Source organism: Gorilla gorilla, chromosome 1 (genome assembly GCF_029281585.2).
Source record: "Gorilla gorilla gorilla isolate KB3781 chromosome 1, NHGRI_mGorGor1-v2.1_pri, whole genome shotgun sequence".
Taxonomy (NCBI): domain Eukaryota; kingdom Metazoa; phylum Chordata; class Mammalia; order Primates; family Hominidae; genus Gorilla; species Gorilla gorilla.
This window is the reverse complement of record NC_073224.2, coordinates 179,121,120-179,409,477: the sequence shown is the minus strand read 5'-3', so window position 1 is coordinate 179,409,477 and position 288,358 is coordinate 179,121,120. Positions and strand designations below refer to the sequence as shown.

Genomic DNA, 288,358 nt, shown 5'->3' with positions numbered 1-288,358 from the left:
CGCCAGAGAATGATGAAACGTTTTGAGCAAAAGCAGTATGCCTGGAACTCTGCTATAAGAAAATTAACACAGTGGGTATGTGTGGCATTAATCAAAGAAGGAAGAAAAAGTTGAGGAAATCACCTAGAACTCTAATGGAAAATGTGACATAACAGTTAGAAAAGCAGGAAGCAGCAAAGTGACAGTGGAACCACAACACTGTGAATTTTAACATTAACATTTTCCACCTATTTATTAGAGACCTGCAAGGTCTCTAGCACAAAGCAGTTTATCATTTTGTTGAGAAATGAACCTGAATCATGTACTCTGTAAGACAGATGTATAGAAATGAACTCTGCAGTCTGTTAAGCGAGCCTAGCTAAATGCCCAGTAACCATAGCTTAACACAATGTACTCCACATCCTCACATACACAGAGGCAGTAGGAGTTAGTAGACAAATCTTGACTCAGGAACTATGCAAAACAAAAACACAACGACTCCCACTCAGCTGTGCTAGGGACGTCAGGGGCTGATCTGAACAAAATAAATATCCCACGATCACAGACAGCTTCACACAAAGGCAAAAGAGCTGATTGCTGCCACCAGGTGATTCAAGAAGTTCCAAAGTGCACCATTCTAAAAATCTTTTTCTGGCCGGGCGCAGTGTCTCACGCCTGTAATCCTAACACTTTGAGAGGCTGAGGCGGGCGTATCACAAGGTTAGGAGATCAAGACCATGCTGGCTAACACAGTGAAACCCCGTCTCTACTAAAAATACAAAAAATTAGCCAGGTGTGGTAGTGGGCGCCTGTAATCCCAGCTACTCGGGAAGCTGAGGCAGGAGAATGGCGTGAACCTGGGTGGTGGAGCTTGCAGTGAGCCGAGATAGCGCCACCGCACTTCAGCTTGGGCGACAGAGCGAGACTCCACCTCAAAAAAAAAAAAAAAAAAAAAAAAAAATTTTTTTCCTAACAGCCTGCATGAAAATGTCACATTAAACTCCTTAAGGGAAGGCCCTTGTGAAAATCCAAATCCATACCACTATTTATAAATGACACACTATTTATAAATGACACTAACAGGATAGGGCTGCACCTAGGCAACATTTTGCTCAAGACGGCCTGTGGCACTACATCAGGGAAAGTAATCCCAACTAATCTAGGAGAGGGTTGATAGTCACATCAAGAAATGGTCAGTTACACACTTAAAGATGGGGATTATATTTGAATGTACTGTCCAGTGCAGCTTGGAAAAAGTGAATTTTTTTCAAATACCACAAATGATGTTAGTATATCAGAGACTCATTTCCATGTCTGTTGATCTCTCTTTTTCCATTCCTTAACTGTCAGCCTTTCATGTCTATGTACTTTGGATGGCCCTTGTAAACTGTATTTATCTTAGGTTTGTATACATAGCCACCCTCATAATCTTTGTCTTTCAAAAGGGGAGTTTAGTTTATTTACATTTACCATAACAATTATTTATTTCAATTTATTACTATGATGTTATTGTGTACTTTCTGTTTGACAGGGCTTTTCTATGCTTCTTTTATTTTTTTTCCTGCCTACTTTTACACTGATGATTTCTCTCATTCAGATTTTTCTCTCTACACTCTATCACATTTCGTTTTTTAGTTTTTACTCTAGAAATGTAACATGCATACTTAGTTTTTCAAATCCTAATTTTATCGATAACTTTATGCTTCTTCCTATCACTACTCACCAAATTTATATAGAGTATTTGCCGTGTGTTTTCATTTTCCACTGTTTTATTTTAACTCTGCTAAAACATTTTTGTTTTACACTATCAATGTTTATTTTGTTATCAATTATTATTGTCACTTATCATTTCATCTTATAACTCAACCTTTGATTAAAGATAACTTCTGTCAGCCGGGCACGGTGGCTCATGCCTGTAAGCCCAGCACTTTGGGAGGCCAAGGCAGGTGGATCACAAGGTCAGGAGATCAAAACCATACTGGCTAACACAGTGAAACCCCATCTCTACTAAAAAACAAAAAATTAGCCAAGCATGGTGGCGGGTGCCTGTAATCCCAGCTACTCAGGAGGCTGAGGCAGGAGAATGGCGTGAACCTGGGAGGCGGAGCTTGCAGTGAGTCGAGATGGCACCAGTGCACTCCAGCCTGGGCGACAGAGCGAGACTCCACCTCAAAAAAAAAAAAAAAAAAAAGATAACTTCTGTTTCCTTGAAGTTTGGAATTTCCTGTAATAAGGATCTCTTGGTTAAGATTTTGTTTGAAGATAACTATACTTAGCATTTATTGTTGAAAGATATTTTCATTGGTTATACACTTCTGAGTTGATAAGTATTTTCCCTCAGTATATGAAAAATGTCATCCCACTGTCCTCTGCCTTCCATTGTTGCTATTTGGAAGTCATCTGAGTGACTTACTAGTATTCTTTTGTAGGTAGTCTTTTTTCCTCTGGCTGTTTTAAATATACTTTCTGACTCTTTAATGCTCTGGAATTTTACTATAATATGAATTTTACTCCAGTTTTGGCAGTATGGATGTAGGTGTAGATTTATTTTCATTTATCCTGTTTGAAATTAATTAGGCTTCCTGAATGTGATAATTTTTGTCTTCTTTAAGTTCTTGAAAATTTCCAGCCAAAATTTCTTTAAACATTTTCTTTCCTCATTCTCTCTTCTCTTCTTCTCTGACCAAATATTTGTTATATCTCACTCTAGCCATGTCTTTTCTCCTCTTATCTACATTTTTTCATCTTTTAGTTTCTCTGTGCTGCTTCAGATTCAGATATATAGTTTAGTTTAATTCTCTCCTCAGCTATATTTAATGTGCTATAAAATTGTCATTGAATCTTTATTGTAAATGTTATTTTCCATTTTTATACATTTCTTGGGTTCTTTTTCAAATTTGCTTGGTCCTTTTTATAGTCTGTTCATAATTAATATTTTAATATCCTCCCTTATTTAAGCTTATTTTAGTAAATTGGATTGCTGTTCATGAAATATTCATTCTCCTCTTTCCCAAAACATGCAGGAGGTTTCTCCTTTGCACCATTGACACTGGAGTTGGCAATGACTTGCTTTTCCAATGAAATGTGAACAGACATGACATATGCTATGTTTGAGCAAGGTTTTAAATGTGCTTGCCTTACTTGGCTTGGTCTCTTGCACTACTGCAACCCACCATAAGAAAAGCATGCCCCATGTAGCTGCTATGCCTTTTACCTGAGTCCCAAAATAAGAAGAACATGGAACAGACCTAAAGCCAACCTTCAACTTGAACTCAAGCTCAGAAAATCCCATCAGCTCTCATAAAAACCAAGCAAAGCCATACCCTACCTACAAATCCCTAGCAAAATATAGTAATTCTTATTTTGGCAAGCCTCTGAATTTTTAAATCATTTGTTAGACACAGAAAACAGGTTTATGCTTATGTGTTTATTTTATATTCTCCCTAATAATTGTAATATCTGAAGTGTTTTAGGTTCAGTCTGATTCTTTTATCTGTAGTTTCTGCCAGCTGTCATGGTGTTCATTTGCTTCAGTGTTTTTTAATTTTTAACTGAGAATTTATATTCCTTGAAACTAGATATTTATTGAGCCTAGTTCAAGGACTTCTGCAAAGAGTTGTGACATTTGTTTCTGTCAAGCATTTTTGGATACTATAAATCTAGGACACTTTTAACTTAGTTATCAAATTGAGAGGTTGTTGTTTGTTTTGTTTTTAGCAACTCAGGTGGTGTCAATTTTGCCTACACATTTCAATCATTGCTAATTTTTAGTTAATATTCTTAGGATAGATAGCTTTTTTCCCCAACAAACACAAAAGATTAAGACACTTCTCCTTGCTGTTTTCTCAGAGTTAGGAAGTTTAGACTTCATCAAATGATTCACTGCAAGGCATTCTCAGTTATAAGAAGGGAAAAGTCCTCATATTAGGCTTGATCTCTTGTCCATGATGCTTTCAAAGCCATGCAAGTTAAGGTTACCAGTCTTCGTCAATTACCTTCAGAGCAAAAGCAGTAAGCAGAGCTACGTTTATCTTTCTGAGTTCCTATTTTCATGTTGATTTTCATCTCCTTCCTTTCTTGATAGCTAATAAAAAAGACTCACATGAAACCTGTAGCTTCTAGTTGTTTTCAGCAAAAGGGTCAATTAGATTATCTAATCTGCCATATAACTAAAACTGGACTTTCCCACTTGCATTGTCTTTTGTGTATTTGTTGAAATATCTCATCTTCAAATGGCCTCATCTGTTTTCTTTGTGTTGTTCAATTATTCATGCAACAACCATTTATTAAGTGCCCACAAGCAATGCGGTACTTTTTAGGTTCTGGAGATACATAAGCAAACAATGCAGAAGAAATCAGTATCCTCATGGGCTGATAATTTTGGGGGGTGGTTTAAAAATTTAATTCTGTGCTATAATTTTATAAAATCCAAGGAAGAAAAGGGAAATAAACATGAGTGACCAGTAAGTGACTGTTAGCTAGAAATTTCCCCAAATGCTATTCAATTTCTACCTCTTTTATTGAGTTTAATACATCCTGTTTGGTATTCACGTTCTTATGTACTTGTTAAATACTCATGAAATATTTCATTATACAAATGAAAACACTTTGTTACCTTTGATTAGCTAAGAAAATGTTAGGTATCATTAATATTTCAGTTGCTACTAAGTTATAAACTCAGTAGAGGCATATATCAAAAATGTATATCAAAATTATCATGTAAAACAACACTTTTCACTTAGCAAATGTCAGAGAATTTTTTTAAATTAAAAGGCACCACTGACAAGGTGAGGCAAGGCAGAAACATCTGGAGATCCATCATACACTAGAACTGCAGGGACCAGAGCAGAGACTGAACAAAACACCCTCAGTTTGCAGATAGATCAAATGTCAAGACCAGAAAGGTGAAACTACTTACCCAAAGTCTTATAGCTATTTAATAACACAACTGGGGAACTGGGGCCAATATTTATTTTAGTACACAGAAATACAATAGAGTTTTTTTAATACTGATTTAGCTATTGTGCTAAAATATTTTATTATTTCTAATATTTTGCCTGTAAAATCTTTCGAACTTTCAAAGTAGATGATCAGATCATCTGCAAATAATGTAGTTTTACTTCCTAATTTCCAGTCTTTGTGATCTTAATGTATTTTCCTTTATGGGTTATACTGCCTGGAATTTGAATGCAAAATCTTTAACTAAAGAATACTAAATTCATTTTTAGTACTATCAATTTTCAATGTTATTATTGGTATTGATACTATTATAATAGGAAACACCTATATGGTAGTTACTATGTTCCAGGCACTGTTCTTTGTCCTCACAACAACCCTATCATTCTCTCCATTTTACAGGGAAGGAAATTGAGGAAGTACAAATAATTTAAGTGACTTCTCTAAGGTTATGCAGTTAGTAAAAACAGAGACAGAACTGAATGTTGGCATTTTGGCTTCAAAGTATATATTTTTGATCTTTAAGTCCACTAGATTTATCCACTTTATTCTAAATTTTGAGAGGCTAAAGAAACCTATCAGCCCAAATATTTTATCATACTACATAATCTTTCATATCGTCTTCTCATGTTTTGAGGTTGACTTTGTAGCTTGCTTTAAACCACGTAAAGACTGGAGATTGTTGTTTCATCAGTAACTTTATTATTCAAAGAAGTTCTAACACAGCCAGAGCATACATTTCAGTTATATTTTACATGTCTGCATGGTAGCTAAGTTATTTGGTGAGAATTTTTCATTTTTAGTTCTTAATATAGTTGAAGACCTTTAAATATGAAGAGAATCTAGAATTGTTCTATAGACTTCAGCCAAACAAAACCTCTTATGTACAGTAAAAGGATACATTTCCAATATAATCATTTTATTACAGAAATGACCACACTCAATTTTATTAGTGTGTTTACACATTTATTTCTGAGACAATGATTTTTCTGGGGGCCTAGGTTATATCTTTCATGTTTCATCCTTGATGTCTATCATATAGTGCCTGGCATATGGCAGGTACTCAATAACTTTGCTGAATGAATAAAAGGCAATAACCTGTGGCACATTTATAATTATCCCTATTTGGCAGATGATGAAAAGAAGTTTACTAGAATTCATGTGACCTCCAAGGTTACAGAATTTGTCAGTAAGCAGAACCAGGATTCACTCGTCGATTTTCTACCCAAAGCCACACTTTTTCAACTAAACCACAAAATGCATAGAAAAGGATTTACTGTATATATTCACAGCTAGTCCATGACTAAAAATCTTGTGGCTTCCTGTGTCATCTGCATAATAAAACTAAAAGTATAAAGAAATAGAATGGAAATACTAAACCTTATGTAAAATTTATAAACTGATCTCTAAAACCAGTTTATTTTGTAAATATGTCAGAAAACCGCTCAGGCTTCTTTTTCTACTAGAAAAGTCTTTATTTTTTTCTCAAAAATGACATCTTTTGCCAACTCTGAATATGACATAGTGTTAATGAAAATCTATGCATATAAAAATTTCAAATTCATACTTACATGAGAAAATCATGAAGAATTGGAGATATGCCAAAATAGCAAAGGCAGGCTAAACTTGGTCTAATTTCAAAGCAGAAGAAGTAATCAAATCCCAAGAAATTAAGATGTGTACATATAATTTTATTCCTGGCAAGAGAAATGGTCATAAACATATTTTATTAGCATGCAGAAAAAGTAAGTTGATCACATGGAACCATCAGGGGTTCACTTGGAATAGATTCTCTCAAACCTCAGGATAATACCATACAGAAAGTGAACCTGACATGTAACATGACCTCTGACATGTAACAAAATATCCCAGAATCTGTCATGTAACAAAGTCTAATGCCACATTACAAAGCCTCTCATGATACACTTATGAACAAGATGAGGCCTTCAGAATTTGCTATAACATTGAATAATAGTTGGTGCTATAACATTGAATAATAGTTGGTGCTATAACTGTTATTAACACCATAATAATAGTTGGTGGTATACAAGGAGTTAACACCAAACTTATTGCTGTTAACTCCTTGTTGCCATAACCATTAGGTCAGTGGATCCAGCTTTTCTGGGAATGAAGAGAAATAGTGAAGAGGGGAAGGAATTTTCAAGAAAATAGCAAAAATGTGGAGTGAAACTAGCTGCTTTCAGGGACTACCTCGAGAGGCACATCAGTTCAAAGCAGTTCTAGATGAAATATCAAGAATCAGAGAAGTATTACCTTTGAGGACTGACAGGGTTGCAACTTCAGAAGCGGAGAGGGGAAAAGGTAGAAGATTTCAACACAGACACATATCCCACCCAGACACAAGTCACAAGAGAAAAAATGCCAGTTGCATCCACTTCCTCCCAACTCCCATCCTAGAAAACCGCTGTGGTATTAAACAGAAAAGTCAGCTCTCCATAACAAAGAAAACACCATGCTCATCTCCATACTCATGAATCTAATTGCTTACTCAAACATCTAGACCTCTGTCCTCATCTCTATACTCATGTATCCAAGTGCTTACTCAAACATCTCCACTCGGATGTCTGGCAGGCATCTCAAAATCAATATGTCCAAAAGTGAACTCTGTTTCCCCCCTGAAACTTGCTCCATCCACAGTCCTTCCCATCACAATTCTAACAACTTAATCTTTCCAGTTGTTGATGTCAAAAACCTTGAAATCATGCTTGACATTCCTTTCCTTTCATGTAACAGCCAATCTGCCAGGAAATCCTGTCAGATCTACATCCAAAATGCACCGAGAATCTGGCTAGTTCTAATTACTGTTATCATCCCCAACCAAAGCACGAAAAACTTTTCTTGGGACTCTTGCAACAACTTCCTCGTAGATGTTCCTGCATCCAGGCTTGTTTGCCTATAGTATGTTCTCAGTACAAGTGCCAATGCGACCCTTTTAACACTTGAGTCAGATCATTTCATTCCACTGTCCACTTCAACAGCTCTCCATTTCACTCAGAGTAAAAGCCCAAAGTCTTACAAAGCCTATAAACCCACATAGCCTGGTCCCTCATTAATTCGCTGATTCCTATTACTCCCCATCACTGACTCTGCTCATTGCCAAGGTGCCAGTCTCACTCCCACTTCAGGGCCTTTACTTCATTCCTTCTGCCTGGGATTCTAGCATATGATTTTCATGACTCACTCCTTCACCTTTAAGACTTTTGTCAAATGTCACCTTCTCATTGAGGCCTCCTTGGTCAGTTTACTTAATACAACAATCTGTCCATCCAGCTCCTGAACATCTCTTATCTCCCTTGTGCCTCTACTGGTGCTTTTTCCCATAGTAATTATGACCTTCTAAGAAAATACATTTTTTACTTCTTGATTGCTTTTAGTGCTTATTATCTATCTTCTGCTAGGTAAAGGTCCATGAATGCAGGATTCTTTTTCTGTTTTCTCAATTGTGTACTACAAACATTTAGAAGGGTGCCTGGCACACAGTCAGTGGTCAATAAATGTTTGTAGAATTAATGCATTTTAGAACTTTTCCACCTACACCTTGTCCCAGTACCCAGGGGTAAGGCAATGAGAAAGCTGCACTCTTTCCCCAGGACAGAGAAATTCCTAATATTGAAGAAATCCAAGCAAAAAAGACCAGGACATGAGAACAAGGCAATTCTGGGCTAGTTGCCAGCTGAGAGCATCAGAAAAGCCCTTTAACCCTTTGGCCAGGGAGTGCCAATTCTTTCTATATCTAAAGGGTATAATTAGAAAGATATTTATTTATACAATGCCTGATTGGTTGTTCCTTGGTCTGGAGGCAGGGAATCCTACACTTGCAATTAATTAATACTCCTTCCCAGTAACTGAGATGAAGTAAGGACCCAACCAGATTTGGCAATATAAAAGATGATTGATTTGTAATCCCAGCACTTTGGGAGGCCGAGGCGGGTGGATCACGAGGTCAGGAGGTCGAGACCATCCTGGCTAACACGGTGAAACCCCGTCTCTACTAAAAATACAAAAACTTAGCCGGACCTGATAGCGAGTGCCTGTAGTCCCAGCTACTTGGGAGGCTAAGGCAGGAGAATGGCACAAACCCGGGAGGAGAGAGCTTGCAGTGAGCCGAGATCGCGCCACTGCATTCTAGCCCGAGTGACAGAGCAAGACTCCGTCTCAAAAAAAAAAAAAAAAAGATGATTGATTTGTGTGTTAATGTCAACTATTTTCATCCAGTTTTACTTCCATGAAAAGACGTTAGCACACTCACACAAGATGAACTTAGAATGTTCTAAAAAATCTCTCATGACCACCTACAGTTTTCCTAGGGAATTTCTAAAGACTTACCTCTATGAGCCTATCTCTATGAGCCTAACTCATCACTTTTCCTAGTTTCTTCTCCCCACATTGGCTATGTTCCTGGCTGCTTCTTTCTTAGATGCCCTTGGGCACTGGCCTTGTCCGTTTTAGAACAGGACCTTCTCATCTCTTTTCTTGGATAGCCTCTTAAACATTACCAAGAGGAACCACACTATCCTTAAGTCATACTGGATATCTGAAATTCCACCTTGTCATAATTGTTCCACATCCAGCCCCAACTGGATGAGAATAAGAATTTGACTGCCGAGAAGCCATATTCCAGTGGTTTCTACTATCTTTTAATTTAGTCCAGTCCCTTTCAACATCTTCCCTCAATGACTTCTATAATTACATAAATAACATGTTTGTCAAATTTTTAGGTGACAAACAGTTGATAAAAATATCTAATATTTTAGATAATAGACTCAAGACTCCAAAATAACTCCTGCAATTTAATGAATAGGCCAAAATGAATAAAATGCCTATTTATGGAGATAATTAGGCCAGTGTGGGATACATAGTGGCATTCTATAAAAGTTTGCGGAATTATAAAATGAATAAATTAACACAGACTCTTCTACTGAGATTCTAAAAATTAATTGCACAAGTTCAGGATGAAGAATAACCTAGAATAAGAGCAGTTTGTGAGAAACCAGATTTACAGGTTTATTGGATGCCAAGTGCCTTATAAGTCAGTTCTGTCAGAAAATAGGGCCATTGCTGTTGAGAGCACACCAACAGCTAATGTGTCAGTTTGTGAGCTTCACATTTTTTAATTGATATTGACAAATTTGAGAGATACCTGAGAAGAATCATTGCAATATTGAAAGATTACTTGACTTATTCATTCATTAGGTAATCTTGAATGCCTACTCTGTGATGAGCCTTGGAATAGTCATTAAGGATAAATGGTGTTCATATAAGGAGTGACTGATAAAATGGAATATACTGCATATTTTATTATTATTATTAATATTAAAAAGAGTATTACAGCATTTTTAGTTAATATATATTATTGGTATATTATAATAATACAATAATTACTATAATAAATAAAACAATATATTATGATTTAACAGTATATTATTATATGCCATATTATGAATATGACAGTATTTCATTTTACCCCATGTTATTAACAAGTAGTAATATCATATGCATAAGTCCATTTTATATGACAATCTTTCCTGTATCAGAATTCCAGTGGAAGCTAGAATGTAACTTTCATAACAGAAAGAATCCTTTATTTCATGTAATTTCCAATTAAATAAAAACTTTAAAATATTTGAGACATAATCTAAATGGCTGGGCGCAGTGGTTCACGCCTGTAATCCCAGCAATTTGGGTAGCCGAGGTGGGTGGATCACCTGAGGTTAGGAGTTCTAGACCAGCCTGGTCAACAAGGTGAAACCCTGTCTCTACTAAAAATAGAATAATTAGCCAGACACAATGGCAGGCGCCTGTAATTCCAGCTACTTGGGAGACTGAGGCAGGAGAATTGCTGGAACCTGGGAGGTGAAGGTTGGAGTGAGCAGAGTTGGCACCACTGCATTCCAGCCTGGGCAATAGAGTGAGATCCTATCTCAAAAAAAAAAAAAAATATATATATATATATATTTGAGATATAATCTAAATATGGAATCCTTCCAAAATTTTGCAAATTTCCTGAATCATTATAATTCTCTTGTTTATACTTTATTTGATGGTAACTCTTTTGTATGCACCTCTATTGAGTTGTTCTGAAGTGTTCAACCCACTTTCATTGTAACAAAAACTGTCCTTTCTTAGTAATATTTTATTAGCTTATAAAATATTTACTCAAATTATACATCTACACTAAGAACTGTAACTGGCATAAATAATTTGGTAAGTAACCCAAGTGACTCTGAAAACATACAACTCCACTCACTGGAGCACAAATGAAAGTACTAGCACCTGATATCGATCAGAATGTTTTACAGAGGGAATGAGGGACAGCATTTAATCCTCTAAATTGGTTAGTCAATTGGTTAAGTGGAAGCTGGTTAAAATAATTCTAACTGAACACTAACCCAATCTTCTTAGAGATTCCAGAGTTTTCTCTCTAGAAAATGTACCTCAGTATTACGGTCCCCTCCTGAAAGCCCGTTAATGGCCTCAAGATAAAACCAAGCTCCGTGGACAGAATGATATTTGAGAGATGAAATTTAACTTGTCAAGGAACACTTCCCTTCAGGTTATTTTTGATTGAGTTCTGAATATTTTAGAGGAAAATATTAATTATGGAAATAATGGAGGCTTGGATTGATGTTTCCTGCTCCAAGGAGAATTTAGATTTGCCTCTGGCGGTGGCTACGGGCACTAGCAATGAAACTTCACATTAGGCCGTTTATAGTGATTGAGTCCCTAGGACAAAAGACTATTTCTGGTTCACTGTCCCATCTTGAGTGGAGGCCTTAAGGTCCCCAGTTCAAAGCGTGTATGGTTTACTGTGGATCCCCATCCACAATGGGTCTTGGACTCACATCTCATCCTCTCAGTTGTCTCTTCCTGGATTGGCAGGTGTTTCTGGGTGACAAGCTGCTATACCTGCCAGGCTCACCCCTCTGGGTTTTCTTTTCCCTAATCTGACCCTGTGATTCTTCAATGCAATGAGAATGTTTTTATTCCTTCAATCAGATAAGATTGTTTAATATTTTACCCACTTAAGTGTTGATTTTCATCACTTATTCCTGTATTATTGAAATCATCCCACCCTTATTTCTTCATAAATAAAGGAGAACGAGGCCCCACATTTGAGACCAGAGGACCGAAGCATTATGTCTGCCTCTGTTACTTACTAGATATGTTACCTTGGGCAACTTTCTCATAGTCTCAGTTTTCTACAAAACAAACACAAGAATTTTATTCATTGGTGTATGTACAATTCTTTGAGATGCTGCATGGAAAAGCATTGTAAACTGTAAAGTATGACTTAATATCTAATTACATTAATATGTGCTCCTAAACAATACGTGTGTGTGCTTTAATTTGTTATGATACAGTGTGCAGATTAATTTATCCTTTGTCAGTATCAATTTTTTCACTCATCTGTTTATTTTATTCACATTTATTGCACGCCTGCACTGTGCTAAAACTGTTACTGGGCCTTGTTGATACAGCAATAACACAAAATAATGCCTCAATCCAACAAAATTCTGAAGGGCTTCCTCAGCCCCTCCATGATCAGCCCCCACCCCCCCAATTATACAGTCTCCTGCTACTTTTAGTCACCTGTTATAACCTAACTTCAGGATATTCATCACAATTTTACTTCTGTTTTTATTTTGTATTATTTGTTAAATGTCTATTTCATCCACTAAACTGTAATACCTTGAGAGTCACTAACATGGCCACATTATAATCTGTAAAATATTGTTAAATGACATGAAAGAGATAAATGAATGACTAATCGTATGGAGTCTGTAATGTCTGGTAAGATTTGGTAGGAGATAAAACTAGAAAGGTAGATGGGGAACAGTTTGTGATGGGGCCCTTAATGTCCTGCTGTGTAATCAAGACTTTATCCTTTAAGCAGTGAGGAACCGCGGGAAACTGAGATAATAGCATGGACAAAGACAAGAAGACACAGACATTCAGCTCGTTAGAAACATTGCCTCAGGTCACTGACTTAGAGAAGGGCAGATAGAAACACCCAGTCTCTTCTTACAACACATGGGCTCCTCAGTCTGGTGAACCACTTTGCATCACCTGACGTTATAAGATATTCTTCTAAGAACAATAGCACTAATTGGGATCAAAACCCTGGGGTGAGGTCCATCTACTGAGCCAAAGCTGGGTGGCAGGGTGCAACAAAATTTTTATGTGTCAATGTAAAAATTGTCTTTTAAAAAAATCATTGTATACATATTTACATCTATAATTATTTCATTAGACTAGATTGTAGAATGAATGAGTCTCCTTGGGAATTGAAAGGATGCATTCCACCACACCTTTATAGAATTATTATACATACTTTAATTTTGTCTTTGCTGGTTTCACATATTAAGTATCCTTATAGGAGCCTTCAGGTCCTTTGCAGCTCCTGTGACTCTAATTCAGTTCACTGAAGTTTCTACCATTACTCCTTCTACCCAATGAGACCAAACAAACAGAAAAAAATTGGTTCCTTCTCCGTTTTGACAGCCCATGAGATATCTGAGGAGAGTTCTCATGTGCTGAGACTTCTTTTTTACCCATAAGAGTAAATGTCTCCAACTAAGGCTATTTTTCAGAAACATACAAGTTTATAAAAAATGGCCCAAAACTTTTTGTAGAAAAATTTTAAGTTTGAACATTGGGAGTTCCAGAAAAAAAAAAAAAAAGGCTTCTGTCCAACACTTTTCACTGCTGGCTATATCATAGTTCCTCACTGGAATAAAGAATATTCTGTTTCCTAGTGGAATGGAGAATTGAAATCAGGGCCTCTGGATAATAACAGTAACAATTACAATCATAAAGATCATAGCTTACATTTGACTGCTTGCCGTGTGCCAGGCATTTTTCAAAGAGCTTAAAGATATTCTCCCCATAATCTTCAAATAATGCCATGAAGTTTGTACAAAACTGCTCTTATACAAAGTTAAATCCACTTGTTTCAAAAATAAGGAAAGGGAGAAAGAAAAAGGATAAAGAAAACCTATATTCACTAAGTCCTAATAGGCTATGCTATGTATCCATTTTCCATTGTTGCTATAACAAATTACCATAAACTAGTGCATAAGACAACAGAAATTTATTAACTTACAGCTCCGAAGGTCATACTCCCGTACTGGTCTCACTGAGGTAAAATCAAGGTGTCAGCATGACTGCATTTTATTCCACAGGCTCTAAAGGAGAATCCATTTCTTGCTTTTTCCAGCTTCCAGAGGCCATTTGCATTCCTTGACTCGGGTTCCCCTCTCTCCATCTTTAAAGTCATCAACAGCAGTTTTAGTCCCCTCACATTGCATCTCTGACACTTTTTCCATCATCACATGTCTCTCTGATCATGGCCAAAAAATATTCTCCATTTTTAAGGACTCATGTTACTAGATTGGACCCACTGGATAATCCAGTAAAACTTTTCCATCTTAAACTTAAACCATCCAGGAAAACTTTGCCATTTAATGTAACATATTCACAGGTTCCTAAAACATCTCTGGGGTGAACATCTCTGGGGTACCAGTATTCTGCATATGAGGACCTATATATGCAATTCCATGTATTCTCCCCAGGAAATCCTCAAGATAATTATAATAGTTATTTATTGTTGTGTAACAAACTACCTCCAAAATTAAAAGCTTAAAATGACATTTGCTTTCTCACAGTTTCCTCAGAGGGTCATGAACCTGGCTGAGGCTTAGCTGTGCCCTCTGTTTCAGGTTGTCTCACATGGCTGCAACCAAGGTATCTGCTTAGGCTGCGGTCTCATCTGAAGGTTCAGCTGATGATAGATCTGCTTTCAAGCTCACTGCATGGCTGCTGGCAAGATTCAGTGTCTTGTAGACTGTTGACTGAGGGCCTCAGGTCCTTCTAGCTTTTAGTGAGAGAGCATCCTCAGTTCCTTTTCATGCAGGTCTCCACATATGGCACATTCCTTCATCAGAGTGAGTAAGCAGAGAGAGAGAGAAAAGGTGTCAGGAAGGTGGTTGTCATGGTCTTTTATAATCTAACCTCAAGAGTGCCATTCCATCATTTTGCCATATTCTATTAGTTAAAAGTAAGTTACTACATCAACAAGACCAGCCCACATACAAAGAAAAGAAAATACACCATGGAGTGACCATGATGAGGAAAGATCACTGGGAGCCATTTCAGAAGCAGTCTATCACAGTATTTGTATCATTTTGCTATTGCTGCATGACAAGTCACCACAAACATAGTGACTTGAAATGAAAATTCTTCTCTCTTATTCACATCTGTGGGTCAACTGGGACACAGCCAAACAACTCTGATTCAAGTTACTGGTTCCCCTTTGCTTGAATCCTTGTTGTGGAGTGAGTGCAAGTTTGCTTCATTGAAGTTCAAGCTGGAGTGCCTGTAAAATCCTAGGGCAGTTCTTCTCACAGCAATAGCAGAAGTGCAAGAAGGAAAGAAAACCATGTGATAAGTTTTAAAGCCAGGATTGAGGCCTATTGCATGGTTACTTCCCTCCTCCCTACCCCCAGGTACCCTACTGGCCAAAATAAGTCACATGCCTGAACCCAAAATAAAAGGACCAGAAAGTATATTCTGCCTCTAGTGGAAGCAACTTCACAGTCACAAGGTAAAGGTCAAGGATCCAGGAAGAGGTGAAAAATTGGGGCCAAAAATTCCATCTCTCACAATATTATCACTCACATTTTACTGATAAAGAAATTGTGGTGCAGAGAAGCTACCTGACTTGCTCAAGGTCACAGAATTCAAATTCACATTTGTCTGACTTCAAAACCCGTTCTTCATTGTTTTATACCACCACGACTCAAGATACATTCTCTCTGAATCATTTCCTTCTGAATAAAGGAGTTCACAAATTGGTATCTAAAAATTCCTTTTGCAAACAGTCATCAGAAATTTCACTTTGCTCTTCTGCCTCCTGTTTCACTTTATCAGCCTAAATTTGTAACACGGGCAGGAGCGTGGAGATAAAATCGGCTCTGAAAATGAGAAAATGGATTTTCTTGCCATGCCTTTGCATTACAAATGGGCCCAGTCCACGGCAATCATGGCTGCACCTGGAACAGTGCACAGGGCCCATGAATAATCCATGTTCCTTACACACTTGTCTCCCTGTGGTGCTGACTCAGCAACTGCTCTCCTACTTTCTGCAAAGTAAAGACAGCATATAGGTCAGATGAAGTCTAAGAGTGTAACAACACTCTGAACATTTGGTTGAATCCTGAAGGCCGACAAGGGACTTAAAAATTTATTTAGAATTTAACCAGACTGTGATTCTTCGCTTCTCAGAATTTCATTTCTTCAGGGTTAAATCCAGATTTCATTATCTTCAGGGTTAAATCCAGACTTCTTTATATGGCACACAGGAGCCATCATGATTTGACCATTACCTACCTGACCAGAACTTCATCCCCGCCACCCATCCCCTGCCCTTCAGCTTGACCCCTTTTTCCACTTCCCTCATCTTCAACCCCAGCTATACAAAACTATTTGTATTCCCCAAAAAGAAAACACATTTATCTGCAATCATTAGCATTTGTTGGTCCTTTTTCCTAGAAAGCTCTTCCTCCCCTTGGTCACTAATCTAAATTAAGTTTCTTCTTTCAGAAGTAGCACAGGGGTTCCTTTGCACAGAAACCTTTTCCTAACCTCACCCTTACCCTAACACCCAGCTCACTTGGGGTTAGGAGTTTTTTGTTTAGGAAACAGTTTGTGCTTCGACTATAGCCCTTCTCAACCTATATTAGAATCACCTATTTATTTTTCAATCTCACAAACACTGAGCTCTTTGAAACTAACAATATTTTGGCTCTGAATGCATATTGTTCTTGGCATGGTGCTCAGTAGTCATTACATGATTGCAAAAAAAAAAAAAAGGAATGGGAAGGGAAAAGAAGGGAAGGAAAGGGAAGAGAAGGGGAGAGGAGCACAGGGAAGGGAAGAGAAAAGAAGGGAAGAGGAGGAGAAGGGAGGAAAGGGGATGGGAGGGAAGGGGAGGAAAGGCAAGGGAATGGGAGGAAAAGGGAGGGGAGGGGAGGGAGAAAAGGGAAGGGAAGGGAAGGGAAAAGAAGGAAAGGGGAGGGGAGAGAAGAAGACAGGAGGGAGGGGGGAGAAGGGAGGGAAGGGAAGGGAAAAGAAGGAAAGGGGAGGGAAAAGAAGGAAAGGGGAAGAGAGAGAAGAGGATGGGAGGGAAGGGGGAGAAGGGAGGGAAGGGAAAGGAAAAAAGGGAAGGGGAGGGGAGAAGAGGGGAGGGAAAGGAAGGAAGGAGAAAGAGAGGAAGAATAGAAAAGTAGGGAGAGAGGGAGGTAAGAACGGAAAGAGGTAAGAAAAAGAGGGAAGAGAGGAGGGAAGGAGAGAAGGAAAGAGGGAAGAAAGAAAAATCAAGATCATGTTTGAGAAGGTATTTTGTAAATTTCACATGGCCTCATACAATCAGGAGCCCTATTCATTTCACCTGGAATAAGCTAACGTACAAGGCTAGCTACTCTTAGGGAAAGCCCGTTTTTCCTTAAATCCTTTGACTCCAGCAGATCAGACCCACCTACATCCTCTGTAAACTTAAGTGAATGAACTTTGTAAAGAGTGTTGCCTCTTAGCCAGCTTCTCCATGTACTCCAGTGTAATCAATAACCAATCCAGAGAGCAAATTAATGTTAAATACAGCTTGAAGAATCGTGGGAAAAAACAACAGTAGGGGAGCATTAGCAGAGAGCCTTCCCAGAACTGTAGTCTCATGCACTGTAGGTTGGTTCAGAGATTATCATAATCTGCAAGATAGGAGGGCCCTCCAGAAATAGAGTTATCATTCCTGCTATAAAAATTGTGCCCCTGAATTAACACAAACAAGAATTTCCAGATGACAGTTCCAAATACCAATTGCTGCTATTTTCACTTCAACATCATAATTGACTGAGTGTGATTGCTTGATGGTTTTGAAGCTGTCTTTGCACCCTAATAATTGCACTTTCCAAATTCCACCTGAGGCATTACCATATCTGATAAGGCTCTTAACTGATGTTTTAATATAATGGCCTGGAACATACATCTTTGGAAAGAATAGTTCATATAGAAGATAGATCAAATATGTTCTAGGATTATTCTTTACAGTCACTATAATAAGTGTTTCTTCTACTTTCCTTCCCACCACACACCCCCATAAAGTCAACAACTTTATGGCATTAGGCTTCAAAGAGTTGCTAAAACTCTGGAAGCTTTGCTTTTCTGAGAAAAAAAAAATCTTATTTCATTTTTTTCCCTGTAAAATCGCCATAATATTTAGGTGGGGAGGAGATATGCACCTGTTATGACTTAGAGTTGCTGAGCTTCTGACCCTTGTCCTGGCTAAAACAGTGTTTGGATTTGAGTAGAAATAGCAATGAACCTAGAGCAACTTATTAGCTGAAACTCCGAGTCTCAAAATTTTTTCATTTATAAATAGCCCAGTGAAAATAACTTACATTTCACTGGCCTATTGTGAGAATCTAATGAAATCTGATGGATAAAAAGCAAGGCAAAAACTAAACTATTCTGTATTGTTGGGGAATTATGAATTAATATTATTGTTATGGCCTAAAATTAGTTGAATAGAGCCAGAAAACAGAGGAGATGTGGTGCATTAATCTACTTGAGCTACCATAACAAAATACCACATGCTGAGTGGCTTAAATAATAAAACTTTATTTTCTCACCATTCTGGAGGCTGGATGTCCTAGATCAAAGTCCAGCAGAACTCAGTTTCTGGTAGACGCACTCGTCCTGGCTTGCAGACATCCCCTTTGTCTTCACATAGTGTATTAGTCCATTCTTGCAGTGCTATAAAGAAGTACCTCAGACTGGGTAATTTATAAAGAAAAGAGGCTTAATTGGCTCATGGTTCTGCAGACTGTACAGGAAGCATGATGATGGAATCTGCTCAGCTTCCAGGGAGGCCACAGGAAACTTACAGTCATGCCAGAAGGTGAAGAGGGAATAGGCATGTCACATGGCCAGAGCAGGAGCAAGAGAACATGAAGGGGGAAGTGCTACACACTTTTAAATGACCAAATATCATGAGAACTCACTATTGTGAAGACAGTACCAAGGGGGATGGTGCTAAACCATTCATGAGAAACCTGCCTCCATGACCCAATCTCCCCCCACCATGCCTCACCTCCAATATTGAAGATTACATTTTGACATGACATTTGGTTGGAGGCAACATCCAAACTGTATCACATGGCCTTCTTTCTGAATGCACACAGACAGAGACGTATCTCTTCCTCTTCTGAAAAGTGCAACAGCTCTATCAGATTAGGGCCCCACCCTTATGACCTCATTTAAACTCTACCATCTGCTTATGACCCTATCTCCAAATACATTCACATTGGTTGTTAGGGTTTCACATATGATTCTGGGGGTGGGAGAAGGTACAAACATTTAGTCCTTAATACATGGGTTATCTAAAGGACTCCTTTTCAAATGTTATCTTTTTTATCATTAACAGAAATCACATGCCACTTCAGATTAAAATTATTATATTTTGGGCTGGTTTAAAATGTTAGCTTTTGGGGAATGAAAGACACTGGGGTCTACTTGAGGGTGGAGGGTGGGAGGAAGAAGAGAAGCACAAATAATAATTATTGAGTACTGGGCTTTTTGCATGGGTGATGAAATCAGCTGTACAACAAAACCCTGTGACACAAGTTCACCTATGTAACAAACCTTCACATGTACCCCCGAACCTAAAATAAACCTTTAAAAAAATGAAATGAAATATCAGCTTTTTAGCCAACAAACATATGAAAAAATGCTCAGCATCACTAATCATTAGGGAAATCCAAATCAAAACCACAGTGGAATACCATCTCGCACCAGTCTGAATAGCTATTATTAAAAAGTCAAAAATAAAAGCTGTTGGTGAGGATGCAAAGTAAAGGGAATGCTTATACACTGTTGGTGGGTATGCAAATTAGTTCAGCCACTTTGGAAATTTCTCAAAGAACTATAAATAAAACTATCACTCAACCCAGCAATCATATTATTGGGTATATATCCTACAGAAAATAAATCATTCTGCCAAAAAGACACATGCACTCATATATTGTTCACTGCAGCACAGCACTATTCACAACAAGAAAGATATGGAATCAACCTAGATGCCCATCAATGATGGATTAGATTAAGTAAATTTTGTACATGTACACCATGGAATACTATTCAGCCATAAAAAGAATGAAATCATGTACTTTACAGCAATATGGATGCAGCTGTAGTTATCCTAAATGAACTAACACAAAAGCAGAAAATCAAATACCACATCTTCTGACATATAAGTGGAAACTAAACAATGGGTACATACAGACATAAAGATGGAAACAATAGACACTGGGGACCCCAAAAGAGGAGAAGAAGGGAGAATAGAAACGGTTGAAAAGCTATTTATTGTGTACTGTGTTTACTATTTGGTTGGTGGGTTCCATAGAAGCCCAAATCCCAGCATGATGCAATATATTTATGTAACAAACCTGCACATGTATCATCTGAATCTAAAATTAAAAACAATTTTTTTGAAAAAATAAAAAATAAAATGTCAGCTTTTCAAAGAAGTCTCCTCTGCTGCCCGCTCAGGACTAATCCCTACCCCCTCCTTGCACCTACTGGAACCCTTCTCTCCAGTAGTACTTAATTCACTATCGTATGTCTGTCTGTCTTAGGAAGAATGAAGATTTCTCTGAGTCAAAAGACGTGTTTTTCTCTCAATTTTATATAACCATATTATTGAGGATTCTCAATATGATGTGGTAAAAACACGAATATATTTTCTTTTTTTGCCATTAACACCTTTAGCCACATTCTGACAAATCATCCTTTCCAATTTCTTTGCAATATCTTAGGTAGCTTTTATCATTTCTAGTCATTTTTCATTACTAAATGTACAACTTAAACTTTAATCTCAAAATTGATTGCAAACTCATCCATTCCCTCTTTTCCCAGCAGAAGTCTTGTGCTGTGATGCTGGCTTATCAGAAAAAAGGATCAGAGATGAGGCTGCATAGACTTAGCTATGAGATTTGTGCAGGCCAACCACATGAATTCACACAGGATATGCAATGCTCAACCCTAGGGAGCAAGATTCATATGGTATACCATGTTAACCACTCTCCCTATAGTTGTCCAGTGCACAATTTCCACAACCATATAAGAAAGCTCTGAATTACATATGCAAATCTTATATGCATAACTGTATAAGAAAGCCCTGTAGTCTTACATTTGCTCTTCCAAGTATAATTATTCCAGAGTTTAATAAAGATCCAAAAACAGTAGAGGAAATCAAAGTCTTCTTGTATAAATGGTTACCTTATAGAAAAGGGAAGCCATCTTTGATCTTATCTATGCTATAGACTGAATGTTTTTGTTCCCCCAAAGTTCTAAAATTAAAATTTAATCACCATCATGATGGTACTAGAAATGAGAGCTTTAGGAGGGCTCTGCCCTCATAAATAGGATGAGTGCTCTAATAAAAGTGACCCCAGGGAGCGCCCTGGGACCCTCAGCTATGTTGAGGACAAAGCAAGAATATGGCTGTCTGTGAACCAGGTAGCAGGCCCTCATCAGACACCAAATCTGCTGGTGCTTTAACCTAGGACATCCCAGCCTCCAGAAATGTGAGAAATTTATCTGTTGTTTATAAGCCACCCCATCTATGGTAGTTTGTTACGGCAGCCCAAATGGATTAATACACCCTGATTTTGTCTGTTTATCTTCTCCTGGTGATGTCTACAAATAATTACAACAATTACAAGTATAATTATAATAATGTATTAGATAATGTTTCTGGAAAACTCATCACCATATTTCATAAATTCTAATATATGTTCTTTCAGGCACCAACATTTCTGAAATAACAATGTGGTTTTCAATAAATGATATATCATGGTTTTATTGTAAGCATTTTTCCCTCTCTTAGTGGTACATAAACCCCATTGTCAATATTAGATGGATCAATGAGACAGAAAATTAACAAGGATATTCAGGAATTCAACTCGGCTCTGGACCAAGCAGACCTAAGAGACATCTACAGAACTCTTCATTTCAAATCAACAGAATATACATTCTTCTCAGCACCACGTTGCACTTATTCTAAAATTGACCACATAATTGGAAGTAAAACACTCCTCAGCAAATGCAAAAGAACAGAAATCATAACAAACAGTCTCTCAGACCACAATGCAATAAAATTAGAACTCAGGATTAAGAAACTCACTCAAAACCGCACAACTACATGGAAACTGAACAACCTGCTCCTGAATGACTACTGGGTAAATAATGCAATTTAGGCAGAAATAAACAAGTTACTTGAAACCAATGAGAACAAAGACACAAGGTACCAGAATCTCGGGAACACAGCTAAAGCAGTGTTTGGAGGGAAATTTATAGCACTAAATGCCCACAGGAGAAAGAGGAAAGGTCTAAAATTGACACATTAACATCACAATGAAAAGAACTAGAGAAGCAAGAGCAAGCAAATTCAAAAGCTAACAGAAGACAACAAATAACTAAGATCAGAGCAGAACTGAAAGAGATAGAGACATGGAAAAGCCTTTCAAAAAAATCAATGAATCCAGGAGCTGTTTGTTTGAAAATATCAACGAAATAGATAGACCTCTAGCCAGACTAATAAAGAAGAGAGAAGAATCAAATAGACACAGTAAAAAATGATAAAGGGGATATTGCCACTGATCCCACAGAAATACAAGCTACCATTAGAGAATACTATAAACACCTCTACGCAAATGAACTAGAAAATCTAGAAGAAATGGATAAATTCCTGAACACATACACCCTCCCAAGACTAAACCAGGAAGAAGTCAAATCCCTGAATAGACCAATAACAAGTTCTAAAATTGAGGCAGTAATTAATAGCCTAACAACCAAAAAAAGTCTAGGACCAGACAGATTCACAGCAGAATTCTACCAGAGGTAGAAAGAGCAGCCGGTACCATTCCTTCTGAAACTATTTCAAACAATAGAAAAACTCATTTTATGAGGCATGCATCATCCTGATACCAAAACCTGAGAGAGACACAACAAAAAAAGAAAATTTCAGGCCAATATCCCTGATGAACATCAATGCAAAAATTCTCAATAAAATACTGGCAAACCAAATCTAGCAGCACATCAAAAAGCTTATCCACCACGATCAAGTCAGCTTTATCCCTGGGATGCAAGGCTGGTTCAACATACGCAAATCAATAAATGTAATCCATCACATAAACAGAACCAATGACAAAAGCCACATGATTATCTCAATAGATGCAGAAAAGGCCTTTGATAAAATTCAACACCCCTTCATGCTAAAAACTTTCAATAAACTAGGTACTGATGGAACACATCTCAAAATAATAAGAGCTATTTATGACAAACCCACAGCCAATATCATACTGAATGGGCAAAAGCTGGAAGCATTCCCTTTGAAAACCAGCACAAGACAGGGATGCCCTCTCTCACCACTCCTATTCAACACAGTATTGGAAGTTCTGGCCAGGGCAATTAGGCAAGAGAAAGAAATAAAGGGTATTCAAATAGGAAGAGAGGAAGTAAAATTGTCTCTGTTTGCAGATGACATGATTGTATATTTAGAAAACCCCATCATCTCAGCCCAAAATCTCCTTAAGCTGATAAGCAACTTCAGCAAAATCTTAGGATACAAAATCAATGTGCAAAAATCACAAGAATTCAAATACACCAATAATAGACAGAGAGCCAAATCATGAGTGAACTCCCATTCACAATTGCTATAAAAAGAATAAAATACCTAGGAATACAACTTACAAGGGATGTGAAGGATCTCTTCAAGGAGGACTACAAACCACTGCTTAAGAAAATAAGAGAGGACACAAACAAATGGCAGAACATTCCATGCTCATGGATAGGAAGAATCAATATAATGAAAATGGCCATACTGCCCAAAGTAATTTATAGATTCAATGCTATCCCAATCAAGCTACCACTGACTTTCTTCAGAGTTAGAAAAAACTACTTTAAATTTCATATGGGACCAAAAAAGAGCCCATATAGCCAAGACAATCCTAAGCAAAAACAACAAAGCTGGAGGCATCACACTACCTGACTTCAAACTGTACTGCAAGGCTACAGTAACCAAAACAGCATGGTACTGGTACCAAAACAGATACATAGACAAATGGAACCGAACAGAGGTCTCAGAAATAATGCCGCACATTTACCACCACCTGATCTTTGAAAAACTTGACAAAAACAAGCAATGGGGAAAGGATTCCCTATTTAATAAATGGTGTTGGAAAAACTGGCAGAAGATTTCAAAATTCAAAAGCTAGAAGAAGACAAGAAATAACTAAGATCAGAGCAGAACTGAAGGAGATAGAGACATGAAAAACCTTTCAAAAAAATCAATGAATCCAGGAGCTGGTTGTTTGAAAAGATCAACAAAATAGATAGACCTAGCCAGACTAATAAAGAAAACTGAAACTGGACCCCTTCCTTACACCTTATACAAAAATTAACTCATGATGGATTAAATAATTTAAACATAAGACCTAAAACCATAAAAACCCTAGAAGAAACCTAAGCAATACCATTCAGAGCATAGGCATGGGCAAAGACTTCATGACTAAAACACCAAAAGCAATGGCAACAAAAGCCAAGATTGACAGATGGGATCTGATTAAAGGAAAGAGCTTCTGCACAGCAAAAGAAACCATCATCAGAGTGAATAGGGAACCTACAGAATGGGTGAAAATTTTTGCAATCTATCCATCTGACAAAGGGCTAATATCCGGAATCTACAAAGAACTTAAACAAATTTACTAGAAAAAAACAAACAACCCCATCAAAAAGTGGGCAAAGAATATGAACAGACACTTCTCAAAAGAAGACATTTATGCAGCCAGCACACATGAAAAAAAGCTCATCATCACTGGTCATTAGAGAAATGCAAATCAAAACCACGATGAGATACCATCTCACACAGTTAGAATGGTGATCATTAAAGTCAGGAAACAACAGATGCTGGAAAGGATGTGGAGAAATAGGAACACTTTTACACTGTTGATGGGAGTGTAAATTAGTTCAATCATTGTGGAAGACAGTGTAGTAATTCCTCAAGGATCTAGAACAAGAAATACCATTTGACCCAGCAATCCCATTACCGGATACATACCCAAAGGATTATAAATCATTCTACTATATAGATACTTCACACACATAAGTTTATTGCAGCACTGTTCACAATAGCAAAGACTTGAAACCAATCGAAATACCCATCAACAATGATAGACTGGATAAAGAAAATGTGGCACATATACACCATGGAATACTATGCAGCCATAAAAAAGGATGGGTTCATGTCCCTTGCAGGGACATGGATGAAGCTGGAAACCATCATTCTCAGCAAACTAACACAAGAACAGAAAACCAAACACCACATGTTCTCATCATAAGTGGGAGTTGAACAATGAGAACACATGGACACAGGGAGGGGAACATCACACACTGGGGCCTGTCAGGGATTGGGGAGCTAGTGGGGGATAGCATTCGGAGAAATACCTAATGTAGATGATGGGTTGATGGGTGCAGCAAACCACCATGGCACGTGTATACCTATGTAACAAATCTGCACGTTCTGCACATGTATCCCAGAACTTAAAGTATAATAAAAAGAAAAAAAAAAGCATGTGGGGAACTGCGATCTTTGTCCTCAGTGCAGACTCTATTCATAATTCTGGCACATAATTTGTGCTTCAATTTAATGAGCAACTTGCCAGTATTTGAATGGTTTCAAGGTTTTCAACAGAAATTTAGGATCCTATATGATGTTGCTCCTACATAACTGGAAAACCCTGCCTTCCTGCACATTTCCCAGTATATCTTGTCTCGGGGTCTTTGTTCATGCTATTCCTGTGTCTGGAATTCACTTTCCAAGCAATCCCTTTCTCCATATCTTAGCTAACGCCTCGGATCCCCAACAGGATTAACTCTCCCTGCTCAGAGCAACAACATTCAGTAACCAATCGATACTCTGCCACATTAGTTTTTTGTCAATCTGAAATATTGTGTAGCGGAGTCAAACCTCCCTTTTAAAGAACCTGCTGTGGGGAGTGTAGTTGACTGGCAGCCTACTGTTGCCACACTTTGGAATTTGATGTGATATTGATTTGGCTGTGATGCCATACTTCCTGTAAGCTGCTCTTAGCCACTGACTGAGCATGGTAGGAGAGATATGAGATTCAGGTCTTTAATGCTCCCAAACAGGACTTTTCTAATGGGCAACTTTTGCATGGCAACTCCCAATCACCCTAGCGAAATCCCACTCAAAGATGCGCCCAGTCTGAGGCTCTTCCTGCCTGAGGCTCTTCCTGCCCAATCTTTCTTCCTCTCCCTTCATAGTTGTTGTATCTGACTCACAGTCTGAATGTTTCTCCTGCCTTTTGCTTCCTCCCTTTTTACCTTTCGTTAGCATTTCCCGCAATAAATCTCTTGCACATCTAATTGTCTGATTCTCAGAGGACCCACACTGACTGCCTGGCAGAGTAGGAAGTGTTCAACAATCTGAAGACTGCATAGAGTTTTGTCTATAAAATACAATTAACTCCTGAGAAGAATAAGATGTATATCTGTTTTCAAATTTGACATTGATAACCACTCACTACCTTCTTCTTGAAGTCCCTCCCTCAACTTCTGAGACAACTGGGATCTATAGAGAATTATGAGTAAGATTTCAGGGACTTCACGGGCCTTCTGAAACTTACCCATTAAGAGCCTCTGGTCTGCAAGACAAGGTCAAAATTCTTAATGTGGCTTTTCAAACACCCACTAAGCAGCCCCAGCCTACCTCTAGCCATACTGAAGTGCTTGGGTTTCCTGGGGATGCCAGGCTCTTTCTCATCCTCCTGCCTCTGCACTTGCTGTTCCCTAACCTGAAATTCCTGCTTGTCTCCTTGCCCTTTGCCTTAACTCACACTGGCTATTGACCTGGAAAATCCCTACTCCTCTTCCAAGAGTCAGCTAAAACAACTGCACCACTTCAAAATCTTTTCCATGTCCCCAGCACAAGGACAAAACTTCTTTGTGCCGCCTGCCCCCTTACTCTGTCCACAGCTCTGTGATAAATTTAAATGTATTTTTCTTATGTGGCTTCCAAAACAGTGGTCTCCTTGAAGGCAGGAGCTGTTGTACTTTTCTTGGCTTCCCAGCACCTAGTACAGGGCCTGTCCCACAGTGGACACTCAATAAGAGTGTTGTTCTTGCTGTTGTTGCTGTTGTTGTTACTTTCAACCTATGAATACCCACACTGAATGCTGCACCCAACCAGCTGTGTGACCTTATGGGCTCACAAAACAACTCTGAGCCTCAGTGTTTTCTTCCGTAAAGAAGGGATAATAATAATGATGACTTCTGGGAAGTGCTATCACAAAGATCATGAATACAAACACAATGGAGGCATTTCAGTCCTTGCTTACTGGCCCGTTCCAGTTCAGCACTGTTGATGATGCCCTCCTTCTGAACACTCTCTGTTCTCTATTCCTTTTGTATTTCTCTTACTTTATTTCATTATAGTCACCAAGTCACCCAAGTCAAAACCTGGGTGTGATCTTTGAGTCTGCCCTCCCCCTCATTCACTAGTTTCAATCAATTACCTATCAAGTCCTGTACCTTTTGCCATCTGAATAGTTCCTCTACTTTCCCACTGACTGTGGACTAGTTTAGGTCACCATCACCCCCTGGGGCTATTACAATATTATATCAACAAATAACTAGTCTCTCTGCATCTAACCCTCATGCCCTCCAGTCCATTCTCTACACCAATGGCATAAATCTGACCATGTCACTCTGCCACTGAGAATACTTCATGACTTCCTGATGCCTAATAATGCATAACTTTTAATGAATGCTTGCTTGCTCCATGGCTAGCAATAAAAAAGTTGGGTAGGCATCATTATTATTCCTATTATGTGAATGAGGAATTTGAAGCACAGGAAGGATAACAATGAGCAACTTGCCAATGTTTGAAAGGTTTCAAGGTTCTCAATAGAAATTTAGGATCCTATATGACGTTGCTCCTACTTAACTGGAAAACCCTGCCTTCCTGCACATTTCTCATATATCTTGCCTCAGGGTCTTTGTTCATGCTATTCCTGTGCCTGGAATTCACTTTCCAAGCAATCCCTTTCTCCATATCTTAGCTAATGCCTCGGATCCCCAAAAGGATTAAATCTTCCTGCTCAGAACAACAACATTCACATTACATATATTTGTCACGTATTTACCATGATACATATAGATATTGATACAGATACAAATGTAAAGTTATGCACCTCTCTCTCCTGGCATAGACAGACTGATAATTATGGATGATAATAGCAGTACTTATAATGCTAACTGCCAATAACAATATATTAAAGAACTAAATGACACAACCTAGAAATGTGCATAAATTAACTCCCAAGAAGGTGAACTTTAACCAGTGAGATAAAGAAAGGAACCAAGCAAGTAAAATGTCTCTCCTTCTGTCCTCTCTGGGAGTGCTCTGAAACCTGGGCTCTTTGTACATCCTGCTGAGAAATGTTTCATGGGGCCAAGTGGACCCAACTGCTGAGAGATCTGAGGTCAATATTTATGGTGTTTGTGAAGCAACCGATGATGAGTAACACATCACCTTGCCTTGCTTCCCAACTTCCAGAATATGGAATATGTACTGAATCAAAAAAAACTATACATGGCACTGAATCTACAATAGCTACAGTGTATGGGTCAGGTATCAAGGGGTGAAAGTAAGTATGCCCACTCTCACATCCAGGGACCTACTTGCAAGATTGTGCTTCCTTCTCCCACAACTTTGTTCTTGAGTATAGGGTACACATCCACCAGAGAATTAAATAATGGTTCCACTAAACTGGAAACACTGTAACTATGACGTGCCTACTTGAAGCACATCTTTTCAGTGGAACTGTAGGCAAAGAAAGAAGTTACTATGTCATAAACGCAGCAAGGAAGATTATATGTGGAACTCAGGCAATTCACTGAAGGGTCTTTTAATATTTCCATGCTAACTAATAATCATCAATGGGCAATGACAGTAACCACAAACCCCACCAGAGTTGGGCAAGTAAGGGCTTATTTCCATCAGGAATGAGGGTCTGTCTTATCTCAACAGGCAACTAACTGGACTAACTGAAATATTGGCCAATGGTGAGGGAAATCTAAAATGTTAAAGGATGGAGATAATAAATGTCGTTCACGGCCTCAGCATCAGTTTCAGCAGCAGAAACTATACTTTGTTTCTGTAACCTTCGTGGCTTAAGTCTTGCAGACAACAAATGACAAACAATCTAGAGGAGGATTCTACCAGTGATTGGACCTGTTCTTCCCTCTTTGGGAAGGAATAAGAACACCAAAAAAAATAAATAAATACTCGGGGGAGACCCCATATTGTAGTACAAGAGCCAGAAATAAGAGGGCAAGGGGGGATTGGAATGGCCCAGGAGGGGAACAGATGGGACATCTTGGGTCAGCTTTAGATTCCCTTGGCTTCACCCATCTCAGAGGCCTTTGGATATTTGTTTTGCATTGGCATTGTTGTATTGACACACTTAGTACAGGTCAGTGTGGTTCTACCAAATGAAGCTAAACACATACTTGCTCAGGAAAGCTGGACTCTCTTCTATAACAGACACCACACAACCAGGCTGACCAGCCATGTGTCCAGTGTTTCTGTCTCTCCAGCCATTTCTGCCCTTAGATGAAACACCCTACCACAGAATTCAGGATCTAGTTTCCCAAAAGCCACTCAGGAAGCCAAATAATGTACCTGGAAAGCGCAGAGGAATTGATATCGTTGGGGGCAAAGTTTGAATAGTAGGGAAAAGGAAAAGATTGGAGAGAGCCAAACAGATAAACTCCCTCTTCCTTCTTCTCAAGTACTGTTCTGTGGTGTGCTTTCTCTTTACAGCCTCTCCAAAGGCATTCTGCAAGGCCAAACAAGCACCTCCAACAAGCTATCTGCTGAATACATCACACTGCACTGCTTCCTATACTTCCCTGACTCAATTTCTTTTCCCCCATTTTTATTGCCCTATCTTTACAGCTCCCAGATAGAGCATCAGCAGTTAATCTTGGCCCAGATGCTATTTTCTGGGGGACCATGGAAAAGGCAGATATAACAACAAGAACAACAATATGAAATTATTATTATTATTATAGCAAAACTTACTTTTATTGGGTCCTACTCTGTGCCAAGCACTGTTCTATACATTAACTCATGTACTCCATTAATAGCAGGAGTCATGGCTTATTAATCTTTGTAACCCCAGTACACAGCACGTAACAGGGCAGATGGTAGGTAGTCTCAGAAAATGTTTGAGAAATAATACATGTCTCCATAACAGAGCTTTGAAGCTAGTCATTTGCAAGACCTCCATTTTAATTTAGCTGCATTTCTCAAAACCAGTCCTAGTGAGCACTTACCAGGCACCAGAAATTTCCACATATTTTGTCTCATTTAGTACTCAAAATTATCTTGTAATATAACATTATAGTATGTTCTATGGGTGATAAAACTGAAACCAGTGGAGGTAGAATTGAATCTCAGAATGGACATTTACTTACCCTAAGTTAGAAAACAATATTAAATAAATTATTTAACAAGTCTGAGCCTTTTAAATGGTGATATTAACAAGAAATGCCCTACTTTCTTAGATGGCTATTGGCAGGGTGAAAAGTGAATTGTTCTACAGGTGCCAATTTCCAAATATTGATGAGGAAATTCAGGCTCAAAATATTAAAAGCCTTGCTGAGTGTCCTACAAATTTCATAGTACACACAGGGGAATTTTCTCTGAATCGACTGCCAGAACAATTTATATTATACCTTATTGTGGATCTTGGGTAAAAGTAGAGAACAGATTTCAGATGTCCTCATTCTACCCCTCTGTGTCCCCACAACACATTTCCAAAAACAGCAGGTAGGAGTACAGCAGGCAGGATTCCCTTTAGGGACTGCATACCATGACAACTTTCAAGAGACCGGAGCACAGGGGATTATCAGTTTGCCAATGTGAAAACAAAGCTTTCCTTATTAATAAGTCCTTGGCACTTGATAATTTTCCCAGGCCTTTAATTTCTGTTAATGGTTAGTTTGTAAGTTTAATAATATATCTTAGATAAAAGAAAAAGGTGCGTGTGCAGACAATGCGGCAATGTCTACTTTTAAAGCAAAACAATATTTGGGTTGTTGAGTAGAGTCAGAAAAGGAGCCAAGGATAATAGTGAACAGCAACAACAAATCCTGTCCACTTAGTAACTTCAGGGTTCAGGTTAGGGACACAATGTAGCATTCTATGTCAGAGATGTGGGAGCAGCACTTACGCACATGGCCAGACTCTTGCACTTCTAAGCAATATGTTCTTCCCTGAGACTATCAGCGGTGGTTTAGCATGAGTTAAAGGAAGATGATCTTTTCTTTTTCTTTTCTCTTAACATTTTAATTAACATATAATAATGATTATTTATATTTTTGAGGGTATAGTGTGATGTTTTATACACATTGTGAAATGACTATATTAAGCTAATTAACATGTCTATCCTCTCACACACTTAATTTTTGGGGGAGAACATTTAAAATCTACTCTCAGCAATTTTCAAATATACATTATCATTAACTATAGCCACCACGCTGTGCATTAGATCTCCAAAACTTATTCCCCCTATCTAACGGAAACTTTGTAACCTTTGACAAGCACCTCCCCATTCCCCTGAGTCCCCATCTGCTGGTAACCACCACTCTACTTTCTGCTTCTGAGTTTGATTTTTTTAGATTTCACATATAAGTAAGATCATGCAGTATTTGTGTTTCTGTGCCTGCCTTATTTCACATAGCATAATGTTCTCCAGGTTCATTCATGTTGTTGCAAATGACAGAATATCTTCTTTTTTAAGGCTGAACAGTATTCTATTTTGCATATATACCACTTTTTTAATGTATTAATCTGTGGATGGACACTGATCTTGGCTATCGTGAATCATGCTGCAATGAACATGGACATGAAGTTATCTCTTTGGTATACTAATTTAATTTCCACTAGAAGCCCAAAAGTGGGCTTGCTGGATCATATGCTAACTCTATTTTCAATTGTTTGAGGAACCTCCATACTCTTTTCCTTAATGGTTGTACTAATTTACATTTCCACCGACAATGTGTAAGGTTCCTTTTTCTCCACATCCTTACCAATACTTGTTATCTTTCATCTTTTTTATAATAATTATCCTAACAGGTGTGAGATGATGTTTCATTGTGGTTTTGATTTGCATTTCCCTGATAATTAGTGATGTTCAGCATTTTTTCATATACCCACTGGCCTTTTGTATGTCTTCTTTTGAGAAATGTCTATTCAGATCATGTGCCCATTTTTAAACTTTGATCTGGTTATTTGTTCTATTCAATTTGTTGTTATTCAATTTGTTGAATCCCTTATATATTTTGGATATTAACTCATTATCAAACGTATGATTTGCAATTTTTTTTTTCTGAGACAGGGTTTGGCACTGTCACCCAGGCTGGAGTGCAGTGGCACGATCTTGGCTCACTGTAACCTCCACCTCCTGAACTCAAACAATCCTCCTGCCTCCGCCCCCCAAGTACCTGAGACTACAGGTGTGTGCCATCAAGCCCTGTTAATTTTTGTATTTTTTGTAGAAATGGGGTTTCGCCATGTTTCCCAGGCTGGTCTCAAACTCCTGAACTCAAGCAATTTACCTGCTTTGGCCTCCGAAAGTGCTGGGGTTACAGACATGAGCCACTGCTTCCGGCCAGGTTTGCAAATATTTTCTTCTAATTCATAGGTTGTCTCTTCACTCTGTTAATTGTTTTCTTTTCTGTGTAGATGCTTTGTTTTTGGTGCAGTCCTCTTTGTCTATTTTTGCTTTTGCTGCCTTTGCTCTTGGGGTGATATTGAAAAGCCCTTGCCCAGACCAAAGGAATGAAGGTTTTCCCTTATGTTTTCTTTTAGCAGTGTTACAGTTTCAGGTCTTCCATTCAAGTCTTTAATCAATTGTGAGTTTATTTTTGTATATGTTATAAGAAAAGGGTCCAATTTCATTCTTCTGCAAGTGGATATCCTGTTTTCCCATCAGCGTTTATTGAAGAGACTAACTTTTCCCCATTACGTGTTCTTGGGGAAATAATACATTATAACACCTTTGTAAAAAATCATGACTATATACATGTGGGTTTACTTCTGGGCTCCTTATTCTGTTTCATTTGTTGATATGTCTGGTTTTATGCCAGTATCATGCTGTTTTGCTCACTGTAGCTTTGTAACATATTTTGAAATCAGGTAGTATGATGGCCTCCAGATTTGTTGTTTTTGCTCAAGATGGCTTTGGCTAGTAGAGGATTTTTATGGTACCATGCAAATTTTAGGATTGGTTTTTTTTCTATTTCTGTTAAAAAATATCATTGGATTTTTTAATTGGAATTTTGATAGGGATTGCATTGAATCTATAGATTGCTTTGGATAGTATGGACATTTTAACAATATTAATTCTTCCAATCCATAAACATAAGATATCCTTCCATTTATTTGTATCTTCTTCAATTTCATTCATCATCATTCATTTTATAGCTTTTAGTATATAGACCTTTAACCTCCTTAGTTAAATTTATTTATAGGTATATTTTGATGCTATTATAAACGGGATTATTTTCTTAATTTCTTTTTAAGATGCTTCGTTTTTAGTGTACAGGAATGCTACCGGTTTTGTACGTTGATTTTGTGTCCTACAACTTTACTGAATTTGTTTATTAGTTTTATCAGGTTTTTTTGGTGGAGGGTTTTCTATATATAAGATCATGTTGCCGGCAAAGACCATTTAACTTCTTCCTTTTTTATTTAAATGCCTTTTATTTATTTTTATTACCTAATTGCTCTGGCTAAGAAAAATGTGCTCTTGAAGCATAACATTTAGAATCTATCTGTGGTCACAGAGTGGGATCTTGGCATGTCTCGTCAATAAATGGTGTTGAGAGGAAACTGGAATTCAAGAAGTCCTCTGTAATTTTTACAGTCCTATGCAATTGCAGAGCTAGAATTCGTAAAAGCTATAGTAACTTGAGCAAAACCACAGAGGTTAGGTTTTCCATATTTTGTTAGGCCCCATTTAGCTAAAGCATATGGTATGGGAGGTATGCCTGGAAATGTCACTTCTGGTAAATTTGCAAGAGGACTTTGAATGCTTTGTGGGCATTTGTGAATGTTCAGGAGGCTATGAGAAATTAATTAAGATTCTTGACAAACGAAATAACATGACTTGAAATTTACTTCAGAAAAATTAATCCTGCCACACTGTGTAGGTTGAATTGGAGTAAAAAGAATGCAAATAAATGGGAAAACCAATTAAAAAGATGATTATAGTAGCTCAGAAAAAGAAGAAATGAGACGTCCCAGGGATTTATTTATTCTCAGTTCTCAGACTGTGTTATGGAACTTTCAAGTTGCCAGGTAAGAGCCTTCCAAATAAAAAAGTAGGTGTCCTTGTCATTCCCAGGAATTCTCATGGTAAAAGGAAAGACAAATAATTCTAGATAAAGACATTTCTGGGGAGAGAAAAGAGAACTCTAGATCTCTGGGGCAGAGGCTGCTGAATACAATCTCATAAACATTTCCCCCTTCTCTCATTGTAATAGAAGCCTAAATTATTTGAGACAGCAATGAACCTAGCTAAAAGACTGCATTTCCTATCCTCCTTGCACCTGACTGTGGTAAAATGAAAAAGATCTAAGTAATGAAAAGTGGTAGAAATAGCAGAAAAGCTGCTAAAGGAAACCAACTTGACTGGAAACTGGGCCCTTTTGTCCTATCCTCCTCCTTCCTGTTGCCAGCCTGGAACAATGATGTAATGTTCCAACTGCCATCTTGGACAATGAGGTGACCTTGAGAATGAAAGCAATATACGGATGGTGGTAAAGCAGAAAATGGCCCTGAACATCTTTTGCATGAGGGGCAAACTCCTCTCTTGTTTGAATCACTATTGATTGTTTGGTATTTCCTATGAATATTATACACAGCTAAACCTAGTCTTAAGTAATACAGCCACTTTGCAAAAGTAAACTTTGGGAGCCTGGGACTTAGAGTTAGACTTGACTCTCTTAAAGTAATTATTAAATTATTAAAATAAAGAATCCCAGAGATAGTAACTACTATAATCGCTCACTTCCTACAGGGGTCCAGCTATTAAATCTACTCTGTATAGCCTCCATCCAGATGGCATTATTTTCAATTGTTTCCTAAAATTCTGCACAACATGCATCTTCCTTTTCATCCCTACCACCATTGCCTTAATTCAGTCTCTCTTATTTTCTGTGCCTATTGACAGAAGCCTCCTCACTTGTTTCCCTATCTCTAGTTTTATCCAGCCCTCACTCCACCCACATTGCCTGCCTGTCTTCCACACTGACAACAAAATGCCATGTCCAAACCCAAAGCCAATTACATCACTTCTTACTTAAAACCTTTATATGGCTCCAGATAACCTGGCACTGAATTTTTTTGTTTCAACTTTATCTCCCCATGATCTACTCCACATACTCCATTTCCCATTTGCATCTCTTCTTAAACTCCTGAAGTCACACTGCCTCATGCCTCCTGTCTTTTCACTGGAATGCTCTTCCATCTCTTACCCACCTGGCTTGCCTTTGTTCATATTTAAAGACTGTGGAGGGTATCTAAGGCAGGAGTTCTCAAATGTTTTGGTCTCAGAGTCAGAGTCTACTCTTAAATATTATTGGGGACTGCATGCAAGATGACTTGCTCATGTTATTTATATCTATTAATATTTACCGTGTAGAAATTTAAAATGAGAACAATTTTTACTATTTACATGAAATTCATTTTCAAATAACAGTAATATGTGCTAAAATATATAAAAATTTTTCATTTAAAAATATATTTTCAAAAAATTCATGAAAAACTGGCATTGCTTTACATTTTTGCAAATTTCTCTAACGTTTGGTTTCGTAGGATACAGATTTTAATATCTGCATCTACATTCAATCTGTATTGCTATGTTGGTTTGGTTGAAGTATATTAAGAAAATTTGGAATAATTTGTGGGTATTATTTCAATCTGCACAAAAATTCAACAAGTGATAACCTCTTATTAGCTGCAATATGGAGTCTGAAACTATACTGATGAACTTTTTGTATTGTGTTACATTAAAACCCATTGGTCAACCTTAAATGAGCCTTTTATTTATGCGTGATCTCTATAGCATCACGCGTGGGTTATTTGAAAAACACCCATTTACTGAGCCATGTAGATCATCCAAAAATTGATACATTGACCACACAATATCAAAAAAATTACATTTTTCACTGTCACCACAAATCTTATCAGTAAAGGCTTTAAGTATTAGGAAACCATCAAATTCCCAGTGGCAGATTCCAAAATTATGATTTTTGTGTGAAAGCTCAAATTTTATCATTGCCAACAAATAGTGTTAGCTGTTTTCCTTAAATTTATATACTTTCTTTAGGAATATGTCTGCCTAACACCCAGGTCTGAACAGCCATAGTTGTTCTATGTCATTCTTCCAAATAAAAAGATTTTTCTGTGAAAAAAGGCAGCTAGTTCAGCTTGCAACTAAATTGCACAACTACTTTTCTTCAAGGCAGGCTTTGTACTTTAGTATGAGCAAAAAACCTTCGTGGCACAACTACTTTGCCCCACAGATGTTAAAAAGGTGTTACACAGGGTTGACATTTAATAAAAGTAATATTTTTTACTGATTATTTGAGAGAATTCTTAAAGAGAACTGGTATTGTTTACTGTGAGTACATGGTGTTAAAGAATACAATGACTACTTAATAATTTGGTACTGCTTATCATGCTCTGGCACCTGTAGTTTTACCTACCATTGTTTTCGCACCATCAATATAAATGGTAACAGAGTGAAAAAAAAGAAAATAATAGCTTAGGTTTATTAAGAAAAGAGTTTTGACCTCATGAACCCCCTAAAATGGCCTTGAGATCTTCAGGGGCTCAGGGACTATACCTTGAGAACCACTTGTCTGTGAGTCTAATCGTCCCCTCTTTGAGGAGTTGCCACCTTTCCACTCTTTTGATGAAGCTCCTGTGGAAGCTGCCCATTTCTAAGTAAGCCTGCCCCACCGCTACTTCTGACTGATTGGTCTCAGAGAGACCCAGTGAATCCTTTCCCCAGGAAATTTGGCCTTAGAACTTTGAAAAGTGGACAGTTCATCGAAGCAGCCTCTTTTAGTGTCTGAGGCTATGAGATATAAAGCTTTAGAAGTGTCAGTGACAATACCTCCTGTCAAAGCGACCAAGAGACAGAGGAGACCATCTGCACTGAGTGAAACAGAGATGAGAAATGGAGAGAAATCAAATGTTAACGTTCAAATAAATGGATCCAGATTTTCCTTAGGTCCAGCCATGCTGCCATTCTTGATGTTAATACCCCAGAATCTCTACAATAAAAGCCCCTCTTTATATATTGTTTATATAAATTTATATATTGTTTACATAAATTTTCTGTTACTTAATATTAAAAGCATCTGGCAAAAAAAATCGGCTCAAGGGACTCCTCATCTGTGAAGACTCCTTGACTCCATCCTCTAAGCAGAATTGATAATGTCAAATCAATTGGTTTGCCAAAATTAAAGCTAGCCCTCATCTTTAGCGTAGCACCTGCCTCACTGTAATCTCACTGTACTGTAATGGTTTCTCACTAGAATGTTCCCCCTAATACACTGCAAGCTCCAAGAAAGCAGTAAAAGTATAGGACTTTTTAAAAACTCAAATCTTAGCAAATTAAATATATAAATGGATAAGTAGGGAAAAAGAGACAGAGAAAGAAGGAAGGAATAAAAAGAGCACATTCACACAGACATACAATCTTGTTATATTCCTTCCTGGCTAAGTCATTTTGGCTTTCTGAACCTGCACCAACCCACTTGCAAAATACCTAGGCCCCTAGGCTGAAGCTGAAATTCAGACACTTAAATGCCTTCACTAAGTAAAATTTTCCTAAGTTATGGAACTTTATCCTTGCTGGCTCAGTTTGAAACACTGATGTTATGGAAACTATATTTTTGGTTGTTCCTCTAGGAATCATGAAAATTGTGACATTTATAAAACTTTGTATTTATAAACAAAACTGTATAAATTGGAGGCATCCAAATAGACCCCGCCCATCTTCCCCATTTAACTACTTAGTCAAGAAACTTGAAAATTAAGTCCCACAAACCATAAATATAATAACCAAATATAAATGTTATAACTCTTTGACAATCTTTTAATATTAATTTCCTCATCTGTAAAACAGGGAAAAATATCCGACAGAGTTGCCATAAAGGTTAAATGAGACAGTATCTTTCTAGCAATGTACTAGCATGGGGTAAGCTAAGTCGATTATTTTACAAGCTTTTTCTTCTCTCTCAGAAACATTATGTACTTTAGGCTTCCTCTCAGGAAGTTCGGATTGAAATAACATTTATAGATGAGCTAAGTCAGAGGACTGGCCTAAATTCACATAGCTTAGTAACTGCCACTGCCGGGGGCCCAACGCGGGCTTCCTGACTCCACATCCGGCTCGTCCATTACACCTGTGGTCTCTCACCTTCGGGCAAAGAGCGCTAAGATTTCAGTTCAAGTATTTTATTCTACCTTTGGGTATTTAAGCAAATGAATTTTGTAAAGAATTGAGAAAGAACTGAAAATAACAGTGAACATTTGAAGGCATTATAAGGTGTGTAAAAGTAATGACAAGCAGATTTGAAATAACAAGACATGAATTTTGGTTGGTCACTGCCCTGACACCAGCTTGGCGAGTTGGGTAAGTCAGTTAAGCAAAAGGCACAGCAATTATGTTATGTGCAAAGCGGAATTTTTTTCTTGTCCTACAGGAAGAGGGAATGAATTCATTTTCTGAGCACCTATGTTCAGGTACTTGACAAGCATTATATTAATTAATTCTTATAACAGTCCTGCTCCGTGTGTATTATTATCCCTATTTTTTCTGACAAGAAATCTGGGGTCTAATAATTTAATTTGCCCAGGCTCACAGAATTAGTACCTGCGATTCCCACTACCCTAGACTGTTCTACCTGCCTTAAAAGATCACTGTGAGATAAAATGAAATAAGAAATGAGAACAAACATGTCACACTGTCCAAAATGTGGTACTACTGGTGAATAGTCCTCAGCTGCGAAGTCAGTAAACTTGACTTTAAAGTTCTTACCTCTCCACTTACTATTAATAAGTGTACAGGTTTGTCAACATCACTTCACTTCTCTGAACCTCAGTTTTCTCAACAATAAATGGGGCACAAGATCACAGGCATCGATGCCTGCCTTACAGACTGTTAGGAGACTCCAGCAAGACAGCAATTGTAAAAACCCTTTGTGCTCTGTAGAGCCCTATACAAATGCGTGCTATTATTATTATTGCTGTTACCATTATTATTACACCATGTTCTTTGGGCAAGACATTTATGTTAAACTGACACAGCACATAATTGGAGTGCTCAAGTTAAATAAATGAAGTCAGCTGTCTTGACTCCTTTAAGATAAATGATGTTATTACAACATAATTGTATAACCCCATATAGCTTACAGCAGCAAAAGGATGTGTATTTCACATGCCCTCCTATAATTACATCCCCATTATAATTTTGCAGTTAGTTGCGATGAGCTCTGGTCATGAAAACATGCCAATTTTGTATGGGATTGAAGTCTGCCTAATTTTAGCAAATTGAGAGTCACACAAAAGAAAAGAGATAAATACTATGTTGTTATTTTTCATTAGAGAATTGCTATATTAAGAGGCTGCGATCCAGCTGTGTTTGTTTAAATAAAAGTGTGATTTGAATACCTCCTACAGCTAATGTTCCTGCCAATGAATAAAAGATAAAAATGCGGCTCTCGTTGGATGGGAGTCTCTGCGTTCTAGCTGACTCGGAGATTTATTGTTCCACATAAGGAAGTTGAAAGCGTGGAGGGCAGACCACACGCAGCGGCCTTTTGTGTATTGTTTCAAGCCGTATCACTAATAGATTTCTTCCACCGAGGCTCCCAGCAATTCAGCTGTGCTCAAATGCTCCACTTAACTGTGAAAAAAAATAATAATAAAATAGTAATTATGCCTAAATGGCAAATGCAGCCCAGCTCAATGCCACAAGGAAGAAAGTAAACAGGAACAAATACCATTCGGAGAAGAAATGCTGTATTTTAATGCTGGTGATAATGGATTTAGGCCTCGTTTTTCTTTCAAACAGACTCCTCTCACTCATATCCCAGTGCCTCTCTTTCCCCTGTGTCTCCCCTAAAAACTAGCAATATTCTCCTGACATTCATTCTCCTCAAGCCAGCCACCTCAGAATGAAAGAAATGTGATATCCAGGCTATAGACAACATAGTGCAATTCCAAAGCGTGTGGAGTGATATTCTAGGAGCTTGGCATACTGGGATATAAGCAGGGTTAAAATCTCCACCCTCAAGCAGATCACAGTCTAATGATGGATGTAAGATATGCGTTCCCCGTTCTCCAAACTGCTATCTTTTTGAAAAATGTCATTATCTCACTGCTTGCTCTTGACCACTCAATTCCTGCCAAATTCCACTTTTCATCTTAAAGTAGCCATAGCAGACTTCTTATAGACACACACACACACACACACACACACACACACACACACATGTGCGTGGACACACAGCATGCTATCTCTTACCTCAGGCCTTTGCAAGCACTGCCTACCTTCTCTACTGACTTTTCTTCCCTCCCTTACCCATGCAGCAGACTCCTACTCATTTTCATGATTTAATTCAAACACTGTTTCCCAGAAATCTTCCCTGCTCCACTCCCACGGGTGCTCCAAATGTGGGATGAGCAGACCTCCTCTCTGTTGCAAAGACGCACTGCATAATCTGTCTTGCTGATCCTCAGCTCAGGAGGCTGGAGTGGGCTGGAGAGACATGCATCATGTGTTTCCCAACCCCATTCTGGAGCAGAGGGAGCATATTTCTTCCTTTCTCTCTTTTATCTCCCCACCAATCTTTATCATCCACCAGAATCACAGCCATCATGAGCAACTGTCACTGATAGGAGTGCATTTTCAGATGAGTTAGAGCTGGAATAAGGAGACCTATAGTTGACTGAAATGTTCTGTTTGTTTCTCTGTCTCCCCATTAAGCCTCTGAGGGTGGGAACTGTATCATTTCACCCCTGCAACCTCAGGGCCCCTAACACTGACTAGAAATTTGTAGATATGTAGTATGATGGATGGATGGATGGGTGAATGGATGGATGGATGGACGAATAGATGAACGGATAATAAAACATAATTTAGGAAAGGAGACTGGTGACACATGAAAAGTGAAAACAATTGCAATGAGAGCCAAAATGAGGGACAGTTCATTTACAGAGGGAAAATAATGAAGGATCCCTATGGAAAGAGTGACCGCAGAGGTAAGACTTAAAAGATCTTGTGATTAGGAACTGAGCATCCCAGGCAGAGGGTACAATGAAAGTAACTACTGAACAAACACACCAGAACCTACACTATCCAAAGGGTCCAGTTACTTTATAAATCAACACTTAATTTTTTCCAGTAATAACCAACCTCTGAGAACTTAAAAAACAATCTTCAAGACCTACCTGCATAGATAATGAAAAAAAAATCAGTTTCAGATGGTTTTGTTTCACTGTTCTTGTAAAACCCAACTCTGGCTAACTAGCTTGATTTTCCACCTTTCTGTTCTTTCAAAGGCTGAGTACATATGATTCACATCTACAGTATGTGCTCAGTATACTGAATGAAGTGACTGAACTAATAAACTCAAAATTACCATCACTGGAGACAATAAAAGTGTCACATCACTTCATCAGAGTCACCACTTCATGGTGAAGAAGAATTGCTTGGTTTGAGGTTGGGGGAGAAGAAGGCCCCCTTATTGACTGCTTAATTCTGTGCACATTATTTAATCTTGCTGAGCTTCCATTTCCTCTTCTACAAATGACATTAAAAACAGTTGCATCTAAGGCTATTGTTGAAATCAAATGAGACAACTATTAGGTTAAACCACATGAAATTGCCATTTGATAGGTGAAAGAGCAGCAATTTTATGTGGTTCAATCTAATGGAACAGTGATTAGAATATGATAAATGCTCGATTTATGTTAACAATAAATCTTTATTGTGTATACATGATAAATACTAGTTTAAACCCTATTTATATCATTTAGAAGCAGTTAATCAATAAGTCACTTATTGTTCTAACTGAATAATAAGTCCCTGCAAATAAATACCCAACTATGTGTTCTGGGAACAGTTTAGAAAACATTGTATCCTATTCATCTCTTAACTTTTTCTGTTGGCATCTGTCAAGGATATTGAAAAGATATATTCATGTTCAAAAGCCTTCTTTAATTTTCATCACCAGTTCACTAGTAACTTATTGTTCATCTGTAAAATGAAGTTGATGATATTTGCCTTATAGGTATACTGTAAGGGTAAAAAGAAATTCAAATTTCCAATGCAAAGAAGGTACTCAACAAATAGAATCCTGTATGATTGCAAAAGACCAAGATCTATAAAAAGAGTAAAGTATTTCACACACACAAAAAAATGATAGGGAGAAAGTTTATTCAAGAGCAGGTTACAGCCATAGGTATTCTGGCCTCGTGTTAAAGTATTTTTTTAATTGAAGTCCTATGACCTTGCATGTAATTCTAAGGAACTGGTGTGTTGGGGCTGACTTAGTTAAGGCCAACTGGAGGCCTGAGTGGCTGCTTACCAGAAGCCACTGAGTCTTGAAGGCCCAGGAATGTCAGGGAGTCTAGTTTATACTGTCTGAGTCAATTTAAATAACCAGAATGCCTAAAGTCTTAAAAAATCTATTCAAACAGTAACTTTCATGACCAAATTAAAAATACATGTTTTTTCTCTAAGGATATGGCATAGGGATCAAAACTAGATATGAACTACTCAGAAGGATCTGATTAATAGCAGAGGTTTCTGAGCTAGAAGTACATGAAGAATGTGTTCATTTTTACCATCAGAAATGTTTATTATCCTTATCTGCAATAATAATAAACTAAGTTACAACAACACACTAAGGTGCTTTGCAGACATGGTTTTTATCAAGTGAAAAATACTAATATCCATCCAATTAAGCAATTCATTTTGGTTACATTTTGGAATATCTGAAAGCTAGTATGTGGGGATTGCAAGAGGATACTGTCGGGGAATGTTCACAGGGTGTACACAGGGGCATGCTATAACAATATTCAGAATGCACATTTGGGGACATTAGTCTCACACACTAAATTTGGAGGGCACATCCTAATGTGATGCTGAAAATAATCACCGAATCTCAAAACGCTTCTTCACTTCGAAGAATTTAGACTGGGAATGACGTGAGATATCCTAAGGGAATTTCTTGGAGATTATCCTTTCCAAAAAGGGTTGGGGGGGGGGAATCAAAGCAAAGGAAAGAAGGCATTCTAAACTACAGTGTGAGGCATGCAAATGGGAAGAGGGAAGAGGGTTCTCTCTCAAAACTAGCACTGGGATATCATGCAGGTTTGGCACCAAGAGACAATACGGGGTGACGATTGAAAGTACAGGTTCTTGGGGTCATCTTAGTCATGTCCACTGCCAGTTCCGCCACTCTGAGACCTTGGACAAATGATCTTACCTCTCTGAGATTTCGTTTTTTCATCTGCTGAGGAGGCTAGTAATCTCTGCCCGATAGGAAGTAAGCAGCACAGAGCCTCAGAGAGTCTTTGGGCAATACGTGGGGCTAGCGGGGGCCTTCAGTTTGCTCCGCCCCTCAAGGAAGACTTTCAGTTGGAAAGGAACAAATGTCAGGACCCTTCCAAGGTGTCAGGTACCCAGGTTCCTTTCCAGTGGAGCTCCATGGTTCCAAAGAGAAAGGGAAGGAAAGCTACATGGGTAGATTCTTGAGATTTTGAGCATAGGAGCAGGCTGAGCTCAGAGGAGATGAACTTGATCTGGGAGTGATGGTCGGCTTGGAAAGCTCCCAGCCCCTGGCCTGGCCTGGCTGAGGCTGTGGCACTGAGCAGACTAATCAGCTCCAGGCTGTGGTGTGATTGCTGCAATACTGGGGGAAATGATAGATTTTCTCCTATCGGAAGTCTGAAATCAATTTAGCATGAGATTTTGGTCATCTGAGAAAGAGTCCAAATGAGAACCAGGAAAAGTTGAACATGAACATATCTTTTCAATATCCTTGACAGATGCCAACAGAAAAAGTTAAGAAATGAATAGGATATAATGTTTTCTAAACTGTTCCCAGAACACACAGTTGAGGTATTCACAGGGATTCTACCAAAAAAAAAAAAAAAAAAAAAGTGTTCTGTGGTCACATAAGTCTGGAAACTGCTATATGCTGTATTTGTATTCATCTAATACATGTAATTATATTCATATGATGTATATATTAATTATATTCATCTAATATTTCCCATTAGTAAATCAAATGCTCTGAGAAAGCCTGTAATAAAAAGGTTTTTATTTTGTTCAATCTTGTGTTTAACCCCTGTGTTTGAGTGTGGTTTTATTTTGCTTTCTTTTTAGAACGCAATACCTATGAACACCTCTCAAAACACCAGTGCTCTTATGAAGTCAAGTTGAGAAGGATAGAGGCTAAAAAATGATCATGTTAATTAACTATTTCTGTGTGCATCTTCCAGGGTTCTAACTAATCCCTCCCAATGTGAAGATGACTCCCATGAGGCACCCTTCTCATTTTCTTCACCAGGAAGACTTACCTCTTGGAAGCCTTCTTTAAATTAGTTTTCACCACCAGTTCAAGTTAGGAGGCTTCCCCTGTACTCTCAGAGCCCTCAGGTTTAGTACATGTGACAACATATTCAAATCTTTTAGAGTCTGTTGTCCGTATTAAGCTGTGAATTCCTTAATGACACACTTGTGTCTGAGATCCCAGCAACTATTCAAATACCCACCAAACATCTTTCACATGATTGTTACAACTTTGCTAAGCTAAACTTCAAAGGTTGGGCAAAAACCTCTATGCTCAGTGTGAAAGGTCCAAAGGTAATTGCTTATTCCCATGTTGGCTGCCTGCACAGAATTAGAGAATCTTACAAGAAAAGGAAGCTGGAAACTTAGCTTACTTAGCTTCTTGCCTTCCAATTGAGAGACTCATCCATGCTGTATTAACAGCCAACAAGAAATTTCATTCCGTTAGGTTGGTGCAAAAGTAATTGCTGTTTTTGCCATTAAAGATTTTATCTCGACATTAGGTTCGGGATATATCCAGGCTACTTCATTACCACCACCTGTGTTCTGGTTCCAGCATTTAATACCTCTCACGAGTGACATTACATAGGAATCTACACTGTTCTTTCTTCCTTCATCCACCTTACACAAGATTTGTTACTTTCCTTATCAACAATGGGTACCACTTCTATTGCAAACCATGCAACGTATTTTCACCTTGTAATATTATATAATATTTCCTGCTCCCCAAAAATTACTTCATAGAACCTCATGCTAGCAAATAAATTCCAAAATCTCATATCCTGTAATTCAGCATCATCTAAAAACTGGCCCATATTTTATATTGGTTGCAAAACTGATGTTGATAGTTTTGGTGTTTATGTTATCAAATCTTCTTTGTCTAAGGACTCAAATAATAAGTTTTAGCATAATTTAGTTTCTGAATGTATTTGCTTTATTAGATGGCAATCTAATGTGCTTTGATTTTTTACTAAGCTGCTAAACAAATTCAAATATATTGCACAGGTGTTATATTTGTTGAGCTCAGATATCCAGAAGTATCAATTTCTGCTACTTCACTCAAACATATTCAGTTCTGAAATATCCCTAAATGTCTATCTTAACTGTATCTTTACGAATCAATTGTACTGATATGTAATTTATATATAATAATATGCATCCATAAGTGTACAGTTTGATGAGGTTTGACATATGTATACCTCAGATAGCCATTGTAGTAATGAAAAAATATAATGTATCCCTCAAAAATGTGCCCTCATTCCTTTTAATAGTCAATTCCACCCTCCCTTTGTCTTTGGCAACTACTGATCTTATTTCTACCACTATAGATTAATTTGACTTTTCTAGAATTTTGTGTAAATGAAATATTCGACATATACTCTTTTGTGTCTGGCTTTTTTCACTTAGAATAATATTTTTGAGATTCATTCATATAATGCACTTAAAAGTATTTCATCCTTTTATTAATAATTGCTGGGTAGTGTTCCATTGTGTGACTATGTCAAAAAATTGTTTATTCAGGCCAGGCGCGGTGGCTCACACCTGTAATCCCAGCACTTTGGGAGGCTGAGGCAGGCGGATCACAAGGTCAGGGGATCGAGACCATCCTGGCTAACACAGTGAAACCCCATCTCTTCTAAAAATACAAAAAATCAGCCAGGTGTGGTGGCGGGCGCCTGTAGTCCCAGCTAGTTGGGAGGCTGGGGCAGGAGAATGGCGTGAACCCGGGAGGCGGAGCTTGCAGTGAGCTGAGATTGCGCCACTGCACTCTAACCTGGGCGACAGAGCAAGACACTGTCTCAGAAAACAAAAAAAATGTTTATTCAGTGAATATATCAAAAAATTGTTTATTCAATCTCGCATTGAAGGGAATTTGGGTTGTTTCTACCTGGGAACAATTATCATTAGACCTGCAATGAACATTTCCTTACACAATGTGCGAGGACATGTGTTTTCATTTTTTATTTCTTTTGGTTAAATAATTGGAAGTGGAAATGCTGGGATCTGTGGTTAGTACATGTTCAATTTCATAAGAAGCTGCCAAACTGTTTTTCAAAGTAGTTGTGACTTTTTACATATATATCAGCAATGTATAAGATATTCAGTTCCAAATTCTTACCAACACATGGTTTTGCAGTCTTTTAAATGTTAGGCATTCTAATGAATATGTAATAGTATCTTGTTTTGATTTTAAATTGTATTTTCCTGGTGATTAATGATGTTGATCATCTTTGTTTATTCTTGTTGGCATTTATATATCTTTCTTGATGAATGCTTCATGTACACTTAAAACTTATGCCTATTTTTGAGTTGTCTGTCTCTCTATTATTGTAGAAGTTCATTATGTGTTTTGCATGCCAGTCCTTTACTGGACATATTTATTATTAATACTTTTCCCAATTTTTACTTGCCTTTTCATTTTCTTAGGTGTCTTCAAAGAGCACTGGTTTTTAATTTTGATAAAGATTATGTCTTTTTTCTTTTATGGTTTTAAACTTTTTGAGTCCTAATTTAAAAATATTTTCCACCTCAAATTTGCAAAAATGTCTTCTACATTTTCTTCTGGAAGTTTTAAAGTTTTAACTGCTACATTTAGGTCTATGATCTACTTTCAGTTAATTTTTGTGTAGTGTGTTAGGTAAGAGTCAAAGCTGTTGTTTCTCCCACAACATCCTCCAGCATGTTTTGCAGAAATGACTCTCATTTCTCCAATTGATTGCTTCATAACTTTTGTTACAAATGAATTAATATAAAGGGTACATCTATTCCTGGACTCTCTACTCTGTTTCACTGATGTAATTGCTCTCCTTACAAGAATATCACACTGTCTAGATCACTGAAGCTTCATAATTAGTCTTGACATAAGGACTGTGTATCTTCCAACTTTTTTTTTTCAAAATTGTTTTGGCTGTTCTAGGCCCCTTTGTATTTTCTTGTAAATACTAGAATCTTATTATCAATTTCTCTATTTTAAAAAGCCTGATGATATTTTGGTTAGTATTAAGTTGAATCTCTAGATCATTTTTGAGAGAAATGGCTTCTTATAAAACTTTAAAGATGCTGTTTTCCTGTCTTCTCACTTGCAGTGTCTCTAATGAGCAATATGCTGTCATCTTTAACTTTTTTCCTCTATATATATGTTTTTTATCTGATTGCTTTAAATGTTTCTCTTTATCACTGGTTTTGAGCAATTTGATTATAATATATCTTGGAGTAATTTTCTTCATATTTTTTGTACTTGACATCCATCGATCTTCTTGATTCTGTGTTTATAATATTCATCAAATTGAAACCATTTTGGTGATTATATCTTCAAATATAATCAAATGCAATCATATTTTGTCTGTCCTTCCCCTCTGTTAGTCTTCAAGGACTCCAACTATATCTATGTTAGGCTACTTGCAGTTGTTCCATGCTTATTTTTTTTTTCATTTTTAAAAACTATTTTTTCTCCCTATGTTTCATTTTTTCTAGTTTCTATTGCTACATCTTCAAGTTCACTAACCTTTTGTTCTGCAGTGTCTCATCTACCATTAATCCTCTCAAATGTATTTTTCATATCACACATTATAGTTTGCATCTCTAATAGTTTGATTTGGGCTTTTTTATTTCTTCCATGTCTCTGCTTAACTTTTTGAATGTATGAAATATATTTAAAACTGTATTAATACATTTGCCTGCTAATTCTACACCTTTGTTAATTCTAGGTCATATCAACTGATTGATTTTCTTTGCGTCATTATGGGCCATCTTTTTCTTGTTCATTTCATGCCTGATATTTTAAAATTTAAAACCAAATATTGTGAATTTTACCTTGCTTTGTGTTGGATATTTTTTGTATTTCTATCAACATTCATGAGTTTTCTTCTTGGATGCAGTTACAGTCATTGGAAACAATTTGATCCTTTCAGACCTGGCCTTTGAGATTTGTTAGGTGGGATTAGAACAGTGCTCAGGATGGGGCTGTTCATTCCCCACCACTGAGTCAAATTCTTTGGATAATTTACCTAATTTCCAGTGAATCATGAGATTTTTCCAGTCTGACTGGCAGAAATAGTCACTTTCTTCAGTCCTATGTGAGTGCAAGGCACTATTCCTTCTATCCTTTTGGGTATAGTTCCCCCTAACCTCAGGTAGATGCCCTATAAACATTAGTTGCATACTATGTTGAATACTCAAGAGGAATCTTCTGCAAATCTCTGGAGTTTGCTCTCTGTGCAGCTCTCTCCTCTCTCTCCTCTCTGACCAGCATATTCCAGGTACCTTTATATCCCTAGACTCTAAGCTCCATCTCCTCAACTCAAGGGGTCCAACAGGCTCCGTGAGGATTCCTGTTCCCTATGCAATGGCCTGGAAACTCTCTCAAGGCAGTTAGATGCAACAATAATGAGGTTCACTTAATTTGCTTCCTGTCTTTCTTAAAAATCCTTGGGATTTTTTCTTTTTATTTTGAAGGTTTTTTGTTTGTTTCTTTCTTTCTGGTTTGTTCTAGATGAGAGAGTAAATCTAGTCCCTGTTATAACACCTTGATAAGCAGTGGAAGTCTATCTCTGTTCATTAGTTAACCTTTTTCCTCCCTGCAGTTCCACTTGAATACTTCAGGTTTGTTCACCTTCCTTCTACATTTTCCAATTTACTCTTTAATTCCATTTCATAAATTTCTTTATTTCAGACATTACCTTTTCACCTCTTGATGTTTTATTTCATTATTTTTATGTCTATCATCCATTTCTTCATGTTATTCATGTTTTTAAGTCCTTGAGCATATTTTCACATTTAACAATTTAATAATAAAAGCTGTTTTAAGATTCATGTCTGTCATTTCTGGTTCTGTTCCTATTGACTAATTTTTCTTCTGATTACCAAAACTTGCTCTTTCATCACATGCCTAGAATATTTTGTATTGGATTCTGGATTACTGAATGTTTGGATTTTGGTATTATCTTTTTATAGATTTGAAGGCTGTTTTGGCTTAAAGTAGTTATTGAAAATCACTTTAATTCTTTCAAATCTTATTTTAAATATTGCTAGGGATAATGTACCTCTTACTATTACTGTTATTCTATTAGCCTTCTGAGGTCTCGGTCTCTAGTGATAATTGTAGTGTATTCAGCAAAGTCTTTCTACTCTAGCCAAACATCATTCAAACATCTCACAGTCCAGTGTGAGATCTTGGGATTGTTTAAATTACATTTTAATAGTGTTTGATTTTGGTCAACCTTGTGAAATAGTACTCTATTCCTGAATAGATTATAATACAGCCAAAGTCTCAAGGGTACCTGCATGCAGTTTTCTGGAACTTTTCTGTACATAGCTCTCTCCAAACGACTAGCAAATTTCTGCTACTCCTACCTTCCCAAACTCACAGCCATGTATCTCCAACTCAGTGAGAATGCCATGCTCTGTGTGGGAGCCTTCTCCCTGCACTGCAGTCCTGAACGTTCTTCCAGAACAATGATAGAACTCACCTTATTGTTCCCCTTCTCTCAGAGATTACCATCCTGCAATACCTGTTGTCCAATGTGTGAAAAATTATGTCATGTATTTTGTCCAGTTCCCTCCTTGTTTTCTGTGGGAAAGCAAATCTACTCTCAGTTACTCCACCACGGTGGATTATGGAAGTCCTCTTGTGTTTCCTCTCAGCACTTAAAGATGTTATTCCATTATCGTCCAGTGTACATGCGTCTTGAATGCTCTGCCATAATTCTTATTTTTTGTTCCTCCCTATGTAACATGACTATTTTTCTCTGACTAACTTCAGTATTTTCCCATTTTCCTTTGTTTTCAGCAGTTTGAATATGATATGCCAAGGTGTTTTGGGGTGAGAAATTGTTTTGTTTTGGTTATCTTGCTTGTTTTAAGGTGGGGGCTGGTTTGTCAGAAGGTTTGCTTTTCAATGTCTACCTCACCCTCAAATTTTGATTTTCTCCATATGCTGCACCTTATATAGAGTCTATCTCTTACATGTCACTTGTTACTTAGTGTTTTTTAGCCTAGCAGTTTGGGGTGGTAGTCATGCTCTTCTATTCTGGTAAACTCTCATTCTGAGGCAAGTATTAGGTTCCTGGGTGTAGATATGAGCTTAACACATATTCCTGATCCTCCATCCTTTGTGTTTTTATCCATATGCTACCAAAAATCTTTTCAAGAGAAAACTAGCATTATTAGATCCTAGCTATGTGACCTTAAGCAAAGGCATCATTTCTCTGGACTTCAGTTTTTTAAATGTAAAGTGTAGATAATAAAACTAAAGAAATTAAATATTATAAAAATAAAAATTTTAAAAGGGCAGGTGTGGTGGCTCACACCTGTAATCTCAAAGCTTTGGGAGGCCAAGGCAGGAGGACTGCTTGAGGCCAGGAGTTCAAGACCAACATGGGAAACATAAAAAGACCCCATCTCTACAAAAACATTTTTAATTAACTTATTAGACAATTAGCTGGGCATGGTGGCATGCACTTATAGTTCTAGCTACTTGGGAAGTATATTAATCTGTTCTCATACTGCTATGAAGAAATATGTAAGACTGGGTACTTTATAAAGAAAAAGGGGTTTAATGGACTCACAGTTCCACATGGCTGGGGAGAAAGGCCTCACAATCATGGCAGAAGGTGAAGGAGGAGCAAAGGCATGCCTTATGGGGCATCAGGCAAGAAAGTATGTTCAGGGGAACTGCCATTTATAAAACCATCAGATCTCATGAGACATATTCACTATGATGAGAACAGCATGGGAAAAACCCACCCCTATGATTCAATTACCTCCCACTGGGTCCCTCCCACGACTTATGGGGATTATGGGAGCTGCAGTTCAAGATGAGATTTGGGTGGGGACACAGCCAAATCATATCAGGAAGCTAAGGCAGGAGGATCACTTCACCCCAGGAGGTTGAGGCTGCAGTGAACTATGATCATGCCACTGTACTCTGGCCTGGGTGACGGAGACCCTGTCTTTTAAAAGAAAAAGCAACTATGTCTGTGACATAGTGTTATATACATATTTTATGATTAACTTATTAATAATAGCATGAGAATGAATGCATTGGAGCTTTTATTAACCAAGCAAAAGTTACACTTTACACTTAAAACTCAGCTTGTGGGAAAAGAATCTATTTCATCAGTTACTATCCAGAATGAAGATGAAGAATAAATGTTTATCTCTCAGATATGAATGTGTGTCAGAACATAAGGAGCTGAAAACAGAAACATATCAGGTAATGGATGAAGGGAATAGAGTCAAGGGGAGCCCTCAGAGAATGAAGTAATTTACTAACTGTAAATAGCATTCAGTGAAATTAAGTAACTAGAAGATGCAGTGGGATGACATGTCAGACTAAGAGCACCCTCAGAAGTCAGGCAATGCTGAGTTTAAATCCAAGATCTTCTATTTATAAGACATCATAATTTGGGAAAACTAATCTCTCTAAACCTTAATGTTTTTATCTGCAACATGGCGATAATAATGTCTCTCTCACAGATTTGTTCTAAGGATTAAATGAGATAATATATGTAAAAGAGCCTGAGAGATAAGAGGAGACTCTGTTTGTTCAGAAAACACATAAAGTTGGGCCCAGACCCAGCCATCACTGGCAGTCAAGCATAGACAGAAGCAGCGTCATGGACGCTCTGCCTCAGCAAGTTAAAACAAACAAACAAACAAATAGATAAATAAACAGCACGTCTACTAACCAAAGAGAAAGCTATCTACAAGGAAACAGTAACATGAGCCAAAGGCAACACAGAGCCAAAACTCAGAAATCTAGGAGAGAGATGCCAAACCGGAAGCTCAGATGCCAAGATTAGGTGGCAAGGGTAAAAGTCAGGTAGCACTACACAAGTGTGCAGGAACAGAAATAGCCAGATTTGACGTTAAACAAGACAGTGTGTTTGAAGCAGGTGGGGTGGGACTCTAAAAGGAATTCCAATCAAAGTTACTTCTAAGGAGACTTCCAACTTTAGAATTTTAGAATTCCATGGTTTTGCTTAAATATTTCTCATTACTAGCTCCCAGTTCTAGCCTTGGAGGCAGCATGTGAATTCCTGTGTCTTAGCAAATGCTTACTGGATAGCTCTCAGCATCGTGACTTTGGCTAAGTTACTGGTAAAGGACACTTGACACTCCTTTAATGACTTATTTTTCTATCCCCCTTCCTATGTTTGGAGTGTTCCCCATCTTATAAATATTGAATGGGGCAGAGCCTAGTTCTTAGCATAGAAGATAAAGAAGTTGATGCTGCTTAAGGATAAACAGCTAATGCATGTGGGGTTTAATACCTAGGTGATAGGTTGATAGGTGCAGCAAACCACCATGGCACATGATTACTTATGTAACAAACCTGCACATCTTGCACATGTATCCCAGAACTTTAAATTAAATTAAATTAAATTTTAAAAAAGAAGTCGATGCTGCTTTTGCACCCTCCACAACAGACAGGGCTCAGCCATTTGAATCTGCTGATCAGCAGCATCCACCATGGGCTTTGAGCTGAAAGCTCATAATCCAAATAAGTAAGGCCATGGAGAATCCTCTTCTGTAGAAGTTACCATTGCAAGATAGTGTTCAAACTTTAATGTTGGCATCCACCATGATTGTTAGTTCTATGGTGGCAGCATCACAACTTTCTCTCTGACCCAGCTTTCTGAGGTAGATTTTGGGTAGTGTTTTGCTGAGCAAATGCCAAACCTGATTCTCCAATCAACCTGATAATTATTTTAATAAATTCTCTTTTTTGAATCAGACAAAGTCAGTTTCTTCAGTGCTGTGATTACATTACTCTTTAGAACCAGTTACCTCATCTATAAAATGGTAGAATACTAATTTCTGCCAATAGAAAGCTATGATAATTTACACTGAGAAAGGCATATAAAATGTTTAAAGAAAATCCTGAAATACAGTTTTCCGTTTGTCAGTATTAGCTGTTATTATTTAGGTTTTTGTGCTTTACAGGGAAATTTGACAAATCTTGTTATTGAAAGCTCACAATAACTTACAAGATATTAATTGTACTAATCTGGGAACTCAGGTCCATTAATATTAAGCATACAGAATGAACAAAATGAGAAGTACTGGGAAAATTTCTAGGCAAAACTGCCATTAAGATGGCTTATGAAACAGTAGGAATCATTAAAACCAATGAAAGAAACTGAATGAAACTGAGAAGAGAGTACCAAGGTCTCAGTAACTCTAATGTTTAAAGGTTTAGTAGAGATGTTAGCAAGAAACACTGAAAAGAAAAGGACAAAAAATTAGGAAAAATTGAGATTGGCCAAAAAGCCAAAAGAAAAAACATATTTCCATAACGAATTGGTCAATTATACTTCAGCTTCCAATTCTTATCCATTTTCCTTCTAAAGGAAGAAGAACTATGTAGGGCTGGAAGGAATATGAATAAAACAATTGTGTGAAAGAGGAAAATGGGCTATGCTGACAAAGAAGGCAACTGACATCTGTGTTTGGTAGTTCCTAAGCAGAGTATCCCACAGTTCCATATAAAGTACCCAAGAGGTACTTTATATTGGGTACAATATAAAGTGGAGACTGCCCCAGGTATATAAGAAAGAATCAATATCAAGCAATATCATAGCTGGGGAGGTAGCTACAGGAATCTCCAGAGAGAGTACTATACTTGAAGTCAAAGTAAAGAATTATTCAGAATCTGGTTACTACATCTTTCAGAATATGATCCTAGTTTATCATTTTTGGGGGTCAGGAACAACATCCAAACTCAAAAATGAGGCCAAAAAGGGGATGTCTGGTCACTAACCAAGGAGGCTGAGTGTTAAGCCAGGACTCACACATAGCATGGGCCTGGAGCAAAAAGGAGGAAACCAACATAAGCACACCATCAAACACACAGACAACAGCTATTAGTACAGGGCCAAGGCATATAGACAAGTTAGGTAACTGCCAGGGCCTCAGTGAGCACACATTACCAAGAGCCACCCCCAACCATGCTATAGGAGAGGATTTGTGGGAACAGAAGAGCAAGGAGAATGAGGCTTCTGCTGTGCTCAGAGAAACCTATTTCATGAACCTGCAGGTGAGCACTTTCAGGGATCCCAACTGATGAGGTCTGGAGAGAGGGAAGGAAGAAGGAAAGGGAAGAAGAGGGTAAGGTAAAGAAGGACACTTGGAGAGTAGAAGAGCTGGAAGAAGAACTTGGAAGGAAAAAAGGAAACAGGAAGAAGAATTTGGAAGGACAAAAGGAAACAGGTAGAGGGATGAAGGAGGCAGGTGGAAGTGAGAGAGAGAATGAAACAGAAAATTAGGAAGAGAAGATGTATATGTTAAAGCAGGAAGAACACGACTAAATATTACAGGAGAGGGTACAAGAAAAAATGTTTGAAATATGTGTAAACTATAGTTCAATTATTTGAGATCAGCCATAACACGGAGAAAAAAATCACATCAGGTTTTAACCGCCATAAGTACCAAATAGTTATGCTTCCTGCATTTATAAACAGATATCTTTTGGCAAGTGAATCAAAAAGGCCTCTACAAGACATGCAATTCTGGGCTTCAATCCATTCACTCTGTGAATTAATTGACTTTATTTGAACTCTACTGTTTTCAGTTGGAGAATTCACTGTGAACATGTTGTACATATCTCAAATATCAAATAGCAAATGCACTGCAGCCAGATTTTGAAACAGAGCCAGAAATTGTTTATTAATCAGACAGGGGTTTCTCCATGATTAGGAAAGACAACTAAGGGATAAATACATAAAATAAACAGCTAAACTCTGGAATGTCTTCCACATTTCTCCTTTCACTTTGGAAGCAAAAGCTCCACTGGAAACCAAGTAATTGTTCTCACTAGGGGCAGGGGGTGATACATGACACCTGCTTTCAAAGCAACATTTGCCCCTAAACCTCATTTCCAATCTGTTTTTCATATATTACTCAAAATAGTAATTTGCCAGCAATAGATTCATAAATCCAGTTGTCTTTCTTCTCTTACAACACCAATAGTGTTACATTTTAATCTTTTATTGCAAATAAAAAGTTTCTTCGAGCTGACAAGCCCAGAAGTGAATATTCTGGTTAATTTCTAAAGCTATTACATTAAAACGTTAAAGCATATAGTGTTCTAAGCAGGATTTATCAGAGCTAGCAAAAGATAAATACGCTGGGTCTCTTAATCAAATAAATCGGTTACATAGATAGATAGATAGATAGATAGATAGATAGATAGATAGATAGATAGAGATAGATAGATAATATAGATAGATAATAGACAGATCACGCTGGATAATAGCCATAGCCAAAGGCAAACCACAGGTCTAGTCTTGGCCACCTGCCACTGCTACTGGAACTGTGATGAATCTGACTCTATGAATGTTTCCTCTGTCTCTGTTTTACATTCTCAGATCCAAGATCCTCTAGTTGTTTTTTCATCTCCCTTTCATGACCAATCCATGGACTAGGCAACACAGCACAGGATCACTGCCTTCAGACTAGGCAACACAGCACAGGGTCACCACTTGGAAGATTCCCTAATGGTAAGGGTCCCTACAAAAGGAAGGAGAGGTCAGCAAATAGGAAATGGTTAAGCCTGGATTGCAACCCCAGAGGCTGTCCTCATCACTAATAGGTAATTTGAAAATCACAAGCAGGAGTCCAGATGTCAACCTTCTTCTAGGTACACATTGGTGACTAAAGTAACAGAGAGTCTCAAGGAAATGTTAGTTCATAGGGGGAAATGATGAGATATTGAGAAAGATCAATAAAAGGAAAGAAATACTAAAAACTGAACAATGTATAGCAGTGGCAGCAGAATAAATGAAGCAAACAGAACAATAATTATTAAAAGTATTATTAAATATTTATACAGAGAAAGAAAGAGACATTATAGAGAGCATAACGAATGAACAAATCAGGAATAAGCAAATATGGAACATAATTACTTGGATTTATTGGTAATAAGAACACCATTACTATAATAAAAAAATGGATAGGCTGAATTACAGAATATAGTGCCAAAGTTATTTAGTGGGTCAAAGATCCACGTGAAGAATTATCACTGGAGGTATGAAGAAAGTTCAAATAAGAACAATAAATAAGAAGTTTTGTAGAAGAGATATGTAGAAGGGTCAATATTTAATATTAATCCCAAATGACATAAGTAGAAGTAAAAAATGTATTTGAGGGAATAGTGACCAATAATTTGCCAAAATGAAAAGATTTATGACACTTCAAATTCAAAAGGATCTAGAGTTCAGTACAGGATAGATTTCTTCAAGCCCTACCTCTATTAAAAAGAATTTTTAAAGCACCCAAGACTCAAAGATAAATTTTTAAAATATTAATTCCAGAATATTAAAATAATTTTCTAAAATAGGTGAAGAATCAAATTAATATCAAATTCTAAATAGCTACACTATGTATGAGGAGAAAATGACATAAAATTTTTCTTTTGAAGGAAAAGACCTTGAGTCAACTTGAATATCTAGTTGAATTATAATTTATATATGACAGTAAACATTACCCAACTTTTGAACTAGTAAAAAAAAAATCTTAATAAAGGGAATCAAAATAAAGAAGGAGAAGGGAGAGGAAAATTAAGAGAAAAGAAAGAAAAATAAAAAATATGTCAATTGATATATAAAAATAACATAGTAGAAATAAGTAGTGATGCTATTTATAATTAAAATAGTTTACTCCAACGATACATATTTCCATAATAGTTTTATAAAAAATTCAGCAATGTCGAATATAAGAGACTTGAACTGAGAAGAAACTAAATGATTGAAAATAAACAGATATGCCAAACAAATACTGAAAAACAGAATGCTAGAGCTTCAACTTTCATATCAGGCAAAACAGAACTTAAAAACAAACAAGAACACTATGAGATATAAGTAATAATTCACAGAGTAGGAATATGTAATAAATCATGAACACATACGCACCTAATAACATATTTTCAGGATATATAAAGCAACAATTTACATGATGATGCAGCAGATAAAATTAAAATTTTAGCTGGAAATGTTAATGTTTTTATCACAGACACTGAAAAATGAAGTAGACAAAAATGTAAACATTATAGACAATTTGAAACATAAACAAAGCTTTACACTGATTAAATAAAGGTTATTTTTTTTCAAATGTGCTTGGAAAGTTTATAAATTCAGCCAAATAATAAAGTCTCAGCAAAAGCAGAAAATGTATATTATGTAAACTATGTTATCTAATTGTTATACTATAATATCATAAATAAATTACAAAAGGATAATTTTGAAATTCCATATGTCCAATAATTAAAATAATACTACTAAATCACAGGTAAAAATTAAGTCAGAAAGGAAATTAGTAAAATTTAGATCTGAAAGACAATAAAAAGCCAAATGACAAAATTTGTGAGTTATAGCTATAGCAATATTTAAAATAAAAATTATAAATACATTTATTTTAAAAATAAGGAAGATTAAAAATAAATGAACTAAGAATTTGATTTTAAAAATGTATAAGAGGATTACCAGGAGAGGAGCCAAGATGGCCGAATAGCAACAGCTCCGGTCTACAGCTCCCAGCGTGAGCGACACAGAAGACGGGTGATTTCTGCATTTCCATCTGAGGTACCGGGTTCATCTCACTAGGGAGTGCCAGACAGTGGGCGCAGGTCAGTGGGTGCACGCACCGTTCACAAGCCGAAGCAGGGCAAGGCATTGTCTCACTTGGGAAGCGCAAGGGGTCAGGGGAGTTCCCTTTCCGAGTCAAAGAAAGGGGTGACGGACGCACCTGGAAAATCGGGCCACTCCCACCCGAATATTGCGCTTTTCGGACCGGCTTAAAAAACGGCGAACCACGAGATTATATCCCGCACCTGGCTAGGAGGGTCCTACGCCCACGGAGTCTCGCTGATTGCTAGCACAGCAGTCTGAGATCAAACTGCAAGGCGGCAGCCAGGCTGGGGGCGGGGCGCCCGCCATTGCCCAGGCTTGCTTAGGTAAACAAAGCAGCCTGGAAGCTCGAACTGGGTGGAGCCCACCACAGCTCAAGGAGGCCTGCCTGCCTTTGTAGGCTCCACCTCTGGGGGCAGGGCACAGACAAACAAAAAGACAGCAGTAACCTGCGCAGACTTAAATGTCCCTGTCTGACAGCTTTGAAGAGAGCAGTGGTTCTCCCAGCACGCAGCTGGAGATCTGAGAACAGGCAGACTGCCTCCTCAAGTGGGTCCCTGACCCATGACCCCCGAGCAGCCTAACTGGGAGGCACCCCCCAGCAGGGGCACACTGACACCTCACACGGCAGGGTATTCCAACTGAGGGTCCTGTCTGTTAGAAGGAAAACTAACAAACAGAAAGGACATCCACACCAAAAACCCATCTGTACATCACCATCATCAAAGACCAAAAGTAGATAAAACCACAAAGATGGGGAAAAAACAGAACAGAAAAACTGGAAACTGTAAAATGCAGAGCGCCTCTCCTCCTCCAAAGGAACGCAGTTCCTCACCAGCAACGGAACAAAGCTGGATGGAGAATGACTTTGACGAGCTGAGAGAAGAAGGCTTCAGACGATCAAATTACTCTGAGCTATGGGAGGACATTCAAACCAAAGGCAAAGAAGCTGAAAACTTTGAAAAAAATTTAGAAGAATGTATAACTAGAATAACCAATACAGAGAAGTGCTTAAAGGAGCTGATGGAGCTGAAAACCAAGGCTCGAGAACTACGTGAAGACTGCAGAAGCCTCAGGAGCTGATGCGATCAACTGGAAGAAAGGGTATCAGCAATGGAAGATGAAATGAATGAAATGAAGCGAGAAGGGAAGTTTAGAGAAAAAAGAATAAAAAGAAATGAGCAAAGCCTCCAAGAAATATGGGACTATGTGAAAAGACCAAATCTACGTCTGATTGGTGTATCTGAAAGTGATGGGGAGAATGGAACCAAGTTGGAAAACACGCTGCAGGATATTATCCAGGAGAACTTCCCCAATCTACCAAGGCAGGCCAATGTTCAGATTCAGGAAATACAGAGAACACCACAAAGATACTCCTCGAGAAGAGCAACTCCAAGACACATAATTGTCAGATTCACCAAAGCTGAAATGAAGGAAAAAATGTTAAGGGCAGCCAGAGAGAAAGGTCGGGTTACCCTCAAAGGGAAGCCCATCAGACTAACAGCGGATATCTCGGCAGAAACCCTACAAGCCAGAAGAGAGTGGGGTCCAATATTCAACATTCTTAAAGAAAAGAATTTTTAACCCAGAATTTCATATCCAGCCAAACTAAGCTTCGTAAGCGAAGGAGAAATAAAATACTTTACAGACAAGCAAATGCTGAGAGATTTTGTCACCACCATGCCTGCCCTAAAAGAGCTCCTGAAGGAAGTGCTAAATATGGAAAGGAACAACCGGTACCAGCCGCTGCAAAATCATGCCAAAATGTAAAGACTATCGAGACTAGGAAGAAACTGCATCAACTAACGAGCAAAATAACCAGCTAACATCATAATGACAGGATCAAATCCACACATAACAATATTAACTTTAAATGTAAATGGACTAAATGCTCCAATTAAAAGACACAGACTGGCAAATTGGATAAAGAGTCAAGACCCATCATCAGGAAACCCATCTCACGTGCAGAGACACACATAGGCTCAAAATAAAGGGATGGAGGAAGATCTACCAAGCAAATGGAAAACAAAAAAAGGCAGGGGTTGCAATCCTAGTCTCGGATAAAACAGACTTTAAACCAACAAAGATCAAAAGAGACAAAGAAGGCCATTACATAATGGTAAAGGGATCAATTCAACAAGAAGAGATAACTATCCTAAATATATATGCACCCAATACAGGAGCACCCAGATTCATAAAGCAAGTCCTGAGTGACCTACAAAGAGACTTAGACTCCCACACATTAATAATGGGAGACTTTAACACCCCACTGTCAACATTAGACAGATCAACGAGACAGAAAGTCAACAAGGATACCCAGGAATTGAACTCAGCTCTGCACCAAGCAGACCTAATAGACATCGACAGAACTCTCCACCCCAAATCAACAGAATATACATTTTTTTCAGCACCACACCACACCTATTCTAAAATTGACCACATACTTGGAAGTAAAGCTCTCCTCAGCAAATGTAAAAGAACAGAAATTAGAACAAACTATCTCTCAGACCACAGTGCAATCAAACTAGAACTCAGGATTAAGAATCTCACTCAAAACCGCTCAACTACATGGAAACTGAACAACCTGCTCCTGAATGACTACTGGGTACATAACGAAATGAAGGCAGAAATAAAGATGTTCTTTGAAACCAACGAGAACAAAGATACAACATACCAGAATCTCTGGGACGCATTCAAAGCAGTGTGTAGAGGGAAATTTATAGCACTAAATACCCACAAGAGAAAGCAGGAAAGATCCAAAATTGACACCCTAACATCACAATTAAAAGAACTAGAAAAGCAAGAGCAAACACATTCAAAAGCTAGCAGAAGGCAAGAAATAACTAAAATCAGAGCTGAACTGAAGGAAATGGAGACACAAAAAACCCTTCAAAAAATTAATGAATCCAGGAGCTGGTTTTTTGAAAGGATCAACAAAATTGATAGACCGCTAGCAAGACTAATAAAGAAAAAAAGAGAGAAGAATCAAATAGACGCAATAAAAAATGATAAAGGGGATATCACCACCGATCCCACAGAAATACAAACTACCATCAGAGAATACTACAAACACCTCTACTCAAATAAACTAGAAAATTTAGAAGAAATGGATAAATTCCTCGACACATACACTCTCCCAAGACTAAACCAGGAAGAAGTTGAATCTCTGAATAGACCAATAACAGGATCTGAAATTGTGGCAATAATCAATAGCTTACCAACTAAAAAGAGTCCAGGACCAGATGGATTCACAGCCGAACTCTACCAGAGGTACAAGGAGGAACTGGTACCATTCCTTCTGAAACTATTCCAATCAATAGAAAAAGAGGGAATCCTCCCTAACTCATTTTATGAGGCTGCATCATTCTGATACCAAAGCCAGGCAGAGACACAACAAAAAAAGAGAATTTTAGACCAATATCCTTGATGAACATTGATGCAAAAATCCTCAATAAAATACTGGCAAAACGAATCCAGCAGCTCATCCAAAAGCTTATCCACCATGATCAAGTGGGCTTCATCCCTGGGATGCAAGGCTGGTTCAATATATGCAAATCAATAAATGTAATCCAGCATATAAACAGAGCCAAAGACAAAACCACATGATTATCTCAATAGATGCAGAAAAAGCCTTTGACAAAATTCAACAACCCTTCATGCTAAAAACTCTCAATAAATTAGGTATTGATTGGATGTATTTCAAAATAATAAGAGCTATCTATGACAAGCCCACAGCCAATATCATACTGAATGGGCAAAAACTGGAAGCATTCCCTTTGAAAACTGGCACAAGACAGGGATGCCCTCTCTCACCACTCCTATTCAACATAGTGTTGGAAGTTCTGGCCAGGGCAATTAGGCAGGAGAAGGAAGTAAAGGGTATTCAATTAGGAAAAGAGGAAGTCAAATTGTCCCTGTTTGCAGATGACATGATTGTATATCTAGAAAACCCCATTGTCTCAGCCCAAAATTTCCTTAAGCTGATAAGCATTTTCAGCAAAGTCTCAGGATACAAAATCAATGTACAAAAATCACAAGCATTCTTATACACCAACAACACACAAACAGAGAGCCAAATCATGAGTGAACTCCCATTCACAATTGCTTCAAAGAGAATAAAATACCTAGGAATCCAACTTACAAGGGATGTGAAGGACCTCTTCAAGGAGAACTACAAGCCACTGCTCAAGGAAATAAAAGAGGATACAAACAAATGGAAGAACATTCCATGCTCATGGATAGGAAGAATCAATATCGTGAAAATGGCCATACTGCCCAAGGTAATTTACAGATTCAATGCCATCCCCATCAAGCTACCAATGACTTTCTTTACAGAATTGGAAAAAACTACTTTAAAGTTCATATGGAACCAAAAAAGAGCCCACATCGCCAAGTCAATCCTAAGCCAAAAGAACAAAGCTGGGGGCATCACACTACCTGACTTCAAACCATACTACAAGGCTACAGTAACCAAAACAGCATGGTACTGGTACCAAAACAGAGATATAGATCAATGGAACAGAACAGAGCCCTCAGAAACAACGCCGCATATCTACAACTATCTGATCTTTGACAAACCCGAGAAAAACAAGCAATGGGGAAAGGATTCCCTATTTAATAAATGATGCTGGGAAAACTGGCTAGCCATGTGTAGAAAGCTGAAACTGGATCCCTTCCTTACACCTTATTCAAAAATCAATTCAAGATGGATTAAAGACTTAAACGTTAGACCTAAAACCATAAAAACCCTAGAAGAAAACCTAGGCATTACCATTCAGGACATAGGCATGGGCAAGGACTTCACGTCTAAAGCACCAAAAGCAATGGTAACAAAAGACAAAATTGACAAATGGGATCTAATTAAACTAAAGAGCTTCTGCACAGCAAAAGAAACTACCATCAGAGTGAACAGGCAACCTACAAAATGGGAGAAAATTTTCACAACCTACTCATCTGACAAAGGGCTAATATCCAGAATCTACAATGAACTCAAACAAATTTACAAGAGAAACACAAACAACCCCTTTAAAAAGTGGGCAAAGGACATGAACAGACACTTCTCAAAAGAAGACATTTATGCAGCCAAAAGACACATGAAAAAATGCTTATCATCACTGGCCATCAGAGAAATGCAAATCAAAACCACAATGAGATACCATCCCACACCAGTTAGAATGGCAATCACTAAAAAGTCAGGAATCAACAGGTGCTGGAGAGGATGTGGAGAAATAGGAACACTTTTACACTGTTGGTGGGACTGTAAACTAGTTCAACCATTGTGGAAGTCAGTGTGGCGATTCCTCAGGGATCTAGAACTAGAAATACCATTTGACCCAGCCATCCCATTACTGGGTATATACCCAAGGGACTATAAATCATGCTGCTATAAAGACACATGCACACGTATGTTTATTGCGGCTTTATTCACAATAGCAAAGACTTGGAAGCAACCCAAATGTCCAACAATGATAGACTGGATTAAGAAAATGTGGCACATATACACCATGGAATACTATGCAGCCATAAAAAATGATGAGTTCGTGTCCTTTGTAGGGACATGGATGAAATTGGAAATCATCATTCTCAGTAAACTATTGCAAGAACAAAAAACCAAACACTGCATATTCTCACTCATAGGTAGGAATTGAACAATGAGATCACATGGACACAGGAAGGGGAATATCACACTCTGGGGACTGTGGTGGGGTGGGGGGAGAGGGGAGGGATAGCATTGGGAGATATACCTAATGCTAGGTGACGAGTTAGTGGGTGCAGCACACCAGCATGGCACATGTATACATATGTAACTAACCTGCACAATGTGCACATGTACCCTAAAACTTAAAGTATAATAAATAAATAAATAAATAAATAAATAAAAATTAAAAAAAAGAAAATATGGGAAAGGCGAAAAAAAAAGAGGATTACCAGAGTAAACACAAAGAAAAGAAAAATGGAAGTAAGAACAGAAATAATACACAGGAAAGAAAGAAAAAAAGGAATAAATACATATATAACAGAAATTTTTATGAAACAACCATACTTCTGAAATCCTGTATAAAACTGATATATTTTTAGAAAAATATAAAGTGCCAAGATTGGCACATGAAAAATTAAAAAATTTAAATAGATTGGTAATCTTTTTTAATGAAATGGTAACCGAAACCTTCTGCTATTCTAAAAATTCACGAACCTAGACAATTTTCCAGATAACACAACAAAATAGTATTTTAAATAAATTTTTTAAGATTTCATTTTTTAAGTAATAAATATTCTAATTTAAACAACTTGTTTTTTAAAAAAAATTTAAAAGGTGGAAGTACCCTATTCACTTTATTTTTAATATATACTTGATACCAAAACCAGATGGCAATGTGAGAAAATAAAAATATAAGCCAATTTTAATTTTTAAAATAGATGCAATATTCACACAAAAGTTGGCACAAAAATGTTTACAGCAACTTTATTCATAATTGCCAAAACCGGAAGCAACCAAGATATCCTTCAATAGGTAAATGGATAAACATACTATTATTACACACTCATATAATGGAATGCTAGTCAGTGATAGAAAGGAACAGTTTATTAATCCATACGACATCAGTGATTCTTGCATACATATTCCTAAATGAATGCAGCCAGTATGTAAGACTCCATACTGCATGATTCCATTTATATGACATTCCAGAAAAGGCAAACTGATGTATAAAGAAAACAAATCAATGGATACCAAGGATTTCTGGAAGGGAAGAGTTGACTAGGGGAAGCACAGGGATTTTTTAGGGCAGTGAAACTGTACAGTATTTAACCATAGTGGTGGATTCATACCACCATATATTTGCTGAAACCCCAAAATAGATTTTAACAGCCCAAAAAGTAAGCCTTATTTTTTAAAAAAATTAATTAAAGCATTGGGGGATCACAGGATGAAATTCGGACAAAGACAAAATTATATAATTGTACTACAGAGGTATGGCATAACCTCTCTGAAGAGAGTGGCCAAATAATAATAATAATAATAATAATAATAATAATAATAATAATGCTGACCTAAGTAACTTTAGAAATGATTGGGAAGTATAAGACTACAAACACAAGCACTGTCCTTTAGTTGGCCAAGTTGTTTCTCACAGAAGGATGGGTTAACAATTCTAAAACTACTGTACATATATACTAGGATTAAACAAATTAGTACAACAATGTTGGATGGCGGAACCAGGTTTCTCACTGTTGGAGAGTGACATAACAGGCTAGCATAGGCAGAAGACTATAATGAATCATGTGGGCTGGGTTAGGGTTGGAAATATCACTATGAGCTCATATTTAGCTTAATACTAATATAGATAGAAATAATTATAGAGATAGAAATACACACACATGTACACACACATACACACACAGCTTAATATACATACATGTATTTTTTAACTGTCTGTGGAAAGGGCCTGGAAGCAATTATACCCAGTAGCAATGATCATATCCAGTTCTCGGATTTTGGTTTCTATCATCATCCTCCAATAAAAGGAACTAGGGATCTGTACTAGTCTATTTGTATTGCTATAAAGGAATACCTGAGCTGGGTAATCTATAAAGAAAAGAGTTTTTTTTGGCTCACAGTTCTGCACGCTGTACAAGCATGGCACTAGGGTTGCTTCTGCTGAAGGCCTCAGGAAACTTCCACTCATGGCAGAAGGCAAAGGGAGCAGGCATGCCACATGGTAAGAGAGGGAACAACACAGATTCGAGGCTCTTTCAAACAATCAGCTGTCTCATGAACTAATAGGGTGAGAACTCATTAATGCAGGGAGGACGCTTCATGAGGGATCTGCCCCCGTGACTCAGACACCTTCCACTAGGCCTCACCTCCAACACTGGGGATGGTATTTCAGTGTAAGATTTGGAGGGGACAAGGATCCAAACCATATATGTAACCTTGAGAAAATGGCTGATTCTAGGACTACAGTAGAGAATATACAAGATACATCTGAAGCATCGTATAGTACCAGAAAGTCACACACAATGATAGGGGTATGTCAAAAGGACATAAGAGCCCATTAAAAGAGCTTGCAAAGATCAAAGTTGGAACAATTTGGGCAACAACACAAATAAAAGAGTACTGGATTATAAGCCAAAGTATAAACTAGAAATTTATGGATCCATAACAATATACATAAGAATCAAATAAAGAGATGAGGGAGAAGAGACAAATCTACCATACAAAGGAATTCCAAATAATGTATGTAGATACTGCCTATTAAGGAAATGGAGACGGACTCCCCACCCCTTGAGTGTGGACTGTGCTTAGTGACTTGATTCCAAAGAGTATGGTATGAAAAGGAGGGAAGAGAAAATAATTTTTTAGTGCAGAAGCTTGGCAAATACTACCTCAGCCGGGTGAGCAAGGTTAATATCATCAGTTATGTCATGTTGATAGTATATACGCTTAATATAAGGGGATAAGAATGACACTTCACCTCTTTGGTCTTCCTCCTAAAAAATCATAAGCCCAATCTAACCATGAGAAAACACCAGATGATTAGTATCACATTCCATAAAATACCTGACCACTATTCCTCATAACAATCAACGTCATCAAAAACAAGTTATGTCATAGTCCAGGAGAAATTAAGGAGACATGAAAACTAAATAGAATGTGGAATTATGAGTGGGATTCTAGAACAGTAAAAGGATATTAAGAAAAACTAATGAAATGCAAATATAGTGTGGAGTTTAGTTAACAGCAATGTGTCAATATGGGTTCATTAGTTGCGACAAAAGCGCCCTACTAAAGTAAGCTATTGACAATGGGAAAGATTGGGTGTGGTGTGTACAGGCACTCTCTGTACTTTCTGTGCAAGTCTTCTGTAAATACAAAACTATTCTAAGATAACATACTTATTTAAATATAGATTTTAAAAATCTAAAATAAAATATTGGCTACCAAATCTTAAAGCATAATACAAAATAATCATCACGATTCCTGACCTATCAAAAAAATTGATTAATAATTTTGTAACATTAAAAGACCCTCGAGAAAAATCTTAAGATACAGATGTTGATATTTATAGCAGCACTACCTGTCATAGCCAGGAGCTGAAGACAACCTAGGTGTTCAATATTGAGATAATGAATAGATATAAAGTGGCCTCGCATAGAATGAAATATTACACAACATTTAGAAATAATGAACCTAGATGCATATTGAAAAAGGCATAGGTTTAAAAAAATTCGGTCTTCAATGAAAAAAGTAAACTAAATTATATTTACTCTTTATACATCTATTTATTTAAAAACATAAACAATAGGTACATTTTCAATGGTTTACAAGCACTCTATGCCCCAGGTACTAATCAATTTTATACTATATATATATATTAATCTATTTAATTCAGTGAATAATCATACACAGATTAAGAAACTGAGGTACAGAGAAGCTAAACAGCTAGCCTCAGGTCACACAATGCAGTCTGGCAGGGTGAGGAGTTGAGCCTGGGCTCCTAAACCTGCATTCTTAAACAGCGTGCTCTACCACCTCTTCTGTGACAGATGGTTTAGAGAGCACATATCAAATATACCATTGTGGTGGTAATTGAGGAGGGGGAAGAGATGGTAAAGGTGGAGAGAAAGAACAAAAAGAGCAAGTAGTAAAATATAGCAAAACCTAAAGGGCACCTACGAAGACTGATGATGAGAGTGAACTAGACTGAGGAGCATGATTACTTTAAATCATACATCTGATGTTTGAAAAATATGAAGTGCTGACATTAGCCAGAAACGTCTGATTACTCTTCAATCTTAGATAACCAAACATTTTAGATACATGACTTTTTACTAAATCAGCACCTTTTTAGGCCAGAAATGTCTAGCCCAGCAGACTCATGAGTATTTGCCTGAAGGACCTGAAGACAACTCCCAGATCCCTCAGCTCTGAAGACCTACTCATCCCTTGCTTAGACTATTGCCCCAAACCACATATTTCTGATTTGTGCTTGAGGTTATTGACTGGACTTTCTCCCAATGCCTGAGGCCAGTTTACCATCCAGCACCCACTCCTCACCTAGTGAAAATGCCTATTTCTTTTTCTTTTACTCTTTTTTGCCCCTCGGTCCTGGCATTTAGACCCTATATCACACACAGTTGGCCTCATGTCTATCCTGTATCTGTCCATCCATCTGCCCAAGCATGTATTCGTTCAACAGACACTGAGTCTTTGCCATGTGCCATGCACTGCACCGGCAACCAAGGGCACCAATCGTGACAACAAAAATCTCACAGTTCAAAAAGGAAGACACAATTTTAAAAATAAATGAATGTAATAAAATGAAATTTAATTAACTGGATTATCACCAGTATTAATAAAATAATGTATATAAATAGCTTAACATGTTTGTAAAAAGTCCTGTAGTCAATTTTTAATAGCTACATCAACGTGCACAGAGCTTCCCAGAGGAAGGCATCCACTTAAATGTGGGCCATTCATTTATTCATTCAGTAAAGTCAGGCACTGTGAAAGGTGTTTGTGTAGAGTCAGCTAACTGAGCACCTAAAAGCTGCACTCCTGTTTCCAAAGTATTGAAACAGCTTTCAATGAGAAGTGGTTGGCCAACCTGAGATCATATTTACCATCATCGCTTGCTTTCAGATGAGGCCATGAATATTTGTTTGAGTGACCTTAGCCACTGTAGCAAGTCCATTCCAACATTTTGTTGACAAACATAATAAAAGTTTATTCCAGTTCACCTGCAGTAAAATGCAGGTAGTCTTGATAAATGAGGAAGGAAGCATTCTATACAGTCATTCAGAGCCCCAGGTTCTTTATTTAGGGGTTCTTCCATGTCCCAGGGCCTTCCGCTGTAAGCAAATAAGGGGGTAAAAAACTATACCCACTTTTAACCATTTTGGCTCAGGTGTGACGTACATCACTTTCATTCACTTGTTGTTAGTGAGTACTTGTAATATGGTTTCTGCATTACGCAAGAGGGGATTTTGTAGTACCTGCCTGGACAGCTGCTTTCCAAAGACAACTCCACATAGTTAAAGAAAAAACATGAATTTTTAAAGATATGTGACCAGTTCTAAGCAATGAAATGCAAGAAGTACAGAGCATCACTTATGAAAATGGCAGCCAGTGTGCCATTTTCCCCCTTTTCTCTTTGTTCTAGAGAAGGTTCCTCAAGAATCATTGAGCAAAAAATTGGCACCCTGATAGCCAAATCATCACATGGAAAAAATCCTACCATCTACAGGAATGCTTGCCTTGGACTATATTCAGATCGAGAGACAAGTTTCTCCTAAGCTTATCTACTAATATATTGGCATTTGTTTGTTACTGCAACTAGAATTGCCCTAATTAATAAACTATTACAACTCATTAATAAAAACTCTATAAATAGTAACTCAATAGATGACTCCACACCTTGCATGGCCCAGAGTTGGAGTGCAATAAATATTTTATACTTGCCTGTTTGCAATTTCTTTAATGTCTTTTTGAGAATGCGGTAGCCTCTTTCTGGTTAAATTACTCTCCACACATTTTTTTCTCCCAAGACCCTCAGGATGCCGACTGTGGCCCTGCCGCTGATCATACTAATGTGAAAAGAACAACTTTATCATACCCATTTAGTGTCAGGGGTATTAAAACAAAACAAAAAACCTGATACTTTCTCTACAGCACACTTCCCTACTTGCCTACACATTTTTGAGACCTTTTCTTCTCTCACTCTTCTTTATGGTATGAAAAGATACCCTGCTCTCGAATCACATCAATTTGAATTAATCTACACAGCTGTCTTCTTTAAATGAAGTACAAATGTTTACCATTGTAAAAGGCATGAATTATTAAAACTTTAAGAACAAACCTAATGATTTGAAGCTTCCAGAAAGGCAAAAGAGGTCAGATGTCATCTGCATTTAGTCTGCTTGGGCTGCCATAACAAAATACTACAGCCTGGGTGGCTTAAACGACAGAAATTTATTTCTCACTGTTTTGGAGGCTGGAAGTCCAAGACCAAAGTCCCTGCAGGTTTGGTTTCTCCTGAGGCTTCTCTCATTGGGTGGCAGGTGGTCACTCTCTTGCTGCCTCTTTGCATGATCTTACCTCTGTGCACGCCCATGCCTCATGTGTCTTCCTCTTCTTATAATGACACCAGTTCTATTCAATTAGGGCCCTTCCCTTATAACAACATTTTACCTTAATTACCTCTTTAGGTGCCCCATCTCCAAATACAGTCAGGTTGGGAGTTAGAGCTTCACCATATAAATTTTGAGAAGACATAATTCAGGCCATAACACCATACTCAGAGGCACCCTCTCTTCATTCCCAAAGAGCTCATTGCTGTATGTGTCACAAACTTGAGGAAAGACTTATATAGTCTCTACCACAAAGACCAGGGCAATTGTTGAAGAAGTTTCATTTGCCCCCATCTCCTGCTGAATTAAGAATGGTCTAGAGTTCTCTGAGTTCATTCCTTAATTTACTCACTGGCAGAAAACAGAAGCTAAAATAGTGTTTCAATGGCAATGGCATTAATATTGAAGTTTGACCTGCATTTGAATGCTAACTCTGATACTTGTCACCTATATGGCCTTGGGCCAATTATTTCATGTATTGGAACTTCAATTTATTCAGCCTTAAAATGGTAAAAATAATGTCTACTTTATAGGATTAAAGTATTTTAAAATATGTAAACCACGTGGTGTATTAGTTTCCTATTGCCAGCCACTATTACCATAAACTTAGTGGCTTGAACTAACACACATTTATTCTCTTCCAGTTCTGGAAGTCAAAAGTCTGTGAGGAGTCTTATGGGACTAAAATTAAGGTGTTGCCAGGACTGGTTCCTTTTAGAGGCTCCAGGAAATAATCCATTCCTTGCCTTAGCTACTTTCCAAAAGCTGCCACCATTCCTTGGGTCATGGCCTCTTCCTTCAACTTCAAAGCCATCAGAGCAACATCTTCTCTCCTTTCTGACTTCCTGCCTTCATCTTATAAGGACACTTATAATTACATTGTACCAACCTATAATCTGGGAAAATCTCCCCATCTCAAGATCCATATTTTAATGGCATCCGTGCAGTTCCTTTTGCCATACAAGGTACATATCCACAGGTTCTGGGAATTACAACACGATCATCTTTGTGAGCCATTACTCAGCCTATCACACATGACTTATTGTAAATCAGGGTAGACATCTGCTGGTTATGCCTGCAGAGTATCTCCTGGAGGAAAAATATTTCTTGCCTGCAGAGTAATTTCTTCCAATTGAAATGTTGTGGATTGGGTTACAGTTCCCAATTCCTCATTCTCTCCTGATATAGAGTTAGTATGCATAACCTTTTCCACGTGTCAAGAGTAGAGGAAGAATATTCCCCAGACTACTGATGCTTGACGTGGCCATGTGATTTGCTTTGGCCAATGGAATGTTTGGCCAATAGATATGATGTGAGCAGAAGTGAAGCTTTAAATGTGCTTGCTTGGCTTGGCTTTTGTCTTGAGAAAAGGATGGGCTGCACAACTCCTGGTCCCAGAGCAAAAGACATGTGGAACAGGCTTATACTCAACCCATACTCTGAAGCAGAGCTTCCCTAGCCAACCTCTTAGCGGAAATAAGATGTTTATTCCAGTAAGTGCCTTAGATATTTATGTCTTTTATTTAGCTCTAGTGCAGCAATAACTGACTAATTAAGGTACCCAACTTTTCCTTGGAGAAATCTCTCAGATTAGGTTCCCCAGAAGCAGACCCTGTAACAAGGACTCATGGGAAAGTGATTTATTTAGAATTATTCCCAAGAAAACTGGTAAGGGTGTGGTTAAGTGCGACTAGAAAATATTTAGTATCATAAACCCAAGTAGATGACTTTAGCTCAATTCCACAGAGAAGCTCTAGAAACAGTATAGAACACACCTGAGAGAGATGTTCCCACCAAGAGAAAGGAGCTAGAGTATTCATACCCCACCCTTACCACTCTTAAGGGCTGCCTTTAGGGACACATAAATTCTCTGCTCTCCATGGGCACAGGCAAAGCAGGTTCTGGCAACCTGAGGGCAGCTGCCTGACAAAAAGATATAGGGAAATGTTGCTGAGATCCTAGGAAGTATGGGCAGCACACTGAGAGTATCTGCTACACCACCCCTCCCAACTCTCCATCCATGAATTCTGTTCAAGTGGATTCTGCTCCCAAATCCAGGCTAGGCATGTGACCCAAGCCTGACCCATCAGTGTATTCTATCACCCTAGCTTCAGCAGTAGATCCAGGATGAGCACATATTTCAACTAAGTCTAATCAGAGAATGTCTTGGGAAATTTCATGAATTGACTAGAAAAGGGGTACTATCCTTATGTTGATGTTTCTGAGAAAATGGGGGTATAAGTCAACTTTCCTGAAAATGGGGACAACCAGAAACAAAGCAGAGAAGTCACAGGAATGAGCCATCCAATAACTCTGATTTGAGCCTTTTTTGGGTTCAGCCATACCTAGCTCCTACTCTAGACATTGCAGTTAAGTCACCACTTAACTGACTAATTGACTGTCTTACTCAAAACAACTAGAAAGATCAAATGTAGCCCAATATCACTTTATGTAAGATCCCTTTATTTCTGTTTGTGGAAATTGTAATCATCCTCCAAGTCACTGCTCAAATTATTCCACCTTCTCTGGGTCCCAGTTTCTTCAACTATGTCCCCCAGAAAGAGGTTGGAAAAAAATTAAACAGCATGTACATGAGAATCTGTCCAGCCCCCATGTCTGTGATGCACTAGGTGCTTAATAAATACATTTAAATCCATTTTGTAGATTATCAAAACCAACTTAAGCATAGCTATAAGATAATCTTTGTAGTTAGTTCCCATATTATTCTATTAAACAAGGTCTTTCTACATCAGTGATCTTGTTTTTTTTTTTTTTTTTTTACCTTTTCATTACCTACATTTGCAGAGATGAGGAAAATCAGTGTCATTCCTCTAACCCAGTATAACTCCAAGGTTACCCCCGGGATTTTGGGGAACTTACTGAGAAGCAGAGAAAGATAAGTGTGTTTACTGGGTACTTATTATGTGCCAAGCACAATGCTCAGTTTTACAGAGATGTTAATTCATTTAATAATCAAAACCATCTTTACGAAGGGACGTTATTGTTCTTGTTTATCAGATGAGAAAACTAAGACTCAGAAACATTAAGTAACTTATCCAACATTATTCAACAAAAGAGAAAGAGAATATTACTGCAGAGAGTACATGGACATTTAGGGATGAAGGGAACTAAAATCCTATCAATTACTAGCTACATGAACTTGAACCAGTAACCTCACAGCTTTGTAGGAATTGACAGAGATAATGTCTATTAAGCCCGGCTCATGGTAGATATGAATTAAATAATGATCCTGCCTTCTCCTAAGCAGCAATGGAACTGTGACTTGACCCCACTTCTGTCTAATGCCAAAATCCATCTTTGCCCCTCGTAGCCTCCCTGCAATAGAAAGCTGCAGATTTGAGCATGAGTCTTTGCATAGTGCAGAGCTGGAAAAGGATTATCATCCACCACCACCTTAGAAATTGAGTATTGAAGTATTGATTGACTTTTATTTAATATGAATTTCTAAAAAACCTCTCAGCTACTAAAGGTTCCTTTGAAATTATTAGCCTACAGACATTTATGGTTACATGGCATATGCAGCTCTAATACAAACAGATCAACCCCTCTCACTCATATTTTACACTGCATCAGGCACTGAAAACTAAGTCTGATGTAATAGATCTCTTTTGTAGTTTTAATAATAACAATTGTACCAAATGACTTTTTTGTGCATGTGATAACATCATAATGGAAAACCAAATCGATAGCATAGTTCTCAATCTAATTATATGCCTTGCATTTCTAAACCAGCTTTAATGAAATACAATAAGTGGTAGTGTGGAAATTAGAAGAGGCTGGAAAAAAATCAGTTGCAAATAATACTGTCAGTGACAGGAATAGAAGTATGACGATGCTGGTCTGTGTGAACAATGCCTCCCATTGTGACTATGCAATAAAAAGCTCCCCCACCGCCCAAAAAATGAGGAGGGGGTTTATCCAAACAAATCATCATTTTCAGAAACAAGCACTTTTTACAAAACAAGCCTAGGCTACAGCAATTCAAAAATGTTTAAGAGCCTCAGAGGTTGCAAAACTTATCTACATGCAAACCTCCCCTTTTTCACTTCTTAGGCCACCATCTGATACACACAATAGCACCCTAATATAACTTTTAAATAGCTAATTTCCTTATTTAGAAAAGTAATCATGCTTATTATAGAAAATCTGGAAAACACTGGAAGAAACATAGAAAAAAGTACAATAACCCAAAATCTCACAGTCAGAGATAAGCATAATTCACATTTTTTCTATATTTCCTTCATTTTTTTCTAAGAATATGTTACATATTTGAAATGATATAATAATCTCATTGAAAGCATAGTCAGATATTTCAAAGTAATAAAGTTGATAGCTCACTAATATAAAAATAAGTTACTTTTATAGTTGCTGTGTTAGTTTATTAGGGCTGCCTAACAGAGTACCGCAAACTGCATGGCTCAAGCAGCAGAAATTTATTTTCTCACAGTTCTGGAGGCTGGAAGTTCAAGATCAAGGTGTAGCAGAGCTGGCTTCTTCTGAGGCCCCTCTATCGGCTCATAGATGGCTGTCTTCTCCCGGTATCTTCATGTAGTCTTCCTTCTGTGCATGGCTGTGTGTAAATTTTTTCTTCTTATGAGGAGATCAGTTGTATTGGCTTAGGGCCCTCCCTAATGACATGACTTTAACATAGTCACCTGTTTAAAAATATCTCCAAATACAGTCACAGTCTGAGGTACTAGGGTTTAAGACTTTCAACATATGAAGTTGGTTTGGGGGAAGCATAATTCTTCCCATGACAAGTGCTAAGTGTGGCAACACAAATATGCCATACACCATACTTCATAACACAAATACACCATACACCCAAAAAGAACCTAAGGACATCATATAGCATCATATACCCACAAATATCTCTAGGTTTTGCAGCAGGCACTGGAAACATAAAGATTGATAAACTAGAGCCCCTGTCAGGAAAAGACTTAAATCAGTGGTCCGAGGAAGGACCACTGATTTAATAAGTGGCATTAGGGAAGTTATTAACACCCTGGGGAAAATGTGCAAAGGCTCAATTTATACCATATACCAAAATAAGTTCACACTTTAAAATGAGAAATATTAAGACAAGGAAGAGGAATCAAAGGAGGAGGAAGAAGGAGAGGAGAAGAAAAGCAAGGAAAAAAAAGAAGGAGTAACAAGGGAAAGAGGAAGGTGGAGAAGAAAGAAAAAGTAGAAAACAGAAATGCGTTTTATTCATCTTACCTATGAATGGAGTAGATATTTTGTTTGTAATTATTTAATTATTTCATTTAATAAATACTATTTGACCAACAAACATAGACCAGGTGTTCTGCTAGGCACAGAATGAACCAGGTTTTCTGATGCTTCTACACAATGGAAGGAGCCCCTTGGATTGTGTATCATGTAAACAGAAGTTTACATTTCTTGCCTGGCATATTCAGTATTGGCCACCTCTCCCTATACCAACATCATGAGCTGTATGCAGTCAATATGTTCCCGCATAAGTTATTTTCAAAGCATAATTTTAAATCAGATCCCATTAAAAATGCAAAAAGAGGGCCTGTTGTTAAAGGAGCCCTAGGGGAACCCTGTGGTAAGAAGAAGCATCCTTATGTAAAAGCAAGACCACTGCTCTGTGGTTCCCACACTGTGTCAATCCCGACTGTCATACCTGTGTCCTGGCTTGCAGGTTATGCCTGAGCGCTCATGTGTGTTTGCACTGTCTGTCCTTCTGCCTTGGATTGCAAACCCCTGGAGGTTGGCCCATCACATCTGTTCCCTTCATTGTGCCCAGTGTCACAATGAAGCGTTTTCAAAGAGATCCTAGTAAATGCTTTTGTGTGCTGATAACGATGCAGCAAAGGAACTTAGCAGGCAGTGTCTGTGGGGCTATATTGAGGAGGTGCTCTATGTGTGTTACTTCTAAATACTAAGACTCCATATCATATCACTGCTTTGCCAACTGCAGGGAGCAAATCCCCAGGATCCCTCAGTCCTATTTGTGTTCCCAGCAACAGAGAAGAGAGGAGAAATAATTTAAGAGAATGACAGAAGAGACTGAGAGTTGGCGATTCCTTGGGACACTCCAAGAAGCTCAGTCGGAGCAGTATTGAGGTGCTTACCTCCAAGTGCCTTTGAAGAAGACAGGCTTTTCTGTATGCTTCCAGATCATGGAGTGAGATTGCTGTCCTTCCCATTGGGAATGGTCTCATGTCAGTAGCACATCGCATTGCAGCTTACTCTCAGAATCAAACTATCTACCCAGAAGAAATGGACAAATCCTTGCAATTCTCTTGGGTTCAGAAAAAAGATTTTAGCCAGAAGCTCCTTTTCTAGTAAGTAGTTGTATAGTGTTATTGCCCAGTAAATGAGTGGTACAATTTCTGGCTGACAATTGCTGAATTCAATCAAAATGTAGTGACCCAGAAATTGTCTTAACTCAATGCTCATAAATACAAACATTGCCCCAGAATTATACCAGTATTGGTGAATTTTCCTGAATGAAAAAGACATTATTTCTCTGGGAGACTTAAGCCATTTTAATTCTTGGACCAATTTTCTATTTAGTAGTATTTTAATCATCTTTATTTCTATCTTACTAAAATTATTTTTCATGAATATCCACTGTTTTCCATGTACATTTATTTTTGATACAGCTTTCATTCATTTTTTTTGTCCACATCAAATTAAATGAGAAAAGTTTCTGTCTTTGTAAGTTTTCTCTGGGGGCCATTATTTCCACAAAGTCTAATTTTTTTTTTTTTTTTTTTGAGACAGAGTCTTACTCTGTTGCCCAGGCTGGAGAGCAGTGGTGCAATCTTGGCTCACTGCAACTTACGCCTTCTGGGTTCAAGCAATTCTCCTGTCTCAGCCCCCCAAGTAGCTGGGATTACAGGCACGTGCCACCATGCTCAGCTAATTTTTGTATTTTTAGTAGAGATGAGGTTTCACCATATTGGCCGGGCTGGTCTCGAACTCCTGACCTCAGGTGATCTGCCCGCCTTGGCCTCCCAAAGTGCTGGGATTACAGGCGTGAGCCACTGCACCTAGGCCAGTCTAATTTTTTAATTCGATTTTGCATTTATAAATTTTTCCAAAATGATCTTTTTCACTATCAATATTTTACCAATGATTTTTTTTACCATGTCGTGCTCTAGCTTTGATGGTTTTGTTGGGTTATTTCTCCAGAAACTACTATTTCCCTAGTTGATTTTTACATTTTTCAACTTTACCAATTTTTTTCACCTCTAATACATTTAATAATGTAAAATTATAGCCATTCCCAATTTTCTGTTATTTTATTTTAATTAATAATACTTCATGTGAATTTGATGTAAAATAATGTATTTTTATTCATTTATGAAAGCAAATCAGAAACAGAAGGAGTCAAAATATCTGTAGTTAAAGTATTACAGTGTGGCAAAAACTTGCTGCTTCATTCAAATACAAACATCCCCAGAGAGGTAAGCCATCATTTAAATTTGAATATGGGAACAGTGATTTACATCATATGTTTTCCTAAGAGATGAAAATAGAAGTATTTGGCCAGGTGCGGTGGCTCACACCTGTAATCCCAGCACTTTGGGAGGCCGAGGCAGGCGGATCACGAGGTCAGGAGTTTGAAACCAGTCTGGCCAACATAGGGAAACCCCATCTCTACTAAAAAATACAAAAAATTAGCCAGACGTGGTGGTGCGCGCCTGTAATCCCAGCTACTCGGGAGGCTGAGGCAGGAGAATCTGTGAACCTGGGAGGCAGAGGTTGCAGTGAGCTGAGATTGCGCCATTGCACTCCAGCCCGGGCAACAGTGTGAGACTCCATCTCAAAAAAAAAAAAAAAAAAGAATAGAAAATAGAAGTATTCACTTCCCAGCTACCTGTCACATGACCTGGTGTCCATTCGTCCCTTTCCCCTTCTTGAGGCTTTGACTCTACAACTGGAAAAACAAAGTAGAAATGGGGGAAAAACTGTTTTGTTGTGGCATAGTTGTGGCACAAGAACGTACAGAGCCTGGAACATTTGAGGGCCTTAAAGTCATCTTAAGGGATTTGGACCTTCTCCTGGAGGAACTGGGAGCCATGTAGGGCTCTATTTGAGGATAGATGCTCAGATCTGAGATTTCAAAACGTGACTCTGGTAACTGCATAGAAAAGAGATTGAAGATGGAAAGTCAGGAAACAGGCCTCTGCAGGGCTGACTCCAGACCACAGTTTTGCATCTTCCCAATCTAAGGCAGTTGATGCCAGGCTGGTATCCCGGCCTTTATGATATAACCCTTGGCAATCTTTGCATCTACCCAGTATCCCCACCCTACCTCACCAGACTCCTCTTTGTTCTCCAAAATTTTCCATACCTCCATGCTTCCATGACCTAAGAAATTTCTTATTTCCATTATCTACCTGAGGAGCTCCTACACATTATTATTTCAAAGTTAAATAAACATTAATAACGATAATCATAATAATGAGCATTTACTGAGAATGTGCTTTACACCATTCAATGCTATTAATCTCACCAGATAACAAAACTGAGCTCTAGATAGTTTAACTAGCTTGTTCAAGGTTGCCCAACTAGTGAGCAGGGAGGCCTCTATTTCAAAAGTTCAGCTTGATGTCAGAGTTTGGATGTTCCTAATCCACACCATGCTGTTCCACCAGGAAACATCTGAGTGCTTACCATATGACATAAATTTTCACACATATTCTCATATTTAATCCCAATGGCCAGATAGTGAGGTAGGTGTCATCATTTTAATACAGAGAAAACTGAGTCTTGGTGAGTTTAAGTAACTTCCTCCAGAGCAGCAGACACTACTGGTCTGTCTAACTACAAAGACATTATACTTCCCGGTAAGTGCCTGGCTCATAGATGGTTATTGACACATATTGGTCCCTTCCCTTCCACCTGCTCTGCTATGTCCATACCCAGATCATGCTGATCACCCAAAAGTGTATCTGATCTTACGACACCTTCATCCAAAACCAGCTAGTGCCTATTCCTATTGAGGATCCAGCTTACCTGTTAATGGAGGTACCCATTGCTGTACCTTCTCACCCATATCCTCTTCCCAGTGAAGCTGTTCAGCCCACAGCCCCTGCTGCTGACATGTCCATGTTTTATATTCAGTGATTCTGCTCTTCCACTATAGCTGATTGGACCTAAAAGCAGACAATCAGACATCCTTTCTCGGAATGTCGAAATAAGGAATGCTAAGAAGTTAAGATAATGTTAGGAATGGCAGCTTCCAAGGTAGAGTCTGGCTCAGAATAATCAGGAAGAGCCAAGGGCAAGCCAGAGATGCTTCAAGCAGAAACAAAGACGATGCAAAATCCAGGTGGTAGCAAAAGAAGAATAGAGTGGATGTGCTTATGGCTAAAGCAAACGCTGAGAGGGTAGTGGGACACTGAGGCCCATGACGGAGAAGCGGGGAATCATTAGAGCTGCCTCACTTCCCAACAACTGCTCAGTTTCCATTCAAGTGTTTCCCTAAAGAAAACCTCCTTTTTTTCTCTGGTAATGAAGGTGACACTTTGTTTCTCACCACCCAAAGAGCAAAACTTAAAAAAACAAATAGCCTCCTCCTGCCACTCAGTCTTGAGGGTTTCCTGTTAAAAACCTTTGAGTCTCTAAATCCAAGACTAAGATGGGAAAAAGTCAAATGATGAGATTTAAAGCCTAATGTCCTTAAGCAAAGCCCCCACCCCAGATGCCAACCCACCCAGATCTGCTCCCACTCCCTCTGTATCCCCTCTTTGGGGTCTCCTCTGCCTGCCCCTGAGAGTTCATTTCAATCACTTTGGAGCCCAGGATGGCTGGGCTATGGGAAATCTTCCCTCTGTCTAGAACTCCTGCCATTTATCTGATCTGACCTCTCCAGACATTTAAGGTCTGCAGATCAGAAATGGATTTTTGTTATTGTTCACTGCTATTACAAATACAACTCAGCTTCAACACCCCTCTCCACATAAGGCCTGTTATCCTGCTTTCAGAGCAAGCCACAAGAAAGAAATTGTGTCTTGATTTACTTTTCCTGGATATTTCAAGTCCATTTTGTGCAGCAACCACACATACCACCTATTACTAATGAGATTTAAAAGGTGAAGTCCAGGGTGCTGGCTGTTTCCCAGCTAGTATGCATGCAGCTGGTACTACCCAGCCCCCTGGCAACATCCCGGAAGCCAAATTCCGGGGTACCTGAAGTCAGATCTCTAGATACCTGAAGCAAGATCCCTGGCAGCACCTAAGATGTGAGTCACATTGCAGAGGTTGAGCCTGCAGCTCTCTTTGCATGTATGTGTGCAGTCTGCAGCCCTGCCAGGCAATCACAGTGAGCCACTCATAGGTGTCACACTGAATTTCAGGACTCCATGGTGTTTCCTGCCTCAGCAGCAACATCAAAGCTCAGAGCAGTAGCTGTTGTGTTGACATAGGGAGTAGAAACAGGTGGAGTACCATGACAACTTGGCCCTTGCCACTGAACCTCTACATTTATTTTCAAACCATATCCCTCAACAATCCTGTAGTCATGAAAAGCTTCGCTTGGCAAAGGTAAGAATGTGAGCACATTTGGACCCAATTCCCCTGACAAAGGGTTCCCATGCACAATTTGGAAGAAAATATTCAGTGTGGCTGTGACACCAGCCAAAATGAGAAAGCCTGGTGCTGGCAACTCACCATTTTCCAAATCGCTGTGATTCTGCCTCAGTTTGAGCTTCCTGGAAAATAAGGGAGAGGGTCATGTGGAAAGGACTACTCAGCAAAAGTGCCTTATTATCTGTTGCTGTATGGCGCTCACTGCTCCTCTCCAATGCACAGACACACTCACAGGTGTACACACGTATGCTCATATCTGAAATGTGACTGAAGTACATGCAGAATGGGCCGCCGGCATGACGATGCAGCCCGAGGGGCATCTCAGAGACCTTCACTCAAAGCTGTCTTCTCCACTAGGGAGCCTCTTCTACCTCAAGTTCCTATCAATTCTAGTTCCAGCTCCACCTTGGGAGTTTAGTACTTCTACAAGAGACTAAACTTCTCTCTGGAAAAGGCAATGGAGAAGTCCCCTAGTAACTCTTTGGGAATGAATTTATCAAACCTTTCGCTCATTAAGAGTACTTGGATTAAATAGCTATGCATGCCGGGCTTAATAGTTAGGTGATGAGTTGATAGGTGCAGCAAACCACCATGACACATGTTTACCTATGTAATAAACCTGCACATCCTGCACATGTACCTCAGAACTTAAAATAAAAATAAATTTTTTTTGAAAAAAGAGTACTTGGATTTGTGAGTGGGTGAGTGAGGAAAGGCAATGAGGAAGAGAGAAAATGAGTTATTATTAATAATAAATTTTGTTCCTTTTTTCTATAACAAATGTATTACCTTCATAATTTGAAGAAAAATATAAATTGTATTAAAATTTGTTCAACCCATTATCCCCATAACTATACTCGTTTTTGTCAGGTAGCTCAAATATCCCTATTTAGATAGGCTAACATATCCTTAGCCTAACATAAGGCTTGACATCTTAGGCTGGATTCCCTTGAAAATAGATCCTGGGGCAAAAGAGATCTCTCTCTCTCTCTCTCTCTCTCTCTCTCTCTCTCTCTCTCTCTCTCTCTCTCAAGTTTATAGGATCAAATGAGGTAATGTTGGTAAAATCACGAAGCTTAGTCCCAGATAATAGATGTCCAAGAAATGGTGGTGATAGTGGTAGCAAAGGAGGAGATGATGTAATGATGGTTGTAGTAATCATCATGGATATAATTACCATTGAAATGTTATTGTTAGAATTTATTTTATCACGTTTTGATCAATATATGTCAGAATGTTAGATTTAAAGCAATCTATTTTACTCTCTTCAGTCATTTCCAATATAAACAACTATCTCATCTTCCCGATGTAGAGTTCTCCTAGCTCAATTTCCCTTTAGGAAAAACATCCAATACCGGAAATGTTTGGTAATAATAGCAGGTTCTTGTTTCTTTTCCTCTGCATCTTGTTATGTTTGACATGTCCCATTCTCTCATTCCCTCAGTTGGGAAGAGTTGCATCTATCTCTTATCCCAGTCCTGGGTGGCTTTGATTATGTAGCCATAAACTTAAGCCAATGAGAAGCAGGGAAATTAATCAGAGCAGCAGGAGTTGGTCTTTTCTCCAGGATGGAGCCAGTTCAGCAAATTACTAAGTCATTTTATGTAGTCAATCGATACAGACTGAGGACCTTATGTGTGCCAAGCCACACGCTGAGCAGTGGGGATGGGGAAATGAGTAAGGCATGTGCAGGCCATGTAGTAGGGGTGTCATGAAGGGCTGTGTAAACAAACAGGGCTAGGGAAGAGTCTCAAAGGTGGAGAAAAGATTCAGGGCCTTTTAGGAAGGGATGCATCATTGTCATAGAAGGGTCTCACTGTGAATCAAAGAGGTCTGTCTGAATCTAGCTCCATAAGAAGAGGGGATGGGAGGATCTGATGGCATCAGATCCCAACTAATCTTCTTGAAATGCAGGGTTAAGCACTAAATTTAAGTGTACTTGAGAACTAAAATCCTTAGTCAGGCCACAGGTGATGAGGGCGAGGCAGGGAGGCCATAGTCTGGGACTTATGAGGGTAACCTGGGTGCTAAACTCATCTAAGTCTTAACTAAACTTTGGTTTGGAAATAATACACTTTATACAGACCTCCTCATTCCATTCCTCTGCAAAGTCATGTTCTTGGTGAGTAGATTAGTTTGCAGTTGCCAGACCACTTTATTCCTTATATCTTTATGAGAGTTAACCCACTGCTAAGTATTTCTATGGTACTCCTGGCCCCATAACCTCTAAATTTATACTTTCTTTTGTTGTTGTTGTTGTTGTTGTTGTTTTGTTTTGTTTTGTTTGAGACAGAGTCTCACTCTGTCGCCCAGGGTGGAGTGCAGTGTCACGATCTCAGCTCACTGCAAGCTCCGCCTCCTGGGTTCACGCCATTCTCCTGCCTCAGCCTCCTGCGTAGCTGGTACTACAGGTGCCCACCACCACACCCAGCTAATTTTTTTTTTTTATTTCGGGTAGAGATGCACTTTCTCTTCTTATTCTCCTGACATCCATGATTCTGGAGGAAGTATATTGTCAGGGGAAAATATTGGTATCCATTTCGGTTAGGAATGATTTTCCTTCAATCAAGAAGTTCAGAGGTTGGCATCCAGGGCTGCCAAGGCTGTTCTATGTCTTATCAAGAACTCAAGCCCCCTCCATCATTCTTCTCTGTTATTCTGAGTGGAGTAATGCAAACACTTCACGATGATTAGGCTGTAAAAACTGCCTGTCACTGCTTAATAATGCTTGCTTCATTTTACACTACTCCTGAAATATCAGCAATGAGAGACTAATTTTTGCCAATCTCCCTAGAAATGCATAACCTCCCTGTGAAAGTAAAGCAGAAAATAGTAGTTTACTCCTTAATACAAATTGATTTCAAAAGATCATTCCTGTCTGGTAAAATGTTGGATTTTTCAATGGCACAGGAAGGAATATAGGACCATTTGGGGATGGAGAGCACTAGGGAAATTAGGTGTGTTAGAGAAGAGAGTATTTGTATGGATACGAAGAGGGACAAGCCTCTGTTAACTGCAGTGTGGAGGAGAGAGTGCTGCATAGCTGGGATACCACCTCATTCTTATGGAACCATTTTTCTTCTAGTGCCTTGAAGATTGCCATAGTACATCAGGATTCAACATTTCTAACGACACAATCTGCATCCTGAATATTTGCTTTTCTGTATATATCTAATCATTACAAACACAAAAAATTAATACTGTATGAGTCGAGGTAATGCTATCCAAACTCAAAATATATGAAAACTCAAATCCCATAAACATTTCTCCTTCAAGTGTAGTTCTCAACAGGTAATCATGATTGGTGATGGCTTTCTTCCACAGGATCATTCAGGGGCCCAGGTTCCTTCCATCTCATCGCTTCCCTACCTTCAATATGTGGCTTTCAAAGTCACTGTACTTGCTTCCACAAGTCAGAGGCAGGAGGAAAGAGCATGGAAGATCACACATGGGAGGTTTTAAAGAGTAAGGCTTGGGGGTGGCTCTTGTTACTGCCCCTCACATACCATTGGCTGGAACTCCATCAAATGGCCATACTTAGCTGCCAGTGAAACTAGGAAGTGTAGCCTGGCTCATGGTGTTGATAAAGAGGAAATGGGTTTGGTGAAGATTATTCCATCTCTGTCACAAATACCTTCTCCTTTCCAAGCATGAGACCATTCCTTTAAAAAGAGCAGCTAACACAAACATGGCCTCCCCTCAGGGAGCCTGAAGTATAGAGAAGAATAAAGAAGTTCAATAAATAATCACAAACACATGTACAAATACATACTCAAACAATAAAATTCAAACAATGCAATTGCAAATGTGATGGGAAGATAGAGTGTGAGAAGAAAATGTAATGAGTATTATGACATAGATTATAAGGGGCTAAGATGTATAGGAATAAGTTAGAATTAACTAAGTTGAGCATTAAGGTGAGCATTCCAAAGTACAGTGATATCATATGTCAGGATCATTTGTTCCATTTATTCATCTACCAAGTTAGGTGCCCACAGTGTGCTAAGTATTCTTCCAGTCTCCATGGAAGATTCCAAAATGCAGAGCTCAAACTCCTGCTGTCTAGTGGGAATACTTTGTAGAATTTATTCTGATTCATCAGGAACAAGTGCACACAAACTCACAAATAATCTTACATATTTGAGATGATTTCAAGTGTGGAAAAGGACAATTACACCACTGAGTGGTTTTCCTCCATCCATTTATTAAGCAAACGATTGAGCCCTTAGTCAGGATATCGGTTTCATCCTCTTAAAGACCAGGCATACCCAACTGGAGCACAGATTGAAAATCTGAATATATGCCATACACACAGCCCCTTCTAAGGAAATCACACCAAGCAGATTAATGTGAGTGACATATCTGTGACATCCAGAGTTCCACTCTGTTGCCCACCCCAAACTGCTTCAGATCAGGGATCAGAGCATGTGCTCATAGGCTCTAAGATAACATGGCATAAAACTGCCCAATTGTTTTATGTTTATAACATTAGTAATTTTAATAGCAATTTTAGTAGTAATATAGTAAAAATTTGATGTCAAACTTATCCAATCAGATTCCCACTCTTAGTATGACAGTTAGATTGCTTTTTTTTAGAATAAAATTCAGAGACTGTTGACTATTTACAAAAATGGAAACTTTGTCTATAGTAAGGCCTCCTACAATGTTCTGGATGGGTAGGACTTTAAAAAAAAAAAAAGAGTTCTGCACACAAAGTAATAGGAATTTTGCAGTTGTGATCTGATAAAACATGTCTGTAAGTAGGACCTGAATGTAAATACAGTGAGTGAGGACTTCCCGTGGGTAGAGAGGCTGGCAGTTTTTGAGACATCTAGTAACCTAGTTTACATTTTAGGTTGGTTTCTGTTCTCTGCTGTAATCCCTGTAGTCAACCCTAAATTTTTAGTAAGAGTCTACTACATATACATAGCTGCCTTCCATCAGTGATGCTTTGAATGAAGAAAACTCCTGTCAATAAATGGGACAGAGTGGGGAGAGGAAGGGGGGACGTCCCAAGAGGCCTAAGTATGAACTGGTTGATCAAGAATCCAAAATTTATAACAAGAAACTATAGGAGATCATAGTCACCTATGCCATGAATCCCCTTAAGTCTTCAAGAGGGCACTGGACTGCCCACTGTAGATAGGATAGGAGGTCCAAGCCACTTTATCTGGTGATTGAATTAAAAAGTGGCCTATAGAAGACCAATGCATGTCAGGCCATTGAGTTCAACTTCATAGGCACCCTGTGAAGTCCGATCCTGCTAACAGCAAAGCTGCATGTTTTCAGACAGTCATGAAGAGGAAATACTGATGACTTGGTTTAGTAGTAACACTTAAGCTCCCCCAGCAACCAAACAAGCAGTCAGAAATACAATGCTGCCTCTACTCTCCTTCTCGTCTTCTTGTTCCCAAATGTGTATGTTGTCAGATGGGTGCAGGTTGTTGTTCCACTTTTTATTTCTGGAAGAAAATGAAAAATTGCTTCTTGAAATGCAGCCAGAAAGCTTTTCTGTAATTACCAAGAAACCAGTCAATTTTATAGACAATCCAACTGATAACATATGGTCCAATACTGTTTGTTTGGTGTTTTTTTGTGTTTTTGTTTGATTTTTTGGTCATTTTCGTTTTTGTCTTTTGAGTGTTTTTGTTTGTTTGTTTTTGTGGGTTTTTATTTTTTTTTGTTTGTTTTGTTTTTTCTCTCTGAACCCAGCACAGTTTGGAGTGATATCTTAATTTATTATTATGAAAGGGACAGCAACTGGTTTTTAATGGCTACAGAATGGTGACTTGCAACCTTGGCCCAGCTGCTGTCACTGCCGTGCCGCGAGCAGACTTGTAGCATCTTTTCTCAGGGACACATCAGTGCTCCTGCCTGCTGCCTCCCTCCCTCCCAGTGGACAGGCCACCACCTGCTGCTGGCACAGCGCCGGCCCTTCAGGGAACAAATGTTCTCTTACTGCTGGGCTATAGGACAGGACAGACGCTGGATTTCAAGAGAAACAGGGAAAGGCACCCTCGGGCCGGCAGCCCCTACTCTTCCACCCATCTGCCTTCTCTGCCAAGCAGAGATCTCACTCATGGGGCTGTAGGAGAGTAGGTGTTTTGACCAGACTGTGGTCAAGACTGGTCGTCTCCTTTTCTATACCAGTCTTGCTCAAGGCTATAGTGGGCATTTATTTATTCAGGCCATAAGTATTTATTGAGCCTCTGTTATGTGCCAGGCAATTTGCTAAGTGCTGGGAGTATAGACCTCATCCTCTGCCCTTGAGAAAGTCACTGTTTAGTGGGGTGGACAAGACACACCAACCAATAAATTATGATACAACACTCAGAGTGTAATAACAGAGTGAAAAACAAAATGCACAGAGAAGGAGCATCCAAGTATCACCCAGGTATGAAACATGTGGGCTTTGGAGACAGTTAGCCTCTGTGGAAATCTCATCTTTGCCTCTTGCCACCTGTTTGACCTTGGACAATTTACTTAAGGTCTGTAAGTCCCACTGACCCATCATTAAAGGGTTATGTGAGGTAATGCGATGAAGTACTTTAACACGGCACATAGGAAAGACTCAATACATGTGGGCCACTACTAACAAATGCAATTTGTATTCAAATGCCTCCCCCAGAGATGCAGAGTGTTAGCCATTGCACCCAGGCAGGGGTTCTAGAAGCCTAGAAAGGATGGAGAAATAAGGTCAGTTAGTGGGCAACAGAGCTTAGAGTCAAAGAAGGCACCAAACATCTGTGTCCAGGGGCAAAGCTGAAGTATAAGACCAAGTTAAAAAAAAATTGACCTGGACTGTCAGACAGGAAGGTCCAATTAGAGAAGAAGAAAATAAATCCAGGGTGATAACAGAAATCGGAGATATTGGGCAAAATTAATTCCAAAAAGAGAACACAAGCAGAGGTGAAAACTTGGAGAAACAGAGACTTGAGAAGACAAAAAATTCTTCTCAGAGGAGGTGGTGTTTGATCTCAATCACAGAAGATGACTAGAAGCTTGCCAGGAAGGGAGTTTAGGAAAGGGCAATTTTTGAAGTGGGAACAGCATGAGCAAAGGCACAGGGATGTTCTGGGGAAGAGCAACAGTGTCTTAGTGGCTGGAGTGTGTGGAGTAAAGAGGAAGGAGGGGAGGCTGGAACATGGCAGGAGCCAAGACATAGTGGACTCTTGTGTGCCAGGCTAGGGGATCTAGTCTTGACCTGTAGGCCAGTGTGGCATATCAGAGTCACCTGTCAAGCTCTTACAAGGCACCAATGCTCAGGCTACACTGCCCAAGATTCTGAGTTTAACTTGTCTGAGTTAAAGCCAGCCACGGGTAGTTTTTAAATCTCCCCAGGTGATTCTAATGCGTAGTCAATTTTGCAAGCCACTGCTGTAGGCAATCAGACATCAATGAAGATTCTACTTATATGCCCAGAATGCTGTGAAGCTAAGAAAAGATAATTCATTTAATTTCAGCAAACATTATTAAGACCCACTCATCGCCAGGCCCTGTGCTAAGCCTTGTAAGTATGGAGATGAGAAGACAGGGTCCACTGCTCTCTGTTTAGCTCTTTAGAGTTTATGAATCACGTTCACCTTCACTGCCTAATCCTCCCTGGGAATGGAAAAGGAATGTGGTTGCCGTCCTTTAGGGGAAGCGGTATACATAATCAACTCAGTCATCGTGGGGCCTACCCTGAGGTCTGGCGCTGGGCTGCAGCGGAGAAAATGAATTGAGCAATCTTTTATAGAAAAAAATCAATAGCATCAGAACAGGCAGCCACATCAGCAGCTGGGGCTGGCGGGAGGGGAAAGGCAAAGGGGGAGGAAAAACGGGGCTGTCGGAGAAAACAAGGACACGTCATGTAAAGAAGAAATAGAGGTGTTGTGGAAGGAGGAAGGAAGAAGGGCCAAGCGGAGTGGGTTAGGGGACTGAGGTGGTGGTTTCCGAGAGAAGTTGGAGAAAACCATTAGATCCCTTGAGTCTTAATCCCCCTCCACTACTCAGAGCCCTGAATGTGGAGATAGGTATGCAAGAAGTTATGAGAGGGAAATTAACACCTAGCAAGTTCCTGTCACTGTGCTAGGTGTGTCACATACATTAATGTAATGTAATCCTCACTAATAAATAAGTTTACAAACGAGAAAAACAGACATCCTAAAGGTCACTAGGCTACCCACCTTATGTGAGACAGAGTTATTTATCCTTTTTTTAGGCTTAGAGAGAAACATATTGGGGAGTAGCTTTGTCAAAGAGGCACTCCAAAAATAGTTATTTTTCCAACCTCAGACCACGTGTAACACTAGTACAAGGCTCAGGGTGGGATGGAACCTCAGAGAGCATCTGCTGTGGATATGAGTGAACCCTGAACTAGGACCTAGCTCCAGACGAACCTTCACCCTTGTCAAAACACAATCATTCAGGTTACTTGAGGCAGATGAGAGAGACGGAAAAATTCCACCATGCAACCACAGAGAACATTTTTTTAGGAATCCTCAGGCACAACCTCTTCTGAGGGGAGCCCCATGGAGGGACTATGGCCTTCCCCACTGGAGTTGGGGTGCCTGCAGGGTGGGGAATGAGCTCACAACCACACACTGGGGAGAGAAACAGGCCTTGTGAGAAAGCCTTGCTGGGGAGCAGCAGGGACAATCACTGGTCACTCTGTGCCATTAAACTGCAGGACTGGGTCTCCTGTGATTGCTTTAGACATACACTCAACTCAGACAAGGTCAAGCAAAGCGGAAATTTATTGGAAGGTTACTGTGTTATCTCACACAGGTAGGAGTGTTTGCTGTGGTTTGAATGTTGTCCCCCATTCCCTTCAAATTCATAGTTGAAATCATAACCTCCAAGGGGATACTATCAGGGAGGTGAGGCTTTTGGGAGATGATTAGATCATGAGGGCCCTTACGAATGGGGTGAGCACCCTTAATAAAAGGCCTTGCCCCTTCCACCATGTGAAGACACAGCGAAAAGTTGCCATCTATGAACCAATAAGAAGGCCCTCATCAGACGCTAAATCCGCCAGTACCTTGATCTTGGACTTCTCAGCCTCTAGAACTGTGAGAAATAAATTTCTGTGGTCTGTGAGCCTCCCAGTCTAAGATATTTCGTTAGTTGACTGAACAGATTAAGATAATATTGAACAACCAAATTTCAGGAAAGGATGGTTGTAGTTGGGCCTCAGAGCAATTGAAATCTGGGTCATGAATCATAAAGACTAGTCCTATCACTTTTCTACACTTCTCTGATGGTTTCCTTGGCCATCACTGCAGACTACCTTCTGCTGCAAGGTGGGATACGTGGCCACCAATAACTCCCAAGCTTCATATTGCAGATTCGACCTCCAGAGGACGAAGTTTATTTCTTCTATTACAGCTTGAAAAATCCCACTGAAGGCATCTATGAAGGATTCTGTTTGGTTTAGCTTGGGGTGGTGCCTACCTTGCACCAATCATTAGCACCTAGAGGAGCAAGGCTATGTTTAACAACATGGCAACTCCAACTATATCTATATGAATGGAGGAAGGAGGGAAGGTTCACAACATGTATTAATCCCATGCAAAAACAATGTGCAACACTGAGAGATGAATAAGACATGGTCCTAGTCCTCAAGTTGCTCACAATAGCAATGTGGCAAATCTTCATGCCCCTTTCCTAACTGGACAAACAGTAGAGTATATTTCCCAGCCCACATGTGGTTAGGAATGGTCATGTGACTGATGTGTGACCAATGGCATGTGTGAATCATTTCCAGACCTGTTCCATTTTAATGTGCTTCTCTTCCATGTGCTTCTCCCTTTCCAGCTGAATGGAATGGAGACAACTCCCAGGTAACATAGAAGAGCCATGTGTTTAAGATTGCAGAACCACAGATGGAAGGAGCCTGACTCTCTGAATCACTGCACAGAAGAGACTCACGGACCACAAGCACGCGCACCAGGCTCTTATACTAGCAAGAAAAAGAATTTCATAGTGTTAAGCATTAAGATTTTGAGGCTTATTTACTACAGCTGCTAGGTCTGCCTTCATTAATATAGTTAGTAAACATTGCATTAACTGGAATTAACTACTTTGAGTTCCAGCTCTATGACAAACTTGCTGAATGACTTGGAGAAAATTACTTCTCTGAGTCTCCCCATTAACTGTACCTACATTGCAGGATTTTTCACTAATGAATAGAGATAATGCACGTGAATGAATGTGAATGCTAAATTATAATACTTCACAGTTTCAGGGTAGAATACTAGAAACTTGTCTCTGCCTTCCCATTTCTCAAGTATGTCAAGATATAATTTTAGTGACTTAGAAAGTTTTCAAGTATCTCATTGAAAGTCTCCTATTTAATAAATGAAGCAATGTAGGTTATAAAAATGTAGTTTTTCCCGTAGAACTCAATAAAGTTATTTTCACTTTAATTTTTTTAAATAAATGGCACTTAAACATGTTTTATATCCTGCATTAGCATTAGACGAAAAATAGCTTGCTCACCACTGATATTATCAAGCTTCATTAACATCTTGAAGAAATGAAGGCTGAATTAGGGGAAATTTTACAACTTTGCCCTTAGTAATTGGCAGATAGCCTTAAACCTGCAATTTCTGACTCCAAGTTAGCATGCCTCCCCATTCTCTGTAGTTCTTCTCAGCCAGGGTACTCATAGCTGCCACAGCCACTACATAGGTTCACATGAAGCTATGGTTATGGGCTCATTCTCAGTTGATCCTTCTCTCTACCTTCACCAGAGGGCTTTGAGTGGAGATTCATGTACCCTGTGATATCAATAATTTCACACTGTGTTCTTCTCAACTCCCTAGGAGCCATTTGTGTTTGAGTTGTTTGTTTGTTTGATTGATTTGGATTTCTGTTTTTTGGTTTGTTTTTGTTTGTTTTTGAGATGGGGGTCTCACTGTGTCACCCAGGCTGGAGTGCAGTGGTGTGATCTTGGCTCACTGCAACCTCCCCCTCCCAAGCTCAAGTCATCTTCCCACCTCAACTTCCCAAGTAGGTGAAACCACAGGCACGGCACGTGCCACCACGCCCAGATAATTTTTTTGTATTTTTGGTAGAGACAGGGTTTCTCCATGTTGCCCAGGCTAGTATTGAACTCCTGAGCTCAGATGATCTACCTGTCTTGGCCTCCCAAAGTGCTGGGATTACAGGTGTGAGCCAACACATCCAGCCTGTGTTTGAGTTTTGAGTTTCACCACTAGTTTAACTAGAGCAGCACTGACTTTATCTACTTTACATATTGAACTCCTGGATAAGATTTCCTTTGAACAAAAAGTTTCCTAATTAAAAAGATTTTTTTGAAAGCCAATGAACCAGAAAACTGAACTTTGAGGTCACAATGTGATGGCAAAGGAGACAAGAAATTCATTTTCTAATTCCAAGTCTGATACTAACTCATATGACTTTAAGCAAGTATTTCTCTTTAAAGCTTCAGTTTCCTTTCTGTAAAATGGAAAGTTAAACAACAGGAGAGCTTACATCCACAGGGCAAGGCAGCTTAGGGTATGTATTCCGCATTGGAGGTGGAGGCAGGGGAGGTGGGAGGTGACTAACTATGAGAGGAAGAGTAAAACCCCAGATAAAGAGGTTTTAACTTTATTGAAAGTACTCATTGAGCTACAGCTACGTGCCAAGTATTCTACAAAGCATTTGAGAATAAAACATGGAACCAAACAGATAGCATGTATACAGTACCAGATCTGACAGTGAGGGGTGTCAATCACAAGAACTAGAGGCTGTCAGTCAGAAAGGGGATAGCACCAGGAGAAGAACAAAAGGTTCTTTGTTTGAAGTTTTTTTTCTTTTCCCAAAAAAAATTCAATCATGGTCTCCTTTACAGAATCCTAACTCCCTCTCCCACCCTTTCAGCCAAGTCTTCTGAATCAGTTCCCTTAATTATTCATTACGTATTCATTTGTCATTTATATAGCATATATTTAGTGAATTCCTCCTATATCCAGCATCCTGTACCAGGCGCTGAGGATCGGAGATGAGTTAAATTTGATACCAGCCCTCAGGATGCTCATGATTTATCGTGAAGACTTGTAAAACACTTTCAATGCAAGGAGGGACACAGGAGTGAGGGTGGAGGAATCACCAGTGGTCCTTCTCCATTCCTTAGGGGACGTCAGATTCCTTTACCCCTCCCCTACCTCTCTGCACCTCACCTACGCCTTTTGGATGCACTCCCTTTTGCTGAATCAACAATATTAGGCACAGACATCTGCACTGAGGAAATAATGAGGGCACCAGAAGGTCACTGCAAATAGAAGGCAGTTATGTTGTTTCATGATTTAAAGTACTGAATGGTACATTTATTTCCATTAACTGCAATGAGATGGTGTTCACGTGGGTGATAACAGTAGGATTTTCATGACATCATTTTAGCCTATCTGGTTATACAAACTTCTGGGTTTCCTGAGTATCGAATCTTCCTGAAACATTGAAGAATAAAGGATATTCTGTACTTTATCTTCCTTTACTGTCCTTCACCTGATCTTTTTTTAGTTATAGACAAAGTCGTCCTTATTTTTTAATCTTTCAGGTAAGAAATATTTACTGAGCCCTAGTGCATTCCAGCCACTGTGTATTTTACAGACATATAAATGAAAAAAGAAATGGTCCCTGATCTCAAAGACCTAACAGTCTCATGAGAAAAACAACAAAGATGATTAAGTTCAATGTGATTAGTGCTATATTAGAAGCAAGAGTAGTGACAATGAGAATTCCAAGAGAGGATCATACCACCAGATGGGAGGTTCTATAAAAGCTTGCTAGGAAAGAAAGCTTATCTGAGTCAGGAGTAAAGATTCATGGCTAGTCAAGTAAATGGAGGTTGGAAAGGTGTCCAGGCAGATGGGAGTTTGGGCGGTTTTTCCTCCTGAAGCTACTGCCCCAGTGAACTATCCAAATTAGATGTGCTAATAATGTTCAGGAATTCAACATGCCACATGGACTTGTGAGTCAGAGATTTTACTCTCCTTTTTTGGTCTGTGTCTTCACCTACTCAGGCATGATTGTAAAGTTGAAATGAGAAAAAAAAAGTGGATGATGTGCTCCCTACAGTCTCCGGCATCAGTCTGTTCTCGTAAATGATGTTGGGGGTAAGGGGAGGATGCATAAGGGTAGGTGAAGTGTGTGGATCGGAGAGGAGTGCCCTGGGCATATCTTTGTAGGACTTAACTTATCTAATATAATGAAGTGTCTATCTCCCATTTGTTCTCCGAGATCCATTCCCAACCCCTCATCACCAGCTCTGTGCCCTTGGAGCCTGACCTGTTTGGACTTTACCAAAGGGCTCCCTCTCTGATTTCCAGTTGAGTCAAGCAATGGAGGGCACTGTAGGAGACCAGAGAGAAGGAAAGTGAGGTCAATCTTGCTCCTTTGCATTCATCTCAGACTGCTGCATCCTTGGCATAAGGGCGCATCTCCTGCCAGATGGTCTTCTCCATAACATGTTCTGTCTCTAGATTCTGTTAACTGTTCCCTCCCATTGTGTCTCACACACAAGGTTAAAAATAGAGAGCTGTTGTTGGCCCAAGGGCATTGCACTATCCTTGAGGTTTCCATACAACATCCCTATACCTTTATAATGAATCCTTCAATTTTTCTTTAATCACCCAGTTTGAGTCTGCATTCCTTCTGAAATTTTAACAGACACATATTCTGTAAGCCCTGCAAAGAGATTCCAAATAAATCTACGGACACTGGAATTAATAAAGGGGTGAATGTATTTCCTCTAGGCTAGCATTTACATTGTTAGGAGCATACCCAGAAGCTAAACCAGCTGAGGAGGAGGCTCTCCTTCCTATGTCCTCTTCCCATTAAGCTGAGCAAATTGAGAACAGTGACCAAATTTTATTTATCTTTCAATCTGTACCCTCAACATCTAGCTCAAAAACTGGGATACAGAATCTATGTTCAATATGTGTGTGTTGACTGGGTTTCCACTCATTGAGCTACAGCTATGTGCCAAGCATTGTGCAAAGCATTTGCGAATATAATATGGAACCAGATAGGATGTGTATAGTACAGTGAGGGGTGTCAATCACAAAAAAAACAAGAGGCTGTCCGTCAGAAAGGGGATAGCACCAGGAGAAGAATAAAAGGTTCTTTGTTTGAAGTTTTTCTTTTTTCCTCAAAACTCAATCATGGTCTTCCTTACAGAATCCTAACTCCCTCTCCCACCCTTTCAGCCAAGTCTTCTGAATTGGTGGTAGAGGAAGAATCAAGTCATTCCCTCACTTATTCATTCACTCATTCATTTGTCATTTATATAGCATATACTTACTGAACTCCTCCTACATCCAGCATCTTGTACGAGGCACTGAGGATAGGAGATGAGTTAAATTTGATACCAGCCCTCAGGATGCTCATGGTCTATCGGGAAGACTTGTAAAGCACTTGCAATGCAAGGAGGGACACAGGAGTGAGGATGGAGGAATCACCAGTGGTCTTTCTCCATTCCTCAGCAGACATCAGATTGAATGGGTTTCCAATCCAGTATACTGGAAAAGACGAGGGAAATATAAATGTAATGGCACATCTGTATTTGCTGCCCTCTCCACACTCACACACATGCATACACACTAACGCCGTAATTATGACGTTTTATAAAACATTCCAAAATTCATTTACTTGGTCATTCCAATCTTGATTAAAATAACATACCTCTGGCAGTCTACAGGAAGAAATTCTTCTTCACCTCGTGGGATCAGGACCCAAAACTACCCCATAATGGAGACGGGATGGAAACCCTGTTATTAAATCAAGGGCCTCAGTGCCAGATGGAAGCTTGGAGGCCTTGCGCATGGCTCAGCCCTGCAAGCTGCTGGCTGCTCTTCTGGACACTGTCAAGGGCAGGAGATCCTCTTCCTTGGGCTGCAGAGCCCTCTATGGTTGTTCAGCCCTTACTGATAGGATGGGCTCCCTCAAGCTAACTCAAAATCTGCCTCCCTGTAACTTCTGTCTCTAAGAAGCAAACATTCTCTTGACTGATACTGCAGGGCCCCAAGATAACTGCTTTGAACAAACTTCCTGACTTTAAATATTGGTAGAGTAAGCCATGGCCTAAGAGGTGTGATTTGGAGAGGACCAGGAGGATTGTGTGTCTGAGAGGACCTTCTCTGTCCCTCAATCCCATCTCCCACCACCTGTGAAGACTTCAGTTTTAATCACAGCTAGGGGTGCAGACTTGCACTTAGGGAGGCCCCTTAGAAACAGACATAGCTCATTGTAAATTTCTCTAAGGGAAGAACTGTGTCTTCCATGTGTTTTGTTTTATGACCAGACATTGAGAGTAAATTGCTGAGAGACTAGAGGAGAGTCAGATGAGGCAGAATCTCACAGGAGGAGGAGGTCCTCCCATGGACACCATGAAAAAAGAAGGTATCTGGAAAAAAGGAACAGCATTTGCAGAAGCCCAGAGGAGGGGAAAGACTCCAGCTTATTCAGGCACCGCAGTTGTAGGTGAGATTGTGGAGGGCCTGCAGGAAGAGGTAAGCCATGGGCTGAAGTGGAAGCAGAGCCAACTCTGCCACTGCCTCGGAGCTATGACCTTGGGCAAGTCACTTTACCACTCTCTGAAATGAGAAAGATGGGGGGAGCTATCTCGTTTCTAAAGGCCTTCCTGTTCCATAAATCAACCATTCTAAAAATGCCTCACATTTCTGTAGCTCTTCACAGCTCATAAAGTACATTACCTTATTTCATTCTGCAGCACTGAAGGCAAAACTTGGCAGAATTCAGAGTTGACCTTACTCTTTTCTGATGACTTTTCAACACAAATGCAAAACTCAGGGCATCCCCATGTTTTTGCTTCTGAACCAACCCCTCAAGTAACCTAGCACCCCCTTTGCTCAGTACACACAGACACACACACACACACAACACACACACAGACACACACACATACACACACACACAACACACACAGACACACACACATACATACACACACACAGAGTTTCTTAAGGACAAAATAATTTGTTTTTAAAAGAGTTCTTATATTTAAATTTCAAAAAGTGTCCTGCTGCCCCTCCCCTACCCCAACCCTAATTAAAATGTTAAAACAGTCAAGGTCACTTCTAGTGCCTGGAGGGTAGGCAAGTCAAACTCCTAACCCTGGAAGCCCTGAGTGGTTTGGGAATTCAATAACATTCCTTATTACAGAGTCTAAATCCTGGGTATTAAGAAAGGGATTTCTAATAGGGATAGATGAGGAGAATGGGATCAGGGAGCACTTAGCTTCCTCAATCTAGGGTTTAAAATTGTATAATTAATCTGAATGGGACTTAATAAGTGAGACTATATCGTCATGGGAGATGCTGGAAAGTTACTATTAGTGTAGATCTGATGCTGCCCAACAGAGAGATCTAGAACAAGTTAACTAACTTCTCTGGGTCTGTTTTCTTATCTATAAAATTAGGGACTCGATTAAACAACCAATGAAATACCTTTCCATTTATTATTTCTTCATTTATTCAATGCACATTAACTAATAAACTACCTTGTGTCAGACATTGTGAAAGGCACTGATACAGAACAAAAAAATGTTAATTAAAATTAACTGTGTGTGTGGGGGTGCCTATGCACATGTATGTGTGCATGAGCCCACATGAGAGAGAGACCACTCCATGCCCTCAGAGCTCACATTTTGGTTGGCAAGATAGATGGCGCGAAGAAATAAAGGCAGTAAAAAATCCTTTTGTGCAATGATAATCACCGATACAAAGAAAGCACAAAGGAAAGAATGCTTCCTGGTGAAAGAATCAGGGAATCTTTAGAGACTGAGTGATGCTTAAGCTGGATCTAAAGGTGAATAAGGCAGAGGGAGGCATTGCATCAACAGGAAGGAGAGCAAATGAAGATAGGCTTAGGGAAAAAGAATGAATTTGTAATGCTTAGAAGCCAGAGTGATGAGAAAGGGTAGAGGTAGCAAGAGATGCAAGCAGGAGCCCGACCGTGAAAAGCCAAGTCAGCCCGGCTAACATGATGAAGAATCACTCAATGTTGTAAACAAGGGAGCCACATGATCAGCTCTACATTCAGTAAATGTCACCCTGGTTGCCATAGGGAGTATAGACTGGAGCAGGGAAAAACAGGGGACAGGACCTCACTGAGGAAATGAAAATCACCCCATTATACTAGGGGAGATAGAGTCTGAACTAAGGCAGCATCCTTAGTTGCCTGGAGATGAAGAGGAAGAGGAACGTGTAAATTTAGTAGCTTTTCAGGGACTGCTATGTGTGATTCATTTATTCAGCAATCATTTACATGGTTTTTTACTATGTGCCAGGCACTGTTCTAAGCACTTAGAAATATTAACTCATTTAATCACCACACTACACCTATGAAGTTGGAACTTCTATAATCCCCATATGATGGATGAGATAAATGACACACAGAGAGGTTAAGTGCCATAGCCAGTGAACACGTAGTCTCCACCTCGGGTCTATGCTATTAACCACTAACACTATGCAGCCAAGAGTGAGTCCCAAATTTCTTGCAGAGTTGCCTGTTGTATAGATGGACGTGTCATTTACTTCTTGAAAGGAAAGAGTCAAGTTTCTCTGGGAGCTGTAAATCAAGGCACCTGTGACATTATGGTGGAAAAGCCCAGCAGGAATTGGTCAATTGAGTATGGAGCAGAGGAAATAGTTTTGGGCTGGAGATCTAGATTTGGAAGTCATCAGTGTACAGATAGCAACTGTCACCAAGGGGGTGCCTAGACTGCCCACCGCTGTCACTGGTGTAGTTCATGTGAAATGGCAGGATGGTATTCTTCATGTTTCACCCCCGGTCCTGATTGCATGTCAGGAGCTGCTCCTAGGGTATGTGTGTCATTGTGTTAGTTGTGAACTAGCTCTTGTCAAAGAATATGGCTATTTTCATTCAGTCACCATGTTTGAAGGATTATAGAAATACTTTGAAATACACAAAAATAATAAGCAATTGAGCTGCTGACAGGAAATAAGACTTTGATAGAGAAACTATAGAAAGGAACTAAGGCAGATAAAACCTCTATCAAGCTTTGATTTCATGAAGTCCTGCTTAGTAATCCTACTTTTTAATATTTTAGAACCTAAAGGTAATAATTGGTACAAAACATTGGAACTATAATTTGGTCACGCTGGTTCTGTATTTACATTTCTTTCATTAAAAATTTAGTCAAAATGAATAACTGAAGAAAGAGAGGAGCTTAAAAACTTTCGCAACTATGAGTTAAAGATTGGAAACTGGTCTACTGAATAATGACTACACCCATTTAAAAACTATGGTGTTTTGTTTTATTTTTGGAGCTCAAAAACATCTGACAGGATTTCATGGAAAGCAAAGATAAGGCTCACTGGCTGCAGGCAAGCCACCTCATTCACATGCAGCTCAGTTACTCTTTGGTAAAAACCAATAAACTTGTTAAGTTTTTATTATGTGCTAGGCATTGGGCTGTATGTGTTCTATCCATTGACTCATTAAAATCTCACAACTGCAAGGCAAGGGCAAAATTATTGCCTTCATTTTAAGAATGAGAAAGCCACATTTCAGGGAGGGGAATTCGCCTGCCTAAACTCGTTCAGTGAATAAATGACAAAACTGAGAACCCCACCAACTGTACCAAGTCCACACTCAGTTTGGGCAGTAATCAAAGCATCCAGAACTCCAGAGCCCAGCCATTTCCTCAATGCCAATATTATTTCCCTTGCTTTCTGGAAGGCCTGCCAAGTATTCTTCCACTGCTCAATTTTATCCATCCTTCTTGACAACATCTCAGGTCTCACCTCCCCACCGACTCCAGCCCAGACTGACATCATTTTTTGCCCTTTCCTGACTTGGCTGCACCACACACACTGGTATTTGGGGCTGTGGACTTCCTATGGTTAAGAGCTGCTTTCTTTGCAACATTGCAAGCCTTTTTCAATCTACTCTTAAAACCCCCTGAAATGTAGGTCTAACTCAAGTTATTTAATAAATTTTGCCAAATTAACTGAAAAGAGATTGCTGAGAGTCTCTGATGGAGCCCGCCATACACAGCACCCATCTTGTTGTCTTGAGTCCTGAACAAATTGGGAAATAAGAAAAAGAGAAGCAGATGAAGGTCAAAAAATCAACTTTAGTGACTGTACTGATAGATTGGAGGAGGACACCAGCATGAGAACCAAAATGCAAACACCAAAATCAAGAACCCAGCAATTTAGTCTCAGTTATAGCCAGGGTGGGGGTGAGGGACCTGGTCAGATAGCACACACAGCATGACTTAGCAGAGTGGAAATTAGCTGCAGGAGAGTGGTCCTGCTCCTTCCCAAGAGGAAAAAAAAAAAAAAACAGATCATCCCTAGTTATTCTTGCCTCATGTTTTCATCAAGTCTTGCCACCTGTCCTGGGACACAGCAATTCCATATGAAAGGAGACTAAGAATGTTCATAGGGTAAGGTAAAGGGGAAAAGTGGGCCCTTCTAGAACAAAGGGTTGGGTAGTTCACCAATTTTTCATTCTACTCTACGTTTATTGAGTGCATATGAATGAAGAATAACAGTATCCTCTACAAAACTTCTGAGAGTACCTGAAAAATATTAAAGGCTCAATCATTATAATCATAATTGTAATTGTAACAAAAATATATTGAGCACTTACTATACACTAGGAATTAGACTGTTTTGATTCCTTATAACTACCATATTTGACACTATTAGTACTCCCATTATACAGATGAGAATAACCAAAATTAAATAACATTTCCAAGGTCTCACATGAACTAAACAGCACAGTCAAAACTCACATTCAATTTTTCTACCTCTATAAGCTCTTAGTGATGACAGCACATAAGTAGCCATTCCCATTTCTGCCTACAAGATAAATAATTCCAAGTCATATAGCATTTACTTATAATGCTCATGTATATAGCACATTGACTCTTGTAAAATATGGTTCCCAGAAGCTGTTAACCTTTTATTCTTAACTTCTACTAAAGTGATGATCAATGTCAACAGCAAATATACATGCATGTGGAATAGTGGCTGTCATTATATCATGGTAAGTGGTATATACTTGGAGTCCAAAAACCCAGGCTTGAAAAGCAGTTCAGACATTTACTGGCCATGACAGGCTATTTTGAAGAAATTACTTAACATCTCATATCTATTTTTTAATGGGATAATAAAATTTAGCCCATGATACTGTCATGAGGACTGAATTGAATGGTCTATTTAAAGCGCATAGCACAAATTCTGGCACATAGTAAATATGTTAGAAAGTATTACTAAGAGGAAGGCAAAGGGCAAGAGGAATGAAGGAGAAGAGGAAGGGCCATCCAATCTCTACCTTGGCAGTGTTTTCACTGGCTAAGAATTGAGTGAAGAAAAGGGGGAGGAAGGAGGAAGGAAGTAGAAGCTACAGCAAGAAGGCATATATGTAAGCTGTTTATGCGAGCACTGACGGCATTGCAATAGCAGGAACCACTGTATCTCCTGTGATTAGAGGAGTGTGTATTCAGAGCAGAACTCCAGAATTGCATGTGAGACATGCGATGAGACGAATATTGCCGCAAAGTCATCCTAGACCTGTGCTATTTATCAAAGACTTTACTTGACTCTCCATCTGACCTAAATTATGGCACCTTTTTTCCATAACGAAGAAGTTGATGTCACAGAAGAACTCAATTCCCTCCTCCATCACCACCGCCTGATGTCAACAACCCCCTTCATGTGAATCTGCCAGTGACTGCTGTGAGCAGAATACTCAAAGTCTTCTGTCTTCAGTTTCCTCAGCTGTAAAATACAGGGCTTCCCATAGCAGCTCCTCAAGGAGTGTGGCAGGAATATGACAACCATCCCATGTAAGCCATGTTCAGCAGATTCAAGGACCTCCCTTATACATGCAGTCCCTCATTCTGCACACTTCACACTCATTCTTCTTCTTTCCTGTAATGTAGGAGTAAGCTTCTGTGTAAAGTGACAAGCTCATACTGTTTTACTATGGTTAATTTGTTCCAATTCTTTCTACTTTATTATAATTTTTTCTGTTGTAGTTGAGTTTAGGTTAATAATGCACAATATTTTTTCTCAATTTATAAACACTATAGGTGTTTAAATATATTTTTTCTAATTTGATGTATGAATTGTATTAATATCTGACTTTGCAGTGTTTTATGGCTATAATATTTTGGGTTTTTTTAATTTAAATTTTTATTTTTAATTTTTGTGGGTACCTAGTCAGTGTATATCTTTATGGAATACATGAGATGTTTTGATACAGGCATGCAATGTGTAATAATCGTATCACGGAGAATGGGGTATCCATCTCCTCAAGTATTCATCCTTTGTGTTACAAACAATCCAATTATACTTTTAGTTATTTTCAAATGTACAATTAAGTGATTGACTATAGTCTCCCTGTTGTGGTATCAAATAGTAGGTCTTATCCAGTCTTTTTAACTATTTATTTTTGTACCCATTAAACACCACCATCTCCCCCCACCTCACTTCCCGATACCCTTTCCCAGCCTCTGGTAACCATCCTTCTACTCTGTATGTCCATGAGTTTCATTGTTTTGATTTTTAGGCCCCACAAATAAGTGAGAACATGTAATGTTAGTCTTTCTGTGCTGGGCTTATTTCACTTAACATAATTATCTCCAATTCCATCCACGTACTTGCAGAATCTCATTCTTTTTTGTGGCTGAAGAGTACTCTGTTTTGTATATGTACCACATTTTCTTTAGCCATTCATCCATGGATGGGCATTTGGTTGTTTCCATATCTTAGCCATTGTGAACAGTGCTGCAACAAATATGGGAGTGCAGTTATCTCTTTGATATGATTTGGCTGTGTTCCCACCCAAATCTCATCTTGAATTGCAGTTCCCATAATTCCCAGGTATCATGGGATGGATCTGGAGGGAGGTAATTGAAACATGGGGGTGGGTCTTTCCCATGCTGTTCTCATGATAGTGAATACATCCCACAAGATCTGATAGTTTTATAAAGGAGAGTTCTACTACACAAGCTCTCCTGCCTGCTGCCATGTAAGATGTGACTTGGCTCCTCATCTGCCTTCAGCCATAATTGTGAGGCCTCCCAGACATGTGGAACTGTAAGTCAATTAAACCTCTTTCCTTTATAAATTACACAGTTTTAGGTATGTCTTTATTAGCAACCTTAGGACAGACTAATACAGTAAATTGGTACTGGATAGTGGGGCATTGCTGTAAAGATACCTGAAAATGTGGAAGCTACTTTGGAGCTGGGTAACAGGCAGAGATTGGAACAGTTTGGAGGGCTCAAAAGACAGGAAGATGTGGGAAAGTTTGGAACTTCCCAGAGACTCGCTGAATAGCTTTGACCAAAAGCTGATAGTGATATGAACAATGAAGTCCAGGCTGAGGTGGTCTCAGACGGAGATGAGGAACTTGTTGAGAACTGGAGTAAAGGTCACTCTTGCTATGCAAAGAGATTGGCATCATTGTGCCTCTGCCCTAAAGGTCTGTGGAACTTTGAACTTGAGAGATATGATTTAGGGTATCTGGCTGAAGAAATTTCTAACCTGCAAAGTGTTCAAGAGGAAGCAGAGCATAAAAGTTTGGAAATTTGCAGCCTGATGATGCAATAGAAATAAAAACCCCATTTTTCTGAGGAGACATTCAAGCTTGCTGCATAAATTTTCATAAGTAATGAGGAGCCAGACAATGGTGAAAATGTCTCCAGGGCATGTCAGAGACTTTCATGGAAGCCCCTGCCATCACAGATCAGGAGAACTAGAAGGGAAAAATGGTTTCCTGGGCCGAGTCCAGGCCCCCTTGCTGTGTGCAGCCTAGGGACTTGGTGCCCTGCATCCCAGCCACTCTAGCCATGGCTAAAAGGGGCCAAGCTCAGGCTGTGGCTTCAGAGAGTGCAAGCCCCAAGCCTTGGCAGCTTCCACATGGTGTTGGGCCTGCAGGTGCACAGAAGACAAGAATTAAGGTTTGGAAACCTCCACCTAGATTTCAGAGGATGTATGGAAATGCCTGGATATTCAGGAAGAGGTGTGCTGCAGAGGAGGAGCCCTCATGGAGAACCTCTGCTAGGGCACTGTGGAAGGGGAATGTGGGGTAGCCCCTGCACAGAGTCCCCATTGGGGCACTGCCTGGTGGAGCTGTGAGAAGAGGGCCACTGTCCTCCAGATCCCAGAATGGTAGATCCACCAACAGGTTGCACTGTGCCCCTGGAAAAGCCACAGACACTCAACACCAGCCCATGAAGGAAGCTGGGAGGGGGGCTGTACCCTGCAAAGCCACAAAGGCAGAGCTGCTCAAGACCATGGGAACCCACCTCTTACATCAGTGTGACCTGGATATGAGACATGGAGTCAAAGAAGATCATTTTGGAACTTTAAGATTTCACTGCCCTGTTGGATTTTGGACTTGCATGGAGCCTTGAGCCCCTTCCTTTTGGCCAATTTATCTCATTTGGAAGGGGTGCATTTATCAAATGCCCAAGCCCCCATTGTATCTAGGAAGTAACTAACTTGTTTTTTATTTTACAGGCTCATAGGTGGAAGGGACTTGCCTTGTCTCAGATGAGGCTTTGGACTATGGACTTTTGAGTTAATGCTGAAATGAGTTAAGACTTTGGGGAACTATTGGGAAGGCATGTTTGGGTTTGAAATGTGAGGACATGAGATTTGGAAGGGGCCAGGGACAGAATGATATGCTTTGACTGTGTCCCTACCCAAATCTCTTCTTGAATTGTAGCTCCCACAATTCCTATGTGTCATGGATGGGACCCGGTGGAGGGTAATTAAATCATGGGGCAGGTCTTTCCCATGCTGTTCTTGTGATAGTGAATAAGTTTCACAAGATCTGATGGTTTTATGAAGGGAAGTTCTCCTACACAAGCTCTCTTGCCTGCCACCATGTAAACATGACTTTGCTCCTCATTTGCCTTCCGTCATGATTATGAGGCCTCCCCAGCCATGTGGAATTTTGAGTCAATTAAACCTCTTTCCTTTCTAAGTTACCCAATCTCAGGTATGTCTTTATTAGCAGCATGAGAACAGACTAATACACTCTTCAATATACTGATTTCCTTTTTCGGGGGGTATATACCCAGCAGTGGGATTGCTGGATCATACAGCTCTGGCCGTATCATTTTCATTGCCTTTTGTTCATTTGGCCCTCTCAGCAATACCATGATAAAGAAGAACAGCCAAAATGATCATTGCCTTTCAGATGAACAAACACTTTATAGAGACTGGGGATCTTGCCTTAACTGTCTCATTAATTGCAAACCTGGGACAAAAGCTAGCTCCCCTATCACTGAAGCCCAGGTCTTGCCTCTTACCCCTTATTGCCACAAATGAGAAAGAAGCTGGTAAATATGGCAGTAGCCCCCAGAAAATGTCCATATAAGGAGCCATTCTCTGGTATCAAAAAATTATTTAATTAAGAAAAGCACAGAATGAGGACAGCCTGGTGGTTCAAATCTTCAGCTTCCAGTGGACAACAGAGGGGAGTTGCCATGGGTCCCATGTTCTAGGGACAGCCCATCCTCCTGCTAGAGAAAGACTTCCATAGATGTCTCAAAGACGAAATTCTCTACTACTCTGCTAAATAGAATATGAGCTCCCCAGTCCTAGAGTTTCCAGTTGTATTGCCAGGGTCTGCAAGGGAAAATAAGAAGGAAGCCCTGACACCCCAATCTCAGCACCTGTTTTATCTCCTTAAAGTATTCTCTATTCCAGGCTGAGTAGCCTTAGTTCCTTCAACTGCATCAAGTATGCCCACCATGTTGGTTACTCTTCTGTCTGTGCACTGCAAATTTCAAATATCCTTAAATATGAGTGCTCAAATGTGACTTCCACAGTGTGGGTGTGTTTGCCCCTTTATCGGTGTAACTCCAGTTCACATTTTTTTGCCTTTTCAGACTTTCTACTCTGTTGATTTACATTAAACTCACGTTTAATTAAAACCCTTAACCACTAATTCTCAAACTGTGGTGTGCATGAGAAATGCCTGGTGTTTGTTAGAAATCTGGATTTCTTACCGGAAAACCAAATCCAGCAGCACACCAAAAAGCTTATCCATCACGATCAAGTTGGCTTCATCCCTGAGATGCAAGGTTGGTTCAACATACACAAATCAATAAATATAATTCATCATGTAAACAGAACTAAAGACAAAAACCACGTGATTATCTCAATACACACAGAAAAGACCTTCAATATAATTGAACATCCGTTCATGTTAAAAATTGCAGTAAACAGGTAGTGAAGGAACATACCTCAAAATAATAAGAGCCATGTATGACAAACACATGTCCAATATCATACTGAATGGACAAAAGCTGGAAGCATTCCCCTTGAAAACCAGCACAAGACAAGGATGCCCTCTCTCCCACTCCTATTCAGCACAGTTGAATAGGAACAGAATAGCAGTTCTGACCGGGTCAATCAGGCAAGAGAAAGAAATAAAGCATATTCAAATAGGAAGAGAGGAAGTTAAATAATCTTTGTTTGCAGATGACATGACCCTGTATCTAGAAAACCCCATCGTCTCAGGCCAAAAGCTTCTTAAGCTGATAAGCAACTTCAGGAAATTCTCAGGATACAAAATCAATGTGCAAAAATTGCTAGCATTTCTGTACACTAACAACAGAGAGCCAAATCATGAATGAACTCCCATCCACAATTGTTACAAAGAGAATAAAATACGTAGGAATACAGCTAACAAGGGAAGTGAAGGACCTCTTCAAGGAGAACTACAAACCACTGTTCCAAGAAATCAGAGTGGACACATACAAATGGAAAAACATTCTATGCTCATGGATAGGAAGAATCACTATCATGAAAATGGCCATACCACCCAAAGTAATTTATAGGCTCAATGCTATTCCCATTAAACTACCATTGACATTCTTCACAGAATTAGAAGAACCTATTTTAAAATTCATATGGAACCTAAAAAGAGCTCACATAGCCAAGACAATCCTAAGCAAAAAGAACAAAGCTGGAAGCATCACACTACCTGACTTCAAACTATACTACAAGACTACAGTAACTAAAACAGTATGGTACTGTCACAAAAACAGACACATACACCAATTGAATAGAATAGAGAACTCAGAAATAAGACCACACACCTGCAACCATCTGATCTTCAACAAACCTGATGAAAACAAGCAATGGGGAAAGGATTCCCTATTTAATAAATAGTGCTGGGAGAAATGGTTATTCATATGCAGAAAATTGAAACAGGACCCCTTTCTTACATGGTATACAAAAATTAATTCAAGATGAATTACAGACTTAAATGTAAAACCCAAAACTATAAAAGCCCTAGAAGAAAATCTAGGCAATACCATTCAGGACACAGGCAAGGGCAAAGATTTCATGACAAAAATGCTGAAAGCAATAGCAACAAAAGCAAAAATTAACAAATGGGATCTAATTAAACTAAAGAGCATCTGTACACCAAAAGAAACTACCAACAGAGTGAACAGACAACCTACAGAGTGGGAGAAAACGTTTGCAATCTACCCACCTCACAAAGGTCTAATACCCAGAGTCTACAAGGAACTTAAAGAAATTTACAAGAAAAAGAAACAAATCCCACTAAAAAGTGGGCAAAGGACATGAACAGACGCTTCTCAAAAGAAGGCCTTCATGCAGCTAACAAACATGAAAAAAAAAAAAGCTCAACATCACTGACCATTAGAGAAATGCAATTCAAAACCACAATGAAATACCATCTCATGCCAGTCAGAATGGCAATTACTGAAAAGTCAAGAAAAAGTCAAGATGCTGGCAAGTTTGCAGAGAACTGGGAACACTTTTACACTGTTGCTGGGAGTGTAAATTAGTTCAATCACTGTGGAAAACAGTGTGGCAATTCTTCAAAAACTTAGAGGCAGAAATACAATTTGACCCAGCAATCCCATTACTGGGTATATACCCAAAGGAATATATATCGTTCTATTATACAGATACATGCATGCATATGTTCATTGCAGCACTATTCACAATAGCAAAGACATGGAATCAACCCAAATGCCCATCAGTGATAAACTGGATAAAGAAAATGTGGTATATATACACCATGGAATACTATTCAGCCATAAAAAGGAATGAGATTATGTCCTTTGCAGGGACATGGATGGAGCTGGAAGCTGTTATCTTCAGCAAACTAAGGCAGGAATAGAAAAACAAACACCCCACATTCTCATTTATAAGTGGCAGCTGAACCATGAGAACATATAGACACATGGGGAGAGCAACACATACTGGGGCCTGTTGGAGGGGTGCAGGGGGATGGAGAGCATCAGAAGGAATAGCTAATGGATGCTGGGCTTAATACCTAGGTGACAGGTTGATCTGTGCAGCAAATTACCATGGCGCATGTTTACCTATGTAACAAACCTGCACATCCTGCACATGTATCATGGAACTTAAAATAAAAGTTGAAGAAAAAAAAAACCTAAGAATTGAACTATCATTTGACCCAACAATCCCATTACTAGGTATATATCAAAAAAATAAATAAATGAATTGTTCTACCAAAGGACACATGCATGCATACGTTCACTGAAGCACTATTTACAATAGCACAAACATAGAATCAACCCAGGTGACCATCAATGGTGAACTAGACAAAGAAAAAAAAATCTGGATCCTAATTCAGTAGATCTACGGTGAGACTCAAGGATCTGCATTTCATAACATTCTCTCCCCCTTGCAAGTAATTTTACTGTTGGTGATGTTTGTGGTGCACTTTGTGAACACTGATTTGAATCTTTCTCCCAGATGCTTTAGATAAAGTACATAGCCTAGTGGTGTTCTTTGTGTACTCGGATTTGAGGGTTCAAATTCATAACATTGTATTGATCCCTCTTAAATGCACCAGTAAAAATTAGTAGTATGTGGTGAAAAAACAAAATGGACTTTGGAGATAGGAAGACTTGTGTTCAAAACCTGGCCTTAGGCAAATAAGTTAGCTCCCTGAATTTTTATTTCATCACCTGTAAAATAGACCACATTCCTGCCTGGGTTGTAGTTACCATTAAGACCATGTATATTCTCAGGCAACACATTGTCTGTCTTATAGAAAATGCTCAATATATATTAAGTCCCCCTGGCTCATACCTCCATTATCCCAGCATAAGGACACTTTGGGGGAACCTGATACTATCACCCAATTAATTAATTCTTCTTTCCAGCCTCATGTCATTTGAAAATTTTGTTGGCATTTTACCTCTGTCTTCTCAGCCAGTGGTTCTCAACCATATCAGCATATGGGATTCCTCTGAGGAACATCTTAAAAGCACAGGTACTGAGGGCTTTTGCCACATCCTTGAAATAAAAGTCTTCAGAGATCAAGAGTGGAGAAGCATAGGCTTAAAAAGCTCCCCAGATGATTCTGATATGCACTCTGATTAAAGACTCACCAGTCTAAGTAATTGGTAATAATGTGGTTTACTATGTATCAAAAACCAGAAAATTCACAGACCCTTTAAGCCATACATATTCACTCCTAGCAATTGGTTCTGGGCAAATAATCATGGATGAGTGCAAAGATTTGTTTACAAGACTGTTTATTTAGGACATATCTCTTTATAAGTAAAAAAAGGAAGAGAAGGAAAATAAGTTGGAGGAGGAGTTGGAGGACAGTGAGGAGAAGGTGAAGAAAGGAGAGAAACTGATTGCCCAGCAGCAAAGTATTGGAAACTACAAAATATAAAAAACAAAATGTGGTACTCCTTACTGCACACCATCGTGCAGCCCTAAAATAAACTGCTACATTTTTTAATGGTTACGGAAGAGGATAAAAGGCATAAACACATTTTTGTTGTTTAAAAATATAATTATGAGAGACATACAACAAATTATTAGCAATTAACTGGGTGTTGGAGTTACAAGTTATTTTAATTAACAATCACACCTCATTTTACTGTGCTTCGCTTTAGTATGCCTTGTAGATACACGTTTTTGACAAACTGAAGGTCTGTGGCAACCCTGAAACAAGCAAGTCTGTGGGCACCATTTTTCCAACAACATGTGATCACTTTGGGTGTTTGTGTCACATTTTGGTAATTCCTGCAATATTTTAAACTTCTTCATGATTATTATATCTGTTATGCTGATCTGCGATCAGGGATATTTGATCTTACTATCGTAATTGTTTTGGGGCACCACAAACCATGATCAAAGATGGGAAATTTTATCAATCAATGTTGTGTGTGTTCTGACTGCTCTACCAACTGGCCATTCCCCATCTCTCTCCCTCTTCCTCTGGCCTCCCTATTCCTTGAGACACAAGAATGTTGAAATTAGGTCGATTAATAACCACACAATGGCCTCTAAGTGTTCAAGTGAAAGCAAGAGTCACCCATCTCTCACATTCAATCAAAAGCTAGAAGTGATTAAGCTTAGTGAGGAAGGCATGTCAAAAGCCAAATCAAGCCTAAAGCTAGGCATCTTGTACCGAACAGTTACTCCAGTTATGAATGAAAAGAAAATAGTCTTCAAGGAAATTAAAAGCGCTGCTCCAGTGAATACATAAGTAGTAAGAAAATGAAACAGCTTATTGCTGAGAAGGAGAAAGTTTGTTTTTGTTTCGTTTTGTTTTGTGTTTTTCTTTGTTTTATTTTAAGACAGAGTCTCACTCTGTTATCCATGCTGGAGTGCAGTGGTGCAATCAAAGCTCACTGCAGCCTCAAATTCCTGGGCTCATGTGATCTTCCTGCCTCAGCCTCCTGAGTAGCTAGGATTCTAGGTGCATAACACCACACCAAGCTAATCAACTAATTTTTTAATCTTTTTGTAGAAATGGGGTCTCACTATGTTGCCGTGGCTTGTCTCAACTTCCTGGGCTCAAGTGACCCTCCTGCCTTGGCCTTCCAAAGGGCTGGGATTTGCACAAGCTAGCATGATTGGCCAGGAGAAAGTGTTAATGGTTTGAATAGATCAAACCAGCCGCAACATTCCCTTAAAGCAAAGGCTAATTAATCTAGAGCAAGGCTTTTTCTTCAATTGGTGAAACCTGAGAGAGATGAGGAAACTGCTGAAGAGAAGTTTAAAGTTAGCAGTTGGTTCATAAGGTTTAAGGATAGAAGGCATTTCTATAACATAAAAATGCAAGGTGAATGGCAACTGCTGATGGGGAAGCTGCAGTATGTTATCCAGAAGATCTAGCTAAGATCATTGATGAAGGTGCCTGCAGATTTTCAATGTAGACAAAACAGCCTAATACTGGAAAATGATGCCATCTAAGACTTTACTAGCTAGAGAAGAGAAGTCAATGCCTGGCTTCACAGCTTCAAAGGGCAGGCTATCTCTCTTGTTAGGGACTAATGTAGCAAGTGACTTTAAGTTGAAGCCAATGCACATTTACCATGTCAAAGATCCTAGGGCCTTTAAGAATTATGTTAAATCTGTTCTGCCTATGCTCTGGAAATAAAACAGCAAAGCCTAGATGAGAGCACATCTGTTTATGGCATGGTTTACTGAATATTTTAAGCCCGCTGTTGAGATCTACTGCTCAGAAAAAAAGATTCCTTTCAAAATATTATTGTTCATTGACAATGCACCTAGTCACCCAAGAGCTCCGGGAGATATGTACAAGGAGACGAATGTTGTTTTCATGCTTGCTGACACAATATCCATTCTGCAGCCCATGGGTCAAGGAGTAATTTTAACTTTCAAGTCTTACTATTTAAGAAATACATTTTGTAAGGCTATTACTGTCACAGATAGTGATACCTTTGATGGATCTGGGCAAAGTAAATTTAAAACCTTCTGGAAAGGATTTACCATTTTAGATGTCATTAAGAACATTCATGATTCATGAGAGGAGTTCAAAATATCAACACTAATAGGTGTTTAGAAGAAGTTGATTCCAACTTTCATGGATGACTTGGAGGGGTTCAAGACGTCAGTGAAGGAAGTAACTGTGGATGTGGTGTAAATAGCAACAGAACTGGAATTAGAAGTGGAGCCTAAAGATGGCACTGAATTGCTGCAATCTCATGATAAAACTTCAGTGGCTGAGGAGTTATTTCTCATGGATGAGCGAAGGAAGTGGTTTCTTGGGATGGAATCTACTCCTAATGAAGATGCTGTAAACATTGTTAAAGTGACAATGGAGGATTTAGAACAAGCTTGTCCAACCTCCAGCACATGATCCTCATGCAGCCAAGGATGGTTTTGAATGTGGCCCAACACAAATTCGTAAACTTTGTTAAAACATTTTGAGGTTCTTTTGCTAAATTTTTTTTAGCTCATCAGCTATTGTTAGTGTTAGTGTATTTTATGTGTGACCCAAGACAATTCCTCTTCTTCCAATGTGGCCCAAGGAAGCCAAAACATTGGACACCCCTGAACTTTAGAACATTATATGAACTTAGTTGATAAAGCAGTGTCAGGGTTTGAGAGGACTGACTCCAATTCTGAAAGGTGTTCTACTGTGGGAAAGATGCTATCAAAAAGCATTGAAACATCTTTTGTGAAAGGAAGAGTCAATCAATGTAGCAAACTTCATTGCTGTCTTGTTTTAAGAAATTCCCATAGCCACCTCAAACCCTGATCAGTCAGCAGCCATCAACATCAAGGCAAGACCCTCCACCAGCATGACTCACTGAAGGCTCAGATGACTCATTGAAGGCTCAGGTGATTGTTAGAATTTTTTACCAGTAAAATATTTTTAAATTAAGGTATGTATTTTTTAGCCATAATGCCATTGCATGCTTAATAGACTACAGTGTAGTGTTAACATAACTTTCATGTCCACTGACCACTAAAAAATTCATGTGACTCATTTTATTGAGATAATTGCTTTATTGTAGTGGTCTGGAATCAAGCCCACAATATCTCTAAAGTGTGCCAGTAATTTCTCTATTTTTAAAATTTTCTACAGAAAGCATGACTTTTATATCAAAATCTTAAAAATATTCTATTTTTCATGATAAGATTTAGATCAAAACTGAATATACTATTAGACTCTCTTCAGGTTAATATTTCTTCATCAGAATTATTTGACCATTGTATTACTCTGTTCTCACGCTGCCAATAAAGACATACCCAAGACTGGTAATTTACAAAAGAAAGAGGTTTAATTGACTCAATTCAGCATGGCTGGGGAGGCCTCAGGAAACTTACAATCATGGCGGAAGGGGAAACAAACACATCCTCTTTCACATGGTGGCACCAGAGAGAAGTGCATAGCAAAGGCGGGAAATCCCCTTATAAAACCATCAGGTCTCATGAGGACTCACTCACTAACAGGAGAACACCATGAGGGTAACCGCCTCCATGATTAAATTACCTCCCACTGGACCCCTCCCACTACACATGGGGATTATGGTGTGACTCTGCTTTAACCACTCATGAGGGCCATTTGTGAGGTCTACTAGAAACTATAATTCAAGATAAGATTTGGGTAGGAACACAACCAAACCATATCAACCATCATCTTTTAACCAGTTCTGAGGAGTATATCTGCTTATTGAGGGCAGAGTGGGCACAACTACTGTGCTCATAGGTTGGTACATAGATGTTATTTCAGATGATCTTCAAAACAGTCTTATATGTTATGAACTCTCCGTAGTCTCATTTTACAGATGAAGAAACTGAGATTTGGCTAGATTAAGTAACTAACCCATGGTCAACAAGTAAATGATGAGAGAAACTGAGTGAAGGTTTCTTGAGATCCCTCTGTATTATTTCTTACAACTGCTTGTGAACCAACAACCATCTCAAAATAAAAGGTTTAATTTTTTTTTTTTTAGAGGAAGCAATTGGCGGAGCAAGGATTCACACATATAACCCTGTCTGATTCCAATGCCTGTACATTCTCAGTCACATCAGTGCTAAATTGGCATTGTGTTGCTGCTATCTGGCCTTTTTCTGAACCTTGCCTACTCAGACACTCTGAGTGACTTTGTGGGAACTTTGCTAACTTCTGGCGAGCTGTCCTCCATGGTGTGACTCTGCTTAAACCTCTCGCGAAGGCCATTTGCCAGGTCCACTAGGAGTGGCGGAGGGGCAGCCTGCCGGTTTTGGCGCCAAGGAGGAGCAGAGTAAAGGAGGTAAGAGTCAGTGGGCATTTTGCCTGACTGAGGACTCTGGGATTGGACCCTAATAGATATGCAAATTGAATTCTGTGTAATTTGTGCTTTTCAATAACCTCAGCATGTGTTGGATGTGTACAAAAAGAACCGTAAAATAAAATTGCAGACAAAGGGGGGAGTCAGAACATAGAAAGGGGAAGAATCAGTTTATTCCACAAGCCAAACAATGGGTCATAATAAATTCGCCAGCCATTAGCTCTTTGGTTGCATGGAACAAAGAGATTGAAATGAAATGGGAGAAAAAAAGAATCACAGTTAACTGTTAGGTGGCTGGCCTGCTTCCATTTGGCCAACCAGACAGATCACAGGATGGGCCAGGGAGCTGCCCAGGGGCATCTGCTACCTCCATGGGGCAGCTCCCACTGGTTTGCAACCCAGCCATGGCTCTTCCATATGTTTAGATGTCATCAGGGCAGTTTTTCCTTAGGAAAAGCATGCAATAAAAAGATACAATTGTGTTTTAATCAGCCATCAGTTAATCCATAGTTACATGTCCCCAAAAGAATGATAAGATATGGTGTAAAAGAAGAAATAAAGGGATCTAAAGTGAAAAACAGACAGAGATGTGCAGAAAGAAAATAAAGGAGAAGCAGAGAGAAAGAAGAAATTGACAGAGATAATAATAACCAGAACTACTATTGCCAGTGCTGCCACTCCAACCAACAGTTTCATCATCATTTTTGAGTGTCAGCTGTGGCCTCAAACCCAAAGAGTATGAACAGAGAATGCAGCCCTGGCAGAACAGATACCTGGCATCCCTCCACACACTCCTAGAAGCCCTGTGAAGATGGCTGTGAACCCATCTTCTGGCCTGAGCATGTCTCAATCACTAAACTTCCCACATTCATTCTTAGTTACCTTTTCATCTGTTCATCCTCTTAATGGACTCCAAGGTCGTTGACAGCAGGATGTAGAGTTCACCTGCATATCCTAAATGCCAAGCATTGGGCCTGACCCATTTTAGGCACTCCAACAATATTTACAAAATGAATGAATGAGTTTTGCATGAATGGATGGATGGATCAAAGAATGGATGGGTGGATGGCTGAATGAATAAATGAAGAAATGAATAAATGCCAAGCTTGCTAATCCTCACACTAGGCCAGTGAGTTAGCTGTTATTGATCCCATTTACAAATGAAAAAAATAATGCCTAGAGAAACTCAAGTCTTGACTCTTTATCCTGTAAAATAGCATCACTCAAAGAAGACTCATATCCTGAGAAACAGAGGAGAACAAGGTTGGGAGAGGTTTAGGGAGCAAATGGATGCAGAAGAAGCAGAGAATGAGAGAAAAAAAGGTGGAGTAAAAATTGGGACAGAGCTAAAAAGGGGGTTCTCCTTGGTGCCTTTATAGCAGAGGACAAGGCTTTGGCTTTGTTTGAAAAGCACGTAATAAAGTCTGGGGTAAGCATAAGCCAGAAATGTATGACATCATATTAGCATAGAATCAGGAGTTTAAGACAGACTCCTAAATCCTATTTGGCTCTGACAGCAGATGGACTGTTGTTGGGGATTTGCAAACTGGCCAAGGTCATCCCTGGTAGTCCTAATGCGAAGTGAAGGTCAACAGAGATTTGATAAATAAACAGAAGTGCTCAGAGATTCTAGTGTCTGCATTAAAAAGAGGAAAGCAGTGCAGCAGCTTTGCTTGGGTGATGCTGAAACAATCGCCCTCTTAAAGACATAAGCCCCATGGACCCTGGTTGCCATAATTTTCAGAGTAATATGATTTTTGACAAATTCATTAAGCAATAAGACATGACAGACTGTAAATTGCTCCCTGTTAATTTATGTCCACTATATTGTTAGGCATCCAGCCAAAGCTTGGTTCTGTCTGAGAGCAAAGATATAAATTGCCGTTGTGTAACCACAGACTGGAATGCTTTGTGAGGATCAGAGAATGATCAAATCACAGAACCCTCAACTCATAGGAGAATTCAATTTCTTACTCAGATAGTAACTTCCACTGAGTGTCCATTGTGGAACAGCCACTGCCCTTGAGGAGAATTAATCAGGATTTCAGGAATGCACATGGGTTGTTCTACAAAGTGATAACCCCTGCACTAAAGGTAAAAAGTCATTTCTTACAGAGCACAGGAAAAAACAGTCATCAGTTCTAGAGAAGTAGGGATGAAGGGAGGGGATCAGGGAAGGCTTCAGAGAGAAGATGGTTTTTGAATTGGGTCCTAAAATAATCACAGACATTCCTCACATGAAGAAGCATGGAAGTTCACTACAGGAATAACCCACAGAGGCATGAAGGCATGGTGTGTTTAAAGAGCTTGAGCAATTTGGTACAACTGTAGCTCAGGGTAAAAGAAAGAGAATCAGCAGCAGGTTTTATGGCAAAAGAGTAAGTTTGCATTAAACTGAGAAGGCTTCAACCCCATGCTAAATGTCTAGGAGTTTATTCAATAGTTCCCTTCTCTGCATCTCCATTCAGGCAATTATTGTCACACTGGGAGACTGAAGGCTCCCAGCAAAAACAATGGTCTGGATGAACCATTATTTATCAAGGGGGATATAAACCCTGAGGCTGGTGTGCTATTCTGATCATTTAGGCAACAATAATGAAAAGAACAATGGTCAATCTATGTTGATCACCACTGTCAGGGTCACTCCTAGAGAGACATTTGGCTCAGGCTGGAGCACTGCAACCTCTGCAGGGCTACTTTTATTGGGGAGGTTAGAAGACCTATTGCCTCATAATCCAACAAAGGAGAAAGGTCTTCTCCTTTCCCTCTAAGCATATAAGGAGAGACAAGAGGAAGACTTGGGTTTTGGATAACATAAATGTCCATGCCATCAGCCCTTGTCCCTAATTATTAAGCACAGCCCTTTCCACAAACCCCTGAACTGAATCAGCAGATTCAACTCCATGAACTTGATTCCTCTTTAGGGTTTCACCAGGCATATCTAAGGAAATTAAAAGAAAGGGAAAGAAAGTGTGGAAACTGCTTCCTAACCTGGGGTAGCAAAATCAAGAGACTGGATTTGCAAAAGGAACCAGGACACCTGGATTTTATTCTACCCTCTCACTCACCAGCCCCATGGCCTTGAACAAAGACTAAAATGAGATGATGCCTGTGAAAATATCTGGCACGGAGTAGGCCTTCAAAAGATGCTATTGAATCTCAATCTATAGTCAGCTAGTATTGATCTTAAGAAATCAACAAAGTACATACAGGAAATGTCCAATACATTGGAAAAAGGCTGCAGATCCAAGAATAAGCTCAATGAAATCGTCAACATAATCTCCAGGGATTGTAAGAGTTTCTTTGTACTTTGTTCAGTTATTTTCAGCCACAGGAGACCTACTATCAGGTCCCATTTTATGCTGATATTGTTCACGAAGTTGGCATGCTTTACTGGTCTTCTTCAATCTACACACAGGGAGACAAATCCCAAGAGGTTGGGATTTGTTTCATGTGAATCTAGCTATGATATGAAACGCATTGAGTCCTTGGGGATTCCTGACGTGATTTAGACGTTCTTTGCCTGCCCACTGCAGGAGGCTTTACAGAAAAGGCATTCTGTCATCTCAGTAACTAATGGGAAGCAGATGAGTGGTAGAAAGAATTCTGGTTTTGATCTCAGGAGGCCTGAATTTGGAAGCTCAGCCCTGTCACCTGGGGGACCTTGGACATATTAACTTTTCTGAGACTCAGTCTGCTTGTCTAAAATGTAAATAATGGAATCTACTATTTGGGGTTATTTCTTGACCCAAATGATATAACTTATGTGAAAGCACTTTATAAATCTGAAGTGCCAACAATTGTGAGTGTTATAACTCTCATCATGATTATTTATGGTGATGTAGTGTATAGGCTTTGCTGTCAGTTAAATCTTTCAGTCCTCTTGTCCCTATTACCCCTTGGCTACTGTCTCTATTACTCAGGAGCACAGCAGGAGACACAATTCATTCCCAGATGGTTCAAATGGGGAGACTTGAATGAAGCCTCTACTTAGAGAGGTGCAGGTGAAAAACCAAAAGACCAGCAACAGCTGGAAGGATTACTACCCCCTATGGCTAAAGGGACAAATGAAGGAAAAGCTTCTACCAGAGCTCTGTGAAGACAAGCACCCTGAAGGAGAACAGGCTACCTGGAGGGATGCAGCTATTACCAGATGTGGGACACTGCTACACAGGAGACATCTCTCTCCTGCCCACCAATCTCCCATTGGTTGAACCCAATCAGAAGGCAACTCACAAGGGATTCCAATGATATAATTCACAAGATCCAATTCTCAAAGACACAAACTTTTAGGGTCCTTTGTTAGAGTAAAACTCCAGAAAAGGAGTTGTACAGCAAAATAAACCTTAGATCACAACCAAATTGGGGGACATCAGGGATTCTCTGGATGGGGGAGCTCCCAGGCCTCAGCAAATTGTCCTATTGGTTTGAGCAATAAAGGTTGCTCAAGCTGGTTCCAAGCACCAATAGGAGATTTGTCAAGGTCAGAGGCACCTCCATTCAGAATCCCTTCATCATTGCCAATTGTAAACAAAAAACATCTAAGCCAAGTCTCAATCAATTTAGAAGGCTTATTTTGCCAAGGTTAAGGATGTGACTGTGACACAACCTCAAGAGGTCCTGACGACATGTGCCCAAAGGGATTACGGTACAGTTTGATTTTATACATTTTAGGGCGACATGAGATGTCAATCAACACATGTAAGATGTGCATTGGTTTGGTCTAGAAAGACGGGACAACTTGAAGTGGGAGCATGCAGGTCATAGGTAGATTTAAAGATTTTCTTTATTATTATTATTTCAATACTTTCTGGAGAACAGGTGGTGTTTGGTTACATGGATAAGTTCTTTAATGGTGATTTCTAGATTTAAAGATTTTCTGATTGGAAATTGATTGAAAGTCATTATCAAAGAATGTCTGGGTTACAGTAAGGGATTGTGGAGACCAAGGTTTTATAATGCAGATGAAACTCCAGGTAACAGACTTCAGAGAGAATAGCCTGTAAATGCTTCTTATCTGACTTAAAGAATCTGTTCTATCAGTAATTCCAAAAGGACTGAGGGTATAATGAGGCATTTTAGGCTCCCCCTTCCCATCGCAGCCTAAACTACTTTTTCAGGTTAACTTTGGAATGCCCTTGGTCGAGAGGAGGGGTCCATTCAGATGGTTGGGGGTCTTAGCATTTTATTTTTGGTTTACACTTTCTTTTTTTTTTTTTTTTTTTTTTTGAGACAGAGTCTCACTCTGTCGCCCAGGCTGGAGTGCAGTGGCGCGATCTCAGCTCATGGCAAGCTCCGCCTCCCCGGTTTATGCCATTCTCCTGCCTCAGCCTCCTGAGTAGCTGTGACTGCAGGTGCCCGCCACCACGCCCAGCTAATTTTTGTATTTTAGTAGAGACGGGGTTTCACCATGTTAGCCAGGATGGTCTCAATCTCCTGACCTCGTGATCCACCCTCCTCGGCCTCCCGAAGTACTAGGATTACAGGCATGAGCCACCATGCCTGATGGGTTTACGCTTTCTATATTGTGCTTTTCATTGTGCTCTTCATATCAGCATCACCAGTGGTTACAAGCAGGAGTCTGAGCCATATAGATCTGTGTTCAAATCTGCCACATATGATTTTAGGTAAATTGACTTAATCTCTCAGAACCTGTTTTCTCACCTGAAAAGGGGAGCCTATAAGAGCACCAATTTCACATGATAATGTAAATATCAAAGCTGTAATACTTTTCAAGCACTTTCCAATGTGCATAATAAGCACTCCGTAAATAAGAATGTTGCTGCTTGACTTCTCACAGACCCACTTTTTACTGCTTACCCCCACCCCACAAACCTCCACACTGGAAATCCTTTTCCATGGAGATCTCACCTTCTCACATCTTTAACCTGTTTGATAATTCCACCTTTTTTTCTAACTGAAAACTTGATCTCTCTGGTAGACTTCTATTTCTTTTTTACTTAACTTCTCAGTAGCATTCATACTATTGCTTATTCCCTCCCTTTAAAAAGGCTTTCTTCCCTTGGCTTCTGTGTGGTTATATCCCAGGTTTCAGGTTGCTTGGATAGACCATGTTAAAACTGAATTTATTTTATTTCCTGCAAAACATGCTCATTTCCTCTTACTTTAATTAATGACACCCTCATCATTCAATTGCATAACCTTCGATGTCTTACCTCTTTCTCATTCCTTATATTCAATAGGTCATAGGGCTTTGTATGCATTAAATCTCTAAAACATATCTAGAATCCATCTACTTTTCTCTATCCCTAATACCACTGTGTTTATGGAGCCATCTCCATTTCTTGCCAGCTTTATAGCAATAACTTCCTAAGTGGCCTCAGTCCCTCTTATCTTGTATTCTTTACCCATTCTTCACATCGTAATTGAAAAGGTGGTTCTAAAGAAAACATTTTCTCCTACCACTACCCTTATTTAAAACTCCCCAGTGACTCTCCATTACCCTTATTAGAAAGCCCAGTCTCATAATTGCTAGCAAGATCCTCTATGACCTAACCCCTGCTAATAACTAGATACTCATCTAGGGACACCCCTTTATGTCACTCAACCCCAGTGATAAAAAATGACTTGAAAATCCCCCAACACTCTAACTTTCTCTCTTCTCTGAGTGGTGTATATGCTAGCCAAGATCCTCCACCCCCAAACTTGGCTAATTCTCACTTTGCCCTTTGCACCTCATTTTAAATGCCATTTCCTCCAGTAACTTTTCCTGACCCTGAAAGCCCTCCTAGGTATACCAACATCGCCTTAAAGTGTTAATTCAATGAAGGCAGAAATCATACTGATCTTTGATTATATCTTTAAACATTGGTGCCTAGCACTGGGTACTTTTGAATAAAGGAAGATTCAGCAGTGCAAGATCATCCCTGTCTGATCTCCAATTTCCCAAAAGCTCACAGTAGTAACTCTGGAATTGTCTCCTAACTAGAGTTAAAATTTAGGGGGATCAAGCATGGTCTTGATCTTGAGCCAGTTATGCTTAAGATACAACTCACCATTTTTGATACATCAATTCACAAAGAACCTCTGGAACCCTGTTCATGTTCACAAAGCGGTAGAGGGTCAATCAATGTGAAATGAAATGGCACATACTTTCAAAGAGGCCTATGTAAGTGCAAAGTTGATTGTGATCTGCTTCTTGCATTTGTTTTTTCTGAGTGTTCTACAGCAGTTTCTCATCTTAGGAAAGTCCTTCAGGCTAGTTCACTGATGGATCTACTTAAGTGCATAAGTTTTGCCACTAGACCAAATCATAAATGTCAATCTTTCTCTCTGTAACACAACTCTTCAGCCACAAAGCACAGTACTGAATGTTTTGGTACACATACTACAAAAAAGTCATTCATTGTCCTTTGCTTTCTTTAGTTTTCACTGTTAACTCCTAGCTAAGCTTCCTATGTCATGAGAAGTAATTCTACTAAATAAAACCTGGTTATACATTAAGAAGACATCTTTTTTAACAAGGAAAAATCTTCAGTTTCAGAGTTAAGCTTTAACAAGTTTTATAAACAAGAGACTTCAGTGAACACATGCTGGGTAACAGATTTCTATAAATCTGTAAACTAACAGAGAAAAGATAGTTTATCTCTAAGGCACCACATAGCAGCACACAGAGAGATGAAGCCCTAATATAATCTAAAGAAAATGTGGCTATACACTAATTATTATCAATGATAAGTCATCAAAAGAATCCCTACTTTCTATTTCCAAATCCCAGGCTGTTTCCAATACATTGCACTGTCTTCCTTCAGATAATGAAAAAGAAATAGTTGTGATTCCTATACTCACTAAGTTAACAACTGAACATGCTTGCAATTGTCAGATTATGTCAGATACCATATATAACGAATTTTGCAATACTAGGAATAGATACTGAAAGAATCAAGAAGAAATGGAGTTCAGAAAGCTTCCTGAAAAATTTCAAGAAAGTAAAATGGAGGAAAAAAGAAGAGGAAACCAAACATTAGAAATGCTTTATTAAGGCACTAGAGCCATGAGTATGTATACGTATTCATGGGAAAGGTCAGAAATATGTGTGGTGAAAAGCAGTAGGAAATAAAGTTAGACATGTAGAGATGGTCCGCATTTTGAAAAGGAAAAGATAACATTAAAAATCCACGTCCAACTCAATGTTCTGCTTTAAGAGAAAGCTGTCTTTAATTGAACTTAACTATCATCAAAATATGCTGCGTGGCTGCACACAAACCTTTGATGATTTTCAAAGCTTGGAATTAACTAAAATGACTTTATTTAGCATTTATTACCCAATTCTACAGGCATGCCTAGTAGTAAACACTTTGAATACATTTTCACAGAGGATCTACACAAGAACCCTATGTGGTAGGTACAAATGTGCTTCCCTTTCCACAATGAAGAAACTCGGGCCAGAAACATTAAGACATATTTCCAAGTCAGAGTAGTTAAGCCAGGATTCAGTGCAGGTCTTTCTCTATTATAGAATCCACACCTTCAGCTTTCATAGAATTTACCCTCTCGTAACACTTTAAGGATGATACAGGATTGTGTTTCTTAAACCTAACCCTTGGCCCTCCTCCCCTCTAGCATCCTAAGGAAGCTGTTCACATAAAGAAAAATTAGAGAAAAGAAACCAAGGAAGTGATTGTCCAATTCAGAGTTTCTTTAATATGCTGGGATGACACACATGCCTGAGGCTGATAGATGTAAGGTGGGCTTCCCACTTCTTCTGACTCTATCTAAGATGGTCAAATTGCAAAGCAGAATTAATCTGACATGTCCATCAAGATACTGAGAGAAAAGACCATGAGCCCACCTGTTTAGATCAGGTGCTGCGAGGACATGATGGAACAGCAAGAAGAGCTGAGTCCTTTGCCTTGAACTGTAATCCTGCCCACCAGAATTGTGGACACATCTGAGCAGAAAATCTTTCTCCCTTATCAACATAGAGGAATCCTGGAAGTGGGGGAAGGCAGTCTGAGGCACAACTTCACCTGAAGGCAAGATCAGAAACACGGGAGAAGAGGCAAGGAACCCCTGACTTCACCTCCCCCACCACACACACACAAACAATAAGTGTAAAACCGTACATTCAAATAGCTTCTGCAGTTCCCTAAGCATTGTAATATTTATTATTTCACTTGAACTTCACAACAGCCCTTGAGGACAAAACCAAGACACAAAGAGGTTAAGTGACTTTCCCAAAATCAGATATCTAGTAAATTACCCAGCCAGCCTCCCTAATAACCTCATCCTTCTGAAGTCACAAAGACAAATCTTATCTCACCACTGAGTGTAGGGAGTGAAAAGGTCAGGCAGAGAGGAGTGTCATGATTACAGTTTGGTTAAACCACTTAGACACATCCTTCCATTCCAGCATTTCCCCTAAGTCCTATTTCAAAATCTTAGATTATTTTTAAAAAGAAGAAGAAAGGAGACATTATACAGGTCACGTCTCTGAGTCCTATCTGAAATATAACTTAAAAAATGAATATATAAGTATTTCAATGGTTTTAGTCATTGAAATCAACTCTTAAGAATAAATAATTATTCATGTGAAAAAACTATTCATAGTTTCCAAGAATGTCTTTCTCAGAACAACTTTGTACAGTTTATGTAAATGGTACCCCTGTAACAACCTGCATAACCTCTATAGTCACATTTATCTCCCTAGTCATACCATAGTACCTCAATCCCTGCACAATCATTGAGTCAGTGAACCACAGAGTAATATATTATCCATTAATTTATTTTAAAACAAATATTGAACACATACTATGTGCAAGCCCAATGCTAGGTTCTGGGAATGCAACAACAAACAAGACACATTTTCTGCCATCAAAACTTCATAGTTTGCCTGTGCTTTTGGTGTCAAGCCAAAAAAAAAATCATTGCCAAGACCAATGTTAATAAGCTTATTCTCTGTATTTTCTTTTGGGAGTTTCATAATTTCAGGTCTTACATGTAAGTCTTTAATCCGTTTTGAGTTGATTTTTGTGTATAATGTAAGATAAGGGCCCAATTTTTTTTTTTTTTTTTTTGCATGTGGATATTCAGTTTTCTGATCACCATTTATGGAAGAGACCATCCTTTTCCCATTATATATTCTTGGTGCCCTTGTCAAAGATTAATTAATGGTATATGCATAGGCTTATTTCTGTTCCATTGGTCTATGTATCTGTTTTTAGCAAGTATTCTACTGTTTTGATTACTATACCTCGATAATATAGTTGGAAATCAGGAAATGTGATGCCTCTAGCTTTGTTTTTCTTTCTCAAGTTGGCTTTGGCTATTCAGAGTGTTTTGTGATTCCACATAAATTTTAGCATTGCTTTCTCTATTTCTGTACTAAATAAGTAGGACTACGCCAAACTAAAAAGGTTCTGCACGGCAAGTGAAACAGTCAAAAAAATTAAAAGGCAGGGAGTGGGGAGAGCAACATGGCTTAATAGAATCCTCCAGTGATCGCCCCTCCCCCACAGGAACACCAAATTGAATAACTATCCATGTAAGAAAGCACCTTCATAAGAACCAAAGATCAAATGAGCAATCACAGTACCTAGTTTTAACATCATATTAGGGAAAGAGGCACTGAAGAGGGTAAGAAAGACATTCTTGCATTGCAGTCACCACCTTCACCAATCCCCCAGCAGTGCTTGGAGAGAGAATCTGTATGCATGGGGGAGGGAAAGTGAAATGACTGTGGGACTTTGCGGAGGAATTCAATGCTGCCCTGTCACAACAGAACACAACACAGAGCAGTACTTGACCAGTGCCCTTGGAGGGAACAGCCAGACTAGCCCTAGCCAGAGGGAAATCCTCCATTGCAGCAGTAGTAATCTCAGTTCCAGCTAGCTCCACCACTTTGTTCAAGACCCCAGGGCTCCTCCGACTAAAGTGCCCTGGGGTCCTGAATGAATTTGAATGGCAAAACGGCCTTGGACAAGTCCTGGTGCTATGCTGGGCTTGGAGCCAGTGGACTTGGGGTGCACGTGAGACACCAGCTGTGGTGGCCAAGGGAGTGCTTGTATCACCCCTCCCCCAACTCCAAGCAGTGCTTCTCGGGGAGAGACTCTTTCCACTTGGGCAAAGGGAAGGGAAGAGTACAGAGGACTTGGTCATGAAAGTTGAGTACCAGCTCAGCCACAGTAAATAAAATGTCAAGCAGATTCATGAAGCCTCTGCATCCAGGCCCTAGCTCCTGGATGGCATTTGTATACTCACCCTGGGTCAGAAGGGAACCCACTGTCCTGAAGGGAAGGACCCAGTCTTGGCAGGATTCCCCATCTGCTGACTAAAGATCTCTTCATCCTTGAATAATCATTCATGGTAGCCAGGCAGTAGCCACCACAAGCCTTGGGCAAGGCACAATAATGTGCCGGGTTCAGATGTGAACCAGTCCATTCCCAGCTGTGGTGGCCACAAGAGTGCTTTCACCACCCCTCCCCCATTTCCAAGCAGTCTTCTGCAAAGAGAGACTCCTTCTGTTTGGGGGAAAGTGAGGGAAAAAAATGAGACACTCTGCCTGGTAATCCAGGGAATTCTCCCAGATCTTACCCAAGCCAACCACAGCAGTACTTCTGCAAGTCTGCAAGAGTTGTGGCTTTACTAGGATTGTGGCACTTCTGTGTGTAGACATGACTGTAGTGACCAAAGAGTTATAATAGATTATAACACTGAATTCCCTTTGAATACCTGAAACGCCTTCTCAAGAAGGATGGGTACAAACAAGCACAGAATGTGAAGATTAGAATGAATGCCCAACTCTTCAATGTCCAGACATTGAAAAACACCCACAAGCACCAAGAACGTCCAGGAAAACATGATCTCATCAAACAAACTAAATAAGGAACCAGTGACCAATCCCAAGTGACAAAAATATATGAACTTTCAGACAGAGAATTTAAAACAGCTGTTTTGAGGTAGCTCAATGAACTTCGAGATAATGTAGAAAAAGAGTTCAGAAACCTATCAGAGAAATTTAACGAAGAGATTAAAATTGTTTTAAATCAAAAAGAAATTCTGGAACTGAAAACAACTGACAAACTGAAAAACTGCATCAGAGTCTCTCAACAGCAGAATTGATCAAGTGGAAGAAATAATTAGTGAGCTTGAAGACAGTCTCTGTGAAAACACACAGTCAGAGAAGAAAAAAGAATAAAAAAGGATGAAGCACAACCTTGTGCTTGCATCGTAAGCACAAAGCACCTACCTACGAGATCTAGAAAACAGCTTCAAAAGGGCAGATCTAAGAGTTATTGGCCTTAAAGAAGAGGTAGAGCGAGAGATCGGGGTAGAAAGTTTATTCAAGGAAGTAATAACAGAGAACTTTCCAAACCTAGAGAAAGATAATCAACATTCAGCTATAAGAAGGTCAGTCATAGAACATCAAGCAGATTTAAGCGAAATAAGACTGCCTCAAGGTACTTAACTGAACTCCCAAAGATCAAAGATAAAGAAAGGATTCTAAAAGCATTCTAAAAGAGGAAAGAAACATGTAACATATAAAGAAGCTCCAACACATCTGGCAGCAGACCTCTCAGTGGCAACTTTACAGGCTAGGAGAGAGTTGCATGACATATTCAAATTGCTGAAGGAAAAAACTTTTATCCTAGAATATTATATCCACAAAAAATATTCTTCAAACATGAAGGAGAAAGAAAGACTTTCCCAGACAAACAAAAGCTAAGGGATTTCATCAACTCTAGAACTGTCTTACAGGAAATGTTAAAGGAAGTTCTTCAGTCTGAAAGAAAAGGACATTAATGGGCAATAAAAAATCATCTGAAGGTGGCCGGGCGCGGTGGCTCACGCCTGTAATCCCAGCACTTTGGGAGGCCGAGGCGGGTGGATAATGAGGTCAGGAGATTGAGACCATTCTGGCTAACATGGTGAAACCCGGTCTCTACTAAAAATACAAAAAAAAAAAAAAAAAAAAAAAATTAGCCGGGCGTGGTGGTGGTACCTGTAGTCCCAGCAGTTCCAGCTACTCGGGAGGCTGAGGCAGGAGAACGGCGTGAATTCAGGAGGTGGAGCTTGCAGTGAGCAGAGATCGCGCCACTGCACTCCAGCCTGGGCGAGACAGAGTGAGACTCCGTCTCAAAAAAAAAAATCATCTTAAGTTACAAAACTCACTGGTAACAGGAAGTACACAGACAAATTCAGAATATGCTAACACTGTAATCGTGGTATGCTAACCACTCATATCCTGATTAGGAAGACTAAAAGACAACCCTATCAAAAATAATAACTACAACTCTTAAGAGATAGATAGTATAAAAAGATACAAATTGAAACAACAAAAAGTTTAATGTGAGGGGATGGGGTCAAAGTGTAGAAGTTTTTAAATAGTTTTCTCTTTCCTTGTTTTTATGATCAGAGTTAAGTTTTCCTCAGTTTAAAATAATTTGTTATAACATATTATTTGCAAGTCTCATGGTAATCTCAAAGCAAAAAGCCTACAGCAGATAAACAAAAAATAAAAAGCATGAAATTAAAACATACTAACAGAGAAAGACACTTTTACCCAAAGAAAGATGAAAGGAAAGAGAAAGGAAGGAAGAAAGGAAAGAAGGAAGGGAAGGTAAGGAAAGGGAAGGGGAAGGGAAGGAAAGGAAAGGGGAGGGGAGGGGACGGGAGGGGAGGACAATCAGAAAAAAAAACAAAATGGTAGTAATAAATTCTTGCCTATCAATAATAAAATTGAATGTAAATGGGCTAAACTCTTTAATCAAAAGACAAAGAGTGGCTAAATGGATTAAAAAAATAAGACCCAACTATATGCTACCTACAAGAAATTCATTTTACCTATAAAAACACACACAGACTGAAAATAAAGTAATGGGAAAAGATATTCCATGTGAATGGAAACCAAAAAAGAGCAGAAGTAACTACACTTATATCAAATAAGATGGACTTCAAGACAAAAAGTATGAAAAGAGACAGAAAACATTATTACATAATAATAAAAGGGTCAATTCAGAAAGAGGATATAACAATTGTTAGTATATGTGTACCCAACACTGGAGCACCCAGATATATAAAGCAAATATTATGAGAGTTAAAGAAAGAGATAGGCCCCAATACAATAATAGTTGGGGACCTCAATATCCTCCTTTCAGCATTGGACAAATATCATCCAAATAGAAAATCAACAAAGAAACATCAGACTTAATCTGTGCTATAGACCCAATGGACGTAATAGATATTTTCAGAATATCCAACATCTGCAGAACACATATTCTTCTGCTCAGCACATTGATCACTTTCAAGCACAGACCATATGTTAGGTCACAAAACAAGTCTTAAATTAAAAAAAATAAAAGAAATAACATCAAGTATCTTCTGTGACTACAATGGAACAAAACTGGAAATCAATAACAAGAGGAATTTTGGAAACTATACAAACACATGGAAATTAAACAACATGCTCCTGAATGACCAGTGGGCTAATGAAGAAATTAAGAAGGAAACAGAAAATGTATTAAAACAAATGATAATGGAAACACAACATACCAAAACCAATAGGATATAATGAAAGCAGCACTAAGAGGGAAATTTATAGCTATAAGTGCCTATGCCAAAAAAGAAGAAAAGCTTCAAATAAATAACCTAAGGATACATCTTAGAGAACTAGAAAAGCAAGAGCAAACCAAACCCAAAATTCGTAGAAGAAAAGACATAATAAAATCAGAGAGAGATAAATGTGATTAACCTCCCCAAAAATACAAAAGATCAATGAAATGAAAAGTTGTTTTTTAAAAAAGATAAACAAAATTGACAAACCTTTAGCCAGACTAAGAGAAAAAGAGAAGATTTAAATAAATAAAATCAGGGGTGAAAAAGGAGACAACTGATATCACAGAAATTCAGAGGATCATTAGAGACTACTATGAACAACTATATGCCAATAAATTGGAAAATCTAGAAGAAACACATAAATTCCTAGACACATATCACCTACCAAGATTTAACCATGAAGAAATCCAAAACATAAATGCCCAGTAACAGGTAACAAGATAGACGCTATAATAAAAAATCTCCCATCAAAGTAAAGCTCAGGACCCAATGACTTCACTACTGAAATTTACCAAACATTTAAAGAACTAATCCAATTCTATTCAAACTATACCAAAAAATTGAGGAGGAGGGAATACTCCCAAATTCATTTGAAGAGGCAAGTATTACCCTGATAGCAAAATCAGACAGACACAACAACAACCAAAAAACTCCAAGCCAATATCTCTGATTAACTTAGATGCAAAAGTCCTTAACAAAGTACTAGCAAACTCAATTCAAAAACACATTGAAATGATTATTCAGCATGATGAAGTGAAATTATTTCAGGGTGTAAGGATGGTTTAACATCTGCAAATTAACCAATGTGATACCTTGATATCTCATAGGAACAGAATGAAGAGCAAAAATCATATGATCATTTTAGTTGATGATGAAAAAGCATTCAACAAAATTCAACATTCCTCTGTGAGGAATAAAACAAAAACTGGATATAGAAGGAACATACCTCAACATGAAAACAACCGTATACAACAGACTCACAGCTAGTATCCTACTGAATGCGGAAAAACTGAAAGCCTTTCCTCTAAGACCCGAAACAAGACAAGGATGCCCATTTTGACCACTGTTATTCAACATAGTACTGGAAGTCCTAGCTAGAGCTATTAGACAAGAAAAATAAAAAAAGGGCATACAAATTGGAATGGAAGAAGTCAAATTATCCTTGTTTGCAGACAATATAATCATATTTATAGAAACCTAAAGATTCTATCAAAAATCTATTAGAACTGGTAAATAAATTCATTAAAGTTGCAGGATACAAAATCAGCATACAAAAATCAGTAGCATTGCTATATGCCAGCAGCAAACAATTTGAAAAAGAAATCATGAAATAATCTCATTTACAATAGCTAAATAGCTACAAATAAAATAAAATATCTAGGAACTAACTTGACCAAAGAAGTGAAAGATATTGATAATGAAAACTATAAAACATTGATGCAAGAAATTTAAGAGGACACAAAAACATGAAAAGATATTCGATTTACATGGATTAGAAGAATCAATATTGTTAAAATGTTCATACTATTCAAAGCAATCTATAGGTTAGATGCAATTCCTGTCAAAATACCAATGACATTCCTCACAGAAATAGAAAAAAAATCCTAAGATTTATGTGGAACCACAAAAGACCTAGAACAGCCAAAGCTAACCTTAGCAAAAAGAACAAAACTGGAGGAATTACATTACCTGACTTCAAATTATATTACAAAGCCATGGCAACCAAAATAGTATGGTATTGGCATAAAAGCAGACACATAGATCAATGGAACAGAATAGGGAACCCAGAAATAAATCCACACATCTACAATGAACTCATTTTCAACAAAGGTACCAAGAAACTATAATACATTGGGAAAAGTACAGTCTCTTCAATAAATGGTGCTGAGAAAGCTGGATATCCATACGCAGAAGAATGAAACTTGACCCCTATCTCTCGCACATACAAAAATAAAATCAAAATGGATTAAAGACCTAAATCGAAAACTACTGAAATAAAATATCAGGGAAACTCTCTAGGACTTGGAGTGGGCAAAATTATCTTGAGTAATACCCCACAGGCACAGGCAACCAAAGCAAAAATGGACAAATGGGGTCACATCAAGTTAAAAAGCTTCTGCACAGCAAAGGAAACAATCAACAAAATGAAGAGAAAACCCATGGTATGTGAGAAAATATTCGCATACTACTCATCTGACAAGGGATTAATAACCAGAATATACAAGGAGCTCAAATAATAGGAAAAAAATCAAATAATCTGATTTTAAAACAGGCAAAAAATCTAAATAGACATTTTACAAAAGAAGACTTTCAAATGGTTAACAGGTATATGAAAAAGGCTCAACATCATTAATAACCAGAAAAATGCAAATCAAAGCCACAGTGAAATATCATCTCACCCCAGTTAAAATGGCTTTTACCCAAAAGTCAGGCAATAATGAATGCTGGAGAGGATATGAGGGCAACCCTTGTACACGGTTGGTGGGAATGCAAATTAGGGCAACCACTATGAAGAACAGTATGGAGGTTCCTCAAAAACTAACAATAGAACTACCACATGATCCAGCAATCCCACTGCTAGGTACCTATCCAAAAGAATGGAAATCATTGTGTTGAAAAATTATCTGCACTTTCTTCTTTATTGCTGCATTACTCACAATAGCCAAGAATTGGAATTAATGTAAGTGTCCAGCAACAGATAAATGGATTAAAACAATGTGGTACATATACACAATGGAATATTATTTAGCAATAAAAAGAATGAAATCCTGTCATTTGCAACAACATGGATGGAACTGGAAGACATTAAGTGAAACAAGCCAGGCAGAGAAAGACAAATTTCGCATGTCCTCACTTATATATGGAAGCTAAAAAATAAAACAATTGGATTCATGGTGATAGAGAGTATAATGATGGTTACCAGAGGCAGGGAAGGGTACCAGGGAAGGGTGGAAAAGTGGGGATAGTCAATGGGTACAAAAATATAGTTAGATGGTATGAATAAGTTAATATTGGATAACACAAAGGGTAACTATAGTCAATAATAATTTCTTGTCTATTTCAAAATAACTAGAAGCATGGAATTGTAATGTTTCTAACACAAAGAAATGAATGATACATGCTTGAGGTGATGGATACCCCAATTACCCTGATGTGATTATTATAAATTGCCTGCCTATATCAAAACACATGTACACCATAAATATATATACCTATTAAGTACCCATAGTAACTAAAAATAGTTTTAAAAAAAAATGAAGGGGCAACCTACAGAATGGGAGAAAACATTTGCAAACCATATATCTGATAAAAGGTTAATACCCAAAATATATAAGGAACTCATACAAATCATAACAAAAACACAAATAACCCAATTTCAAAATAGGGAAAGGACTTCAATAGACATTTTTCCAAAGAAGAAATACATATAACGCACATTGACCAATAGATGATGGCCAATATACATCAATGCAAATGGCCAATAGATATAAGAAAAGGTACTCAACATCGCTAATCATCAGGGAAATGCAAATCAAAACCATGTTGAGATATTACCTCACATCTGCTAGGATGTCTCTTATCAATAAGAGTTGTCAAGGGTGTGAAGAAAAGGGAACCCTTGTACACTGTGGATAAAAATGTAAATTAGTACAGCCATTATGAAAAACAATATGGAGGTTCCTCAATAAATTAAAAATCAAATTACCATATGATCCAGTATTTCCACTTCTGGATATTTATCCAAATGAATCAAAATCAGTACCTTGAAGAAAGATCCGCACTCCCATGTTCATTGCAGCATTATTTACAATAGTCAAAGTATAGAAACAACCTTAGTATCTTATGCATTAATTCATTCAATCCTCACGTCAGCCATATGAAGTGCTATAAGTTCTATTATTAAACCCATTTTACAGATGAGAATACAGGGGCACAGGGCAGATAAGCAACTTAACAGACCCAGAGCACCTTTATGGTGGTCCTTGGCTCTGAAATAAGAATTGAGATTCTAGAGCCCACAGAATGTAATCGCTTCCTCTCCAGGAGCAAACACCAGGCACTATGCGAACAAAATAGGAGGGAATAGAATCCATCTCGAGTGTCAGAGAATTGCACACATTTCCTGTCTGGGTTACATATTTCAGTCTCCGTTCATGCTAATACAAAAGTAAATACTCAGATCTGACCTTCAGTGCCTCCCCAAAAAACATCAAAGTTTGAAGCTGTGCATCAAAGCAATACAGTCCATTTTGTGTCAGCCTGCAATATTATTAGCCAGTCAGGTTTAGGGAAGCTGACAAAGAAGAAGATGTTAGGAATACTATATGTAATATAAATATAATGAAGTGCAGTTGTCAAACTTTCTTAACTAAGAAAGCATATACTTTCTTAGTTAAAAAGAAGAGCATTTCATTGGGGAAATTTCTCACAAAGCCAAGGTTTCAGCTGAAGGAAAGAGGCAAGAGTAAACATCAGAAGCCCAAGCAAAGGTGCATAGAGGCGGAGGATGAATGTTTAGTCTGTGTCTGGTAGTCTGCAAAGAACACGTGCAATCTGAAGAGATTCTAGGGGAAATTGCCAACATAAACAAGCTCTCAATGGAGGTATACATGTTATAAATTTAGAAAGCATCGGCCAGCACTCTCTTGAGTGTGGCTGCCCTTTGGTTTGCCCAAGCAGGGTACTCAAAATCCCCAGAAAGAACCCACTCTCTAGTAAGCACCCAATAGGAGCCTGGTGCTACCCCAGGCGCTTTAAGCCTCGCAGTAACATTAGGAGGGAAAGACTTTTATCTCTTTCTGCAATTCAGCAAATGAGTCTCAGAAATATGCCCAGAGTCAGGCTTGTAAGCATGTAGTCAGAATTTGAATCCACACCTGACTGCCACTGAAGTCCTTTCCACTCTCACTTGCTAACCCTCTGAGTATTTTTAGGACTCTCATCAGACATCACATAACCTTTAGGTTGGCATTCACAAGCTCCATGAAGGCAGGGACTACACCAGTCTTGTTAATCATTTAATACCAGCTACCATTGACGGGACTTATATTGGATGCTCAATTATTTTTTTGAACTTTTAATATACTTTATTTTCTAGAATCATTTTAGGTTCATCCAACAAAATTGAGTGGAAAGTGCAGAGAGTTCTTATGTATCCCCTTCCCCAACAAGTGCATAGCCTCTCCCACTATCAATATACCATATCAGAAAGGCACATTTGTTCCAATCAATGAACCTACACTAACACATCATCATCCAAAGACCATAGCTTACATTAGGGTTCACTCTTGGTGTTGTATATTCTATGGGTTTGGACAAATGTATAATGACATGTCACCACCTTTATAGTATCAGAGTATTTTCACTGCCCTGAAAATCCTCTCTGCTCTGCAGATTCATCCCTCCCTCCCCACAACCCCTAGCAACCACTGATCCTTTTACTGTCTTCATAGTTTTGGCTTTTCCAGACTGCCATATATTTGGAATCATACAGTAAGTAGTTTTTTCAGACTGGGCTACTTTCATTTAGTAGTATGCATTTAAGGTTCCTTCATGTCTTTTCATGGCTTGATAGCTCATTTCCTTTTAGTGCTGTATAATATCCCATTGTCAAGATGTACCACAGTTTATTTATTCATTCACCCACTGAAGGACAACTTTGTTCCTTCCAAGTCTTGGCAATATGAATAAAACTGCCATAAACATCCACATGCAGGTTTTTGTGTGGACATAAGTTTTCATCTCCTTTGGATAAATACCAAGGAATACAATTGCTGGAACATATAATGAGAGTCTGTTTAGTTTTGTAAGAAATTGCCAAGCTGTCTTCCAAAGCGGCTCTACCATTTTGCACTGAATAAGAGTTCCTGTTGCTCCACATCCTTGATAGCATTTGGTTTGTCAGTGTTTTGGATTGTCATCATTCTAAATGGTGTGCAATCAATAAATCTTTATTCAATAAATTAATTTTTTGATCATAAATTAAAATGAAATAAAAATTGAAATCATTAAGAACGTACAATTATAAAATCTATTATTTGTATCGTCACTTTTTAAAGACTGGAGGTAAAGGGAGACCTTCCATATTCAAGCTCTAACCTATCACTTTCATGTCACCATTCACCATGCCACTGGGCAAACTGTTCAGTCTGCTCCAAGCAGTAAATCTGCTGAGTGGAGACAGGGGGGTTGGCGGGGAGGGAGAAGAGAGGAGGCAGATGATAAGAATGTACTTTGGGATCTTAGTTTAAAATCCCTCTTGTTGCTACATTTTATTCTTCTCTAGCCACTGTATTCTGCTGCCTACATTTGAGCTCCAAATATAGTCACATCTCTTTTATTATTATAATTAATTGTTATGAAGTCTGCTACCATTATTACAAGGAAAAACAGTAGTTCCATATTAACACATTTCTACTTAAAAGCCAATATTAAAATATGTTACATCTGTAGTAATTTAAACTGGTACACATATAAATAGAACAATGCCAAATTATGAAATAAACCCAAATGCATGAGGAATTTATTATGATAAGTGGCATTTCAGTTGGGAAAAAAATGGATTCATGGATAAACAGAGTTAGTGTTGATAGCTTCAATTTGGGAAAAAATAGGGATCACTACTTCATACCTTACACCAAAATGAATTATAGAATTATCGAAACTATTAATAATTTAAAAGGAAACTATAAAAAGACTAGAAGAAAACAATGTGATTTATTTAAACAATCTATGAGTAGGGAAGGGCTTTCAAAGAATAACACAAAACCCTAAAACTTTAAATAAGTTGATGCGTGGCCACATAAAAATAAAACATTTAAAAAATAAAACATTTTAGCCATTCATAAATGGCCTAAAAATAGTCCTTACACAAAATATTTGAAAGATATGTTTGTAATTCATATCACATCAGAGGGATAATTTTCCTAATACATAAATTGTGCTTAGAAACCAGTGAGAGAAAATATCACTAACTAATTTGAAAAAAGTTAAGTTATATGTACATAGTCTACAGAAAAATACAAATGGGTCTTTAAAATAAGAAATGATGTTAGGTCTCACTCATAATGAGAAAATATACTGAGATGCCACTTTGATTTTAAAAACTGGCAATGGGGCCGGGTGCGGTAGCTCATCACGCCTGTAATCCCAGTACTTTGGGAGGCCGAGGCGGGCGGATCACGAGGTCAGGAGATCGAGACCATCCTGGCTAACACAGTGAAACCCCGTCTCTACTAAAAATACAAAAATCTAGCCAGGCACGGTGGCGGGCCCCTGTAGTCCCAGCTACTCGGAGCTTGCAGTGAGCCGAGATCGCGCGCCACTGCACTCCAGCCTGAGCGACAGAACCAGACTCCATCTCAAAAAAAAAAATCAAAAACAAAAACAAAAAACTGGCAATGATCCAAAGTTTGAAAACATACTCAGATGGCAAAGGTGTGGGAAAAAGGCATTCTTGTATATTGTTGATAGTACTTTGCTAGAAGTGCTAAATGAAACACCTATCAAAATTATACAGGTACATAGCCTATGACCTACCAGTTCCACTTTCTTGTATTCCGTCAACAGATATATTTGCACGTGTGCTTGTGCATGTTTTCTTGCAAGCCCCATCTACATCAGGAGGGAGTGGTTAAATAAAGCATGGTGTATTCTTTGTCATAAAAGAGGAGGACAAAGTTCTGTATGTCCTTTATCCTTATGAGGTACAATCATCAAGATATAATTTTCTATTAAAAAGTACATAGCTTTGATTGAAACAGAAACACAATAGCACATAATATATGACTCCACTTACATGCATTCAAGACCAGGAGAAACTAAAAGATAGTGATAAAAGTGAGAATAGCAATTATCTCTGGAGAGAATAGGAAGAGGCACAAGGGAGACATGGGGGTGCAGGAAATATATATCTTAATCCAGGTGGTGATCATATGGGTATATACTTGAGTAAAAAGTCATCACACCATACACAAATTCTGCACTTTACATGGCCTTTTATTTATTAAAAAAAAATCCACAAGCAAGACACTGTACTATACATATAATATTCTATACTTTGTGCAAAAAAGAGAAAAAATATATGTCTGTATATGTATTTGGTTATACGTGCATAGAATAGCTCTAGAAGGCTACACAAGAAACTGATCACATCACAGGAGGGATTCTGGGTGACTAGGAGCAGGGGTGAGTGGGAGACTCCTTACCAGATATCTTTTGCTACTTTTGCATTTTAGACCATGTGAATATATTACCTTATTGCAAAACATGCAAGAATAAAAAAACACACCACCTAGAATTGTCCAAGACCTCTGGGGCTTACTCAGTCCTGATTACAAATGCCAGCCCCAGAGGAAATTGGAGGGTCTAAAGTCAGCTCTCTGCTAATGTTGCCTCTCATGCCACTATTGAAGGCTGGGCCTGTAAGATCTGACAGATACTGGTCCACCACCAGCCCAATAAATTACATATATAAAATATGTCAGATAGTTATAGGCACAAGAAAAAAATAAAATAAAATACAGAGGTAAAGTATTAAGCAGGTGAGTGAGTGGGAGAATAAGGGAGGCCTGGCTATTCTAGGTGGGCGGTTTATGGAAGGCCTTGCTGATGAGGTATCATCTGATATCTGAATGTAGCAAGGAGACAAGCATTGTGAATATCTGGAGATAGAGCAGTTGAGGCAGAGAAGACAGCAGATGTAAACGCCCTGAGGTCAGAGTATGCCTGCCATGGCTGAGAAACAGCTAGGATGCCAGTGTGGGTGAAGTAGAGAGAACCAAGTAGAAAACAGGAGAGATAAGGAGTGAGAGGTAAGCAGACGCTAAGATTACAAAGGGCCTTGGAAGCCACATAAAGACTTAGATATTTACTCTGGGCAAGATGGGAAACCAGTGGAATATTTCAGCAGGGAGAATCAAGAGATTTTTTTTGGACCTAGTTAATGCAGATACTAGGTGGGATATACAAGTCTGGGTGTTAGGAAAGAGATACAGGCTGGAGATATAAACCTAGAAGTCATCAGATTTCTCTTCCCTCCAAATGAATAACTCTTTGGGGTCATTGGGTTTTTGGGGGGCCCTTTCTCGCCAGCACATCTTGCTCCAATCCAATCCACTCAGCAAGGTTCCCTAACTTCACATCATAGGAAGTAGATGTTTTGATATCTATTTCTCTATCTCAGAAGGCAAACTCCTCTATCACCACCACTCCATATATCAAAGACTAAGGAGCACAGCCTTTGAAAAATCACACACATGTGCCCAATGTACACAAATCCAGCTACACTCTTCTTCTAGAATCATAGATGCATATTTACTTGGTTTTTTTATTTCCTTAACCAGGAGGGCCCACTTAACTAAATCTCCTCTGAACTAAAAAGGGCTCCTTTGTCCACTGAAACATAGCTTTACAGACAGGTTAATGTCACTTAAAGTTTTTATTTATGCCTTACTAAGGCTTTCATGACATTTCTATAAGTTTTCACCAACTTTTGTAAGTCTTTTGAACATTTTTCCATCACTGTCTATTTCTCCTTAACTAACATCTAAATTATCCATTTGCTCCTCTTTAAAATATATATGCCATCCAACCTTTAGGGAACTGAAATCAAGGCACAAGGCTTGTTTATCAACTGAATGACTATGAGAAAGTCACTTCATTTCTGTAAGCCTAAGTCTCCTTATTTGATACTTCATTATTGTCTTTAAGATGTGAGTGACTTATATTTTTGTTTATATGTTTCTATAGTTTTTTACCTAAATTGATGATAATGCTTCTGTGTCTCCACCAAAATCTCATGTCGAATTATAATTCCCAGTGTTGGAGGAGGGGCTTGGCGGGAGGTGACTGAATCATGGGGGCAGACTTCCCCCTTGCTGTTCTTGTGATAGAGTTCCTCCAAGATCTGTTTGTTTAAGTGTGTATTAACCCCCCTACTCTCTTTCTCTCTGCTGTCATCCATGTGAAGATGTGCTTGCTTCCTCTTCACCTTCCACCATAATTGTAAGTCTCCTGAGGCCTCCCCAGCCATGCCTCCTGTACAGCCTGCAGAAACTATGAGTCAGTTAAACCTCTTTTCTTCATAAATTACCCAGTCTCAGGTAGATCTTTATAGCAGTGTGAGAATGAACTAATACAGAAAATTGGTACCAAAGAAGTGGAGCATTACTATAAAGACACCTGAAAATGTGGAAGTGATTTCGGAACTGGGCGGAGGTTGAAACACTCTGAAGGGCTCAGAAGAAAACAGGAAGAAGGGAGAAAGTTTGGAACTTCCTAGAGACTGTTGTTGAATGGTTGTAACCAAAATGCTGATAGTGATATGGACAATGAAGTCCAGGCTGAGGATGTCTCAGATGGAGATGAAGAACTTATCAGAAACTGAAGTAAAGGGCACTCTTGTTGTGCTTTAGCAAAGAGACTGGTGGCATTGTGCCCCTGCTGTAGACATCTGTGGAATTTGAACTTGAGAGAGACAATTTAGGGTGTCTGGCAGAAGAAATTTCTAAGCAGCTAAGTGTTCAACATGTGGCATGACTGCTTCTAAAAGCCTATGTTCATTTGCATTAACAAAGAAATGACCTGAAACTGTAACTTATATTTAAAAGGGAAGCAGAGCATAAATTTTGGAAAATTTGCAGCCTGACCATGTAGTAGAAAAGAAAAATCATTTTTCTGGAGTGGAATTCAAGCCTGCTGCATAAATGTGGATAAGTACAGAGAAACCAAATGTTAATAATCAAGACAATGGGGAAAATGCCTCCAAGGCATTTCAGATACCTTCACAGCAGCTCCTCCCATCACAGGCCGGAAGGCCTGGGAGGGGAAAAATGGTTTTGTGGGCTGGGCCCAGGTCCCGACTGTCCTGCACAACCTCAGAACATTGTTCCCTGCATCCCAGCTGGTCCAGCTCCAGCCATGGCTAAAAAAGCGCCAGATACATCTCAGGCCACTGCTCCAGAGGGTGCAAGCCAGAAGCTGCCAAGGTTTCCACTTCGTGTTAAGCCTATGGGTGCACAGAGGGAAAGAGTTGAGGCTTGGGAGCCTCTGCTAGATTTCAGAGGATGTATGGAAACACCTGGATGTCCAGGCAGAAGTTGACCTGAACTGCAGGGGTGGAGCCCTCATAGAGAGCCTCTTCTAGGGCAGCATGGAAAGGAAATATGGGGTTGGAGGCCCCACAAAGGGTCCCAACTGAGGCACTGCCTAGGGGAGCTGTGAGAAGAGGGCCATCATCCTCCAGGACCCCAAATGGTAGCTCCACCAACAGTTTGCACCATGCACCTGGAAAAGCCACAGGCACTCAATGCCAGCCTGTGAAACCAGCTTAGGTTGCTGTACCCTGCCAAGTCACAGGGATGGAGCTGCCCAAGGCCTTAGGAGTTCACCCTTTGCATCAGTGTGGCCTAGATGTGAGACATGGAGTCAAAGGAGATTGTTTGGAGCTTTAAGATTTAATGACTGCCCTGCTATGTTTTAAACTTGCATAGGGCCTATAGCCCCTTTGTTTTGGCTGATTTCTCCCTTTTGTAACAGGACCATTTACCCAATGCCAATATACCCATTGTATCTTTGAAGTAACTAACTTGTTTTTGGTTTTACAGGCTCATAGGCAGAAGGGACTTGCCTTGTCTCAGATGAGACTTCAGACTTGGTCTTTTCAGTTAATACTGGAATGAGTTAAAACTTCGGGGGACTCTTGGGAAGGCATGACTGTCTTTTGAAATGTGAGAACATGAGATTTGGGAGGTGCCAGGGGTGGAATACTATGGTTTGGCTCTGTGTCCCCAGCCAAATCTCATGTCAAATTGTAATTCCCAGTGTTGGAGGAGGGGCCTGGTGGGAGGCGATTGAATCATAGGGGTAGACTTCCCCTTTGTTGTTCTTGTGATAGAGTTCTCCCAAGATCTGTTTGTTTAAAAGTGTGTCTTTTACTTCTCTGTCTTTCTCCCCTGTTGGCCAAGTGGAGACTTCCTTCCTTCCCCTTCACCTTCCACAATGATTGTAAGTTTCCTGAAGCCTCCCTAACCATGCCTTCTGTACAGCCTGCAGAACTATGAGTTAATTAAACCTCCTTTCTTCATAAATTACTCAGTCTCAGGCAGTTTTTTAGAGCAATGTGAGAACAAACTGATACAACGATACTTACCTAGTGATAACTGATTAATAAGAGGCTTTTTATGTTCTTTGCAAGGAAAGAAGGAAACATTGGCAAGTGAAGGGAAGCATGAAGGGAACACAGTAGCATGCACATAGTAGAAATAATATATGTATTATTGTTGTTATTATTACTATTAACCTGAATTGTCCATTCATTTTTTAACAGATACCAATATTTTATAAGACATTGTGCTTCTTTCCATCAAGTAACAATATTTGTAAAAGTATACATTGAGTAATAGTAAAATATTAAAAACTTTTCTAAAGCTCATCAATAAATATTTTATTCAACTTTTAAGTTCAGGGGTACATGAGCAAGTTTGTTTTACAGGCAAACTTGTCTCGTGGGGGTTTGTTATACAGACAATTTCATCACCCAGGTATTAAGTCTAGTACCCATTATTTTTCCTGATCTTCTCTCTCCTCTCACCCTCCATCCTCCAGTAGGCCCCAGTATGTGTTGTTCCCCTCTATATGTCCATGTGTTCTCATCATTTAGCTCCCACTTATAAGTGAGAACGTGAAGTATCTGGTTTTCTGTTCCTGCATTAGTTTGCTAAGGATAATGGCCTCCAGCTCCATCCATGTTCCTGCAAAGGACATGATCTCATTCTTTTTATGGCTGCATACTATTTCATGATGTATATGTACCACATTTTCTTTATCCAGTCTATCATCAATGGACACTTAGGCTGATTCCATGTCTTTGTTGCTGTGAATAGTGCTGCAATAAACATATACATGCATGTGTCTTTATAATAGAATTTATATTCCTTTGGATCTGTACTCAGTAATAAGATTGCTGGATTGAATGGTAGTTCTGTCTTTCAGTCTTTGAGGAATCACCACCCTGTCTTCCACAATGGTTAAACTAATTTACGCTGCCACAAACAGTGTGTAAGCATTCCTTTATCTCTACAATCACTTCAGCATCTGTTATTTTTTGACATTTTAGTAATAGCTCTTCTGACTTGTGTGAGATGGTATCTCACTGCAGTTTTGATTTGCATTTCTCTAATGACCAGTGATGTTGAGCTTTTCTTCATGTGATTGTTAGCCATATGCTTGTCTTCTTTTGAGAAGTGTTTGTTATTTTTTTTGCCCACTTTTTAATTTTTTTTCTTGTAAATTTGTTTAAGTTCCTTATAGATGCTGGATATTAGACCTTTGTCCGATGCATAGTTTGCAAAAATTTTCTCCCATTCTATAGGTTATCTGTTTACTCTGTTGATAGTTTCCTTTACTGTGCAGAAGCTCTTTAGTTTACTTAGATACCATTTGTCAATTTTTGCTTTTGTTGCAATTGCTTTTGCTGTCTTCATCATGAAATCTTTTCCTGTTCCTATGTCCAAAATGTTATTGCCTAGGTTGTCCTTCAGAGTTTTTTATAGTTTTGAGTTTTACATTTAAGTTTTTAATCCATCTTGAGTTGATTTTTGTATATGGTATAAGGAAGGGGTCCAGTTTCAATCTTCTGCATATGGCTAGTCAGTTATCCTATCACCATTTATTGAATAGGCAATCCTTTGGTTTTTGTCAAGTTTGTTTTTGTCATTGATTGTTTTTGTCAAGTTTGTCAAAGATCAGATAGTTGTAGGTGGGCACCCTTATTTCTGAGTTCTTTATTGTGTTTAATTGGCATATGTGTCTGTTTTTGTACCAGTACCATGCCATTTTGGTTACTGTAGCCCTGTAGTATAGTTTGAAGTCAGGTAGTATGATGCCTCCAGCTTTGTTCTTTTTGCTTAGGATTGCCTTGGCTACCTGGGTTCTTTTTGTTGTTGTTCCATATGAATTTTAAAATAGATTTTTCTAGTTCTGTGAAGAATGTCAATGGTAGTTTAATAGGAATACCATTTAATCTATACATTGCTTTGGGCAGTATGGCCATTTTAATGATATTGATTATTCCTATTCATGAGCATGGAATGTTTTTCCATTTGTTTGTGTCATCTCTGTTTTCTTTGAGCAATGTTTTGTAGTTCTCCTTGTGGAGATCATTCTCCTTCCTGGTCACCTGTATCCCTAGGTATTTTATTCTTTTTATGGCAATTGTGAATGGAATTGTGTTCCTGATTTGGTTCTTGACTTGACTGTTGTTAGTGTATTGGAATGTTAGTAATTTTTGCACATTGATTTTCCATCCTGAGACTTCCCTGAAGTTGTTCATCAGCTGAAGGAGCTTTTGGGCTGAGACTACAGGGTTTTTTAGATATAAGATCATGTCATCTGCAAACAGAGATAGTTTGACTTCCTCTCTTCCTACTTGGGTGTCCTTTATTTCTTTCTCTTGCCTGATTTCCCTGGCTAAATTAACTAGCTATGTGACCTTGAAAATATGCTCAACCTCTCTGAGACTCTGATTGCTAATCTGTGAAATATAGACAACAATAATTCTATTCATGAGATTGTTAAAAGTAATATTTAAATGTTGGGAGGATAAGCACTTAGTGCTGTACTAGATCTGATACGTTGACACTACACAAAACACTTAGTAAACTTAGATAATAATTATCCACATTTACAACAGGAAGGTCAGCTGGAGCAGGGCAGATAAAGAATCCAGAGAAAAACTGAATACCAGTTAAGGGCAAACCAAGAATTCAGGTACAGAAGACAAGGGAGTTCCCAGTTTTCAAAAGTTAAGCAGAAGAAGGTAGATATAATGGAGATTCTCACTTAAAGCAGCAGTATTTTGTCCAGATCAAGTCAAAGTCAAGCATGTATTGAGTTGTTCATAGCAGAGAGGAGATGGAACATAGTGATCAAGAGACTGGGTTTTGTAGAAAGTCTTGGATTTTAGTCCTGATTCTGGAATATACCAGTTATGTAACCTCAGTTCCCCAACACTCAATTCCTCATCCATAAGCAAAAAAATAAAAGTCCTAAGATTTGATCACCAAAGTTCCAACTTGGACCCCCAGTGAACATCAAGCTCATTGTGGCATCGAGACAGGTGTCATGAGAGTCAGGCTACCATGGAGAGACATACTCAGGTCCCGGACACAGACCTGTATTGACTCCTAGATTAGATATGTACCATGCAATTTAGAACAAGTTTCTTAATCTTTCTGAGCCAGAGCTTCCTCAACTATATATTGGAGATAATAATAATTTCTAAGTAAGATAGGATAACCAAAACACCATTACAATGACCGGCACATACTATGTGTTCAAAAAGTCATGATCACTGTTGCTTATGCTTGCTCTTTCCAGGCACTATGCTACATGTTGGAGTTATAACAGTGAATAAGAGTACATTTCATTCCATCTTTCAGATATTTAAAGACAGGTGCCATGTCCATATCCACTCTGGTCTCTTCTTCAGTTCCTTAGCTATTCCCCTATGACAAGATGTCCCAACATGACCCTCTCTTTCCTGGCCGTTGTTAGACAAGCTCTGTTTTGTAAATAACCCTTTGGAATATGGCACCCAGAGTGGAGATGATATCCAGCCACGATGTGATCAACCTGAAATGTCATAAGATAAGAATTTGGCTTTGACCTTAACACTGTACTTCCACTAACCGAACCAACATTTCTATTAGTTTTTTTTTTAATTCCTGCAATATTTACAAAGGAAACTACAATAGAATTGTTGCTAAACTCATTGGTACAGTGTACAGCCTGAAAAATTATTCAGTTATTTTAAGCAAGCTGAAAAAATAAAGAAGTAAATATTCTGTATGAGAATCCAAAGTAGAATCATGGAGCAGAAAGAGTCTATTACACCTCCTTAATGCTGTAGGCAGTCAAGATCACTCTAAATTATTACCACAGGGAAGATGGATGTTTCCATCTGGGAAAAAAAAGAATCCATTAAAATGACTACGAATAGAAATACTTAGCCAAGAAGAAATAAACTGTGAGTATATTTTAAAGGCAAACTCCATAGTAAAGTTGAGAAGATCTGTAATAACGATGTCAAATATCTTCTTTTAAATCTCATAAATCCTACCACAGGAATAGAGTAGAGTGAGAGCAGATTTATGCCTTTCTACAAAGGCAGAGTCTTCTACCAATACTTGCAGATAACCCAATGGGCCACCAACAAGTAGTTACTGCAACCTCAGAACTTAGACAATCCCCTTTACAAATTAGAATAGAGTCCTAGAAGACAGATTATATTCTCGGAGCTGTTTTCACAGGACTATTTTCTGGCTCTTTGATTTATTTGCCTAGGTCTGAGTGTCAGAGGCCTGAAAAGTCATCTCTGGATTACAGAGATGAGCTTAGCGTGAAAGTCACATTTTGTTTTATAAAAGCAGCTCAAGCATCAGAGTTTGAATGGCTCGGCACCTCTTTAATCAAACCAGGGCTGCTCAGTGCAAGGCTTTGTAAGTGAGCTAATTAGTAATGTGCCAGAGACTTACCTGGTTAATCAAATGATTAATCGCTCAGTAGACTTCATTCCTCTTGTTTTCTGGCTGTCTTTGGCTCCTGTATTTGGTGTTTTTGTATTTTTGGGGTAATTAGCATTTTAATAGCTGGCAGCCACCATTCAGGATAAAAAAAAAGTGACATTGTCTCATTTTAACCATTTTTTGTATGCATAAAAATGAGACAGAGGGGGTTCCTTTCTAGAACAGGTTATATGGCTTGACCAAGAAACATTAAGCCAGTTCTGAGGAAATATGATGTTTGGGTAGAAGAGGATTTGAAATTCTATGGAAGGTTTGAGCCTTCCTTTACATATGCAGGCCTGGTTAGAGAAAAGATTTTTGAAAATCACATGACCATAAATCAGCTGACTTGATTTTTAGGTTTCTTCCTTCTATTTATTTAATATTTTACTCTTTAAAGTAGTTTTAAAGGGAAAAGAAGGCTAGCCATCTTGGCAAATTCTAACATTGAAAATAGGGTTGCATATTTTACAGTTTTGTTGAGAAAATTGATAAAGTAAGTGCTGTAGTTTGGATGTTTGTCCCCTCCAACCTCACATTGAAATTTAATCCCCAGAGTAGTGATGTTGGAAGGTAGGGCCTAATGGAGGTATTTGGGTCCTGAGGGCAAATTCCTCATGGATGGCTTGGTGCCATTCTCACAGTAGTGAGTGAGTTCTTGCTCTGTTAGTTCCCATAACAGCTGGTTGTTAAAAAGAGCCTGGCACCTCCCCTTTCTCACCTTTGCTTCCTCTCTCACCATGAGATCACTGCACACACCAGCACCCCTTAGCCTTCTGCCATAAGTGGAAGTAGCCTGAGCTTCTCACCAGGAGCTGAGCAGATGCCGTTGCCATGTATCTTGTACAGCCCAAAGAGCCAACAGCCAAATAAATTTTTTTTAATTTTATAAATTACCCAGCCTCAAGTGTACCTTTATGGCAACACAAACAAAGACAGTAAGTTAACTTTAAGTTCCATTTTATGTGCTTTCTAGATAAGACATATTAAAAAAGAACAAATGCATTCCTTTAACTGCAATGTTCCAGCTCTGATCATTTCCAGATTAATGATACTCTTAAAGTTTAGTCATCCAAACTGTTAAAGAGCTTAATTATTGTTTTAAAATATAATAATATAATGGACCAATTTCAATTTAATATCTTAAAATCATTGTCCCTCAAAAATATGCAAATGGCTAAGAACTATATTAATCGGTTTCCAGAAAGATGTGCACAATGTCATTACAAGTACCCATGAAAATCTGCCCTCCTGCCCTGTCCATGTGACTCCTCAGCCCGTCTTCATAGCCCTGCGGATCTTCACCATGCACACACACCATAAGATCCTCTTATTATCCCAATGGCATGGATGGCAATATAACAACAATTATGAATTTGTTTACAATAATTATTTTGGTTGATTCCTGTATTTGGACTCCAAAGTAAATTGTTTTCCATTGCCACATATGCAAAATTCCTACACTCCCAGTACAGAAAATGTAATCAAATAATACTTGACTTTTTTAAAAGGCTAGTGTAAGCCTGAAAGTAGTTGCAAGTGGCATAAGGGTCAATAGGCTTACATCCTGAAAAGCTGTGGATTCCCTGACATTCTGGAAACAGCAACATTTCCAATTGGAATTTCTCTGTCTCTCTTTTTTTTTTTTTTTTTTTTTTTTTTTTTGAGACAGGGTCTGGCTCTATCACCCAGGCTAAAGTGCAGTGGTGCAATCTCAGCTCACTGCAACCTCTGCCTCCCAAGGCTCAAACAACTCTCCCACCTCAGCCTTCCAAGTAGCTGGGGCTACAGGTACATGCCATCACACCCAGCTAATTTTTGTATTTTTTTGTAAAGACAGGGTTTCCATGTTGCCAAGGCTGGTCTTGAACTCCTGGGCTCGAGCAATTCATCCATCTCGGCCTCCCAAGGTGCTACAATTGCAGGCATGAGCCACTGAGCCACCTTGCCCAGCCCTAGCTGTAATTTTTCAAGCTGCATGGTTCATCATCTCTTCAAAGTAAGTCCCTGATCTTCTGCTTTAGAGAGCCACTGTTTCTGGTGAGAGGAGGTCAAGCACCTCAGGGATGGGGTGAGAGACGTGTGGTGTGTGAGTGTGCATGGGTGTGTGTGAGTGTGTATGTTTGAGTCAAGGGAGAGGTGAAGGTCAATCAACATTACTGGGTGCCTTAAAAAGCAAACAGAAATTTTAAGGATGGGAGTATCCTTATAACTTCAGGATAAAATGGAGAAAACATGGGAGGGTTGAGAATCCAACTGGAAGGATTATATTTCATTTATTCATATTTCAATACTGTCCCAGAATGGTTTCTAGAAACCTATAATGTAGGCAAAAATTAGTTCTTGAGGCAAAGCTTTGATTATCAAAAAAAAAAAACTCACAAAATGAAGGATTATAAACAAATACCTCTAAGTTAAAGTACTCTTTCATAACTAGAAAACAGAGTCATCCAAAGAGAATTCAGGATAAAGACTAATTGTTCACCTTATTTCCAAGACAGCCCATCCAAGTAGAGGTTCTGAGGGGGGAAATGTGGCCATTTCCTGGACCAGGCATATCCTGTGGTCAGGAGCAGTCCTGGAAATATTAAAAAATGTGACATGTTATCAGTTTTTCCTTCTTCAGTTTTACCCATCTCCAATCTGCCTGCCTCCAGAATTATCTTTTTAAAACACAACTCTCTCCTAGTGATCAGTTCAAGCTGCCTTGGACTTGCCACAGTGTTGTCCATGAGATTTCCCTAGTGTCCATCATTCCTTCCCCCACTCTCTCCACTTCTGGATTACATTAACCCAAAACACCACAAATGTTGTAGCATTCTGTTCCCACTGGACTAAAACAGCACCCTCCATCATCTTCAAGATCTCTCCACCAAATAATTTCTGGACTTCCACAGGCAGAATCTTACTCCTTATTCCTGAACAAGTCTGCTCATGCAGGCCTCTGCACCTGGACACTAGGTGTCAAGGTGCCCACTGTTCCTCTACAGTACTCAACCAAGCCCTTGTAAACCAAAAATAAAATTCTAAGCCCCCCAACCAATTGAATGGACCTTCCTCTTAGCCAAGGGCATTCCAAAGTAAATCTGGAAAACTAGTTCAAGCCATGATGGGAAAGGGGGAGTCAGACTTGCCTCATTATATCCTTCTCCCTTTGGAATTCAGGCATAACTGACCATCATTAACATTAAAATAGAAATCTTAAGACTGACAAAAGACTTTGTAACAATGAAATATCAAATTTCAACGTGACTCCAGTATAACATTACATGACAGATGGCAGGTCTTGAAAGAAATCGAAGTATTTTACCCCAGAATATACTTAGGTGACATATTTTGAAATGGCCCTGCAAGTCTGTCTCTTGTCAAGGAAATCTACATTCTGGAGAGATTCCCCTTACCTTTCCAGGTCTCTTCCTGATCCAAGAAAGATTAACTTCGAGTCTGGCATGTTTTTAACTCTGACAAGAAACATTTACCATCTACTTTCTCTGAAGCCTACTATCTGGAGGCTTCATCTACATAATAAGAACCTTGGTCTCCACAACTCCTTATCTTAACACGTATATTCCTTTTTATTGATTCCAGGACTTTAGATAATAGCTTAAATGTTTAAACCAATTGCCAACCAGAAAATCTTTGGCCTGGAAGGACACCCCCACTTCACCCTCCACTTCAAGTTGTCCTGCCTTTCGAGACTGAACCAATGCCTACCTTACATGTATTGACTGACATCTGCCTGTAACTTCTGTCCCTCTAAAATGCATAAAACCAAGCTGTAAACTTCTAAACTGATTGAGACTTCTCTCAGATATTTTTTGGTTTATCCCCTAGACCAAGATTCCACAGCAGTTTTACCTCTGCTCTGCCAAGCCTCATGTTCAATGACCCAAAGGCTTTGATGTGCAAAAGCACCAAAAATTTTGGTAATATTCTGACAATTGGAGAAAAACATTTCTATCCCTTTTGTATAAACCTCCAAGAACAGAGAAAGCAGTACCAAACTGTATGCCTCTTATCCCAAAGTTTGCAGATATTTAAACAAAGCAGTTATTTTCATTTCTATATATGGCAACTCTGTGCCGCTTAAGATCCACCCTTTAAAAAAGCCTAGGCAGGTTAGGAAACAAACCCAAGCGGCAGCCAGAGTATAGGTTTTTTCTTGGGAGTCAGCTATCCACTTCCTAAAACCTAAGGCCTCTCAACTGGCTCTCCATACATGCCGAAATGTGTCTGTCTGGATCCCACAAGTGGAAACATTATGACTTCTTTCACAGGAGGATCCTCAATATCCCCCAAAATAGTTCCATCAGATACAAACCTGAAGTTTTCCCAGTAGCCTCAAGCATGCCTGGACCTGTAAGCAGACATGGCCCATGCTCAAACTGAAACCCAGCTACACCTTGATTTATGGGATGGATGGGAGAACATGAGTATCTGCCAAAAAAGGAAGTATTTGAACCACATTTTGAAGAAAGAGTCAGATTTATGCAAACACTGTGGGGCAACGATTCATGAAGAGGGAACATGACAGAGAAAACAGAATCATGACAGAGGCCAAATATCTAATGAATTCATTTTAATCAAACTTTGTTAAGGTGTCCAGAGAAGGACATACTGGCATTCTTTGAGATCATATTGACTCACAGTAACCACTCAATAAATTTTGTTGAATGAATAAATGAACAAATCATTTCACTTTTTTTAAGTGAATTAAATTTGGCTCTGAGTCCCAGCTTGCTACAAACAAGAAGGATTCCATTTCAGTCACTTTTGAAGGGGAATTCCTTCTCTTCCTAGGGTTTTAAAGACAATCAAGGAGGTTGACACGGTGTCCAAAAAGTGAGAGATTACTCCATCATGTCATCATCTTCCAATTGTCTGTTTTGTGCATGAGGCTACTGGGCGAACTTGTCCTCCCCCACCTAGCAGGTGAGGATGCTTCAGGTGGGCTCAGATGTACTTTCACAGCAGTCCTTTTCACTAAACAGAGGCCTGACTGCAAAACCAATGCCTGCTCGTAAAGCCTCAGTGTCAGCCTCCACAATCCTCTCACAGACACCTCCCCATCTTTGATGCATCAGACACAGAGGTCATGGATCTCCGCCACTCATGGAAACACTGAAGACACTACCTAGCCCTGTCTCCACCATAGAAAAGGAAAACATCTCCTTTCACCTTTGAGTGAACCCCGTTCTATTTCCTGGGCCCACAGCACCTTATAAACCATAAGTTTAGAAGCCCAAATAGAATTATGTGTGTTTTTTTCCAGGTGCTTTACAATTTTTGTTTTTAACCCTGATACATAGAAACTATTAACAATCCCTTAGACAAGAAACTCAAACTCAGAACACAAAGATTACCTCTTTTATTATGGTGAGGAAGAGGAAAACATCTCTCGTCCATTCAGGTCTCTTCAGAGTAGCCAGAACAAAACCCAAAATAAAGTTACAGCGTATAATTTTGCCCCATCATCACACTAATCCCCATGATACTGTGCATAACTGTGTCCAAAAAAATTGAATTGAGAGTAAGAAGACTCTACCATCCTGGATGCACTTCAGCACCGTATGGTCCCACTATCTCCACGTAAATTTTGTCCTAGAGACCTCCCAAGACTATCATGGAGATCAAATGAGAAAAGAAATTTTATAAATGCTGGAAGCCAGGGAAGGAGTGCTTGCTAGTGTAGTGTGGACCATACCAAGAGCCAACAGACGTCTAGATTAGCTGCGCCTGCTCTCTGTGATTCTGAAAAAATGTCCTCAGAGTTCTAGTAACCTGTCTGACCTTGGAACCAGTGCCCCATCTCCTCATGGGCTGTTGTCACCATTTCCCCTACAATCCTGAAAGAAGAACAGGCCCTAGTGGTGACCCACAAGAAATGCCAGGCAGAAATGTGATCCTTGGGCCACTGCAGGGCAAGAGAGCAGGTCAATCACCTGCGCAATGTTTGCTGTGGGGCCCGAGGCCTGAAAGGCTGCTTTGTTCAGCCACCAGGTAAGCTGCAAGAGGAAGGTGCTTCTCCAGCCACTGCCACCAAGACCTGCACAAAGCACTTATTCAGAGATCCAGGCCTAGCCATGCCCTCTGATACTGCCTCTGACTTATTGGGTTGCCTATACAAAGATCATTTCCCCACCTGCACCCTCCCATTCCTGACCCTGCTACTGCACAATGCCACTCAGAGGGCATGGGTAGAATATTACATTCCAGAGAGAAAAGGCAATGTTCAGGCTGAAAAAGACCAGGCTGCAGTTGAGGACAATCCTCTTTCACCACAGAGCTCTCAATGTCCCTGCAGACAATAGGCCTCTGTGCGGCCCCATTTTCTTATGCAGGGACAACTTACATGTTTTCATCTTTGGAAACTTCAAACTGCTCAGTCCCCAGGAACAAGGAAATGTCTGTCTAGGAGGGATGAGGAGAGAGGAGGTGAGATTTGTCACTTCAAAATAATCTCCTAGCCAGGTTTGTTTATTCCCATGGGCAATGCCAGATTTTTGCCAGTTTATTCTTTAATGCATTTAAACAGTCAATCTCTACAGAACATCTACCATGTGTTAGGTATCTTGCTAAGATGCGTAGTAATAGATACCTAACTGCAAAGAGAAAAATTAAATAAGACCACCCTACCCTCAAGCAGATAGTGTCCAAGGGTCTGAAAAAGCATTTTGTGAATTGATTTTGTATGGTATGGGCATCCTTTGTATGGGCATCCTTTTTCCCACTAAATTTTACACCTAACGTTTGATTTTCATTCTGTCCTGGCTCCTGAATCCCTTCTGAGTTATCATTATGTGAGCATAAAGATCAAAATTTTGAGTTTCCCAGGCACTCTTCTACTAGTGGAAATGCAAACTGCCATAACACCTATCGAGGATAATTTGACAACATATTTAAAAACTACATATGTGTTTACCCTTAACCCTAGCAATATTACTTCTAAGATTTAACCCTAAATATACACCTTTAATATATGCATATTATTACATATACATAGTGCTACCCAGTGCAACACCATTTTTTACATGTAAAATATTGGAAAGTACCTAAATATATCCAAGAATAAGAGACTGGTTGAATAAACCATAGTATATATACACAATAGAGTACTATGCTGCTGTTAAAAATGTGATGATCTCTACACACTAATTTGTAGCAATTTCCAGGAGATACTGTTTTTTTTTTTTTTTGAGACGGAGTCTTGCTCTGTCGCCCAGGCTGGAGTGCAGTGTCGCAATCTCGGCTCACTGCAGGCTCTGCCCCCCGGGGTTTTACGCCATTCTCCTGCCTCAGCCTCCCGAATAGCTGGGACTACAGGCGCCCGCCACCTCGCCCGGCTAATTTTTTGTATTTTTAGTAGAGACGGGGTTACACCGTGTTAGCCAAGATGGTCTCGATCTCCTGACCTCGTGATCCGCCCGCCTCGGCCTCCCAAAGTGCTGGGATTACAGGCGTGAGCCACCGCGCCCGGCCCAGGAGATACTGTTAAGTGCAAAAGCAAAATGCAAAGTAGCATATATAGTATGCTATCTTTTGTGTAAAATATGAGAGAAAATAAGAAAACATACAAGTCTCTGCTTAACCTTACCCCCTACAAAAGAAAGAAAAGAAACAAGGAAAGGAAAAACAGAAAACAATTAAGTTGGTTACCTACAGAGATGAGGAAACAGGGAGAAAGAGATATGGGCAACAGTGACACTCCTCTAATAATAGAGCTGCTTATAGGGCTTTGGCTTGAAAAGCTGTCAATGTTTTACATATTAAAGAAAATAAAATGTATCCAATAAATATGGGAAGGGCAAAAAAAATTCTGAAAGCAAACCATAAAATTGAACCCAAGTGTGTTTCAAATGAATTGCATAACCTCACTGACCAGAGAAACAGGTAGAAAAGTTTAACAAAAGTCGTATGAACACTGCATTCAACTATATATATGCTCAGTTTTAGGCAGGGTAGAGGGTGGGAAACCATACATTCTGAACTCTTTTTAATGAGTTTGTTTTTTGTAGCGGTTTAAGTGAAGCAATTCGAAAACTATTTTACGTGTATTATGGAAGTGAGCAAATAAAGAAATGTTTTGATGTTGATGGGATCCAGAGTTTTCATTGTGGAAGAAGGGATGTGTAAATATGGAGTAGAAGAAGGAAATAAAGAATCCTATGAGGGTGGATTGAAATTGGAGGCTATTGTTAGGGATTCAGTTTTTCTAATATATATGTGTTTGTGTGTACCTTTCCTGGTTCTTTCCTAGCTCTGTCTGCTGAAAGGGTCTAGAAGCAAAGACACTCCAGTAGCAATGAGCATACTTAGCTCCCACATTTTTGTCTCTAATGCCATTCCCCACCAAAAGGAACCAGGGCACCACAGAGAGATGGCTGATTTCAAAGCTGGGGCAAGTTGTGTATAACATGAGTCTGGAAAAACGAGTTGTGCCAGAAAGTAAGGAAATACTCAAAAAGTGGTCGAGAGCATATTACAAGTACATAGGAGCCAGCTTGAAGGGGCTACCACTGACCGAATGTGACATGATTTGACCACCAATTAATTAAAGGTGGTGATTAATTATAGAACATTAAAAATAGGAATCCATGGGTCCATTTTTATGATAAATCTAGATAGATGATAGATAGATAGATAGATAGATAGATAGATAGATAGATAGATAGATAGATAGATGATAGATAGAGATAGATACATGGATAGATAGATAGATAGATAGATAGATAGATAGATGATAGATAGATAGATAGATAGATAGATAGATAGATAGATAGATAGATGATAGATAGATAGATAGATAGATGATAGATAGAGATAGATACATGGATAGATAGATAGATAGATAGATAGATGATAGATAGATAGATAGATAGATAGATAGATAGATAGATAGATAGACAAAGAAAAGAAGGCTGTCTTGCTGAGTCCTGACTGGTAAATATAGAAGTTCTGAAGTTGGAAAAAAAATCATCATTTTGTAACTATCATAGTATAAAACTGGTTCAGACAAAAGAATCATCCATGGATGTTAACTCTATGGGGAAATTTTGATAAGGAGAATGATATGTATTTGCATGACCTTAAAATGTCTCTCTACATTTTGCTAATTGGTAAGAGAAAGAGAGAAATAGTAACTAAACAGTAGAGAAATGAAAAATGACCTTGACTGGGTGATCAAAGTTAACATCACCAATGAGGGGCAGATGGACACCATGTACTTCCAAATGCCATGCCCTGAGAAGGACATCACTTAAGTGGCCTAGAATGCATAAACTGAAGCAAATTATGAGGAAATATGAGATTGCCATCCTGCAAATTAGATACACTCTATTTTAAGCAGGGAGGAGGCTGTATTTTTTTTAATGTCAGTATCATAAAAGAAAAAGAAAGCCTACAGAAATGTTTCAGATTGAAGGAGACTAAAGATACATGACAACTAAAGGCAATACTTAGCCTTTGACTGATCCCATAATGGAGGTAAAAAATGCTATAAAGGATATTATTGAGTCAATTGACAAAACTGGAATAGGGACAGCAGATTACATCAAGGTATTACATCAGCATCTACTGAAATTAATAAACACCTTGCGGTTATGTAAGAAAACACCATTATTTCTAGCAAGTATACACTAATATTTAGGATAAAAGCTATAATATATGCAACTTACTCTCAAATGGCTCTCCAAAGATGCGTGTGTGTGTGTGTGTGTGTGCACATGCATGCTCATGTGTGCGTGGAAAAAAGAGAAGAAATGGTAAAGTAAATGGGGCAAAATGTTAACAACAGTAAAATACGGATAAAGAACATATGGCTGTCTTTTGCACTGTTTTTAGTCTGTGATTTTTCTTCAAATTTATTATCGTTTTTTAAAAAATATTTTTGAGTTCTGGCACTCTGAAGATTTAACAAAAGGAAAAAATGTGGATTTTTTTTTCAGCTGCCGTAAAAAGTAGAAGTAATTCTTTAATAGAAGAAAATTCCCATAGACTTGCATAGAAATTATTTAGGAGTTAATTTTCCCATTATATTGTTCTCCTTTGAGAAGCTTCCAGTGATTTCAAACACTACAGTGATTAAAAACTCAATTGGCTGAAGCCAAAAATCACATTAATAAAATAAAAATCAAACTTAAAATTTAAATAGTCAAAAGGAAGAACATGGAAAACACATGCTTAATTGTTACCTGCAAGTATAGTTAAATTGGAATTATCTGGTCAAACATATTTACAAATGTCACAGAGAGAAAATGACCAATACAATTTTGAGAACTACATAATGGTTTAAATGCTTCAGAAGTATAATTTCTAAAAGTTATTTTAAATGATAAAACATTCAATAGCTTTATAGAATCTTTCATTATTAAATAAATGTATTTTTCTTCTTAAAAATTTTTTAAAAACTTTTTTTTCTTAATTTTGAGTTTCTGGTGATTACATTTCAAAAGAGCAATGTGAACCTTACTGCCTCAGACTATGCTCTGGTACATGTCAGCACTTTTCACTGCAGCAGCTCTTGGCCCATTCATGTGTTCTTCCTAAAGCCATTATCTTAAGATTCTGACATCTAAGGGACGCATTCCGGGTGCACACTTCATTGCAGTGCACAGAGGGCAAGGTAAAGGAAGATAAAGTGTGTCCTCAATCAGGCTAGCAGTGCTTGGTACTTGGGTCATCTTAAGTTGCTTGGAACAATGATACCTACCACATCATGCACCAGAATTATACCAAGAACTTTATGCATATTATCTCATTTAATCCTCACAATACTGAGATGGGGCAATAATGTCCTTGGAAAGGAAGTCAAGATATAGTGAGTTTGACCTGTGAGAAGTGGCACAGCCAAGACTAGAATCCAGATTTTCTGGTTCCAAAGCTTGTGCTCTTTCATCTGTATGGTGTATTACCTCCCCGAGAGATAGAGAAACCAGGGCCAACAGGCCAATCTTACACAATCTCTAGCTCTTAGTTCAGATGCTACAGCCTCTACAAAGTCTTCCTTGAACCCCAGGAAGGCATTGATGCTGCTTTTCTTATTCTCCCATCTCACTTTGCACATACCGCCAAAAAAAATGATAATCTTGTTGCTTTGTTATTTTTGCATGTTTGTTTTATTTTCTGCACTTTGATTTCTTTGAGAATAGAAATTACCTTCTCTTCTCTAGATTCCTAGTGACTATCATAGGGACTAGTTCATAAAATATATTCTATAAATGCTATTGAAGTCATATTGGATTTTAATAAGTATTTATTGAGCCTTTAAAACAGCTTTACAGTGCTCTCATTTCATTCATACAGAAATTGAGACTTAACTTGAGCCTCAAGTCAACAGCTTGATAAGATTTTGTGCAAAGGCTAATATGACCTTACACCTCATTAATAGAAACATCATATGTAGAAAGAGAAAATAATGATGAGCATTTTTTCATGTGTCTCTTGGCTGCATAAATGTCTTCTTTTGAGAAGTGTCTGTTCATGTCCTTTGCCCACTTGTTGATGGGGTTGTTTGTTTTTTTCTTGTAAATTTGTTCAAGTTCTTTGTAGATTCTGGATATTAGCCCTTTGTCAGATGAGTAGATTGAAAAAATTTTCTCCCAGAGAAATGCAAATCAAAACCACAATGAGATACCATCTCACACCAGTTAGAATGGCGATCATTAAAAAGTCAGGAAACAACAGGTGCTGGAGAGGATGTGGAGAAATAGGAACACTTTTACACTGTTGGTGGGACTGTAAACTGGTTCAACCTTTGTGGAAGACAGTGTGGCGATTCCTCAGGGATCTAGAACTAGAAATACCATTTGATCCAGCCATCCCATTACTGGGTATATACCCAAAGGATTATAAATCATGCTGCTATAAAGACACATGCACATGTATGTTTATTGCAGCAATATTCACAATAGCAAAGACCTGGAACCAGCCCAAATGTCCAACAATAATAGACTGGATTAAGAAAATGTGGCACATATACACCATGGAATACTATGCAGCCATAAGAAAGGATGAGTTCATTTCCTTTGTAGGGACATGGATGAAGCTGGAAACCATCATTCTCAGCAAACTGTCGCAAGGACAAAAAACCAAACACTGCATGTTCTCACTCACAGGTAGGAATTGAACAATGAGAACACTTGGACAGAGGAAGGGGGAACATCACACACCAGGGCCTGTTGTGGGGTGGGGGGAGGGGGGAGGGATGGCATTGGGAGATATACCTAATGTAAATGACGAGTTAATGGGTGCAGCACACCAACATGGCACATGTATACATATGTAACAAATCTGCACATTGTGCACATGTACCCTAGAACTTAAAGTATAATAATAAAAATAAATAAATAAATAAATAAAAAATAATTAATAATATAAAAAAAGAAAGAGAAAATGGATGACCTAATCTACTACAGCTAATCAGGCCAGGCCCAGAGACTTAAACTGAGGTCTACATCCACATGAAGGCAAATGTAGGCAAACTGGGTAGAGCCTGAGAGCAGTATGAAAGTAGATGGTGCTCAATGCCAATGCTGTATAACTGGAGACCAAAGGGACTAGGGGTAATGACAACTTAGGGAGTCATGATGGCTATTTTCAAGCACCTTAGTGCATTCAACTTCTCTAGCTGAGCACCAACAGATGAACTTCAGCTAATGTATAGATGTCACCAGGAAGGATTTTGTTTCAATAAAATAAAAAAAAAAAAAACATTCTTTTGTACATATCTCCAAAGATGGAATAAGCTGCTTCAGGTAATAGTGAGCTGTCTGTCATTAGAATTACACAGGCAATGAATGGAAGATCACATGTTAGGAAAGTTTTAGAGTGGATTCTTAAACAGAATAGTAGTCTAGGTTAGGGGATACCAAATTCTGCTCTTTGGACTGATGTAAAGCTACCACAACAAAATAAAAACAAAAGTAGCAAGTTTTTCACAATACTGAATTTATTCAATTTAAACAACTGTCCTTTATTTAAAAATTATGCTTTTTGGCATCACATTTCTTTTTCGTAATGAAATGAGAATGACAAGCAAATGCTTTGACTTGGAGGAAAAAAAATAGTTTAACTACTCTGTGTTGGTTGCCAAAATGTCTTTTAAAATTATAGTGACCTATGAGATTCAAAAGTGTATCAGCTAACGGGCCAGATAACCTCTGAGGTTCCTTCTACCCACAAGAGTGAATGACTCTACATCTCACAGACTCTGAAAACCAAGTGCCAGCAACCAGGCCCAGTAGAAATTCACTGGTTGGAGTTATGCATGCCTGGCTTCACATCAGGGTCCAGCTGCTTAGCAGTCAAGAGGCTGAGCAAGTTAAGATCTTTGAACCTCAGTTGTTTTATCCTTAAAATAAGAATAAAATTAAAAGGCAGCACTGCAGGATCATTGGCTTTGGAGCCCAACACATACAGGCATGTGTGGTAGGTAACCAAAATGGCCATAATTCTTTACACTTCTTCCACCAAGAGGTGTAATTTACTTCTCCATCCTTTATATCTGTGTTGAACTTGTGCTGCTTTTACATAAGGTTGTAGCAGAAGCAACATTCTGAACCTGAGCCTCAAGTGTCTGCTCACATTTGCTGCTGGTTTTGAAACACTCCCCGTCTTCTATGTGAATGAGCTCAGGCTGGCCTGCTAGTTGATGAGGCCCACTCACTCCCACTGCTGCAGTCAAGAGCCAGCCAAAAACCAGAAAGGCCATTCAAGACCAGCCAGTCTCAGGCAGGCCTCCATCTGAACACAGATGCAGGGGCAAGCCCAGTTAATATCAACCAAGCCTGACCCAGATCATCAGAAACACCCAACTGGCCCTTAAACTCATGAGTAATAATAAATGGTAGTTATTTGAAGCCACTGCACCTTAGGGTGGTTCATTATTCTGCAAAAGCTAACTGATACATTTTCTTTCCAGAGTTTATATATTTCAAAGTCCTAGCCAAGTGTCCTTGATCAAGTTATTTATAGTGTTTTAGCTTCAATATCCTTACCTGTAAAATAGACGAAAAATTCCTACCTCATAAGTTTATTGTAAGAACCAAGTGATACAACATTATTAAAATATTTGGCACACAGTGTGTAGCACATATTTAAAAGACATTTAAAATGTCTGTTAAAATTATAGTGACCTATGAAATTCAAGTAGCAAATAACTAATGGTAATAGTGATAGTAGAAATAGTAAAATTATAATGCCTTATAAAACTCAAGTAGTGAACAAATAGTGGTAATAATAGTGATAGTATAAGTAGCAATACTTCCTCCACACTGTTCCTTCCATGTTGATTCCAGCTCTGAGAAATGGCAAGCAAACTTTGTTCGAAATCGCTGTTCATCCTGTGACTAATAAGATGTGTTATGCCAAATTTACTCAGCCAGGGTTTGATTGATTTTATATTCCCGACTTGCAGTCTGAAATATTTAGTAATACTGTACAAGGTGGGTGCTAGGGTAGCCCCAGAATTCAGAATTTTCATTCCACTCTTCAGAGAGTTAACAACATAACTGTTTCTAGAGGCAAAGAACCTTAGATGGCCAGGAGGGTGGAGACAGGTAGAGCTAGCTCATTTTGAAGGGTACTGGGCTGGCATTTTCCCAGGGGCTTTACATATATTATTTACAACAATCTTGGGTTGAGCATTTTCATCCCTGTGTACTGATGAAGAAATTGATTTGAAAAGGTTGGTTAGTGAATTTCTCATGATAGTATAAACAATAAGGGACAGAGCTAGTATTGCACACAGGTCAATTATGTTCAGAGCTGTTGATCCCTCCTCTAAAGACTCACTGTCTTCGAAATCATCTAAGACATCTCTCTCACGGTGGCCCCCTCATCACCCCACATCTGTTGCCTTTGCAGTCAATCAGCCTGCATCATGGCTGTCATCTCTCACCTGCATACTTACAGTAGCCTTTTGTCTCCCTGCCTGCAGGCTCACCCTTTGACAACGGCCCCACTCCTGCCAGAGGGACCCCCATGGCATGTGGGTTATATCAAATTCCCCTTTCAACATTATCCCCCGTCTTTCCTTTACCTACATGATAAAATCAAAACATGGTATGGTTGACTCTGCCTACCTCATCAGCCACAGATTCTAACTGTCCTCCTTCCAGGCCACACTAAGCGACTTCAGCTCCTTCCAGGCCACACTAAGTGACTTTAGCTTCCATGGCTCACCATGCTTTTCCCCGCTGCCATGTCATGGTGCATCTTGTGTTCTGTTTTACTTTTCCCAAGGGCTTGACTTTCTGACAAACTCTGACTTGATCTTCAAGTCTCCCTTCAAATGTCAAAACTTTGTACTGTCTTCTCTGAAGCCCCTAAGCAGGTTTAGATCATTTCCACCTTCCCTCTTCTCTCCCAATTAAAGTAATACTCGTCTTATATTTGTTGCTCTCTCTGTCTTTCCCATAAAATCACAAAGCAGTCATCACCCCAAATTAGTTAGATTATGGTGAAAATATTTTGAATTCGTATCTTGCTAATAAAACGGATTATTACAGTGGCTTCTGCTGTTTAGTAATAGGCAAGAAACCAAAGTAGAAACCAAGTTAGATTTCACTAAGTAGTTATGAGACTTTCACTAAGTTATGAGATTTCACTAAGTAGTTACGGAGACAGACTCCGTAACTAAGTAGTTACGGAGACTGTCAGAGCTATAGGCAAACAGATTTCTGATAAACACCTCATTTTTAGATACAATAAAGAATAACTGAAAGCAAATAACCATATTTGAAACTGAGGAAACACTGGCCACAAAAAAAAATGAGAGAAAGGGGACAAGGAAAATCTTAATGGAATAAATAGCAAAACCTGCAGAAAGGCTTAGAGAAATCATTTATTTCAATTTTCAGAGGTGCCAAGCACAGAATGCATTTTCCTTATGAGTAAGAAAGAGGAAATTTTGTGAGAAACAAAATCTTTCCAAAGCAGGTGCTAAAGAAATTAAAGCTCACAGAGGATTGACCAAGGCCAGAATTATAATCCACATGGTAAAGAAAGAAAAGGTATGTGTCTGGGCCAAGAGCAGAAAGGGATTGAAGAGAGACGGAGTAACATGGGCGATACCAAGGGAACCTCCTGGTGTAACCTGTGCTCATTTAAACAAAGGCTTATCCCCTTCAGACCTCAGACAGCATTCCAAGGAACACCTACACGCTGGAGATGTGGGTCATCCTTCAGTTACTCCACAGAGAAATAACTAGCATCTATTGTGAATAGTGCCACAATAAACATACGTGTGCATGTGTCTTTATAGCAGCATGATTTGTAATCCCTTGGGTATATACCCAGTAATGGGATGGCTGGGTCAAATGGTATTTCTAGTTCTAGATCCCTGAGGAATCACCACATTGTCTTCCACAATGGTTGAACCAGTTTACAGTCCCACCAACAGTGTAAAAGTGTTCTTATTTCTCCACATCCTCTCCAGCACCTGTTGTTTCCTGACTTTTTAATGACCGCCTTGGAACCAACCCAAACGTCCAGCAGTGATAGACTGGATTAAGAAAATGTGGCACATATACACCATGGAATACTATGCAGCCATAAAAAATGATGAGTTCATGTCCTTTGTAGGGACATGGATGAAGCTGGAAACCACCATTCTCAGCAAACTATCACAAGGACAAAAAACCAGGCACTGCATGTTCTCACTCATAGGTGGGAATTGAACAATGAGAACACTGGGACACAGGAAGGGGAACATCATACACTGGGGCCTGTTGTGGGGTGGGGGGAGGGGGAGGGATACCATTAGGAAATATACCTAATGTAAATGACGAGGTAATGGGTGCAGCACACCAACATGGCACATGTATGCATATGTAACAAACCTGCACGTTATGCACATGTGCCCTAGAACTTAAAGTATAATAAAAATATATAAAAAAAGAGAGAAAGAAAGAAATGCTAGCATCATTTTGTTGCCTGGATCACAGAATTGTAAGGATAATTTAATTACCCTTTCTTCAGGTATAAAGATGAGAATGCCCTCAAGCACATTCAAAACTAAAACCACAACATTTATGAGCCTTTCTCGAAGAAGGTACCTAATAACAAAATACAGCAAACCAATGCTGCTTCAAAATAAAAGAACTCAATAGAAAAGCCATGGTAAAATGTCTGGTAGTGAGCACTAAATGAATTCAAGTGTTGAACAAAGGTTAAACAACTGTGAGAATTATGGTTACACGATAGAATACAAATGTCATAAATTCCAACAATGTAAAATAATTTTACTAGAAAAACCCAGGTGATGCAAGGAGGGCTTGGAGGGACATAAACTAGTATTCTCATATTTCAAAAAAAACACTACCATTAATAGATAATAACGAATTTGAAATATTCATTTAAAAAATTTTTTTCTCATCCCCTTCATGTGTTTTTTTTGTTTTTTTCTTTTTTTTTTAGTAACGATAATTTTATTTTATTTTATTTTTATTATACCTTAGGTATATGTGCATGACATACATGTGCACAACGTTCAGGTTTGTTACTGTTTTTCTTAGCCTTTGAGGTACCTTTAAAGAATGCCATTCCCTTGTAAAGACACAATCTGAGGTTCAGCAATTCATTCTGTTTCTTCCTTCCATTCAATTCAAGAAAAAATGTTTTATTTTAAATGATATGCATATAAAAAATCCCATCTTTATAAAATTATTTGTACTCAGCTTAATTTGTGTTTTCAAAGACAGGTGTACAAAACAATACTCTATAAAAATCATAATGCTAATATCTTGGAGGAATAATTTTTTTTGAAACAGAGTTTCACTCTTGTTGCCCAGGCTAGAGTGCAGTGGCACGATCTCAGCTCACTGCAACCTCCACCTCCCGGGTTCAAGCAATTCTCCTGCCTCAGCCTCCCTAGTAGTTGGGATTATAGGCATGTGCCACCATGCCTGGCTAATTTTGTATCTTTAGTAGAGATGGGGTTTTTCCATGTTGGTCTGGCTGGTCTCGAACTCCTGACCTCAGGTGATCCACCTGCCTCAGCCTCCCAAAGTGCTAGGATTACAGGCATGAGCCACCGCACCCAGCTGGGAGGAAGAATTTTAGATGAGATTTTACTTTTTTCTGTGAACTTTTCACTAGAACCAGATTCTGTGCTGATTCCTTGGTTTTTATTCTTAGCATGTACCATATTTGGAAAAAAAATAACAAAGATGACATTCTTTTTAAAAAGATTTTCATACAATTTTAAAAAAATAAAATTGATTTTGGCTCTCATACCCACTCTGGTTGGTTTGTGACAGTTGTCTGGAACACCATGTTAAAATGGATTCTGAGCTCCACAGAAAACAATTATCTGATAGATCAGTAAATCTGCCATGGCCGCCAAGAAGGAGTGAGGTCATACAGCCTATATGTATAGCCTGTGGTCATACATACAGTCATATAGGCAACATTCCAACAGTCTAATAAAAATAAGACTGAAATTTTGTGTATAACAATTAAAGAAGTCAAGCGAGGACAGCTGTCTACATCATTCACTCAATAAAAGTTGACTAATCCAAGATTTACATAGGCTAGATAGTTTATGTACATCTAGACAGTACAATTTATAGGCAACCATAAAAAGAGGAAAAATGATGATTGTATTATACTAATCTCTCTATTAGCAAATATATAAAATTGCTATAATATAAAATAGTTAAAAAACAGAAAGTTAGGACCAAATTAATGTAGAACCCTCTGTCATTCTAAGAATAAGTAATTTTCATTCATAGATACACAAACTATGTGGAAAAAAAGGCCCATACATATCCTTGAGAGAGGCCTTTCCAATAAAATTCTAATTTTATGTTTAATAATTATTTGTCAACATTTATAATGTATATAGTATTTTTATCAAATGGGAACTAAGAATAATTTGAATGATAACACAATCCAGAAGAGAGAATATTAAACTTAATTCTGGATGGTACCAAGATTTTTTAAAAATTATGTTTCAAAGAGGGAAAAAAAACGCACAAGTAAAGAATGAGTACATTTAAATGATTTCATCATCTTGTCACCCTACAAATGCTTACTGAAGCAAATGCAGACCAGGTTCTGTGCTGGTTGCTGGAAGCATAGAGATAAATGCAACACGGCTCTGGCTAGGAAGGGAAACAGAGCCTGAGAAAACTGTCACTGTCACGTAGTTGAAAGGAAAACCAGGAGAGAGCTGTGGCAGGAAGAAGTTTTAAAAAGTGGCCACCAAAAAGTGATAAGTTGGTGAGGTGACAAATGTGTTCATTAGCTTGACTGGATCTTTACACCATGCATACATAGATCAAAACATCACACTGTGCCTCATACATAAATGTACAAAATTATTATTTGTCTATTAAAAATGCATTACATTTTTTAAAATAAATAAATTTAGATTACAATTATGGTTCCATAACTGAAAATATACTAAAATTTTGAGATGATTTTAAAAATAATAATCACACATGACTGGTAAGCTCTGCAGCTGAAAGGAAAAAAATGAGGTGAAATTGAGACTGCTATTAGGCCGTCACTGGGTGTTTCAGTGGAGCGGTAAGCAAAATTATTTGTTCTTTAGTAATCTAGGACTGACTTGCAAAAGCCTATGATTAAGTTAAACATTTTGTATTCACAGGTCGCAGAGTAAGGGACATTTAATGGAGGGTAGGGAGATCTCTAAACCCACCTCGATGTTATCCACATCTAGAAAATCAAATGTACAACACAGATGCTGGGAATTTCTGGCAGGGAAACCTGGGGCCAGAGAGGAGAGCTGGCTCGGTGGACAACACCAGCTGTAAGCACACTTCGGTGAATTTTCCTGGACCAAATTTCCTGGGATCCAGGATGAAAGGAGGTTTTAGGGCTGCCTAGCAACACCATGTTTATACAATGGTCCAAGAACATGGAGAGAAGAAGAGCAAAAATACAAAAATCTGTTTCTGGAGAGGGGCTGCCAGGGTGACTATCAGGCAGCCCCAGCCTGGAGCAGGCCTCCCCAGGCCGAGCCCGGGCATGTGACACCCAGACTCCGCAGGCTGTGTGACATGGGAAACAGGCCTGGTGGGTCCCAGATTGCCCCAGCGCCCGCCACTAATCACAGCCATCCTCGGCTTCTCCATTGTTTTCACAGCTGTTCAACCGCTCCTGCTCAGTAAGGGGACAGACAGGCCGACTCCAAATCATGGAGTAGAAAATAACACTCTGTCGCCGTCTCAAAAAAAAAGAAAAGAAAAGAAAAGAAAAGAACACTCTGGCCAAAGAAAGGGTGCACAAAAAAGGATTTTATTGGTGGGGGCGGGGCAGGGGGATGGTGTCAGGGAGATGGGAAACATACAAAACTCTTAACCCTTTTATTGGCTTGATCAAATGTGACTGTTTTCAAAAGAGAAGACACAGAATTCAAATTGTTTTGTAGTCCAACATGTTAAGGATTAGATTTTTCCAACTGAGATCATATTTGCCCATAAAATTAGCAATGGAAATGGTACCCATTTCTCCAGGCAAGACCACAAAAGCCTACTTAATTATCCATGTATTTAGTTATACTCACCAACCTGAGAGATGAGAACCTAGATCAGAGAACAGAGAGGAGGAAACAATATTTTTTAATATGAAAATGTATAGATTGCTTGCTGTGTACTCAGTATATTATGTATACAACATCGCAATCCACACCCTCAAGCTATGAAACAGGTAATTACCTCATTTTACATATGAGGAAACTGAGGCAGTAACTTGCCCAAAGTTACAGAGCTACAAAGAGGCAGGGACATTATTGTAAGAGAGGCAATCTAATTCACAAATCAAGAGCCTTAATCACTACGTTACACTGCTTCTTTTAATACCTCGATATTGGTTTCCTAAGGCTGCTGTAATGGATTACCACAAATGTGATGCCTTAAAACAACGCAACTATGTTATCTTACAGTATGGAGGTCAGAAGTCCAAAATTAGTTTCACTGAGCTAAAATCAAGATGTTCCTTCTGGAGACTCTAGGGGAGAATCTGTTTTCTTGTGTTTTCCAAATTCTAACAGCTGCCAACATTCTTTGGCTCGTGACCTCCTTCCTCCATCTTCAAAGCCAGCAGTGTAGCACCTTCTCCCTCTCTAGTTCCAAACTTCCATCTTCACTGTCTCTTATAAGGACCCGTGACTACATTTAAGGCCCACTTGGATCATTAAGGATAACCTAGCCATTTCAAGGTCTTAATCATCTTTGTGAAGACCCTTTTGCCATGTAAGGTAACATATTCACATGTTCCAAAGACATGAGGGGTCCCTTACTCCACCTACCACAACCCCTAATAATGTATGTGTATTTTAACTAGTACAGTCACCATGCCATGTTATGTATGTGTATACATACATGTCTATGTTCTCCTCACAATTATACTGCAATTGTTTTCAGGACAGGGACCATGTTCCACTCATCTTTAAATCTTTAGTTCCTGATAAACACAAAGTAGGCACCCATAAATTGTTGTATTTGACCAATGAATGATGAATAAATTTCAGTATGACAATTTTGAGTTAACATACATGTCATTTATAACAAAAAAAATGAACATATGTTGACGGTCAGTAACCAACATCAAGTGTACTGAATGGTTCTCTCCTCCTGCCCTTACCAAATCCTGCTGTGATAGGCCTCTTTCCTTTGCTCAGACTGTCCTCCTGCCTTGTATGTCCTTCCTGCCTTTCTTGTCTTGATTAATTCCTGCTTGTCCTTTCAGACTCAGGTCAGGGGTTTCTTCTCTTAGAAAGCCTTCTCTGACACACACACACACACACACACACACACACACACACACACACACACACACACACACCCCTACCTGGCTGGAAGTAGCTCACTAGAGCTGCTTGTGCATATTTTGTCTCCTTATTTGAAACATCCCGTTGATAACTATGGTAGGAGTATTTACACCACAGAAATTGGCAAATGCTACAACTCAGGGTTTTTCCTTCCAGAAAGCCATTATTAAATATTTATACCACACACCCCATGGCTTAGTTCCTCACTCTTGACTTGTATGCCAATAGTGTCCCCCCTACTTACCTCTACCACACTATTGTCTCATTGTCTTTGAACCTTTTATTTATATGCTGGTTATCCACACTTGCTAGGTGCCCACTAAAGGCAGAAACTCTTTCTCTCTTTCTCTATGCCTAGCATACAACAAAGTTCCTAACAGGCACTAGGTTTTCAGTAAATATGGAAAGGACAAATAATAACAGCCATAACACTAATCATAAAAATACAGCTAAAATTTAATTCACACTTACTTACCAAATACTCATAACTAAGAAGTATAGTATGACTCAAGGATATACAGAGCAAGGTTGTTTTATTTTTTTCTAGTAACTGCAATTGCTTTTTCAACAACCCCCACCATCATATACTAGTGGAAGGGTGGAGTTGTGGGAATGGTTTCGTGGTACCTTTAAGTTGCCAAATAACCATTTGACAATATCTTAGTCCTTCCAATAATTCAACCTGGTCCAGCAGTCTGTGGACTGATCCAGTTATAGCCTCAAATTCATTTCAGATAAGCATTCAATCCCATGTAGAGATTAGCATCCTCCTTCCCTGCATCCTGCATTAAGCTGCTGCAAGGGCCATTGAGACAGAAGAGAAGGGTGACTTGTTCACCCCAGACCATTCATTTTCATCATCTTGTGCTTTTTCTTTCTCCTCCGTGTTGTGTGCTAACATGGGGGCTGAGGTGGTAAGGGGGCAGCCTGTTTCCCAGGAGAACGTGCGGGGCATATTTATGAGTTCTGGTGACCTTTATCATTTTTTTCTCACTGCTCATCTACTCATGGTCTCTATATTCACCTGTGACAGGTAGGCACTAATTGTTTTAGCCAGCATGGACATGGCCTTATGCAGTGACGCCCAAGACACTTTGAAACATATTCAGTCTGACTCCAGCCCATAATCTTCAATATCTGCAGTAGTCTCTAGCAAACGTGTAGACCTCCAATCTCCTCGCCTTCATCATCCTGTACACAAGGCCGATGGAAGCAGATGGGATTTTCCACTGTTCCTTGAGTGGGATGGTCTTTGCCCCTTCTTCTGTCTCCAAACTCCAGGATCCTAGGGGTATGTCTGAAACCTAGCAAACATCCATCTGGAGAATGAGCCACAAGTTTTTTTTTTTCTCCTTCTTGCAGAAACTCCAACAATTTAATTAGCAAGGGGAAAGGAGGCTAACTTTAACATCTTCCGTTGAAGTTCTTCACCAAAGTAACTTCCCCACCCAGCCACCCCCAGCTTCACTTGTTTAGACATGGGGATGGGAGGTTGTCATATAGTTTCTTTTAGCATGTCATGCTCTGCAAAACCTATGTGTGGCCAGGCTGTTTCTTTGACTTTAGAAGGTGAAGCAATAGCATCTTTATTCCCAGCTGTGAGCCATCTCTTCACTAGTTTACTTCTTATATTTCTGTGTGTACCAAGTACTATGATAAGCATTTTATAGGAATTATGTCACAACAAAGTAATTAGACTCTTTATTACAGATAGGGACATTGAATTTCACAAAGGTTACATCATTTGCTCAGCATCACACCAATAATAAGTTCCAAAGTAAAATTCAAACACAAGTTTGTTTAAATAAAAAACCTAGGTTCTTTACCACTGCTCTCTTCCACCATCTCAAATCTGCCCTCCCAAATCTGTCCTGATTTGTGGAACCACCTCTGCCTCTCCAAAAGTACCTCTCACTTAGCTTACATTGTTAAGTATCATTTTAAATACATGTTGCTGCCTGGAAGACAAGCTCATTAGCTCTTTTTATTATAAGGTGTTTTTTTGCTCATCACTACCAAGAACCAGACAAGGGGGTCATCAAAATAGCAAACAGGAGAAAGTTTAAAATTTTAAGTAATTCGGCTGGGCACAGTGGCTCACACCTTAAACCCAGCACTTTGGGAGGCCAAGGCGGGCAGATCATGACACCAAGAGATCAAGACCATCCGGGCCAACATGGTGAAACACTGCCTCCACTAAAAATACAAAAAAAAAAAAAAAAATTAGCTGGGTATGGTGGTGCATGCCTGAAGTCCCAGCTACTCGGGAGGCTGAGGCAGGATAATCACTTGAACCCGGGAGGCGGAGGTTGCAGTGAGCTGAGATTGCGCCGCTGCACTCCAGCCTGGTGATAGAGCAAGACTCCATCTCAAAAAAATAAATTAATTAAAATTAAAATTAAAATTAAGTAATTCACCAATCTCCTGCAGGGCTTGCCACAGTCTAGTTAAGAAAAGTGACCAGCTCATGAAGATCCTGCCAACCCTGACCCCAAGAAAGTCCTTGGCTTCCACAATACATTTAAATGCCTCACGCTGACCTCCCAGAAGGTTCTGGGCCCCCACTGAACAAAGAGAAATATCTTTGCAAAACCTTCTACTGGTCGTATCATTGAGAGGGACTGGCGTTTGTTGCACTTCCAGCTGGGATTCCTGGTCTCACAGCTTCCAACACTGCACCCATCCGTGACCCTCACCAACCCCTACTAAAGGTCACATTATTAGAGCAGCTCCCTCTCTTCCAACTATCCAGAATAAGCCACGAGTTATATCCAGAATCTTTCTTGCCTCACTCAATTCATCTATTTCCAGATTTATTTGACTGAGTCCTATCCAGACTCTACAATGACTTTGAAGGTCAGATTCCACCTCTTCAGTAAGAGAAAGCCTGAGACTATCTTATCTCATCATCAAAGAGTGAAGAACAATCCCAAAATAAGTAGAAACGCAAAAGCTTATAACCTCTTTTTCTCCTCCCAAAGGTTCTGGGTAAAATCTCAAAAAAAAAAAAAAAATTCCAGTCAAAAGTAAAATCATCATTTCAACAAATTTTTTTTGTTTTGACCAAATCATCTGCTCCAAACCACCATTGCCAAGGCCACTTAATGCATTTGGCACTATGAGCTCAGGGCCTAAGACTTGCATGCATAAAGATATATTTATAGGCTCCAAAATAAGAAACAAAAACTGCAGATCAAAATGAATGAATGTTGAATTAAATATCTACACAAATTTAACATTTTGTCAGCTATTAGACTACAACTCAACTTATATGGTTATTCATAATTTCATGAAATAGGACATGTGGTTGCATTTTAATACATTTGAAATGATCTTGGGTAGATCCTCCAAAACAAAGGCTGCCTAGGATGCTGAAGCATCTCTGCTTAGCTCCGTGGACCATGGTGTGTCCTTGAACAAATTTTGAGTTCATCTCCTCTTCAGGAGCGAAGAAAGGAAGCGGAAAATGCAATAGGCCTTCACCTTTACCAAAGGTTGCAGGGTGTCCCATCATGTATTCCATACTGCCTCCCATCCCCTCCCCCTGCAGACCCTCAGGCCTGTCCTAAGCTCTTCACATTGTGGGCTAATCTGTTGTCTCTATCTTCTCTAGTCTTCATCTGGGTACCTCTATTCATTGTAATAATTCCAGGTAGAGGAAATTACAAGCTTATTTATTTCTGGTAAGTAACTTCACCTTAGACATCTCCCAAAAGGGGAACACCCATCTCAAGGAGCCAACTGATGGGCAAAAACTGAAAGCCACCTATATGCATATAATAATGACACACATAATATCAAACACTTTGTGCCAAGCACCATTCTCAACATTTTTCAATTATACCACTGATCCCCTAATTATACTTATTTTTCAGATGAGAAAACTTTAGCAGTGAGAGTAGCTATCCTGCCCAAGGTCCCATAGGCAGAAAGTATCAGAGGCTTGACCGCTACATTGGCCCATTATGTTATGCATGTGGGAAGAACTTAAGCCTGGAACCCAACCCTCATCTGAGGACGGCAGATGAAACCAGGGAGCCTAGGACCAGGTATCGCTGAACAACTTCTTGAAAAACACATTTATATCTGACTTACATCATAGGATTTAAGGGCTCTTCATCAGAGCAGCTCAGCCTGTTCTCTAACACACCTTGTCTCACAGCCTTCCAAGAAAGCACGCCCAGTCTATTTATTTATAAAATGTCCTCCCCATGACTTGCCCCTTCTCTCTGTGTGTGTTTTACTCATCTAAATTCTACCTGTCCCTCCATCCTTGGTTTATATCCCATCTCATCCTTCCAATTCCAGCACCTGGTAAACCTTGATTTTTCTGGGCTTCTGTAACTAACACTGTGTATTGTTACCAATCTCTTGGGAATTTAATCACGCATGGCTGGATCTGGCTAACCAATTTCTCCATTTGGTAAGTCTCATGGTCCCAGCAAGATTTGAGAAAAAGTCCTTGAGGGCATGGAGTTGGTCTTAGAGAAAACACCTCTGGATTCCTTTTGCCTGGGTTTACATTTCTGCTCTGTATTTATCAGTTGTAAGAACATGGACAAAACACTTGATTTTTGTGTGCTCAACTATAAAATCAGGGTAATAATGGTATCTAACTATAGGGCTGCCAGGAACAGCAAATGAGCCAGTAATTCATGGAATCCTATATAGGATTTAAATAGAGTTGATGATGTCCCTAAATTTGTTTTTTATGATTTAATAATGACATTTTAAAATCTAATATTTGACTGTATCTTTCATGCTTATCAACTGTCATTTATAATAAGAGTAAACAAAGACAAAAAGCTTACTTTTTGCAAAGAACTGGGCTAAGTATGTGTCTGGTTTTTTCCCCACCAACCTTATTTGAGCCAAGGGGATTGCAGAGGGAGAAAAATACATGTGCAAGTATCACATCACTTTATTTCCAGAACTATAAACTATGGAACAGATTGCATTTGCAATATTTGTTTAAAATAAGCCTTTAGTAAGTTATATCCCCAGAGACTAGTCACTGCAACTAACCCGTCAAAAATAACCACAGCAAGGAATTGGAGGCTCCTGATATAATCTGTATATTTATAGGAGGCTTCGCTTCATAAAGGTAGCTCCAACCCCGGATCTCAAGACCTTTATTTGAACTCTTGGCTGCAGCATAATTGACAGAGAGAATTAAAGGGGATATGAAGACCTGGGACTGAACTTTTTCAATAGTCTCAGCTCGGCTCACATTGCTCACGATATTAGAGGCTGCCGTGATGATATTAAATGATGCCGCACTGACAGAGATTAACAGAGTAGGCAATTAGATTTAAATGCTGTAATTGGAACATGCTGTTAAGTGCCTACCATCAGTCCTGGGTCTCCCCTTATGGCAAGCAAGTCTCTCCTTGGATTGCTCTGCAAATTTAACACTGTCCTCACCAGCAACAAATGCTCCATCACTGATGTACAGAGTGTGAACAGGCCTGACATTATTATGAAATTGTCATGTATCTTCTACACGTGTCCATAATACTTGAAAATTTCAAAATGCTTTCAAATCCGGTTAGGTCTTTTGGACTTTATATACATTTGTGAGGAGAAAAGAATCATATTGCAAAGGATGTAACTGAGGATTGATACAGGTAAAAAGACCTGCCCAGGGTCTGCTAAGCTACACTGTTAATGCATCAAAAATCTAAATTATGTCCTTTGACTTCCATGTGCTTTTCATCATGCCATGGTGCCTCCATAGGTTGTAATTTGAAATTAAATTCTGCCTGCTGAACACTATTCTCTCAGAAGATGAAGACTCTCAGCCCCACAACAGGACAAGCTACCATATTTTGACATTACCTTCATGCCTGTCGGTCTTCACCAACAATATTACCTTTACTAATCACGGACAATACCATAGAATGAGGTAATCAATCACCATTTGCTTGTTGGGTATCTGATATGTGTCAAGACATCGGTACACACCATACGATGATTATAAAAGGGGATCTTAAAATTTCACTATTTCTATCCATGTGACTCAATTTGCCCACTTACAAAGTATAACAACTTTAAAAAAAATAGCTAACATTTGCCAAGATAATTACAACATGCCGGGCCTTTTACAGATGCTCTCTATGTACTAACTTTTGAATTTTTAAAGTTGGTTTTCAAACTGTCATTGTAGTAACAGGATTCCACAGTGTTGCTATAGAGGTTGTTGCAAAGTGGAAAGGGTTAACTGGATGAGCCTCTCGGTCCACACCCCAAACTTCACTCAGAAAGAGAAATGGGAATTGTGGTGTTTTCTCATTCACATATTTCAGATGTAGGGTTTTTAAAAATAATTTATATATTGGTTCAAAATTCAAAAAGTAGAAAAAAATGCATCAAATGAAAAATATTTCTCCCATTTAAGTCCCCCAGCCACCCAGTATAGCTCTCCTGAAAGGAAAAAGCAAAAAAAAAAAAAAAGTCACTGCTCTTATTAATTCTTCAGATGCCCTTTCAAAGATGTTTTTGATAAATATAAGTATTTTTTCCATTTTCCTTCCATACCATATACACTGTTTTACATCTTGATTTTTCACTTAAAAATGCAACTTGGAGATCTTCCTATAACAGTTACTAAAAAACTTCAGCTGCATAATTCCATTTAACCAGTCCTCTGTTGATGAATATTTAGGTAATCTTTTGCTGTGAAGAATAATGTTACATGTGTCATTTTTCACACAGGAAAATGTACTGATAGTGTAATTTCCTAGAATTGGAATTGTAGGATCAAAGAATAGATGCATTTGTAATTTTGCTTGATACTGTTTAAATTGTACTAATTTACCTCCCACCAGCAGCATATGAGTGTTACCACACAATCTTGGCAACATCAAGCATCAAACGTTTGAATCTTTTGCTTTCACTTTTATAAGAATCTCTAGTTTTGAATTTTCCTTTTATCTGGCCTATCTATGCATATCCTTTGCCCATTTTTTTCCAGTGGGTTGATTATCTTTTCCATATTGACTTATAGAAGCTATTTATATATTAAAGATATTGTCTGTGACAAGTTGCACATATTTTGCCTCGGATCATTTGTCTTTTGACTCTGTTTATAGTACTTTTGCATGCAAATACTTTAAATACATAAAGTTGGATTTATCAGATTTTTCTTGTCCAGTTATTGCATTTTGTATAATATCGAAAAGATGTTTCTCATTCCTGGACAATAAAATAATCCTCACATATTTTCTTCTACTACCTTTATGATTTAATTTTTTACTTTTAAATAGTTGATTCATTTGGAACTCATCTTGGTGCACAGTGTGACTGTGAATCCAATATTTTTTCCAAATAGTTACCCATCTATTACTATTACAGACTAGTCTGCCCCCCAATTTCAACACACCACTGATTTGAGCTGCCAATTTTATTATACACCCATTTCCCTATATATTTGAATTCCATATATATTTAGATTTTTTATTCTGTTCCACCGGTTTTACTTATCAGCCAATATCTCATTGTTTTAGTAAAGGTTTATCATATGTTTTAATATTCCCTAAAATAAGTGCTACCTTATTGCTCTTCTATTTTTGTGTTTTCTGGCTATTCTTATCTATTTCTTTTACCATAAGAAAAATTTTATAAAGATTTTGTGTATTTTTATTAAAATTATATTCAATTTATAAATTAATGCAAGGGAAAATTATATCTTTATTTGGTTGAGTCTTCCTATCCAACAACTCTGTATATGCTTTCTATTTGTTCAGCTCTTCTTTTGTGCAATTTCACAAATATGTTGTGTATGTGTTAAACACGTATAGATATGCACACATACATTCATGTAGGTGTCAATGACAAAGATGTGTTCTGAGATGCATCCTTAAGCAATTTCATCATTGTGAGAACATCATAGAGTGTACTTACACAAACTTAGTGTAGCCTACTACACACCTATAGCTATTGTTCATAAGCTACATCCTGGTGTGGCATATTACTGTACGAAATACTATAGGCAATTGTGGCACAATGGTGAGTATTTGTATATCTAAACATATCTAGGCTGGACATGGTGGCACACAGCTATAATCCCAGCACTTTTGGAGGCTGAAGCAGGTGGATTACTTTAGTCTAGGAGTTCAAGACCAGCATGGGCAACATGGCAAGACACTATCTCTACAAAAATAAAAATTAAAAAATTAAAAATTTTAAAAATCCCATATCTAAGCATAGAAAGGGTACAGCTAAAATATCATATTATATTATTATGTGACCACTATCTTATATGTGGACTGTCATATATGCAGTCCATTGTTGACCAAAAACACTGTTATGCAGTGCATGACTATGTGTATATGATTGCACCTATATGTACATGTAATATATATAGTTTGTATGTACATGAGACATTTGTGATGTTGCATTAGTTACCTTTCATTATCTCTGGAGAATGATTATAGAGATTTTGTCATTAGGTCTATTAATATGCAGATTTTTATTAATATATGTCCCTATATTGATTCATCCTTATATTCCTGAAATAACTCATCTTCCTCACGGTACAGTATTCTCTAATATGGTGCCAGATTCTGTAAGCTAGTATTTTATTGGGAAATTTCACATCTTGATTACGAGAACTTTTTTTTTAGTGTAGAAACATTGACTACATGGTCATTAAGGTCTCTTTAAGTTCTAATATTCATCGAGTAAAATCCAAGACAGTATGAGAACAATTAAATGCCACACTGTTTTCATAAGTTAAAAAAGTAATTAAAAGAATTCCTTTCCATTCTCTGTGCTTTCTACAGTGTCCAGCATAAAATGAGTGCACAAACAATATTTATTAAATGAGTGATAAATGAACAAATATTTATTAGACACTGGAAGGCCCACAACACCGTGCAGGATACAAACAATGACTTAAAGGGTTCCAGAGACTAATGTGATGAACTAGGAAAGAACATGGAATTTGGACTCAATTATACCTAGAATCTAACCTCAGCTCTGTTCCCCTGATTGATGAAAGATCTCACACTTGATACTTAACTCATTTTCCTTATCTGTAAAATGGAGAGAATAATATATAGCATGAAGTTGGCGGTGAACATAAAGTGAAATAGTCTATGTACTTGGCAGGCATATTGCTTGATGTGTAACAGATTTTTTAAAAACTTTACTTTCCTGTCTCATTTATACTCTCCCTCCATCCTTAAGAACACATGCTCTAGTACATGCATATGTTTTTAATAATGATAATGATAATGAAATAAAGCAAGAATGCACACAAACACAAAGTCACACAAACTACAGTTTAATACGGCGTAGGGCTGTGGTGAAACATGGAGTCCAGAGCCAGACAGAACTGGGTTCTGACCCCAGGTCAGCCAGTATCTTACTGTATGACTGTGGGCATGTCATCTAAATCACATGTCATCTAAATCTTGGTTTCCTTGTCTGTAAAATGGGAATATTACTTACTATTTCATACACTTGGTTCGAAAACTGAGACAATACATATAAAGCACCTAGCCCAAAGCAGCCATGGTACCCCCAGTGTCACTGCTCTTTCCTGATAGTTGCGCAGCTGACAGCTGATATACAGATTGCCACTGGCTGCCCGAGAATTCTTTTCGGTCAGATCTCCTCCCACAGAGTGGAGAATTCCAACTGTCTAGTCAGGAGACATGACAATGGGAAGCCCCATCCTACTCCACTTTCTTCCCTGACCTCCAATCTTCCCAGTCATACAGGCCCATCATTGTAGCACTTAATCGCATGCTGCCATATGTGGTTACTCGACTTGTTGGCATGTTATGTTCTACTCGCCTAAGCACCCTATCTCATGCTCTCCTTTTCTCTCTCAAAGCATCTTTCATTGGCTTGAACTCAGCACCAGCAAGCAATTAAATGCTGTAAATCATATAATTTTAGGGTTGGAAGGTTACTGAAAAGTGTAATATGTGAGTCCCCTCAACTACAGTTGCTTAAACTGTTGAAAAAACTCCCCCGAAAGATTCTCCTTCCTACCACAGCCTGTCCCACTGGAATGTTCGCTCCCACCCCAGGGCCTTTGCGTGGCTCTTCTCTGTGCCTGAAACACTCTTCCCCACTTCCCTTCTTCCTATTTTTTAGTCCTACTCCTGTGATATTTAAAAATTGCAGGTGATTTGCCTCTTCCTCTGGGAAGCCTTCCCTGAGCCCAGGCTAAACCAGGATCCCCTACAATATACCATTTTAGCTCCCTGCACTCTTTCTTTATTGTGGTTATCACAGTTAGTACTTATTCACATTGGTGATTATTTACAAATAAATATTTTTTTCACCCACTAGGCTGTAAAATGTACAAGGCCAGATGCAAGTCTGTTTTTGCTCATCATGTTTTCACTAGCACCTAATTCTGCACCTAGTCTGCAGTTCATAGTTTTTAATAGATGTTTGTTGAATTAATTGGTTAATGAATTAAACAGCTCCTAAATACTTCCCAGTAAGGATATATTTTTACACTCTCTAAATCATTGGATCCTCACCTCAGCTCAATCACAAAGTGAGATTTAATCCTTTTTCTCTCTCTCCAAATATCTTACCTTGATGTCCAACAGCTTACTACTGAGCATCTCCATTTGATCCATTGCTTGGGAGGAATCTCCCTTTTCTTCCAATCGTGTGGTCTACCCCATTTGTTTCCACCCCAGCCCCCAGTGTGCACACCAGACACACACACACAGGTACACACAGACTGAGGGTTCCATTAGGCAACAGCAGGCTTTGCGTGTGGCTTCTGTATGATATAAATACTTTCTCTACATTCAAGTGTAATGTGTATGAGGCCATGATCAGTCTTAGAGTTCTCTGCAAGTCTCAGGCCAGTTTGCCTTCACACCCATTCATTGCCTTTCTCCTCTCTCTACCACAGTGGCTAGAGGAGACTAGACGGCAAAAGGAAGGGGGAGGCCAAAGCATCCCTCATCTGGTCTCTATGCTTAAGAGCCGCATCACTGCATCACTGCCATGGCTCCAGCTCCCATCTGCCAGGCCTGCCATGGTCCAGCCTTCTCTGGTGACCTCTGCCCCAGGGCTTCAGAAGCACTCTCTCCTTTTAGTCTGGACTACAGGAAGCAGGGACTTCCTGCTGTGGCCTTACCAGCTGTCACTGACTTCTCCTCTTTTCCATCATCCATGTAACCAATTCCCTACATGAAACTTCCTCAAAGTGGTTTTTTGTTTTCTTAAAAAAAAAAAATCACATGGACTGATACATGTGAAGATGACAATAGAAAGCCAAAGCAGATTTATCACCATTTCACCTTGTGGTTATTTGTACGCCTTTCATTGCCACCTTAGGAAGGAGGCACCAAGTGTTATGCATTTACTACATTACCACACCAACTCCCAAAGCACCTTCTACATATTAAAACATCCATGAATATTTGTTGAATGAATGAATGAATGAATTGAACCTGGTGAGCTGTAATATCTTAAGTGTTTAAAGCTTCTATGAATATCATAAAGTTATACATTAATTAGAATCAGTCTATGAGCATCTTTCTCAATAACACACAAATCTGGAAGTAATGTAATTAATTCAAAATTACATAAGTAATCAAGGTGTGCTTACTTTTCCATCAATCAAGGCATAATTACTTGGCTGTGAGAAAGCTCAAAAGGGGTTTATATAGCCCTTAATGAGGCTTACACAGCATATGACAACTCAGGAATCAGCAGAGCATTGTAAAAGCTACTAGACAATTAAAGCTACTTAAATATCATGCGTGAAAAAAATGTCTACTCCTTCTCAGACACTATTATAACTTTTCTAACGGAATGTCTTGAGAAGATGACCAGATCTACTATTTGAATGCAATATCTATGTCACACACACACAAACTAGATAGATACATAGATGATAGATAGATACATAGATAAACACATAGATGATAGATACATAGATACATATACAGATGATAGATAGATACATAGATGATAGATAGATACATAGATAAATAGATAAGTAGCTAGCAGAGAGATCGTGGCTTAGCTTAGCTGCATTCCCTTGAAAAGCAGAACTGAGAAAAGGACTTGTAATAATTTGTTTAGGAGGTAATACAGGGAGCAAGAGTGAGGTTTGGGAGTAGATGGAGGAATGTGGAAAAAGGAATGTATATTCCCAGTTCTATCTTCCATCTCTTGTATTATGTGGTTTCAGGTCTCCCTGTCATCATGCATTCATTCATTCATCTAACATTTATCATCTAACATTTATCAGATGAACATTCATTCATCTAACATTATCTGTAAGTGCCAGGCATAGCACCTGGCCTTACAGATGCAGGGGAATGGAAAGGCAATCCCTGCCCTCATGGTTAAAATTTAGCTACAAGATCCAGCTTGTGCTTCTGGAGGCTCTACCTTCAAGGCACTTCAAGCCAGCAGCATGTCTCCTCCATCAGACCTCACGGGATCCCCTGGCCCCCTGCATTCTCACTCCCCACCTATAGCCTGATTGTATGGGCCCCCCTCCTGGAATTCCTTAGCATCTCATGTATTCAGATTTCTTCAATTTTGTTTTTCTAGAATCTTTATGAAGATTTTTAAATTCTAGATAATTTTTTTTACCATAAATAACAGTGACGCTTCCCTCACTGGCAAAATTTTAACAGCATCCTGCAGCATCAGGGAGTTTCTTCCATTTCACTTTTCAGTATTATGTATGCTTGTTAAGGGCTTAACTTTCAGACCAAATCTCTAGCCAGAAATAATCACTCCAAAGTGGGCAGGAGACAGGGTAATATGTCAGCCATCTCTGATATTGCTGAAAGCAGCTAAGAATGTTCTGTAGCCCTCAGAAAAGACCACTGGTTCAAGGCATGTTAAAGCCAGAAAGGAAAAACTCTGTGTGTCTTGACTTCGCCCCACCTAAAGTTATGCAGATTAAAAAAAAAATGTGACCAGGGTAGCACTGTAGAAAGAGCCTGGCTTCAAGATCACACATATCTAGGTCCAAATACCTACTCAGTCACAAACTCTCTGTGTGACCTCGAGCAAGTTCCTTGGCCTCTCTGAGTCAAAGTACTTCATCTATCAAATAGAACTAACACTTAGCTCACAGAGTTGCTATCATCTTTGTGGAGTTTTTTTTTTTTAACATGACCTTTTAGCTAATAGGCCATATTAGCTAAAATTATAGTCCCACCTTCAAACACTCCCTATCTCTCATCCTTACTTTTACTTTTCTCCTTTGCATTTACCACTGTCTGACACTCCATATATTTCTATATCTGTATCTCTCTTCCCATTTGTGTGTTGCCACCACTATAATGGAAACTCCAAAAGAGCAAGGATTCTTGACTTTTCATGTATTTCTAATCCTTAGCACATATGGGGACTTAGTAAATATTTGTTGAATGAGTAAGTATTTGTTGAATGAGTTAGTGAATGGATGGATAGATGGATGGATGGATGGATGGATGGATGGATGGATGGATGGATGGGCAAGTGAAACATTAAAAGGTACTCATTAAGTGTTAGCTGAATGAAGCAAAGGGCCATAGTCTAGCTCCCATAGCTGGCACAATGATAGTAGTACCAAATGAAGTTACTAACAACAAGCTAATGGCTTCCCCATGAGGAAGACTAAGGTTTGACTGAGACTTGAATGCAAAGTGATTTTTTATTAACAGCATAAATTATTCTGGTGAGTATCTTCTTCTTAGCATCCTAAATTTTTTACAAGTATCCAGCCCTCTGCCAGGCAGCCCTACTTAATAACAACCTCTGACCCTTGAAGAGCAGTTTCCTTTGCTCAAAGCACTTTCAGATATATATTCTATTAAAACTCCATAATCTTTGCAGGAAAGGGCTCTTCCCACCACTTCTATCTTGTGTGTTAGTAAGAGACAAAGTTTACAGTAGAGCATGCCTCAGAGAGAAATGAGGTCACCAAACTAGAGAAACTGTGCAATAGCAGGTTGGGAGTAAAGCCAAGAATAATAATAATGCCTGTTACTATTAATAAGACCTAACTTTTAACCCTCAGGCTGACACAGCCTGAGATTCAGCATGGGTTGCACAGAGACAGTGCAGTGGGAGAGGAATGGGACATTTCTAGTCATATACACTGACTAACCCAAGACTGGCAGTCAGTGAAAGTGATGGGTAAATGGTCCTTGCGACCTAATAGGAGTTGAACAAGTGATTCTCTAGTGAGTAGATGAATGGATGAATGAATAAAATATTTATTTCTTTCCATTCATAAATACTTATGAAGCACCTCTGTTGCATCAGGTCCTGTGGTAGATGCAGGGTTATAAAGATGATCAAGACATGACAGAGGGGCTTGGGCTACACCTATAAGACTTTTTTAGACTTTGAATCTGTCTTCAAAAAAACAAAAGCCCAATATGCAAAACAGTTCAAAACTTACCTGCTCCAAATCACAGCAGGCTGTGTGTGGTGGGAAGAGGGAGGAAAGGGCCTTCACTCCGGTGGGGTGTCTGAGGAAGCCCTGTGGCTCCCCGGAGCATTATTCAAAACATTGCCCTAGATGAACATTCAGGTGTTTCTGCAACAGAGATGCCAGGATTCTGTGGATGATGCATTAAGCCCTTGTAAGAGAGAAGGTTCTGAGGTTTAGAAGACAAGAAGGAAGGGTTCAGCACTCAGTATCTAGAGAGGATGTTGCTAGAGGGTTCCTTGGAGACCAAGGGTTGGTGAAGGCCAAGGCTTTGAGGCAGAAAACTGTCATGGACATTAGTCATTTTTGTTGCTGCCCAGTATGAGTCTTGTTGTAGGATAAAATTGCTTCTCCTTAAAGAGGCAGCAATGCTAGATACTTGCTTTCCTGGTTTCATTTGCATCTAAGGCACGGGACTGAATCAAGATCTTAGGGACACAAGGAAACATGTCTCTCCTTGCGTTGCCTCTCTGCTCTCTTCTCCCTTCCCCTCTCTTACCTTCCCCTTCTGTCTCCTCCCCTCTCCTCTCCTATCCTCCCTTTCTCCCCACCTCAATATCTGAGGTTGCAATGTCAGACCCTGACACAGTCAAGCAATGCTGGGGGATCAGGGAGCACTTTGCTCATCAGATCATTCCTCTCCAGCCCTCACTTCACACCTGCTCTGCAGCTTTCCAACCGTTCTGTGAGCTGCCCGATACCATCTAATAAATTTCTTCTCTCCTTCATCAGCCTGAGCCAGTCTCTGCTGCTTACAGACCAAAGCCATAAGAGGCCCAGGACACAAATGGGAAGACTGGGAGATAGGCATGCTTATTCTTCCTTAGAAGCTCTCCTGAAATCCAAGCTGAAAACTGGCTCCAACGGGGCTGCAAAAAAAAAAAAAAGCACTGAAAGGTTTCCAGTAGCGTCACCAGGGAAGAGTCCCAGGTTTTCTCTTTCAATACACAGCTTTAAAAAATGAAAAGATTTCCTATCCTCAAGCCTCTGTATTTATATTTTGGAAACTGTCAGCAAAGACAGAGGTTTCTTCCTGACCAGAACTTTGGTCAATCTAAGAGTCAGATGTTCTGAGGAGCCATTTTTCATGTGGGGAACTCCTTAAAGAGAAATCCAGGTGGCTGTCAGCCTAATAGCCAAGTTGTTGACAAAGCACAAGAGTTTCTGATATTTCCTGGACACCAATCCATATTGCTTTAACAGAATTTTGTTGCATTGAATCTGATATTCCCCCCAAAATCATTAATCCAGTCTCAGCTACTTCTGTTGGTTGGAATTGACTTGGCAGCTGTACTTAGAGAGGTTCAGAGAAAGGAAAATATTCTCCTGTGTTAATTAAACAATGTTGACTAGAAATAAAGTCCTAGTTAGGGAATCAGGAGTTAGGAAATGGGAGTTCTTTTCCTAGAGTTGCCAGTTTCCATTTTGTGACCTTGATGTTCCCTCTCTATGAAATGGGGAAAATATGCTTTATGAGATTCTCGTGGAGATATAACCATATATATATATTCTCGTGAGGACTGAATAATATCCACCCATAAAGTTTAACTGCTGTTATCGTTATTTCTTTCTCAACATTCTTAATATAAAGTCAGAAGCAAGGATGGCCAGAGATGCTGGGAAAGGCATATATACGGATGGCAAAGAAGAGAAGCTGCTATGATGAGAAGAAAGAGACTTGGAGTCAGAAGGTTGTGCTTCCCACCAGCTGTGTGATTGTGGACAATCTATTCAGCTTCCTGAAACTCCACTTTCTTTGCTATAGCATAGAGATTAAATTGTGAGGATTAAATGAAATAACTATAAAAGTCTTGAGTACAATGCTTAGTTCATAGTACATGTTCAGTCAATGTTAATTTCCTTCCATTGTTCCCTGCTTATCAAAGAAGAGAGAGGCTTACGTACAGAGAAGTAAACCAAGAGTTGGCAAATACAGCCAGCAAGCTAAATGCGCCCACCACCTGTTTGTATAAGCAAAGTTTTTTTGTTTTTTGTTTTGTTTTGTTTTGTTTTTGAGATGGAGTCTTGCTCTGTCACCCAGGCTGGAGTGCAGTGGCACAATCTCAGCTCACTGCTGCAACCTCAGCCTCCCGAGTAGCTGGGACTACAGGCGCCCACTACCATACCCAGTTAATTTTTGTATTTTAATAGAGATAGGGTTTCACCATATCGGCTAGGCTGGTCTCGAACTCCTGACCCTGTGATCCGCCCACCTCAGCCTCCTAAAGTGCTGGGATTACAGGCATGAGCCACTGCACCTGGTCAGCAAAGTTTTACTGAACACAGACGTGCTCATTTGTTTACTATTTTCTATGACCACTTTAGTTGTTACAGAGATCACATAGTCTGCAAAGCCTAAAATATTTACTACCAGGTTTTTTATAGAAAAAGTTTTCCGACCCCTGACCTAAGCTACTCAAGTCCAATCTACACACCTTACAGCTTTCAAAACATAAAATTAAGACAATTTAATAATTTGCCTAAGGTCACAAGGGTACTTGGCAAGTGAAGGGCAAGCTAATGAATGCCCCCTACTGGGCAGTAGAGGTGATGTTATGCGACATGGTTAACAGCTCAGACTAAACATCGTTCAAATCCAGGCTCTGCCACTTACTAGCTATGCAACCTTAGAGGAGTTGCAAACTTACCTCACACTGTGACTGTAGTGTTAATAATTTGTCATAATGACTCTTGAAAAATGACATCCTTTATTGTACAATGTCTTCTTTTTATCACCATAATAAATATTTTTTACCTAAAAACGTATAAATAAACAAGATATAAGAAGTGAAATTTTGACATTGGTGTCTCAGGCAAAGATATAACCCTTATTTACTCAACACAATAGTTTATCTCGGAGATTACCAGATGAAACAAATCTGAACTGCACACCACCTGTGGATGAGCTCAGTACAGCTTGCTTTTTGTACAAATGTCAAGAAATTATTCAGTCTGTAGCTAGAGCTGTGGGGTTCAGAGCAGTGTATATCATATATATACCCCTCTCTTTCCAGATTTTCTTTTATTAGTTTTGATACATTTCAGAGAGAAAAATCTCTGCCTTCAGATCCCCAGGGCCCTTCTTTCACAAAGCCCTGCTAAAAAGAAATAATCTGACCTTAGTGTTAACATATCACCATGATGCAAAATCATTCATTGAATATTAATAACAACTCAGTTTTTCTGTGGAATAGTTGTAGAGGCTTTCTGAGTTTTAAGCCTTTTTAATCATTGTATACAATTTCAAGAGGATTTTACTTTTTTCTTGTGGAAAAAAAGACCATCAAAATGAGAAAAATAGAGGCTATTTATTCAAGGCTTACTATAGCAAAGGAATCAGCCACCGTCACTTCCATTTGGCAGAGACTCAAAGTCAGGCAGAAGAAGCAAGGAAAGCTTTATAGTTAAGAAAAAAAAAAAGAGAGAGAGAGAGAAAAGGGGGAGTGTTCAGGTATGCTCTAATTAGAAGTGGTTGGCATGGGGAAGCTGGAGACAGGCTATAAAAATGGGATATATTATGTGATTTTTTTTTTCCTAGGGAGTGATATGGTTTGGCTGTGTCCCCACCCAAATCTCATCCTGAATTGTAGCTCTCATAATTCTCATGTGTTGTGGGAGGGACCCAGTGGGAGGTAACTGAATCATGGGGGCAGGTCTTTTCTGTGCTGTTCTCATGATAGTGAATAAGTCTCACGAGATCTGATGGTTTTATAAAGAGGAGTTCCCCTACAGAAGTTCTTTCTTGCCTGCTGCCATGTAAGATGTGCCTTTCACCTTTCTCCTTCCACCATGATTGTGAGGCCTCCCCAGCCACGTGGAACTGTGAGTCCATCAAACCTCTTTTTTTTTAATATAAATTACCCAGTCTTAGGTATGTCTTTATCAGCAGCATGAAAACAGATTAATACAGGGAGCATATTTGGTTTTCTCTGGTTGGTCCGGAATTAGAAGTGAAAGCCACAAATAGGAAAGCTGGCAGTCATTGACGAAGTTCTGACTGTTTGGGGTCAATTGATGCGAAGGTCATGATTTGCTTTCCAGGATCAATAGCCAGAAAGGTTGTGGGTCAGTGTTCTACTGCCATATATGATCTGGTCACTGTCTAGACAACTTCCCTCAGTCCCCCCTTTCAGTCATTCTCTCACTTGCAACAGGTTGGTCAATTCAAGGAAGACCAGAAATGCAGATCTTCACTGATGGAAGGTTGTCTGCTTGTCTCCATAGTTAACCGTATCACAAGATCTTCTTGATCTTTTTACTGCTGTATCATCATGACAATCATTTGATGAGAGAGCTGCTACACAAAAGCATTTAAGACTCTGGATAGAATATAATGAACAAGCTTACAACCACTTTGACCAAAACAAAGACAAGTAATAGTCCCACTAAGACAGCTAGACCCAGGAACCCCAATTGCCTAACTCAGGTAAACAGAATGAATCCCAGAGACCAGGAGGACGAATCTTAGAACATCAAGTCACTTTTTCTTTAAGGCGAAGTGTAGCCTACTTGACTATGCCTGCTTCATAGATCTAAGTAAATGAGAATTATTAATAATGATACAAACACCACACTGACTAGCCAACAAGAAATTTAGAGTAATGACATTGTCCATCATTACTCCTGCCAACAAGTTGAGATTGATCTGTACTCTATCTAAGGCAGAAGGAGTACATTAATTAATAACTTCTGCTGAGTTAATTCTAAGTTTCTTTCAATATTTTCTACTTGTTTGAGTCTCACCACTGGGATCATTCCTTTCATTGTTCCCATAAACAATGAGTAAGTAATTCCCCCAAATGGAGGACTTACGATGGAGCTATCAACTAAGTTAGAATTTCCAGCCTTGGTGATCTATAGAATTAGAATCTCTGTATACTGACAGGTCTCAGAATATTATTTCTAAAGTGCAGAAGAAAAGATGACCAGGAAGTCCTAGAAGTATATGATAGTGGCACATGGACACTTAGGAAAAAATTTAGTTGTTTATGGCATGAGGTCAGAATCAATGCTTTACTTTAGCTGTGTCACACATTTTTATCTTTATTAGTCTCTTCCAAGTGGCAAGAATTTGGCCAATTACCTTAAGAAAGTTGCTGAATTCAAATTTATATTACCTAAGTTTCAATCAATAGATTGTAACAATGTACTCCTTTTCTGGGGGAAAGAAGGACACTGGCAAAGTTATAGGTTGGTTCATTTTAGTACATTTGTCCTTGTAGGTGCAAATGGAAATGCAATCAGTAGTTCCTCATGGCTTTATTTGGTGAGACTGAAATTGCCCTAAGATATCATGGGGGTCCATTGATTAATGGCATATCCAAAAGTTGGTAAAGTTGAAGGCAGGGCTATGGTTTGGAATAATCAAAGAATGAGTTTGAATGAGAATGTTCCAACCTAATAGTTATCATAAAGATGAATGAAAATAAAAAAGAAGCCATTATGGGTGGACAACAATCAGGGCTCTACAGAACATGAGAAGAAAAGTGTTTATAAGCAAGCAGATGAAAAACAAAACAGGAATTATACAGGGGTCTTGGTCTGGAGGGGAAGCTGTCCATTATCTGAGGTCATAAGATTGTTCTCATGGTCTCAGGTCAGAAGACTACTTCCAAAGATCACCTGCTTCTAGAGAATCTCTGAAAATCTTGTTTGACGGTCCATATTAACATATAATGGCCTTCCAATTGTATGGAATTCTGTATTTTTTTTTCATTGTAAAACAGAAACCCAAGGATTAATTTCCAGGAGTTCCACTCCTGCATTTGTTGTTAGAGTACCTTCCAATGAGGTTTGAGTGCAGTTTTTCTATTATGTCTCTTCCAGCAGATGAAATCTCCTCATTGCAAGTCATGAAAACTTTGCTTAGTTAGATGTGTGAGAGAATGGCCTTAAAATATTGGTGGTAGAAATGGACACAGTACTTGAGTCCCTTGCAGTATTTTGCCATGTCTTCATGCGACAGGGCAGAATCTAGTATTAAAGATGAAATCTATTAATTCATGATGCTTCCAGTTACCAGTTAATAAGGGAACAACTGATTGTTTCCAAGGGAGTGGATCATACAGCCATAATGGCTAGTAGAAATACCTCTGGTCAAGAGAGAAAAAGGATTATTAAAAGGTTTTATAAGTATGCTACTTTTAATTTAAGGGTGCCATTGGTTCTTTCTACCTTTCCAAAAGATTTGGATGGAAAAAAGCAGTGTAGTTTTCAGCTTTGATAATGCCTTACAGTGTTCTTTTATAATGGTTCCTGTAAAGTGTGTGTCTCAGTTACTTAACATATAAAAATTGGAATACCCCAGATTGGAAACAAAAAATCAAGCAGCTTTGTAGTAACTATAAGTTCTGTAGCTTTTTGGCAAGGAAATACTTCAACATCAACACATACTGAAAATAGACATATAATAACTAAAACATAAACTCCATGGAGAGAGGAAGCTGGATGAAATCCAGCTCTTTTTCTATGGGCCTCAATCTATATAATAGCTACCTCACTAGGAAGTAGAAGTAGTATCTAAAAGTTCCTTAACTTGTCTATTTTTAATGAGGATGTCAGAGAAGATGAGAAACCTTCTGCTTCCAAAGCATCTTAAAAGTCAAGTATTACTCCAAAAGCATACATGTTATTGTACATATATTTACATTCTGGTCTTTGGCCAGTTTACATGCTCTAGTAAATACAATAAGTTCTGCCATCCAGGTTTATTTTACCTGAAGTAGAGAACTATATTCTAAAGAAGAGCTTAAATTAGTGATAGCATATCCTGTTTGATAACTACTACCTTCTGATTTAAGTATGGTTCATCAACAAATAATATTTGGACCAAGTTCTTGATGGGAGTCTCTTCTACACATCAGTAAAATAAAGACAGCTCCTTAATTGAGGTTAGAGAATGATAAGTTTTCCCTTGCTTCCTTTAGGGGCAGGAGAATGGCAGGACTGAGAGTGTTTTAGTGGTAAATAGTAATAGGAAAGGAAGAAAGTGACAGAATCTCTTAAGTAGTTAATCAGATGGCTGGGAAACATAACGTGTGCTCAATCAGTAGTAATTCTGTGCTGGGTGAGAAACTGTGGGGTCAAGCAAGGAGCTAAGAACTAGTTCCTCAGAGGCATGAATGAGTTTGGTTGCAGGAGCTATTGCCCTAAGATATACAAGGGCTTAAGCTCTTGTAATAGGACTAAGTGTAAGGCTATAGTAACTGGTGAGTTTGTGATGACTCCTTTAAAGTTGAGTTAAAATCTCAGTGCTCGTCCAGATTGTTCATGCACAAGTAGACCAAAGGGATTTTTGTAGTTAGGGATGCCTAAGAAAGGAGGCTGTTGAAGAACCGTCTTCGAATTTTAGAAGGCCTTTTCATATTTGCATTCCCAGAGGAGCTCTATAGAACGTGAGAAGGTAAGTGTTTATAAGCTCTATAGAACATGAGCTGGATCACACATTTTTATCTTTATTAGTCTGTTTCAAGTGGCAAGAATTTGGCCAATCACCTTAAGAAGGTTGCTGAATTCAAATTTATATTACCTATTTCCTACCTGTTACTGAGGACTTAGTTCATAATTAAGTGTGAAAATCTAAGAAACAATTTGGCACTCTTCTGCAATATCAAGTTTAACTTAGAAATTCTCTCAAATGTCATTCAGCAAGGGGTCTAGAATAAGTTTGATGGTCTTTAGTCTATCAGGAGATTGCATTTTTCCCTCCATAGATGGGTCTGGTCCTAAATAATGGACGATGTTTAGGCAAAAATTGTAATTTATCTTCTAGGACTTTATGTCCTTTTCCATTTAAAATATGAGGAAGTAGGGGGAAGGTTCCAATATGGCCGAATAGGAACAGCTCCAGTCTACATCTCCCAACATGAGCAACACAAAAGACGGGTGATTTCTGCATTTCCAACTGAGGTACTGGGTTCATCTCACTGGGGCTTGTCAGACAGTGCATGCAGGACAGTGGGTGCAGCCCACCGAGTGTGAGCTGAAGTGGGGCAAGGCATCACCTCACCTGGGAAGCACAAGGGGTCAGGGAATTCCTTTTCCTAGCCAAGGGAAGCTGTGACAGACGGCACCTGGAAAATCGGGTCACTCCTACCGTAATACTGCACTTTTCCAATGGTCTTAGCAAACAACACACCAGGAGATTACATCCCATGCCTGGCTATGAGAGTCCCACACCCACGGAGCCTCGCTCATTGCTAGCACAGCAGTCTGAGATCAAACTGCAAGGTGGCAGCGAGGCTGGGGGAGGGGCGCCCACCATTGCTGAGGCTTAAGTAGGTAAGCAAAGCAGCCAGAAAGCTCAAACTGGGTGGAGCCCACCGCAGCTCAAGGACGCCTGCCTGCCTCTGTAAACTCCACCTCTGGGGGCAGGGCATAGCTGAACAAAAGGCAGCAGAAAACTCTGCAGACTTAAATGTCCCTGTCTGACAGCTTTGAAGAGAGTAGTGGTTCTCCCAGCACGGAGTTTGAGATCTCAGAACAGTCAGACTGCCTCCTCAAGTGGGTCCTTGACCCCTGAGTAGCCTAACTGGGAGGCACCCCTGAGTAGGGACACACTGACACCCCACACGGCTGGGTATCCCTCTGAGACGAAGCTTCCAGAGGAACGATCAGGCAGCAACATTTGCTGTTCAGCAATATTTGCTGTTCTGCAGCCTCCGCTGCTGATACCCAGGCAAACAGGGTCTGGAGTGGACTTGCAGCAAACTCCAACAGACCCACAGCTTAGGATCCTGACTGCTAGAAGGAAAACTAACAAAGAGAAAGGACATCCACACCAAAACCCCACCAGTACATCACCATCATCAAAGACCAAAGGTAGACGAAACCACAAAGATGGGGAAAAAACAGCAGAAAAGCTGATAATTCTAAAAATCAGAGCACCTCTCCCCCAACAAAGGAAAGCAGCTCCTCGCCAGCAATGGAACAAAGCTGGATGGAGAATGACTTTGACGAGTTGAGAGAAGAAGGCTTCAGACAATCAAACTTCTCCGAGCTGAAGGAGCAAGTTCGAACTCATCACAAAAACCTTGAAAAAGATGAGACGAATGGCTAACTAGAATAACCAGTGTAGAGAAGTCCTTAAATGACCTGATGGAGCTGAAAACCATGGCACGAGAACTACGTGACAAATGCACAAGCTTCAGTAGCCGATTCGATCACCTGGAAGAAAGGGTATCAGTGATTGAAGATCAAATGAATGAAATGAAGCAAGAAGAGAAGTTTAGAGAAAAAAGAGTAAAAAGAAATGAACAAAGCCTCCAAGAAATATGGGACTCCGTGAAAAGACGAAATCTACGTCTGATTGGTGTACCTGAAAGTGACGGGGAGAATGGAACCAAGTTGGAAAACACTCTGCAGGATACTATCCAGGAGAAATTCCCCAACCTAGCAAGGCAGGCCAACATTCAACTTCAGGAAATACAGAGAACACCACAAAGATACTCCTCGAGAAGAGCAACTCCAAGACACGTAATTGTCAGATTCACCAAAGTTGAAATGAAGGAAAAAATATTAAGGGCAGCCAGAGAGAAAGGACAGGTTACCCACAAAGGGAAGCCCATTAGAATAACAGCGGATCTCTCAGCAGAAACTGTACAAGCCAGAAGACAGTGGGGGCCAATATTCAACATTCTTAAAGAAAAGAATTTTCTTTTCTTTTTTTTTTTATTCTACTTCAAGTTTTAGGGTATATGTGCACAATGTGCAGGTTTGTTACCTATGTATACAGGTGCCATGTTGGTGTGCTGCACCCATTAACTCTTCATTTAATATTAGGTATATCTTCTAATGCTATCCCTCCCCTGTACCCCCACCCCACAACAGGCCCCAGTGTGTGATGTTCCCCTTCCTGTGTCCAATTGTTCTCATTGTTCAATTCCCACCTATGAGTAAGAACACGCGGTGTTTGGTTTTTTGTCCTTACAATAGTTTGCTGAGAATGATGGTTTCCAGCTTCATTCATGTCCCTACAAAGGACATGAACTCATCCTTTCTTATGGCTGCATAGTATTCCATGGTGTATATGTGCCACATTTTCTTAATCCAGTCTATCACTGATGGACATTTGGGTTGGTTCCAAGTCTTTGCTATTGTGAATAGTGCTGCAATGAACATCCGTATGCATGTGTCTTTATAACAGCATGATTTATAATCCTTTAGGTATATACCCAGTAAAGGGATGGCTAGGTCAAATGTTATTTCTAGTTCTAGATCCTTGAGGAATCGCCACACTGTCTTCCACAATGGTTGAACTAGTTTACAGTCCCACCAACAGTGCAAAAGTGTTCCTATTTCTCCACATCCTCTCCAGCACCTGTTGTTTCCTGACTTTTTAATGATCGCCATTCTAACTGGTGTGAGATGGTATCTCATTGTGGTTTTGATTTGCATTTCTCTGATGGCCAGTGACAATGAGCATCTTTTCATGTGTCTTTTGGCTGCATAAATGTCTTCTTTTGAGAAGTGTCTGTTCATATCCTTCACACACTTGTTGATGGGGTTGTTTTTGTCTTGTAAATTTGTTTGAGTTCTTTGTAGATTCTGGATATTAGCCCTTTGTCAGATGAGTAGATTGCAAAAACTTTCTCCCATTCTGTAGGTTGCCTTTCACTCTGATGGTAGTTTCTTTTGCTGTGCAGAAGCTCTTTAGTTTAATGAGATCCCATTTGTCAATTTTGGCTTTTGTTGCCATTGCTTTTGGTGTTTTAGACATGAAGTCCTTGCCCATGCCTATGTCCTGAATGGTATTGCCTAGATTTTCTTCTAGGGTTTTTATGGTTTTAGGTCTAACATGTAAGTCTTTAATCCATCTTGAATTAGTTTTTTTATAAGGTGTAAGGAAGGGATCCAGTTTCAGCATTCTACATATGGCTAGCCAGTTTTCCCAGCACCATTTATTAAACAGGGAATCCTTTCCCCATTTCTTGTTTTTGTCAGGTTTGTCAAAGATCAGATAGTGGTAGATATGCGGCATTATTTCTGATGGCTCTGTTCTGTTCCATTGGTCTATATCTCTATTTTCGTAACAGTACCATGCTATTTTGGTTACTGTAGGCTTGCATTATAGTTTGAATTCAGGTAGCGTGATGCCTCCAGCTTTGTTCTTTTGGCTTAGGATTGTTGTGGCAATGCGGGCTCTTCTTTGGTTCCATATGAACTTTAAAGTAGTTTTTTCCAATTCTCTGAAGAAAATCATTGGTAGCTTGATGGGGATGGTATTGAATGTATAAATTACCTTGGGCAGTATGGCCGTTGTCATGATATTGATTCTTCCTGTCCATGAACATGGAATGTTCTTCCATTTGTTTGTGTCCTCTTTCATTTCATTGAGCAGTGGCTTGTAGTTCCCCTTGAAGAGGTCCTTCACATCCCTTGTAAGTTAGATTCCTAGGTATTTTATTCTCTTTGAAGCAATTGTGAATGGGAGTTCACTCATGATTTGGCTTTCTGTTTGTCTGTTATTGGTGTATAAGAATGCTTGTGATTTTTGCACATTGATTTTGTATCCAGAGACTTTGCTGAAGTTGCCTATCAGCTTAAGGAGATTTTGGGCTGAGATGATGGGGTTTTGTAGATATACAATCATGTCGTCTGCAAACAGGGACAATTTGACTTCCTCTTTTCCTAACTGAATACCCTTTATTTCCTTCTCCTGCCTGATTGCCCTGGCCAGAACTTCCAACACTATGTTGAATAGGAGTGGTGAGAGATGGCATCCCTGTCTTGTGCCAGTTTTCAAAGGGAATGCTTCCAGTTTTTGCCCATTCAGTATGATATTGACTGTGGGTTTGTCATAGATACCTCTTATTATTTTGAGATACATCCCATCAATCCCTAATTTATTGAGAGTTTTTAGCATGAAGGGCTGTTGAATTTTGTCAAAGGCCTTTTCTGCATCTATTGAGATAATCATGTGGTTTTTGTCTTTGGTTCTGTTTATATGCTGGATTACGTTTATTGATTTGCGTATGTTGAACTAGCCTTGCATCCCAGGGATGAAGCCCACTGGATCATGGTGGATAAGCTTTTTGATGTGCTGCTGGATTCGGTTTGCCAGTTTTTTATTGAGGATTTTTGCATCGATGTTCATCAGGGATATTGGTCTATAATTCTCTTTTTTTGCTGTGTCTCTGCCAGGCTTTAGTATCAGGATGATGCTGGCCTCATAAAATGAGTTAGGGAGGATTCCCTCTGTTTCAATTGATTGGAATAGTTTCAGAAGGAATGGTACCAGCTCCTCCTTGTACCTCTGGTAGAATTTGGCTGTGAATCCATCTGGACCTGGAATTTTTTTTGGTTGGTAGGCTATTAATTATTGCCTCAAGTTCAGAACCTGTTATTGGTCTATTCAGGGATTCAACTTCTTCCTGGTTTAGTCTTGGGAGGGTGTATGTGTCCAGGAATTTAACCATTTCTTCTAGATTTTCTAGTTTATTTGCATTGAGGTGTTTATAGTATGATCTGATGGTAGTTTGTATTTCTGTGGAATCGGTGGTGATATCCCCTTTATCATTTTTTATTGCATCTATTTGATTCTTCTCTCATTTCTTCTTTATTAGTCTTGCTAGCGGTCTATCAATCTTGTTGATCTTTTCAAAAAACCAGCTACTGGATTCATTGATTTTTTGAAGGGTTTTTTGTGTCTCTATTTCCTTCAGTTCTGCTCTGATCTTAGTTATTTCTTGCCTTCTGCTAGCTTTTGAATGTGTTTGCTCTTGCTTCTCTAGTTCTTTTAATTGTGATGGTAGGGTGTCAATTCTAGATCTTTCCTGCTTTCTCTTATGGGCATTTAGTGCTATAAATTTCCCTCTACACACTGCTTTAAATGTGTCCCAGAGATTCTGGTATGTTGTGTCTTTGTTCTCATTCATTTCAACGAACATCTTTATTTCTGCCTTCATTTTGTTATGTACTCAGTAGTCATTCAGGAGCAGGTTGTTCAGTTTCCATGTAGTTGAGCAGTTTTGAGTGAGTTTCTTAATCCTGAGTTCTAGTCTGATTGCACTGTGGTCTGAGAGACAGTTTGTTATAATTTTTTTTCTTTTACATTTGCTGAGGAGTGCTTTACTTCCAACTATGTGGTCAGTTTTGGAATAAGTGTGGTGTGGTACTGACAAGAATGTATATTCTGTTGATTTGGGGTGGAGAGTTTTGCAGATGTCCATTAGGTCCGCTTGGTGCAGAACCGAGTTCAGTTCCTGGATATCCTTGTTAACTTTCTGTCTCGTTGTTCTGTCTAATGTTGACAGTGGGGTGTTAAAGTCTCCCATTATTATTCTGTGGGAGTCTAAATCTCTTTGTAGGTCTCTAAGGACTTGCTTTATGAATCTGGGTGCTCCTGTATTGAGTGCATATATATTTAGGATAGTTAGCTCTTCTTGTTGAATTGATCCCTTTACCATTATGTAATGGCCTTCTTTGTCTCTTTTGATCTTTGTTGGTTTAAAGTCTGTTTTATCAGAGACTAGGATTGCAACCCCTGCCTTTTTTTGTTTTCCGTTTGCTTGGTAGATCTTCTTCCATCCCTTTATTTTGAGCCTATGTGTGTCTCTGCACGTGAGATGGATCTCCTGAATACAGCACACTGATGGGTCTTGACTCTATCCAATTTGCCAGTCTGTGTATTTTAATTGGAGCATTTAGCCCATTTACATTTAAGGTTAATATTGTTATGTGTGAATTTGATCCTGTCATTATGATGTTAGCCAGTTATTTTGCTCATTAGTTGATGCAGTTTCTTCCTAGCCACGATGGTCTTTACAATTTGGCATGTTTTTTCTGGGGCCTGTACCAGTTGTTCCTTTCCATGTTTAGCGCTTCCTTCAGGAGCTCTTTTAGGGCAGGCCTAGTGGTGACAAAACCTCTCAGCATTTCTTGTCTGTAAAGGATTTTATTTCTCCTTCAGTTATGAAGCTTAGTTTGGCTGGATATGAAATTCTGGGTTGAAAATTCTTTTCTTTAAGAACGTTGAATATTGGCCCCCATTCTCTTCTGGCTTGTAGAGTTTCTGCCAAGAGATCAGCTGTTAGTCTGATGGGCTTCCCTTTGTGGGTAACCCGACCTTTCTCTCTGGCTGCCCTTAACATTTTTTCCTTCATTTCAACCTTGGTGAATCTGACAGTTATGTGTCTTGGAGTTGCTCTTCTCCAGGAGTATGTTCGTGGCATTCTCTGTATTTCCTGAATTTGAATATTGGCCTGCCTTGCTAGATTGGGGAAGTTCTCCTGGATAATATCCTGCAGAGTGTTTTCCAACTTGGTTCCATTCTCCCCGTCACTTTTAGGTACAGAGTCAGACGTAGATTTGGTCTTTTCACATAGTCCCATATTTCTTGGAGGCTTTGTTCGTTTCTTTTTATTCTTTTTTCTCTAAAATTCTCTTCTCACTGCATTTCATTCACTTCATCTTCCATCACTGATACCCTTTCTTCCAGTTGATCAAATCGGCTACTGAAGCTTGTGCATTTGTCACGTAGTTCTCGTGCCGTGGTTTTCAGGCCATCAGGTCCTTTAAGGAGTTCTCTGCATTGGTTATTCTAGTTAGCCATTAGTCTAATTTTTTTTCAAGGTTTTTAACTTCTTTGCCATGGGTTCGAACTTCCTCCTTTAGCTCGGAGTAGTTTGATCATCTGAAGCCTTCTTCTCTCAACTCATCAGTCATTCTCCATCCAGCTTAGTTCCATTGCTGGTGAGGAGCTGTGTTCCTTTGGAGGAGGAGAGGTGCTCTAATTTTTAGAGTTTCCAGTTTTTTTGATATGTTTTTTCACCATCTTTGTGGTTTTGTCTACCTTTGGTCTTTGACGATGGTGACGTACAGGTGGGGTTTTGGTGTGGATGTCCTTTCTGTTTGTTAGTTTTCCTTCTAACAGTCAGGACCCTCAGCTGCAGGTCTGTTGGAGTTTGCTGGAGGTCCACTCCAGACCCTGTTTGCCTGGGTATCAGCAGCGGAGGCTGCAGAACAGCGGATATTGGTGAACAGCAAATGTTGCTGCCTGATTATTCCTCTGGAAGTTTTGTCTCAGAGGGGTACCTGGCCGTGTGAGGTGTCAGTGTGCCCCTACTGGGGGATGCCTCCCAGTTAGGCTACTCAGGGGTCAGGGATCCACTTGAGGAGGCAGTCTGTCCATTCTCAGATCTCCAGCTCCGTACTGGGAGAACCACTACTCCCTTCAAAGCTGTCAGACAAGGACATTTAAGTCTGCAGAGTTTCTGCTGCCTTTTGTTTGGCTATGCCCTGCCCCCAGAGGTGGGGTCTACAGAGGCAGGCAGGCAGGCCTCCTTGAGCTGCAGTGGGTTCCACCCAGTTCAAGCTTCCAGGCCGCTTTGTTTACCTACTCAAGCCTCTGCAATGGCGGGCGCCCCTCCCCCAGCCTTGCTGCCGCATTGCAGTTTGATCTCAGACTGCTGTGCTAGCAATGAGCAAGGCTCCGTGGGCATAGGAGCCTCCAAGCCATGTGTGGGATATAATCTCCTGGTGTGCTGTTTGCTCAGACCATTAGAAAAGTGCAGTATTAGGGTGAGAGTGACCCGATTTTCCAGGTGCCATCTGTCACCCCTTTCTTTGACTAGGAGAGGGAGTTCCCTGACCCCTTGAGCTTCCCAGGTGATGCGATGCCTCTCCCTGCTTCAGCTCATGCTCGAAGCACTGCACCCACTGTCCTGCACCCACGGTCCAACACTCCCCAGTGAGATGAACCCAGTACCTCAGTTGGAAATGCAGAAATCACCCATCTTCAGCATCACTCACACTGGGAGCTGTAGACTGGAGCTGTTCCTATTCAGCCATCTTGGCTCCACCGCAAGAAAATAATTTTCAACCCAGAATCTCATATCCAGCCAAACTAAGCTTCATAACTGAAGGAGAAATAAAATCCTTTACAGACAAGCAAATTCTGAGAGATTTTGTCACCACCAGGGCTGCCCTAAAAGAGCTCCTGAAGGAAGCACTAAACATGGAAAGGAACAACCAGTACCACCCAATGCAAAAACATGCCAAATGGTAAAGACCATCGAGGCTAGGAAGAAACTGCATCAACTCACGAGCAAAATAACTAGCTAACATCATAATGACAGGATCAAATTCACACATAACAATATTAACCTTAAATGTAAATGGGCTAAATGCTCCAATTAAAATACACAGACTGGCAAATTGGATAGAGTCAAGACCCATCAGTGTGCTGTATTCAGGAGACCCATCTCACGTGCAGAGACACACATAGGCTCAAAATAAAGGGATGGAAGAAGATCTACCAAGCAAACGGAAAACAAAAAAAGGCAGGGGTTGCAATCCTAGTCTCTGATAAAACAGACTTTAAACCAACAAAGATCAAAAGAGACAAAGAAGGCCATTACATAATGGTAAAGGGATCAATTCAACAAGAAGAGCTAACTATCCTAAATATATATGCACCCAATACAGGAGCACCCAGATTCATAAAACAAGTCCTTAGAGACCTACAAAGACACTTAGATTCTCACAGAATAATAATGGGAGACTTTAACACCCCACTGTCAACATTAGACAAATCAACGAGACAGAAAGTTAACAAGGATATCCAGGAACTGAACTCGGTTCTGCACCAAGCGGACCTAATGGACATCTGCAAAACTCTCCACCCCAAATCAACAGAATATACATTCTTCTCAGCACCACATCACACTTATTCCAAAATTGACCACATAGTTGGAAGTAAAGCACTCCTCAGCAAATGTAAAAGAAAAAAATTATAACAAACTGTCTCTCAGACCACAGTGCAATCAAACTAGAACTCAGGATTAAGAAATTCACTCAAAACTGCTCAACTACATGGAAACTGAACAACCTACTCCTGAATGGCTACTGGGTACATAACAAAATGAAGGCAGAAATAAAGATGTTCGTTGAAACGAATGAGAACAAAGACACAACATACCAGAATCTCTGGGACACATTTAAAGCAGTGTGTAGAGGGAAATTTATAGCACTAAATGCCCATAAGAGAAAGCAGGAAAGATCTAAAATTGACACCCTACCATCACAATTAAAAGAACTAGAGAAGCAAGAGCAAACACATTCAAAAGCTAGCAGAAGGCAAGAAATAACTAAGATCAGAGCAGAACTGAAGGAAATAGAGACACAAAAAACCCTTCAAAAAATCAATGAATCCAGTAGCTGGTTTTTTGAAAAGATCAACAAAATTGATAGACTGCTAGCAAGACTAATAAAGAAGAAAAGAGAGAAGAATCAAATAGATGCAATAAAAAGTGATAAAGGGGATATCACCACCAACCCCACAGAAATACTAACTACCATCAGAGAATACTATAAACACTTCTATGCAAATATACTAGAAAATCTAGAAGAAATGGATAAATTCCTGGACACATACACCCTCCCAAGACTAAACCAGGAAGAAGTGGAATCCCTGAATAGACAATTCAGAGGCTCCGAACTTGAGGCAATAATTAATAGCCTACCAATCAAAAAAAGTCCAGGACCAGAGAGATTCACAGCCAAATTCTACCAGAGGTACAAGGAGGAGCTGGTACCATTCCTTCTGAAACTATTCCAATCAATTGAAACAGAGGGAATCCTCCCTAACTCATTTTATGAGGCCAGCATCATCCTGATACCAAAGCCTGGCAGAAACACAACAAAAAAAGAGAATTTTAGACTGATATCCCTGATGAACATCGATGCAAAAATCCTCAATAAAAAACTGGCAAACCGAATCCAGCAGCACATCAAAAAGCTTATCCACCATGATCCAGTGGGCTTCATCCCTGGGATGCAAGGCTGGTTCAACATACACAAAGGTAATCCAGCATATAAACAGAACCAAAGACAAAAACCACACGATTATCTCAATAGATGCAGAAAAGGCCTTTGACAAAATTCAACAGCCCTTCATGCTAAAAACTCTCAATAAATTAGGGATTGATGGGATGTATCTCAAAATAATAAGAGGTATCTATGACAAACCCACAGTCAATATCATACTGAATGGGCAAAAACTGGAAGCATTCCCTTTGAAAACTGGCACAAGACAGGGATGCCATCTCTCACCACTCCTATTCAACATAGTGTTGGAAGTTCTGGCCAGGGCAATCAGGCAGGAGAAGGAAATAAAGGGTATTCAGTTAGGAAAAGAGGAAGTCAAATTGTCCCTGTTTGCAGATGACATGATTGTATATCTACAAAACCCCATCATCTCAGCCCAAAATCTCCTTAAGCTGATAGGCAACTTCAGCAAAGTCTCCAGATACAAAATCAATGTGCAAAAATCACAAGCATTCTTATACACCAATAACAGACAAACAGAAAGCCAAATCATGAGTGAACTCCCATTCACAATTGCTTCAAAGAGAATAAAATACCTAGGAATCTAACTTACAAGGGATGTGAAAGACCTCTTCAAGGAGAACTACAAACTACTGCTCAATGAAATAAAAGAGGACACAAACAAATGGAAGAACATTCCATGTTCATGGATAGGAAGAATCAATATCGTGAAAATGGCCATATCGCCCAAGGTAATTTATACATTCAATACCATCCCCATCAAGCTACCAATGATTTTCTTCAGAGAATTGGAAAAAACTACTTTAAAGTTCATATGGAACCAAAAAAGAGCCCGCATTGCCACAACAATCCTAAGCCAAAAGAACAAAGCTGGAGGCATCATGCTACCTGACTTCAAACTATACTACAAGGCTACACTAACCAAAGCAGCATGGTACTGGTACCAAAACAGAGATATAGACCAATGGAACAGAACAGAAGCCTCAGAAGTAATACCACACATCTACAACCATCTGATCTTTGACAAACCTGACAAAAACAAGAAATGGGGAAAGGATTCCCTATTTAATAAATGGTGCTGGGAAAACTGGCTAGCCATATGTAGAAAGCTGGGACTGGATGCCTTCCTTACATCTTATACAAAAATTAATTCAAGATGGATTAAAGACTTAAATGTAACACCTAAAACCATAAAAACCCTAGAAGAAAACCTAGGCAATACCATTCAAGACATAGGCATGGGCAAGGACTTCATGTCTAAAACACCAAAAGCAATGGTAAAAAAAAGCCAAAATTGACAAATGAGATCTCATTAAACTAAAGAGCTTCTGCACAGCGAAAGAAACTACCATCAGAGTGAAAGGCAACCTACAGAATGGGAGAAAGTTTTTGCAATCTACTCACCTGACAAAGGGCTAATATCCAGAATCTGCACAGAACTCAAACAAATTTACAAGACAAAAACAACCCCATCAACAAGTGTGTGAAGGATATGAACAGACACTTCTCAAAAGAAGACATTTATGCAGCCAAGAGACACATGAAAAGATGCTCATCGTCACTGGCCATCAGAGAAATGCAAATCAAAACCACAATGAGATACCATCTCACACCAGTTAGAATGGCGATCATTAAAAAGTCAGGAAACAACAGGTGCTGGAGAGGATGTGGAGAAATAGGAACACTTTTGCACTGTTGGTGGGACTGTAAACTAGTTCAACCATTGTGGAAGACAGTGTGGCGATTCCTCAAGGATCTAGAACTAGAAATACCACTTGACCCATCCATCTCTTTACTGGGTATATACCCAAAGGATTATAAATCATGCTGCTATAAAGACACATGCATACGGATGTTCGTTGCAGCACTATTCACAATAGCAAAGACTTGGAACCAACCCAAATGTCCATCAGTGATAGACTGGATTAAGAAAATGTGGCACATATACACCATGGAATACTATGCAGCCATAAGAAAGGATGAGTTCATGTCCTTTGTAGGGACATGAATGAAGCTGGAAACCATCATTCTCAGCAAACTATTGTAAGGACAAAAAACCAAACACTGCATGTTCTCACTCATAGGTGGGAACTGAATAATGAGAACACTGGGACACAGGAAGGGGAACATCACACACCAGAGCCTGTCATGGGGTGGGGGAGGGGGGGATAGCATTAGGAGATATACCTAATGTTAAGTGACGAGTAAATGGGTGCAGCACACCAACATGGCACATGTATACATATGTAACAAACCTGCACATTGTGCACATGTACCCTAGAAGTTAAAATATAATAAATATATATATATATATATATATGAGGAAGTAAATGGTATACATTGTACAGGCTTTCTTGTTCTCTGAGCAAAGTAGATCAGCTGCATATTATATCAGAATCATAAGGAAAATTTAGGTCTTTTAAGTCTTAATTGGGGACCTGGGAAAAACAGAAGGTGATTTCAGTGAATACCTGGGGCATCACTATTCAAATACTTTGTCATCCTCCTCAGGGGAGGGCAAAAATGTTTTTTTGTCTTCGACTAAAGACAGACTAAAAAAGGCAGAACAAATGTCTACTATAGTGAAGCAAGTGGCCTAAGGAAGATATTTAGGTTAGATATTACCAGAAATGGAGGAATTACAATTCTGTTGATGGTTCTGAGATCTTCAACTAATCAACATCTTTATCCATTTGGTTGGTTGTTTTTGGTTTTTTGTTTGTTGTTTTGTTTTGTTTTGTTTCACTGGATGAACAGGACGGTTACTAGGCCTACTATGGGGTATGAAAAGGCCTTTGGCTAAAAAGCCTTCAACTATAGGCTTGTGTCTTTATTTTCTCTCTCTCTCTCTCTCTCTCTCTCTCTCTCTCTCTCTCTCTCTCTCTCTCTCACTTCAAGGGATGTTAGGGAAGTTTGGGTAACAGTTTGGCAGAACTTTAATAGGTCTGTCCAATTATTTTCCTTATGTCAGTGGCATTTTCATTCACAGAGCATCAAGATCTCTGCATGGGGTATATACATCAACAATAATGAAGAAAGCAAAGGTATACCCAGAGCAGGCACAACTTCATTATGAACACAGCAGACCTCAAAGTCCTAAAGAAGTTGTTCCTCTGGTGTTCTTTTAATATTACAATTCCATTTGCAAAATAAGTCTCTCATTATATTTACAACAGTGGTATCACAGAGCAGAAAGGAATGCTTTACAATCAGGGTCAAGGTTATAGTCAAAGCCTAGGAGACAGGGAATCTATGCATTATTTGAAATACCTACCACCTGTGTGGTATGTTTACTCCAAGGAAGAAGTTGAGTAAAGGAGGCAGAGTTTAATATAGAAAGAGTAGTATATATATCTACCAGAATCTGGTGAGGTTTCAACATTTATATTTATAGTTAATTCATCCTGTATATTTAAGACTAAGGCAAAATGTTGGGCACTGTTTTCTTCCTTAGAGAGCTCTTGTTGATCTGAGTTGAGAAATTTTTCTTTATCGTGGCTTTTCTTTTCCAAGATGAAACCATCTTTTTTCCCTTGTTCCTTCTGTTTACAATTTCTACAGGTATCTTTGTTAATAGATAGTCTGTTAAGAAGTTAGCCACCCAGCTGTTTGGTCTGCAGAGGTGTAAGTTTATTTGGTTCCTCTCTCATTTTGTTCTAGAGCCCTTTCAAGACATTCTACCTGGTGTTGTAGTTCAGATAAAAGGCTTACTTTCCGTTCTAATTTCTGTTTTCTTATTAGGTCCCCAATGAAAGGGCTGCTGTTATGTCAACATCTTCTTTAACTACCAGATGTTGTCAGATGGTATTTTCTAGCCTATCCTAAAATCCTCTATAGTTTCATCTTTTCTCTGTTTGCATGATTTAATTGCAGTCCAATTAATTTTTATTGCAAATGTTTAAGATATGGCTTTTGGGAAACTTTGTCCTACTTTCCAGCCCTATTTTTTGACTCTGAGATTTATTATGGAAAGGGGGATCCTACAGACCCATTTTTGGATCAGTCTCATTTATTTTGCCACCAAGAATTTAGTATCTAAGATTCCAACCACCATGAGTACAAGTGGATATAAATCAGTTAACTCTATTGAGTGCATACGAGGTATATGCACTCAAAACAATTCTAAATTCTTCTATGAATAGCTGCTGATCATGCCTGGATTAAGAGAACTTCATAATTATAGTTCTTAATTCAGCTTGGCTCCAAGGTTTTAATTCTACTGTAGCTTTCATCTGGCTCATGGGCAAGATGATAGATGTTTAGAGGCAACTGACATCTTCAGGCCTTTAAACAAGTCTTTAGGAAAAGGTAGGGCATCTGGACAAGGTGAGTAGGTAAGATGAGTCCATGGGTGTGCAGAAGAGGAGAGATTTGAAAAATAGAGAAAAAAAGTAGAGCCGGACATAGGGAGGTACCTGGAGGACAAGGAGGAAGATAATTTACTAGGGAAAATAAATACAGTATATTGTTACCTAAGTGTGTCAAATTGTTCACTTGCTTTGGCCAAAAAAAAAAAAAAATCTCTTAGTAAAGCAATGTTTTCTCAGAGTTTTGTTTTGAGGCCTCTGAATACTAATTAAATTTTTGAAATGCTACCAATTGGGCCTGAGAAAGCTTAATTCCTTTTATTTTCTAAAGCATCTCTCAAATGAACAGTTTTGTTCAAGTTCAAACATTCTCCAAAGTGGCCACTGAATGCCCAAAGCATCTGTGGCAAAATTCTACTATTTAAAGAGATAAGCACAAAAGTTCATATTGTTATGAGAATATAGATGAGACATAGAAGTTTCTTCCAGCAGTTGGGGAGGATTTCTATTTAAACAACCCAGGAGAGCTGGCAACAGTCAGTCAAAAGTGATGCTTTTGCACTTCGTGTCCCAGGACCCCTACCTGACAGTTGGCTGCCTCCAAAAGCAAGCAGCACCCCCAGCAGTCATAAAACCAGAGAAAAGACTCTCTCTGAATCAAAGCCAAGCTCTCAAGACAAAACAGTCTAGACAGAAGAAGAAACTTATCCAGTTTTATTGGTGACCCAAGCAAAGTTTGTCTGTATAGATGATAGTCCAGTGAGAACCACAAACTCACCCATCTACAAGGCTGGCTCAAACAACGGGCCTACAAGTCCTGTGTAAAAACACAAAAAAGAGAAGAAAGGGGTAAAAAGGAGTGGCCTTATTCCACCAAGAATTCCAAACAAATGGGAACCAATAATGAAACCCAGGTGCAGCCGGGCATGGTGGCCCACGCCTGTAATCCCAACACTTTGGGAGGCTGAGCAGGCGGATCACCTGAAGTCAGGAGTTCAAGGTCAGCCTGGCCAACATGGCAAAACCCTGTCTCTACCAAAAATACAAAAATTAGCCGGGCGTGGTGGTGGGCACCTGTAATCCCAACTACACAGGAGGCTGAGGCAGAAGAATTGCTTGAACCCGGGAGGCGGAGGTTGCAGTGAGCCGAGATCACGCCACTGTACTCCAGCCTGGGCAACAAGAGTGAGAACCTGTCTCAAAAATAAAATAAAATAAAATATAAAATAAAATAAAACCCAGGTGCTAAACTGAGAATAGATAGCCAGGGAACCCAACACAAGAGCATGGAGCTCAGACTCAGTGATAACTTTCCGCATAAGCATTGACTCGACAAACTGTGAACAGTAAGGCACAAGGGCTTTATGTGGCTGCTGCACCTGGCTGAAGGCTGGGATCCACGGTGCTGGGCAGTATAGACCATATGTCAGTGGAAGCTCCAGAAAATCTCTAGAAATAAACAAAGACCACCCAAATTAGAACAAGCAGAGGCTACTTATTCAGAGCTTATGACAGCAAGGGAGTCAGCCACCACCACTTGAATTTGGTAGAGGCTCAAGTCAGGTAAGGAAGTGGAAATCTTTATAGTGAAAAAAAAGACACAAAGCTTCAAGTGTGCTTTGATAGGAGGTTGTTGGGATTGGGAAGCTGGAGGCAGGATAAATAGTGGAAGGACATCTTATGTCATTGGTTTGGGGAGTATATTTGGCTCTCCCTAGTTGGTCCTGAGTTAGCAGTGGAAGAAAAAAACACGGAAGTTGGCAGTCACTGACCAAGTCCTGGGTGGATTGCTCCAGAGTTAGTAGTTTGCTCCAGAGTTAGTAGTTTGACTTCCCAGGTTGCTTGCTGTAGAGTTTGTAGGTCAGAAATCTATTGTCACATATGGTCAGGTCATTGTTTATATTTTCAGTTTCTCAATCTTTTAATTTTCTAGTTCATTTTCCACTAATTGTCCCTGCTCTTTGTACATATAATTACAAATATTTGGCACAACTTAAATGTTGAACATTAGGGTATTATTGATGGCTATTTAATTTCTGTCATCTAAACTCCTAATGTTGGCCATTTAGAATTCCTCGAAATCAGTTCCAAGTGGAGAGGGGAATAAGGATGCAGCTTCTCTGGCCTCTCAAATAGGCTGGCTCCAGATTAAGTAAATTATAGCCCAAGATATACTGACTGGGTCTTCAGCAACACAGGCCACTGGAAACGTAGGGAAAATAGAAATAAGTGGGAGGAGATACGGAATAACAATAATAGCATTAACTATTATTTTTAAGCCATTGAATCTTCACAATAACACTTTTAAAGGTGAATCTTTATTATTTCTACTTTACAGATGAGGAAACTGAACCAGAGAGGTTAAGTAACTTACCCAAGATGTACAACTAGTAAGTGACAGAGTAACAAGCTCTTAAGCGTGATGTTTTTAGCTAATGTAACAAGGGAAACCATGCCTGAGGGCAGACAAAGCAAGATCCTGTCATGATTAAGACAACCAGATTGGGAGTCCTTCAGACCTGAGTTCAAATCCCAGCTCCAGCACATATTGGCAGTGTGGCCTTTAACAAGCCAATTAACCTGTCTGAACTCTGAATTCCTCATCTGCAAAATGGGGATAAAATATCCAGAGCCAGATGAAATCTATCATGTCTTCCAGGCAGTCATTTATGATGCCTCAAAATATCATTGAAAATAAAATGAGATAGGAGAAAAAAAAACTATTTCTCAGAATTTTTTTCACAGAGAAGAAATACCTGGCTGGAAGAAATATTTTATTCAATTGCTGAGGGATAAGAACAGTATTAAGTAACAATAAACAGTAATGGTTGCCAAACCACCTTCTAAGGACAGGTGTGTCTGGTTAACAGTAGGGTTTTTGTTTGGCAGAGTGCTTTATGAATTCCTGGGCCAGAGCTTAATTGTTGTGTAAAATAGAAGAATTGCTGCCATGGCCAACAGGGATCTCCTTTATCCACTTCGCCACACTACATTCAGGCTCTCTATAAGTACTAGGGATTTTAAAGGATCAATTTGAAAAGGTATAAATTATTGGACTGCCACAATACCCACGTGCCTTGGTCTGGCCCAGCTCAGGCTTAACTCATAGAAACATTGTAAAGATGAAGTGATATTAGGTAAAACTATGCAAGTGCAAATACTTAACTGTTTTTAATTCCCCAAAAACAGTAATTGCATGTGGCTCAACCCAAATGTAAAGTATTAAGGCTACTCTAATTCAGGACCTGAACCAGGGTAATTCTTCTCCAAGGGTAATTCAATTGCCAAGGAGAAGGTGGCTAATTTCAACAGACAGCATTTAAGGTTCAGTCTAACAGAAGGGTAATTCTCAAATTCTGGTGAACATCGACATCATGGCTTGGAACTTCAGTCCATTTGAAGCCGAATGTCTATCCTGAGGTGTCTGGCACAGGACACAGCACCCAGAACAGGGTTCTAGTAAGAGTGAAGCTAGATTGTCTAAGTTTCCCAACCAGCACACTGGGGTTCGGGGCTGTATCTGCATTTCATGAAGAAACAGAAGTGCAAAAGACACTGAGGCAGAAGTCCAAAGGAAAGGAAGGAATGAAAAAGGAATGCTTGCATTTCCCCTTCTGTTCTCACTCCCCAAATGTGTCCAAAGTGCAATATTTAAGGCATGTATTTCAGGAAAAAGAGCTATGTGTACAGAGAAGTTTGAGAAACGTAGCATACTTTGTCCCACCCTCACCTCACTACCTGAGAGGGATGTACAATACACTTTCATCCAAGAACCTTCATTTGACAAACATTTGTTCAGGCTAATATATACACAGTAAAGGCCCTAAAAAGTCTTACAATAAAGAGCATGTTTAATTGTTTAATTTTATTGAACCTAGAATTTCACAAATATATTGATAACAGTAACTTTTTTCTTCATAAAACTAACATTCTGTGGAACCCAAGTTTTCAAAAGATACTTTAGGGTATGCTTCCCTGGGTTATATATATGTATATATATATATATATATTTTTTTTTGAGAGTTTTCAAAAGATACTTTAGGATATGCTTCCCTGGGGATTTTTTTTGGTTTTTTTTTTTTGTTTTTTGGGTTTTTTTTTTTTTTTTTTGAGACAGGGTCTTGCTCTGCCACCCAGGCTAGAGTGCAGTGGCACAATCCTAACTCACTGTAGCCTCAACCTCCTGGGCTCAAGCAATCCTCCCACCTTAGCCTCCCAAGCAGCTAGGACTACAGATGCATACCACCATGCCCAGCTAATTTTTTTTTTCTAGATGGGGTCTCGCTTTGTTGGCTGGTCTTGGACTCCTGTCTTCAAGTGATCTTCCTGCTTTGACCTTCGAAAGTGCTGGGATTACAAACATCAGCTTCTGCACCTGGCCTATACTTATTGGCTATTCTGTGCACGTAGTTCAGTCTTGCACCCTCTGTACTTGCATAATGGCTGGCATAGAGTTGAGTTTAACAAAGGTCTTTTGAACTGAATCTGCAAAATTAAGGGTATCAACTAGATCACTTTTCACATTTCTTTTAGCTTTCAACATCTATGGCTCTGTAATGCATAGATGTACCTAAGATTATACTAGAAATGCTTATCACTGGCATCAAGGAGACAAGGATTAGTAAAGATATTCTGGTTTCTCTCCAGTTTAAATACATCTTTTGCCTTTTATTAAAGGATTAAAATGGACCTCTGAGTAAAATAATGAAAGTCAGGGAGAGCTTTCTGGAGGAGATGAGTTTTAAAGACATCAGAGTAAGCATTGACAGAGAGGAGGGGATGGAGTGGTGAGCCTGGATACAAAAAAGGGAAGACATGTATTAAGATTGTTGTGCTTGTCATTTTTTTAATGGCAACAAGTTTCTCAAGATTTCATCTATCAAGTGGTGGGGTCCATGTCCCCTCCCCTTGATGGCCCTTCAAATAGAGTACATTAGAAGTGGTGCTCTGTGACCTCAGAGCCTAGACCATAAATGGTCATTCAGCTTCACATGGCTGTCTTAGAATCGTTGCTCTCCTAATACTTCTCCTTGGGATGGTTGCCCTTAAATCCAGCCACCAGGTTGTAAGAAACTCCAGCTACATGTAGAGAAGCGACACATTGTTGCTCCAAGCAGCAGTCCCGGGTGAGCCCAGCCTATGAGTTATCCCAGCCCAGATGTCAGAGAAGTTGGTGAAGGAGACATCTTCAGCCCCATTGTTCTAGTCCTAGCATTTGAGCTATTTCAGCTATAGCAGCTGTTCAAGTTTCATCAGCTGAGGCATCAGACATTGTGGAACTTGGAGTTACCATTCCTATGGTGCTCTGTCTGAATTACTGACCCACAGAATTCACGGCAGAACCCACAGTGATGGCCCTATGCTATTAAATTTGGAGGTAGTGTGTCCTACAACAATAGACAACTAGGATATTTATGATGGCTGCAAGTTCAAAACTCCAACCAAACTGGCATAAGTAAAAAAAGGAATCTTGTTTCATGAGTCTGTAAAGAGCAGGGGCTAAGTTGATCTCAAGCACAATAGTCCGGGAACTCATTTTGTTATCAGAACTCTCTGCCTGTTACCTCTACTTCTCTCCCCACATCAGTAGGAAAGAAAGCCTGTGTCTCCCAGGAGTCAGTATTCATTTAAACTTTCAGAGGAAGACATTGGCCCAGTTGGATCTTGTGCACATTCCTGGATTCATGACTGCTAGGAGGACTGGAAGTCTATGAATGGCCTAAGCCAGTGGCCAATTCCCCTAGCCAACAGCAAGATATATGGTAAGAGTGCAAGAGAAATTTACCCCAAAAGAAACAGCTATTCTGGAGAGACAAAGCAATTTGCAACAATTACAGTGGTTAAAATCTTATTTCAGTGGTAATTTCTGAAGCAGAGTAGATCCATTTGTCCATAGGTAAGATAGAATATGACAGGTGAAGGCCCTCCCCAACTGAAGATGAGCAAAAAGCCCTAAACTCTCTGAGACTTGGAAAAGAGTGCTTTCGAGGAGTGCTAAAACCTGCCAGATTTTTTAAATAAACATGTAGTACATGGTTTCACCCTGGCCATTTCACTAAACCTCACCACCAATCTAGGAGGCAGGTAATGTAAATCCCCTGTTAAGGGTCTAAAAACAGCTCACTTAGTTACTTGCCCAAGGTCATGTGCTTCTAGGGATTAGAAGCAACATACAAAGCCTGGTGTTCAGTCTCCAAATCCAGGACCCCACATTCAACTTACATGAAGACAACTAACTGAAAATGATGAAAAGGAGTCATTTACCAGAACTAAGGAAAAAAAACAACTTTGTATACCTAAAATCCAAACACAAGGATCCTGAAGTGCTAGTTGTTCAGATATAAATGAAGCAATAGTGGGTGAGGTCTTCAGACAGAGACGTTAACCACAGCTTGAGAGACCTGTTTTCTCCATTGTCTAAGTGCCCTTGGACCTCAGACAAACCCCTTATTTCTTGGAAACATGTATTCCTCTGAGAATAAAGGAAGGCGTGTGGTCCAGTAAATGCAATTAGCAGTCTCGCTGCGTGTTTCCTTGTCTGTTATCTACCCAAATACAGCCATCAAAAAGCTCATCTTTTCAAAACATGCTCTTCCAAATGACCAGAGTCGCCAGTAGATTTTAAATAGGTCTGACATGTCTAGCTAGGGAATCTTTGGGATATAAGAAAATATTTATTGAGCATCTCCTGTGAGGAAGACACTACTCTAGGCACAGAGGGATATGAGAGAGACAGAGACAGAAAGACAGAGAGAGAGAGAGATATTATATAAGGTACAGGAGAGACTCCAGCACTGCATGACTCTGAGAAAATTATATAACCTCACGTATAATGTAGGATTAATAATATGATGATGGTACATAAGTTTGTATCTCCAGCCCAGCCACTCTTGTAACTATAGGCCTTTGATCCAAATGTCTACTCAAGGCCGGATGTAGTGGCTCACACCTGTAATCCTAGCACTTTGGGAGGCCAAGGCTGGCAGATCACCTGAGGTCAGGAGTTCAAGACTAGTCTGGCCAACATGGTGAAACCTCGTCTCCGCTAAAAATACAAAAATTAGCAGGGCGTGGGGGCGCCTGTCTGTAATCTCAGCTACTCGGGAGGCTGAGGCACGAGAATCACTTGAACCTGAGGCAGAGGTTGCAGTGAGCCGAGATCAGGTCTTTGCACTCCAACCCGGGCAACAGAGTAAAACTCTGTCTCAAAAATTTTTAAAATAAATAAATAAATAAAATCTACTCAAAATTTGCTCTCAGATGTTTCATGGGAGCTCCCACATCAACATAATCAAAAGCTGAACTCATGACTGTCTCCCTCAGTTCTGTACCTTCTCTGGTGTTTCTTTGTAAAAAGTTCACAGCAATTCCATCCCAGTAGTTCCATCAAACTAGGGCTCTTAAACATTAATATGGAAGACACATCAAATACACCACTTTCTCACTCCCATGAACTCCAAACCAATGGCAGCTTTATGTTCAGTAACCACCAATGGCAGGGTGGGGGGTGGGGGGCAAGTTCGTATCTGTAGTGCTCCTTGCACCTGACCACTTGACCTTCCAGCAGACAGGTACACTGGATCTCCATGACTGTGTCTAGAACCCTGCAGCATTCACTGCAATGGTCAGGTCAAATGGAGGATCTGCTTGAGCAATAATACTCTATAAAAACAACTGCAGCAGAGAACAGGACCATACAGGTCATGACTCAGAACTTCTTATTTTTTCTCTGGAGGGCAACAGTAATCGAGACTGACCCCTTGAGATAAGCAAATTCCTTAGAATCCTTTACTCAGTCACACAGGTGACTCCGAGTAGAAAATAAAGTCCTCATTGTAATAAATGAGACTGGAATTCAGAAATATTTAATTTGTACCTCCATAAGGGTAGAACTAATTATGTTGTATTCATAGATAGTACACTTGAATACCTCTTTTACTAGACTGTAAGCTCCTTGAGACCAGGCACAATGTCTATCTAAACCATGTCTGTTGTCCTCACAGAGTCTAACTAACACTGTTAGTTGTGAAGATGTATATTGAATCACTGCAGACCCTAAGCTTCCTGTGAACAGATATGAATTTTGCTTTTATTTCACTTCCCTTATAAAATCAGGAGATACTTATTGAATTAAGGGTCTTCAGTTTCAGTCCATGGTTTTCAGTAGATTTCAATTTATGATTTTTATTAAATAGCAAATTAGAGTTGATGTTGGTGGATACTTCAAGCTTGTAGTGAATGAGTGTAGGGGTTATTTGCCTTTTGACAACCATTTTGTGAGTAAAGAGTTTAAATCTTAAAATGTAATGTGGCATTGTGGTCCACGCAGGTTGGGAGACTGCACCCATTCTTAGGGTGAACACACCAGCATTAATATGAGAGGAGAGAGGGGACCTGTGGGCTGAACTGCATGGAAACCTTGCCTTTCCCAGTGGCACTGCAGTCTCATAATGTGCTGCATATGTGTGAGAGGATCAAAGCCACAACAAGAGAAGTGGTGGCTGCAGAGGCAGAATTTGGGGTTAAAGTGGGATAAAGGGTGTATCTTGCATTGTACTGGAATCAATTTGGTCTTGCTCTCCCCTTGTTTCCAGTACTTGGGCACCTGTTTCGTATTTATTTGACTTTTCATAGCTATCCCACAGGCTCACATACCACACAGAACTATAGGCATGGTAGGTCTGTGGGTTCACTTTTTTTAAGTAAAATTCAAATGAATGGGAAATCAGTGTTAGAGGAAAATCATAAAAGGCATGACTGCCCAAGATATTTACTCTCTCCAAGGATAGTACAATCCTACTCAGAACAGTTTTCAAGGGCTGGAAAGTGTTACGAGGTGAAAACAAAACCCTATTAGCAGGGACCTTTGTCCGTATCTTCTGTCCAGACTACTGGGGTTTCTTTAAGGTACTGTACCTATCTGTACATCATAAATGAGGCATTAGCTAAACGGATGGTGTGAATGGCATCTCACCATCTCACAACTTCATTGTTCAACCACTTCTTATTCTCTGTGGTGCACATCTCAGACTGTTCTGAGCTACAGTGTTCTAGCTAATGGCTTAACTTTTCATTTTGCATTCTTCTCTCTCCTCCCAATTCTACTTACACTGGCATTTTGCAATTGAGAACCGTAGCTACTCAGAATGTGAGTAGAGTAGCCCTGTTTCTCCCCACTGGCCACCTTGTTTATGATTGCCCTGGGTAACCAGTCTCCTCTCCCCAGGCCTGGACCTCTTTGCTACCATTCTGGAGAGGACCCCTACCAAATCCTTTGGTACATGCAAGGCCGGGACGCATCACTGAGCCCTTGAAACTGCATTCTCATAACATATCAAAATGTTTAGGGGCAGGAGAAATGAATGGAAAATAAATTAAAATCAAAGAAATGTCTGGAAAAGGCTATAAAAATGATTCAATACACATGAAGAGTTAAAAACCTATCTAACATTCTTCTAAAATTACTAATACCAGAAAACAGATATGCATATCCATACCCGCCATCTTTGCCGAATTTTTATGTTGACCAATATACTTTCAATTAAATAACTTGTGGTCTCTCTCATTCTCCAGAAAGCATAAAGCATTTCCTTCTCTGAATAAAAGAATAAAAGGTGAAGTGAAGGCCTGAGTGAAAAATTATCTCTAGAAGCAAAGTACAGCAATCCCCAAAGTACTGTAATTTTTTTTTTGTTTGCTTCATTAGAGTTCTGTGTAACCTACTCTACAAATCAGTCAAGGAAGGGAGTGAAAGCCTGAATAGATGAAGGGGAAGCGGGGATGTGAGAGGAAGGTCTGCTGGGAAAATCACCCACCTCTGGAATTACCATGGATTCTTCTTCCTAAATGGGAAAACACATACATGAGTCCAATGCCATTCACAAATAGCAACTGAGACTCTGCTGTATATCAGACCCTCCATATGAGAAGCCAAACAAAATTCACCCCCTGATCTTGAGGAGCTGATGGTTGAATAGGTGGAAATAGAGCTAATAATTTTAATACAATGTGGTAAGCACCAGATGCTAGAAGCCCACTGCATGGTCACCTAACCCAACCCAAATACTCAAAGGCTTCCCAAAGGACACATCTGAACCAAGCCTTGAAGGCTGAGTAAGAATTATTGGGATTGGCCTGAAACCACCCAAAAGATTTTCATTAGTTCCTCATTATCTTATAGTAACCCAGTCCAGTGCATGCAATGGAGACTAAGACACCTTTGTAACGAGTTCACAATGTTGCCATAGAGAAGACTTCTACATACACACAGAACAACTACAAGGACCACCACAAGATTATAAACCCAGGCTAGACAGTGTGGTTCTGACGCATTCAAGTAGGTGTTTCTAGTGCTCAGAATGTAGTTAGTACTCAGTACATTTTTGTTGCATTAATTGGCATCTTGCTCTGAAGGATATTTAAGCCAATTCTAAAGCATTAATTTCCAGAGAAGCAACTAAAGAAGATATTTTAATACACCAGTGCAAGAAAAAAAGACTTTGTCCCTGGGATGAACCACATATGGAGTCACATTTCAGAGGCCAAACAAAACAGTTCATTTTCAGGGGTATGATGTAGTTTAATCAAGAACTGTATTCTTGGCTACTATGAACTTCATCTCAGGAGATCTTTTTCAAATGCCTACTGTGTGCCAAACATTTGCTTCATCTCTTGGTAATCTTCATAAAGATTAATAAACCAATATCTGACCTCAGGACTTCAATTTCTAGGGGAGAAGACAGTACACCCACCCCTCAGGCTCAGCTCATTTCATAAGCAAATGTGCAGTGTTAAGGGTCCACATGAGCAGGATGGGTTTCATTGTAATTTTGGTGGATGTATGAAGTCTTCATGGAAATGAGGGCATTTGAGCTTGGCCTTGAATTATGACTAAGTCTTCAGCATGAAGAGAGAGGGACAACCTAGGTGAAGGGAACAAAATGAGAAATCAGACAGAGACAAGACAATATTGTTCACATCTGGGAATTGCTGAGAAGTCCAGTGCTGCAAACTCAAGGGGGAGGGTGTATTAGTCCATTTTCATGCTGCTGATAAAGACATACCTGAAACTGGGAAGAAAAAGAGGTTTCACTGGATTTACAGTTCCACATGGCTGTGGAGGTCTCAGAATCATGGTGGAAGGAGAAAGGCACTTCTTACATGGTGGCAGCATGAGAAAATGAGGAAGATACAAAAGCGGAAACCCTGATAAAACCATCAGATCTCCTGAGACTTATTCACTACCATAAGAACAGTATGGGGGAAACTGCCCCCATGATTCAAATTATCTCCCACAGGGTCCCTCCCACAACACCTGGGAATTACGGGAGTGCAATTCAAGATGAGATTTGGGTGGGAACACAGAGCCAAACTACATCAGAGGGGGAGCTCAGAGGTAGAGCTGGACTAGGAAGGTACTTATCCAGAGGCAGGTCATGTAGCAGGTACTGTTGGGCCACACCTGGATGCCCTCAGAAAGTGCCCTTTTGCTACAAGCCAGCCCAACTTCCAACTCTTCAACCAAAGGCATTATCTGAATGCTGGAGCCCACTCAGCCTGCATGCTGGGCAGGCAGAGTACTAAGGACTTCTTTCCACTTTCCACTTTCCCGAAGCAATGATGAATGGTGAATAAACATCCCTGAGGGAAACCTGAGGCATATATTTCCCAGCAGGATTAGGCTCCAGCTGCCCACATGTTAATTTGCTTTATAATGAACCTCTCTCAGCTTCTTTCTCTACCTGGTATCCCTTCACTCCCTTTCTTATGTTTTCTAGGTTCACTCCAGAAAGCTATCATTTGCAGGTGACTTAGAATCTTAGGGTCTGCTTCTGTGGGGAAGCCAATCTAAGACATCAGGAAGTTATTAATGATGAAGTAAGTGATTATTAGGAAATGCAGCCAAAGGTCAGTTTTGATGATCAAGATAATGCTATAAAGGGGAAACAGAAGATAGATGCCAGCAGGTAGGGAAGTGAGAGAAGGCAGCAAATGTGAGCTAGGAAGGCAGCTGAGGGAGCACAGCAGGACAAGAGCCTCAGAACAAGAGCTGTGAAGATGGCAGCTTGATGTGCCCACTACTCAATTCAAGGGCAAGCCTAATGGACTGATGGCTTCTTAATCATTTTGATTTTTAGACCCCTTTGAGAAAATGATGAAAGCTTTGGACTTTCTATCCAGAAAAATAAAAAGTGTATACAAACAATTTTGCTTGGAACTTCAAGGGATTCCCAAACCTCAGATTAAGAACCCCTGATTAAAGGCTTGATTTGAGGCTGGACTCTGGGGGCCTTGATTGCCTGCAGAGTGCTTTAGCATTTATTCCATAGGCAAGGCAGAGCCAGCAAAGGTTTTCACTATCAGAGAATTCCAAAGTGGTTATAGTTTTCCATTCTAAATGGAACCCAAGAAATCTGGATGTTTTTAACAGATTGAAAGAGAGATTGGAAAAAAAAGTGCATAGATAATTGAGCTCCTTGTTGGCCAAAAACATTTGCAACCAGATGCACTATATGGCTTCAAAGACTGCTGACTGCAGAATCCAGATGCACCTCAACAAATGCCATGGGAGTCCCTTCCGCAGCGAAATGTTTTGGCCTCAGAAATTCCTGGAGCAGAATGGATGTTGAATGGAGCTGGAAACAAACTCAGGGCAAACACAACTGTTTATATGACCACATCTAAGAGATTTGGAGTGAAAATCCCCCTGTTACAGAGTGGACAGACAGAGGCTGAGAACAAAATAATCCACTCGGGGGATAAATAGAGATGGGGGAGGAAAGCAGAGAAAATATGGAGAAGGACATATCAGAAACATAATTCTAGAAAATACAAGCTGATTTGAGAACAAAAGAGAAATATATAGAGACATAAAAAAATGATGGTAACTAGACTTAAAAGACCTAAAAAACTAATAGAGAAGAAGAAAAGCCAAATTGTTTTTTTTTCTTTTTTCTTACAAATAAATTTAAAGAATAGCTCTCTTTTTTTTTAGTATCTACCATATGTGGAAATGATAACAATACATAACCCTATAAGTAAGGTATTACCTCTATGTTACAGGTGAACAAACTGAGACCCAAAAGAAACTTGTATAAGGCCACCAAATGAGTAATGGTAGAACTAGAATTTGAACCCAGTGCTGTGTGACTTAGAATCACACATACTAGCTCCTGTTGCCCTTGTCCCAGAACTTGTAGTTAGACACCAAACACAACTGAAAGTAAGACAAATTACATGACCTAGGCACCAAAACAAAAAGGAAGAATTGTCCATGCCTAGACTTTTAAGGACTAAGCAATGGGGAGGCAGAGAGGAGACTGATGTTGCTGGTCACTGTGATCATCTACATGATGATCTCTCAACTATCAGTTTCCAAGTCATCTTGCCTGGCATATTCCCACTGCCAGTCAGGGCCGACCTGTGGGGAATGGGAAGCCCTGGTGTGCCAGAGGCAGGAGGACCTCTGATTGCGTCATCCAGATAGATGTCCTCAAGTTTCTGGTGTGACCTATGGTATGGCAGAAACAGTATGAATGTCAACCCAGGTCATGAAAACCATCCACTACCTCAACAACCTACTGAACCTCTTGGAGCTTCAGCTTCAGCTTCTTCACTGGTAAAAACCAAACCTATGGTACAATCATCATACTAAATAGTGATGGATGCATTGTGTCTAGCATAGTGTCTGCTACAAACAAGCTCTCAAAAACTCACGATTTTGCATCCCAACATCCTTTCTTCACGCTCCTTTTTTTTTTTTTTTTTTGAGACAGAGTCTCGCTCTGTCACCCAGGCTGGAGTGCAGTGGCGCGATAGCGGCTCACTGCAACCTTCATCTCCCGGGTTCAAGTGATTCTCCTGCCTCAGCCTCCCGAGTAGCTGGGATTACAGGCGCCTGCCACCGTGCCTGGCTAATTTTTGTATTTTTAGTAGAGATGGGGTTTCACTATGTTGGCCAGGCTGGTCTCAAACTCTTGACCTCATGATCCACTTGCCTCGGTCTCCCAAAGTGCTGGGATTACAGGTGCGAGCCACCGTGCCTGGCCTCTTAACCCTCCTTTTCTATTTGAGTCACTTATTTTTATGTTCTCTACAAATTCATACCAAGACCTGTTAGCACCCTGGTTATAGCTTCTTCCCTCATCTCACTTCAATATACATATATTTAATATCTACTGTAATAGCAAAACAAATTTGCCTAGAATTATGTAACTTACAAAACTCTTCCACTTCTGTCACAGCATCTCTCTTTACCATGCATCTGGAACTGAGCAAACAGGAATTATTACCCTTTTGTTACCTATGTCTGAAAAAGGCTTAGAGAGTGTATGTTATGTGCCCCAGTTGCATAGCAAGTTAAGAGTTGGGATGGCCTAAAGGAACAGAGTCAAGAAATATATAGGTGCCTTGGACAAGTTACTTGCCTCTTTGAGACTCATTTTCTTGTCTTTTTTTTTTAAGGCAGTTCAGGATAGCCATGTCCAAGTCCCCTTCTGCTGTGATCTTCAAGGATTCTGCTTCAACTCTACATGAGAATTATCCAGCAGAAACTTTTACTGGTCTACTGTAAATACTACAGATCAAGCATAGCACCCCCTCATGCTTTTATTTTAACCTCAGGATGAAATCAAATACAAGAATGTTGCATTTTCATGTTTAGTGAGTTTCCCCGGCAGATCTTTCACTCATTCAGTCAAGAAGTGCTTGATTAGTAACTACTGTGTGTCAAATATAATAATAGATGCTGAGGATACAACTTTAAACAAGAAAAAATTTCTGCTTTCCATTAGCTCATAGTCCTGGGTGGAGACAGAGAAGAAAATAGAGAGTTACAGGGTATCAGTGATCAAGCTGTCAGTTGCAAATAATGGGAGTACAAACTCTTAATTGAAAACATGATTTGACATCTATGTAGCTTTTATGATCTTATATAAATCCAAGATAGGACTCCTTCAAGAAAGGTTTATGCAATGGTTCAACGATGTTATAAAAACTTAGTTTCCTTACATTCCCAGCATATTGGTATTCTAGTACACTAGCACTTCTGCTAGACAGAATATGGCTGCCTTAGTGCTAGAACACACAGGTAGAGCAACAGAGGAGGAAGAGGAAGCAGAGGCAACAATGGCATCTTCCTGTACACCTCTTTATCGGTAAAGCAACTTTTCCCAAAAGCCCTCAGGAGACGTCTGCTCTTAGCCCATTGGCCATAACTATGTTACATGCCCATCCCTAAACCAAGGACTAGAAAGAGGAATGATGCTGTCATGAACAGATCGTCGTGACTTACTCCTAGAGCTGGGATGGGGTCACTTCTCCTGAGTCACATGGGGAAAACATAGACAGATGAATAAACTCAGGCTCTACCAGCAAGGCGAGGAGGGGAAGGGCTGTTGGATGGGCAATAGTTTCTGGCCTACAGCACAGAATTCACCAATTTAAGGAATATAACAGAAGTAAGCCCAAGATACATAGGACAGGCTCCTAAGGCAGCATGTGTGAGCTGTGCTGGAAATAGAAATACATAGTTTGTGAAAGTTGGACTTTCAGATGGAATTAAAGGCAAAACCAGAAATGCGACTGCTTTGGGGTGATGTAGTGATATTTACAGACTCTCAAGTGCCTCTGGCAATCAGCTGACTCTAGCAGGATATTGCTAGCCCCTTGCAGCAGTGTCCAAACCAGGGCTGAAAGCCAGGGGAGACAGGCCACCCTAGGGCAGTTTGGACCCCTGAAGGAGCTAGCAAAGGTCAACTCTAATCGTGACTCAAGATGTAACGTGCTGTGATTCAAGGGGTGTGGCTTCTGCAGTCAGACAGCCTTGAGTTTAAATTTAAGCTCTGCTATTTACTGGGAAAAGCACAGAAACTCTTTGGGTCTCAATTTCCTTATCCATAAAATGGGGATGCCTACTTGGCTGGTCGAGACTTAAAATAATGTAAGCAAAGCAATAACAAAGTGCCTGGCAAGCAATAGTAAGTGGTATATATTATTAATACTAGAAAAAAATACAAGTAGAAATGGATCCGAGATGAACAGAATGAGGAGAATGTACACACCCTGAAAAGGTTTGTTTTGAGCCAGAAATTCCAAGCTCAAAATGAAAATCAAGTACTGTTTTCATAGTTCTTTATAATGTGTAAAATTCCATTATCACCAATTGTCTCATTGGATCTTCAAAACCAAGGCATTATTAGGACTCCCTCATTTTACAGATCAAAAGAGATTCAGCTGAGATTCCAGCCAGATCACACACACGTAGAGGACAGAGCTGATATTCCTGTCTCTGTCGTCAGCTCTCCCTGCCACAGCACACTGCTTCTGTCCATGCCCAGGCACTGCACAGGTCAGTCAGGATCACAGCAGAAGGTCAGCAGCGAAGGGGCAGCCAGGCAGCATCAGGGGTGCTGGCAGCATCTGCTCTTGGTTCTAGAAATCCCAGGGTTCACGAAGAACCATTCATTTATCTACTAAGCAAAGTTTGAATGCCCACAAATTGGTTCTAGGCACTGCGGATGCCACGACCAACAAGATAGATTTAATCCCTATCCTTAAAGAGCTTCAGTCTAGCGGAAAAGGCTACCAAGTAATTGAACAATTTCAATAAAGTGCAAACCATGAGAGAACAGAATAGGGGGCCAATCTTAGCATAAGTGTCTTTGAAGACCTCCCAAAGGAGATGACAAGTCTTGAAGGACAGACGAATATAGCCAGGGAGAGGAGTATTCGCAGCAGAAGCAAGAGCAACCAGAGTAAGTTTTAAATTGGAAATTCAGATAAACAACAAATGCTTTTTCACATAAGTATATGCCGAATACTGCATAGCATGTGTACAATCGACCAAAATTCATTTGTTGATTATTGAAAATTCAGATTTAACTGTGCGACTCTAAGCCAGAGGCAAGAGAAAATATTTACATTCAGTAAATTAATAGTAGTTTCTCAGTGCTACAACTTTGGAGACAAAAGAAAGTAGCTAAGCATCATGACAGAAAAAAGTGGGAATTCATTTTCTCAGGGAATTCAGGCTTCAAGAGAGACTTGGCTGCAGATTAAAAAGCTAGAAACAGTGGAACTAGAAGACCAACCTGTTAACAAATCACTATATCTAAGTCTCTCTCTAAAGGTCGCCTGTCCAGAGAAACGTTTCTCGAACTTTATCTCACATCAGAATATCCGGGCGGGGGTGGGGGGTGTTGTTAAACCACAGGTTGCTGGGCCTAACACCCGGAGCTTTAGATTCAGTATATCTGGGGTGGCACTTGATAATTTGAATCTTAACACATTTCTGGAGTGGCTAATGCTAACGGGGCCATACTTTGAAAAACACTGGCCCAGAGAATGAATCCCAGAGTTTATATCAGGCTCTTTCCAGTGTTGGTATGCATGAGAATCATGGGGGTAATCAGCTAAATATGAAATCCCTGCCTCTTCCCTATGATGGAGGTTCAGATGCGTACCGATGACTCTGATGTAGGAGATACACACTGCTCTGCTGGAGAAAAAGTGATTGCTCAAGTCTATCAAGCTCTTTTTTACTTATGTATATTTATTTACATATAAATTATTTGCCTATACTATTGTACTAATACATTATTTTTTCTTGATACATGATATTTGTACAAATTTGTGGGATACTTTTTTACATGCACAGAATGTATACTGGTCAAGTCAGGGTATTTAGAGTATCTATTGCCTGGAGTATTGATCATTTCTATGTATTGGGAATATTTCAGGTCCTCTCTTCTAGCTATTTGGAAATATGCAATACATAGTTGTTAATTATAGTCACCTTACTCTGCTATAGAACATCAGAACTTACTCCTTCTAACTGTATATTTGTACCCATTAACCAACCTCTCTTCATGTCTCCCTCACCAACACACACATCATTCCAAGCTTCTAGTATTATATCTATCATTCTACTCTCTACCTTCATAAATCAACTTTTTTAGCTCCTACATATGAGTAAGAACATGCAATATTTATCTTTCTGTGCCTGGCTTATTTCAACTAACATAATGACCTTCTGTTCCATCCTTGTTGCTACAAATGACATAACTTCATTTTTTATGGCCAAATAATATTCCATTTTGTATATATACCACATTTTCTTTATCCATTTGTCTGTTGATGGACAGTTGGTTGATTCTGTACCTCTTCTGTTGTGAGTAGTACTACAATAAACATGGGGGTGCAGGTATCGATTTGATAAACTGATTTACTTTTCTTTGTATAAATACGCGGTAGTGAGATTGCTAGGTTGTGTGGTAGTTCTGTTTTTACTTTGTTGCAAATTTTCCATACTGTTTTCCATAATGGTTGTACTAATTTTCACCATGTCCTCCCCAGCCTTTGTTATTTTTTAGCTTTTTAGTAATAGCCATTCTAACTGGGATAAGATGATATCTCATTATGGTTTTGACTTGCATTTCCCTGATGATTAGTGATATTGAGCAAGTATTCAAATATCTGTTGGCCAATTGTATATCTTTTGAGAAATGTCCATTTATATCTTTTGCCCATGTCTTTTTTAGTGGGATTATTTGGGTTTTTATTATTATTATTATTATACTTTAAGTTCTAGGGTACATGTGCACAATGTGCAGGTTTGTTACATATGTATCCATGTGCCATGCTGGTGTGCTGCATCCATTAACTCATCATTTACATTAGGTGTATCTCCTAATGCTATCCCTCCCCCTGCCCCCCACCCCACGACAGGCCCTGGTGTGTGATGTTCCACTTCCTGTGTCCAAGTGTTCTCAATGTTCAATTCCCACCTATGAGTGAGAACATGCAGTGTTTGGTTTTTTGTCCTTGCGATAGTTTGCCAAGAAAGATGGCTTCCAGCTTCATCCATGTCCCTACAAAGGACATGAACTCATCATTTTTTATGGCTGCATAGTATTCCATGGTATATATGTGCCACATTTTCTTAATCCAGTCTATCATTGATGGACATTTGGGTTGGTTCCAAGTCTTGGCTATTGTGAATAGTGCCGCAATAAACATACATGTGCATGTGTCTTTATAGCAGCATGATTTATAATCCATTGGGTATATACCCAGTAAAGGGATGGCTGGGTCAAATGGTATTTAGTTCTAGATCCTTGAAGAATTGCCACACTGTCTTCCACAATGGTTGAACTAATTTACTCTGTCACCAACAGTGCAAAAATGTTCCTATTTCTCCACATCCTCCTCAGCACCTGTTGTTTCCTGACTTTTTAATGATTGCCATTCTAACTGGTGTGAGATGGTATCTCATTGTGGTTTTGATTTGCATTTCTCTGATGGCCAGTGATGATGAGCATTTTTTCATGTGTTTGTTGGCTGCATAAATGTCTTCTTTTGAGAAGTGTCTGTTCATATCCTTCACCCACTTGTTGATGGGGTTGTTTGAGTTTTTTCTTGTAAATTTGTTTGAGTTCTGTGCAGATTCTGGATATTAGCCCTTTGTCAGATGAGTAGATTGCAAAAATTTTCTCCCATTCTATAGGTTGCCTGTTCACTCTGATGGTAGTTTTTATCCTGTGCAGAAGCTCTTTAGTTTAATGAGATCCCATTTGTCAATTTTGGCTTTTGTTGCCATTGCTTTCAGTGTTTTAGACATGAAGTCCTGGCCCATGCCTATGTCCTGAATGGTATTGCCTGGGTTTTCTTCTAGGGTTTTTATGGTTTTAGGTCTAACATTTAAGTCTTTGATCCATCTTGAATTAATTTTTGTATAAGGTGTAAGGAAGGGATCCAGTTTCAGCTTTCTACCTATGCCTAGCCAGTTTTCCCAGCATCATTTATTAAATAGGGAATCCTTTCCCTATTTCTTGTTTTTGTCAGGTTTGTCAAAAATCAGATGGTTGTAGATGTGTGGTATTATTTCTGAGGGCTCTGTTCTGTTCCATTGGTCTGTATCTCTGTTTTGGTACCAGCACCATGCTGTTTTGGTTAGTGTAGCCTTGTAGTATAGTTTGAAGTCAGGTAGCGTGATGCCTCCAGCTTTGCTCTTTTGGCTTAGGATTGACTTGGCATTGTGGGCTATTTTTTGGTTCCATATGAATTTTAAAGTAGTTTTTTCAATTCTCTGAAGAAAGTCATTGGTAGCTTGATGGGGATGGCATTGAATCTATAAATTACCTTGGGCAGTATGGCCATTTTCATTACATTGATTCTTCCTATCCATGAGCATGGAATATTCTTCCATTTGTTTGTGTCTTCTTTTATTTTGTTGAGTCTACCCCTCCCTTTAGATCAGCAGTCCCCGACCTTTATGGCATCAGGGACCAATTTTGTGGAAGGCAATTTTTTCATGGACCAAGGGTGGGGAGGGGGCATGGTTTCAGAATGAAATGGTCCCACCTCGGATCATTAGGCATGAGTTAGATTCTCTTAAGGAGCGTGCAACCTAGATACCTTGCATACACAGTTCACAATAGGGTTTGGGCTTCTATGAGAATCTAATGCTGCAGCTGATCTGACAGGAGGTAGAGTTCAGACAGTAATGTTCACTCACTGACCACTCACCTCCTGCCATGCGGCCCATTTCCTAACAGACCATGGACCGGTACCGGTCCGCAGCCTGAAAGGTGGGGACCCCTGCTTTAAATCTAATAATATTTAGTTTATGTATCTGGGTGCTCCGTTGGGTGCGTATATGTTTAGAATTGTCATATGTTCTTACCGAATCAATCCTTTTATCATTATGTAATGACCTTCTTTATCTCTTTTTACTGTTTTTCACTTAAAGTCTGTTTTATCTGATAGAAGTATAGCTAGCTACTCCTGCTCATTTTTTGTTTCCATTTGCATAGAATATCTTTTCCCAACCCTTTACTTTCAATCTATATTTGTCTTTACAGGTGAAATGACTTTCTTGTAGGCAGCATATTTTTATCCATTCAGCCAGTTTTTTTTTAATCCATTCAGCCAGTCTATATAGTTTAAGTGGAAAGTTTAATCAATTTATTTTCAAAGTTATTATTGATACGCAAGGGCTTATTCCTGTCATTTTATTAATTGATTTCTCATTGTTTGGTATAAACTTTGTTTCTTTCTCTCTTACTGTTCACCATTGTGGTGAACAATTGGTGGTTTTCTGTACTGGTAACATTTGAATTCTTTCTCTTTTTCATTTGTGTGTTTCTTCTACCAATGGGTTCTACAATTTCATCTGTTTTCATCATGATAGACATCACTCTTTCCCTTCCAGGTTTAGGACTCCTTAAACATTTCTGGTAGGACCAGCCTACTGGTGATGAATTTCCTCAGCTTTTGATGATCTAGGAAAGACTTTATTTCTCCTTCATGAAGGAGACTTGAAGGATAACTTTGCTACATATAGTGTTCTGGGTTGACAATTTTTTCTTTCAGCACTTTGAATGTGTTATCCCATTCTCTTCTGTCCTATAAGGTTCTTGCTGAGAAATTCACTGTTAATTTGATGGGGGTTCTCTTATAAGTGACTAAATGCTTTTCTCTTGCTCTTTTTATAGTTCTGTTTTTGACTTTTGACAGTTTTATTATAATGTCTCATGAAGAACTTTTGGTTTTCTCTGTATCTATCTATTTGATGATTCTGAGCTTCCTGTATGTGATATCTAAATCTCTTGCTAGACTTGGGAAGTTGTCAGCTATTATTTTGTTAAATAAATTTTCTATCCTTTTGTTCTATCTCTTTGGTAAATGTTCATTTATATCATTAATTGTTTTCCTGATTTCCTTTTAATTTTTTTTAGTTCTGTTGTATCTCACTAAGTTTCTTTAATATCATTATTTTGAATTATTTTCCTGGCATTTTATACATTTCTTTTTCCTTGAGATCTCTTGTTAGAGAATTGTTGTATTCTTTTGGAGGTGTCACATTTCCTCACTTTTTTATATTTCTTGTATCCTTGCATTGATGTCTGCACATCTGGTATAATAGTTACTTCTTCTAATTTTTGGATTTGCATTTGTAGAAGAGGACTTTTTCCTGTTGGTTGAGTAGCACACTTCAGCTTTCATTCTGGGTATGTGCAGTACTGTAGTCTCCATATAACTTCTTCAGCTTTAAATGGTGTCAGTCATGTCTTTGGTTTCCTCAGTGGCTTAGGGTGTGGTTTTTAGTGAAGGCCATTGTTATGTTTTGCTGGGGACAGGGATCCCAGGTGGACCTGTCCTTAAGCCTCAATAATGGTAGCAGCAGGCTGAGAATGCCTGTTCTTGGGCTCCAGGGAGCATACACTAACAACAGTGTTAGTGGCTCCAGAAAGACTGACTGATTCTTGGGCCTCCAGGCAGCTTGCTTAAGTGTCAACAGTGGCAGTGATGGGCCAGGCAGGTGCTCTGATCATTGGGATCCTGGAAAGTAGGTATGGCATAGGCAATCGTAGTAGTAGTGGGACAACCCTCTGCCTCCCAAGTGCCCCATGTTGGTGTTGGCAGTGGCTACCACAGGCTGGATGGGCCAGTCTCCAGGCCCACAAATGGCACATGATGGGAGGATGCCAGCTGTAGTGATAGTGTCAGACTAGGTAGGTCCATCCTTAGGCCTCTGGGAGGGATGCTCAAGTGCCAATGATAGTGGGTGGGGCAGGCCAATCTCCAGGTCCCCAGATAGCATGCTCAGGCACTGAGTGGGGTTAGGCAGAAAGCCAGGCCAAATAGACCTGTCCTCAGGACTGCGCTGATGCATACAAGTACTGGCTGTGATGGACAAGGGTGGGGTGATCCCAGACCACCAGCAGAGTGGGACAGCAGCGGCTGCACCACAGCCCTGCTGCTGAGGAGGACTGAGAAGCCTATCCTCAGGGCACTTATAAATGCATCCACGGCTGGGAATGATAGGATCACTACCAATGGGGTACACTTCGGTCCAGCAGTGGAAGCTAGTAGCAGCAGCAGCTGCAGGCAGGGAATATCAATGGGGCTCCAGGGCTGTGGAGATGCAGGGGCTGTTGGGCTCCATGGCAGGATGCAGTATGGTGGGAGCTGGGCTTTCAAAATAGCATTGTATTATAGCTGCTTAGGACCCAAAGGTTGTATAGCACTCAGTGTAAGCTCCCTCTCCAAAGCAATGCTATCACAAGGTTCTAAGCAGTTCCTTATGTTAGTTTCAGGGCCCATAAGGATTGAGGAGCTCTTCCATGGCTGTGATTACAGGAGTCTTCAGTAGGAATGTGGACTGCTGGGGATCTCCAGTTACTTTTGCCCCACACTGGGGAGCCTTTCCAAGCTTCCTACCAATCCTTGTGTAGCAAACTGCCTCACTTTCCTCTTCTTCCTTGCCTTAGGTGTTTTCTGTCACTTCTCTGTTGAATTCCAGTGTTCTCTCTTAGATGATCTATTCAAAGTGTGATTATCTACTCACTGTTTTGGTTTTTTGTGGAAGAGGGAGGTGCCAGATGCCTCTATTCAGCCTTCTTGAGCCCCTCACTCTAACACATTATTTTAAATGATGAAAGTATTTAGCTTTTTAAAAATATACATAAAAGTTCTATTTTCTTCCCACACCCCAATGGATTGCCTTGCATCCACAGTTTTGAGACCTTTGGACTGGCCAAGTGCTGTTCAAAGTATGGTTCACAAACCAGCAGCATCAGCATCATGTGGGATCTTGTTAGAGGTACAAGTTCATGGCGCTGCCCCAGATATAATGAATCACAATTTCGGGGGTTTGGGCAATGAGTGGTTTAATAAGGTCTTCACATAATTCTATGGACAGTGAACTTTGAGAACCACTGATGGCTAAATCCACAGGTGGGGCAAGGTGACCTTGGCTCTAAGACAAGGACTGATGGAATAAAAGCACAATCACAAGATAAAGCTGAGCCAAGGGTGATTCTGAGATACTGGAATTCCCCACTGAAATTAACTGCTTTTAATAAACAACATTGGGCCAACAATGATCACATTATTATTCAGAATAGTGTAAACCTAATGTCATTATGATGCTGTTTTGTGGACATGACATCGTCAAGGAAAATTATTGATTTCTGTGAGATTCAAGAAATTTACCTGACTAGGTGAAACAATGGTCTAGCTTTCCCCTAGTTGAGGGTAACCCTGGGACACAGGACTTTCAGTACTAACCCCGGAAAGTCTAGGAAAATCAGAATAGCTGGTAATCTTACCTATATTCCATTATGAAAATGTTTGATGTCTTTAAGAAATCAACTTCTTTTCTTTGTTCCTGTCAACTACATAACCTCTACATAAGGTGGGCATGGATAGGACCAAAGAACCCTAGACTTGCAGATCTGGTTCTGGCTGTCACTTAACAGCAGTGTGATATGTAGCAAGTCAATTAATCTCTGTGAACCTCTGATTATCTGCAAAATGGGGATGAAAACTCCTGCCTCCCACACCTCATAGGCTAATTGTCAAGGCCAAGAGAGTTAGTGTTATGAAAGCTATGCATTACAGAATCCACTGGGAATGTAAGCAACAGCCACTTGACATCATGGTAAGCATGCAGGCTTTCAGGCAGGCAGATCCCAGTTTTGACCTCAGTAGCAGCACCACTTTGAGCACATTATTTTATCTCTCTGACATGATTCCCATCTGTAAAATGGCGATTCGAATTACCTTTCTCATAGACTATTGAGAAGATTAAAAGAGACGGAGGTCGCAAAGTGCCTGGCATATTTGGAGCTCCAAAGGATTAGTTCCCTTCCCCGTGATTATAAGACACTCAACGACTTAATGACAGTTTTTTGCAGTTAATGCCATGAATAGAATCATTATGTTTGCTTCCTGAAGTGAAAAGCCACAATAACACTCCTCCTTGCCCCCAGGACCCCTTTGATGTGGCAGGGGGTGGGAAAGGATGTTACTTCCGCTTGGCATAACCAAGTCAGAAAGGCTACCCAGTTTCTGCCCAGAGAAGTGGAGTGAAGTCACTGCCTCAGAGAGGCCTGAGGACGAAATTCACAGTGACCTTGGTATCTAAGAATGCCAAATCTCTGACTTCCACACCTATTTAGTCATTCCTTCAGTCAATCGTACATAATGTAAATAAATTATTTTTAATCATCCCTAACAATTGCAAAAAAGAACATATGAGCCCAGCCTGTCCTAGCAGGTAAAAAGGGGCAGGAGAGGGGGTGTTTAGGGGAATGTCTCTTTTTCATGCAGAGATTTTGTAACATTTTATTTCTAAAGGATTTCTTTCATTCACTAGCCATTTACTGAGCCAGATATCCTGTGTTTTGAGCATCTACTTTGTGCCAGACTTGGTGCAATAGCTTCTGCTTGCCAAGAGGCTCACAGATGCAAATAAACACATAGTTTCAACCCAGGGTGAAAAATCTCTTGATAGAGGTAAGTCTGAGGATAGTGGTGGCAATGAAGGTTTAGCACCCCCTCCTCAGGGCCAGTGCTGGAAGTGGGCAACACTCTGTAAATTAAGAATGCACACAAGCCCATGGCTGAAGACAATTACCCCCTAGTATTCATTGCCTTTGCCTTGACATGTGACCTCTTCCAGGAACCCTGAAAGTAAATCACGGCCAGTGAAATCTGAGCATAGCTGATCACGTGTATGTAACATCCAAGCTCTACCACTGAGGAAAAGGCATGCTCATCACCTCCCCTTCCCACTTGCTTTGTAGATGGAATCCAGGCACGGTAGTGAAGAATCTTGGACCATGTGGTTGACAACAGCACTGAGGAATTGCAGGACAAGAAAAGAGGCCTGGATCCTTCTTTCATGAATTCAAACAGAGCCGCCATAAACACAAGGACATTTATATAACAGAGAACTGAACCTCTATCTTACATTTACCTCTAATATCTTGGGTTTCCATTACATGCAGCAATATCTGAGTTCTTTTACTCCTGTCTATAGTATAAGTTATTTAACTGGATGAACCCTGTGTATTTCTGCAAATTAACTGACAAATATTACAAACAGCAGAAATCTCCAAATGCTAGCTGTTATGGAATGACGAATTATAATCAGAAACCCAGCTGAGCTCCTCTATGAGCCCACAAATAGTTTGTGTGTCATTCAGGGGTTGTAGCAGCCTGAAATCTGCAAAGTTTCTATCAGGGAGGGTAGTGGTAGATGCTCCCTGGATCTCAGCTTCTGCTTCTCTTGTCTCCTCCCAGCAACAGCTGCTTGAGTCCAAACTCCAAAGCTGTCTTAAGTAGGAGAGTTAGAGTAACCACCTCCTAGTTCTCAATCTCAATTTCCCTGCCCCTTTTTTTTTTTTAAATTTTCACCTACACTGCCACAGGATCAATTCCCTCTTGCTGATAGTTTAACTAGAATTTTTTGTTTAACAGTTTCATTCCTGGTTTTCTGCCTCTGATGTGGTTCCTGAGCTCCTGTTTCAGGTATAAAGTCTAGACCACGAACACCAGGCAGTGACTCTGGTAATTCATATTTCCATCTCCAGCTATCACAGGACCTAGCATGATACAAGCACACATTAAATGTTGTTTTTTAAGTGAATGAATGGTATGATATATACCACCATTGCCTTCTAAGGAGCCTTTCCTGTTTTCCTAGCCTCTACTCCAGAAACTAAGAGGACTCTTAAGAAATCCTGTTGACTGGCCTGCACCTTTCTGGGTATGCTTCTGCAAGTGAACTGGATCCTCAGGCATGGCATATCTGATTCCCATCCACCTGTTGGAATATCTCACTTTCTTACATAGAGTTCATTTGCAGTCTTGCCTACCTTCCCTTCTGGACAAGAAGGTGGCTACTGATTTGCCCAAGCTGGGATTCCAAAACCCAAGGCCAGAAATGAACCAATGGTCATGATCATGGAGTACAGAGGAAAGGAGAATCAAGGTCTCTAACCTGGGCAAAGATAGGCCTTGAAAAAAGTATGGCCAAAATTATCAAGCTCAAGACAGGGGTTAGAAATCAAATATGAGCTTGGGACTATAGACTCTGCTCCAAGAGAGTAGGCAGGACAAAGTTAGGGGAACCAGAAGGCAGAGGCTAGAAAACTGAGAGGCAAGAAATCATTAACAGGGCATCTCTAGGAAGTGCACGGCTGGGAAGAAAGCCATGGAGGGCTCACAAATCATACAGGCCTGGCTGCCTGCTCAAACCATGACTTATGGTCATATTCTCTGGTGATCCTAGTTGTCTGTCGTGAAGAACGTTTCTTCCTGTGTTCATTCAGGTCCTCCAAAAACCATATGCCAATTTGGAGTTGGAAATGTAAGAGATTTATTGAGGACAATGCCTGTATGAGGGAAAGGAGAGGGAGAAACAGTAGGCAGGGAGTCTTTATGTTACAATGCAGATCTACTTGTGAAAGAAGATAGGGAGGCAGGAGGATTGAGTAGAAGAGCCTCAGACTATGGTTCAGCTGAAGAAAGTTTCCACCAGCTCAAACAGGAGCTTCATTGCAAAGATTGCCACAGAGAGATCTTAAGGTGGGCAGAAATGGCTTCTAGCTTCATCCCTGACACATGGTAATTTGCTTCATGATTCCCACATGAACTCAGAGATAATCTAGGCAGCATTGCTCAAAAGAACTTTCTATGATGATGGAAATGTTCTATATCTGTCCAACGTGGTAGCCAGTAACCACATGTAGCTATTGACCACTGGACATACGACTAGTGTGACTGAGGAACTGAATTTTTGTTCATTTAATTACATTTCAATAGTTGTAAGTGTCTACCATATTAGACAGCACAGACACAGAGCTCAACTTTTTTAACTGAAGACATTGAGCCTAAATGGAGCAGGTCCAAATACATTTAAGAAGTTAAGGTTAAACCTAGGACTCGAACCCAATCTTTTTAAGTGCAGCCTTCTCTAAATAAGCCATTTCTGAGTTAGGATAGAGAACATGCTACTTTGTTTAGAAACCTGGACCTTCATTTCCAAGGCACTTCACATATTTCAAGGGTCACAGACTCTGATCTTTCTCCAAGTAATTCACAGCTAATTTCATGCCAAAAGATGTCTCTTTATGATCAACTCCTTGTCCTTCATCCTTGTGCTTGCCTATGTATTTGTGCATGGCTCCTGTGACCTCTGCTGCTTAGGAAGTTTTCTGATCTACTTTGTTTCCAGACACCAATGTTCCTCCACTGTCATTTAGACTGCCACCACCTGCTCCCAGCACTAGAGCCAAGCATGCCACACTTGAGAGTTGCAAGCTTCTCTGCCTGGCCATGACTGAAGCCTTCGTGTTAATCCAGCTAGATCCCCTGCTGAGCCCAGGGTCATGAATCCCCTCTCGGGCCTTTTCCTCCTCCCTGATCTAATCCATCACCTGCAGCCCAGATGGGGAGACCACAAATCTCTAGGAATGCATTCCTAGCAGAGGACATGTGATTACTCCAAGACTCACCATTCATTCCAAGACCTGGAATCTGGCAGCCTGGGGGAGTACACACTTCCTTTGGGCCCAAGACGGGAGAGTACTTTTCCTGTAGCATCTGAAACAGAGCCTTCACTGGAACCAAAACATTTCAAAACAAATGACAAAAAAAAGGACTTTTAGACATCTCCCCCAATCTTTCCCATTCCCTTCACCCTGAATCCCCCTTCTTTTTGAAAGAATTATCATCACATGTAAAATTCCACCAGATATTCTTTTCATGTTCTATCTCTCCTCCTTTACTTCGGATTGCTTCAGCTACTAAACATGTATTACATCCAGATCTCTCAGTTCTTTCTCTTCTGTAATAGCATCTTCTGTCATTTTAACACTTCTCTTTATCCAAAAATGAATTACAGAATTGGTGAGTAAAGCATCATGCAATAGAAGGTAGAAAGTAGAAACTGGTCAAAGAAGTTTCAGACTTAGTTTGAAAATGGAAAGTATGTACTGGAACCTCCTTTAACACAGAGCTTGGCATGTGCTTATAGGGAGTGAGCAGGACCATTTACCAAAGCTGTGCTGGGCTAACTGGCTGTGGATTCACTATTCACATTAACCCTGGCAACATTTCGAGTGACCAGATTTACTAATATGGTTAACTTCCATTTATTTAGGCTTGCAGTGCACCAGGGACAGTGCTAGAAACAGTTATGTTTTTAAAAGCTCCACAATCCATGAAAATTAATCAGAGAAAGATTTTGTTGTGAAATTCTGTATCTTTTGGACACTAGGGGTAGTGTGATACTACAGGACCATTTCTATGAGACAGAGAACATTCTATATGGAGTGACAATATAATTTAATCACTTAAACCAGAACAATTTGAAAGTGAAAGGGAACATTATTAACAGGGAGAAGGAAATAAACAAGCAGTATTTCTGGCAAACCCACATATGGTCACTGTCATCTTCATTAAGGCCCTTGCCTACCTTATCCTCCAGTGGTCAGGAAGCTGTGGAATGGTCGGGGGACTAACAAAGCCAGTCACCAACTGAGTGTTGAGTGCCAAACACTGGCCATGGACAGTGTCCCACGGGGCCAGTCATAAGCAAATTGGGATGCAAGGAGATGAAAGAGTTAAGCTAAGGACCTGAAGAAGACCTGGGGTACAAGTGCTAAGTCTAGAAGGGCCTTATAACTGAGCAATGATGGGGCACCTGAAGGTATCATTCAGAAAAGTCTAGTCAGATTGAAGAGCATGCAATATGCATCCAAAGTCACAACTTCAGTCCCCTGCTGACCTTTGAGGATTGTGTGGGCATTGGTAGGGATGACTTAAGGGGCTGTCAGAAAAACTCCTGCCTGCCTGGATGCCACAGGCTTTTAGTTCTAGGATGGGGCAGCCTCTATTATAAATAGAGCAGGCATTCTGAAAAAAAAAGGCCCTTAACCTTTACTGGTACACAGAGGTTCCCAGGGGTTGGACATTATTTATCCAGGAATGTAGAGTGCAAATAGCCATAGCAAATGTGAGACCATTTTTTATTTCTCTAGTTTTGCTGAATAGTCTCTTGAGATTGTGTTGGTGTTAATATATATGGCCTCACTTCGAGGGCAGGTGACTGGGAGCATTCTAACTTATAAAAATAAATAAATAGTCCCAATACATCTTCAATGCACTGAATTTTTGTCTCAGGCTACCTGCACAAATGAGGAAAATAGAATTCTTTTTTAAACACTTCAAAATTGGCTTCAGACAATTACTCAGAAGAGAGAAGAATACTGTGACCTTCAGATGCCAGGCTCAGTTCCCAAGAACACTCTTTCTGTGGTCCTTTGTCTTTCATTCAATATTTAAGAAGAAATATCACTATAGGCAATAGAGCCATATTCTTATATAACATTTATGCTCTGAAGAGTGAGGAAACTGAGGACAAAGGACATAGCTAACACCACAGAAATAGACACACTCAGAGTGGGGATTAAAGTTTAGTTCTCCTGATTTATACACAGGTTAATATAGATTTGCTGGTAATTTGGTAGAGTGTAGACAGGTTTAAAGCTTTGGTGTCAATTAGACCCAAATTTTTATCTTGCTTCCATTTCTTCTAACTCTGGGACCTTAAATAAGGCCCTCTGCAATGAGTAACTTACTACCTACTTCATAACATGGTTATTAAGTAAAGAATTAGATTATGTTGATAAATTTCCTTGCCTAGGATTGAATAGGTTTCCAGGATAGCCAGCTCTCTTCCCCATTTCTCTGGATGAAATATTTCCCATTATTTAGGGTCAATTCAACTAGCTCAAATCTCCTCCATCCACAGTCCATTCATAGGAGAATACACAATAATAATTCTCAAACTCTTTTGATGTAAGAATCATCTGAGGCACTTGTTAGCAATGCAGCTTCAGCAGGATTAAAGTGAAGCCCAGGAATCTGTATTTTAATCTGCACTTCTTCCTCACTTTCCACTCTCACACTTCCACTCCAAGACTCAGATGCAACTGGACTACAGACCACACTTGGAAAAATCCTAATAGAGAGAAATGGCTTCAATGTACTATCTCAATAACTCCTAAACCATTCTGTGCTTCAGAATCAAATATGATGAAAATTCAAACAAAAAATTCACAAGTCCCTTACCCCAAGAGACACTAATTTAGTGAGTGGGGTCTAGTGTATGTATTTTAATAAGTTCACTGGCAATTCTGATGCTTAGCCAGGTTTGGAAACCACTGCTTGGTCTCACAGTAGTATGGTCCCACCCATTGTGATTTCAATGGCTAATTTGAACTAAATCACCCAAAACCATTCTGCACTGGACATTATTTCTCTACAAGAATGGAAAGATTTTACAATTAAGTATTCTAATAGAGACTTTCATGAATAAGTCATTACTCACAGGTGTTCATAATGACTTTACTTTCCATAGTCAGCTAGGATTTAGGGCCAGTCTTCACTTTTTTGTTTGTTTGTTCAAAACACATGCACACACACACACACACACACACACTCACACACACACACTGCACAGGTGATAACAAAGTTCTTATGCAAGAACATCTCATGCAAACACTCATTTCATTGTGGAGGAAGATAAAAAAGAGGCACCATGGGGCTCACAGATTCCAACTTGGTTTTTAGAGATGATGAGGAATAACTGAATGGGCAATTTTTAAATAAGCATAACAGCAATTGTGTCCGTTTCACACCTAGATCAGTAATTGCAGCCCACCTTCCCAGGTACCAAGTTAATATACCAAGTTGACATAAAGGCAAACAAAACTATAATGTGTGTTTCACCAAAATGTCTATTACTACCCTTCACATATTTTCATCCTGCTGATCTTCATTGATCTCTACAGTTCTCCCAATCTTGGAACCATATTCAATTTCCCAAGTATATATGTATAAAGAGACTTCTTTTACTTATTCTACTCAACTTCCTGCTCAAATCTCGTCTACATGCACCAAGCTGCCAATTTGTCCAACTTTGTGTGAGAAACTCCCTGTAATACCAGGCCTACCAACCAGATCAACTCTAGTCCTTTAGGTAAGATAGGGGCATTTAGACCATTTGATGGCATTCCAATAGAATGCACAGATCACAAGGCATCCGCTGTGCAGATAACCAGCTGTGTATTCCACAAACACACTAAAATTCATCATCACTGCATTTTAGGTTACACCCCTTAATTCCCATTGTTGTGGAAAACAATCAAAAGCTTTTTTCTGCATTTGGATATTACATTGTTCAGAAACTTCTTATTGTATTGAACCAGAAGTCTAAACATTGACTTCAACTCTGCTTTGCAGGAATGCCTTGAGAAGTAAGAGGGTAAATCCATTTGCTGAAGGATATCACCAAATACGTGAAATCTCTATCTCTCGAACACACTCCTAGTTAATCCACTGGATTCTTAATTGAGAAAAATGACCATTCCCAAAGATAGCTTGATTTTATTTAGACTATTGGCTTTCATAGTATATGTTTTATGGTTTTCTATGAATATTCACTACCCTCAATAATCTCCACCTACAATAAGCTGCATTGCCAAAGGGTCCTGCCACTGCCAAGTCATTTGTTTGTCCTAAACTTCTTTGTTATATTATTTTTACAAATTCTTAAAAGAAATAATTGTCAATAATCAGTTCTTGAGCATTTACTATGTGTTTTACATAATAGAGATGATATTAAATCAGCATATTTTCCATTCCCTTGCAAATCTCTTTGCCTTGAAAATCACATACTCTAAGAGTCTCCTACCATTCATGCTAAGTAAGAAAAATCGACCCAGGAAAGAAAGCACAAACTACAACAAATCAATCTTTTGTCAACTCAAAGCTGACTCTCTTGAGTCCTTAGCAAATCTAAGTAAATAGTTTTAAAAGCCAGGATTTGTGAAAACAAAATAGTTTTTCTGAACTGTAATAGCTCCCTTTACACATGTTAAAATACAGGCTGATCTAGACCATGGAAAATATTATTTGTTCTTTTTTTTTTTTTTTTTGAGACAGAGTCTCACTCTGTCGCCCAGCCTGGAGTGCAGTGGCACGATCTTGGCTCACTGCAAGCTCCACCTCCCAGGTTCACGCCATTCTCCTGCCTCAGCCTCCCAAGTAGCTGGGACTACAGGCACCTGCCACCACGCCCAGCTAATTTTTTGTATTTTTAGTAGAGACGATGTTTCACCGTGTTAGCCAGGATGGTCTTGATCTCCTGACCTCGTGATTCCCCCACCTCCACCTCCCAAGGTGCTGGAATTACAGGCGTGAGCCACCACGCCCGGCCAATTTGTTCATTTTCAAGATAATACCTCCATTGATTGCTCTATTATGACAAGCACTGATTGATATAAGTATTTTGCATGTATTCACTCCTTTCTACCTTACAACAATCTCCATCTCATTTGTTCACTCATGTGTCCCAAGCTCCTATAACATGGACTGATAGACAGTGGACACAATAAATGCGTGCTATGTGAATAAACAACTTTATGAAATATATACTGGACAGTATATATTTCTATGTACATTTTGCAGATAAATAAACAGAGGCACAGAGCAGTTATGCTTCATTTCCAAGATTTTATACTCAGTAGTAAGAACTAAGATTCAGGATAGGGAAAGTGATTCTCCTAAACTTCAAGTGAGGTGGTCAACGTCATTAGAGCCAAAACAACTCTAGATTCTCTAACTTCAATCCTATACATAATTTATAGGATTTTCTGCCAAATAAAAATAAATTTTGTGCACATGCACACATAATACCAACACATGTGTTCATGTAACAGCCAGCAGCTTTCCTTTCAGAGGTTTCCTAAGAAACAAGCAAAATCATAGCCGTAAAAAGTGCTTTGAAAGATGTAAAATAGACCCATGCAAGGTGCTATAAAAATAATAATGATTAAAATTTATCACAAATTTGCCTGGGGACAGCCTCATAGGTCTCGATCTGTCTTCTTCACTCCTGATGCCAACTGCCAGCTGCTTCCTGCCCTGAATTTTGAATGATAGCCAGATTCTTCTCACATCTGACAAGTGAGTCCTACTGGGTTCTGCCCAAACCCTATCCCTCCTACTACATCACCATTTGGTTGGAGAAGGAAGGAACCTCCATTTATTATGAATTTTATGTTTCAGGCACTGTACTCTTTATTCGCTGACTTAATTATCAAATACTTATTGAACACCTACCATGTGCCACATACTGTGCCAAACAGACCTGGATGACAGTGAGCAAGACTAAAGTGGCCTTTGTCTTCACAGCCTAGTGGAACCATGCCTTACATGCATTATATTATTCAATTCTACCAGTAAATCTTTAGATGGCTCCTCCTAGAACTGTTCCTATGTTGTAGATGAGAAAATGAGGCTATGCAAAGTGAGGTAACTTGTTAATTTCACATGACCACGTGGTGAGGTTGTATTAAAATATTTAAATATGCAATTGACTCCAGAGCCAATATGAAGTTTCTCTTCTTTGTCAATTTTTGTCCTACTTTGCCTGCTTTTACTGCAAGTTAACACTCAACTCTCGGTTCTTTCCAAAGTCAACGAAAGACTTACAGAGAGCATTCAATAAGAATTAAGCTTAAGATGAAAGCCAAAGCAAAAGAGATTTGGCTTTATTGTCTAGAACATAGTTTGCCTGACCCCACCCACCTCAGTTCTTCTCAGGCCTGTGCAGTGAAAGTGGCCCCTTGACCTAGCTCATCTCCATAGCCAAGAGCAAGGAAAATGTGCCCAAATGAGCAAATACCTCTGTGCCTAGAGTTTCTCAAGATAGAGATGAGTGGCCAACGACTACTTCCTATAAAAAGTCCTTAAGCGCATGTCTTTTCTGTAGTTCTTAAGGGTGAAAACTTGACGTATCTCCAACTTACTAGTAAGTTATCTACTAAGATGTTAAAGGTTTTAAATGCTAATATTCATAAATTAAAATCAGCACATCACTAGAGTCTCCCAAAGATATGAATTCCATTTTCTACTAAGAAGGCTGATTTCCTCAAAATGTTTGCCTATGTTACACCCTACTGTAGCTCAGATAATTCATAATTACTGAAATTTACAGATACACAAAGGAAATTTTGTCATCATTGAATTCCTAGCATTGTGTTGGGTTGATCATGGTTTTATTTCTGCCATTCTCACTTTGTAATTATCATTTATTGTTAATTTAACAGCAACATCAATTTAATCTATTGTGGGTTGTTTGGTTTACCATGCAGTATATAATAATGAATATATGCATTTTTTTCTAAATGGTCTAACACAAAGCTTTGACATGGATACATGACAGTTCAAATATGAATTATACATACTTCACTGATAACACGGATGTATACACTACAACAGTTTTTTCATACTTCACTGATAACACGGATGTATACACTACAACAGTTTTTTCATACTTCACTGATAACACGGATGTATACACCACAACAATTTTTTAAATATATGGTGATGATTGGTGTTGCCCACAAATTTGAGTAGTTCAAAATTTGCCATATAGGGTTCTTTTTCTCTTATGGATGAAGAAGCTCCAACTGCACCAAGCCTTCTGCATATAACTATATACTTTAGACAATATATGAAGAAACAACTACCTCATGTTACCAGAGAGTGAGCAAAAGAAAAAAGTTCTGTAGAGAAGGAAACAGCATAATAAGTATCACTTTTAAAATAGATCGACCCTGAGGGCAGGCCACAGTTGGCACCACTACATAGCTAAAACTCTGATAGAAATCCCAAAAGAAAACCTAGCATCTTTCTGTCCTGAAAAATTAGAGAACAGAGTTCACTGTAACCATAACTGCTGTAAAGTCAGTGGGGGAGGTCTCAAAAAGGAGAGAACAAGTGTGGGAAGCCCCAAATTCTGTATATAAACTCCATCCAAGTCTGGCTGACTTCTGAATTATGCACACTTGTGGCAAGCTACTAACAGCTAAAATAAGAATAATAGAACTGAACTAAAATTTGCATAGATTCCAAAGGGACACATTTTTCAATTTGAACCCAATTAAGTTAACATTCTCTCAGAACAAAAATTTAACACTCTTAAGAAGAATATATAGAATAGAGTCTGCACAATACAACAGTGAGAATGTCCAAGATATATTCCAAAATTATTCTACATACAAAGAAACGGGAAAATGTGATCTATTCTCAAGATACAACATAATCAACAGAGACCAACCCCAAGCTGACCCAGAAGTTGGAATTAGAAAGCAATTATTTTAAAAACCTATCATAATTTGTGCCCAATCATATAAGGAAAAATATGCTCATAATAAATAAAAATAGAAAATTAATAAAAACTGTTAAAAAAAGGAAATCATAGAACTGAAAACACAATATCTGAAATTTAAAAATTTACAGTATGGACATAATAGCAGAGTGGAGAATATAGTAGAGTCAGCCAACTTGAAGATAAACAGAAAATATCCAATCTGAAGAAGACAAAAAAGAAAAGCAAACAAATCCTAAAAACCTATAGACAAATATCAAATTATCTAACATACATGTAATTAGAGTTGCAAGAGAAGACAACCAACACAGAAAAAGACGTGAGAAAATAATGACTGAAATTTCTCCAGATTTCCTGAAAGATATAAATTTACAGATTCAAGAGCTCAATCAACTCAAAGCAGAATAAATATGAAGAAAATCTCACCTAAGCATATCATAGTTAAACTACTAATAACCAAAGGCAAGACAATCTTGAAAGCAGCTAGAGAAAAAGGACACATAGCATATAAGCAAAAATGATTCAGATGTTTGCTAACTTCTCACTAGAAATAATGGAAGCCAGTAGAGAGTGTATCAGTGTCTTTAAAGTGCTGAAAAAAAATAAATGCCAACCCAGAATCCTAACCTAGCAAGAATATCCTTCAAGAATGAGGGCAGAATAAAGACATTTTTAGATAGAAAACTAAGATAATTTGTCATTTTAAAAGAAATTCTCAAAAAGCTCTTTAGACTGAGGGCTATCAATAACATGAAAACTCAGATCTTCAGGAAGGAATGAAGATCGTTGGAAGTACTAAATGCCTGGGTAAATACCAAAGATTGTTTTTCCTCTTAATTGTTTTATATGTGAAGACTTAAAGCAAAAATTTTACTATCGTCCTTGCAGGTTTATATATGTGAAAAACATAGCATATCGAGTAGCAGTGGATGAGATGACTCTATCAGGTTGGTGCAAAGGTAATTGTGGGTTTTGCCATTAAAAGCAGCCAGATGGATGCTGAAAAAAGGGATCACTTATTTAACAAATATTTATTGAATTGATATATATGCAATGCATTAATATTAGGTGCCTAGTACACAGTGATTAACAAAACAGATTTTGTCTTTTTCATTAAAGCAATAAAAAATTAGTAAAAGCTTTTGAGCAGAGGAGTAACATGGTAAGATTTACATTTATGAAAGCTCTCTCTTTAAAGAATAGGTGGAGAAAGATGAGAATATATGCAGGAAGAAGAAGTATAAGCCTATTGCTATGACTCAGGAAAGAGATAAAGATTGCTTGGATGCAGCTACTAAGAGTGAAATTGGAGACATTGCTCTGAAATTAATGGATCTGAGAATATTTTGGAAGAAACTGACAGTATATGATGACGAATTGGTTATAAGGGTTGAGGAACAGGGAGTGACTCATGGGTGATACCTAGTTTTCTTAGGAAAAGAAGGTGAAGCAGTCAGGTGAAGATAGTACCATTTGCTGAGCTAAGCAATACTAGCAAAAGTGGAGACCATGAGTTCATTTGGGAATATTTTAAGTTTGGGCTACTCTAATTCCCTGAAAATATCAGGTGCATAGTTTGATGTGTCTAATTTTATACAGCACTCAAGTGTGCATTTCAAAATAAATATTCAATACATATTGATATGATTTATTAATAAATATTCAATATGTAACTGACTAAATTGAAATCAGAGGAAAGCAAACAACCATGTATTAAGTGTTGACTCTGACCGGCATTATGTCCACCACTTTATCTACATCATCTCATTTTCAACTTTAATATTATGACTTCAATTTTACAGAATTAGGAACAGGCTCAGGGAAATGAAATAATACAACAACAAAAAAAAAACTGTAGACTCAAGACTAAAACTCATGTCTGCCTCTACAAATCCTTCTGAAGTCTTTGTTCTTGCGTCTGTTCCCTCCCACCACCACATAATACTTATTTTATGGAAAATTAAAAAGCTTCTTCCACTCTATCCTAGAAAATATCTCCCTCTTTTCTTCCCTACATGCATTTCTTTTCTCCCACTCAAGCAGGGATACTACAGAATGAAATTCAGCAATTTCTCCTCTGCTTCTATTCAAGATTAAGTGAAGGAAGCCTGTAGAAAAATAAAAAATAAAAAATGGAAAATGCTCCCAGTGCTCCAAGATTGTGGATACACTCATTTCATGTGTACTCTTCAAAACTTTCAAGGAAGCTGAAATTGAATTTAATCTATTACATGATTGTACTAAATTACTTAACCACATCAAAGCATCAATGGCCTCACACTCTGGGAAGGGACATTGTAAAATGGTTTTCAAATATATAATGCAGTCTCTCAGGTGCCTGAGACAGGGACGCCCATCCCTGAATATAAAGCTTCCCTTACACTTCTGAGATCAAAACAACAGAGCCATTATTTGAGAGGCTGGATGAAATACCAGAGCCATTTCTTATTAGCTTTAGTCATTAAAGAGAATTTAGTAGCCTGGCTATTTATGCCTCTTTTCTTCCTTCTTTAAAAAAAAAAAAAGGCAATCTTAATGGAATGAAAGGGCAGAAGATTTTAAAGATCAAGATTATGAGTAAATTTCCCACTAATTACACTGTTTTCTGCTTTTAGAAAAGAAAAACAAAACCAGTTTTCCAATTCCCCCTGCCTCTCATACTAAACATTTTAAGAAAGCAAAGGAAAAAAAAGAAAAAAAGATGTTAAGTATATTGTCCTTCACTAAGAGTAAAGACAATTGTTACTATACCACTAGTACTACTGTAAATACTAGTGAAAAGTATCCCATGTGAATCTGTTCTCTAGAATGTCAAAGGCATTTTCCCATAAAAAGAATTTTATAAACAAAAGTTGGATCCCCAGTAAGGCCCACAAAAGCCAAGCCAGTCACGGTGTTGACATAGATCAGTATTGAGGCAATATCTAGAAATCTCAGCAACATCAGAATTACATCTCGACTCCCTCTCTTTCTCCTGTCAACAACTATTTTGAAAGCCATGTAATAGTGAGAATTTAGCTTTTGTATGAAGAAAAGAGAAGGCAGTATAGCTTAGCATATTATGAGCACTAGGACTGGTTTGGCTCCTGTCACTAAACACTTCCCAGCTCTGAACATGAGACAAGGCCCTTCCATTATGTGGGCCTCGGCTCCCACATCCACACAACAGGGATTAAAGGGGGATCCTTAGTGTTGTTGTAAGTAAGTTATTACCTTAAAACACAGAGAATAATTCCAGGCACATAGTGAGTACTCAATAAAAGAATGCTATTGTCAGGGCACGATGCCTCATGGTTTTAATCCCAGCACTTTGGGAGGCCGTGGTGGGCAAATCACTCGAGGCCAAGAGTTTGAGACCAGCCTGGACAACATGTTGAAACCCAATCTCTACTAAAAATACAAAAATTAGTCGGCCATGGTAGTAGTCCGTAGTCCTAGCTACTCGGGAAGCTGAGGCACGAGAATCACTTGAATCTAAAAGGCAAGGGTTGTAGTGAGCCAAGATCATGCTACCGCACTCCAGCCTGGGTGACAGAGCAAGCACTGTCTCAAAAAAAAAAGAAAGAAAGAAAAGTCCATTATTATTGGTACTGTCGTACATATTTTATCTAATTTAATCTTTGCCATTATCCCTCAATATAAATATATTTATCTTCCATGTCATAGATGAAGAAACTGAAGCCTAGAGAAGTTACATAATTTTCCAGGGAAACACAGTCATAAAAGATAAATGTTTAAAGATAGAGCCAGATTTCTGACCCAGTTCTGATACCCAAACTCCAGGTTCTATCATGTATGGCCATCATGCAATGCCTGTGAAGATGCAGGGTTCTCAAAAACACATCTCTTCCCCTGCCTCCCAATCCCCTTCACTAATTCCTCAGCCACTGACCCCACAGGAAGAAGGAAAGACAGATGGCAATCAAAACTCTTTCTCCCTGTCCAGGACCCACAGAAGGAGAAGGCTGCCCCAGCTCTGTGCCTAGCAAGGGCCAAGCTTCCATAGATATTTGACCTTTGTAAATTAGGCATTCAGAAGTCAAAGAATGCCTGTATTTAAAATTTCCATTGTAGATTTCTGGCAAATCCATGAGTGTGAGCTCTTTGAAAATGCCACAGGCCTGTGGAAATCCTTGTGGGTGTAATTAGCTACAGAAAGTGAAGGTGACTGACCATTTACAGTCACATCATAATGAAATGAAGTATTACAGAAACCATGAAGCCAAAACACTGGGAGGGCTGAGACCCACAAAGTAATCTGGACATAGAGATGTTTTCCAGAAACCAACTGTGAAAGAACTAAAAGGGTGTCCTACTCACAGGCTTGACACTGAGCTGGTCCAGTTTCCCTTCACATTCAGAGGCAGAGGCTGGAGAAAAGAGAAGAAAACCCAGATATGAGGAACAAAAGCATTCAAGGCCTGGAAAACAGATCTCGTGGCAGTGGGTTTCCTTAGGAACAAGATGGGAGAAAAATGATTTTCCCTGATTTCTGGGATCTTCTCACAGCTCCCAAACACTTCTTAATTATTTTGAAAATGTAGTTTTGATTATGAGGAAGGTCCTTTTAAGGAATTATAGAATCTGAAAACTGTAAGAGGGATTGGCCTTTACAGAGCACTTACCATGTGTCAGGCATTGTGATCCCACTATAAATCTTCCAACAACCCTGTAATTATTGTCCTTGCATTACAGAGGAGGCTCAGAGAGGGTTAAGCCCCGCCCAGGGTCACAGAGCCAGGATGCAGGACCCTCGCTCCCAGCCTGCCTGACACCACAGGCAGAGGCCTTGCTCACTCACATTCACTGACTTCCTTTGAAGTCATTTTGTCCAAGCTTCAGCACCCTGTGCAAGTGCCCTGGACAGCACCCCCAATGGGTGGCTTTTCAGTTTCAGTTTGAATAATTGCTGCAAAAAGAAGCTTACTACTTCTTTTTATTGCAGTAAAATACACATAAAGATAACCAATTTATTTTTGTATGTGGGTACACAGTAGGTGTATATATTTATGGGTTCCATGAGTTGTTTTGATAATAGGCATGCAATACATAATAATCACATCAGGGTAAATGGGGTATCTGTCATCTCAAGCGTTTATCCTTTGTGTTTCAAGCAATCCAATTATATACCCTTTTAATCATTTCAAAATGTACAATTAAATTATGTTTGACTATAGTCACCGTGTTGTGCTAGCAAATACTAGGTCTTATTCATTCTTTCTGTTTTTTTGTACCCACTAACCATCCCCACTTCCCACTCCCCACTCCCCACCATCCCACTACCTTTCCCAGCCTCTGGCAACAGTCCTTCTGTTCTCTATCTCCATGAGCTCAATTATTTTAATTTTTAGCTCCCACAAATAAGTGAGAATATGCAATGTTTGTCTTTCTGTGCCTGGCTTATTTCATTTACCATAACGACCTCCAGTTCCATGCATGTTGTTGCAAATGACAGGATCTCATTCTTTTTCACAGCTGAATAGTACTCCATTTTGTATATGTACCACATTTTCTTTATCCATTTGTCTGCTGATGTACACTTAGGTTGCTTCCAAATTTTGGGTATTTTGAATAGAGCTGTAACAAACATGGGAGTGAAGACATTTCTTCAATATATTGATTTCCTTTCTTTTGGGTATATTGCTAGCAGTGAGATTGCTGGATCATATGGTAGCTCTATTTTTAGTTTGTTGAGGAACCTCCAAACTGTGCTTTATAGTGCTTATAGTAACTTACGTTCCCACCAACTATGTACAAAGGTTCAAAGGTAACCATTTTAAAACAAACAATTCAGTGGCATTTAGTACATTCATAAGTTTGTACAACCATTACCACTATTTAGTTGCAGAAAATTATCATCATCCCAAAAGGAAACTCCATACTCATTAAGCTGCCACTCCCCATTCTTCATTCCCTCAGCCAATAATTTGCTTTCTGTCTTTATGATTTGCTTATTCTAGATGGCTCATATAAATAGAATCATACAATATGTGGCTTTCTTATCTAACTTCTTTAACTCAATATAATGCTTTCGAGGTTCACCCATGTTGTAGCATGTATCAGTACTTCATACCTTCGAAGGCTGAATAATAGTCCAGTTTATGGATATACCACATTTTTAAACACTTGTTTTCAATAATTTTAGGTATGTAACTAGGAGCAGGATTATTGGTTTATATGGGAATTCTATGGTTAACTTACTGAGGAACCACCAAATGTTTTCCACCACAGCTGTGCCATTTTACATTCCCATCAGCAATGGATGAAGGTTCCAATTTCTCCACATCCTCACCAACACTTGATATTTTCCATTTTGTTTTGTTTTTTTAATTATAGCCATCCCAGTGTGTGTGAAGGAGTACCTCATTGTGGTTTTGATTTGCATTTCCCTAATGACTAATGACATCAAGCATCTTTTCATGTGCTCATGGCCATTGAGATATCTCCTTTGGAGAAATGTATATTCAAGCCTTTTCCCCATTTTCTTAACTGGGACATTTGCTTTTGTTGTTGAGTTATAATTCTTTATATATTATGGATATTTGTCCTTTTTTTTTTTTTTTTGAGACAGTCTTCTTCTGTCGCCCAGGCTGGAGTGCAGTGGCACGATCTCGGCTCGCTGCAAGCTCCGCCTCCCGGGCTCACGCCTTTCTCCTGCCTCAGCCTCCTGAGGTAGCTGGAACTACAGGCACCCGCCACCATGCCCGGCAACTTTTTTGTATTTTTTTACTAGAGACGGGGTTTCACCGTGTTAGCCAGGATGGTCTCAATCTCCTGACCTTGTGATCCGCCAGCCTTGGCCTCCCAAAGTGCTGGGATTACACGCCTGAGCCACCACGCCCAGCTGATATTTGACCCTTAACAGGTATACTATTTGGAAATATTTTCCTCCATTCTGTCTTCTCACTGTCTTGATATTGTCCTTTGATTCAATAAAGTTTTTAATTTTGACGAAGTCAGATTTATCTATTTTTTCTTGTACGGCTTATACTTTTGGTGTCATGTCTAAGAAATCAGTGCCAAAGCCAAGGTCAGGGAGTTTACTCCATGTTTTCTTCTAAGAGTTGTATAGTTTCAGCTCCTACATTTAAGTCTTTGATCCATTTTGACTTAATTTTTGTATATAGTGCTAGGTAAGAATTTAATTTCACTTTTTTTCACATGGATACGAAGTTGTCCCAGCACCATTTGTTGAAAAGGCTGTTATTTTCCTATTAAGTATTCATGGCACCCTTGCTAACAATCAATTGACCATATGCATATGGGCTTATTCCTAAGCTCTTAATTCTGTACCACTGATCTATATGTCTATCCCTATGGTATTACCACATGGGTTTTATTAATTAATTAATTTATTTATTTATTGAGGGATTCTCCCTCTGTTGCCAGGCTGGAGTGCAGTGGCACGATCTTGGCTCACTGCAACCTCCACCTCCAGTGTTCAAGCGATTCTCCTGCCTCAGCCTCCCGAATAGCTGGGAATACAGGCATGCGCTACCACATCCAGCTAATTTTTGTATTTTTAGTAAAGACGGGGTTTCACCATGTTGGCCAGGATGGTCTCGATCTCTTGACCTCGTGATCCACCCACCTCGGCCTCCCAAAGTGCTGGGATTACAGGCATGAGCCACCACGCCCAGCCACCACACTGATTTTAAAACTGTAGCCCACAACTTTTTAAGGCAAACTACTCAGCCTTCAGATGTCCCCACCCCTTGTTAGAAAGTTATTTCTTACCCTGATAGTACTAATCGCTGATCCTAATTCTGCCCTCTAGAGTCTCATTATCAACAACAACATGATCACTAACGTTTCTAAAGCTCTTATTGTTTTCCAGGTATGTCCTAGGTGTTTTATATGTATTTTTATCGCATTGTGTCTTCAAACACTATAGGTACAATTATTACCCTCCGTGAAGAGGTGAAGAAACTGTGGCATAGAGAGGTTAAATGGCCAACCCATTCACAGTTACATAATAAGTGGCAGATCCAGGATGCAAACCCAGGCATTATTTCGGTATTCAGTTCACGCTCTTAACCTACAGAGCAGTAGAGCCAATTCATTGTGTACATTCTGGGTCAGGCACTGTGCTAAGGGCGAGAAGTGCAAAGGTAAATAGGTCACTAACCCTGGATCATGGAGTTCACAAATTAGCAGAGGAAAAACATGGTCAATATAAAGTTTGCCTGTGGAGGGTGTTGCAATGCAGGAATACCAATGATAGATGTTTTCCCTGGGAAACTAGAAGACATCACAGGAAAGGTGAACTTCAGGCTAGATCTTGAAGCACAAGCAGAAATTTGCTAGAGCATAAGAGGGAAGAGCAGTGGAGGCATGACCTATTGTAAACCAGTCCTGTAAGATACAAATATGTTTTGACAATATCAGTTAATGACTTTACATATTTTCCTCCAATAATGTCATCTTGATGAAGTCAGTTTCTTAATCCTGTATACAAAATCCTTTTTAACTCTGAACCTCTCTGATATATATTTGCTTTCATTCCGCCTTGGTATTCCCTGAAAATAAGATCGTTTGCCTTTCATATGGTAGTCTAAGCATCTATTTTGACCAAAAGTACACCAAAGTCTTGAGATGCTTTGGTTTTCTTAAGGAAAATACTTTCTTTTTAAATTTTGAAGGATCACCACCAGCTCTCAATTTTAATCAGCTCATAATAAATTCCTTGGGGAAAAAGTAGCTTTCTTCTAAATCCTGGATTCCTCCTGTTCCTAAAATAATGAAAGATATTGTAGGAAAAAGATAGGCTAGGTTATAGTATGTCAAATTTGTTCATAATAGCAGCTCACTTGAGAAGCTAAGTGAGGACCTCTGAGGGATAACACAGGCCTGTGTCCTTTGAAATCTCCCATTTCCCAGAGTCTTGAATTGTGTTTCTCTGGAAGTCCCTCAGCTGCTGGCTCAACTCATACATGAGCTGTACTCTTCTGGGGTAAAGTTGTTAAACAGAGAGGGAGGTACAGAGCCCCGGAAGGACTATCAGCTAAAATGCTAGCCATGACCTGGTGAGGGGATGGTTCTAGGATAGTGCTTTGCTAAGTAGCCAATCTGTCAAAGATTGCCAAGATGTGGTGAGGCGATTACATCACAATGTAAATCCATGCGTTGCTTCTTTCATCCAAAAAGTCTTGCTACAAAAAGTATATAAATAGAATCAAGCAGTGTGCTTAATTACAAAGTTGATTTTTAGTTTGGCTCGAGGTCTTTTTCCCATCGCAGACCAGTAACAGCTTATAAACTGACAGGGTCCAGGGACCACTCTTTGAGGAGCCCAGATCTAGGAGAAAAAGTCATCTCAAAAAGGGGGTAGATTTCACTCTCTCTCCCTCATCTGCAACTTTGTCACCTAGGGTGCAAACAAAGTGGTGTTTTTCTTCACTCAGGGGACCACCCACAAATCCACAGACTATTAGTCTTGCCTTCTTAGCCAATCTAGGGATTTATACAGCTCAGGCGCAGCATGGAACCATAGAAAGCACACAGGGTCTGGGGTTATGCAAACCAAGTTTCAAGGCCAATTTTTTTCCACCCTCTAGCTTTGTGACATTAAACAGTATCCTACTTCTAAACTTTAATGTCCTTATCTGTAAGTGGGATAGTAATACCTACCTAACAAATTTTTTCAATTAAATTTATAAATATGTATCAAGTATTGTGTAAATGTCATGTATGGAAGAGAAAATTCAAATTTTTCCTACTCTTACCTCCTTCTCCCCTTGCTCTTCCTTCTTTCCCTTATTAAGCCCATGAAAACCTTCTATAAGAATAGATCAGTATACTCTGTCCCTGCTCTTATTATTAATGCTTACATTGATTGAACTATAAAATATCAGTCCCTCTTACCTAAGACCCAGATCCCTCCTTCAAATAGTTTGATTTCAAGCCCTAGGTGTAACTTAACCTCCCATTCCCCTTTCTTGCCCAGGGTATCCTAGCTATAGCAAAAGAAACTCTGACTTTTCACATTTTTATATCTCTTTTTCTTTCTCCAACCATTTATTTTCCTTTTTCTAATTATTCCAAGTATAGATTATAAGGAACTATAAGAATCAAACTCTACTAATTTCACCAAAACATAGACCCTTGCCTCTCACCACGCTGCCCCATCCCACCCTCACCATCCAAACTAATCCAAGTCCATGGTATCACTGCTAATATAAATACTCCCCTCCTTCAACAAAAACTTCAACTCTCTGGACCACTGATGCTTTCCTGAGCATCAAATAACTCTACATTGACCTAGAACACTGAGAAGGATCATTCTTCAATAGAGTCTTGACGTCATACATACATGCTCATATTAGCATTCCCAAAATGAGTTTTTCATCCATTTCCCACAGTTCCTGAACCTTTTCCATTATAAATCTTTCCATTGATAAAGGAATTTACTCGAAGATCAAATATCTATGCCTGTAAAGAAGTAAGTAGAGGCCACGTGCAGTGGCATGCACCTGTAATCCCAGCACTTCGGGAGGCCAAGATGGGCAGATTACTTGAGCTCAGGAGTTCTAAACCAGCCTGGGCAACATGGCGAAACTATCTCTACAAAAGATACAAAAATTAGCCAGATGTGGTGGTGTGCACCTGTAGTCCCAGCTACTCAGGAGGCTGAGGTGTGAGAACTGCTTGAGCCTGGAAAGTCGAGCTGTAGTGAGCCATGACTGCACCACTGCACTCCAGCCTAGGCAATAGAATGGAGACCCTATTTCAAAAAAAAAAGTAGTAAATAGAGAACTACATTTATTGCTAGGCATTTAATACAGACTGTCTCACTTTATCCCCCAGAACAACACAATAGGGTAAGCATTATTAGCCCCATTTTACATATGAGAAACTAAGACTTACAGAGTTTAGAAGTGGCAAAGTTAATATTTAAACTCAGGACAGCCTAGTCTCCAGCAGGAATCCCTTTGATAGCTTCCTTTAAAAGGGAACATTTAGTTTATGTTTAACTATATCCTGGGACTGAAAGCTCCACATTTGACCCAACCCATCATGGAACTTCTCTGATTCTTTGAAAGCGTTGGCGTCTAACAATGAAGGCATTCTGGAAATAAAACTGGCTGCTTCAGGGGAGTGGTGGTCTCCCCATCCCAGCACTGCCTCAGCTGCCCAAAGGCCTTTGGTTTGTTTCAAATGCAGATTCTCAGTCCCTATTTAGCTAATCCATTCTCATGTGCAACACACCAAAGGTGATAATCCAGGACCAATCTGAATTCTTAAATCACTCTCTAAAAGCAGGAAGGACAAAACCAGTAAGAAAAGCCATACTTACTTTGCCACTCTTCCCAGAGGCAAGGACATTGCAAGCAATGGAGAGTAAGAGGAAAATTAAACTATAAAGAAATATTTGACAGTGTTTCTTTAATCGTGGTCTACATCTGCTGATCCAGCCAAAAGCAAGGGGGCAGAGGTGATCTTTGCTATGCCACAGTGAATAATGCAATCATATTTTTGATACCAAACTACATTTAACTGCCATATAAATCCTGCCTGCCTCAATACCACACCTCATTATCTCACAGGAAATGTATGGCTTCTTGAAATTCAAATGTGGTCAGATCTGTGCCTCCAAAGCTGAGATACAGACACAAAGCGGAGAGTCATATGTTTGCTTCACCAGCCAGTACAGCTTCCTAAGTGCACATAACAAGCCTTGCCCAGCTATCCGTGGCACTAACTTGTTGTGGACATCGGGCAAAACACTCTACCTCTCTGAGATTCCGTTTTCTACTTCAAAATGGGAGCTGGGATACCATTATTCCCATTTTGCAAATGAGGAAAGTCAGAGAAGTTTGTAAATTGCTCAAGGTCCTAGTCAAATATCTAGTCAAAGGGAATCTGGACATCAAACCCAAGTCTGTCTTGACTCACAAGCATGCTTTTCCAAAAACAAAAAAGCACTAACACCATGGCTCTGTGGTACTTTGTTTTGCTACAAGTAATAGGTTCAGAAATCCTTAACAATGGCTTCCACAATTTGAGACATCTTAATCTCAACAGAGTGAACAGCCCAGATTCCCAAAAGAGGAAAAATGTGTGAAATAAACACAACTTTGTAAATGTTCAAGATTGATTTCAGGGAGTACAGTGGGGGTAGCTGAGGTAATTGGTACAGAAATGGAAAGAGAATGCTTTCTCAATGTCTTTGGACAGCAGCAGGAGGGTGATTTGGAAATGACTCTGCCTGACTTGAGAAGAAGGAAGAAGCATGCTGGGTCATTTTTGCCTTGTTTCTAGCTGCATGAATTGAAAAGCCAGGCCCAGGTTCAATGCATCATTCTTGAAGCAGTGAACAAAATCCCTCTTTGTTCCCCAGTGAAACTTATCTCTGAAGAGCTGCACTACTTCCTGTGAGATATAGCCCTGCAGATGTGTCGTGGGAGACCCGCCCGGCTGCACTGCCTTCCATAAAAGTGTAAGAATGGGCACTTTGTACTGCTGGACTGAAAATGACACTCACTCTTCTGATCCCCACTGGGGTTACCAAGTGGGCAAAACTTCCTGCTTAGAGGAGGGGTCATAGACAGCAGAGGGAGTGTGTGATTTTGTTTTGTTCTTTTGTGAATTTGTTTAGCTATTTATAGAGCTAAAGGAGAAAGCAAACGAGCATAATGTAGCACAGTGTTTTTCAAAGTGTATTCCATGGAACCCTTTCGTGGGTTGCAGACCCGAGGGGTGGAGGCAGAGGATGGGGTGGTGACAGCAGCAGGTGCTGTCCAGGGCCTTCTGTCTCCCTCACCCCCTACACTAACTACAACCTTTAGAGCAGTTCTACTTCTAACCATGTAATGTGGTGGGCTGATACTGTTTCATTCAAAGACTTTCACAGTCAAAAAAGTGTTTGAAAAACACAGATGCCATAGGAAGATCCTATAGGATAAGAATCATCCAGAATTCTATTCTCAATTTTCTTAAAATATAGATGTGCAATTTTGAGTCATTCATTTCAAACCTGATCTTAGTCTCTTCATCAATAGAATGAGGAGGTTCTGACAGCATAAAACTTTTAAGTGTGAACACTGCACTATGCTTATAACACTTATCAGACTGATTCCAACAGAGAGGATCCTCCACACGCATTCACTTTGATAGATATTTATTAACATACACTTGGAGTCAGGCATCATCTTAATCTTGGGGAGGCAAAAATGGAAAACAAAATGCCTGCCCTAAAGAAGTTCACAGTCTGAGCTACAGACAGGAAACTAATTTAATTATTACAATAAAAGATGAAAGGTGTTATGTTCAGAGAAGGGGTAGTTATTTCGAACCGTGGATACCAAAATGTTTTCTGGGAGAACTGTTGAACTAACTCTAGCATAAATGTAGCCTCAGACCTTAAATAAGCAATCTACTCTGATTTTAGAAGCCTAAAGAAGGAATACAGGACACTATAAGAGATACTCAAAGCATAGCTAGAACAAGAGCAACCCTAGGTGACAATAATTTAGTGTCCAGAATAGTGTTCAAATCAGCCATCATATGTTACCTATTTAGAAGGAGCTAAAAAGAGGAAGGGCTCTAGAGGGAGAAAAGTAAACACTTCCAAAATGCTTACCTTTACTCTTGCCATCCCTAAGTTAAGGGTTCATGGGCTGATCCTTTGCACTGCACAAAATACAACTGTGTTATATCAGGAGCTTAAATGATGGCCCCGTGGTTCAAGTGAAATGGTTTAGTTAAAAGAACACTTGAAGCAAACACATCTGGGCTATATCCCAGCCCCACCACCCACTAGCTGTGTGATTTGGGGCAATTTGTTTAACTTTTGTTATCCTGTCTTTCGCCATTTGAAAAATGGAATGGTAATACCTGCTTTCTGGGATTAGTTTGCCACCCAGGTCTAGAGTTTCCTCATCTAAAAAATTCATGAATTATATTAGATGTTCTCTGAAGTCCTTTCAAGCACTAAAGTAGTTTTTCTGAAATTGCTACTAGAGTATAAGGAAGTTCTTCAGCGCAGGCTGAACTTTCACCACAAAAAAAGATAGTAGGAAAAGCATCAAATGCTTTGGAATACTTTAGATCAAAGGAAGAATTGGTTACAATAAAATAAATACAGCTTTCTCCCAGAAAAATAATCAGAAAAGAAGGAAACTCCCTATAAGATGATTTAATTTTCCATTAATGTACAATAAGAGGCTCTTTCTGACATTCCTAAAATTAAGTGGGTACCAGCAGACAGTACATGATACACAGAAAGCCACTGTTGGTGCTATTAAAATTTATGGGCTATTTAAACAGTGCTCTTACAAGGGACATTAATTTTTCTCCAGTGGGAAAAATGAGCTATATAAAATTGATGCCTAGATAATCAAAAAGGGGGAAAAGACTGTGCAGTTGGGAAAAAATAATAAGAGAGCATCAAAATTTAATTCTGTGTTCATGTAGTAACTATTAATGGCATAAGATATGAATGTATTTATGCTGGATTGTTCTATTGTCAACTTGTTAAACTGGAAACTTTGTGTCCTAGAATTCCTTCTTAATATGATTCTGAGTTCAGGTCAGTTAAAAGAGGAACTTGTGTGAGATTTGAGTAGCAGAGGTTGAATAATGAGCATTACTCTTTGAAGGTCATATTGTGGTCAGACACACAGACAGACACAGAGATCCAGTGGTTTCCAGTTTATCCTTACTCTTCTCCTATTCATGTCCAATTCTTCTTCCATACTCCAGGCTTTGTTGAACAACAGCAGCCCCAGACTTACTGTCAAGACACTGCTGGGAGAGTCACACATGCAGTAGCTACACAGAGGCAACAACTTCTTGCTAATTTCACTGTGAGCTGCTTCCTCATAGTCCTACCTCAGTGGCTGGTCATGTTTGCCTTCTTGAGTACCCCTGCAAGCTCCAGCTTGTCCGGTTGCACCAATGCTTCAAAAAGATCGGTTAGTGACACATTTCTCTGATACGTCAGCCCTCTTTCTGGAGCTTCATTTCATCAGCTCCTTCTACAATTGTATAAAGTCTAATTCCTATAACCAATCCCTTATCCAAACACTCACAGGAGCTCTGCTTCCCTGACTTGTCCCTGGCCAATAAAGAAAATTTTGCATAAAAGTCAAAAGCTGCCGTAACATAAAACATAAAATATGTGTCATTGCCTTTGAGACTGGCAAGCAAGCAGAGGTTGGAAGAGCAATTAGGACATTGTTTTCAGGGACTAAAAGAGCAGTGATCAAATTGTTCTTGGAGGGCAGATAAGGAGCAAAACATATCATATAATAGTGAAACAATTGGCAAAGCTGTCACTTGTGGTAATTTGGAAGACAGACTATATACCCAATAATCTAGTGGACTTGCCTGAAAAGATTTCCAAGCCAACTCTTTTTTTTTTTTTTAATTGAGGCAGGGTCTTGCTCTATCACCCAGGCTGGAGTGCAGTGGCACAATCACAGCTCACTGCAGCCTCAACCCTCCAGGCTAAAGTGATCCTCCCAGCCCAGCCACTTCAGTAGCTGAGACCACAGGCACACAACACCACACCTGGTTAATTTTTTCCTATTTGTTTGTAGAAGCAATGTCTCACTTTGTTGCCTAGGCTGGTTTCAAACTCCTGGACTCAAGTGATCTCCCCATTTTGGCCTCCCAAAGTGCTTGGATTACCGGCATAAGCCACCATGCCCAGCCTCCAAACAGACTTTTGAAAGCCTCATTTGGCATCTTTTTATCTACATACAATAAGGTGCATTAACAGAGATAAGAACTAAAGAGAAAAATGACCAATCTTCAAGCAGAAGTTTTTTCATCTATATGCAAACAGTACTGCTATGAGCAAACACTTTGTGTGTGTGCATGTGCACATGTATGTGTGCATGTATGCACATCTCAGGATTTACTGAATTGTAAAATAAAACTGTTCCACATTCCCCTAGTCTTTCGAACCAGTAAAACATTCTAAAATTAAGAATTGGCCTCAGGGTAATAATCAAACTAAGCATGTGGTTATAAGATGCTTTATTAAGACCTCAGGAAAATTTAAGTTAGTGACTAATAGGTTCCCTCAGTTAGCAAAATGAGAGTTAAATATCTTAAGGATATCGACCAATAAGACTCATATTTGCACCATAAGATAAAAGTATTTCTCAAAAAGACATATTGATATGGCTTTGGGACATGGACTAATAAGGTATATAGGAAACTCAAAAAAATTGTAACAGACTTGTACTAAGTAAAGCACTACAAAAATGAGCTGAAAAAAAAAAAGGGAAACCATTCAAAATGAAAAGAGCCCTCTGGTTCCAAAACTTTCTTTTTTTAAAACTTTACTTTTAAGTTCAGGGGTACATGTGCAGGTTTGTTACATAGGTAAACTTGTGTCATTGGGGTTCAATGTACAGATTATTTTATCACTCAGATATTAAGCCTAGTCCCCATTAATTATTTTTCCTGATCCTCTTCTCCTCCCATCCTTCACCCTCCGACAGGCCCCAGTGTGTGTTGTCCCCTTCTATGTGTTCACGTATTCTCATTATTTAGCTTCCACTTATAAGTGAGAACATACACTATTTGGTTTTCTGCTCCTGCATTAGTTAAGGATAATGGCTGGCTCTGAAACTTTCTATGCAGAAATAGACTGATAATATGCTCATCTGCATACACAGGCCATCACTTATCAAAAAAAGAAAGACCTCAGAGAGCTCTGTTGAAAAAAAAAAAAAGAAATGAAGAGCAAAGGAGAACAGTGAGTTAGAGAACCACACTTAGGGAGCAGAACTGAACCCTAGTCAAGAAACATATTTTACTACTGGAGTAGGGTGCTCTGACATGTACCCTGCTGGATTCCAGAATTTCTATGGATCAGCTAATGCTATTTACCTTCCGAACCCCTTCTTTTCGAATATGCATGTCTTTTGCAGTTATCCTTTCCTAATATCACTATTGTATGTGGGGTGTGTGAGGGAAAGAGTCTTTGTCTTTTTAGTTCATAGGACTCTGGATCAAGAGCAACCACCCATAAGGAGACACATTAGAAGAATCTCATCTCCAACTAGACCTAATGCAGACAGTGAGATAATAGACTTCAAGCCTGTGCCAAAATGGGATGAGGCTGTGGAACCCTTTGGAGAGAATGGATATATTTCATATATGGGAGGAATATAAATAAGTGTGGCCAGAGGATATACTCAGGAGGGAGGGTGTAAAAATGGCTACAAATCCTTTGAAGTTCCTACCCCCAAGGCAGAAAGTCTAATTTCTATACCTCTTTCATCTGGGATGACCTTGCAACTTCCAAGGTGAAGTGCAAGAGAAATTTGTTTTTTATTTTTTGTCTTTTTTAGCTTCTTAGTGCTTCTACTCTCATCATTGCAAGGTACAGTTTTCATTCTTAGCTTGTACCCTCTTAGAACACTGCCACTCTATGAACAGACCCCAGGCTAGCCTCCTTAGGGATAAAACACTACATGATAAGAAAGACAAGTAGAGATAGAGAAAAGCAGCATTCCCAACTGCTGCAGCCACCCTAGATGAGTCCCAGTTGTGCCCCAGATACATGAAGGGGCCATCTGGACCAGCCACTTCCTAGAAAACCCACCAATTATCTGAAACTGCATGAGTGAGCCCAGTCCAAATTGCCAACCCACAGAATCATGAATAAATACATGGCTGTTTGAAAAACCACTAATTTTTAGGTGGTTTGTTGTGTAGCAATGGAAAACTGAGGTGGTTTCAGCAACACAAAACTTTACAACTGGAAATCTGGAATTGATCGTCTGGACTAGGGACTAGGGTAAGACAAGTGAGTTACTTAGATGCAAACATTAAGGAGACACTCACTCTCAGGGTGGTGCAAGTGCTCCTTATGTTTTATACCCTAGATATTTATAGTCTCTTCCCTAAATCTAGCCCCTGGTTTTCTAATCTGACTTGATTAAAAGGCATTAATGACCAAATTGTCAGTGGTAAAAGGGACACTGCTAATCCACAGCATGAAGTGGAAAATTATTCCCTAAATTATCATCTGTACCACCTGGAATCAAGTGCCTACGGAAGAGAAGGTCTTTGGGTGACCAACTAGCTGCTGCCATAGAATATTTTAGTAAAAACAGAGAGTTGGTACGTTGTTCCTAAGAGTGATGGAGAACTTGGTGAGGGAGCGGAAATGATGAACTTAGGGCTTTAAATATCCAGTTATATGTCTGGTTAAAGAGCCAGAATGCTTCTAAACTAAAAGAAACCCTATCTCTTGTAACCACAGTTAGAGATTTCAGAAAACTAAACCAAAAATCTAATCCTAAAGGTATCTGAAATACAACACAAAATGTATCATAAGCTTATAGGATCTCTTGTATTACTGTGAAGGTATTGAATGGGAAAGGGTGAGACCCTTGAAAAAGGATGGTCCATGGGGGCAGATTCCAGTGAAGTTGAGGACCTTGACCAAACTCAATTCTTCTGAGAATCCTTTGGCAGTAGAAACAACACTTCATCCATGATGCTTTTAGAAAAAAGCATGGTAAAGGAACTGAAACACATGATATCAAGAACATGGCTGGAAATGAGGTTACTTTGCCTAGGAAAGAATACATAAACAAGAACTTGAGAGTAGATGCAAATTATATGAAGGGCTATAATCCAAGGCTATAGTAACTAAAACAGCACGGTACTGGTACAAAAACAGACACATGGACCAATGGAATAGGTTATAGAACCCAGAAATGAAGCCACATACCTAAAACCACCTGATCTTTGACAAAGCCAACAATAGCAACAATGGGGAAAGGACTCCCTATTTAATAACGATGCCGTGATAACTGGCTATCCATATGCAGAAGATGAAAACTAGAACTCTACCTTTTACTATATACAAAAACCAACTCAAGATGGATTAAAGACTTAAATGTAAAACTATTAAAACCCTAGAAGAAAACCTAGAAAATATCATTCTGGACAATGGCCCTGGCAAAGACTTCACGATGAAGACTCCAAAAACAATTGCAACAAAAACAAAAATTGACAAGTGGGACCTAATTAAACTAAAGAGCTTCTGCACAGCAAAGGAAACCATCAACAGAGTAAACAGACAACCTACAGAATGGGGGAAAATATTTGCACACTATGCATCTGACGAAAGTCTAATATCCAGAATCTATAAGGAACTTAAATCAACAAGCAAAAAATAAACAATCCAATTAAAATATGGGCAAAGGACATGCACAGACATTTCTCAGAAGAAGACATACACACAGCCAACAAGCATATAAAAAATGCTCAATATCATTAATCATTAGGGAAATGCATATCAAAACTAAAATGGGATACTATCGCACGCCAGTCAGAATTGCTACTATTAAAAAGTCAGGAAAAAAAAATGACAAATGCTGGCAAGGTTGCAGAAAAAAGAGAATGCTTATACATTGCTGGTGGGAATGTAAATTAGTTCAGCCACTGTGGAAAGCAGTCTGGAGATTTCTCAAAGAACTAAAAATAGAACTACCATTCAACCCAGCAATACTATTACTGGGTATATACCCAAAGGAATATAAATTGTTCTACCATAAAGACACATGCATGCATATGTTCATCGCAGCATTATTCACAATAGAAAAGGCATGAAATCAACCCAGGTGCCCAGTGGACTGGATAAAGAAAATGTGATACATATACACCATGGAATACTATACAGCCATAAAAAATAATGAGGTCATGTTCTTGGAAGCAACACAGATGGAGCTGGAGGCCATAATCCTAAGCAAATTAAGGCAGGAACAGAAAACCAAATGCTGCATGTTCTCACTCATAAGTGGGAGCCAAATATTCAGCACACATGGACATGAAGAAGGGAATGAACAATAGACACCAGGGTCTACATGGTGGTGGAGGGCGGGAGTAGGGTGGGGGTTGAAAAACTACCTGTCGGTATTATACCGATTACCTGGGTGACAACATTATCTGTGCACCAAGCACACACAATGTGCAATTTGCTGATGTAACAAACCTGCTCATCTACCCCTTGAACCTAAAATAAAAGTCGGAAAGAAAAAAAAAAAAACAGGCTCTGCTTCCAAAATTCAAGTGAAATGATTATGTCACCAAAAGATCTAGAGGTTAGAAATGAGATTCATGTTTCGGGAACATTGTAAAACAGACCAATTATTGTGTTTTCATTAGACTCCTTTTTTTTTTTTTGGCTATGGGCAAATGCTCATAAAATGAGGTATTATTTGAATATACGAATGCAAATTCAAGAAAGCCAGCAAAGCAGGTGAATAGTTTATAAGTGTACAAAATGAACTAAGCCCATCTTCAGCCAGTCAGTGTGTATACATACCAAAAGCCACATAATTACACAGTAATTATGCAATTTCTAACTTGAGGCTTCAATATCCACACTGAAAATTATGTACCAGTTATATTTGGAACTGTTATAAGGTTTTAGAGAAGAATGAAATTACCATGAATTAGCAACTTGTTGGCATCCTTAAGAAGACTTTAAATATTTAGTGTTGAAATGGACATGTTACAAGGGTCTGCATATGCATTAGCAACACATATCATATGTGCATTTGCACTGTATTTATAATTCTGTGTTTGCATGAATATGGATCTATTTACCTCACTGTTGTAAACATTCATAAAGATTACATCTTTTTATTTTAGGTAAAAGTTTTGTTTTTCTAAATGTGTTTAGCCTGCACAATTTAGCTGAAGTGTTTCATTAATAAAATTTAAATGAGTTTAAAATAAAATGAAGAAAAAAACTTTGTAAGAAGCTAGTATTCTGTTACTCTGTAAATCCTAGCTCTGAAAGTTGTAGGCACTTAGTTAGCAGACAGGCCTAACGGGAGCTTCACAGAGACTAACAGGGTCCTTGGCACACAAAGTGCTCAACCAGTGAGTGGTGGATAGATGAATGAATGAATATAAAAGTGGTTCACGTGAGCTTTGGGCTAGAGTTAAGATCCCTTTTCCAAATAAGGGAACATTGAGTGATATTTAGAAGATGCCAAGGGAGATCTAGAAACTAGAGGTGCATATCCAAGTTATGGACTGTTCCAGGCCCCTACCAGGGCAGTGATTTTGGACATAAGCTATTTTTCATTGTAACGAACATTGCTCCTCATCTAGCACCTACTCACACATGGCATGGGCGTAAAGTAAGCATGGTAAAATAGAAAATCCCACCACTGTAGGATACCTCTGCAACATCCTGGACTCTCACCTTCCCTCTAAAAATGCCTCAAATAGTAGGAGAAAAAAATACAGATGAATAAGAGTTTGGGTTTCTCCAGTTCTTCGCCATCTCCACAAAGTGGAATCTACTCACTTCCCTAAGGAAAGCACAGCCAGCAAGAGCAGCAGCAAGCATTTCCTAAAAACCTGCCATGGGTAGACTTTCCTCACGGTGGGACATAAAGATGGAGACAGCATTGTTTCTTCTCTCTCAGATGAGAATATGTGTTATAATTAGAGGAAACTACAGGAGAAGCAGTCACTGAGAGCTGGAGCAATAAAGTGAGGCTTTGCAGACAAAGTAAGTCATTAACTGGGCAATAAAAGATACAGGGGGCAAGAACAGTGGGGCCATGTTAGATAGTGTAGTCCATGAGAACCACAAAATTTGAGTTAGGAATAGGTATGGACACTGAGTAGACCAATGTGACCGGACAAACAGGGGCAGGGAAACAATTGGAAATCAAGTCCTGCAGGTTTCCCTTAAGCCAACTGTTCTCAGTTTTGGCTATTCATTAAAATCACCTGAGAAGCTTTTTGAAAAACAGACCGTATACGGATCCCATTCCTGGAGATTCTCGTTTAATTGGTCTGGGATGAGGCCCAAGCATATTTAGGTTTTTGTTTGTTTGTTTCTTGCTCTGTAGGCAATTCTAACATGAGACAGGGTTGAAAATCATTGTCTAGGTCATCAGAATCCACCAGTGCTATGCAACTGGCATCACTTAAAAGACAGCTTCCAATACTCCTAAATGTTTTGCAACCCAAGTCCCAAATCCTTGGATGTAACGGAATTAATATTTTGTAAACCTCAAACCAATGTCAATGTTTCAACTCCTCACTTAGTAGTCTTCTACCTGGAAGGCTGAGCAATGAGGCTTACCGCCACATTGAAAGAGAGGCAGGATATCACCTTAAACAGTGGTATGGGGCTCAAAACCCATGATCCCGATATTCTGACTCTGTGGTCTGAGGTGAAGCTCAGGCATCTGTGTTTCTCAAGCTCTCCTGGCCATTCTAACATTCAGATCCACTCTCAGAACAGAGAGGACACTGTGTTTCCAACCCCCACCCCAAACCAGACCAACTAAATCAGATTCTTGGGGTGGACCAGGCCTGAGTGTTTTGCAAACCTCCCATGGTGACTACAGAGTGCTGCCAAGATTGTTTATCAGATAAAGCAGGGATTCCAGTGTTTTGTATGTCATGACACACGTAGAAAATTATTCTATTTCATAAGGCACACTGGGGTAAATTAGAAGAAATTTAGGGGCTTGGTATATGAAAATATGGGGCTTGGTTTTAGAAAATAAATTTTCATTATAATTATGATTTTAAAACATTAGCAATGATTATAAATTTAGAATTTATAATTTCAAAAATATTTTCACAAACTCCCTATTGGGTACTATGCTCATTACCTGGGTGATGGGATCATTCGTACCCAAAACCTCAGCATCACACAATATACCCACGTAACAAACCTGCACATATACTATTTGAGCCTAAAATAAAAGTTGAAATTATATTTTTAAAAAATATTTTCACATATTGTAATGCAAGACTGGAGCTTGTATCTGTGACTAGAACTTCATTATCAGATGTTTTTGTGCCTGAAATAGTTACACACAGTCTTTCCCTGCCCTCCCCCGCCCACCCCCGAGATGGAGTCTCGCTCTGTCACCCAGGCTGGAGTGCGATGGCACAATCTGGGCTCACTGCAACCTCCACCTCCCAGGTTGAAGCAATTCTCCTGCCTCAGCCTCCTGAATAGCTGGGACTATAGGCCTGTGCCACCACACCTGGCTAATTTTTGCATTTTTAGTAGAGATGGCATTTCACCATGTTGGCCAGGCCAGTTTCAAACTCTTGACCTCAAATGATCCACCCACCTGGGCCTCCCAAAGTGCTGGGATTATAGGCGTGAGCCACCGCACCCGGACTACACACAGTCTTTATCAAGATTTTTTTTAAGTCTCTTCAAATTCTTAATAATCACTATGAAAAAGAAGTCTCTCTTCTATAAGTAGTTGATAAAAAAAATCAAACCACTTTTACAACTGTTAAAAAATGTGAAACAGTTAAAGTAATAAAAATTACAATTATTATTTGTCGATTAAAAATAAAAATTTTAATAAGATTTTAAGGGCCTTCTTTTCTTTCATTGACAAAGATAATGAAATTTATTTTGAAAATGTGAATTGGCAATTGCTATAAAGAGAATAAAATACCTGGAATACAGCTAACAAGGGAACTGAAGGACCTCTTCAAGGAGAACTACAAACCACTGTTCAAGGAAATCAGAGAGAACACAAACATGGAAAAACATTTCATGCTCACGGATAGGAAGAATCAGTATCATGAAATTGGTCATACTGCCCAAAGTAATTTATAGGTTCAATGATATTCCCATTAAACTACCATTGACATTCTTCACAGAATTAGAAGAAACTATTTTAAAATTCATATGGAATCAAAAAAGAGCTCATATAGCCAAGACAATCCTAAGCAAAAAGAATAAAGCTGGAGGCATTCCACTACTGGACTTCAAACTATACTACAAGGCTACAGTAACCAAAACAGCATGGTACTGGTACAAAAATAGATACATACACGAATGGAACAGAATAGAAAACTCAGAAATAAGACTGCACATCTACAACCATCTGATATTTGACAAATCTAACAAAAACAAGTAGTGGAGAAAGGATTCCCTATTTAATAAATGGTGCTGTGGGAACTGGCTAGCCATATGCAGAAAATTGAAACTGGACCTCTTCATTACACCTTACAGAAAAATTAACTCAAGATGGATTAAAGACTTAAATGTAAAACCCCAAACTATTAAAAACCCTAGAAGAAACTCTAGGCAATACCATTCAGAACATAGGCACAAGCAAAGATTTCATGACAAAATCACTAAAAACAATTGCAACAAAAGTGAAAATTGACAAATGGGATTTAATTAAACTAAAGAGCTTCTGCACAGCAAAATAAACTATCATCCAAGTTAACAGGCAACCTACAGAGTGGGAGAAAATTTTTGGAACCTATCTATCTGACAAAGTTCTAATATCCAGAATCTACAAGGAACTTAAACAAATTTACAAGAAAAAATAAATAAATAAAAAGCGGGCAAAGGACATGAACAGACACTTCTCAAAAGAAGACATTTATGTAGCTAACAAACATATGAAAAAAACTCAACATCACTGATCATTACACAAATGCAATCAAAACCATGGTGTGATACCATCTCATGCCAGTCAGAATGGTGATTATTAAAAAGTCAAGTAACAACAGATGCTGACAAGGTTGTGAATAAATAGGGACATTTTTACTCTGTTGGTGGGAATGTAAATTAGTTCAACCATTGTGGAAGGTGGTGTGATTCCTCAAAGATCTAGAATCAGAAATACCATCTGACTCAGCAATCTCATTACTGAGTATATACCCAAAGGAATATAAATCATTATATTACAAAGATACATGCACACATATGTTCATTGCAGCACTATTCACCATAGCGAAGACATGGAATTAACCCAAATGCCCATCCTTGATAGACTGGGTAAAGAAAATGTGGTACATATACACTATGGAATACTATGCAGCCATATAAAGGAACAAAATCATGTCTTTTGCAGGGACATGGATGGAGCTGGAAGCCATTATCCTTAGCAAGCTAACACAGGAACAGAAAACCAAACACTGCATGTTCTGACTTATAAGTGGGAGCTGAACAATAGGAAAGCGTGGACACCGGTAAGGGAACACCACACACTGGAGTCAGGGGGTGAGGTTGGGGGAGGGAGAGCATTAGGTAAAATAACTAACGTATGCTAGGCTTAATACCTAGGTGATGGGTTTATAGGTGCAGTAAACCACCATGGTACACGTTTACCTATGTAACAAACCTGCATATCCTGCGCATGTACCCCAGAACTTAAAAAAATAAGAAAGAAAATGTGAATTGGTATAGATATAAGTCAAATTTTCTCAAACCCAGTATTTTAAACAGTGATGAAGCTATAAATATGCTCGCATGATTAGAGTAGTAATTCTGCAGCTTGCTTGAGGCCACTCAAAGGATACAAAAAGAAGATGCCATACCAGGACCCTCAACCATATCCTATTCCCCTCACTCATGTTCCTTGAGCTGAGCACTGCACTTCTAGAGCACCCTCAAACAGCTCCATAGATATGATCAGCAGGATGTTGAAGTACAGCTCCACGTTTCCATATACCTGCTCATCGACACTTTCAGTGTCACAGTAGTCATAAATGTTGGCTGTCATGCCATAACCTATTCACACCAGTTTCAAACATTTTATGGGTTCAGGACAAGAGTATAGCTAGAGGTCCATATACTGGATGTCTAAATTCAAAATTCATAATCAAACTAGTAAACTGTTACATAAACTGCCTTCTATATCCCTACATTGACAAATATACTTTAATAGAAACAAAAATAAAAATATGTGTGAAGCTAGTATTTTTATGTCACTGAAAATAAAGCACTGTTCTACTAATCAGTGGTTGATGTTTGCTGACTACTAAAATAAAGGAATACATAATTTATAAATTGCTATACACTAATTCCACAAAATTTTCTTTCCTTCATTTTGGCAAAAAAAATTTTATGCTATTATAATCAAGATTGTCATATAATTTTTGTTCCTTTAGTAGTAACACCAAATTACACAATTATTCCTGAGTCACTGTAGTTCTTAGGTAAGTTTATACTAATTTCAGTTTAGAGAAAACTCACTCTTCAGAGGCAGGAGAAACTGGAATTATCAATAAAATTATTAAAATAATTAGATTATTATCTTAGATTTAGAAAGATCTTTAAATTTTAGGTAGAATATGCAAACATTATAGTGGGATTACATATGATAAATTATCACTATCTTAGAAAGCTTTACAAACTATTATAATTTCATTGTATAAATTATCACTTGTCTCATGATTTTCACCATTTTAAAAACAGTAACCAGATTTAATAGAAAGGTGAAGAATCAGTATCAGACATCGTATATGTTACTTCTTCCTATATATAAATTTCAGGGTAATATAAATTTTAACTATTACAAAGTTAATAGTTCTTCATCTGCCACCTGTAACTGCTATAAATACCATACCAACTGATGTATCTCCAGAACCAGAAGACAGAGAAGCAAGAGAAAGTACCCTACATGTCACTGGGAAATGATTCTTTATTGAGCAGGAATATCCATATTAAAGCTTTTTGAAAAGAAAGATTTGACAAATTGACTAATTCGCCTCTTCTTTTACCTAAATGCTTCAGTTGTTCAAATATTTCCCACATTCTAAAATAGGGACTAGCTTCAACATTGGCAATGACACAAACCACAAACCTTTAAAGCATGTTTCAGGGACATATATTAAGAGATATTTAAAAAAAAAAAAAAAAGTTTTTCCTTGAGGTCCAGAAGATGTTACTTGTAAGAACAAATGTTTATGGTTGCATATGTCAGCCCTCAACACCAGATCCTGAGTGACAGAGGTGCCCATGTGCTCTTAAATAAACCTGTCTTTTTGTATTTGTGGTATGTATTATCTTTCAATACAAGGTCTAGAGCAGGGATTCCTATGGCTTAGGTCTAAAGATGTTATTAAACCTATTCATGGGACCTTGGGGCATGCTTGCTGGGCAACGCTGAGAGAGAGGATACATTAGGGGGAGAAATGCGTAAATAAAAAGGAGGCCATAGGCAGAATAATAAGGTGTGTGTGTCTTTGCACATATGAGTGTGGGGTGAGCAAGTTTTAATTTCTCATTATTTAAGAGATATAGAAGAATGACATCATCAAGATGGGGGAATAGGAAACCCCAGACCCCATTCCCTCACAGAAACATTAACTAAACAACAATACACAGACAAAAAGTTTTTATGAGAACCTAGAAATCAGTTAGGAAGTCACAATACCCCCAGGCAATCTCAAAGCCAAGAGCAGCTGCATTGAAATGGATAAGAAATTTCTTTCATTAACTATGTCAGCCCCTCCCCCAAGCCAGCATATCTCTGGGAGGAAAAGCCCAACATACAGCTTCTTTTGTGACAGGTAGAGAAAAGAATGAAATGTATGTTCAAAGTTTCAGCTTTTGAGGGGCTGCCCAAGGAACTGGTTTCTGTCTCACCTGACTCGGAAGATTCATGGGAACTGACATACATTGGATGCCTGGGAGCCACAGAGAGCAAAAGAGAGTCAGGGGCTTGTGGCAGTGCCAGAGAACTTGTAATATCACAGATAGAAATTAGCAGGGCTTGTTGTAATCAAGAGTAAGCACCTAGCTGTGGCTTTTTCCCTGGGAAAAAACAGGAGGGTGGTATGTGTGTCTAGCATTCTGCCTTTTCAGGGGGCTTCCTGAGGGACGAGTTTTTGCCTCATCTGATTCAGAGTCCTCATGGGAAACCAACATACCTTGTTTACTTAGGGCCACAGGGACCAAAAAAAAAAACCTAAAAACTCAATTGCTTGTGGTTGCACCAGAAAACTTATAATACTACAGATAGACACCAGAGGGAGCAAGAGATTACAAGCTCTGAAAAAAACAACTTGCAAACCTCTCTAATTGGGAGAAACCAGAGAAAACACATCTCCAGAAAAGATGTGAGAGGCCCTCACAACCTCTAGCTGAAATAACTGGTGAAGTTATTTCCCTGTATGAAGTCAGTGAGTAAAGACTAGGAGAGATGGCTGTTTTTCAAATGCATGAATACCAATATAGTTACAAGACACATAAAGAAATAGGGAAACATATCTCAATCAAAGGAACAAAATAAATCTCTAGTAACCAACCCTAAAGAAATAGAGGTATATGAAGTACCTGACAAAGAATTCAAAATAACCATCACAAAGATGTTAGAAAAATGATAAAAGAACAAAATGAGAATATCAACAAAGAGAAAAAATTTTAAATAAACAACAGCAATTTTGGAGCTTAAAAACACAAGAGCTGAATTGAAAATTTCACTAGAGGGGTTCAAAAATAAAAGTGATGAAGCAGAAAAAAAGAATCAACAAACTCAAAAACAGATCATTTCAGATTACCTAGTCAGAAGAACAAAAGGAAAAAGAAATGAAAATGAATGATGAAAGTCTAAGGGACTTATGGAACCCCATCAAGCAGACTAATTACACATTATGGCTATTCCAGAAGGAAATGAGGGAAAGAGAGAGAGAGAGATTGAGAATGGCGTAAAGATTATTTGAAGACACAATGGCTGAAATTTTCCCAAATTTGGGGAAGGAAATGGACATACAGATAAAAGAAGCCTAAAGGATCCCAATTAAGATAAACTTGTAAAAGTCTACATTACAATCAAATTGCCAAAAGTCAAAGACAAAGAGAGAATTTTGAAAGTGGGAAGAGGAAAGCTACTCACCATATGAAAAGGATTCTACATAAGAATATCAATGGGTTTCTCAGCAGAAGCCTTGCAGGCCAGCAGGAAATAAGAGAATATATTCAAAGTGCTAAAAGTAAAAAAAAAAAAAAAAAAAAAAAAAAGAATATGGCAAAACTGACATTCAAAAATGAAGCAGAAACACTGAATTTCCCAGATAAAAGCTGAAGGAGTTCCTCACCATTAGACTTTCAGGAAATGCTATAGAGTGTCCTTCAAGTTGAAAGAAAAGGATGCTAAACAGCAACACAAAAACGTGAAAGTATAAAGCTTGCTGGTAAAGATAAATCTATAAACGAATACAGAATATTGTAATGGTGGTCCATAAATCACTTTTAATTATAGTATAAGAGTTAACACAAAGTGTGAAGGAGAAAGAAGTTAAAGAGTAAAGTTGTATGTGATTGCAGTTAAGTTGTTATCAGCTTCAGCTTAAAGTAGGTTGTTATAAGTGTTTTGTGTAAGCATCATGTTAACTACAAAGAAAATACACATAGAAGATACATAAAGGAAATTAAGAAATGATTCAAAACATGTCACTACCAAAATGACAACACAAAGAGAGAAAGAAAAAGAACAAAAAGCTACAAGACAGAAAACAATTAACAAAATGTCAATCTTAAGTCCTTCTCTATAAGTAATTGCTTTAAATGTAAATGGATTAAATTCCCGATCATAAGACATCAAGTGGCTGAATGGATTTTTAAAAATCAAGATCTCACTATATGCTGCCTATGGGAAACTCACTTTAGATTTAAAGACATATGCAGGCTGAAAGAAAAGGATAGAAGAAATATATTCCATGAAAATGGTAACCAAAATATAGCAGAGGTAGCTATATTTATAACAGAAAAAATAAGCTTTAAGTCAAAAACTGACACAGTAGACAAAAGAGGATATCATATAATTATAAAAAGGGGCCAATTCACCAGAAAGATAAATCAACTATAAATGTATATGCACCCAACATCAGAGCACCCAAATACATGAAGCAAATATTAACAGAACTGAAGGAGAAACAGACAGCAATGCAATCGTAGTAGAAGATTTGAATACCTCACTTTCAATTATGGCTAGAACATCCAGACCGAAAATCAATAAGAAAAGAGTAAACTTGAACAACCCTATAAATCAGATAGATCTAATAGACAGATAAAGAACATTCCACCCAATAGCAGCAGAATTCACATGCTTCTCAAGTTCACATGGACATTCTCCAGTATAGATCACATATTAGGCTACCAAACAAGTATTAGCACATTTGAAAAGACTGAAATCATACCAATTTCCAACCACAATGGAATGAAAACTAGAGATCAATAACAGAAGGAAAACTGGGAAATTCACAAGTACATGAAGTTAATCATATACTTCTGGACAACCAAGGGACCAAAGAAGCAATTAAAAGGAAAACTAGAACATATCTTAAGACAAATAAAAACAAAACCACAACACACCAAAACTTATGCAAATAAGCAAAAGTCATACTAAGAAGAAAGTTTATGGTGGTAAATGCCTACATTAAAAAAGAAGAAAGATCTCAAATAAATAACCTAACTTTATATCTTAAGGAACTATAAGAACTATAAGGAACAATAAAAGCAAATTAAAACCAAAGTTAGCAGAAACGAAGGAAAAAACAAAGATTATAACAGAAATAACAGAAATAGAGAATAGTAAACAACAGAAAGAAATCAATGAAACTGAGAGTTGGCTTTTTAAGAGATCAACAAAAATGACAAACCTTTAGCTATACTAAGAAAAAAAGAGGGGGACCTAAATAAAATCAAAAATGAAAGAGGAAATATAACAATTGATGCTACATCAATAAAAATAATTATAAGATATAACTAACAAAAATTATATGCCAACAAATTATATGCCTGGAAGAAATGGATATTCCTGAAACATTTAACCTACCAAGTCTGAATGCTGAAGAAATAAAAAGAACAAACCTAAACTAGTAAGAACAAACCTATAACTAGTAAGAAAATTGAATCAGTAATTAAAAACCTCAAAGTGGATGGGGTTAGGAAAAAATGGGGAGTTGCTGATCAATGGTCATAGAGTTTCAGTCATGCAAGAAGAAAAAGTTCTAGAGATCTGCTATACAATAATGTGTATATAGTTCACAATACTGTGCTGTACACTTAAAAATGGTTAATAAGGTAGATTTTATGTTTTTCAACACAATAAAAAATAAATTTTTAAAGAGAGATATAAACAATAGCTACAATCTGAAAGCAGTTAGTCATCTATACTAATCTAGATCATCCATTCCAACGGTTTTTAAAACTTTAACTAACAGAGGAATAATTTTTCACTTAAAATTTTCCAGTAAACCCAATAACAAAACCATAAAAGTAGAACTATGTGTGTTGAGTTGTGTTGGGTGGGAGGGAACCAGAGCTCCTCATTTTATAGACACAGAAACTGAGGCCCTGGGAGGAAAATGGATTCACCCCGAAGCACACAGTGAGTTAATGGCATGGCCCTGGCTACAATCCACATCTCCTGATTCCCAGCTCAGTGTTCTTTGCATTTTCATTAAAGTTCTTGTGCCCAATCTGGAAAACACCCAGATAACCATAAAAGGAAACAGATGAAGGTACCCACAAATGAGCTATGGAAGGAGAGGGAGTTTTTAAGCCTAATCACCAGCCAATAGATTTCCAGTTTCAATGGTTTTTTAATATCAAAGTTGTTTTCATTATTTATTAATGAACTTTTGTTAACATTGTTTATTTATTAACATTAATTAAATGAACTTTTGCAATTGCACAGAAACAAAAAAAGGAGAAAAAATTTATAATCCTACCAATTATATAAACAACTCTTAACACTCGAATGTGTCTTCTGTCTCTTAAAGAACAGATTGTTGGGTTTTCACCAAATTGTGCTCATTCTGTATGTCCAATTTTGTCTCATGTTTTTTTCACAATATTATAGCATAAGCATTTTCCATTTGTAAATAACATTTTATTTCATGACTACATAATATGCTCTGAAGTAGTCACGCCATGCAGAAGATTTTTTTCTAAATTTGTTCACCACTTCAAATAATACTAAAATGAACATATATCTGTGTATATAATGGTTGAACAATGTGTATGGTAGTATACTAAAGGTAGAATTGAGTTTAAGAATTTGAAGATTTTTGGCTGGGCGCAGTGGCTCACGCCTGTAATCCCAGCACTTTGGGAGGCTGAGACGGGTGGATCATGAGGTCAGGAGATCAAGACCATCCTGGCTAACACTGTGAAACCCCATCTCTACTAAAAAAATACAAAAAATTAGCCGGGTGTGGTGGCGCATGCCTGTAATCCCAGCTACTCGGGAGGCTGAGACAGGAGAACCACTTGAACCCGGGAGGTGGAGGTTGCAGGGAGCCGAGATCGCACCACTGTACTCCAGCCTGGGCGACAGAGCAAGACTTCGTCTCAAAAAAAAAGAATTTGAAGAATTTGAGGAGTTTTAAGTCTTTTGGCATGTAGCATCAAATCACATATATTTTATTTATGCATAGTTACATAAACATCATTTAAAATTCTGGAAATAGAAGTATAGATAAAATAATATTTGCCATTATTTCTTTGACCTAGAGGCAGATACCTATTGAATATCTTGGTATAGTTCTTCCCCATCTTTTTTGAAAATAAATACATATGCGCACACAATTACCAAATTGAAACTATTGTGTATGAGTGTGTAATAGTTTGATTTTTTATTACCATGTCTATAAATAATACTTAGAGACCAAACAGATTTTATTAATCACAACATATTATCCCAATCACACAGCCAAACATACTCCCATTTTTCCACCCCTAGTACAGCCACATCCACATGCCCATACCCAAGTAACAGAGAGATTACATACAAGACCACTCCTAATAAGACAACTCTCAAGACACAATCTTGGTTGTAGTTCTCACTGGCTTTCTTCTGAGAAACTGACTCAAGAGTGAATATAGGCAGTTGCAATAGCATTTTTCTAACTGGAAACTTCTACAGAGCTCAACTCAGAATGATATGCCACTGTGCCAACCACCAGGAACAGTTTTGGGCCCTGAAATATGAATCTCTGCTTTTCATCAGATGTTTCCAAAAGCAGAGTGGTTATGACAGAAACTTTGGCATTAGACTCTCCTGGGTTCCAGCCATGACTCTACCTCCTATTGTCTGTGCAACTTGAATTAACTTTACCTCTCTAAGCCTCAGTCTCTCCATCTATAAAAATGAATGGCAGTAGCTGCCTCATAGGTTTGAAGTGATGATCAGATGAGACAATGCATGTAAAGTACTCAGCATTGTGTCATTGCAGGCACTTAATTTTAACTGTAATTATTATTTTGAGGAGTTCTGGCAGCAGCTTTCGACTCTCGCTCTCACAAATATGACTTTCTCTTTCCTCATTGATCTATTAACAGAAAATATTTTTTGACTGATAATTCCCAAAGCAGTCATTATGGCAATGAACACAGCAGTTCAAAATGTTATCATATTTATCTTATCACAAATGTTATTAATAGCTCAAAGCAGTTGAAGTTGTCATTAACTATTTTTAATAAATAAGTATATTTCGGCACTTAATATTCCCAGGAGCTTTATATAACAATATTTTCCTCAATCTTCACAAGGCTGTGAAGTATTATTATTACCATTTTGCAAATGCGCAAACTGACATGGACACTTTAAGAAATTTGCTAAAGGTCACACCAGTAGAAGTTGAAGAGCCAGGATTTGAGTCCAAGCCTGTTTTAATCCAAGCCCCAAGCCCCATCCACTGGGCCAGGGATCAGCAAACCTTTTTCTGTAAAGGACCAGATAGTAAATATTTTAGGCTTTTCAGGCCTTATGGTCTCCATCATAACTACTCGACTCTACCATTATAGCACAAAAGCAGCTATAAATGATACAGAAATGAAGGACATGACTATGTCCAATAAACTTTATTATGGGCACTGAAATTTGAATGTTATATTATTTATATGTGTCACAATATATGACTCTTCTTTTCATTTTCTATCCAACCATTTAAAAAATGTAAAAATCATTCTTAGTTCATGAGCCATATAAAAAATAGTAGGTGGACTATAGATGCATCTTCAGGGAGAATACAATGATCAGGAAATGTGGGGATCTCTAGCCACACCGGACAGTTTTCAGGGGTGTGATGCTACTAGACTCTCCCTCAGGTCTTTTCTGTTATTCTTTTAGCTACAACACTCCTTCTACCCCTCCTCCCCAGCATCTGCCTTTATCTGCCATATGCCTTGTCATCCTTCAAACCAAAGTAGCTTCGCTGTTACTACTTGCAGGAAATGCAACAAACCCACCCTTACCGCCACCTCCATACTAAGCGAGGTACCCCTTTTCTGTTCTCTCTTAGCACCCTATATGTTCCCATCATAGGATCTATCACAAAGAATTGGGACAACTTTGGTACAAGACTGTCTGCTCCAAGGTCCAGTGCCATAAAGGTAAGCTTCTGTCTTGGTGATAAGTGTACCCACTTAGTCATTAGCACAGTGTATGGATTATAAGGGAAGTTGAATAAATGTAGGAATGAAGAACAAGTGGGAGAAAGGAAAGTAGGGGAGAGACAAATGAAAGCTCTTAACTGTAAATACAAGCTCTGAACAGGATAAGGAGAGGTGGAGAGAGTAGGAGAGGAACCTACACCTGGCCATTAGGGAAAAGCTGGAAAATTGCCAAACGTGGATGTGGAAACCCTTTTTCTACTTCTCATGAGGGGCAGTCCGTGATCCCCTGTAAAAGGGTGTGTTCATTATGTTGGGACAATGAAGAATAAGGCAAAAACTAGTCTCCTAGACTTGTCCCACCAAGGACCAGAGAAGAGACACTAACTAGAGAATCTGAGTGCCCATGGATTCCTGAGTAATTTACATCATGTTCACTGCCAGTAAAATGCAGAGATGTCAGTGGCTCAAAAATAAAGATGGCTTCTTTTTAAAATGTTGTAACAAATAAAAGAATCCCACTGAGAACACAAAGAAAAAAGAAATTAAAGAGCCAGGAGGTGGAGGTATGAGGGGGTAGCGACTCTAAAAGCCTTCTTTCGGCTTCATATCAAACAGATTTGCTCTTTTTAGGAGATTATGGAAGCCTGGGTTTGTTCTCCAAAGAACTGCTTTGAAGCAAAGAGTTTAATCATCACACACCATTAATGTTTCAGATTTGGGGTTTCTCTTTTTTCTTTTCTTGACTGGGTGCTCTAAGGGAGAGTTTCTTTGAGATGAAAACATGTGAAATAAGAAACACCAGCGGTTCACTCCACTGCTGCCTTGTGCTTCCTCTCCCCTCTCCCAAATCCTCTTCCTCACAGGTACGAGGCCTCGGAGAGATGCCAACACCTGCTTCTACCACGAGACTCTTTAAAGGCTCAAACAAAGATTTGACGAGAGGTGTTCAGAGTCACACTCCAAACATCTATTTTATTCATTCACTGAACTCTTGCATCTGCCAAGAAAGGTGACAATCACTGGACAACTGAAGAAGAATCCAAGAAATGCCCAACATTGCCCTCATTGTCTTATCTTCCTTTCCCCATCCCCTGTTGTTTCTGAAGGAGAAGGGATACTCCTGGATCTACCAGGTTCAAATAGGGCACGAAGCCTACTCACTGTCATTGGAGAAAAGAGTTGAGCTATGGACCATAAATTCTAAGCCCAAATTTGCCACTAACTTTAAGTAGGCCATTTGATTTCTCTGGGTACAGGTGGATCCTGTGACATACAATGGAGATTCCCTCCCACCTATTGGGAATATTAGTAGCTGACAGCTCTCAGCTGAAACTCCTTTGCATTTTTTCTTTGCTTGGAAAGAATTGTCCAGCCTGGAGTCTCTTCCTTTTCCCTGAAAATAGCTCTCATTCAATTGCTGGTGATCCATTATAGGAGTACAATATCCTCATCCCCTTGCCCTAATCTGGGACAGTTCTGCAATGCCATCCCAGTTTCCACATTTCCTGTAGGATTAGCTAGAACTTCGTCTAGCCATCTCCTCCCTCTGCCCAATTTTCCTTCCTTTACTTACCTGCAGGTGTTGATCCTGATGGTCATCCCAATAAAGTTCTCGCACACAGGTCTTCACAATTCTCATACAAGTCTCAAAGTCTGCTTTCAGGGAACCTACCTGGGACCCTGACCCATAGCTTCCCCATCTATGTAATAAGAGGACTCTACCAGATGACCTCCATTTCTGTCTGTAAACATAAGTGAAGTACAATAATCCAACTGCCAGGTCTATAACACAATCAGCAGAAGCAGCAGCAGCAGTGACTCACATGCATCTGAATGCAATTGAATTACCTGATTCAGAACACATCTTTCAAACACTGTGAAACAATCAGTGAAGTGGCAGAGACACCAAAAATTGGGGTCTCTAGGTTGGAACCCTATCTCTGTCACTAACTTGCTCAGTGACCCCAGGTAATTCTCTCTGCTGGGCTTCATTTTCTTAAATACAAAATAAGAGGCTTTATCATATTTCTCCCCCTCTTCATTTTAGATGAATTTATGTGACTTCTGCTTTGAAAAGAAAAAAAGTTCATTTTTGGAAAAATCATTTTGTCATTCACCATGAACCAAAAGCTCACATTAAGCATCTCATTATTCATGACTCTGCACAGCACCCTCTTCAGTCCTTGCCCTTAGGGAATGTGTGGTCTAAGGCTGGTTGACCTGTACTGGGAGTCACAAATGAGGCATACTCTCTAGATCAATGTGCCACTCATCCACAAAGGAGAAACCTGCAATAATTTACAAGGTTATCACATATTCAAAGAATAACTAAAAGGAAATAGAAACTAACACACATTGAGCACTGCCTAAGTGCCTATCACAGACTTTTGTCCTCTTATGTGGATTATAGTTCATTTACTTCTGACAACAGTCCCTGAAAGTCTGCCATCACCATCCCATTTCAGATGAAGCTTGCAGAGAGGGTGTGACAACCTGGAGTCAAGCAGCGAGCATGTGGAAGAACCAAGGCTAGAACCCCGGCGTGGTTCTGCCACACTGTAATGTACTTGCCTGCTCCTCTGTCTCCTCAGTGAGAGTTGGGAGCTCCTTGAGGGCAGCCCCTATTGCTTTCTTCTTCATATCCTGAACACCTAGCGTGATGGCAAGTACCTGTTACTAAATACAAGTTTATAACATTACTTAATTAAGGTCTGTTGACTTCTCCTGTTGCTATTTCTATCACACTATCATGCAATCGGCCTTGCTACTTCGCCTCCAAATTTTTCTAAAAATTATTCATCTTGAGACAGGCAGAAGATCAATCTCAAATAACAAACATGCAGCTTATTATGGTCTCCCAACTTACATGGTGATATGAGTCATTTGGCCCCCTTGGGATTTAATAGCTGGCTAACAAGCCTCAGCACTGTCAATGTGCTTGAGATTGGCTCACTTGGGCCAGCTGGGCAAGGGTTTCCATTGATTATTCCTAAAAACCCATTATGCTTTTGAAAGCCATTTCATTTTAAGATGGTTTAAATACATCCTTCTTATCATTTTTAAGCATGCCCACAAAAAGCATCCTAAAGATATTTGATCATTCAATTACACTAAATGAGGCCAATGTATATGCTGCTCCCTCAGAGGTTATCATGCTTAATAAAACGTACTTTATAAACCCCATGAAGGCTGTCATTAAATTTACAAACAGCCTTCCCCACAACTTTAACAAAAGATATCTGAATGGTGTGTGTGTGTGTGTGTGTGCATGTATGTGTGTGTGTGTGTGTGTGTGTGTGTGTGTGTGTGTTTTAAAGTGTCCTGTTCCATAAGGATTATAGCTCCCCTGCTGTTTGGAAAAGACAATTTCACTTGTAACACTAATAACTTGAGCAGGGGAGAAGCTGGCCTGGTGAATGGAATGCACTTCACTGCACATCTTGGCTCAGCTAGAAATCGGAAACAGATGGTCCTTGCGGCTGGTTTCCCACTCGAGCCCGCTCACTGCCAGCCTGTGGTCTTCTGTGGGCTGCTGCTGGCAGTCTGTGACTTGAACATAGTAGGACAGTGGCAAAAGAAATCAAATCTTTTCCAATGAGCAGCAAGTTGTAATGAAATTTGACAGATCTGACATTCTATACCCAACATCTAGTTAGAATATATTAACCTTTAGTTTTCTTAAGCGCCTTGCATAGAAGTTGTGAATATACTTATTAGAGGGTTATGTTGTATGTGGTTTTTTTTTTTCCTTTTTTTTTTCTTTTTTAACAGGGGGCAGAGGGTTTAGTCCAATCTTGGGTGGCAGCCGGTTAACAGAAAATGCAGAGAAAGTAAAAGTCAAAGAATTTCTAAATGGAAATGAGGCACAAGATCTGCCGCCAAGAAGAAAACTGATTCTTTGCAGGACATTGTGGGTGAGTTTCTGCCAAAAATAAATTATCAATATTTTCCTTGCACAATACAGATAGATTGATTGGGCAATATATATATATCCGTATCTACATATATGTATATATACCAGATCAAAAATCTGAGCAATCTCTGGGCAAATTAATAAAATAGATGGGGCTGTCTGGACCCTCTGGCATTTTCTTCAATTCTGCCCTTTTCAGCTTTGCAGCATTCACTTCTGCCATACGGTGAGAAAAGCATGCCAGGTGACCTGGAATGCTGGTTTCTTTAAGTCACCACACTCACACCCAGTAATGACATGTACCTGTGCAGAGGATTTTGCTGCCTTCATCAAAAAAGGATAAATCTCCCACCAGAGACCTTCACACTTTTCTGAGCTTTAGAGGAACTAGACTTTCTATCCTTTTGTGTTGATTCTTCTTTTTATCCCAACACTTAACGTGTGAATACATCCTGACTCGAAGGTTTAGATGGTGATGGCCTGAACACCATTTTAGGATTTTCCACCTGATTAAGGTTAGAGGAAAGATCTAGGTGTTAATAGTAGTTAATGCTTCTTAATACAGCTTTTATTTTCTGTTCTATTTTTTTCCTTCTTTTTAATCTTGGATACCCATTGCTCGAAACTGAACATTTCTGCAGCTTCAGCAACAGGGTACATTTCTAATTTCATGTTTCCCATGAGCCTGGTGATTCAAGGCCATACATATCTGTTAAGCTCAACATTCAACTCTACATAAGAAATAAAAAATATCCAAGGCAGGAAGATCACTTGAGACCAGGGGTTCAAGACCAGCCTGGGTAACAAAGCAAGCCCCCGTCTCTCTAAAAAAAATCAATTAGCCAGGTGTGGTGGTGCACAACTGTGGTCCCAGCTACTTGGGAGGCTGAGGTAGGAACATCAGTCGAGCCCAGGAGTTCGAGGCCACTGTACTCCAGTCTGGGTGACAGATAAATCTTATCTCCAAAAAAATGAATAAAAAATAAAAATTATCTTCTGAGAACAAGCTGGTTGGAATAGCAAAAGCATGGGCTTTTCATTATATAGACATAGGGTTGAATCTTGGCTCTTGTTCTTTAGCGTGTGTCTTCAGCCAAGACTCTTACCTTTTTGACCCTGATCTGCAAGTTAAAAATCGTAATAACAACCTCCTATGGTTGTTGTGAAGGTTAAACAACATATCATACCCAAAAGTGTGTTTAAAAACTGTATGACATGTAACAGGTGCTAAATCCTGTTACTTCTCTCCTTTTTTGGTTCAGGAGGCAACACCAGAGTGGTGAAGCTCTGAAGTCATCATTCCAAGGCTTGAATCCTCCTTCCATCACTAACTCTGGAGCCCTAAGCAAGTCACTTTACCTCTTGGAGTCTGTTATCCTGTTTGTAAAATGGAGTTAATAATAGATCCTACCTCATAAGGACTCACATGGAAAAAAACACACACAAACACACACACATACACATAAAGATCTTAGAACAGTGCCTGGCCAAGAGGAAACACTCAGTATACATGAGCTGTTACATACGAAATCAAATTGCTCTTCCCCTAGACTTTCAAATTTCCAATGGTCCTAGAAACAGAGCTTGAAAAGAAAGAGAAAATAAGTTTTAGTGCCTGAATCACATATGTTGCTATTAAATGGGTGAATAAATGAAAGAAAGACACATTTTCATCAAAGACAAATAATAATACAGTCAGTTGATGCAAAGTAGTACTAATGGATGGTGCATATAAGGAAGGCAGCAGGGCACCAAAGGTGTTAGGGGTCACTGTGAGCTGGCGTCCTGAGGAGGGTGTTACCTTGGAAAGGGAGATCATGTCCCAGGAGGGCAATAGCTTGAGCCAAGGTAAAAGACAAGGCTGTGTAAATAGAAGAATGCAAATTTCAAAGTGGCTAATGTCCTGTGCCTTTTTATTCTCATTCACCAACCACGTAGGCAGCCCCTACTCTGCCCAGCACTGTGCTTGGCCTTATAGCTACTCAGATGAGCAAGATACAGTCCCTGCCCTTAAGAATCTCAAGGTCCTTTGGGAGGCTGAGGCGAGCAGATCACGAGGTCAGGAGATCGAGACCGTCCTGGCTAACACGGTGAAACCCTGTCTCTACTAAAAATAAAAATAAAATAAAATAAAATAAATTAAAATAAATTAGCCGGGCATGGTGGCAGGCTCCTGTAGTCTCAGCTACTCAGGAGATTGAGGCAGGAAAATGGCATGAACCCAGGAGGCGAAGCTTGCAGTGAGCCGAGACTGGGGCACTGCACTCCAGCCTGGGCGACAGAGCAAGACTCTGTCTCAAAAAAAAAAAAAAAAGATCTCAAGGTCCAGGAGGGAAAACAGACTAGCAGGCAGATGATTCCAGAAGAGGGTGCTAATAGCTGCAGTGGAGCAAGGCACAGGTTATTATGGAAGAACAGAGGGAAGGGATCCAACTGACCCTCACAGCACAGGAGCAGAAGGGGGAAGAAAGAGGGCTTCCCTCAACAGGAGAATAATAGTAACAAGACATCAATAACAGCACAATAACTTCAGCTGAGCACTCATTACATATCAGGGACTATGTACCGTATGCATTTCTTTGCTTCTAACTACACTACACACACACATGCACACACACACATGCACACTTAACTATTATTATCTTCATTTTCCTGATTATGATAGGACACAGAATCAGAGTGGTTAAGTAACCTGGGAGAGGTCACACAGTAACCAAGAGAGCCTGGATATGGACAACTAGATTGCAGAAGCAGTGCTCTCAATCTCTCTACGACCTAGCCTCTGAAAATCATGAATATTCCATATCATATCTCCTTTTAGCAATATATAACAGAAACCAAAACCTCTCCTTGGCGTTGCTATTGTACACCTGTTGACAGCAGAGTCTTCGAGGCCTTTATCCGAATGCACTGCAGCAATGACACAGATGGAAATTCACCATCCTGTGAGTTTTCTTGGGTTCTTCCCATTCAACAAAAGGGGATAGCTTATTTAGGGGAGCACTGGCCATGATGACCTGAATGAGGCTGGAAAGTGACTTGCACTTTGCCTGAGGCTGCATGTTATAAGGAGACAATTCCCTTTCTAATGCTTCCCCATTGTCACTCAGGAAATAGTCCTCATCACCTGACTCCCTATCTAGGGGGATTCCCACTTCTTATAAAATATACTGAAAGGAAATAAGAAAGGCCAAATTTTGATGGGCTTATTTCTCGATGAGAGCGCTGTTTTTGCCTTGGATTCATTCATGCGCAGTGGGAAGAAGTATTCAAATGACAAGAGTTAAATTCAAAACATGTAGCCGCTTTCTGTTACATTTTTTTTCTAACTGAAGGCAAACCATTTAGATGTTTGTTTCCAAAAAGGCATCTGTCAGCAATCAAAGGGGAAAAATGCATAAAGCAAATGCAATTGTTTGGAGTAGCATTTCCTGGATCATGTTAAATGCTTGAATTGCTCCCCATTATGCTCACCAAATAATTTTATTTCCCACAATAATTGCAATATTTAACATGTTTTATTTAATCTTGTTTTATGGCTATTAACAAAGGGCCACACTGTGAAAAGATTGATTGCTGCATGGGAAGGACAGCTTCCACCAGCCTCTTAGAGAACAATGATCAAGTTAAATGCACCTAATTGTTCTGGATTTAAAATACTATTATCCAATAATATTTATCATTTTTTTGTTCAAACTTGTGCGCTCTCCTGCAAAATCTTCCCGGCTATTCTATCATTCACAGAGTGAAATCTGGACTCCAGTTTACCTTGTGTTCCATTCATTCATAAATAATGGGCATGCATAGGGTGTTCTGAGTCTCAAAAATGCAGCGACTCAGACAAGAAACAGCTCCAACTTCAGAGGTTGCTGCAGGATAAACTCAGAAACTGTAAAGCTGTGGACCCACAAGTCCAAGATGTCCATGTGCCTGTATACCCTGGGAGAAAGCGGAGGAGACCCTAAAACAGGGAAATTTTGTTTTGTCTGCTTGTCAGAGGCAAGTAGGAATGGGTGAAGTAGAATCAGAGGTTGGTTGATTCAAAGACAGAATGCTACTTCATTTCTTTTCTTCTTTTTTTTTCCTCCTTTTTTTGTTTGGTTGATGATATTTTACATTTTATGTAGAATTTCCAACTTTTTTCCTTATCTTTCTCTAAATGATAAACTTAACAAAGACTAAGTAATTTTAATGATGCTGCAGTTACATATGGCAATAAATGTTTTCATTGGCAAGCTCAGGGCAAGTTTCTGGTAGTATGTCCATTGTATTCGTTGGACACAAGCTAACAACATTTCCTGTGCTACTGCAGACTCTTCTTCTGAAAAGACAGGTGACACCAAGGTAATAAAGTATACAAAGATACTTCCTAAGAGTGATGACAATATTTACATTTGATAATAATTCTGGCTATCGCCTCTCACCCCAATTTTATTAGAAGAAATCCCATTACAATAAGGAATGAAAAAGAAAAAAATGCCATATTTGTTATCTTTGTAGTTCATTCCTAGAAGCAGTCTGTGCATCATGCTTTAAGTTAGAAATATTTTTGGTGCAACACGATAAAATTTGCTTTAATACAGTTATTTTTGTCAAAACAGCATGCTAAATGGTTAAAATAATACCTACTAAGGAAGAGATCAGAAATAGGAAAGAAAAATGCACCAAATTTACCTCTTTGGAACTTAAAATATGCTCTGAATGAGTTTATCTAAATATTATTCAGTCCAAAATATGACCAGAACCAAAAATCCACTGGATAATTAGGCAGTAAATGCACAACTTTTTAAATAATCACAGTTCAACAGCCCTGAGAAATAGTGATGGACAATTCTCCCCTATTCTGGAGTACAGATATTGAAGGCCCATAGCGGAGAAAACTGTAGGTCCTTGGAGATCAAAGGATCGCTTATATTCAGAAAAAATTAGGATGTGTTTGGTGCACATCCACGAAAATTAGGACGTGTTTGGTACCCTGATAAAGGTATTTCTACAGTTCCTAGTGTCACACAATTTGAAAGAATATAACGAATACAAGTCATTCTCTCTGCTTCTTTCTCCCTCTTAGTCGTAAGTAACATGACTTGAAATGCAGCAATTGTCTGGACTTTTTCTCACTTTAAAAAAAATTATTTTTAAAACCATTCTTATTGGTAGGTCCATATTGTGGTTTACTTTTCCATACTAAAGAGAGGATGTGTGGTTAAAAACCCCTGTGAAGAAGATGGCTAGGTTACAGTAAGGAAATCAGAAGTGACTTTCTCTGATTAAGGAAGAGCTCATGTCAAGTTTAGCCTGAATTGTGCTAAACCGAATTGATAATGACTGATTGCTTTGTTTACAAAGAATGGAAAAGTCCAAAATTAATGTATTTAAAAAGACACCAAAAAAAATCGGTGGTGCCTAGCCCAGCATAGGTTAGAACTTGTAAAATATCAGTAATGTATTTATTTACTCACATAAATCATACATCTAAACACAATGCCAGCCAAACCAAAAATCAAGAGACTTGAATGCTGCCATCTCTTGTTTATCTTCCTTCATGACTAAATTAACTAATGAGTTAATTTTCAAAAAATAAAGTAAGGAAAGAGAAATATTTTTTCCTGGAAATTTTTTTTTAACTCCTTGGAAAACCTGTTCAGTTGTTCCCAGATTTAGTTTGAGACTTTTCCAACAGAGATGTGTAAGACAGCAAAACTGAACTAAACATTTTTTTAAATGCACGGCTCACGTTCTTGAGAAAAGTGGCTGTGAAAAACAGATACTGAATCAGACTTAAAGTCAAAGAAGGGGGGGTGAATAGGGGGGAAAAAGCCCAAAACATTGCATGATAGTCTCTAAGCAGTTCCATCTGTCAAGCAGAAATTTTAGGCTAATAGCCTGTGGCGATCTCCCTCCGCAGTCCACTACCTGCCTTTGTCCTATTAAATCTCTTTATTCTCCTTAAAAAAAAAAAAAAAAAAAAAAAAAGAGGGGGGGATTGGTTATTGGAAGGAAAGGAAAAACCCCGCAGACCAAAATCATCTGAGTGATGAAGCCCTAATTTTAACCACCTCCCTTTGATGTGTAGCAGTGGGCTCTTGTTTTTTAAAAAGGAGAGAGGAGAAGACAGTGCTAGGAGCAGAAGACTTTTCATCTCCACTTCACCTTGCCACTGGGTCTGTGAGAGATTGGTTCATTGTCAAGGAGATTTTTTTTTTTACCCATGATTCCATATGGTATGGACCGGACTACATGTTGCCCCACATGCCACTGCAAATGTTTTCTCAATTAGGTGTCTTATCTCCCGTGAGTTAGCATCAGATGAAGCTTGCTGACAGCGTAATGGCAGGGAAAGCTTCCGACGGCTCCATCAAATGGCAGCTCTGCTACGACATCTCGGCCAGAACTTGGTGGATGGTGAGTTGGCAGCCGGGGCTGCTTTTTTTTTTTTTTTTTTTTTTTTCCTTTTCTACTTTCCCTCCCTCTTTGACAAAATGTCCCAGACCTCACATTCATCAAACTCACATTTGATTTTTTTCACACTATTCAGTGAGGCAGCCTCACACTGCTGCCTCTTGCCATCCTCTCTCTGCCACTCTGCGACTTGAGTTCCCAGGAATGCTTGCCCTCATTTTCCATGGGACAGTATTCGGGGTTTTCTATTTTTTTTTTAATTCTTTTTTAAAGAGTATCAGTTGTAAGGTGGAGGTGGATATTTTAGCTAAGTCAGTATTGGGGGAAAAAGTGAAACATTCGTCCCGGCCCTCAGGTTTTGCCCCCTCTCTCCAGTTTCACATCCCCCTTACTTTTGTTTTCAGGGACTATGGGGTGTATGGTTTTCTCTGGCTGTGGCAATTTCTGAGGACGCGTGTTGGGCACTAGGGAGAAGCAACCTCTGAGTGAATTCTAGTCCTGGCCAATTAACTGGATTGCCTAAAGTCACCTGTGAGAGAACTCTAGGTCCTCACTCCCTATTTTCCATCAGGGGACCCACAGCTCTCATCTAACTTTTCTCTGTTTATGTCAGAGCAGGTTTTCTGTCTCTTAGGCACTCTAGCTCTGAGTGGAAAAGACCCGCACACTCTATCTTTTAGTTACTCTGGATATAAATAAAGTTTGAATAAAGTTCTGCCATGCAGCAGCAGAATGAGTTAACTCACATGTCATGGTCAACCAGGACAGACAACCTTTGACATTTTGGATCTATAAGAGGTAGAGTGAGTTGTGAGGATGCACAATAGCTCATTGTCACAGGAGATGCAAGTCCCGTGAGGAAGAGAGTCCTCAAATCATTACTGCCCTCGTTAGGGTGGTGTCCGTTAAGGATTAATTTGTTAGCAGTGCATTTCTAGTTTTCCGTAATTATTATTCTTGCGGCAAGCGTGAATTCTTCCAGGGAGTGAAAAAAAAGTTTGCTGCCAGGACAATGAATGTATTATCCGTTCCTAACTGGACCGTGAACTTCAGCTCATTTCACATAGATATCAGTTTAAGAAAAAAACAGAGAGAGAGAGAGAGAGAGATGTTGAAGGGGGAGACTGGCGAATGGAATTACAAAACAGGGCATGGTCGGTTTCACTGTATGATCTGCAGAAAGAGTTCTCTTTTCCCCTTCCTGGACCAATGGTGGTATCATTTTGGCAAGTTTTAGGAATTCGGAGGACTGAGAGACTGTTAAAAGTGAGCTACCGCAGGATTCTATCCGGCTGCTTCTTGGGATGCAGTATGTCCATCCTAAGGACTGTTGAGTTAAAGTGGTTGTGGGTATATGTGTACATGTGTGTTTTAACTTGTAATTTCTTAACTAGACATTAGAAACTTTACCAGTAATTTCAGCACAATGTTACATGCAGCTTTTGGCTAATTAGACTAACAGTAGACTAACCACTTTGACCCTGAACTTTTGTTCAGGGCACTTATTTTCCCATTAGAGTTTTTGCCAGCAAGAACAAGGTTTACTTGTGTATGCTATGATGTTACCTATTGCTTCACTTTATACAGCTTGTTAAACATTAGAAATGAATATACTGATTGGTTTAGCAATTATTTTCTAAGTTGTAAGCTTTTTTAAAAAAAACTGCGCGCTGATGTCATATTCTGGGTGAAACATTTTACTTCCTTGTATTTCAACAGCTCATAGATTTTATAGACTGTTACTTTTTATGGCAAATTGTGTCATCTCTCTTTTTTTTTCTTGCAAAGATCACCAAATGCTTCTCTTTTTTTAACTTGGAAAGCTAATTTCTTTTTTGTAAAGTTTACTTGGAAGTTGCTTTTCATTTAAAATTATTTTACAGATGTTTTACCGCCGGGAATATAACATATAAAAGTGGTGGAAACATTTAGCAATGCAGTTGCCTAAAAATAAACAATGTTGAAAGCTCACATGCTGCTGTTTAGGCTGCATACTACAGGGAAGTTTCTCTCAACTTCAGTGCTTCTAGATCTTTGCTTTGAAAAGGAGTGAGAAATCAGAGCGCTCTCTAAAGAAGTTATACAAGTTATCGTAGGGAATAAATCAATTTGTTTCTTTCCCTCAAAGGTGACCACATACCATGGCATTTCAGATCTGTCAGTTACCAATAATTCTAATGTAAATTTCCCATTATTGATGGGAAATTGAGGACTTTGATGAAGGAGGAGGGAACTAATTAAAATAATACAAATTTCACATTTTCTCTTAGATCTCTTTCCTTGAATAACATGCTCTCCCTCTCCCTCCATTCACCCACCTCGCTATCCCAAACAATTTCCCCAGCTGAAAGAAAAATTTAAACTTCCCTCTGGCTGATATAGTTATTTAACCAAAGGACAGTACAAGATCGGAGTTTCACACTAAAGGCAAATAAAGCTTTAAAATTACCTCATGCGTCATCTGGCTGCACAGACTCCGGGCTCATAGTGGGAACCTCCGGCTTGGTCCTCCCAGCATACAAAGGCAACTCAGTGAATGCCCCCTCCGCCCGTGGAGACGCGGCCTCAGCTGCCAGCGACGGGATATGCAATTTTGCTTTTTAATGAATCGTAAACAATTTGTATGGCAAATGAGTTTGTTTGTTTTAGTTTGGGGGCATATGTTGTACCAGGTTGTAGACAGTCATTACCTACTCCAGAATTTTAGGTGAGAATGAGTAGAGCTCTGGATCATTTTTTATTTTTCTAAATAATAAAGACACACTAGGATGAAAGAAACTGGTTAATAAAAGACTGAGAATAACAACCTCTCTTCTCCTTCCCTCTCTGCCCTCTTTTCCTCTCTATCCCCACGCCCTCTCATAACTCACTCAGGCTTACAGTAGGGCTTTAGCTACACTTTTTGATAACTAACTGGAAATAATCGGTTGACTCGATTAATTTTTAATTTTTTTAGGTATAAATTTTAACTTTGTCTTTAAAAGATTACTTTTGTTTAAGAAACAGTTATTTTAAAATATGTAATATGGAGAAGGGCCATCTCTGTCCTCCATTACTTTTTTTGGTTGAAGCTAAGGTTGCCTTGAGGGACATGGATATAAGAATGATAAATACATATTTTATATCAAAATGAAGCAAGAAAGGGGTCTTGATATTGAAAAGTCAAATAAAAAAGCTTATTCAAACCCACAGAGTTGTAAACAACTTAGAAGTTAACAAGCAACCAGGGTTCAAGCATGTACATTTTAACAGTAATTACCTTTGGCGCTGCCACTTATGAGAAACCTTTTGATATCTGAGCCACTTCTCTAATGCTTTAATCATGCAAATCAAGAAATAGATATTACATATCAACTTAATCTAGCTGTGTTGTGACATCGCTAGCAGAAACTCTCCCATAGAAAACTAAAGAAAACCCTCATGAAATTTTCCTCAGCTCCAAATGAAACGGAGGCACCCTAGAAGCATGTATTTGCTTCAAAATATAATTCTGTCCAGCAGAATTATCTCCATTCTACCCATATGGCATGAAATGAAGGCAGAATGAACATTCTCCTCTTCATAATGATAACAATGTGTTATGGAACTATTTTTATGTGAATTACAAAATGCACTTGTCTTGCTTCTGCCCTCCAATTTAAAAACTCATAGTGACTGTGAAATGAAGGCAACTAAATTATCCTACAGCCCCCTCACCCCATGCTAGGTCCTGAAGCACTTATTTTGGGAGCATTCTCTTTCAAAAACTTGACATACAGTTTTAAAATCAAGAACTGTCTGTCACTTACTCAAACTTGTACAACTCAAACTTTGCATACCAGGAAAACACTTGGGCAAAAAGAATATGCTGTGCCTTGTAGTATAAATGCCTACTTTTTAAAGTACACATGTAAAAAATAGCAAGATACTTCTATGAAATACTGCCTTACTATGTTCAACAATTCAAAAAAAAAAAAACTCAACTCCAGCCTACTTCCCAAATGATTGGCAGCTTTAACCACTGCAGACACAAAATTAAGAACTCATATTTCACGGAAATCTTTTGTTGTTGTTAAGATGTGTTGGATTCACATATTACGTTGTATTTACCATTTCAATTTTCAAAATTCTCAGCTGAACAACTCTTCTTAATGATTGTTTGTTATAATTATTTGAAGATATTGCCTAATGGAGATTTGCCTATAAATTTGCACTTATGCTTTTATGATAAACTAGGAAATTGCTACAATACCTATAAATAAAAAGACTCAAAATGAGGAGAG

The 288,358-nt window shown here is 39.1% G+C and overlaps 2 long non-coding RNA genes across 3 annotated transcripts in view; both read right to left on the bottom strand.

Moving 5' to 3' along the window:
- The window catches only part of LOC109029107 (uncharacterized), a 26,245-nt gene extending 6,129 nt beyond the window's left edge, over window positions 1-20,116 (bottom strand). For both annotated transcript variants that reach the window (XR_008671368.2, XR_008671375.2), the window contains exons 1-3: window positions 18,639-20,116; window positions 14,060-14,890; window positions 6,507-6,632 (exon numbers count right to left, since the gene is read on the bottom strand). This is a non-coding gene — a long non-coding RNA (uncharacterized lncRNA). The remainder of the gene's footprint in view (window positions 1-6,506; window positions 6,633-14,059; window positions 14,891-18,638) is intronic.
- Window positions 20,117-77,870: 57,754 nt separating this feature from the next.
- Window positions 77,871-286,666, bottom strand: LOC129526666 (uncharacterized). The gene is made up of 7 exons (XR_008671383.2): window positions 286,546-286,666; window positions 243,982-244,031; window positions 147,798-147,890; window positions 95,400-95,616; window positions 81,188-81,228; window positions 79,532-79,671; window positions 77,871-78,653 (listed from the first exon to the last, which is right to left on the bottom strand). It is a non-coding gene; the product is annotated as an uncharacterized lncRNA (long non-coding RNA).
- Window positions 286,667-288,358: the final 1,692 nt, after the last annotated feature.